General features: G+C 46.8%; 1 protein-coding gene across 1 annotated transcript; it reads right to left on the minus strand.

Annotated features, from left to right (window-relative positions):
* Nucleotides 1-21,042: 21,042 nt before the first annotated feature.
* LOC138526450 (cell cycle control protein 50C-like) lies at nt 21,043-239,972 on the minus strand. Its single transcript, XM_069637212.1, has 7 exons — nt 239,707-239,972; nt 200,545-200,655; nt 141,376-141,486; nt 138,201-138,300; nt 126,397-126,540; nt 27,232-27,441; nt 21,043-21,499 (listed from the first exon to the last, which is right to left on the minus strand). The coding sequence occupies exons 1-7, from the start codon at nt 239,917-239,919 to the stop codon at nt 21,300-21,302; spliced, it is 1,089 nt and encodes a 362-aa protein (XP_069493313.1). The 5' UTR covers nt 239,920-239,972; the 3' UTR covers nt 21,043-21,299.
* Nucleotides 239,973-288,358: the final 48,386 nt, after the last annotated feature.

Here is a 288,358-nt window from a genome sequence, read left to right on the forward strand (position 1 = left end):
AACACATAGTAAATACGTAATACTAATGCTTCTACGCTACAATGCAGATGGTACCAAAAAGAACTGCAAGCTGACTGGATTCACACATGGTCAAATATCACTTGGTAGGAAAACCTTCACAACAATAGGTATAATCTACCACGCAGGAGCCACAACCAACTCAGGGCACTACACTGCATATATAAAAAAGAAATGTGGATGGTTTGAATGTAATGATAGTACCATTACTCTAAAGCAGAGATTACCAGCAAATCTTACAAACGCTTATTTAATGTTCTTAAAACCAAAATTTGATAACTAAACTGTACTTAAACCTTAAGTACACTTGTAGTAAAAACATATAAACTGTCACAATATTCCAAAAGCTATCTAATTGCCCAAAGATGCTACAACAACTAATCAGATAAATTAATACCACTCAAATAGAGCAAAAAATAGACAGTTAGAATACGCCAATTGGTATCTAACTGTCCCAAAATTTAGAAATATCCAAATAAGAGCAAAAAATAGACAGTTAGAATACGCCAATTGGTATCTAACTCTCCCAAAATTTAGAAATATCCAAATAGATAAAGCAATACCACAGAATTATATCAAAAAATAAACAGTTATAATACGCCTACTGGTATCTAACTGCTCCAAAATTTTACAATATCCAAACAAATACCTAATATCTTACTGCTCTCAAAAACTGGAACAATCCAATGTATAAAGCATTAGCCAGAAACAACAAGTAAACATTGAAAACAAACAAACAAATAAACTGTAGCATAACAGAAAAAGTTTTTTTTTTAATCCAACATGGATTTTTTTTCTCCCACAGACCCAATGATTTTAGCAACAAACACAGAAACTGAGCAAATTGCACAGTACTCTGGTTTGTCATCTACTAAATATAAGTGTCAAAAAAAAGAAAAAATTGTGATTGTACAATGTAATAAGTCTTTATAAAATACTAATACTAACATGCTATTTTCTTTTATCACAGAAATGAACAAGAAAACATGGACTCCCGTTACTAAACCAAATAGTAAGTATAACATGATAAATACAACCATCGCAGCATATCACACCCATACTGGCTTATAACATTGTTCCTTATAAATTTGTTTTTGACCCAAAGTTATAAGCCACTATGAGAGTGATATGCTGCGGTGCTTGTGGCCAGGGCATAGACTCTTGTGTGCATGGCATATGAGTGTGATATGCTGTGGTGGTTGTGGCCAGGGCATAGAGTCTTGGGTGCATGGCCAAATGGCCATGCACCCAACATTCTATACCCTGGCCACAACCACTGCAGCAAATCATACCCATAGATTCAAGCATTTCAACCATTTTAATGTCCGCGGACACAAGGAAGTTCCTAGAACACATTCAACTTGCCAGAGGACGATACGGACAGCGTCATCAGGACACCCCCATTTTCTTTATGTACGAACATTTCAGGACACCGCGGGTTTTCTTAGAACACTTTCAGCTTGACAACGAACAATACAGACAACGTCTTCAGGACACCCCCTGTGAACATTTCAGGACCCCACGCGTCTTCTTAGAACACTTTCAACCTGACACCGAATCCATTCTGTTTATTTACAAACATTTCAGAGCAGCCGTGTTGTCCGCAGACAAATCGAACACAACAAAAGCGTCTAGCACATAAAAAATACAACATTGCACCTATCTCATACTCCCCCACCCTCCCCAAAAACTCTTACACACCAACACACTCCACTAAATACAATTTTTAAACCAAGTTTCACCTCGCTGTCCGCGGTCGTCCGCGAATGCAAGATGGCGGGCGCCACCAAAAATCTGACGCGCTCCACGCCCCACGCCGTCCAATCAGCGAACACATCGGATGTTCACGGACATCGCGCAAGCCGCTCGGCCAATCAGGGCACTGTCCGCGGAGCGAACAGGGAAGTCCGTCCGCGAAGCGAACGGAGATATCACTAATTTTTTTGCCTTACATTTTGGTCATTTTAAAAAAAACTACTGGACGGATTTACACCAAATTTGCAAAAGCACGCTTTCGGGACCAAGCCCCCGCTCCTGGCTTATAAATGTCATCAATGACATTTGTGATGTCATCTTTGATGTCCTTGGTGTTAGTCTTAGCAGTGCACGGTGGTGGCGCGAGTTATGGTTGCTTATCTTACCATAACTGGCGAATTTCAAGGGTTTTACTTGGAACCATAACGTCCCTTTGACAACGTTTTTTCACTGAATTTCATAGGTTTTTAGTAGCGCAATTTAACCATAACGTACCTTTAACTAAGTTTTTTCACTGAATTTCATAGGTTTTTAGTAGCACAACTTAACCATAACGTCCCTTTAACAAAGTTTTTTCATTGATTTTCATAGGTTTTTATTAGTGCAACTTAACCATAACGTCCCTGTAACATTTTTTTTAAACTAAATTTTAAAGGTTTTTATTAGTGCAACGTCACCATAACATCCTTTTCAATAGATGAAGACCACTAACATCTTATGTCCTCAAAGTGGGAACGCAGGGTGGTAAAAAAAACAAAAAGATTTTCCTTCCTACACCGGGACGCCTGCCTGCGGCGTCCCGGTGTAGGAAGGAAAATCTTTTACCAAGATGGCCACCATGGAAAGGGAAGGCAGGGTGTATAAAGAACACAACAGGGCATGAGCGGGGGGTGGGGGGGAACAGGGGAGACACATGGGCATGAGTGGTGGGTGAGAGGGAACAGGGTACAAACGGGGCATGAGCAGGGGGTGGGGGGAACATGAGAGAGACACGGGGCATGAGCAGCGGGTGGGGAGGAACATGAGGGAGACACAGGGTATGAGCGGGGGATGGGGAGGAACACGAGGGAGACACGGGGCATGAGCGGGGGGGTACAGGGCACATGCGGGGCATGAGCGGGGGGGTGGGGGGTAACACGAGGGAAACACGGGGCATGAGCGGGGGGTGGGGGGAACACGAGGGAGACACGGGGCATGAGAGGAGGGTGGGGGGCAACAGGAGACAGACACGGGGCATGAGCGGGGGGTGGGGCCAACAGGAGAGAGACACGGGGCATGAGCCCGGGGTGGGGGAGAACAGGAGACAGACACAGGGCATGAGTGGGGGGTGGGGAGAACAGGAGACAGACACGGGGCATGAGCGGGGGATGGGGGAACAGGAGACAGATACGGGGCATGAGCAGGGGTGGGGAGAACAGGAGACAGACACGGGGCATGAGCGGGGGGGTGGGGGGCAACAGGAGACAGACATGGGGCATGAGCGGGGGGGTGGGGGGCAACAGGAGAGAGACACGGGGCATGAGCGCTGAGTGGGGGGTACAGTAGACAGACACGGGGCATGGGTGGGGGCAACAGGAGACAGACATGGGGCATGAGCGGGGCTGGGGGGGACAGGAGACAGACACGGGGCATGAGCAGGGGGTGGGGGAACAGAAGACAGACATGGGGCATGAGCGGGGGGGTGGGGAGCAACAGGAGAGAGACACGTGGCATGAGCGGCGGGTGGCCGGGTACAGGAGAGAGACACGGGGCATGAGCAGGGGGTGGGGGGCAACAGGAGAGAGACACGGGACAGGGCATGAGCGGGTGGGGGGAACAGGAGACAGACACGGGGCATGAGCGGGGGCAACAGGAGAGAGACACGCGGCATGAGCAGGTGGGGGAACAGGAGACAGACACGGGGCATGAGCGGGGGGTGGGGGGTACAGGAGACAGACACAGGGCATGAGCAGGGAGTGGGGGGGCAACAGGAGAGAGACACGGGGCATGAGCAGGGTGTGGGGGGAACAGGAGACAGACACGGGGCATGAGCGGGGGGGTGGGGCCAACAGGAAAGAGACACAGGGTATGAGCGGGGGGTGGGGAGAACAGGAGACAGACACGGGGCATGAGCGGGGGGTGGGGAGAACAGGAGACAGATACGCGGCATGAGAGGGGGTGGGGAGAACAGGAGACAGACACGGGGCATGAGCGGGGGGGTGGGGGTCAACAGGAGACAGACACGGGGCATGAACGGGGGCGTGGGGGGGCAACAGGAGAGAGACACGGGGCATGAGCGCTGAGTGGGGGTACAGTAGACAGACAGGGGGCATGGGTGGGGGCAACAGGAGACAGACACGGGGCATGAGCGGGGGTGGGGGGAACAGGAGACAGACACGGGGCATGAGCGGGGGGTGGGGGGAACAGAAGACAGACAAGGGGCATGAGCGGGGGGGTGGGGTTCAACAGGAGAGAGACACAGGGCATGAGCGGGGGGATGGGGGGGTACAGGAGACAGACACGGGGCATGAGCGGGGGGTGGGGGGCAACAGGAGAGAGACACGGGGCATGAGCGGGTGGGGGGAACAGGAGACAGACACGGTGCATGAGCGGGGGGCAACAGGAGAGAGACACAGGGCATGAGCGGGTGGGGGGAACAGGAGACAGACACGGGGCATGAGCAGGGGGTGGGGGGGTACAGGAGACAGACACGGGGCATGAGCTGGGGGTGGGGGGCAACAGGAGAGAGACACTGGGCATGAGCGGGGGGTGGGGGGGACAGGAGACAGACACGGGGCATGAGCGGGGGGTGAGGGTACAACAGAGACAGACACAGGGCATGAGCAGGGGGTGGGGGGCAACAGGAGACAGCCACGGGGCATGAGCGAGGGTGGGGGGCAACAGGAGACAGACACAGGGCAGGAACGGGGGGTGGGGAGCAACGGGAGACAGACACGGGGCATGAGCGGGGGGTGGGGGGCAACAGGAGACAGACACGGGGCATGAGCGGGGGGTGGGGGGAACAGGCGACAGACACGGAGCATGAGCGGGGGGTGGGGAGAACAGGAGACAGACACGGGGCATGAGCGGGGGGTGGGGGGCAACAGCAGACAGACATGAGGCATGAGCAGGGGGTGGGGGGCAACAGGAGACAGACACGGTGCATGAGCGGGGGGGGGAACAACAGACACAGGGCATGAGCGGGGGGTGGGGAGAACAGACACAGGGCATGAGCGGGGGGTGGGGGGCAACAGGAGACAGACACGGGGCATGAGCGGGGGGTGGGGAGAACAGGAGACAGACACAGGGCATGAGCGTGGGGGGCAACAAGAGAGAGACACGGTGCATGAGCGGGTGGGGGGAACAGGAGACAGACACGGGGCATGAGCGGGGGTGGGGAGAACAGGAGACAGACACGGGCATGAGCGGGTGGCGTGGGGGGCAACAGGAGACAGACACGGCACATGAGGGGAACAGGAGACAGATACGGGCATGAGCGGGGGGTGGGGAGAACAGGAGACAGACACGGGGCATGAGCGGGGGGAACAGAAGACAGAACAGACACAGGGCATGAGCGGGGGGTGGGGGGAAGGGGAGAGAGACACACAGGGCATGAGAGGGGGTGGGGGGAGGGAGAGAGACACACGGGGCATGAGCGGTGGGAGGGCGGGAGGGAGAGAGACACACGGGGCATGAGCGGCAGTGGGCAGGAGGGGGAGCAACACATGGGGCATGAGTGGGGGTGGGGGGAAGGGGAGAGAGACACACGGGGCATGAGCGGGAGGTGGGGGGAAGGGGAGAAAGACACACGGGGCATGAGCGGGGGTGGGCGGGAGGAGGAGAGACACACGGGGCATGAGCGGGGGTGGGCGGGAGGGGGAGAGACACACGGGGCATGAGCGGGGGATGGGTGGGAGGGGGAGAGACACACAGGGCATGAGCAGGGGGTGGGCAGGAGGGGGAGAGACACGTGGGCATGAGCGGGTGGTGGGCGGGAGGGGGAGAGACACACGGGGCATGAGCAGGGGTGGGGTGGCGGGAGAGAGACACACGGGGCATGAGCGGGGGGTGGAAGAAGGGGAGAGAGACATGGGGCATGAGCGGGGGTGGAGGGGAGGGAGAGAGACACATGGGGCATGAGCAGGGGTGGGGGGGAGGGAGAGAGACACACGGGGCATGAGCGGGGTGGGGGGAGGGATAGAGACACACGGGGCATGAGCGGGGGGTGGTGGGAAGGGGAGAGAGACACGGGGCATGAGCGGGGGGTGGGCGGGAGGGGGAGAGACACACGGGCATGAGCGGGGGTGGGGGAGGGAGAGAGACACACGGGGAATGAGTGGGGGTGGGGGGAGGGAGAGAGACACACAGGGCATGAGCGGGGGGTGGGGGAAGGGGAGAGAGACACATGAGGCATGAGCGGGGGGTGGGGGGAGTGAGAGAGATACACGGGGCATGAGCGGGGGTAGAGGGGAGGGAACGAGACACACGGGGCATGAGTGGTGGGGATTGGAGGCAGAGAGACACACTGGGCATGATCGGGGGGGTGGGAGAAGGGGAGAGAGACACACGGGGCATGAGTGGGGGGTGGGTGGAAGGAGAGAGACACACGGGGCATGAGCGGGGGGTGGGGGGAAGGGAGAGAGACACACAGCGTTCATGTGCAGGTGGCAGATTCCGCTCCTCGGCCCTCCGCTGGCCACCGTGTGCCGATGGCGTGAGCGGGGGGCTGGAGGAACAGGGGAGACACGGAGCATGAGTGGGGGTGGGGGGGACAAAAAGGACACACGGGGCATGAGCGGGGGTGGGAGGAACAGGAGACAGACACAAGACTTACTGTGCAGGCGGCGAGGAACAAAGATGGCGGGCGTCTCTGAAGCCAGACGCACTGCACGCTTTCACCGCATCCAATGAGAGAGCACGTCAGATGTCCACGACATCACGCAAACTGCTTGCCCAATCACCGTCCTGTCCGCGGAGCAAACAGGGAAGTGTGTCTGCGAAGCGAACACAGATATCACTAATTTTTTTCACTTACATTTTTGTCATTTATTTTAAAACTACTGGACAGATTTACACCAAATAAAGCAAAGCACGCTTTTGGGACCAAGCCGCCACCCCTGCCGCAAATTTGGTGTAAATCCGTCCAGCGGTTCGGGCTGTAGGCATGAGCAAAGTTTTTTCCCATTATGTCTATGGGAAAAAAAAAGTTTTGGGACCCCCCCTATAACTTTGCCCCTCCTGGACGAATCCTCACCACACTTTGCAAAAATATTCAGAGTGACCCAAATACTTTTTATGCAAAGTTTGGTGAGGATTCGTCCATGGAGAGGGAAGTTATAAGCCGTCCAAAAAGTGCTCTTCCTATGGAAACACCAATTTAACCATAACTACATGGCCACTAACGTGGCCATGTAATATATATATACTCTTCAACAGTTTCTATCACTGAGTCACCCATTTTCCACACAAATGTACTGGTTTTCCTAGTTCTAGCTCTAACCACAATTGTTTTAGTTTTTGAGGGATTCAAAGACAACCCTTTGGCTTTCGAATAACACATCAGAACGTGCTGTAGTCCAATCGGCATCCCGTCCAGCAGAACAGTGTCATCTGCATAGTAGAGCCAGCACAATGTGCTGCCACCAATATGGGGAGGAAATGGGAATGGGGAGGTCAGATGCACCGGCACCGTTTATAACGCTGCCGGTGCATCCGTCATGCTGTGCTCGTGGGTGCCTTTCTGCCCGACCTGGCAGACAGAAAGGCACCTGCGAGCACAACTCGTAGTTTGCCGTTTCAGAAACTACGGGACCGGCATGCTTACCGGTACCGTAGTTTCCAGACCGGATATTCTTTGTGGTTGGCAGTAAAACACAAAGAAGACACTAATCCTTTCTGACCTCTGCCCCCTGTGCACAAAAAATAATCACTTCTGCACAGCACGAGAAATGGAATTTCAAGTGATATGCCTATTAAGACTCATTTACGCTCAGCACCTAAATGCGCATAAGACTGTCATCAGCTTCTCTTCCCATGCGGAGAGCCAATGCATATCTAAATGTTGGGTGTGCACACAGTACTTAGGAAGTCATGGAGTGACAGAATGACCAGCAATTGCCCTTCTACTGCCCACAAGACCTGTAGGGAAAATTAGCAGATTTGCAGCATAGTGCAGTGCAGGGTGTTAGTGATAACAATTTTAACATAACTGCTAACACTACTAATTGTAACACTACTAGCATTAGCAATTAGAGTGGATTTGCTTAGGCCATAGGCTGTGTTGCAGGCTGCAGGTGCACAAACAGTCATACTGCAATGTTAGTTTAGGGAATACATGCAGAATTGAAAAGCTGAACATCTGTGAGGTTTGCAGATGCTGTAGTGAGAGTGCAGTGAGACAGCAGAATGTGCTCTGGAAAGAACAATTTAATTGGGGGTCATTACGAGCTGGCCGGTCAGGAGTTAACAGCACCGGTAATGGTGCCAGCACCGTTAACCCCTTACCGCCCTATTACGAGTCCGCTTGTGGGACCCGCAAAGGGTGCCTGCTAAAACCAGGTGCCCTTAGCGGGTCCAGCTAGCAGACCAGGGAGCTAACAACGGGCCTGTTAGTAACAGGCCCGTTGTTAGCTCCCTCCCCATTCCTATTGAGCCCTATGGGGGCCCGAATGGGAATGGGGATGTACCGGGTACGGGTTCCTCGAATGAAGAATTACTAGGTCCTCCAAGGTTGGAATGGCCCGGTAAGTCCTCATTTGAGGAACCCGGATCCGGTACCCCGTACCCGGTAAGGAGGTAACCATGCCGCAAATTGCGGCATGGTTACCTCCAACCTCGTAATGTTGCCCATTGTTCAGACTGGTGCAAGTCAGGAAGTAAAAAAGCAAGTTTTGTTTCACGTTCATCCGGGTTCTGTTGCATGTTGGGCAAAATGGCTGTGCTTAGGTCATCATAGAAAAGACCAGAAAAGGTAGGAAAGTTACCCGGAGTGATGTTTAAAAGGGGCGGGGGGTGAATGACCAAAGGCATCATTACTACTAGCATTAGCAATTAGAGTGGATTTGCTTAGGCCATAGGCTGTGTTGCAGGCTGCAGGTGCACAAACAGTCATACTGCAATGTTAGTTTAGGGAATACATGCAGAATTGAAAAGCTGAACATCTGTGAGGTTTGCAGATGCTGTAGTGAGAGTGCAGTGAGACAGCAGAATGTGCTCTGGAAAGAACAATTTAATTGGGGGTCATTACGAGCTGGCCGGTCAGGAGTTAACAGCACCGGTAATGGTGCCAGCACCGTTAACCCCTTACCGCCCTATTACGAGTCCGCTTGTGGGACCCGCAAAGGGTGCCTGCTAAAACCAGGTGCCCTTAGCGGGTCCAGCTAGCAGACCAGGGAGCTAACAACGGGCCTGTTACTAACAGGCCCGTTGTTAGCTCCCTCCCCATTCCTATTGAGCCCTATGGGGGCCCGAATGGGAATGGGGATGTACCGGGTACGGGTTCCTCGAATGAAGAATTACTAGGTCCTCCAAGGTTGGAATGGCCCGGTAAGTCCTCATTTGAGGAACCCGGATCCGGTACCCCGTACCCGGTAAGGAGGTAACCATGCCGCAAATTGCGGCATGGTTACCTCCAACCTCGTAATGTTGCCCATTGTTCAGACTGGTGCAAGTCAGGAAGTAAAAAAGCAAGTTTTGTTTCACGTTCATCCAGGTTCTGTTGCATGTTGGGCAAAATGGCTGTGCTTAGGTCATCATAGAAAAGACCAGAAAAGGCAGGAAAGTTACCCGGAGTGATGTTTAAAAGGGGCGGGGGGTGAATGACCAAAGGCATCATTAATGACATCACAGTGGTATCTAAGAATAGGAGGAGAAACAGTAAAGAATCCATGTGGACATATTGTAGAGGGCAGACGGATGAAAGACACCTTACATTGTGAAGGGAGGATAAAGAAAGGGGTTCGACACACAAAAAAGCTAGAACAGAGAGAGAAGGCGAAGGAGAAAAACAAAAATTAATTAAGTTGAATGGGTGTTGCTGGCCGGCTGGCTGTGGTGTGACAGTGCAGGCTGTTGGGAGATGATGGGAGCCGGGCGCTGGGCTGAAGGCTCACTGTCACCCTGGAGGCAGCAGATCTTGGCAGCAAGAGACAGCCGCTGTGAAAAAACAGCATTCACCAGTACAGGCAGAGGATTCAGAGACTAATATCTTGATGAGTCTAGGTAATAAAAAAGAAAATAGGTTACAACCCATAATCTAATTAGTGAAGTGTCAAACTGAGCATAAAAGGGCAAGAGCTAATTTGTTCTTGAGTTACTGAAGGACATCTGAGTTTGCCTGTGCGTAAATTCTAACTTGCTGAGAAGGGGGGAGTTTTACTCTGTCAGGCACGAGTGCTAGGATTTGCCAGCTATATTTCCAAGGTTGTGTATAAGGAAAGCATGTCTACTGACACGTTTGCTAAGGAGTACGAGCTAGGTTCACTCAAGGGAAGGAGAGATCACTGTTCTGGGGATTTTAGGTTGTGCTGATCTACAAACAATATTTGTTTTTCTACCAGTGCAAAGTGTTGTTCCTGTTTCTTGGATATGTTCAAGGAAAAAGTAACACTGATCTTTCTCTGCTGCTTGTCTTTTTCTTTTCTGATGAATGAGTATAAAGGTGCCTGATGGCATACTTATGAAAGCCTGTGTGGTAGTCTGTTATTGTGTGGGCTGTTAATTTACAGTCTTGTGCATCCAGTGCAGTCGGTGTGAAAATCAGGTGTGCCTAGTGCAGTACAAAGCCTACTTGGATATAACCAAGGATCCCGGAATAAAAGTGTACCAAAAAACAGGTGCTGGTAAATAGTTCTTACAGTCACCTTTCTGAATAAGGTGACCTATGTGTAGATTCTGCAGCTTACTCAACGCATCCTGTTTTCAACAGGATTAGAATACTAGGCACACAACTTCAAAATAGAAACTCCCACAGGCACCATTTCACCAAAAATGGAATCCGAGAGGACGGGGAGTGAGTGCTCTCTCCATTCTCCCAAGATTTCCTGTATGCAAAGCTTCCATGATTCACAAAGGAAACTTGTGTACAGGAGGAGGAAAGGGCTGCAAGAAAAAGTGATGTGCCTGAGTACAGTGGCCCTCCAGCAAGTGCCAAAATCGGACTTTTATGGACCTGTCATAGCCTTTGCGATTTTTTCATTTCCACTCCTACTAACAGGTAGAAAATGACTGTTTGAATGAGGGGCTGCCCGCTTGCAAGAACCCACCTTAAATACATTGATCCCTGTCTGGGGGTCATGCAGCACTACAACGATTATCAATGAAGTACCACGAGCAGTGTGCTGCAGCCACCTCAGCAAGGGAGACTTCATGACCATGGTTGGCGGATTCGAGGTGAGCGCTGCAGACCCCTACACTTTTGTTAAGGAGCTGAATCTCCATAAAAAAATAGCGGCCACAATTTCATTTCTACTCTATGGACTTACATCTGCCCATGACCCTCCTTTGTGCTCTCCGGATTGGCAATCTGCATTCTTAACTGGGCCACTTCCAGTGAGCCATCAGGTGACACCGGCCCCTTCTCAAGGACCTCTCTTAAGGATATTGATCCCTATCTGGGCCTATCTGTGGCATGGAGGGGCTTTTTTGACTTCCCTGCAGCAGCTGTCTTCCTTCAGATTCCGAGCTAGTTCATGAAAGATATTGTGCCTCTGTCATCTTCCCATATGGCAGTTAAGGCAGCCTACTGCTGACTACCTCCTCACGCCTCTCTTGCTATCACTATCCCCTCCCCAAATCCTACCCTAGCCCTCCCTGCACTCAACCTAACTGCCAACATTGTGACTACAAAACATTACTTTTCTTGCTTAAACAAATGTACAGGCATCTCCACACGCTGTTGAGTTTGCCCCCCAGTCCGTTTGGTGCAGTTTCTCCCGACAGGTAACCCTTACTATTTCTCCCTGTACTTGCCTGCTGTGTTCTGCCAGTACACCGTGACCCAGTCCAACTAATTTACAAATGTCAGAAACTGTCCATTAGACCGGGCGGCAGGCCTTATGCAACTCATTGCTTGCGGCTATGTTTTGAACCTAATTTGACTTGCAGCCTTGTGCTGTATATGTACTTGAACCTGGCTTGACCATACCCGATTTGACCTGTAGCCGTGCTCCGGATATATAACATAACCTGTTCTGTAACATAATAGATTTGTCCTGCAGTACTGTGCTGTTTATGGTTTTTAAACCTGCGTATAACATACCTGACTTGTCCTGCAGCATCACACTGGATGCTTAACTTAACCTGACTGTAATATAATTGATTTGACCTGCAGTCCTGTGCTGTTTGGCAACCCTCCTATTCAGCATCCTGCTGCTTATATATTACATGACAGCTTTTTGCCATAATTGTAACATGTCTGTAACACATCTTACCTTTGTCTCTTAGCCTAATGCTAAACCTGTAACATATCATGCAATAACTTTACTTTGCCTCTCTGCTATGCCACACCTACTTTGTCATTCCTGTTATTTTACATACCTGTAGTAGCCCCCGTATCATGAGCAGATGCTTTGCCAGAATGTCTGCCCACACCTATTGTGTCACTCATGTCTGCTCATATAACTGAAGTAGCCCCGGTACCATGAGGCGAGGCTTTGCCAGAATGTGCACTCAAACATATTTTGTCACTCATGTTTGCTTGCATACCTAAAGTAGCCCCCGCACCATGAGGCGAATCTTTGCCAGAAAATGCAATCACACCTACTTTGTCATTCATGTTTGATTACATACCTGAGGTAGACCCCCATACCATAAATTGGGACTTCACCGGAGTGTGTTCTCTAGATACACGCATATGTTGTGACCCCCTGTGTGGTCTTGTACCTTGTGGATTGTGCTATTGCACTTACTATACGTATGTATTCACTGCCATCTACTGTTTTTGACTGCTAACTCTCACAATTCCTGTACAAGAGCCGCAATACCTCTGGGTCTGGGTACTATACAATTGTAAAAATAAATAAATAAACATTGAAGGCTGGGTTCTATTGTGGGCTGTCCAAACACTGCTTGAGGACACTTGCTTGGAAAAACCCACGTTAACCACTGTGAAATCTGCAAACATTATCTGCTTGATTCACTATCACATGTCTCCCTTTACGTGTCTGTTCTTCACAGTATGTCACCCTAAACATACTTTATCTGTTACAGAAGCATTGCAGTAAATACATCAAAGCACTTCCCTCACTGCTCAGTCACACCCCAACCCATCTCTTCACTACGTGACCCACTAAGAGGGTGTTTCACCCCCTTCTGCCACCCATCATCACTTACCTCCTTCTTCCTCTTTTGTTCTGCATCGTGGATGCTGCTACAGCCCCTCACATCCTTAACGCCATCTACCCACTCCCCCGCCCGCCCACTGCCTGCATGCCTCCTGTACACAGACCCTCTTTGCACCTTGTGAAACACAGTTCTTTGCTGCATCTCAAGTGTGGTGCAGCAAAGGCCGGCATAGCACTTGCGAAACAGCAAAGACAACTCGCCCCTGTAAGAATCTAATAGATAGATAGATAGATAGATAGATAGATAGATAGATAGATAGATCAATGCCACAGAAGTAAGGTAATTTCGCAACATTGTGATTGTAATGGCAAGTAATGCATGTACTTTTGACACAATGCAGAGCCCATAGCTGCAGTCAGTTGCTCTGAGATAGGCGAATGTGATAGCGACTGACCTTGCATGCATCTCTCTATGGTCATATTGGTTTATGCCTGGCTGGAACATCTCACAATTCAACCATCATGAAAAACTAAATGTGAATATACGTACCATCGCATCCAATCCCGGTTTAAGTTTTTACCTTTCTGTCGATGCTTAGTGTGTGTTTAAACTTGTCTACGAATGCTTAACTAAAACTTTAATTCCATGCATTGCTTATAAATGTCATGGCAATAGTTGATGATGGTTCCCATCAACACAGAAACCATGACCCCGCCTCTACTTCTAGGCCGCACCAGCGGAACGCACTAATAATAACCCATGAAAATAGGCCCACGTTATATGTTGGCACAAAGGAATAGGGCCATGTTGGAGTCAGGGACAGAGGCTGATGCTGGACACCTTAAGGTAGGGGTCTGCAACCTTTGGCTATGCAGATGTTTTGGAATACAATTCCCATGATGTCTGGCTATTGACTATGCTGGCTAGGGATGATGGGAGTTGCAGTGCAAAACATCTGGTGAGCCAAAGGTTGCAAACCCCTGCCTTAAGTTTAGTGCATGTGCTTGACTTTGACATAGATTCCAGACGATACAGGGACCTCACAACCCAGGTGTGACCTCAATAATCTCCACAGCAGAGCATGGGTGGCATTGTTTGGCATTTAGTGTGACTACCTGGCATACTAGAGACACAGCCAATGCACATTGTTGCACTACCTGTGTGATGGATGTCCATCTGCTACAGGAAACCTCCCAGTTTTAGGGAATTTCAGAACATTTAGGGATGGATTCTTCATGGAAAATAGGGAGAGAAGTGTATCCAGTTCAATGTATGCCATTCCTGAGACCCTGCCTTACCAATGACAATTACAATGGCTACGTATGCTCCTCGAATTGGCTACTAGCACGTATTTCCTTAGGAACATTATGCAAATGGGGTTGTCCGTCCTCGGTTCAAGCCCCTCTGCTACGGAACATACGTCTAAAAAAAAAAGGGAGAAATGCACACCGTTTAAGTGCTATGTGAATAAGAGTGACATTTTAACATGACATATGTTGGGAGTTCCCAAGCATATGCGGCAAACATCTGATGTGTGGCAGGAATAACAAGCGCGCTGATGACAATACTTTGTATGTGGCCAGAGTACCTGTTCATATGGAAGCAATTCATGGCATATGAAATGAGTATCTTCAAGACATGAGCAAACAATAGCAATAACCGGAAAATGATCATAGTACCATGTCATGCGAAGATAGTGCCTTATAAAATGAAATGTGCCATTTCTACAGTGCAACATAGACACAAACATTTGTGAAATACCTAAACCATACATAGATCCACTCAAACGACTGCAAAAACGCGAATCATACACCAAAATTCCGAAATGACACCACACAAAAACACATCCAAAGCCACAAAACTATCCATTTGCCAGAACGACACCCATCTGCAGATTATACAACACACCGTGTTTTTGTTTTTAAACTGGCTTACTGAGTATGCCAATTCTCTGATTAGGATACAATTTCCAACCAATGAATTCACATGTGCATGTGGAAGGAGTACAATACCCAGTCCTATTGCACGCATGGTGATATGGACTGATATCCTGTCTCTCGCGACAGGATGAGCCACATAAACAACCCTTGACCACGTAGGGCAAGAAGACCAGGAATGCAGCCATTATCTCGTATTCCTTTTATATACATGTTTATTAGCATTCCAAAACATGATCACCATTCATATGTTCAAATCAACACACCTTTTAATAATATCAGACAACATACAAGAATCTGTTTTATGACAATAGACTGATATGGCAAAAACATGTTCCCCTCCCCCAATCACCGAATAAGCCATAGTCCTAGGGGAAGAGTAATGACGTTGAAATTTCCATATTGACATATTCCCTTTTAATACACATAGGAGAGTGTACATGCAAGACTGTACACAGGCATGTGACTCTACACTCTCAGTGGGTGCAAAAGATATAATTTCACCTTCAGAGCACCTACAGCTTTGCAAAATAGGATGGTTCTATGTAGTTTCAGCTCCACCATTTTGACAGTGGACAGTTTGGCTGTGGCATTTTCACCATTGATATATAATGATTGTCTTCTTTTTTATAATCTATGGGTCACCCCATACCTACCTCCCCGAGCCCATCCTCTTACGCCTTGTCTCGGCTCAGCAGACCCATTACCACCCTTCCCCACTTGATATATATATATATATATATATATATATATATATATATATATATATATATATATATATATATATATATATATATCTTTGTTAAGAGGGAGGTAAGGTCATCAGATTTAACACAACAAAACACTTGAAATTCAGTACTCTCATTTGAAGCAAGTCCACCTTAACTTTGCGCCCCCTGTTGCACAGCAAATGACCACAATGATGGCATCACACAATATCAAGGATTTGTTATACTATAGTTTCTTTGGGCCATTGTACATGTTGTGCCAATATGTTTCTTTGGGAACCACTAGCCATGGCCTTCATCATTGATGTCATCAGTGATGTCATCAATGATGCCATCATTGTGGTCATACACTGTGCAACAGGGGCGCAAAGTTAAAGTGGGCTTGCTTCAAATGTGAGTGCTAAATTTCAAGGGTTTTGTTGCAGACAAGAACCAGACCACAGACAAGGACAAAAGCACCCAAGGGGCTACACTAAGAGAGAGTTCTGGGCAAGAAGTGGTCATTGGGCGGCGGCGGCGGATTTACTTATTTAAATAAAAGGGTCTTGAGCCTTTTTCGAAAGATTAGCAGGCTCTCCTCTATGTGCATCTCGGCTGGGAGATCATTCCAAGCAAGAGTGGCTGTGACCGGAAAAGAGCAACATTTGCCTTGGCTTCTCTTAATCCTAGGGCAGACAAGACGATTGGTGTTGCTTGATCTGGTAGTCCTACCCTGTGTTTGCCGGGTGAGGCAAGTCTTCAGGCAAATGGGGCCAAGCCCATAGAGGCATTTATGTGTCAGAGTCAAAATCCTGAAAGTAATCCTCCAGGCAACAGGGAGCCAATGAAGTTCCCTCCTGGACGAAGTTATATGCTCCTTTTTAGAGATGCTTTTACAATACAGACAGCATCGTTTTGAAGGACCTGAAGTTTCTGTATGCAGTTTTTACTGGCTCCCCCAAGCAGGGCATTACAATAATCAATGTGTGGCATTATTATGGCTCGGCAAATACACTATAAAGTTCCCTTAATGGGGGAACTCCCATCACCTGCACACTGTAACTGGCTGAAAGAGACAAGAATTATGTATAGAATTGAATGAGTTGTATCTATTAACAAGATATTTATTAAAAAAAGGGGGAAGTTTCAGAGTTTATGTATTACTGGGTCTTGATTGCATAACATATAATATGTAGATCAAATCAACATTTTATAAGCAACAAATCTTGAGACTTTGGGCCTCATTACGAGGTATGCCGGTAGCCATGCCGCTATTTGCGGCATGTCTGCAGGCAAAACCGCATCCGTGTCCGTGTCCTCGGAATGAGGACTTACCGGACCATTCCGAGTTCGGATGGCCCGGTAATTCCTCACTCGAGGACACGGACACGGTTCATCCCCATTCACATTTCAGCCCCCATAAGGCTGAATGGGAATGGGAGAGGGAGTCAACAACGGCCATTACGAGATGGCCCGTTGTTTGCACCCTCTTCCCCTCGCGGGACCCGGTATGCACGCCTGGTTTTCCCGGGCGTGCTTAACGTGTCCCGCGAGGGGACCTCATAATGTGGCGGAACGGGTTGAACGGCGCCGCAGCCTTTTACGGCGCCATTTAACCCGTTCCGCAAAGGGTCGTAATGAGGCCCTTTGTATTTCGGTGTTCTTCTTTTTTCTTTTTAATAAAATGTCCAACGCGTTTCGAGCTTTGCGCTCTTCATCATGGGGTTACACAAACTTCATAGTCTGTAACATGATTGAAAATATGTTTCAGGGAGCCATAATGTTCGCTAAATCTTTGTACTTACATAAACTTAGCATGTAAATTCGAACAAGCCAAATTAATCACCTCCATCTCCTCCTGTTGTCAAGAGCATAGTAGGTAACTTGTTTCTCTGTTGCCAGAAGCCTTCAAGTGATGCTGCAAGGTAAGTGGGTAATGTCACTGGCTTGCACTTTTTGTCGGGTTGGAATTTAAAAAATAGGGAAATGTCTATTCTCACCTCGTCACTTTGTTCATCTATTGTAGTTAATTTGCAATGGCTCTTCTCATGTCATTTTAGACCCCCAAAAAGATGGAGTACTGAACGTCTAAATTTAAAAAATAAAGATGTATTTATTCTGTCAGTATTGCCGGATTAGTGGAGAAGAGTTGACAATGGGCCTTATTACGAGGTGGGCGGTAATGGATTCCCGGCACTGGTAAGGGCATCGGTGCCGGTAATCCCTTACTGCCCTTCTATGAGTTCCCTTTGCGGGTCCTCCCTTAACGCCTGGTTTTACCAGGCATTAAGGACGGGACCCGCAAAGGGATACCGGGGTCAAGAATGGTACCGCAATTTGCGGTACCGTTATTGCCGCCTTGCCCCTTCCCATTGAGCCCTATGTGGGCTCAAATGGGAATGGGGAATGGCTCTGGTGAATGGGGAATTACCGGTCTCTCCGACCTTGAAATGGACCAGTAATTGCTTCATCCACCAGACCGGAGTCGGAACGATTTTGGAGGAAGCCATGGCGCTGATAGCGCCATGGCTACCTCCAACCTCGTAATGAGGCCCAATGTCATACACTTACTTTAACGTCTGACCTTGCTTCTTGTGCTTGTGCGTCTAACAAATCTGTACTAACGGGTTTAATGTATCCCTCGTTTTTTATTGCCTCCAGATCGAATATCTGCCAACAAAGGATCACCCGTATTAAGGCCTTATAGTAGTATAGAGATGTTTGAGGGAGCGAATAATACACTCTTGTGGACATACCCTGTCCACAAGAGTGGACATACCCTGTCCGTATTGTAGCACGATCACTGTCTGCACCGTGCTCCTTCTGAGGGCCGAAGTGGGTTCCGGTTTCACTAGTTAGTGTTGGTTGCTGTGCAACCACGTTGTTTATATAACGCAATGATGTCGCCATGTTGCGTGCCGGATAGATAGCGTCCCGTTGCCATGGTGAGCGTCCAATGCGCTCATCTAATGTAGCGCAAAAATGTAACCCACGTATAACTAACCCACTTCCTATGTTGGTATCAGAGATGAGGTAGATTATTTGCGCTTAAAGTTCATACTGACACAGACCTTGTGCCTGACTCTCTCTTGCATACATGCACTGTATTTACTATACAGAGTTGTGTTCATTAGAACAATATAATCACTATGTACAAAGTACCTGTTTCTACGAGTTGCAGATATTAGATTTTACAAACCTCAATCTATAACTACAAAATAAATTCTCTGCAGTTCAGTTCACTACTGTTGCAACAATACGTTCAAATTGATAATGGATACCAGTTTACCCACATGCAAACTAGAAGAATGTGTGCCTAAAAAGTCAAATGATGATCACAACATCACCCTTAAAACATCTAAGTTGATGCCTAGAATAGACTAGGCAATACGTTTTCAATTTATCCACTGTACCTATATCAGTATATAACAGCAAGTTCAGGGGCACTAGTTGCCCACGGACTCTATCCACAAAGGCCAATGTTAATATCCCATTCCTGGCTTGTTCCGGAATGCCCAACCTCAAATATATTGTGATACCATTTTCAGCAGGTTATGGAACCTAAAAGCCCCCGGGGGGGGTGTTATTCACATGTCTAAATATACAAAATCAAACTGCCCTATATCGATGAGCCATTGTGGGCTCCTGTACATATGGGTGAGGGATCGAATTGAGAAGTATGGTGACTCCCCCTCATGAATGTTCTCTGCCTGGTATATTTGTTATCTAGGTTGTGTTTATAAGTAAGGGCCCAGGAAGAACTCCTCATTCATTCCCAGTGGGTTAATGGAATTCAAGTTGTGAATCCAGAACAATTCCCTTTGTGACTGTTTTTTCATTAGATCGCCTCCCCTTGGTAACGGATGCACAACCTCCAGGATGACGCTTCTCATTTGAGCTACCGTGTGTCTTGCTTCCTTGAAATGGTGGAACACTGGAGACTTCCCGTTCTCCATCCTAATATTCGATTTGTGCTCCATCCAGCGATCCTTCTCATGTCTGGTTGCCTGGCCTACGTAGTATTTACCACAAGGGCATTTCAAAGTGTAAATGAATTTTTTTGTGTTGCAGGTGGCAAAGTCACACAGCTTGATTTTCTTCCCTGTATTGGAGTGTCTGATATTGTCTCTTTTGATGATATTGGAGCAGTGCTGGCAATTTAAGCATGGGAATGTGCCCGTCTTCTGTTTGTGTAGAACTTGTTGTCTAGGTTTCTGTAATCAATCTGCTTTCACTAATGTATCTCTAAAATTCCCCCCTCTTTTGTATGCCATCATCAGTGGTTATGTATAACAGGGAAGAAAATCAAGATGCGTGACTTTGCGAACACCTGCAACACAAAAAATGTCATTTATGCTTTGAAATGCCCTTGTGGTAAATACTACTGATAATCTGAAAATGTATGCAAATCTAAAACTCTCTCAGTCCTCGCAGGCACTCTCCAAGTTCCCCCCACCTTGTTCCATGGTCCCCCACTCACCTCAGCTGCTCATTGCCTCCCTGTCCCTCTCCCATTAACCGCTTTCACTCTTGTGTTTGTGTGATGCATTTTCTTTTGCGAGGATGTCTTGCATTATTACTGTGGGAATCTCGCAAGATTCCCCAAGCATTCCCCCGATAATACAAAAACGTCCAAACTGTAACTGGCTCCTCAGACCACCCCCAAAACTCCAATTTCACATGGAATCCTCTTTCCACCTGCCCACCTCTAGCCTGATGCAAATTCATCAATTGTCCTCCTCCAAATAGCTTTTAAGCACTTCTGTTTTTCACATTACCCCGGTACTACCCCGGTAATCGCTTAAATTGAGCACAAAAAGGTGGCAGTTTTAATTTCTGTAAAGCCTTTCTCCTGCAAAGCACCATCAGAGCTATAGCTATGTTTTTGGGAACAGAGGGCACTCCCTCCCCCATTAAATATTTTCAAAACATCTGGATGGAATGACCCAAACCTGTCCCAGAAATTAAGTCAATGCTTTGTGCCCAAGTTATTTCTGATTTGGTCCAATTCCCTCCAGTGGGTTTTGCACTTCGGCTTGATACATTTTGGACGTTTTCCTCTTTGGAAAAATGAATGGGAATAGATGAAAATAGTGTTTTTTTTGCTTTCTTAATAACTTTTTAATTTTTTAATGAATCTTTCTAACAATTTCCAGTCTGGGAGGTCCATGAAAACGTTTTGTTTTGTAAAATATCAGCAAAGTCACTCATGCAGTTAAAGTTATTAGCAATAGAATTTTCGGATTACCTATGACTCATGTCACGCACCTTACCGATACTGTGATGACTCCTGCACTATAATATATATATATATATATATATATATATATATATATATATATATATATATATATATATATATATATATATATATATATATAGCTGAATTTCTTATTAAACTGTTTAAAAAAAGTAGGAGGGGTAGGGTCACTGTAAGACATTATGAAGATGCAGAGTCAATGAAAAGGACTGCAATTGTGCTTGCTTGCCTGGAGTTCAAGGCACATGCAGTACCGAGGGAAATCTTTGTCCACAGAGTGGGAAAACATGGTGCAAACAGGATTACACCAATTTTTCTTACAAATAGGAGGTACTGTTGCACTCTGGGATCTCCGCTCTATTAACTCTGATGCGACTGTTGAAAATATGTCTGCTTCTTGCGAAGTTTCAAGTGAATGGCCAGCATGATGAACGCCGTAACAATGGTCACCGCTCCAGTTGCGGTGTAGGCGATCCCAAGGAACATATTCCTTCCTCCGCACCACGTCATGGTCGACAAAATAACGCGTTTTTTCCCTCTGAAGCGTGAAATGGCAAAATCTGTGCTTTAAGTTAAGAAACAGTAAACGGACTGCTGTTTAGCATATTCAGATTCATGTAATATAGTGTACAAGGAATTCCTCCTTTACTTGCATTAGACACCACCCACAAGCGACAGTTATGCACTCATTTTATATGGCTGGCCCAAATTATAATCTGTCTTCTACCATATTATATTGATAGGTGTTTTGGGCCCTGAAAGCAAGTGGGGTGTTCAGAGGGAGCAGAAGGGGTCTCATAGAACTCGGTTTGCTGTGTAAATCAGGCCAGGAGTGGTGTGTGCTCACATTTACGCTGGGGGTAGTTGTTTGGCAGACCAGAGCCTTTGACCTGCATGTGCGTTAGCATAGGCATTATTTTGAAACATAATGTTCAAGGACACAACCAACAATGATACAATATTTACTCTACGCACAGGGACGTCATTTTACCAAAATGCCAGGGGTAGCGGAACTGACATCACACGACCTTGAACTCTGATGACATCACAGGAAGTGATGTCATTTGACCCCACCCTGAAGTGACATCACAGGAAGAAATGAAACACAACCTTTTACCACTTGACAATACAGGAAGTGGCATCACATAGTATTGTCCCTAAGTACACAGCGAAAAATATGGTTACGGTATCATCAATGTGATATACATTTCATACAACAATGTACCACCATATCTATAGTTATTATCAGTGTGTATAGGCCCATATTACCAAACTACTGTGAGTGCAAGCAGACATCCAAGGCCAAATGATAATGATGTGTTATTATATAGCACTTACACTTAAGCCCTTTATATAGAACAAATATACATACAGTATCACCCTGCCTGCATTGGAACTCATTTATCGACCTCAGATGGATGAAAGGCTGAGTTGGCCTTGCTGGGATTCAAACCTGCAACCTGCAGTTCACACACACACATTGCAGCAGTGACCGCTCAACCCACTGAGCTATCTTACTGGCTATAGTAAAATGAGCAATTACATGTCTGAATGTTCTCAAAGTCAGAAACAAATGACACTCTGTAGTGGGTACCATTAAACTGGTAAATGAGATTTAACAGCAGACCAGTTCATCTGCAGGTCTGGTGCAAAGTTGGCCACATCAAGCCTGTGCAGAAATCTGGTCTCAGACTTGCCTGAGTTGTATTTGGGATTGCGTTACCAGATGTCGGGTCTTTGAGTTCTGGGATGATCTTAAATATTTCCTTTTTGCCATCTTGTGAGGATTCTAAGCATATGGATCAGTGAACTTTCTTGCCTCTGATGATTTCTGCACTGCTGAAACTAACTGCTGATGGTAGGAAAATCTGACTGATCTCAAGTTATTTTTCCTTCAAGATTTTCTCCAATTTCTATTTTTCTTTTTTCATGCCGTTTAGTTTGATAGTGAAACATTTAGAAAATGTCTTCTTCTGAGTTTAAAACATTTCTTTGGGGGGTGATCCTGTTCAGTGTCCTGTTCAGTGAAGGTTATGGAGTTGCTCATCCAATGCATTTGTTGGTGGATTCACATTAATGATTGGCTCTGCCCCGTGCTCCTCTGTCTCCTCCATGTTCTCTACCCAGAATCTTTGAGTAATCACAGCCTCAGTCACTGTCAACCTCCTTTCCACTGGGTGTACTCGCCAAAGATCCTAGATATGTACCTTCAAAATGCTCCCACTAAGAAAAGAAATGTGGGGTGTTGGTGCTTGTAACTCCGGAACTGTCAGGCAGCTCTGTCCCCTGCTCAGCCCCACAATGCCAGTAGCCGAGGTGGAGTACCTTGCGTTCCAGACCACTGGTTCATAAGCAGGGGTTCCTCCCACAGCTTGCTGCAGATTGAATGCACACTCTCTCAAAAGTGGCGAATTGCACGTAGGGGAAGAAAACTGTGCCCGCCAATATAGCAATTCTGCCAGAGCACGGATATCATGTGACAGTGACACAGGAGCACAGCAGCTTCAGATCAGCACCCTACACCAGCGCATCCAAACCCTGCCTGTTTGAGGTTGACTCCAAGGTCCAGGTTGTACGATGTAGCCGCAGCACTGCTCCGGGGATCTTCAGATCCTGTATGCAAGTGTGGTATGTGGTCTAGGAGAGATCCTTCTGAGTGTCTGAAACTAGGATTGAATCTGGGCTAATTGTCTCCAGGGAATTGTATTCCACCCGATCTGGTGAGTCAGAAGTTGCAGAGAGGTGCCCTTCATAAATTGTAAGGTATTTTTTGATGCTGTAAACCATCAACATGGTTTGCATATCACACAGTGAGATGTAGGGCAAATGTGTTTATCGGCAAATCAATTAAAAAGATGAGCAGAGAAAAAGAGGTTTCATCCCAAGAGCTTTTATCAGCTTTAATAACAACTAATTATCTGCTTTGTCCTTTTCGGTCACCATGTGACCCAATGTTAAAAAAAAGTCTACTAACAAACCATGGTGGGGAACTTGATCCATATAGCATTTATCTTCCTCCAGAACCAATAACCACAGGGCTCAAAACAAATGAAAATCTTCCTTTTCTGACCTAGAATACCTGTGGATCGCATGGAGACGTTCAATAGCACATACGATGGCTAGACCGCGAGTTCCCAGTCTGATTGACTGATTCATTAATTCACTCATAGAATGATGCAAAGGAAAGCTTTTGCTATTTGTAAAGACTATTCTGATTTGGTAAGCAGAAACTGACTGGAGACAGAATGAACTTCATGCAGAGCAATGCCAACCTGTACGAGAATAGACATCCAGATCACTGTACAAACAAAGGTAGCAAGTGCAAAGGCGAGCTTCCTAAAGAGAAAGGGCCTAGTACGAGAAAGCTGAAGGCCGACCAGTCCGAAGGTTGACATTACAGAAAAATATCAAGGACCAAAAGTCAACTAAGAAGGGAAAAGATATAGGGAACTGATTGGAAAAGAGCTCACAATAAACATTTCCAAACACAGAGGTTTGAAAGAGAGGGAAAAAAGGATATTCGGGACCCCCATCCGCTGTTCCTCAAAACAATTACCATAAAAACAAGTCGGCTTGCAAAAGGGAAAACATGCCCACCATTGGACATGGATCTGCCAGAAAGACTCATCAGTAAGCATCATTCATTAAGTAATGTATCTCTTTTCCATTCCCCTACTGCCATGATTTCTCATGGGCTACTTCTGAAATCCCAGAGGGGAACTATTTTATTTTTAAAAAGTACTGCAGTGGTGTGTGGGAGCATTCCCGCTTGTTCTTGAAGAGTGGTTCCATTCTGGCCGACTATACCTGGCAGAAGTTGTCTGTGAATTATAACTGTCACATTTAAAATGTTGCTAGTACCCAGAACACATAGAATAATTTGGATTTATACAAAATATTTAAAGACAGCATTTACTGTGCATGAATTTGCAATGTTTTTAAAGAAGGCCTTGACAGTTTGCAGCAGAGGAAGAGTTGTAAGGTACAGCCACAAAGAAATAAATATGTTTTGTCTTGCGCTGCCCTTTAAGTTTTGTCCTTTCCAAAGTCAGCAGATCACTAATCCCTAAATCCGCCTACTTATTTTTTTTCTCGTTCATTTGCATCTACATTTGAACTTTTCGGTGTATGGAAATGTGTCTTTGAATGGAACAGAACTGGAGTGTTGGCCTTTAGACACCATGGTCCTGATTAATGGTAATATCTGCATGGAAAATAGGGTACTTTCGCGTGCAACTGCGTGAAAATCCGCCTTTGTCGATTCATGGAACCAAATGCACAGTACTTTTCCTGGGCTTGCGTGGAGATAGCACTGGCTCGGCACGTATGTGCGAGGCGTCGAGGGCCTTGGGTGAGACTCCAAGCAGAGCGTGGGCATGGCTACATCAGAGTGCTGGGAAGGGGACGGAACAACAAAAATGGTGACGAATCTGTGAAAAACTCTGCGAATGCAGTCCCTTGCACAACCACTATTGCGCGGCATGATACGTATTCATGGATTCGATCGCGCAACATCTTGGCTGGGAAATGGCCATGCAAGTCCTTCATAAGATCTGCCACCCGAAGGTAGGCATAAGTCGATTTGCGCGTAGGGTTTGCAGTGCGCAGGTGGGGTTGCATGTCGGATTTCGGGGTGCTTGTACTTAATCAGGGTTCTGATGTATCTTAAGGGTGCTTATAAGCAGTGTAGCGGGGTGCAGGAACGTTTTACAGGGGTTTGTATGCAGATTTCCTGTTACAATTATTTATACGCATGTTGTCGAGTGCCGGATACAGTTACGGGCGACCCTGAGCACGGTCCCTGAGTCACTGACCTGATTACAGGGGACCCCATGCAATGTTTGAAGGGTGCATTTATTTGCTTCAGGAGGAGTGGGTAAAGATAGCTGTTCTGACTGTTTATGCTTTGCATTTGGGCATGTCGGGGGCGTTCCGGATGCGACTTGGGAATCCGGTTACTTTGCGCTGTCAATTCCATGAATACGCAGGGGCGCGCATTTTTCTTTTTACGTGCAGACTCGCAGAGTGTCCTTCTCGGCGCATGGCCCTTGCAGGATTTCTGTTCTCATTTCCATGAATCGGGCCCCATGTTGAAGCACATTGCATCCAATGCACTATTATGGATAGAGCATCATTCCATGGCCGCCACATCTCTCGTGAAGCAACCTTTATGCACTAAGACCAGTCACAGACCATTAACACTTTATTCTTCAATTGTACTCATCAGTTCAAAGGAAAAGTTTTAGTGGAGCTTGCCTTAGATATGTCGTATTCAGTCATTTTTTTCGATAGGAATTCTGACGAAGTACTTTACTTCGACCGAATTCTGCCGAAATAAACTAATCGAATTACAGGTGTTACGGGAGGGATAAGGGGTTAAAAGGGGTGGGGGAAAAAATAAAGAAATCAGTGTTCTTTTTGCGTCAGAATTCAGGTGACGTGAAGTACTGACAAATAAGTATGTTTAAGTAGGTATGCAAAGTTCATGTCAATTTGTGCTTTTGGACTGGCATCAGAGAATTTCCTGGAACTTGACTGGCAAAAATGTGAACATTGTCCCTTACTTCCCTGCACACCTATATTTGGCCCAATTGGCCTTTGAAATCCGACCACTGCATAGTCTTATTTCTCTGTCAAATGTAGGAGGGGGTGGGTTTTAAATAATAATAACATGATCACTTCCCTCTGCGTGGCCTCCCTAGCAGGGGAGGCGTTTATGTGTTTTCTTATTTTAACCCCTGCATGAGCCATGATGAAAACATAGAAAATACTACTCCCATTTTGGTGGGAGGGTTTTGAAAATAAGAACACTGGCTACCCCAACAATCCAGACCCCTGCCGGTCAGACAATCACATTTTCTTAAAACCCAATGCACATTTGAGTATTTTCTAAATTGTATTTATTTATTTATTTATTTATTGGACATTTACAAGGCGCCTATACACAAGTGTTTCCATAATGTTTAGTGCAATTCTCAGGTTCCCCCTGCTATCAACTGCTGTAAGGACAGGTGCTACACATAAGCTAATGTAATGGGATTCAATGTATTGACCTCGGAAGGGTGAAGTGCTGAGTGTACTCTAAAACAAGTGGACCTTGCGCCCTGCAGGCTTAGCGTAAATGTCTGGTGCAAACGCTTAACTCACTGAGCCATTTCCTTAGCTTAGATTTGGAGGGATAGATGGGTTTTAGTAAACACAAAACAGCACCTGCAAGGAGAAAGAGAGCCAGAGGCAATCATTACCACCCAGCAGTACCCCAATGGATGTTCTGTAAAAATGAAAAGGATACTATACGCAATGTTGTAGCTGTAATTTCCAGGTGGAAGCCCATCCACAAAAATACCAGCGCGACTCAGGCGTCTGTAGAGCTTTCGGAAAGTGGGGAAGGCTGCGACCCGCATCCAGATGATGAGGTCATCGTTTTTGTAACCATTATTCTCGGGGTCTGTTTCATCGAGCGAATAGACTGCTTTCTGCCAGTAGGGAGGCGGACGTGTGCCTTTGAGCAAAAGAGAAAAAACAAAGAACATAGGAGAATGAGCAGGAGATGCTTAACTTGTTTTGGCCCTTTCTGAAATGGTGCATTTATGATTTCTCCACTACATGATGTTCATGCACATTACTTTTCTGACAGGAATGAAAAGAATTAAACCGCGTGGCACTGGTAGTGGGTGGGATGTGGCGCTTTGGTGGACTATATTGGCAATTCTCCAAATATTGATTTCTTTCTCAAAGGGACTCTACCCTTCCACACCTTACCCCAGAGACTGAATGTTACCCGTGCTCTGGTTATCTCCAGGCTAGACTACGGCAATAGCATCCTTCTTAATCTTCATTCCCCCACCCTGCGACCCCTCCAGCTAACCCGGAATAGGGCAGCAAGACTTATCCTTGGCCTCAAGCCCAGGGGCTGTATCTCTCCTGCCCTACAAAGCCTCCACTGGCTCCTGGTCTCAGCACAGATTAAATTCAAATCCCTCTGTATCATAGACAAGGCTTTCTGGGGCCGGGGACCACTCTATCTTCAATGCTTCCTGACCAAATGCTCTCCTTCTAGACTCCTCCGTTCCTCTGGCGCCAACTCCCTGCGGGTTAAGCGCTTTGCTAAACAGAGAGCTTGTGGGCGATCACTTTTCTCGGCTGGCTCCCTCCTGTAGAACAGCCTCCTTCTCCTTCTGCGTTTTGAGCAAGACCTCCTTATGTTCTGAAAAAACCTCAAGATCTTTCTGTTTACCTCTTCCTTCACCCCCTCTTTTCCCAGCTAATTTCATAGCAGCGTGATGGATGTGCAGGGCCCTTATCTGTCCTCGGGGCCTTGATCCCCCACATCTTTCATCCCAGCTGCTGTCATTCTGCTGCACTTACCCACAGGTGGTTGCACTTACGTTCTTCTCCTCTTAGCACTTATCCTGAGCACTTCTCCATGAGCATCAAAGCACCTATTCCTCCCCTCTCCCCCCTCTGCACTTGCACGTTCTGAACAATCACAAAGCATAGTAGGTTCATCTCCCCTTCGCTTTACGCTCATTATTTGTTGGTACTATTAATTCAATTATTTATCCTCGCTGTAATTCATTGTCTACCGTCCCCTATCCCAAACCTGTTTTCGCTGTGGGTGTTTTGAAACAGTGTGGCTAATTGTATAAGTGCCTAACAAGTGACTAATTAAATGAATAAAAGATAAATGTATGTAAAAAAGTTAGGAGTATGACCCTGTCATGGGAGTCGAGAACACCAGGGGCCAGAGCAGGGTTATAGGTCATTATATTACTGGAAAACAGATTTTAACATAACAAATGAAACACTAATAATGTTGAGAAAAATAACGTTTAGACATTTACATTGTGTATTGTTTCTCTGTCATGTTGGACTTTTATGGCATGAAAAGACTAGTTAACCAGTATACAGAACTCATTTCCCACACCTATTATTCTTAAATGTGTCTAATGTATTATAACGGGGGGCACCCCCGAACCCTCCGAACCCATCTTCCTATCCATTCCTGTCCCCCACCCTACCCCTTCACACAACTGCGAGCTCCTCTTATCACTACTTCCCTTACCCAAACCCCCATCCAACTCCTTCACTTTAGAATGGTAACCAGTCATAATATTGTTGCTTATCACAATCTAAAGATTTTTTTTTCAAACTAAATTTAAAAAAAATATATTTTATTTTACACAAAATACTGTTTAGGAAAAACCAAGTGTCTCGCACCTGGGTGTAAAAATAGTTTTCTTATATTTTTGATACTTATAGGCCACTGCATGCTTCGGTGTTCAAGAGGTGGTGCCCCAACAACCTCTTGGTTACAGATAATAGAAATGGAGATAACACCAAAGATACTGAGCTGATCCCAACAATATTATTTGATTTTAAAGTTATCCAAACAATCAATGTTAGTGTGACATTGTTACACTAAAGAACACATACTGTGCCCTAATCAAGCCAACACGTTTCGACCATTTGCAGTCTTTTTTCAAGGCTTTACATTGGCAAATACATGCATACAAAAGTATCCAATGATTCATCAATTATCATATCCTTTGGCCAGTTTAGGTTTACCTTAGGGTGGCAAGATAGTGTGGGATATTGTTGCACAACTTGTACGTTTGGGTGTATAAGCAGTTAGATTTCACAGCTTGTCATAAATTCATACATCAAAGTGCTAATATTTGGTGGGTTGCTCTCCAGTACCATTATTTGATGGTTGATTCATATAGTATGGCTATAGTCTGTGGTTTCCATGGGCCGGTGAACATCACCGTCCCGTCTGTAGCACGCGCGACGCCGATTTCAGCAGAGGCACTCCTTATTGATGACACTTCACATTGCACAATGATACGCAATTGAAACCTCATGCAGGAACATATATATAATCAAAAATCAGAAAATATATCGGTTTTGATCATCCAAAACAGACTCAGTATATTCACCGGTCCATGGAAATCACGGACTATAGCCATACCGTATGAATCAACCATCAGTAATGGTACTGGTGAGTCATCCGCCAAACATTAGCACTATGGGCCTCATTACGACCCAGGCGTTAAGGATTAACGCCGTCGTTAACCCTTAACGCCTATTCTGATTTTAACGGCTGCTCTTAGCAGCCGTTAAAATCCAAGGCGCTAACCTGCCATGATGCTAATTACGCCACCGTAATTTACGGTGGCGTCATTAGCGCCTTCCCCACTCCCATTATGCCCTATGGGGCAAAAATGGGAATGGGGAAGGGAAAATGGGAAATGGGGATTTACCGCCCCACTCACCTTGGAATGGGGCGGTAAATCCGCCATCCACCATGGTGTAAACATAGTTTACACCATGGTGGTAAAGTTGGCGCAATTAGCGCCTGGGTCGTAATGACCCCCTATGAGTTATGAATTTATGGCATGCTGTGATGCACCCAAACGTAGAGGTGGTGGCTACAACAGCCCACACTATCTTGCCAGCCTCAGGCAAATGCAAACTGGCCAAGGATATGATAATTGATGAATTATTGAATACTTAGGTATCCATGTACTTGCCAATGTAAAGCCTTGAAAAAGACTGCAAAAGGGTGAAACACGTGGTGGCTTGGTTAGGGCACAGTTTTGTTTTGTTAGTACAGCAATGTCAAACTAACATTGATTGCTTGGATGACATTAAAATCAAATAATATTGTCGGGATCAGCGCATTGTCTTTGGTGTTATCATAATTTCTGATATTTTTTGCACTCTATTTTTAAATAGGCGTATTTACATCGATAATATGATTGGATAACCAGAGCTGGTATTGGGAGCTGAGGGAGACCCTGGTCGCCAGCTCCCTCGTCTGCATGAATGCATGAATATTGGTACCTCCTTCCCCAACCAACTGCCTGTCAGCCTCTGTCCTGTCCAGGTTTCTTTCTTTTCTCTTTTAGGTGGGTTGTAAGAGACTTTAATTAACAGCATGCCCCAGCCGCATCAGACCCCTGGGATGGGTAATGGGTGTAGGGAGGCAGCACCATCCAGATAACTACAAGTGCCACAATGCACCTTGGCCCAATGGACAAGACCCAGCCAGGAACAGGTAAAAGAGACGGGTTACCCAAATGGGAATGTGATAGACTTCCCCATTCAGAAGCCGAATGGGAGACCAAACTCCCACTACACACTGCCCAGGCATGCTACAGAGTAGTAGGGGAGTAGTCGTGGTGTGGTTATAAGTAGCAGAGAGCTACACAGTCCCTACAAGAGACCAGGTAGGAAGGGGAGGGCTAGACAAAGCCAGAAAAGTCAGTCTACAGTGAGAGGTGTTAGGGTGAGATTGGAGGAAGACCAAGCGACAAGAGAGGAGTGTGCAGTAGGTGGCAGAGGACATAGAGGAGACCTTTGGAGTATTTGTCGAAAAACAACAGTAAGGTGGTGATGGTGTTGGGGGTACCAATTTGGCAGTTCGTCTATGAGTGAGTGAAAGAGTGATTGAAGGTAGTTTTGGAGTGAGGGCAGGACCGTTAATCAGAGTAGGAGGGAGAGAACGAGAGCGATGAGAGAGAGAGAGAGAGAGAGAAGGAGAGAGAGAGAGAGAGAGAGAGGCAGGAGAGTGGAGGATACTCGAGAATAGAGTACTGTGGTGACGAGAGAGATCAGGAGGGAGTTGGACAGATGAAACAAGAGAAAGAGAGGGAGGTAAGACCAGGAAATGGATTCTAGAGAGGAGAGAAATCAGGTGGTGATAGGAGAGGGGATAGAGAGCATGAGCAGACTAGGAAACAAACAGGGTAATTCATAGAATTTCGCAGAAAAGTGTCGCAAGCGGCTGGCGCAGAGTGTCCGTGTGCGATTGTCTGCGCCAGGCACGTGCGCTAAAACCGATTTCCGCGCACAGCGTATTCATGGATTTTAGGCTCCCAAACCAGCCGTGGCGCAGAGTATCGCAGCGACCCTGCAGCAGCGCCAGTAACGCCCCCAAGAACGCCCTCGCGCAAGGAAAAGCCATCAAAATCGCTAAATCATCGCAAAGGGCTGCGCTAACCCTGGACCAGTTTACAGGGCTGCCAAACAAGGAACGCAAAGCGGGTAACGTTCATATCAGGGGTACGGGGGAAGTTTTACACGCGATTAGCCAGAGTACGTGTATTACAGGGGTACGCGGGCAGTTTTACACGCGATTGCCCAGGGTACGTGTATTACAGGGGTACGCGTGAAGTCTCACACACGATTAGCCAGGGCACGTGTATTACAGGGGTACGCGGGAATTATCAAACGCGATTTGGCTGGGTACGTGTATTACAGGGGTACACGGGAAGTTCTACACGCGATTTGTCTGGGTACGTGTATAACAGGGGTGCGCGGGAATCATCACACGCGATTTGGCCAGGGACGTGTATTACAGGGGTGCGCGGGAATTATCACACGCGATTTGGCTGGGTACGTGTATTACAGGGGTGAGTGGGAAGTTACACACGCGATTAGGCTGGGTGGGTCCTCACAGGTGTTCCCTGTACACCCTCCACGGCCCCTGCAAGCAGCCCACAAAACAGGGGACTACCCTGCACACCTGCTCATGTCCCCTTGCACCCCCACCCCCCAGCAACCAGGGGCAGCCTCCACCAGGCCCCCACCCATGTCTCCCACCACCCCCACCCCCCAGCAGTGCAGGGGCAGCCTCCACCAGGCCCCCACCCATGTCTCCCACCACCCCCACCCCCCAGCAGTGCAGGGGCAGCCTCCACCAGGCCCCCACCCATGTCTCCCACCACCCCCACCCCCCAGCAGTGCAGGGGCAGCCTCCACCAGGCCCCCACTCATGTCCCCTTGCACCCCACCCCCCAGCAACCAGGGGCAGCCTCCACCAGGCCCCCACCCATGTCTCCCACCACCCCCACCCCCCAGCAGTGCAGGGGCAGCCTCCACCAGGCCCCCACCCATGTCTCCCACCACCCCCACTCCCCAGCAGTGCAGGGGCAGCCTCCACCAGGCCCCCACCCATGTCTCCCACCACCCCCACCCCCCAGCAGTGCAGGGGCAGCCTCCACCAGGCCCCCACCCATGTCTCCCCCCACCCCCACCCCCCAGCAGTGCAGGGGCAGCCTCCACCAGGCCCCCACCCATGTCTCCCACCCCCCCACCCCCAGCAGTGCAGGGGCACCCTCCACCAGGCCCCCACCCATGTCTCCCACCACCCCCACCCCCCAGCAGTGCAGGGGCAGCCTCCACCAGGCCCCCACCCATGTCTCCCACCACCCCCACCCCCCAGCAGTGCAGGGGCAGCCTCCACCAGGGCCCCACCCATGTCTCCCACCACCCCCACCCCCCAGCAGTGCAGGGGCAGCCTCCACCAGGCCCCCACTCATGTCCCCTTGCACCCCCACCCCCCAGCAACCAGGGGCAGCCTCCACCAGGCCCCCACCCATGTCCAACCCATGTCTACCACCACCCCCAGCCACCAGGGGCACCCTCCACCAGGCCCCCACCCATGTCTCCCACCACCCCCACCCCCCAGCAGTGCAGGGGCAGCCTCCACCAGGCCCCCACCCATGTCTCCCACCACCCCCACCACCCAGCAGTGCAGGGGCAGCCTCCACCAGGCCCCCACCCATGTCCAACCCATGTCTCCCACCACCCCCACCCCCCAGCCACCAGGGGCAGCCTCCACCAGGCCCCCACCCAGGTCTCCCACCACCTCCACCCCCCAGCAGTGCAGGGGCAGCCTCCACCAGGCCCCCACCCATGTCTCCCACCACCCCCACCCCCCAGCAGTGCAGGGGCAGCCTCCACCAGGCCCCCACCCATGTCTCCCACCACCCCCACCCCCCAGCAGTGCAGGGGCAGCCTCCACCAGGCCCCCACTCATGTCCCCTTGCACACCCACCCCCCAGCAACCAGGGGCAGCCTCCACCAGGCCCCCACCCATGTCCAACCCATGTCTCCCACCACCCCCACCCCCCAGCCACCAGGGGCACCCTCCACCAGGCCCCCACCCATGTCTCCCACCACCCCCACCCCCCAGCAGTGCAGGGGCAGCCTCCACCAGGCCCCCACCCAGGTCTCCCACCACCTCCACCCCCCAGCAGTGCAGGGGCAGCCTCCACCAGGCCCCCACCCATGTCTCCCACCACCCCCACCCCCCAGCAGTGCAGGGGCAGCCTCCACCAGGCCCCCACCCATGTCTCCCACCACCCCCACCCCCCAGCAGTGCAGGGGCAGCCTCCACCAGGCCCCCACTCATGTCCCCTTGCACACCCACCCCCCAGCAACCAGGGGCAGCCTCCACCAGGCCCCCACCCATGTCCAACCCATGTCTCCCACCACCCCCACCCCCCAGCCACCAGGGGCACCCTCCACCAGGCCCCCACCCATGTCTCCCACCACCCCCACCCCCCAGCAGTGCAGGGGCAGCCTCCACCAGGCCCCCACCCATGTCTCCCACCACCCCCACCCCCCAGCAGTGCAGGGGCAGCCTCCACCAGGCCCCCACCCATGTCTCCCACCACCCCAACCCCCCAGCAGTGCAGGGGCAGCCTCCACCAGGCCCCCACTCATGTCCCCTTGCACCCCCACCCCCAGCCACCAGGGGCAGCCTCCACCAGGCCCCCACCCATGTCTCCCACCCCCCCCCACCCCCAGCAGTGCAGGGGCACCCTCCACCAGGCCCCCACCCATGTCTCCCACCACCCCCACCCCCCAGCAGTGCAGGGGAGGCCTCCACCAGGCCCCCACCCATGTCTCCCACCACCCCCACCCCCCAGCAGTGCAGGGGCAGCCTCCACCAGGCCCCCACCCATGTCTCCCACCACCCCCACCCCCCAGCAGTGCAGGGGCAGCCTCCACCAGGCCCCCACTCATGTCCCCTTGCACCCCCACCCCCCAGCAACCAGGGGCAGCCTCCACCAGGCCCCCACTCATGTCCAACCCATGTCTCCCACCACCCCCACCCCCCAGCCACCAGGGGCACCCTCCACCAGGCCCCCACCCATGTCTCCCACCACCCCCACCCCCCAGCAGTGCAGGGGCAGCCTCCACCAGGCCCCCACCCATGTCTCCCACCACCCCCACCCCCCAGCAGTGCAGGGGCAGCCTCCACCAGGCCCCCACCCATGTCCAACCCATGTCTCCCACCACCCCCACCCCCCAGCCACCAGGGGCAGCCTCCACCAGGCCCCCACCCATGTCTCCCACCACCCCCACCCCCCAGCAGTGCAGGGGCAGCCTCCACCAGGCCCCCACCCATGTCTCCCACCACCCCCACCCCCCAGCAGTGCAGGGGCAGCCTCCACCAGGCCCCCACCCATGTCTCCCACCACCCCCACCCCCCAGCAGTGCAGGGGCAGCCTCCACCAGGACCCACTCATGTCCCCTTGCACCCCCACCCCCCAGCAACCAGGGGCAGCCTCCACCAGGCCCCCACCCATGTCCAACCCATGTCTCCCACCACCCCCACCCCCCAGCCACCAGGGGCACCCTCCACCAGGCCCCCACCCATGTCTCCCACCACCCCCACCCCCCAGCAGTGCAGGGGCAGCCTCCACCAGGCCCCCACCCATGTCTCCCACCACCCCCACCCCCCAGCAGTGCAGGGGCAGCCTCCCCCAGGCCCCCACCCATGTCTCCCACCACCCCCACCCCCCAGCAGTGCAGGGGCAGCCTCCACCAGGCCCCCACTCATGTCCCCTTGCACCCCCACCCCCCAGCAGTGCAGGGGCAGCCTCCACCAAGCCCCCACCCATGTCTCCCACCACCCCCACCCCCCAGCAGTGCAGGGGCAGCCTCCACCAGGCCCCCACCCATGTCTCCCACCACCCCCACCCCCCAGCAGTGCAGGGGCAGCCTCCACCAGGCCCCCACTCATGTCCCCTTGCACCCCCACCCCCCAGCAACCAGGGGCAGCCTCCACCAGGCCCCCACCCATGTCTCCCACCACCCCCACCCCCCAGCCACCAGGGGCACCCTCCACCAGGCCCCCACCCATGTCTCCCACCACCCCCACCCCCCAGCAGTGCAGGGGCAGCCTCCACCAGGCCCCCACCCATGTCTCCCACCACCCCCACCCCCCAGCAGTGCAGGGGCAGCCTCCACCAGGCCCCCACCCATGTCTCCCACCACCCCCACCCCCCAGCAGTGCAGGGGCAGCCTCCACCAGGCCCCCACTCATGTCCCCTTGCACCCCCACCCCCCAGCAACCAGGGGCAGCATCCACCAGGCCCCCACCCATGTCCAACCCATGTCTCCCACCACCCCCACCCATGTCTCCCACCACCCCCACCCCCCAGCAGTGCAGGGGCAGCCTCCACCAGGCCCCCACCCATGTCTCCCACCACCCCCACCCCCCAGCAGTGCAGGGGCAGCCTCCACCAGGCCCCCACCCATGTCCAACCCATGTCTCCCACCACCGCCACCCCCCAGCCACCAGGGGCAGCCTCCACCAGGCCCCCACCCATGTCTCCCACCACCCCCACCCCCCAGCAGTGCAGGGGCAGCCTCCACCAGGCCCCCACCCATGTCTCCCACCACCCCCACCCCCCAGCAACCAGGGGCAGCCTCCACCAGGCCCCCACCCATGTCTCCCACCCCCCCACCCCCCAGCAGTGCAGGGGCAGCCTCCACCAGGTCCCCACTCATGTCCCCTTGCACCCCCACCCCCCAGCAACCAGGGGCAGCCTCCACCAGGCCCCCACCCATGTCTCCCACCACCCCCAACCCCCAGCAGTGCAGGGGCAGCCTCCACCAGGCCCCCACCCATGTCTCCCACCACCCCCACCCCCCAGCAGTGCAGGGGCAGCCTCCACCAGGCCCCCACCCATGTCTCCCACCACCCCCACCCCCCAGCAGTGCAGGGGCAGCCTCCACCAGGCCCCCACCCATGTCTCCCACCACCCCCACCCCCCAGCAGTGCAGGGGCAGCCTCCACCAGGCCCCCACTCATGTCCCCTTGCACCCCCACCCCCCAGCCACCAGGGGCAGCCTCCACCAGGCCCCCACCCATGTCTCCCACCCCCCCACCCCCAGCAGTGCAGGGGCACCCTCCACCAGGCCCCCACCCATGTCTCCCACCACCCCCACCCCCCAGCAGTGCAGGGGCAGCCTCCACCAGGCCCCCACCCATGTCTCCCACCACCCCCACCCCCCAGCAGTGCAGGGGCAGCCTCCACCAGGCCCCCACCCATGTCTCCCACCACCCCCACCCCCCAGCAGTGCAGGGGCAGCCTCCACCACGACACCAACTTCCCTGGCATTGAAGCTGGTGCCCCTCTGCCTCCTTGGCCGGGGGTTGGCACTGGTGCCACCTGTTGTAGTGGCCGACATGGCAACCCCAGAGGCAGGAGTGGGTGGGCAACTGGGTCCTGGGGCAGGGCTGTGGGGCGACGGAAAAGCAGTCGGGAGCCTTTGGTTCCAGCAGGGGTGGTCACAGCAACAGCACCCCTGGCTGATGTGCAGGCAGCAAATGGCAGGGCACGTGGCCAGCAGGCAGTCAGGCAGCAGCAGATGGCAGGTGGGAGCGTGCTCAGGGCTCTGGGGGGCAGTAATTTGGCCCCCTGGGCAGGAGCGTGGTCTTCCGTGTGTGAACGCGTGACCAGCTTGATACGAGTGATTTTGCACGCGAAAATCAAACACGTCTGCGTGTAAATCGACGTGCACGCGTAGGAAAATGTTGCGTGACACGTCCCAGTGTCAAAGCGTGTAATAGTTGAAAATGGACCTACACGCAGAAGTGACAAAGCGTGTGATTGGTGAAAAAGGACCTACACGCAGAAGTGACAAAGCGTGTGATTGGTGAAAAAGGACCTACACGCAGAAGTGACAAAGCGTGTGATTGGTGAAAAAGGACCTACACGCAGAAGTGACAAAGCGTGTGATTGGTGGCAATGGCCCTAGCACGTACACGCCGCGTAAGTGACGCTGTACGTGTGGGCCTGTATATAAGGTACGTGTAGAACACCATTTCCTTGTACGTGCTTTTCGTGGAGAGCGAGTGGGTGAATTCTGTACTTCTTGTCGTTTCACACGCGATTTACTTCACAGCGTTTCCAGTTCGTACTCCCTGTTACCTCTGACAGCTTTTTCTCCTTTTTCTCTTGTACTGGTTTACCTGGGCCTGTTCCCTCAAACAGTGTCCCCTTCTACTGTTGTCCTGTCTCCTCAGACAGCGTACAAATCTTCTTTTGGCGGGGGTGTTGCCAACCAAACGCGCTCATTTTTTTACGCTCTTTTACCTGGCAGACGGTGAGTCACGCACGTATCTAACTTCTGTGCTTGCCCCGTGTGTAGCCTACCCCTTCAGAGGTCATTCTAGGCTGCGTGTGACACGCATACGTTCATTCTTGTGTTACTGGGTGCCACAGCGTAGTGCAGGTTTTTCTTTCTGCACACGTGGTCTAGGAGGGGTTGCGTGCACGTCATCTCCCTTTTTTGGGCCTCCTGTGCATTGCGTGACCCGTCATCTTTCCCCAGGGGTTACATTCAGCCTTGCTAGAGCACTAGGGTACAATTACCATCTGGTACCCAACCCCTTTGACCCCCAATTGCCCAGGACAATAGTCTACATCCACTCCCATACGCACATTAATATCAGTGCCATGGCTGGGAGGCGAGGATTCCGTAAGGGTGGCAAAGGTGGAAGAGCCACAAGTGGTGGCCATGGTGGATCCGGTAGGGGATGTGGTCGTAACTTGCAGGGTGAGCCTGTCCCCCCATGTGTGGAGGACCAGTCAAGGGCACCCATAATCCCCCCCCCCTCCCCCTCCCTCCCTCCCCCCCCTCCCGTTGAGGCTGATGTGGCTGACACCATCCATGCTCAGCCCTTGTTGGACCAGCCCATTGTGGCACCAGACCTGGCTGAGTCCATGGCTGACTTCCAGGTCAGCAGGGCTACGACACGTGCGCTGGTGCATGTTGATGCCATCATGCCACGTGGATCTGGGGCAGCAAGGTCATCTGCTGCCCCAAGTAGGCAGGGCGGAGAGGCTGCAGGGGCAGCTGCGGCTCCATCCACCCCAGCTCTCACACACCCAGCCAGGACAGTGTCGGTCCTAGTCCATCCTGCTGACATTCCCCCTGACACCATTACACTAGAGCCAATGCCTGCACCAACTCCCATGCTGAGTGTGCAATCCCACACACCTGATACAGAGCCCACCAGGGCTCCTGCCCCTAGTGTCCAGAGCGGCGCAGGACACTCAGGATCACCACCACCTTCCAAGCGGAAGAGGAAGAGTGCTCGTCCGGCACAGGCTGATGCCCCAGACACGGCTACACAGTCCGGCCCGTCCAGGAAGCCCAGCTTCACGGATGACGAACTGAATGCACTTGTCAAGTATGTGTCCGGACATGATAACGAGATGGTCATTGTTGCAGGATCCAAGACCACACCTGCACAACGCCAGGCACACTGGCAGACCGTTGCGGACATCGTAAGTGCCCTTGGAATCGTGAGGCGCACAGCCAATGATTGCTATAAGCGCTAGCATGACCTAAAGCGCAGGGCAAAGAAGAAGCTGGCCTCAAGTCATGCCGCAACTCTAGTGACTGGAGGTGGGTCACCAGTATTAGACATGGAACTCACTCCACATGAGTCAGTCGCTGGGACCTACGTCACGGAGGAACAGATCCAAGGCGTGGGAGATCTGCCTGATTACGAGGCATTGTCCGGTGAGTGCACATGCATGTGTGTGTCATCCATGTGCATGGTGTGTGTGTGAGGGCATCTGTTTCTGTGCCAGGTGAGAGTGTGTACGCCTGAGTCGTATGGGTCAGCCATGTGCTTCATGCAATACATCCTGCGCAGCTGCATTTGGCCATTGCAGTATCCCTTCTGCCAACAGTAGACATCTAGCCCAACAGCACCCCAGTTGCCCTTGTAGTGTCACCTTGCCACAACATTGTTGCTTATTTTTCTATGTTCAATCAGACAGATTGTTTGCATTCCACCACTTATACTAGGCATTCCTCAGTCCTCTGGTCACATGTCTGGCATGGCTATGGTAAAGTGGAGTGACTTTGTTACCTGGATATCATATGTTCACACATGTCCCTGTGCAATTGGACCATATTGGACTGGCAGCTCCAGGTGAAAAATCAGACCTGTTTGAATTAGAAAAGCTATTGCATGCGGGAACTGGACTGAATGAATAAGTGCTGCCCTCATCTCCATCTACACTCAATAGCAATGGTACATGCCAGCTGTGTGATGGCATGTGTGTGTCACCTGGCAATCACAGGCCAATGTGTGATGCCACTGCCAGGCAGCATGCAGAAAATGTGTTCATCTTCCATCTTTGTGTCATGAGTGTGTGCCATTTGCCTGCCCTTCATACGCAGTGAGGGTGCATGCATGGGAGGGTCTTAGTCATGTGGGACATGTGTCAATCAAGTACTGGTTCTCTTGCTTCTCAGCCCTCATTGTGTGCCATGGTGCTAATGCGTGTTTCCATTTCTTTGTCATTATGTCATTGCAGGGGAAGACGCACCTGATACTGCTGGGGTTGTGGAGATGGTGCAGAGCCAGGAGGGGTCTGAGGGCCGACCAACCACCAGTGAGGGACGTGGTGTGCTGGTGGGTGAGAACCCACAAGTGCTGCATGTCGTGCTCTCAAGGGGTGTCTCTGGCTGCACCTCCCCCGAGCTGTACTCAGCTGTTGACTCGGATGATGAGACCTACGTGCCGTCGGAGGTGAGTGTTCCAGGGAGGGATTCTGTTCTGTCCCACCCACCTGCACCAGGGTCAGAACCCTCAATGGGGATGTCAGTGTTGGCAGCTAGGCCTTTGGTGGTTACGGATGCAGGGTCACACTCCACGACATCTGATCCTGTTCCTGGGCCAGCAGATCAGAGGGGGAATGCAGTCCTGCAGCCTCAGGCAGTGCCGGCACAGCAAGGCGCAGTCCGCCTTGCCCCAGACAGGTGTGGTGCCCGCCGACGTGGTGGCCGTACGCCACCTGGCAATACCGCATGGGAGCAATCCATTTACGGTATGGCTACCCAACAGGCAGCATCATCCGAGATGATGGCTCAGGCCATGGATAGGGTGGCCACTTCCATTGTCCCCCCTGAAAGGCTGATGGAGCGACTAGAGCAGGCAACCAACTCCATCTGCCAGTCACACAGGGAGGACATGTTGGCGTCCAACAGGGACAGGCGGGCGGCACTGGCGACTCTGCAGGAGGCCATCTCCATAGAGTCCCAGGGCCACAGGGAAGCCCTGAGGCAGGAGCTACATCAACTCAGGACGACTCTTGTTGAGCTTGAGGCTTCAACACACCAAAGGACAGAACAGCAGCTGGAGCGTCTCACCCGTACGCTCTCAGCTGAGATGCAAGCAACGAGGGCGGAGGTCCGGGCATCCCGTGAGTTGTTGCATGGGGACCTCCGCACCCTCATCCTCCAGAACGAGACCTACCACACCCGCATGCTTGCAGCCATGGAGGAACAGAGTAGGGCCTTGCGTGGGCTGCCTCCCATAGTGCAACCACCTCCGGATGCAGCTGCACAGGGTGATAATAGCGACAGCAGTGATACTCCCACAATAGGGTAGCCGTGTGAGCCATGAGCCCATGGAGGTGTTTTTTTTTCCCAGGATCCACACAGGTGGGTTTTGGTGTGCACCCTGACCTCGGACCTCCTGGGTGGCCTCCCCAACCCCCCCGCGCCCTTTAATGGCCATTTTTTATTTTTTTTTATTTTTATTTTTATTTTTATTTTTAATTTTAATTTTATATTTTTCCCAATTTTTTTGGGACAATTTGTCGGCTTCCGTGGTTCCTGTGGGCATACGCTGCATTGTGGCTGGGCACATGCAGGCTTGTCATGTATTAGGTTCAGATGCCTGGGTTTGAGTCACATACACACCCCTCCTGCTTCCCGTTTCCATGGGCTTGCAAAGGGTGTGCTAAAGTGACATTGAAGTACATGGTGACATTGGACTCCCACTACATGTGTGGGTAGTCTAGTCAATACTGTGTATACATTCCTAGTGCATATTGCTGTTGTGTTGTACACTGCATGTTGCATTGATGTGTAACTCATCATCTGTGTCTGCCTCCCAATTTGCAGGTCCCTACCTCATGTCTACACAAGGCCCTCTAGTCTGGAGATGGGGTCCTTGTTGGCAGCAGTGCACCTACAACTCTACATGGCGCCAACACTGTTCAGTTGGAAGTGGTGGGAGTGCAGGCATTTCCAGGTGGTGAGACTACTGATTTATCACATTAGTGAAGTCATGTCAATGGTAGTACCTGCTCAAGTTTGTTGTTGGTCCTGCATTACAGTGAGTATTTCAGGTGTAGCAAGTTTCAATTGGGGACACTGTACATCGCAACACTTGTCATGTTGTGGGGATTACTTTGTTTACCTGCACATAGCATGAAATGGCACGGTGTGTTGTGTGGCGGTGCTGGGGATGGGTTGGGTGACATGGCACTGTCCTCTTGTTGCATTTAGCAAGTGGGTATTCATTTTAGCTGCTTGAATGTGTTTCTTCACAACACTGCATTGGTGGTGTGTGTGGGTAGGGATGCACACATTGTAACACTTCCAGGTGAACAATCTCAGGCTGATATGCTTTTCACGGTTGAATCTCCAGACATTCAGGATCAGTGTCAGGTTGAGTCATCATTGACTGTCAGATGGAATGTGCCAGGCCAGTGTGCAGTCCACAGGGGTGTGATTACTATGTGAAGTAAATAGCCACTAGCTGTGTACAGGCTGCCTCCCCCTGTGCCCTTTCCCCTCCCATGCGCAGCGGCTGTGCATGTGGTTGGGGATGTGGGGCCACCACCATGTCCACGGCCAGGGCCCGGCGTGTTGCAACGTTGTGCAGGACACATGCTGCCACTATGATCCTGCACACTACTGGGGGAGCGTATAACAGCTGCCCGCCAGAACGGTCAAGGGAGCGAAAGCGTGACTTTAGCACTCCGAATGTGCGCTCCACTATGCCCCGGGTTGTAATGTGGGCTGTGTTATATCTTACCTCGGGTGGTATGGTGGGGTTCCGAATTGGCGTCATCATGTGGGGGCTGAGAGGGTAGGCACTGTCCCCTGTGGAGGTGGTGATTGGTATCATTGGTGGGGTTGTGACCTTGCTCAGTATCCAACATGCATGCATGTGCAGTGGCATACATACTCACCAAGCAGCCATGTATCGCCATGCCGCCCAGCATCTAGGTCCCGGCATAGGGTGGACATTCGGTAAATGAAGCTGTCGTGGGTGGAGCCGGGATAGTTGGCATATACTGAGGTGATGATTCCCTTGGCATTACATACTACCTGCACGTTGATGGAATGCCAGTGCTTGCGGTTCCTATAGATGTGCTCAGATGCTCTGGGGGGACGTAGAGCCACATGGGTGCAGTCGATGGCACCTAGCACTTTGGGGAATCGTGCCACACCGTAAAAATCCAGGGCGGCAGCATGCCTTTCTGCAGGTGTTCTGGGCAGGTATATGTGCCTGCGGACTGATGGGCGTGCAGTCATGATGTTCAAGACCTGGTGTAGGCAGCGTGACTGGGTGGCCTGTGACACCCCACCCACTATGGCACTTGTCCGCTGAAATGATCCAGTGGCTAAGAAGTGCAGTACATTGAGGACCTTCTCCAGGGGGCTGAGTGCTTGGGAGCACAGGGTGGGTGATGTGAGGTCATCCTCCCACTCACTCACCAGGTCCAGTATTATGTGTGGTGGAAACCTGTACCTTCCATACACCTGGTCATCAGGCATCCCGAAAAGGCTGGTTCTGGGTGTGAATATTCTGGCCCTGACTATCCTCCTCCTCCTCCTTTGGTAGCCCACTGCCACTGCTGCTAGGAACGGTATGTTCATCCTGGCGTCTGGCTTGTTATTGTTAAAGTGCGCAAATTCATGCTTTGCGCGTGTTCTAGGCGAGCATGTGACCCGCGCACCCCTGGAATCCAGTTCCCAGTCCAATAGCGTGTGGAAATTCACACGCACAACGGGATACAGGTGCGCTGACGTACTTGCGTGTGTAAGTGCCCGCGCACCCCTGAAATACACGTACATAGGCCAATCGCGTGTACGCGCACTTTTGTCCAATTACACGCGATGACACTCTGACGTGCAGTATTTGCACGTGTGCTCCGTCATCACGTGCTGGGTGGGGAACACCCGTGCGGGTCACGTCACATACGCGCTTACGCGCTGAGGGACTCTGGACCAATAGAATCGCGTATGCGTGCTTACGCGCTTAAGCGCTAAGGGCCTTTCCTCGGATTTCACGCTGACGTGCCGAATTTTCACGTGCCGAATCACTCCGTATCAAGCTGGCCACGCGAAAACACACAGAAGACCACGCTCCTGCCCAGAAGGCCGAGTTACTGCCCCCCGTCCCCCGAGCAGCCTCCCACGTGCCATCTGCTGCTGCCTGCCTGCCTGCTGCCACCGTGCCCTGCCATTTGGTGCCTGCACATCAGCCATCTGCAGGGGTCCAGTTGCTGTGTCCACCCCTGCTGGAACTTAAGACTCCCGACTGGGATTACATCGCTCCACAGCCCAGCCCCAGGACCCAGTGACCCACCCACACCTGCCTCTGGGGTTGCCATGTCGGGCACTTCCACATCTGGCACCAGTGGCAACCCCAGGCCAGAGGGGCAGAGGGGCACCAGCTTCACTGCCACCGAAGTTGGTGTCCTGGTGGAGCATGTCCTGGGGCAGTATGATGCCCTCTTTGGATCGTCCCGCGCCAGCAAGGATGGACGGGAGAGGATCTGGGCCGACTGTGTGGTTGCCATCAACGCGGAGGGGGTGGCAACCCGCAACGTCCAGAAGATCAAGAAGCGCTGGGAGGACTTGAGGTCCAGGACCCTTGTGAAGGCCCGGCGCCTCGTGGAGGGGGGCCGGGGCCGCATGAGTTCCATCCAGATGAGGGTCCTGGAACGCGTACGCCCAGCGCTCCACGCCCAGATCCTTGAGAGGGAGGCCCGTCTGGAGTTGAGCGGTAAGTGTCCAAGCATTACTGTGTGACACAGGGCATGTTGCTGTGTGCTGGGTCTATGATACTTGCCTGTATGTGTGCCATAGGCCATGTATGCATGTATGTGTGCATGGACATCATGGTAATGCATGTGCAACCAGTGATGTGTGACCCACATGGTTGTTGCATGTGTTCAAATGCCGCATGGGGACCCCTATGCAGATTTTGAACATGAGAGCATGCCAGTCTCTGTACCGGGACATGGGTGTGGGTGAGGGATGGGTGCTGATGCCAGGTACATATGTGGTAGCCATGTCTGTGTGGCTGACCTGCGTGTCTGTGACTTGTGCATGCCATGGATGCATGACACATGTGTGTGACAATGCACAGATTCAGTGAAGCAGCCAAATTGCCCTTGTATCCGCTGTGTTTGTTGTGTTTGGGGCCAGATGGATGTGACTGAGGTGAAGTGTGTGCATGTGAAAGGCATGAGCCATGATGCATGTGAGTTCCATATCATTGAATGTTTCAAGAGTCCATTGGACATGCATGGAAATGTCCATGGCATGCAGCATGCCTGTTACTGTGTGTGTTTTGCCTGGACTGACCCATGTGTTGTGGAGGGACATGATGGAAGTGTACTTTGACAGTGGTGGTCATCTGCTATTGCTTTCTGTCTAGGGGACCATTGTACAGTACCCTGATGCTTGTGTTCTTTGTCTCCCTCTACGCAGCGGCTAGTGAAGAAGAGGGCGGAGACGGCGCTGTGGAGCAAGGCGGCGGGGATGCCCCCACGGCTGCAGCGGAAGGGGTGGGTGAGCCCCCACAGGGGCCTGCTACGGTGGGAGACGGTGAGGAGCCATCCAGGTTGGTGGTTTGCACAGAGGAGGCCGCCACTGGGGCACACATGGGGCCTGGTGGGGGCATCCCTGCTGGTGCAAGTGGTGCAGTCCAGGGCCAGGGGCAGGAGGCAGCACAGGTCACCGTGGAGGGGCCTGTGCATGTCGCTGTCCCTGACCCTGTGAGTGCACCACCATGCACCAGCAGGGATGCCCCGTCCCAGGCCCGTCCGCAGGTAGAGGGGATTTCCATGTCACCTGACTCCCCTCCACCTGCGGACGTGGGAACCCCTGGCCATGTGGAGAAGGTCCTGATTGGGGTCGCGATGCGCACGGCTGTGATTCGTGATGCCGTGCGTGCTTCCCGGGAGGAGCACGCACGTCATCACGAAGTGCACCGTGCCGACGTGGCCCAATTGGGATCGGCCATGTTCGGGGGTTTCCTGCATGTGTTGGCCAATGTGGCGGCCCTCTCCTCCTCTGTGCAGGCTATCCACCAGTCGTTCTCCTTGCCGTCTTCCAGCCCAGATGCCACCAGGGCCCCCTGTGGACCTGCCCCGACCAATGCAGCCAGCTCGGTGGGGATCCCATCCCTGCCACAGTTGGGAGTCGGCGGTCCAGCAGGGGTGGACAACACAGCAACTGGACCCCAGCAGATGGAAGATGTGACAGCATCATCAGGCAGGGCACGTGCACGACGGCGTCGGTGGTTTCCATCAGCCTGGATGCCGTCGTGCTCGCAGAGGCAGTGGCGTCGGAGGCAGCAGCGGGCTCGACGTGGGAGGCATCATGGCTCGGGGCCATCAAGATCAGAGGGGCAGGCATCGGCCGGAGGGCAGGGCAACCCTGGGATGGTGGTGTCTTCCGTGTGGGAGCAGTTGGTCCAGCAGATAGGTGCGGAGCGGCAGCGGGCGGAAGAGGAGCGGCTCGCCATGGTCAGGGCGGAGTTCTCCATGCGTCGGGCGTTGAGGCGGGCTGAGTGCCTCGAGGAAGCTCGCAGGGAGTTTGAGCTGAACATGGGGTTATCCCTGCGAGACCTCGGGGCCAGGACAGAGTCCCGCCTCCAGGACATTGACATGGAGTTCGATGATGCCCTGGCCAGCAACATCAACAAGTGAGCCGCAGGACTTGCCCGCTGCCTTTGTATATAGTTATATAGTTAGTTAGTGTTAGGTTTCCTTTATTTGTTTTTATTATTTTGGACCGCTCGGACAATGGCCACTTTTTTGTATATATTTTTTTCATTAGGTAGTAGTAGGTTTCATTTATGGTGTTGGGCTCATGGACCCTGGTACATTCCTGTATTTAGTTTGTTTTTTGAAGGAACATTTTCTTTTTTTCATTATTGTGTTCACCATGTGGAAATGGTTTTTCATTCTTTTCCTTCTACTTGATATTGCTTTGGTCAACATTTGTTTTTGTATTCCTTTTTCTTTTTTTGATTTTTACTTTTGTTCTCCGACATGGACCATTTATTTTGTTATCCACATAGTTGTATGTTTGATTTGTTTACTTATTTTTAATCTTTAATACATTTTTTATTTTTACTTCCACTTGTGTTATTTTGTCTTTGGTTTCATACATGTCATGATATGGGTTTTGACATTCACTTGCAGCCATTGTGTATGTGTGTGTGACGGACATGTGTTCATTTACATACTTGCCATTGGGGTTGTGTCATGTAATTGCATTCACTATGTGGGTGGATGCAATCCTTGCCTGGGTGTTTGTGCTGGGTATGCTGCCCATTACTGCCATGATTGTGTATCGTCAGGACCTGGGGGCAGGGGGACATGGGTGGGGGCCTGTTGGTGGGTGCCCCTGCACTGCTGGGGGGTGGGGGTGGTGGGTGACATGGGTGGGGGCCTGGTGGAGGGTGCCCCTGGTGGCTGGGGGGTGGGGGTGGTGGGAGACATGAGTGGGGGCCTGGTGGAGGGTGCCCCTGGTGACTGGGGGGGTGGGGGTGGTGGGAGACATGAGTGGGGGCCTGGTGGAGGGTGCCCCTGGTGGCGGGGGGTGGGGGTGGTGGGTGACATGGGTGGGGGCCTGCTGGCAGGTGCCCCACAGTGCTGGGGGGTGGGGGTGGTGGGTGACATGAGTGGGGGCCTGCTGGCAGGTGCCCCACAGTGCTGGGGGGTGGGGTTGGTGGGTGACATGAGTGGGGGCCTGGTGGAGGCTGCCCCTGCACTGCTGGGGGGTGGGGGTGGTGGGAGACATGAGTGGGGGCCTGGTGGAGGCTGCCCCTGGTGACTGGGGGGGTGGGGGTGGTGGAAGACATGAATGGGGGCATGGTGGAGGGTGCCCCTGGATGGTGGGGGGTGGGGGTGGTGGGAGACATGAGTGGGGGCCTGGTGGAGGGTGCCCCTGGTGACTGGGGGGGTGGGGGTGGTGGGAGACATGAGTGGGGGCCTGGTGGAGGGTGCCCCTGGTGGCGGGGGGGTGGGGGTGGTGGGTGACATGGGTGGGGGCCTGCTGGCAGGTGCCCCACAGTGCTGGGGGGTGGGGGTGGTGGGTGACATGGGTGGGGGGCCTGGTGGAGGCTGCCCCTGGTTGCTGGCGGGTGGGGGTGCAAGGGGACATGAGTGGGGGCCTGGTGGAGGCTGCCCCTGGATGCTGGGGGGTGGGGGTGGTGGGTGACATGGGTGGGGGCCTGGTGGAGGGTGCCCCTGGTGACTGGGGGGGTGGGGGTGATAGGGGACATGAGTGGGGGCCTGGTGGGGGCTGCCCCTGCACTGCTGGGGGGTGGGGGTGGTGGGAGACATGGGTGGGGGCCTGGTGGAGGGTGCCCCTGCACTGCTGGGGGGTGGGGGTGGTGGGAGACATGAGTGGGGGCCTGGTGGAGGTTGCCCCTGGTGGCTGGGGGGTGGGGGTGGTGGGTGACATGGGTGGGGGCCTGGTGGAGGGTGCCCCTGGTGGCTGGGGGGTGGGGGTGGTGGGTGACATGAGTGGGGGCCTGGTGGAGGCTGCCCCTGGTGACTGGGGGGGTGGGGGTGGTGGGAGACATGAGTGGGGGCCTGGTGGAGGGTGCCCCTGGATGGTGGGGGTGGGGGTGGTGGGAGACATGAGCAGGTGTGCAGGGTAGTCCCCTGTTTTGTGGGCTGCCTGCAGGGGCCGTGGAGGGTGTACAGGGAACACCTGTGAGGACCCACCCAGCCTAATCGCGTGTGTAACTTCCCACGCACCCCTGTAATACACGTACCAAGCCAAATCGCGTGTGATAATTCCTGCGCACCCCTGAAATACACGCGCCCAGGTTATTCGCGTGTGGAAATTCCCGCGCACCCCTGAAATACACGTACCCTGCTGTAATCGCGTGTGGGACTTCCTGCGCACCCCTGAAATACACGCGCCCAGGCTATTCGCGTGTGGAAATTCCCGCGCACCCCTGAAATACACGTACCCTGCTGTAATCGCGTGCGCACCCCTGAAATACACGCGCCCAGGCTATTCGCGTGTGGAACTTCCCGCGCACCCCTGAAATACACGCGCCCAGGCTATTCGCGTGTGGAACTTCCCGCGCACCCCTGAAATACACGCGCCCAGGCTATTCGCGTCTGGAACTTCCCGCGCACCCCTGAAATACACGCGCCCAGGCTATTCGCGTGTGGAACTTCCCGCGCACCCCTGAAATACACGCGCCCAGGCTATTCGCGTGTGGAACTTCCCGCGCACCCCTGAAATACACGTACCCTGCTGTAATCGCGTGTGGGACTTCCCGCGCACCCCTGAAATACACATACCCTGATGGAATCGCGTGTGGAACTTCCTGCGCACCCCTGAAATACACCTACCCTGATGGAATCGGGTGTGGAACTTCCCGCACACCCCTGAAATCCACGTACCCGGCCAAATCGCGTGTGAGACTTCCCGCTCACCCCGGTATACACGCTCACGTATTTTCTGTCAGCGTGTCCGTGTTTGTGGGTACCCCTTTGCACGTCATTTGTCCAGGAGGGCCACAGTATAGGACATTCATCATGGCAGTATATGGGTGCTATTTGTTGGCGCACCTTTTGGCGCACATTTCTTACAGCCGCAGAGACGCTACCGCCTGCTTTCTTGTGGCGGTCCTGTTTGTGCCTGTGCGCTGGTTTGAGCGTGCGCTTTTTTGCCCTATTCTATTCCATGAATACGTGTTGTAGGCGAGCGTGTGGGCGTTCCGCGCACTTGTGCCCTGTACTTCCCCCGTGACGCCCACGTTTTTGCAAGTTGTTCCCCATTCCGAGTGTTACGCCCGTGTTCCACCTACTTTTGTTGCGTGCGCCGCGCTATGTGCGAATTTCGCTGTGGCCTGTGCGATTTTCGCTGTGACCTGGCGCACGCTGTTAGATGGCCTGTGCGCCAACGTGCGCGGCGCACCTTTTATCGCACATCCGCTGGTTTTCTCGCGCACGGACTTCCATGAATCGTCGTGCGCTGCTTTTCGTGCGATTTTCGCACTTGCACTGCGATTTTCGCTATTCCACTGCGATTCGCACGTTTTTGCCCACTTGCGCCGCGCTAATTTTTCCATGAATCGGCCTGAAAGTGTGTATTTAAAGAGAGAGAAAAGAAAGACTAGAGTGAAGAAAAGGTTCAGAGACGGTATTTCGGAGGAAGGGTGCCAGGGAAAACAGACATCCCCACTAGGTCATTTACAAATGTTCCTGAGGTGTTAGATTTGGCTACAGCCTTTCGGTCTGGCTATGCTAGGGTTAATATAGCCTGTAGGGGTCAACTATCTATAGCGGGAATATGTACTGCCAGCTGACCTGTTTTGAGGAGTGACACTGGGCTGGGGAGGTGGAAGCCCCCCAAGGGATGAGGAGCAGAGTACAGTCATCACCCCTAGCCTGCGCACCCCAAGAGCCAGTTTTTGTGCCACTGTTTTTATAATCAAAACTGGAAATGTATTTCGGTTGTCTTGGGACTCATTGAAAAAATTGTCACTGTAAAACGTTTGCTTAGAAAGCAGTTTTGTGACCGGAGCTGTGGAAAGGACTTATTTTGCATCAACCTAACCAGGGCAGGTAAATAATGGAGATGGGGCAGATGTTATATCAAGTGAGAAATCGTGACCCATGGTCCTTGTGTATTTATGAGAATTTCAGAAGAGAAACAAGACAGCATCCTCGTCACTTTAAGGATACATAGGATAGCAACTGAGGTTTAGTCAGAACAATGATTTGGTGAGTAGAAACAAAATGGTGACCCCTTACAACAAAACAATGGTTATGTTTAATAAGAGAGGAGGCAGTTTTCAAAAATTACATTTTCAGCTGCATCGTGCATTTCTCATTTACGTGTATGTGCTCCACTACCATCCATGCAGTTCTCTAAAGCCCCTTATCACAGCCTTGTGAAAAGGAATGTCTCGTAACACAAATGCCCGCCACCCACCGACCCCTTACCTTGACCCCTGCCATTTACACATTTTGAGTCCGACAACCTTGGAATTCATATTTCACAATGCAATGCTGCCTGAACAGTGCTGGAGGCCACACCACTGTGGATTGCACGGAGGTAGCCACCAACCAATGTTCTTCAACCTTCTGCTGCTTGCTCCCTTCTGCGATGGGTGATAGAGATGTGCCAATCCGTGAAAACCCGTAGCAGCGTCAGTCCTACGTAATCGAGGTGTCCGAAATCACTAGAATTGGGGTTTGCCAAACTTTCAGAGATTCAGGCATAACGTTCGTTATTGTGTAAAAGTCAAAAGCTGAAGGAGCTTCTCTGCAGTCAAGGGAGCACTTCCAGGGGACAGGGGCTGGGGGGAGGGGCTGGCTGCGTTATTCAGGGCAACACTAAACAAGATTGATTGGCACAAATGTGGCTCTCATGTACAGTTTTTAATGTACAGTAGAAAAATCAAGCAGCAAAATATGCCAAGCAGAGTGTGAAAAGCAGGAATTTCAGTGACTATTTTTCATGAACATTTCACATATCGAGGATTTCCTTACACCACACCCTATTTTTCTGCAGTGTGCATGCAATCGATCTCATGGCATCAGTGCAGCAAATACACCAATGAGGCATGCAATAAGCTAAGCCAATCAGTGCAGCTGAATTATTCCTACTGTACCTGCTCCTTAGTGCAGGACCTGTGGGGTTGCATGACGAAATTTACTTTTGCTCTTTAATGTTTCTTCATATTGAATGAAATTGACATACTAATATATATATCCTACGGCTCCTTGAGTGCCTGTCACCAAGGACATAGTGACAGTGAGCACTGGGGGCAACCAGACGTGGACTCCCTGCTCACTGTGCTTAGAGAGGCTCAGCTTCACCTCACTGATGATGCCCAACAAGGCTGAAACACGTGTATGGGGTTGCTGTTGGTACTCTTGTTCAGACAGGAATTGCCATAGCATTTCGGTGCTCGACTGCCCATGTGGGCGGGACAAAGACTGAAATGCAAATGGGTATTTCCCATCTGTGAAAGGTACAGTGAGCAAAAAGGAGATGGCTGCAAACTCTCAATGTGGTTAACAACCACTGAACAGGTTATCATGCCTTGTTCTTCCGAGAGAGGGGCACCTGCTACCTTTGTTGAATTTTTTGAAGGAACTTGGGGTTGGTCACCCTAGGTTACCTGGGGGCAACCAGACGTGGACTCCCTGCTCACTGTGCTTAGAGAGGCTCAGCTTCACCTCACTGATGATGCCCAACAAGGCTGAAACACGTGTATGGGGTTGCTGGTGGTACTCTTGTTCAGCGAGGAATTGCCATAGCATTTCGGTGCTGGACTGTGGGCGGGACAAAGACTGAAATGCAAATAGGTATTTCCCATCTGTGAAAGGTACAGTGAGCAAAAAGCAATGGCTGCGAACTCTCAATGCGGTTAACAACCACTGAACAGGTTATCATGCCTTGTTCTTCCGAGAGAGGGGCGCCTGCTACCTTTGTTGGAAACATACATATATATTAAACCAATTCTAAGTAGAGGAAAAGAAATGAATGAAAACAGTAAGAGGGAAAACATTCAGTGATAGGATATTAGAACAGTTAGTTTGCAAAAAATGCGAACTAAAAACATGTTGACAATCATCAAACAGACTTGTATGATTTTAAATAGTGGAGACATTCCTACTATTGAAAAGACATCAAGGTACTATTTCTTGTATTAACCTGATATTTTTAAAGAATGTGAACACTTATTCTAGACTAGGCGGCATGCACAATGTATGATCATACCTACTGATCTACCACACTGCCACTAGCGGCATGTGTAATGTATAATCATGCCCATTGGTCTGCCAAGCTGCCAACGTGTATGGCTATCAATCCAGTTGGGTTTCCACAGTGCTACAAAGATAGATACTATTCCGATGAAATCCAAAAGTTTGTGGATGCGCACTGGGAACACAAGGTTTCGGCTTTACCAAAATTGGAGGCATCAGTATTCAGCCTTCCTCCGGGGCAGAGGAACCTTTTGTTCCGAAATGGGGGGGGAGGCAGAAGAGAGATACTTGTGTGTATCAGTATTTTGTGTAGTATTCCAACACTTTGTATTCCTAAGAACAATCCTAGAACAGAGAGACTACTTGAAGATAAAAACAGAAGAGAGTACACATAGTACTCACCCTGTTGTTTAGGCAGGGATAGGAGAAGAGTGTGACCTCTTTTTCGTATGTACAGAGTTTCATGTGGTGGTCGGACTGGAGACCTTTCTTAAAAAAAACATCTGCATTGTGGGCATGTGGTCACTAGAGTGAATTCAAATTAAATTTCGCTATATCTAAGTGACACACATGGACACGAATGAAATGTTAGGGGTAGTGGTTAACGATTCTTGTATCAAAAGGTAAAACAGAGCTGTTACCATTTCCCGTGTCCACAGCTGCGTGTCTTGTGGAATTTTCACACTGGGCCAGGAACTTGTCAGGGTCCTACTCGTTTCAGACACAGGGTTTCTGGATTATTCAGCACATGTGGTGGGGTTACAAAGTCTGAAGTGGTAAATTGAAAATCCCTGGTTAAAGAGTGAGTCCGCATATGTCGCACGCCTATGGCTAACTAAAACAAAAGAGCTCAGGCTCAAGCAGTGCCACCGCGGAGTATTACCTAGAGTGGAGTAGTGGTGCAGACCACATATTTTAGTATCAGTGGTTGAGACATATTCCAACAGAGACTGCCCAACACCTTGTTTTCATGTGTTCCAATTTCAATAAAATGGCAATGCGTGACTATTAGCAGCAAGGGGTAAGTTGCAGTCTTAGATTTTGGCGTGCATGTTGCAGTCTTAAATTTGGGCGTGCAGAGCTTTTTAAAAACAAGTAAGGGGCGCCTACCTTCCTGTTCGCAGTAACCCTATTAGCCGGATGGCGACATATTTTCTCTTCCTCGTGTAGATGAAGGGAATATAGGAGTCTCGTATGCGCAGCTTTTAGGAAAGTCGCCTGCAAGAACTGTGAAGAATTGTGCCAAGACGTCTCTATTAGAAATGCGGCGTCGCGTAAAAATAACAAAGAAGTTAGAATCATCAATCAGGAGTCCTACTTACCCTGCGGATTCTGACCTTTTTAGTGCCAGAAACAACTGTAAAGGGCAAGTCCAGCTACTGAAAGAGAAGCGAGGGTCAGGAGTTACTCGCATCTGCGTGCGGGGTGTCCTGTAGCGTCCCGCTGTCCACACTGTATTCCTAGCTGGGGCCGTTGCTATGGCAGCCCTCTCGCTGCCTGCCTTGGTTGGCCTGTACCATTTACTGGTTGACTGGAGGGGGATGTGCGAGGCAAGATAGTTTGAGCATGAGAAATAAAGAAGTAGTTTACACGCACACTTGGTGCCCATACTGGTACGGGCCGTGGAGATAGAAACACCATGCTAGATGTGAAAACAGAGCCATGGGAATGTCGTTGGTCAAAAAATCAGTGGTATGAGTGAAAAAAAATAAAGGCATTTTGGTTTGCCTGGTGGGACGGGCTCTAAGGGTAGCCATTACAACAAAATAGCATCTAATCCAAGGTAAAGTAAAACACACTGCTCTGAAACTGTGTCGTGCAAAAGCCGAATCATGATGACAGAGGTGTTTTATTTGCAAAAAGAAACAAAGGAAGAACGAAACAACAGACGAGAAGTTCCCATCGACGTCTGTTGGGAAAAACAATCTTGCTCAAAAGGAACTAATGGTCAGATGAAACCGTTTTGTAAGAGTGCGGGCTGTTGTAGTCCTGTAGGGAGTCCACGCATGGAGTTACAATGAGGACACAAATGGAGCGGAGATGGTAATTACTGATCCGTGGAATCTAGTCCAGACAGAATCCAGGTATTCGAGACCTATTCCCCGGACTGGTCCCGGGCTACACCTGTTATACGCATCCAGTTTCAGCGTTTCCCTGGTGGTGTGTCTAGCAAAAGCACCACTGTGACTTTTAACACAGCTGGCTATCGAGGCAGGTGGATTGTTTGGGTATAAATACTAATCATACATAGACCATATGAACTCCTCATTGAGGCTGTTGTAAAATATATCTAAAAGGTGGACCCATCTCGCTTCTTTTTGTAGGATGTTAAACTGTGATGTAATTGCACAGCCCAAATGTTACGTTATGTATGTTGGCCATAAGCAAATTGCATCATGCAACGAACACTGCAAACCACGAAGCCTAAATGTGGCCAGTGGGAATCCATTTTGTAATTGTCTGGCATTTTCTTTTTTCTGTAATGCTTTTCATACTATATTCTGTGCTTTAGACTCACACATGGTGCGAGGCCATAGCTTGAACTCTGAATCTCGTTTAGAGTGGAATGTGAAACCCTGCAGAAATACATTGTTTTATTATTCGGTAAAGCCTTGAAGCTGTACAAGAGCCGCAGCTAATCAGAGGCACAGGTGCCAGCTTGTCTTGCAAACGATGTCATAGAAGACAGTTAACTGTGAATGATATGCAACTAGCGGTGCTCTTTCACGAAGGATGGTATTTCTTTGCTTTAGAACTGTCTGACCCTTAGCCCATGAGCGCAGCAGCCAGATAACATTGTTGGAATGTCTCCCTAATAGAACATGATATCCTTCCTTGTGCCAATGCCCCACGCTCCCCTAAACAGTAAACTGTCTCTGCAAACCTCAGCTAGAAATACCAAATTTTTAGACTGAATGAAGTTACGTGCCTAACTGTCAATTACTGAACCCTAACATGTATATGGGTGGTCCGAATAATGACGTACAATGATGATGTATTATGTATATATATTACTGCTTCATCAACGGCTCTCTCTCTCCTCTCATGGTGTTTGTGAGCACACGTCGTGAGGTGTTGAGACCGATCGGCCGATTGAGATACTTTGAATAAAACCAGACTTGTTTGGAAAACGAACCTCGCGACTGGCATGTCATTTATTATATGGTTATGGTGACTTTATTCCATATATGTTCTAACAAATATGGCGCCCGAATAGGGACCCTCCAGTGATGCTCCATCGTGTACATTGAAGGCAAAGACGAGTCGAGGATGAAGCTGTTTGACCGGGATTGGAAGGTGTTTGGGGCACCCCTGCAGAAGTGATTAGTGACTCCTCTGCAGATCTGTACACAGCTGATCCCTGATCGATGAGCAGCGGCCAGAGAGCATCAAGGTGAGGGTCCTGGAATGGAGGCAGGTTGAGCCAGACACGCTGGTCAAGACGATTCTTGGTTGCGCCTGTATACGGGCAAATTGCGTCCTGAGAGGCAAATTGATTGATCAGGTGAGTCGTACCCTGATCCGATCCTTAAACGTCCTGATATTGGTTGAGAGTTGCACTTGCAAGTACAAACACCCAGGTAAGCGAGGTAAGAGTTAACCATGCCTGGGACATTGTCTTCCTGTTTAGTGAGATTTTTCCACTGTGGTAGACAATCTTTGGAATCTGGCCAGGTCGCACCACCCGAAGGGTCGCCGGCGTATGAGATGTACATTAAGTATGGTAATGGGGCCATTGTATTTAATGCGGTTTGGCATAGGCAGACCAGACGTGTATCAGACCTTCAGCGGCCGAATAATGGGAGCATCGAGCTAGCATGAATAGAGCATTTAGAATCAGTACTGCTGTGAAAGAAGGCCAGACCTGCAGTGTTTGATGCTGTTACGGACTGGAGGAAGGAAGCGAATCAACGCTTGAAAAGTAGAGAGAAACATGCACTAAGGCACATGTGAAATGTAGAGAAAGCGCTAGTGCATGATCAACAGAAGCAGACAGAAGCCATTCGAAGCATGGATAGGGCCTTTCAATTAGTTATACAGAAAATATACCCTTCACAGGATTTGCATACATCAGACGAACTGATAAATAAGATATTGAATGAGCGAAGAAATTAACATCCGAGTACCAACCCAGTTGCGCCGCCTTCTTATGTATCCCCTCCTGTCGATATTCCCACGCTTGCATCTGCACCTACAGTAACCGTCCCATCTGCACCATTGACATCATTTCCTCTGCCTCCCTCAGAGCATGAGCTATATGCTTTAGCTAGCAGTTCTGCATCAGTAGGGCCTGAGAAAGGGAGTATTAGACAGACTCGTAGTATGATTAGTAAAGAGTGAAAAGAAGAACTGAAACGGTGGGCTGAGACATATATTGATGATGGCAATGAATTGGCAGTATAAAGCTCCATATCTGATCGTAGAGGTAATGGTGAACAGCAGGTACTGTTAGAATATATGGGTGAATATCTTGTTAAAGTATGGAGTGATTTAACTGATCGAGTTGTACCGCAAGAGCTGCGTGACTTGATTGTCCTTTGCCATTCATGAGATAGTGCAGTGAAAATACGTGAGCATGTCAAATGCATATTCGTGTTTAAACGAGAACTTGATCGATTGCAGAAAGATATAATGAAAGCGCGTGAACCGCATATGTTATATGTTCAGAAACGATTTCTTCCGCCGATGAAACCTGTTAGTGAGGAAATGCGTATTTGCACACGAGATGCGCATATATGGATTACAGATGTTACTATTTCTCTGATTGAAGTGCATGATACGTTTAGTCAATATTCACCGGAAATACAGAGAAAAGTATTACAAGTTATGATGGAATATTTACAGGATGAGTGCATGAAAAAGAAAGTTTGTTGTCCTGCTGATTTGATGACGATTTATTTGCCTGAGACAGGAACTGCTGCTTTGTCCCTTGATTTAGCTTTTTTGCTCAATAGACACTCAGATCCAGAGCCCCCTACTTTGCAGTTACCATGAGAGAGGGCCTCCAATGTTTGTTCCAAATTTGAGATTCCTGCCGCAGGACAGGTTCCAGCGAGTACGATAGAAGCCCATTATTTTGCACAGTTTGTACATGTCCCTTTTTCCAGACAAGCAGTCAATACTATAAAACAGACAGTCCCTGACATGAGGAAAAATCCTGCTGGTTTCTATAAGGAAATTGAATCTTTTCTGTATTCATCTGATTTACATTGAGTGATATTGATTTATTGTTCCCTGTGATTCTTCCTGCTGATATATGGAAACAAATTAGAAGCATAAATGATGCACCGATGTTAGGCGATACATCAGAGAACTTGATTAGAATTAATAGTGAAAGAAAGGCTGGAGAGAAGCCTCCACAAGTCATTTTAACTCTGCCTTCATGAATAATATCAAAATTGAAAACCTTACTGCCTGAAAAAAGAATTGTTTGGGATAAATTAACTGCTTTCTTAAAAGGTAAATCGGAAGGTGCGACAGAATTTTTTAACTGATTTGAGGAAGTATTTGTGTACTTTAGTGGTCAGGATTTAAGTACTGAACCCGAGAGATAAATTTGTGCGAGGATTGCTACCGGAGATCCAGACATTAATAATGACATCTGAAAGTGCAAGGCAAGCTAAGTCACAATCTGAAGTATTACACATGACTCAATATTATAAAAACCGAGTGAATTCAGAAAAGGATAAGGAAGTAAGGAAGAAGGTAGACTTAAACACTAGACTGTTAATACAACAGGTAGCCAGAGGAAATACAGGGGGTGGGAATGCTCCTTCAAGAGTCTAATTTGCATTAGCATCCAATTTACATGGGGGTCTGATAGGTATAAATCAATGTGCCTATTGCAGACAAGAAAGCCATTGATGAGCACAATGCCCACACTTCCGGCAATCAACTGGAACCATTTCAAGAAGACCATTTAGAGGACGCCCAGGAGTGGGAGGTCCTAACCGAAGTCAATTCAATGCACAATTTCAAGATAATCAGGTGAATCAGAACCAGCAACAGAATTCAGTAAATAGTGCAAATGTTTTTGATAATCCCTCCAATACATGGTATTCTGGAGACTTTACATCTGATGATGTACTGTTCCCCTAGGACAGCCCGAAGCAGGGTTTGGAACCAGTGCCTATTCCCGTTAATCAGAAAGGGCCCTACATAGAAATGAAAGTCGGGAATAGGGAGCATACTTTTCTAGTGGACACAGGTGCACAGAAACGCTCAATTGGTCACCAGCGGGTTCCAGAAATACCACTGTCAGGGCATAGCAATGTTTCAGTAGGGTTCTCAGGTAGACCAGTAATTAATCCTGTTTCACAGCCAGTGCCCATCACACTAAGTCCATTCACTGAATCTTGTCCATTCCTTTTAACGACAAATTGCGGTGAGAACTTGTTGGGATTGAATCTGTTAAAGAAACTGAATGCAGTAATTTATTGTTGCCCTGATGGAGTGTACTTGACGATTTCGCCACAACAAACTCCTGTATCGCAATTTATGTCTTTACCTTTGCCAACTGAATTTAGTAGAATACCGACTAACATATGGACAGTAAATGATAACGATGTAGGCATTCTGAAAATTGAGCTAGTAAAAGTAGTTTTAAAAGAAGGAATTACATTACCACGTATTCCGCAATACAAAATTTCGACTGAAGGTGAGCAAGCACTGAAGAGCATTCTATCTGATTTGATTAATAGAAATGTGATTGAAGAAATATCAGGAAGTGTTTGCAATAGCTCAATTCTTCCTGTTTACAAGAAAGGAGGTAATGAAATCCCGTACCGTTTTATAATTGATGTCTGTGCGATAAATAAAATTGTTGCACCAAAATTCCCGCTAGTTCCCGATGTCACCACAATTTTGACTATGATTCCAGCCTTTGCATCACATTTTAGTGTGATTGATTTGAAGAATGCGTTTTTTAGCATTCTCGTACATGTAGACAGTAGATTTTTGCGTTCACATTAGGAGGGCGCTCATTCACGTTCACACAGATTCCACAAGGTTACCCTGAAAGCCCAAACATTTACAGTAGAGCATGAAAAGAACAGCTAGATATGCTTGTGTTACCGTCAGGTTGCATTTTATTGCAATATATTGATGATCTGCTCATAGCAGCAGACTCTGAGGAGATTTGCAAGGAGGGAACAGTCTTGTTATTGACACATTTAGCAACACATGGACATAAAGCTTCATTGAAGAAATTCCAGTATTGTCGAGAGGAGGTGGCCTGTTTGGGATACCTCCTATCGAAGGAGGGAAGGAGATTGACACCAGAACGTATAGAAAGTATCTCTTGTATGCCTAGTCCAAATACACAGGAGGAAGTTCGAGCTTTAATTGGCATGGCTTCATATTGTAGACAGTGGATTCCGAATTTTGCAATGATCGTAAAGCCCATGGTGGCATTGACAAGGAAGGGTGTTGCCTTACCTTTGCCATGGAACATGGAATTTCCAGAAGCTTTTGACCTGCTCAGAGCGGCACTATATGTAGCTCCAGTTTTGGCCACGCCAAATTATGAGAAGTTTTTTATGTTGTTTGTACATGAAAGGAATTGATGTGCTTTGGTTGTATTGGCTCAGGAACAGGGGGGGGGGAGAATCGACCATGCGGTTATTTTTCTTCCACATTGGATCCTGTTGCATGGGATTTGCCACGCTGTCTGTGAGCTGTTGCTGCTGCTGCCGCGTCAGTAAAACAAACTGAGGGGATGGTTTTAGGTCACTCTTAAACCGTGAGAGTACACCATTCAGTAGATGTTCTAATAAATAGAACACAGACGCAACATCTCACTTATGCCCGATTAACAAGATATGAACTGATCCTATTTGCACCGCATATCCAAATTAAGTGATGTTGCTCTTTGAATTCGGCTGAATTATTGCCTCTCCCAAGTGAAGGGAAAAACGAGGAGAGATTGCTACATGATTGCTTAATTGTAACTGAGCAAGAAACAAAAGGAAGGATTGATTTAACAGACACACCTCTGAAAGAGCCAGATGGAGAATTGTTCTGTGATAGCTCCTCCTTTAAATTACCAAATGGCACATAACCTGCTGCCTACGCCATTACCACATTGAGAACCATTGTAGAAAATAAATGAATCCCACATAACTCAGCACAAGCTATGGAAATAATAGCCTTAACCAGAGCATGCAAAATTTCTGAAAAACTTAGTGTAAACATGTATACTGACAGTCAGTACGCCTTTGGGGTGGTCCACAACTTTGGCCAATCATGGGCTGAAAGAGGGTTTCTGACATCTCATGGAACCAAAATTCAACATGGCATTTTAGGTAAGACTGTTGTCAGCACTTGCGCTTCCTAAGCACCTAGCAATAATAAAATGTAACGCACATAAGAAAATAATATGTGACGTAGGAAAAGGAAACACATTTGCGGACAGAATTGTGAAACAAACTGCCACTGATCTACACACAAAAATGTATGTCGAGACAACAAAAAGAGTGTCCTGTATGAAAGAGGATGGAATTGGAACTGTAAAAGAAAAACAAGCAGAGGCTACTCCCGAGGAGATTAAACAATGGTCCGAGGGTCCAGCAGAATTAGATCCCGAAGGTTGTTGGGTGGACAAAGAAAAGTGTAGATGGATGTTGCCAAATCAGTATTTTATGGCAATGGTTACTACGGGCCACGGTCCAACACATATTTGTGCAAAGAAAATTTGTCAGTACTTTGACACTGTATGGTACAATGACAATATTATAAAAACTGCTGGGAGATTGGTTCAAAATTGCATGACTTGTTTACAACATAACATTGGGAAGGGAACCGCAACACTAATAGGAAGTTTTGGTCCTCCTTCAATGCCATTTGAAGTAATACACTTCGAATTCATTGAAATAGAACAATGCCAGAACTATAAGTATGTACTTGTAGTGGTCTGTGCATTCAGTAAATGGATAGAGGCCTACCCCCTCAAAGACTGTTCAGCCATGTCAACAGCAAAATCTATGTTAAAGGAATACTTTCCCAGGTTTGGTTTGCCACGTGTTATATGGTCTGATAATGGACCGCCGCACTTTATAGCTGCTGTAATACTACAAATATGTGCAGGTCTCCAAATTGATAAGTGAATCCATTCAGCAAGAGACCCTATGTGTGCCGGTCTTGTAGAATGCCAAAACGTAATTTTGAAAAATAAGCTGGCAAAGATCTGTGCCCAGAGTAACTTGAAATGGCCAGACGCTCTACCTATAGCCCTATTCTCGATGTGCACAGTTGTACAATCGAGAACAGGTCTCTCCCCATACGAGATCGTGATAGGGAGACCTGCCAATGTATGGAATGTGCCACATCCGAAAAGTTTTAGGAGTATTGAATACCTATCACTGTTTGATTATTGTAAACAGTTGACTCAAAACGTGTGTTTTATTCTTCAGCAGGTGCAAGAGGCTCTCCCTGCCAGATATATGGGTCCAGGTCACCGGCTGCAGCCTGGTAACTGGTGTCTAATAAAGAATTTTGAGACACAATCTTTGCTTGCACCATGTTGGAAGGGACCTTACCAGATTCTCCAGGCCACGCAGACTGCTGTCCGAGTGAGCGATCGTAAACATTGGATACATGCAACGCACACGAAAAGAATCCCGTATTCTCTGCCACATGAAAAAGAAACCAATGATTCCGATTTCCAGAGTGAGCCAGTTTTAATTGATCACAAAGACATCGTCGCAACTCAGCTGAAATCACTTTCTACCACTCTTAAAAAGGAGATGTGAAACAACATGGAGATTACTACCCTCCGAAGATAACAAATCCAAACTAACCAACATTTCCGCCCAATACAAAACTGAAATCTGTCTAGCCAAACAAAATTCCTTCAATTAATGCATTACTAATGCCAATTCTAATATGAAGGAGTTATTTACTATTCTAAAGGGATAGAATCTCCCATTACCACGCCTAACATCTGCACTAAAAATAAAACTTGGTGCTCTGATATCCAGGAGGCACTTTCCAATAAAATCACTACCCTACAGAATAAACTAGCTAACAAAAAAGCCTCACTCAACCAACCACCCCATCTAAACCACTGAAACCTCCCTGTTATTGAAAAACTACATAATAGTCCTGCAAGATTTCACTTTTCCAAAACCTCCATACTTGAGGTTGAAAAAGTGATCCTCTCACTAAAGCCCTCCAACTGCCAAGGTGACTTATGCCCAGCACAGATTATAAAAGATGCACAAGAGATCTTGCCCCTTTTATATCCAAACTAATTAATGCCTCGTTCTCATCTGGCACTATCCCCAATAACTTGAAGCAATCCTGGATACACCGATTGCTAAAGAAGCAAACATTAGATCCATTAATCCCCACAAACTACCCCCCATTACGACGGTTCCCTTCCTGTTCTTGATTCCTAACAAGGTGGCCTATAATTAGATCCAAAACTACCTGGAACTACACAAACTCCTTGGAGCTAGACAATCAGGATTCCGCCCCCAACATGGGACGGAAACCGCTCTTATTGATTTGAAAGCTCAGGTCGAGACAACGGCAAAACAGCTCTCCTCTTACTGTTAGACCTCTCTGCCGCATTTGATCTGGTGGATCATAAGGTCCTATCTAACCACGTGGACTCGGCAGCCCATTTCTCTGCTGAAGCTATCAGATGGATTAAATCTTTCCTGAGCAACAGAACTATGAGGGTCTTCTCCCCGTCAGCAGCGGCGGACCCCTTTCTTATTACATGCGGTATCCCTCAGGGCTCTTGTGACTCCCCCACACTATACAACATATTCACCAAGCCCCTGTTTGATGATCTGGACCTTCTGGGTATCACCTACACGAACTATGCAGTTGATACTCAGATTCTCCTCCCACTTTCCGGGGTCTATGACATGGATTTGGCGTTGGTGAATAGAGTGTATATCATCATCCAGGCATGCATGGCCAACGACGGTCTATGCCTGAATGATGAAAAGACTGAGCTCATCATCCTGGGCAACCACACTAATCTCAAGAAATTATGCCAAGACTACTCATCATTCAACATCGATGGGAACCTTATCAAGGTGGCCAAGGAGGTGAAGACACTGGCCTTTTACCTCGACCATGCCCTCTCTTTTGACAAGCAAGTGAAATCAATGGCCTCTGCCACGGCCTACACTTGCAAGGTCATCAGGGCCGGCAAAACATTCTTGTCCAATGACAATTGCATGATCCTGGCCAGAGCCTTAATACTCTCCAGGCTAGATTACTGCAATGCTCTCTACATCGGTGCTAACAAGGCCACTGTTCAAAAAATAATACCTTAAGAGCCGCATTAGGAGTACCCAGAAGATCACATATCTCAGCGACTAGGCACCACAATAATTGGCTCTCAACACAAAAGAAAATCCTTCGAAAAACTGCATCCCTTACCCACAAAGCTTTAAACAATGCTGCCCCTAGTTACATCTCAGACAGATTCCAGAGAAGATCATCTACTAAACCGACGAGACAATGCCAACTGTCTCACCATCCCTAGATACAGGCTTTCTAGGGCCGGTGGCAGCAGCTTTCCTGTGAAAGCAGCCAAACTATGGAACTCTCTGCCTCTCCCTCTTAGAGAAGATCAACCCTATCTGATCTTTAGACACAAGTTCATCAACCTGCTCATATTCACGGATTTGTAGGCTTGTTTGCTGTAATATTATCTGTCTAGATCTACACCTGTTGTATATATGCATGCTACATGCTTCAACTGTACATATATTTCTTTTTGCCTCTGTTGTATTGTGCTATATTGTATCCTTGCCTGTATTTTTGTATTTCTATTTTTGTAACCTAAGCTTTGCATCTGATTTTTACTTCTGCACCCTGTTACCCTCGTCAACCTTCGACATCAATCCTGTTGTTCTGTTGCTTCATCATCACCATTTTCTGCTTCGCCAGTTGGCACTGTTCCTGCATCTGCTATAAACAACGACAGTGCACTCTTCATCGATCACGCTGTACCTGGTGCTACAAGGTACAATCTCCGTCCACAAGTTCGAAAATGATTACAACAGCCTTTGTTTCTGACCCACGGTTTGGGGCCGGAAATGGAGGCCTAGGGAAAAGGAGCGTATGAGCTGTACAACGGTACTGGATGAAGCTCTGACACGCGGTTTCCCGGTGCTATCTTTGAAAAGTGAAGGGCTTTGCAACCTTGCGTGGACAAGCAGGGGCAAAGGTACCAACACTATAGAAATCTGATGTTGATACTTGCTCCTGCATTTGGAGCCTCTGAGGCAAATACCAGCTTGCTATTATCTTAGCAGGCATAATTGAACGTGTTTGCATCTGTTTGCATCCTGAACTTCTACTGACTAATACGTGTGTTGCCACTTCGATGAGATATTGAACGAAAAAAGCTTAATAGCAAGGCTTTTCTCTACAGACGCTGAGAAACATTTGCTTGAAATCACTTCCTCTGAGAAATGTCTGCCTCTGCTCCTATTGCCTCTAGTACTACCGATAAGGCGGATAGGACTATGACTGGAGATATTGACATTGAGCCGTCTCCGAGAAAGACTTGGTATGTGAAAATCCTGCTATTCATCGTACTCATTTGTATCTTACTTACTCTGATTCCCATGACCTGGTACTTAGAACGAATATATCCAATGAATACTCTTTTGCCAAGTGTTACTGTTCCCACTAAGACCCCTGCAAATGTGCTTTCTTACACTCTTACCGCGCAAGGTCTTAAGCATCGAAAAGGTTATAAAACAATACTCTTTTATTGATTATGATTATGACCCATGCAATACTGAATAAATCTAACTGCTGGGTATGCTCTCATTTACCCCAGCATGGAGAAAGAGGGATGGGTTAGTATGTACATCCCTTACCCCTGAGTACTGCTTGCTATGCTGCACTATGAGCCCTCTTCTTTGGAAGATGGAATGATAGTGCCACCGGAAACTTTGATGGAACCAATATAAATGAATCTGAAAGATTAGTACTGACACCATTAGGATGTTCCATGTTTACAGATAAGAGTAAAATGAACATTGTCTCGTCTAGCCCCAATGGTAGACTCTCTAGACCATACCAGTTGCTGATCACTTTTAAAATGGCTCCTGTAGGTAATAAGGACGCCATGCCTCCCTCTTACACTATTAATCATAGTCCACATTCTGTCCCGTTTTGTCTGAGGAAGAAAGGTTCTCATCCGATGGGTACATTTACCAAATGCATGAATACTGCTGTACTTGAACATGAAGATAGACCACTGTACATAGGAGGTCCTGTTTATTTTTTATGTGGGGATCAAGCCTATCCATGGTTACCTAGAGACTGGGAAGGTACCTGTTTTCTAGGGATACTTTTACCTGGTGAATTCCTTGCCACTACTTCAAAATATCTAAAATATCTAGATCTCGACCTCAACGATACAATGCTACCTTACAGATTTTAGGTGACATAGCCAAATCCTTTATACCTTTCTGCGGGCAAGTCATACATTCATGGAACATTAGAAGGTTGTCCAGAGTGTTGGAGAAAATGATTAATGAAACAACTGATATTTTGTATAACATGACACTAGAACAGAAAGCAATCCGACTAGTCGCGATTCAAAATAGAATGGTCCTTGACGTTATTTTGGCTGATCGTGGAGGTGTATGCAAATTGGTGGGATCAGCATGCTGTGTTTTTGTAAATGACTCCTCCCCCATGATATTTGAAGCAATTAAAAGGTTACATGTTCTTATCTCTGAAGTCCATGTTCCCACGGGTGGCTGGCAGTTAAATTTGAGTACATGGTTCTGGGAACTGTTGCAATCCTGGGGATGGACGGTGGTATCGCAATACTTAATATCCTCATACTTTGTTGTTGTTGTATACAATGTCTGCCAGCAATCTGTTCCATAATTACACGTGAATGCATACAGATATTAAGTGACAAAATAAGAAAACCTAAACAACCGTTAAAAAAATATTGAGCAAGAGAATGAGGTGATTAAAGAATTCATGGCAATTCATTTTTATGATACTGATTTTGAGAGTGACTTGGGTGGTTCAGAGAGTGATACTTGGTCCGATGAAGATGCGATGTACAGCTGATGCACTTGGCTTAAAGCCAAAAGGAGGGTTTGTTAAACTGTAATGTAATTGCACAGCCCGAATGTCACATTATGTATGTTGGCTGTAAGCAAATTGCATCATGCAACGAACACTGCAAACCACAAAGCCTAAATGTGGTAAGTGGGAACAAATTGTGTAATTGTCTGCTATGTTAATGTTTCTGTAATGCTTTGCAAACTATATTTTGTGCTTTAGACTCACACAGGGTGTGAGGCCATAGCTTGAACTCTGAATCCCGTTTAGAGTGGAATGTGAAACCCTGCAGAAATACATTGTTTTATTATTCGGTAAAGCCTTGAAGCTGTACAAGAGCCACAGCGTATCAGAGGCCCAGGTGCCAGCTTGTCTTGCTAACGTTGTCGTAGAAGACAGTTAACTGAGAATTATATGCAACTAGCGGTGCTCTGTCATGAAGGATGGTATTTCTTTGCTTTAGAACTGTTTGACCTTTATCCCATGAGCTCAGCAGCCAGATAACATTGTTGGAATGTCTGCCTGCTAGAACTTGATAACCATTTCTTGTGCCAATTCCCCACGCTCCCCAAAACAGTAAGCTGTCTCTGCAAAGCTTGGCTAGAAATACCAAATGTTTAGACTGAATGAAGTTACATGCCTAACTGTCAATTACTGAACCCTAGCTTGCACGTCATGTATGTGGGTGGTCTGAATAATGATGTACAATGGTGATGTATTATGTATATATATTACCGCTTCATCAACGGCTCGCTCTCTCTCTCCTCTCTGTTTGTGAGCAGACTTCGTGAGGTGTTGAGACCCGATCGGCCGATCGAGATACTTTGAATAAAACCCAACTTGTTTGGAAAGCAAACCTCGTGACTGGTGTGTCATTTAGTTTATGGTTATGGTGCCTTTATTCCATATATGGCCTAACAAGGAGGCTCCTCGTGATATTGGCTGAATGTCCAATAGTATCAACAATCTACCACAGCATGTTATGTGCTTTGGGTTGTGCCTCTATATAATGGTTGGCCAGGGGTGCACTCAAGTTCTTACACCTGATTCTTGATATATGCTCGCATATTCTTACATGGACGGGTCTTTGTGTCCGACCCACATAACCCAGGCCACACGGGCATTCGATCACATAGATTGTCTGCTTGGTTTTGCAATTAGTGAGGCTGCGTAGGGTCCATACTCGTTCATCGATTTTGAAATCTTTAATTTTTCTGGTGAACTTACAGGAGGTGCAATTCCCACACAGAAAATGGCCCACTATTGTTCATAGATTCCACAATCCTAATCTTGGAGCAGGTTTAACAAATCTGGAGTGAACCAGTTGGTCTCTTAGGTTTTTGGCCCTTTTATAGGCAAACCGGGGCAGAGGCTCATTCGGTAAACAGGGTCTGATCAGGGACCAGTGCTTGGATATGTGTTTGCGAATTTGGGGTGCATGCATGCCATGAGTAATCACACAGGTGGTCCTTGATTCATTAGTTATGGGGTTTTTTTCGGCTAGGAGGGCTTCTCTGTTGTGAAACCTAGCCCGTTTTTTAGATTGTGCAATGATGCGGTGGGGGTATCCGCATGCTGCTAGCCTAGCATCTAGGTCTGCAGTATGTTCCTAAAAGTCAATGAGGTCAGAGCAATTTCTTCTAATGCAAAGGTATTGACCATATGGTAGGTTTTCCCGCAGATGTTTGGGGTGGTCACTAAGAAAATCTAGTAATGTGTTCCTATCACTTTGGGCTTTCTAAAGAGATTGTATTTAAGACAGTTATTTGCATGTTCAATTTTTAAATCCAGAAAGCTAATTTCGGAGTTGCTTGATGCCATAGTGAAATGAATGTTTGAATTTATGGTATTCAGCCATGAATGAAACGCCATGAGCTCTATTTCTGTGCCTTCCCAGATACATAGAATATCATCGATATAATGCGTCCATTCTTTTATTTGCTTCCTGAAGGGATTGTTCTCAGATGGAATAAGGGTCTCTTCAAAAATCGGCCATGTAGAGGACTGCCATACTTGGGGCAAAAGTAGCCCCCTTTGCAGTGCCCTTAGTTTGAAAGTAAAATTGGCCATCATACTCAAAGTCATTTTTAAATAGAGCAAGAGTTAGTAATTTAATTAAGAAGATTTCAGGGACTCTATTCTGTAAATTAAAGCGTGACAAAAAATTACGCATGCAGTCATTGGCATCTGTCTGCGGAATACTCGTGTATAATGAACAGATATCCACAAGTAGATGTTTATTAGCATCAAACCTAAGTCTTTCAAAGACCTGAATGGTCTGTGTGGTGCCACGAAGATATGTGGAAGTTTTTGTACTCATAGGTTTTAAAAAGGAGTAAATTAATTGACAAATAGGTTCAAGTGCTGACCCGCATACGGAAATGATAGGTCTTCCTGGTGGACTTTCCATGCTTTTGTGAATATTTGGGAGTGTGTAGATGGTTGGAGTCCTCCCTTGCTTGGTGGTCAGGAATTCTAATTACTTTGCAGAGATCCACTCACGATCTCTCGCATATGTAGCTATTTCCGAGATTTCTGCAACAATGTCTTTTGTAGGATCGTGTTTGATTTTTTGTAAGTCTCACAATCCATGAGAAGTGAGTTAACCAAGGCCAAGTATTTAGTTGCTGTCATTAGGACAATACCACTACCTTTATCAGCCGGTTTTATTACTAACTACCTGTTTTTAAACAGGTCGGAGATTGCTTCTTTTTCTTCCCTTGAGATATTATGATAATATTGTAGTTTTTTAGTCTTGAGTTTCTTGAGGTCTGCCATAATACATTTTTCAAAGGCAATACTTTCAGGTGCTACCTGGTCATCCTGTGGACAGAAGATGGAGGGGACATGGAGTCCTGAATATTGTTCAGTTTCTAAAGGATTTTGGTCCTTGAAAAAAACATTCAGCCGTATTGTTCTGAACATTTTTTGGATTTCTATTTCTGTATTAAACCAGTCAGTCTGTTTAGTTGGAACAAAGGTCAGACCTTTAGATAGGAGAGATGTCTGAGCCGATGTCAGATCTATACTGGCAAGATTGAAAATGGGAATTGGGAGTTGTCTTACCGCGTCCGCCACATGCGTCCTTGTGACCGCATCATGGGGGTGAATTGATGGAACTACGGTGGACCTTAACCTGGACCCCCATCATCCCACCTCCTCCTAAAAAATGTTGTTGATGTAGTTGCTATGGTTGTTGATAGTTTCCATATCCCTGTGGTTGAGTTTGGCGACTCTGATCGTCTGAGCCGCTGCTGCTCGAATTGGAGAAGGAAACCCATTTTTTCCTTGACTGGTTTTGATTTTGTGATGCCTGACGTGTTTGACAGCCTGAATTGCTTTATCAGTAGTGTACGGGAAGACCAGATCTAATTTGAAGTCTTGGATGTCTTTGTTCAGTTTTTTAGTTTTTTTAGCAATATTTATATTCTTGAATTCTTCCAAGAGTTTATTAGTTGCTAGAAGGTGCTCACGAGTGTCAGTAATGGTGGTGTCATTGAGGAATTTCAGTTCCTCTTTTTCTAGTTCTTTTTGAACGTCTTTACTAATTCCTTGGGCGGTTGTAATAGAGAGTGATTTCTAGTGCAATGAACACCAGAGGGGACCTTTCAATCTAATGATTGATGTGTGAGAGTGACACAATTAATCTTCACTCTCTTTACGGCCACCATTCCTAGTGCACTTATAAGACTGCTGCCAAGGGATTAGGAAACGTCACTCCTTGTTCTAAATGTGGACACACTGATGCATATGTGCTATGACAGCACTGAGGAAGCAGGGGGGCAACCACAACCATAGTTGAAATGCTTGAACGGGGACACTTTGATGAAATCACTACTGCTCTAAAGGAGTACTGGGAGGCGTAGTGGGTAAACCGTCCTACTCAGCCTCACGCTACTACTAAACCAGCAGGGATCCCAATCATAAAGGTGAAACAGGCACAGCCCAGAAGGTATAACTCCTTTGCCTCTCTTAATAGCACAGGCCGAGGGACAGCTATATCTTTATGATTGGTGTGAACTTATTACAGTAACTAACCAAACAGCTTTAGTAATATGATTTTTAAAAAAAGAAGGTTCAATCATGGTTCTATAAAAATATAGTGACTATAATCAAACAATAAAATAGATACAACTAATTAGAAAACACTGGGAAAATTCAACCATGTAAAGAAACACATGAATGCAAGCTTTTGTAAAAGGACACTCAGGGGTGTTAAATAGGGGGTGTTCAGGCAATTAAATAATTAAGTTGGCCAACAATGTAAATGTTCAAGGATGTGTTCTTGTAGCAAAGGGTAGTGAAAGGGGCATCAGAAACACTATAATCCCAAGGAACTGGGCCTCTTCACAATATTTTAAGTCTTGTCTTTCATGCTTGACAGCATTTAGCCAGGCTACTAGGCACTTTTGCTGCGGGTAAGCCGATTTTGAGATGTTCGAGTTGAAGCGAGCCGATGGGTGGTCAGCATTGATTTAGTTTGAATGTGTGGGTTTCTGATGGGTTGAGTCGCCATTCGAGACAAAGAGATGGTGACTTCCAATAGTTTGTGGTGGAAGTCAAGACAATTGCTTTGCTAGGTTAAGTCAGTGTTCTAGATGGGCATGTTGATGGCTTCCAGCAGAAGAGTTGGAGATGGAGATTGGATCAGTTGCTCCCACAATATTAAGCCTGCAACCGGGTTGAGCCGGGTCAATCCACTTCATGGGTTGAGCCGGCATCTGGATGATTGAAAGTGCAGCAAGTGGTTTGAAGTTGCGTTGAGTGCCAAAAGCAGCACCACAGGTCCTGTGGCAGTTCAAAGCCATTGAACATGGCCGATCTAGCTTCAAGGTGTCTAGATGCGACAACAATAGGATTCTAGCTACCTCTGGGTTTCTAGGTTGCCCATAGGCACAATCCAGGGTCTCGAAAAAAGTTGAGTACTTCAATACTGCATTTCCACTCCCGGAAATTGGCTGGCACCTACAGAGGCTCCCCCACCTCTGTTTCTTCTCCTTTACCTTTCAAGGTGTGTACAGGATTCGGTCTGTATGGCTGGCTGAGAGGATACCTTTCTGTGTACTTTTCAATCATTGGTGTACTCGGAATTTGACCAAAATAGGACGGGTGGCTGCAAGCGTTTCTGATGCTTCGTCTTGACATGAATCTGGGGGTTAGGAGGGGTATCTTCGGGACCTCTCTTCACTGCCCCCCTTGTCGACTTCTCCACCACATCCTCATATTTCACTCCTTTCACCTTCGGTTACCAAATTTTCATTATTTCTCTGAGGTGTCCATAATAATTTACGTGATCATCAAAAGTCCACTTAATATGCCTGCATGCTCCTTCCAGGTTGCAACATACCAATTTTCCTTCATATGTTTTGGCGTCACATCGATTATCTAGCTTTATCGCCTGAAGTGGGAATAGCGGACTGCCTGCTATTCTCGCGCTCAACTATTCCTCCACTATTTTGTCCTTTGTTCCTCCTATGTACACATCCATCAGCACCTTCATTCCAATAGTTTTCTCTGCTGTCATGTCACACTGGGCAATACATATATTTACCATGCATAGACTCACTATCGCCAATATTAGTGCCCCTAATATTACTTTCAGCTCGTCTGACAGCCATGAAGGCATCCATGATCACAGGTATGCTATCCATCTCTGGTCCTTTCCAGTCCTCTTGGCGTCTTCCTCCATGTTGGCATGCATCTTGGATAGCTGGGTTACTGCTTCAGTCAGTGTGCCATTCTCTTCATCGTTAGCAGGTTTGAATGTGCAACAGGAGCTCACCATTTTTGCGCTAACTCCTCCCTCCATTACTGTGAGCAGATCTAGAACATATCTATTCTGGAGCGCCATCAAACTTACTGCTCAGAGCTCTTCCTTCATTTATTTATTTATTTATTTATTTATTTATTTATTTATTTAATGTGATTTAGTTTAAATAAATTAAACTTTACACATATCAAAACAAACATATACAATAAATCATCCAAAATGAAATAAAATAGAATACACAATATCACAATATATACTTCTTCACATAATTACTAAGTGATCTAAATATAAAATTAAGTACCTTCCTGTATCAACCACAGGAAATATTAAAAGAAAAGCAATGAATATAACCTATAAACAGTTATACTAGTACTCAATTCGAGATATCCTCAGTTACAATTCCTTTATCGCATTGAACCCATTCACTGTAGAGTTTATTGTCATCATCAGCTCCCACCGGGTAATCTGCAGCCATTCTGCATTCATGTATGTCTGTGTAGCTGTGACCACTGATGCGTAAAACAGTTGCAGTCTGTTGAATAACCTATGTTCTGGTGGTACTTTATCTAGAGCTGTTTCTGACTCTTCTGAGAAATAATTGCTTCTTTTCACTCTGCTCACTTCTGCCACCTCCCTTTCTTTTCCAGTTTGTTCTCCTTCCACTGACATTTTCTTTCTTTTGTTGGTATCCATCTTTGGGAAGTCATTCCAACTTTATATCCTTCTGTGGCACGACCAGTGATGGCATATTGATATGCACCAATGAGCAAACTCCTCCCAGTTGGGTGGTAACTTCTCGTATGCCTTGGATCCACATGCCCAGTAGTGGTGCATCAGTACTGCAGTGCCTATTTTCATTGCTGCATGCTTTTCTATGCTATGGCATCCTGTGTTTTCTCCCACTCTTTCTTCACCGTCATTCTGATAGCATAGTGCTGGCTTTTTCAGGTATTTCATAGGCATCGGTCCAGCTTCATTCTCCACCCAAGTGAGCAATTTTGCACTTGCATTCTACTTCTTCGGGCGCTTGTAATTTTCTTCTTGTATGTTATTCACTGGTGATTGTGCTAAGGTGTGTGCCTTGCTTCCCACTACTCCATCTTTCCATGCATCCTCTTTACACTTAACCATACACAATCAACTAGTCTTTCCCACCATCCATCTTCTCCTCCTATCTCTTTCACCCTTTTTTCCATGGGCAGGGCAATTGTTCTAACGTTATAGTCTTTGTGTCTCCTTTCTGTGGGCCGTCAGTTATATATTGTATTGCTTTATCTAACTGCCAATAATTGTTCACCATGGCAGGGCAATTGTTCTAACGTTATAGTCTTTGTGTTTCCTTTCTGTGGCCCGTCAGTTATATATTGTATTGCTTTGTCTAACTGCCAATAATTGTTCATCATGTCAAGCATTTTTATGTAACTATCTTCATATGGGCACGTTGCCTAAGACATCCATCTCAATGTTTCCGTTTTCCCTTGAAATCTTCTTCTTGTTGTTACCATAGACAGGTAAATCAGGCACTGTGCGCTTGCTTCTGGTATTTCAGTTGCTATTAACATTCTGGAGGCACTCATGCCATAGTGGATTAATGAGCAGACATAACAGCTCTCCCCAGTGGTACTTACATACTTTGGTCATGTGCTTGTACCACATGTTATTAGACACACGAGCAATGTCGTGAGATAGAGATGCACCCCCTTCATGTCTGTGTAAACACAGCACTTACTACCCCTTACCGTACTTGCAGTGCTCTCCTGTCCACCTGACACGGTCGTTTCACCTGCTGGGGTCGGGGTAATGTTAGTAGAGGATACAGCAGATTCGCTAGCGACAAGCGAAATTCTCCAGAATATGAATACAAATACTGCACTTGGAAATAAGAGACACGACAAAATGAGCACATTATTTATTATTTCACCCATCTTTACCTGTGCTGCTGGATCCTTGTGCAGCTTGAAGATATAAGTTGCTTGCATGAAATGCACAAAAGTAAGTGTTACTGTGTTAGTATCAAGTTAATCCTTAAGCCCGTAAACCCTACAATCATTTATTGCAAAGATAAATAGCTGTTCCCACAAATTTATAATTCCAGGGTCCTTCAGTATCGAGAGAACAGAAGGGTTTACCTGTTCAAGTTGTGAGTACACTTGGCTAGATATGCTACAAAAGCAACATAGTATACTCTAGGCGAACTGGCCCGAAATCTGCTGGGTTTCCTAACATTTTGGACAAACTGGTTTGAGAAAGTATCAGAGTGGAACTCAGCATGTAACATAAACAGTCATTACAGTCAGCTTTCTCGCAGAATGTGTGCAGAGAATAAACATAACAAATGAACAGAGTATTCTCACTTTGGATGTGTCGGCAGTCCTTACCCTAACTCTGCTGCCCTTGAGAGAGTAACCATTGGGTGTCCTCCACTCAGCAGTGTAAATTCAGAATTATCGTTTTGCTCCTCTAGCTGCTGATCGTTGACCCTGTCGATCTCATTGCCATAGGAGGCCATGGCTTGGTATGGCTTGATGTCTGCGATATGATTCAAAACTGTTTTTCCTGCCAACCTGACAGCCTTGTCTGCTACTGCCTTGACGATGTGGGGCTCTGTGAATCTGGGTGCGTCCTACCTCCTTACAAAGTTCCTCAACAGCACAGTGTCACCAATGTTGACAAGCCTTTCTGCCCCAGAGTCCTTAAGTTTGATGTCATTGTTGCTTTCTCCGCTGTCTTCTGGGCTTCCCCAGCATCATTGTTTCTGGTGAGGGATAAAAGAGGCGCTAGCAACCAAGGAAGTAATATAATCATACATTTCCTGCCCTTACACACCTGCACTACTCTCAGAATCTTCCAGTGCCCTAGTGGGATGAGCCAGGGAAAGTTGCATGTGCCGCACTGTCACCACCTTATGGGGCGTTAAATCATGGTCAGACCCGGGCTTATTGCGCAATGCAAAGAGTGCAAGGGATAGGCAGTGGAGCCAGTTCTTCTTTGTGCTCTGCTTAGTCTTTGCAATCATTTCCTTTAAAAGGCCATTTAGGCATTCACACACCCCATTTGGTTTTGGGTGGAAGGCACAAGAGACTTTATGCTGGATGCACCGCAACGCAGTAATGTGCTTGAACATCTCATTGGCGAAGTGAGGGGCATTGTCAGACCGCAGGACCTCACATAAGCCCTATCGCGTGAATATGTCCCGGGCCAAGAACATCGCTGCCCTGAGGGCATCAGGATGGAAACAGGGACCTGCCTCAATCCACCGAGAGAATGCCACACAACCACTATCATGTAGTGGTATCCATGGCAAACTTGGATCATGTCGACATAGTCGACGTGGAGATGCTGGAATGGGCCAGGCTCCTTTAACAACTCTCAATGTATGTCCTGCAGTGAACTATCATGCAGTTGCTTACAAATTCAGCCAGGTGTTCTGCCAAATTAGGACAGAACCATGTTTCTCCAATATGGGGGGCAAAGACCTCCTTCCATGTGTGCATTGGATAGTGTAACTGTGTCAGAGCAGTGTGTAATAATGTTAGTGGCATAATCACTTTCCCTGTGTTGTTCTGCTGCCATAGGGCATCTGTCGGAGATACTGTTTATCCCCTCCTAGTCCACAAGCCTGTCTCCTTCCTGGGTGCTGCTCCCTGCAACTCCAGTCTTTGTGTTTCTGGTAATGCATGGCACACTTCCTTTAGCATCATTGTCCTTCCATAGCTCCGGGCATGTGATGCTGTCTCCATTTCTAGTGGCTCTCCGAAATATTCTGCACATTTTGCTGCTGCTTTGTACCCCCTTGAGATATGATCTTCCCCTTGTGTGTTTGCCTTGTACTTCAGTATGGCTATCATGTGCAGGGTACTGTATAACTTCAATTAGTCTACCCTATATAAGTGCATGCTGTACTGGTGACCTGTCTGCCCTCCTGAAATCCCTACTCATCCATTGTGACAGACTTGAGTATACTGTTGACGTCACGTACGTGGATTCTGAGTACACTGTACATTATTTCCTCTGCTGTCCTCCAATGCTAGTATTCGGGCCACTAATTCTACTGCTTGCACCAAGTAATGTGATGGCAACTGCGTACTGGCCACTACCTCACATTTTCCATCTTTCTTCAACCTCACCACTGCAGTTCCTGTATGCCTGACCCCATCTGTCTGGTCAATTGTTGAGGAACCATCAATGTACAGCACATCTCCCCCCTCAAGTGCGTCCTCATGTACTTTACGGGTGTCACTGAATTCCGGTATGTTTTCTGTACAGTCATGTGCCTAGTCACCTTCCTGTAAGACGTCTGCGAGAAAGGTTGCTGGGTTAAATATTCTGCACCTCACTACATTGGGTGATGGGTTTGATAGTAACATCTCCTACCCTGATGCTCTCGATGTTGTCAGTGTGCTCTTTGGTTTCTCCAGTATCACAAAGAAGGCATGCTCCACGTAAAGAGTGGTGCTGCATCCCATGATAGTCCCTGCTGATTTGTCCACTGCAAATGCGGCATCAGCCAAAGCTTGTTCACACTGGTAGTGTCCTCTCATTACTGGGTCAAGCTTATCACTGTAGTAGGCTATGGGCTTGTGCCCCAAACTTGTCTTCTAGTCAGTGTTGCTTTCATCACTACCCCATGAGTGTGTGAGAACAGGGAGAATTACAGTTTATAGTCTTGGATCCCTAACAATGTAGTGTGCATATTGCTTCTTTCAGCTCATCAAATGCCTCAGTCATCTGTATTATCCAGTTTATTGTCTTGTGTCCCTTCTGTAATTCCTTCAAAGCACCCAGTGAAGGCCTGGTGTACATTCTGTAGTCAAAAATGCATGCCCTGCAGTAATTGCACAACCCCAAAAATTGCTGCATCTCTCTCACTGAAGCGGGTTTGGCTGTCTTGTGTATTGTCTCCACCCTTTCTGGCGTGATCTGTGGCCCATTTTGGGAATTTGTCTGTCCAATGTATAGCAGTTCCTTCTGGCAGTACTGTAGTTTTGCCTTTTCCATCTTGTATCCCGGAACAGTACCACAAAATCACCTCTAAAATGGCCTTTAATAATAATAATAATTAATAATTAGGCATTTATATAGCGCTACGAACCCTCAGGTATCTGAGCACGTCTTATTATTACCCACGGTGTGTGGTGCTCATTTATCGACCTCGGAAAGATTAAAGGCTGAGTTTGGCCCCACCGGGATTCGAACCTGCATTAACAGGCTCTGCACGGATGTCAAAGCGAGCACTCTACTCGCTGTGCCACTTGACCTTTGCGCGGTAATGAAATGCCGTCCCCCACGATACCGACTAATCGGAGTGGGAGTTGTGGGGGTGTCCCATGCTCCCTTTCGTTGGTGTAGTGGGGGTCGGGGATTGCAGGTTTGTCCCCCGCTTCCTTTAGATAGGAGCGGGGGACAATAAAAAAGGACCCTGCAACTGCAATTTTATGCCCATGTTAGTGGGCGAGAACTGACGCTGCAAGGTCGGGGGAAGAGACGGCGGCACACTCATGGTGTGAAGCCGGTAAGGTAAGTGGTAGGGGGCTGAGGGAGGAGGCGGTTGTGGATGAAGCAGGGTACAGTGATCTATATGATCACTGCGCCGCGGCATAATGGGTGTTGGCAATTTAATTGTCGACATTTTGGCCCGCGCTGTGATCACAAAGATTCTGTATCCCTTGTCGGGTAACACTGTCAGCATGTCTTTTCTACACTTGTCCTCTGACGTGCTGCAGATCAAAATGTTGTCTACGTACTGTAGGACCTTGCTCTCCGTCTGTACATTGCCTAAGTCCATCTGAAGGACCCTATTGAATACAGAGGTTGAAATGCAGTACCCTTGAGGAAGTCGCGTATGTTTCAACTTCTGGTTTCTATTCATAAAGGAAGTCAAGTCTTGTGAGTCTGGGTGTAGTGATACTGATAAAAATGCATTCTTCAAGTCTATGACCCTGAAGCAGGCAGTTTCCGCCGGAATACTGAACAAAATGGTTGCTGGATTTGTAACCAAAGGATACTCTGCCCACACTCGCGGACAATGATGGGAGCCTGCATCTCACATTCTCTTTGTCAATATGCTTCCATGGTATATACTGAGGGTGTCCCCCTCCATTTTCCAGTAGGGATATTTGTGTAAACCCTACCTCCCCATTCACACTGCTGGTTTATATATTTTTATTTTATTTTTTCAGGTCCAACAAACACACTACAACTGTTTCAAAACATAGAAAGCATCATATTTCAACACATTTTCAAACCCCCCAACTCCCCCCTCCCCCTTTAAACTAGAGCCAGTTCTCACATATCATTTACGGGAACATTACTGGGTGGCACACTACCTAGACTTCCATCAACCGGGTCCTCTGTTTCGTGGTCACCCTGGTGAGGGTTTGCCAACAAGGCCACCAATTGCCGCCAGGCCAGCAAGGGCCCTACTTCTTCTTGGCCCCCCCTGGTGACCGCTTCAAACCCTTTCGCCTATCTCAAGAGGTCTGTCCACCACAACTCCACCCTAGGTCTATGGGCCGCCTTCCAGCCCATGGCGATCCTACGTTTGGCCAAGACATAGGCCAGGTCCTTCATCTTGCTTATGTGTTTCAAATGCCGGGGTCTAGGGAATAGTCCAAGCAGGCATGACCAGGCCGATTCCACGTCCAGCACCACCCCCCCGCCAGCCAGTTTCGTCTTGACCTCGTTCCAAAATCTATGCACCTCCGGGCAAGCCCAAAACAGTCCCGCGTTCACCTCCCCACACCTGGGGCATTGCTGTATAGCGGATCCCCCAAACTTTTCAATCTTCCCGGGCGTTAAATAAGCCCTGTGGGTAACATACAATTGAAGCTGTTGGAATCTCGCGTTACGGGACACCTTTTTATGGTACCTCTGGGCCCGTTCCCACTGCCCATCCGTCATGGGTCCTCCCACCTCCTCCTCCCAATCTTGTTTCAATTGGAGCAACTCCTTCCCTGCCCTTGTCCGCAGGAGCTCATATATCCTCGATATTTCGTGCCCGCCCTCCGATACATCATACATGGTTTCCAGGGAGGCATCTGGATCCTCCGTGAGCACTGTCTCCGGCCATCTTTCTCTAGTCTTTTTCACCAGCCTAGTGTAGGTTATATATTGGCCACCATGTACTCCCGTCTCTTCCTGCAGCCGCTGAAAGTCCACCGCCTCCCCTTCCTGCCATATGTCCCCGAGGGTGGCTAGGCCTACCTGTTTCCAGTATCTGCGGACCGATTCAAGTAGTTGGGAGTCGCTCCCACACAGAGCCGCCAAAGGGGCCTGCTGGGAGTATGGTTCCGAGTCCCCCCCAATCTTCCATGTCCTGTGCCAGATCTCCCAGCCCAACCTCAGTAACCGCCCCTTGCCCACCAGTTTATCTCTGCTCAACCACACCACTTCCATCAGAAAGTATGGGGCTGTATCTTAGCTCAGGAGCCTGGCTTCCGCCGAATCTTCAGTTGAGAGCCACCTGGCCACGTACTGCAGCTGCCCCGCCAGGTAATAGAGTTCGAAGTTAGGCAGGCCTATCCCCCCCCCCTGTCGCACGGGTTCTGGAGCTTCCACAGAGCCACCCTATTCCTAGAGCTGTCCCACACAAAACCCCTACACACGCTGTGAAGTTTCGCGAATAGGCTTCTGGGTATCAGAAACGGGACGTTTGTAAAAAAGTGCAAGAGTCTAGGCAGGACCACCATCTTGAGCAAGGCCGCCCTCCCCATCATGGTCAGGGGCAGTCTGGACCAAAATACCATACTATTCTTAATCCCCTCTATCGCCTTTTCCGTGTTGTGCTTGTGTTCTGTCTCGATCTTGTGGTAAATGTTTACTCCCAGATACCTAAATGTTACGGGCTGTCATGGTATTGGCAGAATAGGCAGCCTCTGCACCGGGACATTCCTATATCTACCCAAAGGGAACAGGCTGGACTTTCCAGGGTTCACCGATATACCGGAGAGGATGGCGTACTGTTCTATCACCTCTAGGACGTACTGTAGGTTTTCTTCTGGGTAGCGTAAATAAAGGAGCATATCATCCGCATATAATGATATCAAATGCTCTCCACTGGCCGTGTTTATGCCCACCTCCCCATATTGTTGACGCAGGCATATTGCCAGCGGCTCCAATGCCAGTATATATAGCATAGGTGACCAGGGACATCCCTGTCTGGTCCCCCTGCCCAGTTGCCAAGAATCTGAGACCGTGGACCCTGTCTTGACCCTCGCCATCGGGGTGCTGTAAAACAACTGTACCCATCTGAGGTATCCGGGTCCCACTCCATACCCCTTCAGGACCGCTTTCAGCCAGGGCCATCGTACCGAGTCGAAGGCCTTGACCGCGTCTAACGACAGTATAGCCAGCTCGCCTGTGTCCTCCTCAGTTTGGTCTATGACATGTGTAGCCTCCGGTGGTTATCGGTGATGTTCCTGCCCGGACCATATCCCGTCTGATCTGGGTGTATCAGTTTCTTAATCACCCTCTTCAGTCTATTGGCCAGCACCGCCGTGAGTATTTTGCTGTCCTGGTTGAGCATGGACAACGGTCTGTAAGACCCGCGCTCCACGGCCGGCTTGCCTGGTTTCAAGAGTGGGATGATTACAGCCTCACGGAGGGACACGGGAGTTCTCCCTTCTCGTAGGCCTCGTTGAAAGTGGCAAGCAGTGGCTGGAGCAACTCTTGCTGGTACGTTTTGTAGAACTCGCTGGGCAGCCCATCCGAACCCGGCGCCTTGCAAGTGGGCAAATTCCGAATCACTACCTCCAGCTAATCCGAGGTGACGCGTGCGTCCAACTCAGAGCGTTCTAGATCATCTAAGGTGGGCAGCTCAATGTCCCCCAATGTGTCTAGTATGTCTTGGCCCATATCCTCCCCCGTGTCCTCATACAAGTGTCTGTACAACTTAAGGAATTCCTCATTTACCTCTTTCTGGGTGTTGCACATGCTACCTCCTTCGCCCTGAATCTCACTAATCACCGAGCGGGGGGTCTCACTCTTGTACAGCCAAGCCAGCAATCTGCCCGGCTTATCGCCCCCTGCGTGTATCCGCTCTGTATATTTCCTGTAGCTGAGTCTGCACAGTCTATCCGGGAGTGCACTGCAGGACAACTGTAGCTCCTCTACTTTGGTTCTGTTATCATGAGCGATGCTCACGCAACGCGTGAGCTCTTCTAGCTCCTTTTCCGCCTCCCGGAGCTCCCTTTCGACCCCCCCTGTAGCCCTTTAACTTGGGAAATAGCTACCCCACGCACCACCACCTTAAACGCTTCCCACAGTGTGCCCACAGAGCTTACGCTTCCCGTGTTCGTATCAAAATATTCTTCAATGTCGTCCCTCAGGCCCTCCTGAAACCCCTCATCCTGCAGAGCCTCGGTCCTAAGTCTCCATGTAGGGATCTGCGGGCGTGGGGGCTGGTGTCTCCAGTTTACCACCAAGGGCGAGTGGTCCGACAGCACTCGGGCCTTGTATTCTGCTCCTTCTATTTCTCTCACTATCCCGTCTGTTGCAAACATGTAGTCTAACCTTGTGTACAAATCATGTGGCGCTGTGTAGTGTGAGTACTGTCTATCCGTGGGATGCAGCCTCCTCCACGCATCCTCTAGGCCTAGGTCTTTCAGTAGGGTACTCAGCGCTTTAGCTGCCGGTGCCGTTTTTCCTGCCCTATCCTTGGACCTATCCATACTAGGGTCTACGGTCCAGTTAAAGTCGACCCCCACACTACCGTACCCCCCGCCAGGGGGCCAAGTTTACCATAGAGGGTTCTAAAGTAAGCCGCTGTATCGTTATTGGGGGCGTACAAATTTATGATGTGTATTTCTCTGTTTTCCAAGAGACCCGTCACCACCACCATTCTACCCTCCGGGTCCACCGTAGAATCAAGCACTCTGTTGGGTGTCCTGACCCACGTTTGAGCTATCATGCTGCAACATTTGGTGCTGTGGGCTTAGAAAATCCAAGATGGCCAAAAAGCCCACAAGTGCGCCAGAATCCAGGAGAACCACGCAGTTTGTGCGCACACCCAAAATGGTTACCTAACTTGCCACCCACCAGTGTAAAGAAAGATCTTTGTTAACAAAATCAACTGTTACTGATGTCAAAAAGTTGCTGAAATCATGACTCATTGGACCACTTTAAAGATTCAACCCTTTTGTGGGGTTCCACATAACCATCTTACTGTAAGGAGCCTCATCAAAACAATGTTAAGCAAGGATTTACTACCATGGAAGAACCATTCCTGTTTAGAATGCATTAATCCAAGAAAGATCCCAAAATTGCATGCAGTACCAACAAAATCCTCAAGGCGGCGCTAGCGGTGTAAACTCTGACAGGAGAACTGAGTGCATTTGCTGACAAAGGGATTTGACTCAGCTGACTTCAAAGGCTGCATTTTAATTAAAAATTAGCCACACGCTGTTCCCAGAGGCCTGAAGCCTGGGAAACCCTTTCACCTCCAGAGCTTCACACCAGGAGTTAGAATCTCACATGACCTCTTGATTGATAGAAGGCAGACTGGCTGGGAGCCTCCTGGAGACCACACAATAGGCTCTTGCAATTGAATAGGATATGTTGATTTTGACTGTTTCCTGTCAACAAAGGCCTGCCTGCCAGAAGACACATGTGACTGACCCACCCAAGTCTTGGAGGCGGACTCCAACACTCTGAGAACTGAATTGAAAGCAAAATAATATTTTACAGAAACACTGATAACTCTTTGTAATCAAATGACAGAAATGTATAACTTTGAGAGCCTTAATTTAAAAAATGTACCTTCAATTCAAGCCCAAACTCCAATTTGTGTGATGTTCTGGGGGCAAACTAGCAGTTAAGAGGGTATTACTTAAAATGTATGCATGTTAAAAATCTGACACTTCATCAAGTAATGTCCATACCCCTTGCGCACATGTGTATAAATTTGAGTAAGAATCTGATATTGGTAACCTGACCAAAAAGTGAAATATGTTGCCATTTCTGAATGCAAGCTCCCAGGAAGAGCAGATTTGGACAGGGTATACCTCCTGTGATATGTGATGGGTGCATGTAATTTTAAACAAATGTGTACCTGTGCAAATATGTCTTTTGGGTCAAAATATAGATTGTGTGTAATTTGACAGGGGTGGGTTCTCTGTACCATAAACAGACCTCATCATGATGACACTTCATTTCATTCCCCCAATCAAGGGGAAGAGGAGGAAGTGGCCAATGACAAGTGGAGAGGGGTAGGGCCTAGGAAGCTAGCCTCTCCACCCATTTTTAAAACACATAAAAGCAGACAGACAGGACCGATAGGGACCTTCAAATCCATTTGCTGCAGGACGCTCTGCCGGGAAAATCCATACTTTACCTCCATCAATCTCTAGAGAAAGCTGTGCAGAAAGATCCAGACTTCAAATCTATCAATATCCAGAACCAGAGACCCAGACCAGACCAGCAGAGCAGAGCTGACCCAGATCACTGTGAAGTGCCGAGACCAGACCAGAGTCCAGTCTAAAACCTGACCAGATCCGTGGCGAGGCCCATTCTATTTCTAAATATATTGTGAGTACCTAGCAGGACTGTGCAGAACCAATCTCTTAGTTAAAATAATATAATTCAATCTATTTTAATCTAACCAGAACTGTCTCCTAGAAGTTGTCACCTGTCATTTGCAAAGCTGTCACTTGTCTTTTTGAACTTTAAAATTTCAAATCTGAAAAACGACCTTTACCATATCGCTCATATCTCCGTGACCGTTTGTCCTAGAGACTTGCCTCTGAAAGCTTAGAATCTCAGCTTTTCAACGAACCTAGAACCGCATTCCGATTCCCTATAGTTTTGCGGCAATCGCGAAAAACGCACTGGCGAATTTGCCGAGATTTGCAAATTTCTCCACGTGTGAAAACAGAAGCTTCCTTAGTTTCCTTGCTAAAAATTCGTTTGCCTCTTAAGAACCATCCCTGAATCATTGCTAGAGTGAGCCTGGACTAATATTAACTTGACACCACTCACCCTGAACCTCTAGAGGGAATTAAAAGCATTTTAGCATATTTTTCACTTCATTGCCAGCACATATAAAAGCATTTTGGGCCTGTGTTTCAAACTTCTGTAGTCTAAGCTTGCTGGGGTGAACTGAATTACATTTGATTGCATTTCTGAGAACTGTGTGCTTTCCTTCCATTTCCTTGCATTGCATAAAGGGGGAGGGGATTGCCAGAGAAAAGTGATTACATTGTTTTGTTGAAATCATATTGAGTATTTTCTGTATTGCATTTTTCATTCAACATTACATCCATCTGAACTTATATAAAGTATTCTCTACCACCTTATTCTTCTGTTCCTATTTACAAGTGTGCTAGTGCCAGACTATCCATTATTGATTACTGATCAGATTAAGTGTGATATCCAATTATTAATTTATTATAAAGTGTGATATATATCTATATTGTTCAAATTCTCAAATAAACCTTTTAAATTGCAAAACAGAACTACTTCTTGGCTCAGTGGGGTCAGGGGGATTCCTAGAGAGGGGTGTTATATAGGGGTAGTCATCCAGAACGCATGAACTGGACATAAAGATATATCAATAAGGGTTTCCATTCAGTATCCCAGACTAGGCATTGACTTAGCTGTAGTGTTGAATTGAATCCTCTTACAACTCGAAACGGCAGGTGGGGCGCCACCCAAGTGACGACCCCTCTGGCATACGCTGAGTACGCCGCCCCTACAACGGTGCCCTTCCATTTCCTCCCGACCACCTCCAGCCTTTCCCTAGTGAGGTGGGTCTCTTGCAGCAGGGTTATGTCTACGCGCATCCTCTTTAAATACATCATCACTTTGTTGCGTTTAAGGTAGCTGTTGAGGCCCTGTACATTCCAAGTCACAATTCTGAGATTACCCGATGCCATCTAGTCGGTCTATCTCCGTCCCATCCCTCCCCATGATGTTCCCCATGTAGGGTTGTTTCCTGGCTCCTTCCCTTCTGTTAATGAACCGTGCCCCCCTCCCCCCTTCCCCAACCTCACACCACTGCACACAACTCCCCTCCCCCCTCCCCACCAACCCCCAACAATAGCCCAGCTCCATCCCTGGATCTCAGGCCTACCCACGTCTGGACCCGTCTTGTGACCAAGAACAAGGACCCCGCGGGGTGTCACCAATCTAACAGTGACCTAACTAAGTGTACTACTATCGGGTGCAGAGGTTGCTCCCCAGGAGCTCCCAGTCATCTATTTAGGAGAAGTGAATTCAACGGGACCCGCCGGCAGATGCCGTGACTTCCCCCACACAAGCACAATATCGAGCTATATTCTAGTCCCAATGTCATAGCTATGGCGTCACGGGTGCCTCTGCAGCCCGCTACTTATCTCCATCCGCTTCTGTCTGGGCATCCGATTCCTGCGGTCGACCTTGAATATCCAGCCATTCCATCGCGTCGCGTCGCTCGGCGTCTCAAAGAAGAGGGATCTGTTCTTATGGATCACCTTTAACCTAGCGGGGTAAAGCAACATGTAGCGGTGGCCTGCCTCTCTGAGCCTCCTCTTCACCGTTCTAAAGTTCATTCGACTCCGTTGTACAAGCAGTGTGTAATCCGGATACGCTGTTATATTCGCTGACCCCCTTTCTATCGTGCCCCCTTTCCGGAGAAATTCGAGAATCTTCTCGCGGTCACGATAGTTCAAGATCTTTGCAATCAACGGCTGCGGGGGGGGCTCCTGGGGCCGGTCTCCTGGTCAGAGCCCTGTGCGCCCTTTCGACCGCGAACCCCTGGGTCAGCTCTCTGCCTGTAATCTCCTGCAAAAGCATGGTTTCAACGAAGTCCGTGGGGTTCGACACTTCCATTCCCTCCGGTACCCCCACTATGCGAATGTTATTGCACCTGGCGCGCCCCTCTGCCTGCTCTGCTCTGTCCTCCAAATTGCCCACTCGCTGCACGAGGGCATGAAGTTCCTTGGCGTGTGTATTGCACGCCTCCACCACGGTCGGGGCCAACTCCTGCTCCAGTTCCCCAGTGCGCTCCGCGATCGTTCGCACATCCTGGCGCAACAAGTTCACTTCTTCTCGGACCGCTCTTATCTTGAGGTTTAGGCCCTCTTGCAACTCTTTCATGGCCAGGCCCAGCTTCGTCTCCCAGGCCACCTTCAGGTCAGCAATTGCTGCCAGCACCTCCTGGATGGTACCCGGTGGGCCCGTCGCCGCCGCAGGGGTTTCTTTGCTCTTGCCCCCTTCCGCGCCCGAGGGCAACCTAGCATAGGTCTCCATCGTAGGCTGCTTGATCCGGGGTCGCACCACCTTGGAAGACATCCTGTTGCGTCGATTGGGCCCACTGTATCCTCGCGGGGTTCGCTCGCCGGCCCCTTCTCAACGAGGTTTAGCTGAACCTGGGTTCACTCTGCTAGCCCGCCACAACCCATGGCCTCTGCAGTCTATCTGGTTGGGCTCGCCCACGTTCCGACCAACCTTGTCTTCCTCAGCTCGTCGGACCTTTTATGGCCCTTTGTCCAGAGGCGGCCATCTTGGGTGCTCCCCTTCCTTTGCATGACCGCCAACTTCTTCGGGGTCTAGTTCCGTGTCTAGTTCCGTGAATATGCAGTCTCGCCGTTGGGGAGGGCATGCACCGTATGCCCCCCACTTTCATACGCCTTTACATGCACCAGGGCTCGATAGTACGCCAAAAACCATCACTTTTTTCCCAGGATCAGGATCGGATCATCGGGAGCTCCTCCAAGGAACGTCCTCTCACGTAGCCATCAAGCCACGCCCCCCATTCACACTGCTGGTTAGTCTGATCTGCTGTCGGCATTTCTAATGTCGGTGTACACATCTATTGGTTCTGTTATGGGTATTCGAGCACAGTCGTCAGGTTCCCCCATGATCCTTTCTCTTGAACATGCTATAGCTGTCTACCCTTTTCTTCATCCTGAGAGGTCTCTAAATCTCTCGACGTATGGTACTTGGTAATCGATGTTGCATAACTCGTCTACCGATCATGGGGTTCGCTCATCCTTGCCACCTTCTGCTCCCCCTGTACTGGTCCCTCTCTCCCATTCCACCTGTTTGTCAGCACCTGTCCCCGTGGATTGAGGCCTACGTCGCTCACCTCCCTCGTCCCCACTGTTTGTTCCTTTATTGTCTGACCCTGAGCCCATGTTATTGCAAATGTCGTCCACGAAGCTCAGTCCCCTAGTGGTCGTATCTGTGTTGGGCTTCATGGTAATGTCGATGTCACGCAAGTCATATCTGTTTCCTCCCCGCAAGGCCATGGGCACGTTCTGTCCGGTACTGTGGTAACCCATCCCTGTGTGGGTGTGCTATCTGGCTCTGCTCGTCCGCCCCCTCCAACTCTGTCATTTCCCCGATCCACTATGCATCGTGTCTTTATGTCCCTGATTGCGTGCTCATTCGCCTCCTTGTGCGCGCACTCCCTCGCTAGTCTCTCCACCTGTTCTTTGTTCCCTCTCTATCAACTTGCGTTTATCCTTCTCTTCTGCCTCCCTCCGTCTCTCAATCTATTCTTGTTTTGTTCTCCTCCTATCCCGCTGTTCCCGCTCCTCTCTCTTCCCCTCTCTGCACTCCCTCTCTAACCTCTCCTCTGTCTCCCTCTGTCCCTGCTCTTTCTCTTCCTCTCTTCTCCATTCCCTGCTCTCTCTCTCTAGCCTACCTTCTCTTTCCTTCTCCTTCCTGTCCATTTCCTCCATTATACAAGCCCAATCCGTTGCTTCACTGCTCTCCTTAAGGCCTTCGATTGCTTTGGTTGCTCCCTCTGCCTCCCCATTCATCTTTCCTTCCAGCTCCAGGAGGATCTGTCCCCCTATCCACTTGTTCCTGGCTATGCCCTCTAGCCCCTCCTTGCCCTTCTGCATCTCGCTGCTCATTCCTCTCTCAGAGGTCAGCTGCCCTGTACCCTCTGTCCCTCTTCCCTAGTATATGGTGGTGGATTATGTGTTGGGTTTGAGTAACCCTCGGTTGCTCTTAGCTCTCGTCATGGCTACATCCCCTGCTCATCATCTGTGTCCTCAAAGTACTTGCTTGCAGGAGCGGGTGGGGGAGCGGAGGGTGGGGGCACAAGCCCCTACACCTCATGTTGGCTCAGCATTCACTGACACCTCACTGCATCCCCTCGCCCTCCTGAAACATTCTCCACAATTCAAATATTGCCATACTGCTTACTAGCTTCTTCCCCTTATAGGTACCTTGTATGAGAGTGAAAATGATTGCTGCACATCTTTGGCACATCTTTGGCGAAACTTCCGCAAGGTGGCCATGGTTTAGTTAATTTTCTGTGCTTTTTGTCCATTCCATACTGTATTCTATATTGTATTTGCAAGTCTTGTCTTTATAAGGTGGGAGGGTCTTACACAGATGCTTTAGAGGCGTGTCACCCTTGCACTTCCCTTGATACATTTATTAACTATCCTACACAATACCTTTACAATCCTGAACAATACTAAACAATACTCCAGAATACTCTTTACCCTCCCCCACACCAACATCTGCCATCTCACTTGGTCAATACTTACACTCCGTCGTCTGCTGGCGCTGCTCGGCCGCTGCATCCCCAAAAGCTGCCACTTCCTTTTCCTGGTCTTCTGGACACCTCACCGATCTGGGGCAGGATATTTCCCATGCTGGCTCGTTATGGCCTTTCCACGCAGCACGCGTTCCTTGTCTTCTCGAAAGATGCAAGGGGTCCTGCAGCCTCTCAGGTTCTGCGGCTGAGGAGTTGGCTTTGTGCCGGGCTGGCGTAGCCAACCATCCTCTGCTACCAACTTGTTGGGGGAGATCTCTCCTATAGTATACGAGAGGTCTGAGGGTCCGCCTGACTCTCAATGGCCCCAGCACCCTTCCTCAGAATACAAGGGGGACTCAGTCAACGGCAAGTTAGAACTGCGGTTTATTGCAAATAAAACACACAGGGATAAATACAAGACAATGAGAATTCTCCCATACATCTCAACTCTCCATGGCGTGCGGTACACTTTTGTATAAGTGTGGCGTCATCACCTCCACCCTTCCCCGAAAAACATATCATTACAGATGATTGGGTATTGAGACTACTAATAACTATAGGGGTACCGTGTAGAGGTTATTCTACTGGTCCTCGCATGTCAGGTGGCTGGCCAGCTCTGTCCCCAAGAAAATATTTATTACATTTTTGCAGAGTAATGGGCTTACCATTGGTTCATACCCTTGCCATCCACCCCTGGCTTTCTAAGCTGTGATTGGTTAGAGCTGATCTCCCCAGGCCTAGGACACGATTAGGTTCTCAGCCCTCTGTGGACCTCTTCAAGATCATGTGAGCGATTATGTGTCTGCTTTGGAACCTGTGTGTACCACCTTTGCCTATGAGAATGCGCTCCTTACGTTGCAACACTTGTTGCTATCTGCGTCTGACTTGTTTTGATTGACTCCGCTTTCCCACCATTGGTGACTGTTCATTGTCTCGTTTGGCTGTACCAAGTGCTTAGGGACCACACAATTGAGCTCTTCAGCTTGCATTTATGAGGATTTATTCAGTTTCTCTGCAGCGGGTCCCCTTGTCATCTGGAAATTGGAATGTATCTGTGTATCTCTGACCTTGGCTGTGAGCCTGCATCGTGTTCTGTGCTACCTGCATTAGCTCTCCTCTTCTCAGGCTCTGTGGCATTTGGGCCTTCTGTAATTTTCCTTAGATGTATAATATAAATTCTACATGTTCATGTTACTTTAAATATCTATACGTTAGTCACACATGGTTCTATCAGGTTGCATATATATCTCTGTAGTCACATAGGGTTGTTTGCGTTAAACATCTGCAAGCTTGCTCAGGATCTCTCGTGCCTTGACGTTCTGCATTACTGCATTTGGCTAGTGCAAAAAATAATAAAAGCATTGATAGTATGTATATGTATCCGTCCTCTAGCTATAGAACTGTGTAAGTATGTTCTTCGTGTATGCAAACGCGTGTTTGTGTGATGCGGTGCAGGACTGCAAATGTGCTTCATGTCTAACACTGCTACATAGGTTGTCACTAATTACATCAGCATTGTGGTTTCGTGGTGCTTAGTCGAGACTGTCCAAATAGGTGTTTCCATCCACGATCTCTGTTTCTTCTCTTATACCTGTGATGATGTGTACAGGATTCGGTCTGTATGGCTGGTTGAGAGGATACCTTTCTGTGTACTTGCCAATCATTGGTGCATTTGGAATTCGACCAAAATAGGATGAATGGTTGCAAGTGTTCACTTCTGCACTGCTGTTAGCTGTCAGTGCACACTATAGGATCGTCCACATACTGAATGATGGTACAAGGCACCTGGATGTTCCCCAGGTCAGCATGTAAGATTATGTTAAAGAAGTTGGGGGATTTGCAATATCCTTATGGCAATCTCGTGCGTTCAAGGCGCATTCCGCTATGCGTAAACGCTGTGAGATATTGTGAGTCTGGATGCAGGAGTATGGAGAAGAAAGCGCTCTTCAAACCCACCACTGTGCAATCTGTAGGAACTACAGGTAATTCTGCCTGCACTATGTCATTTAGAGGGTGGAGATCCTGAATCATTCTGCAACTCCCGCCTTTCATCTTTTTTATCGAGTATATGGCCGTGTTGCACAGGGAAGTGGAGGGCACAATAATCCGCTGATTGAACAGGGCCGTAATGGTGTATCTTATCCCTTATTCCACTTCTTTGGACAGGGGATATTGCTTTACTTGGGGGAGCACTGTGCCTGGCCTGAGTGTTATTCTCACAGGTGTCACCCCCTGCAAGAGCTCTACATCGTGGGCGCTGGTACTCCATTGTCGCTCAGGGACCTTCCCTAGGTCTTTGTCAGTGAAGGTGGCGGGGCAACAATGGCCGTCAAGGAACATTGCACCCTACAATACTGCACCATAATTTCACAAGGGTTACAAATGGTCAGCACTATATTCTTTTAGTTTGTTTAAAAAGGTACAAGCTTCATTCTCAGCGGGCAAGCCAAGCTTTTGGCCCGTAGGTGCACATTTACTGTGGTTTTCAAATCCCTATATGCAAAATTCACCCAGGCCTAAAGTGTGCCTCATCAGCAGTAAGGCCCAATAGAGATTGAGCATGCCCTAAAGACCAAACACTTTTTGCCAGCAGTCTACATCTTGCCATTTTCCAGAGTGACAAAAGGAAGGGTAGTCCAAGCTCCAACCTCAGTGCTTCTATTCGGGCAGCCCAGGGTAAGCTCAGCAGGGAGCAAAACAGTTTCTCTTCCACTTTGTCAAGCCAGCTTTTGTGACAGGCGGGCAGGGTCTCTAGGCCATATAAGATCCCGGGAATTACACATTTATTGTAGACCTCAAAGAATCCCTCGATGGAATGGCCCCCTCGCTTATACATATAGCTCTGAATGACCTGTCACTTCCTAATTGTCTTCGGTGGTAGATTCTCCATGTAAAATGTAAGGCGGGGTGTTCCTCATTGGTAACCTCAAATAGGTGTATGAATTAATAATATCAAGAAGTTCTCCACCCATGTTCCAGTGAGATGCCAGGAGACACTGTCATTGCGGAGCTTAGGTGGAAAACTATGGGTGGTCTACAGCGTGTCGCCCATGCCGGCAACAAATTAGTTAAATAAAAGAAGCGCCAACACGCATCCTTTTTTAAGGCCGATGTTCACTGTGGCATATTATTTAGATGCATGCCCCTCCTGTGACAGCCTGATGGTGACCGAGGAGTCTGTATAGAAAATCTTGATGAAATATAATAGGAGCAGATCTATCCTCCATCGCTTCAGCTTATCCCAGTCTCGGCCTGGACTCACTATCAAAAGGGCACCTTGTAAACCACAAAACAAATAAATAAATGACAATCTGATTGCCGAAAGGTGTCCGACATTAGAAGCTGCAGGGCCCATATGCCGTTTTGGCTTGTGTGTAGGCCTGGGAACTTTGCTGAGGGAAGGTTGGAGCTCGGTGATGTAATCTGCACTTTTCTCCTTTCATCGGACGTCATTCCCGCGTCTGCAGTTCCTATTCGCCCAACCCGTTTTCTTTCTTCTGGCGGGAAAGGGACACCACAGGAATCAATAGACCATGAATATAACTGGGAGGGGGCATTACTGTTGAAAGCAGGCTTTCTACATGCTGGGCACACTATTGCGGCACGTTCTGGTATAATCTTTTTCCCATTAACTGATATCTGCTGTCCCAGGTAAAGTACTTCTTGGAGACCGTACTGTAGCTGGCCTTGTCCACTTTGTACCCCTTGTATGCTAGTAGTTGCAAGAGGGTGATCGAATCACTTCTGCACTGCTGTTAGCTGTCAGTGCACACTATAAGATTGTCCACATACTGAATGATGGTACAAGGTACCTGGATGTTCCCCAGGTCAGCATGTAAGATTATGTTAAAGAAGTTGGGGGATTTGCAATATCCTTATGGCAATCTCGTGCGTTCAAGGCGCATTCCGCTATGCGTAAACGCTGTGAGATATTGTGAGTCTGGATGCAGGAGTATGGAGAAGAAAGCGTTCTTCAAACCCACCACTGTGCAATCTGTAGGAACTACAGGTAATTCTGCCTGCACTATGTCATTTAGAGGGTGGAGATCCTGAATCATTCTGCAACTCCCGCCTTTCATCTTTTTTATCGAGTATATGGCCGTGCTGCACACGGAAGTGGAGGGCACAATAATCCCCTGATTGAGCAGGGCTGTAATGGTGTATCTTATCCCTTATTCCACTTCTTTGGACAGGGGATATTGCTTTACTTGGGGGAGCACTGTGCCTGGCCTGAGTGTTATTCTCACAGGTGTCACCCCCTGCAAGAGCTCTACATCGTGGGCGCTGGTACTCCATTGTCGCTCAGGGACCTTCCCTAGGTCTTTGTCAGTGAAGGTGGCGGGGCAACAATGGCCGTCAAGGAACATTGCACCCTACAATACTGCACCATAATTTCACAAGGGTTACAAATGGTCAGCACTGTATTCTTTTAGTTTGTTTAAAAAGGTACAAGCCTAATTCTCAGTGGGCAAGGCCAAGCCTATGGCCCATAGGTGCACATTTACTGTGGTTTTCAAATCCCTATATGCAAAATTCACCCAGGCCTAAAGTGGGCCTCATCAGCAGTAAGGCCCAGTAGAGATTGAGCATGCCCTAAAGACCAAACACTTTTTGCCAGCAGTCTACATCTTGCCATTTTCCAGAGTGACAAAAGGAAGGGTAGTCCAAGCTCCAACCTCAGTGCTTCTATTCGGGCAGCCCAGGGTAAGCTCAGCAGGGAGCAAAACAGTTTCTCTTCCACTTTGTCAAGCCAGCTTTTGTGACAGGCGGGCAGGGTCTCTAGGCCATATAAGATCCCGGGAATTACACATTTATTGTAGACCTCAAAGAATCCCTCGATGGAATGGCCCCCTCGCTTATACATATAGCTCTGAATGACCTGTCACTTCCTAATTGTCTTCGGTGGTAGATTCTCCATGTAAAATGTAAGGCGGGGGGGTGTTCCTCATTGGTAACCCCAGATAGGTGTATGAATTAATAATATCAAGAAGTTCTCCACCCATGTTCCAGTGAGATGCCAGGAGACACTGTCATTGCGGAGCTTAGGTGGAAAACTATGGGTGGTCTACAGCGTGTCGCCCATGCCGGCCACAAATTAGTTAAATAAAAGAAGCGCCAACACGCATCCTTTTTTAAGGCCGATGTTCACTGTGGCATATTATTTAGATGCATGCCCCTCCTGTGACAGCCTGATGGTGACCGAGGAGTCTGTATAGAAAATCTTGATGAAATATAATAGGAGCAGATCTATCCTCCATCGCTTCAGCTTATCCCAGTCTCGGCCTGGACTCACTATCAAAAGGGCACCTTGTAAACCACAAAACAAATAAATAAATGACAATCTGATTGCCGAAAGGTGTCCGACATTAGAAGCTGCAGGGCCCATATGCCGTTTTGGCTTGTGTGTAGGCCTGGGACCTTTGCTGAGGGAAGGTGGGAGCTCGGTGATGTAATCTGCACTTTTCTCCTTTCATCGGACGTCATTCCCGCGTCTGCAGTTCCTATTCGCCCAACCCGTTTTCTTTCTTCTGGCGGGAAAGGGACACCACAGGAATCAATAGACCATGAATATAACTGGGAGGGGGCATTACTGTTGAAAGCAGGCTTTCTACATGCTGGGCACACTATTGCGGCACGTTCTGGTATAATCTTTTTCCCATTAACTGATATCTGCTGTCCCAGGTAAAGTACTTCTTGGAGACCGTACTGTAGCTGGCCTTGTCCACTTTGTACCCCTTGTATGCTAGTAGTTGCAAGAGGGTGATCGAATCACTTCTGCACTGCTGTTAGCTGTCAGTGCACACTATAAGATCGTCCACATACTGAATGATGGTACAAGGTACCTGGATGTTCCCCAGGTCAGCATGTAAGATTATGTTAAAGAAGTTGGGGGATTTGCAATATCCTTATGGCAATCTCGTGCGTTCAAGGCGCATTCCGCTATGCGTAAACGCTGTGAGATATTGTGAGTCTGGATGCAGGAGTATGGAGAAGAAAGCGTTCTTCAAACCCACCACTGTGCAATCTGTAGGAACTACAGGTAATTCTGCCTGCACTATGTCATTTAGAGGGTGGAGATCCTGAATCATTCTGCAACTCCCGTCTTTCATCTTTTTTATCGAGTATATGGCCGTGTTGCACAGGGAAGTGGAGGGCACAATAATCCCCTGATTGAACAGGGCCGTAATGGTGTATCTTATCCCTTATTCCACTTCTTTGGACAGGGGATATTGCTTTACTTGGGGGAGCACTGTGCCTGGCCTGAGTGTTATTCTCACAGGTGTCACCCCCTGCAAGAGCTCTACATCGTGGGCGCTGGTACTCCATTGTCGATCAGGGACCTTCCCTAGGTCTTTGTCAGTGAAGGTGGCGGGGCAACAATGGCCGTCAAGGAACAATGCACCCTACAATACTGCACCATAATTTCACAAGGGTTACAAATGGTCAGCACTTTATTCTTTTAGTTTGTTTAAAAAGGTACAAGCCTAATTCTCAGCGGGCAAGGCCAAGCCTATGGCCCATAGGTGCACATTTACTGTGGTTTTCAAATCCCTATATGCAAAATTCACCCAGGCCTAAAGTGTGCCTCATCAGCAGTAAGGCCCAGTAGAGATTGAGCATGCCCTAAAGACCAAACACTTTTTGCCAGCAGTCTACATCTTGCCATTTTCCAGAGTGACAAAAGGAAGGGTAGTCCAAGCTCCAACCTCAGTGCTTCTATTCGGGCAGCCCAGGGTAAGCTCAGCAGGGAGCAAAACAGTTTCTCTTCCACTTTGTCAAGCCAGCTTTTGTGACAGGCGGGCAGGGTCTCTAGGCCATATAAGAATCCGGGAATTACACATTTATTGTAGACCTCAAAGAATCCCTCGATGGAATGGCCCCTCGCTTATACATATAGCTCTGAATGACCTGTCACTTCCTAATTGTCTTCGGTGGTAGATTCTCCATGTAAAATGTAAGGCGGGGGGGTGTTCCTCATTGGTAACCCCAGATAGGTGTATGAATTAATAATATCAAGAAGTTCTCCACCCATGTTCCAGTGAGATGCCAGGAGACACTGTCATTGCGGAGCTTAGGTGGAAAACTATGGGTGGTCTACAGCGTGTCGCCCATGCCGGCAACAAATTAGTTAAATAAAAGAAGCGCCAACACGCATCCTTTTTTAAGGCCGATGTTCACTGTGGCATATTATTTAGATGCATGCCCCTCCTGTGACAGCCTGATGGTGACCGAGGAGTCTGTATAGAAAATCTTGATGAAATATAATAGGAGCAGATCTATCCTCCATCGCTTCAGCTTATCCCAGTCTCGGCCTGGACTCACTATCAAAAGGGCACCTTGAAAACCACAAAACAAATAAATAAATGACAATCTGATTGCCGAAAGGTGTCCGACATTAGAAGCTGCAGGGCCCATATGCCGTTTTGGCTTGTGTGTAGGCCTGGGAACTTTGCTGAGGGAAGGTGGGAGCTCGGTGATGTAATCTGCACTTTTCTCCTTTCATCGGACGTCATTCCCGCGTCTGCAGTTCCTATTCGCCCAACCCGTTTTCTTTCTTCTGGCGGGAAAGGGACACCACAGGAATCAATAGACCATGAATATAACTGGGAGGGGGCATTACTGTTGAAAGCAGGCTTTCTACATGCTGGGCACACTATTGTTTTCCAAATGTGCATGTTATACTTCCATAGAAAAACAAGAGTAATTTTCAAACTGAAAAATGCTGCTTGCATTCACTGGTTTTCTTTGTAATTGTGCCCCTTTGTGCTTTATCACAGGTTACATTTATAAAGACGTTATATGCTTACCAAACTAGTTAATCACAAATAAATGCTTCTGATATGCTGACATCAGTTATTAGGAAATTAAATTGTGTCTTAATGCATGCCTACTTTTGATTTTCACTGAAGGGGCAGAAATACTTCCACCTTCGCCATGAATATAAGCAAGCGACAGCCCAACCATCCCCTGGCGAACCACATTTTATAGCACTTGTTTTTTTTATAAGGAATCACAAAAATTCATACGATTAACAACCAGTTTTGAATATATAACATCTCAGCAACGGTCTCTCAACCTGCTGAGCTACACTGGTAGCCTTCTTCTTTACAGCGTGCCTATGGATCCCTTAATGTACTAAAAATCAGTGTGTTACCAACAGTATTTTGGGTGCACCGCTGCTATAGAAGTGATTCAAAGTGTAAATGATGTACAGTGTGGAGTTTAGAAAGAAGCTGCATAAATGAAATTGCACTATTTTTCAAATATTATTTTGAGCATTTGCTTTGAGTGGAGTCCAACTGCCAGCTCCGCCTCCTCGGAAGTCCGCCCCCTCGGAACTCTGTCCATACCTCCAAACTCCACCCTGGCCCTTCTGGGATCCCCCTTTACATTTTTTTCATTTGCACCACTGTGTCTGAGGACGCTGTCATGCTGTTCAACTAAAGAAACGCCAGCTGAGTAAGGCTGATACTGTCAAGCCAAGGGGGCAGGAGTGGCTAAGTCCTAAATATACTGTGAACAGTTCAATGTGACAGGGAGAACATGTGGAGAGGAGAGGGGAGCAGGAAACCCGCTTACTCCAGACGCAGCCAGCCTTGGCCCCTCAAAGCATCCACCATCTGAAGAGCATAATGAAGGTCTCTACAATTCACAGCAAATGGAGGGAAATTCTACATTTCATGACAGATAGTAAACACTATTTAAACGTCTGCAGACCTGCTGAACCAAACCTCACTTGTAGAAGTGTAGGGCAAAGAGACAAATGGCCACTTTAATGTGGTTGAATTGATAAGCCCTAGATCATGACAACCCTAGTTGTTGTTATGAGTGTGATTTTGATTGTATATGAAAGATACATGACGGACTCAAAAATTGTCAGAGCGGTAAAACATCAGTGTTTCTAAAGTAATGGATGTGTTTCCACTTCTGACAAACTCTTAATCAGGCCCTAAGTGTTGTGTTTAATGGCAATGGAAACCATATTAACAATAGCTGGAAAGAAAGTTGAATCATGTGTACCAATACATCAAACAAAGTCTCTAATAGAGCTGTGAGTAGTTAATAACCGTGCATCATATCGTTCAGTGGTATTATTGAGCAAGACTCATTTCAGCGTAACCATCGTCTACCATCATGTAACGAGAAAGAGCATAAAGGTGCATCCAACATGCACATCAATTGGATTTGGGATGATTTACCGAAGTCAAAAGAACCGCGGCGGAATTGACCGTAGTTGATTTCGACGCGATTCTGTTTGTACTTCAGCAAAACAACCCTCATTTTACAGCTAAATCAAACCCCCAACCCCCATACTCACCTTTTCACTGGCCACTGCAACCGCTTCTCCTATACCCCTGCAGCGTCAGTTCCGTCCCTCTCATGTGGGTCGGATCAGACGCGCAGGGTCCCCTTTTCTTTTTTGCTTGTTTCTTTTGTTGTTGGGTACCCCGCTGCCATTGTCAAGGAAGCAGGGACAACCCCCCCCCCTCAACCCCTGAAACCCATAATACCGAACATGGGGAACGGGGGACACCCCTGCAACCCCCTGCTCCTCATATTCAGTATTTTGGGTTTCAGTTCAATCGAATTACCCAAATTAGGTCTTATTCAACCAATTTGGGAAATACCCATCAATTAGCACTGCAGTCATAATGCCTTGAGGAAGTGTATAGAGCATATTATTGAGCATTTCATAAACGCATGCCCTTCTTTAAAACAAGATTCAACATATGAAATACAAAAATGAGTCTCTCATTTTAAGCTAAGAAGGGCACGAAATATTTCCAAAGAGTTTGAGAGTCGAAAGGAACTGTTCCTACCATGGAGAGCATCTAGCGAAATCTGCGGCAAGAGGTCAACCGCGGTGAGAGAGACAGATTTAGGGACAAGAGGCATTAATAAGTGGAAAGCCAGGCTTTTTTGGCTTGATTGGGTGCTGAACATTCATTCATGGATATGATGTTGTGAGGCAACAAGAATTTAATTATGCAGAGCTGTGGGGGGAAAAGAAGATGGAATGAAGGTCTAGTCCCTTGAAGTGTATGCAAGGCAATGCACATGCTGTAAACGCAATTCTACACCCTATTGGATACCAATGTAAAGCCGCTACGGTTGGGGTAATATGTGCCCCGCACCTAGTTTGGGGAGCAGACAAGGCACTGCATTTTGTACTGCTTGCACACTTGCCAGCAGGTACACAGGCGCGTGGTATAGACTATTGGCATAGTATTGTCTCGACATGATAACTGTGTATTTTTGTGAAAAGGCCAGGAAAGTATGAAAAAGAGGATTTGCTTCTGGCATGAGGGTGTTTTAAGGCTGTTCCCACTGAGAAAGCATTTCCCAGATTGCCCTATCCTAACCTCAGTACATCTCTTCCCAATTCAGCCCTCCAGCCTGGACTAGTTCTTCTTCTTCTTCTTCTTCTTCTTCTTCTTCTTCTTCTTCTTCTTCTTCTTCTTCTTCTTCTTCTTCTTCTTCTTCCTCCTCTTGTTCTTCTCCTTCTTCTTCTTCTTCTTCTTCTTCTTCTTCTTCTTCTTCTTCTTCTTCTTCTTCTTCCTCCTCTTCTTCTTCTTCTTATTCTTCTTCTTCTTCTTCTTCTTCTTCTTCTTCTTCTTCCTCCTCTTGTTCTTCCTCCTCTTGTTCTTCTTCTTCTTCTTCTTCTTCTTCTTCTTCTTCTTCTTCTTCTTCTTCTTCTTCTTCTTCTTCTTCTTCCTCCTCTTCCTCCTCTTCTTCTTCTTCTTCTTCTTCTTAATATTATTATAATTATGGTCTTTATTGAGCACGGACCTAGCATCGTGAATCATGAAGAACTTGGCGAGGGGAGCATAGAAACCAGTAGGTGGGGAGCTAACAACAGGGGAGGGGGCATGGCATTTTTTCTCATCGCCGACACTCGATGCACGGGCTTTGTCCCAGCACTGCTATTTATCAGCACCATCCCTCTGCGATTTTGGGCTAAGGGCAAATCCGGCTAATCTTCCACAGTGTAAATATCACCTCTCCTGCTGCCCTTTCAGAAATATGAATAACACTAATAATAATAATAATAATAATAATAATAATAATAATGATAATTATAATTATTATAATAATAATACCAAACCAAATAATTTACCCCAACTGCACATTCCAAGGATATTTTATTACTCTTACGCTTGTCTGACATGTTGAGTTTGTGGAATGCCAAGTTCAGTTATGAGTTCCTTCCAATATGCTTTATAAGGGTATATAAAAATACCAAAATTATAATGCGTGTTCTCAGTTACAGCAGCCAATAGGTGCCTTGAAGCGTGGTAACTTTTGCAGAGCTTAGGATAGATGTTTTTTGGTCTTTTGGACAGTACAGCTGTCACTAAGTGAATGCATCCACGGCCTGTGCCATGTGCTTCCGCTGGGTACTGACATCAGTACTAGGGGAGAGTGATGTACTCAGCCAATTCAGAAGATTCAGCTATGATCTAATCTGCACATTCTGACGTCACAATGACAGGATGATCACATGTTAACACGCAAGAAAATGGCACAGAGGTGCACCTCTTATACACACACAAGCATTGTGGATATCAACGATGAGGGGGTAGAACATCATGGATAGATGCTTGGACCCCCAATGTTGAACGCTCCTCTTTTGGCTTTAGACCATACTTCAGCTCAAATTACTGTCGCAATTCTAACCAGGGTAAGTTACTCTATTATCATGGAAAGGCTGTGATAACTCCCATTATTATAATGAAGGGGGCTTGCTAGGCATGTTGAATAGGTATGGTATTATTGCATTGCAGAATACCTGGTCTACTGTCCCTTTGCATTTTGGTGGTTGAAATATTATCGAAGTAGTGGCTAGAAAAGGCTGCATTGGTAGACCTAAAGGGGACTTATGACATATGTATAAAATCATGAAATGGTTGTGAAACTGGTAGTTGATTCTGCATACATTATTGCGCGTATTGCCGCTGGGGAGTGTATCACCTGTACCTATACTATAAAAAACTCTTGATTAATAATGTCTCTGACCCCCTGGCATATTGGTCACAAAGGAGGTCAGGGCAAGGGGTGATAAGCTTTTGGACTCCTATTCCATAATTAATACATTTGAGCTTAGGATCCTTGACGGGTAGCACATCATGCAGTAGATAGGATGCAGAGTAACTCTTTACACCAAATAATCAAACCAACTCAGGAAGATGGCAAAGTTTGTTTACTGTTTTATTATCAATTGTCTAAAAGACGGAGTTACAATGGACATCAAGGGACATCACACAGCATTATCTCACTTGAAGAATTTCATAAAATACAACACTTTTATAGTAAAAACTCATCATACTTGACATCATACTATGTGGCAAAAGGAAAACTTACGAGGTATTGTGGTTGGCTCAAGGTGAACATCTAAGTATACTTGCTATATGGGGTCGGGTTGTGAGTGGGTCTCTAAATTCAGGTGGACAACTCATAACTCATGCCCACCCCAGGTGCAAGCCATCGTCATAAGTTATTAGAAACACTGTACCCTATTTGCTCTCAAACTATAAGGCTCTTCGTTCTATGGCCCTCTACAATTGGTTGGCATGCTCGGGCCCAACTGGAACATTAGTTTCACTAACAGCACGTAAGCTCATACTCCAGGTGTCAGGAGGTGGACATGACTTTACCTCCCCACCCAATAAGCCCACCATCTCTCATCACCCATGCCTTCTGCCTTGAAGATTGTCTTTGAACTTGTCCTTGCAATGTATTTTCATCACTGGGAATATAAGGGAGTACGGGCACATGCTTGTCATAGTTCTGGACTGCATTCCCAAATTCTATTTCCATGTTTGCTCACGTGACAGAAGACTGCAATTTGGCCCATTTTGTAGCATATAATTGTCTTGAATTAATAAACTTGGTACTCATGGTGTTCTTTCTCTGTACCTTACCATGGAATGATTCAGCTTCCCACGTACACTGTTCTTCAAGGATAGACAACCAGTCTTGGTGGCCTTCAGTCTTGACAACAGGCCAGACTGCCCTTCTCGATCCCTCCATGCTGCCAGCTAATTCTCTGCTGTAACAAAGCTTTCAGCCCTTCCTTTCATGGTTTGAGCTTACTAAAATTGTGACACCGATGTCCAGCTTCTATATAATGGCAGCTCTGCCTGCAGTCTATTCACAAGGTATAACCAGCTTCTATGAACGCTTGATCTACTTGCGTTGCTGCATCTGTACAGTTATTAAATTATTTGCATTTTCTATATTGCTCTTCATACGTGCAATCTTTGTTTAGCACATGAAAGGTTACTAGATTCTTTACTTCGCCATCAGTTTCTATAAGGTCCATACATTCTCATCTCAGCCAGCCATCTCAGTGTGTCATGTTCGTTTCTTGTGATATCACCAACTTCTCTTTCTCTCTTTTTCATATTCCTTTTTTTCATATTCCTTCAGGGATCTCCTCCAAGAGATTGTCATCTCTTCGGGAATACATCTGATATGGTTTTCTTAGTGGATACCTTTTTTCAAAGATTCGACACAGAATAGTCACAACTGCTGGTGTCAAACATGGCATCATTTCAGGCTGCCAGCATGCAGGTAGTAGGGCGGCGGGACTTCATGCAGGGGCAGTTGGCTGCTCCTCCACACTACCCCCTCTAGTTGATTCATCAACCACACCTTCATTAATCGGTACATTTTGATTTCTTCTCTTGAAGAAGTGCTTTTTCGGGGTCCAAATCTTCCTCACTCCTTTTAGAGATCCTGCTGATTTTTCATGGTCATACACCATCCACGTGATGTAGCTGCACTGTTCATTCAGATTACAATAGACACATCATCTCACGTTCTTCTTGTAATTCTTTGGATACAGGAACTTGGTTCCCTTAGGTGCTACGATACTGGCCTCTACGTATTTTCTGATATCTTCATCTGCCAACTCCTTGGGTCCCAACTCTAATTCAACATCGATCATGATCTTCATTCCTACTGCTTTCCTCGCTATCTTCTTGCACTGTGTAATTATTATCCTGATCTGATCACACAGAATCCCGACATCACCATCACTAATACTGATCCAAGAAACTTGAAGATGTTCGCCATCCACTGTGTAACCCATGAGAAAATAGACACAAACCATCCTTCATCTGTGATGTCTTCTGTCTTGTCTCCCATCTTATTGTGCCGGTTTGTCAGCAATGTTATGGCCTCTGTCAAGGTCCCATTTTCGTCATCGTGAGAAGGTATGAACGTGCAACATGATGCCTGGATTTTGGCGCAAACTCCTCCATCCATCGCTGTGATCATGTCAAGGACATATCTGTTCTGCAGGGTCATTAATCTTATGGCCCTCAATTATTCCCTGATAGCATTGAATCCCTTTATGCTGGTGTTCATGGTCTGGAGAAATTCCCATCTGGTAATCTGTAACCATTTGGCATTGGCCATTGTCTGGATCACAGGCATAAAGATAATCATGAATATTGAGGCAGTTTTGCTGAACAAACTGTGCTCGTAGGGGATAGCATCAAAGGCTTCTATTGATTTTGCTGAGAAGTAATTCTCCCTCTTTGTTCGATTGAGAAATTCGAACAATTGTCTTCTTCTTAAATGGGTATCTGCTTTCGGAAATTCACCAATGTTCAGGCCACTCTGAGGAATCACTAGCGCTGGAACATGGATAAGCACTAAGGAACACATCCCTTCCCAGTCCTTGGGCAGCTTCATGTAGGCTCTGGACCCACAAGCTCCATAATGATCCATCAGGACGGCTGTGCCTTCCTTCATGCCTGGTACATCACAAATTGGGCCACACTGGTAATTCTCTCCAACCTTCCTTGTACCATTATTTCTGAAACATAAGTATGCATCTGTCATGCCTGCGCCGCTGGCACACGCATTGGCAACCATCATGGACTACTTGGTACTCATTTATCCTCCTAATACTCTTTGAACAACTCCTATTCATGCCTTGGTCTTTAATTTCTATTTGCTCGACTTTGGTTCTTTCTTATTTTATTCAACTAACTACATTTACCACAATGCACCTTGCTACAGTCCTCAATTCCTGGCTATTCTCATTCATTGTTATTCGGACCACAATCCCCAGAAGCCCTAGCGGCCAGTGCTGCTTCCACCTGCTCAGGACCAGAGAGGGAGGAGGCAGATTGTCTTCAGGTGTGCTGCTCCAGGTGCTGTCATTTAGCCTGCCTCAGAACAGGGCAGGGCTGTATATAAGCAGTTGCCTGCAGGATCACAGTGTCTTGCATCTTGAGTTCTCCCCGCTCCTATTTGCCTTGACCCTTTACTTTGTATGCTGTTCCTGTTGCTGCATTATCCTGTTTTGATCCAGTGCCCTTTCCGGGCTCCCTTCCTTGCAGCCGATCACGCTCTGCTGCCATCTACCTACAGCCCTTGTCCTCTGGGCTTCCTGCCTTGCAGCCTATTACAGTCCTCTGCAGCCCTCTACAGTCAGCGGCCCTGCTCCTCTGGGCTTACTCCTTGCTGCCCTGCTCCTCTGGGCTCCTTGCCTTGCAGCCTGCCTCACTCTGGCTGCCTACAGACCTTGTCCTCTGGGCTCCCTGCCCTGCAGCCTGCCTCACTCCGGCTACCTACAGTCCTTGTCCTCTGGGCTCCCTGCCCTGCAGCCTGCCTCACTCCGGCTGCCTACGATCCTTGTCCTCTGGGCTCCCTGCCCTGCAGCCTGCCTCACTCCGACTGCCTACAGTCCTTGTCCTCTGGGCTCTCTGCCCTGCAGCCTGCCTCACTCCGGCTGCCTACAGCCCTTGTCCTCTGGGCTCCCTACCTTGCAGCTTGCAACCCTCTGCTGTCTCCAAGCCCTTGTCCTCTGGGCTCCCTAGCTTGCAGCCTGCACCTTTTCGCTGCCTACAGCCCTTGTCCTCTGGGCTCCTTCCTTGTAGCCTGCTCCCTCCGCTGCCTACAGCCCGTGTCCTCTGGGCTTCTTCCTTGCAGCCTGTCTCCCTCCGCTGCCTACAGCCCTTGTCCTCTGGGCTCCCTGCCTTGCGGCTTGCTACACTCCTCTGCCTTACAGCCTGTTTTACACTTAGCTGCCTACAGCCCTGCTCCTCTGGGCTCCCTACCTCACGGCCCTATTCTTTTGGGCTCACTGTCTGTCGTCTACTACTAATCTCTCTCTGTCCTGTTCTTCTGGACTCCCTGCCTTGCAGCCTACTACAGTCCTCCACAGTCCACTACAGTTTGCCTGCACCTAGTCCCACTCTTGACTGCAGACCTGCTTCCTACTTTGCAGCCCTTCTGTTTTCCTGACTGCTGCTCCCTTGTTCTCTTCCTTGAGTCCTCTGTACTCTACCTTAGGTTATCTACTTCAGTCTAACTGCCTTTCCTTCATTTCCTTCTGCTAGATTGCTCATTGACTTTCTTTTCGCTGGATATATCTGTTCTTGTCTTCTCATGTGTTTTATGTAATCCCTTTGTACAGAGCTTGCCTGTTGGTTTCCGGCATGCAACCTCTGCCCCTTCCCTTGTCGCGTTTTCAGTGTTACAGACACCCACTGCTGTTGTTCCCAGCCATGAGCATACAGCGTGGGCCTCTGTTATAGCAATCTGTGCAGAAGGCTGGAGTTTCCTAAGGTTCGTGGAACACTCTTTCCCATTTCAGCATACACCCCAAGAGGGAATCCGGTTTGTTTGTACCTTTGTATCTTTTGCCCCTTTTGGCTCACAGCTACAGTTTCCTACTCTTCTTTCTTGTTGAACTTCCTGCTGTGTGTGCTTATCTGCTACCTTACTTCAGCACAGCCACCCAAAACCTACCTGGGTACCCTGTGCCACTCTTGACAGAGTGCCATTCCTGACAGCAACCTTCAGGGGTAGTATCTGTACTGATCCTCCTTTATCGTCCACCCATGTCAACATTCTTGCAATCTTTGGCTATTGATCTTTGCATTCTTTTTCCGCCTTTGCCACAACTGCTTCCCACTGTCTGGTTAATGCTGTTGCTTTCCACACAACCAGTCCATCAGCCGATCCTTTGTGATTGAGCACTGTTCCTTTGATTTGTAGTTGACCTCTTTCCCAACATTCTCGTATTTCCTTCCCATTCTTATCTTTGCATTGCAGAATCTTGTTTTCTTCAATCTTGATTCCTGCTCCATTTATTGCATGCTGTTCATATTTTATTATTTGATGCTTTGTTTCTGGCTTCTCTCTTGTCTTCAAATCTTGCACATAATTGTCTTCTCTTTGAGATGTCGCTTTATTCATCCACACCATAGATGCTATTCTGCCTTGGAACTGTCCTCCTGTCAGGCAAAGTGTGAGATGTGCCAGGCAATGTGCTTTTTTCACTGATACTTCTGTGGCTATGAATATCTTAGAGGTTCCCAAAGCATAAGGTATCAAGGAACACACGTAGCAACCCTCCTTAGATGTTCTCTCTCCCACCTTTTTCATGTGTTGATACCACATGTTATTACCCAAATGTGCTGTATTTTCTGGATATGTGTTTATTCCTTCATTATCATCCTCTGCATTTCTCTTGTGTCTCCCTAATGCAAGGTTTCTGTAATACTCATGAAGCAAGTCAAAAGCAGTTCTCCTAGTGGGGTGAATCTTAGGGGCCTCTGCCAAAGTCTAAATAAACAAATCAGAAGTAGTTCCCGTAGTAGGGATGACCAAAGGGATATCAGCCTTTTTAGGACCAATGTGATAAAAAGTGTGAAACAGGAGAAACAGAAAGACAAAAAGAGAAATTGTATATCCATACACTATGCATAGGATCATTGACATCCACCTCTTTTGCCATCCTGGTGCTGGTCGTGTTTGTTCTTTCCCTAAAGTTGTGTTTGCCTCATCATTCCTCATTTCTACCATGTTCATTTTAAGGAAAAATACTTGTTTACTCCTGCAATTGCAATATCTCCTCTATTATTGCTATGAATAGTCTCTTTATTACATGGTAATTCTTAGGATCCTGTAAATAAGTACGGCCATCATTGTCTCTTCTCAAAAGAGCAGGATAAGCTTGAGGGCAAATACAAAAACAGCAAATATAAGCTGATGTACATCCCTATCGGTGAAGACCATAGCGCTAACCAAATAGATACTCAGTGAGAAAGAAATCTGGGTATTGCTCTTGTTTCCAATTCTTAACTACGATCTGTCGTTTTAGGCATAACTTTGACATATCCAGGTAATTTCTACAGTTCATTTTCAAAGGTCCCTGTGACTCTCAGCTAAGGTTGCACTCCTGCTATGATATCTATAAGGGGTGCCCAAACGAGTCACTGTCCAAATGCAAAATCTGCATTATCAGCTGGTTGGTTTGACGTCCTTCTTCTTTGCCATCGATCGAGTCTGCACACGCTGAAATTATTCTTCTGGTCTTGCTTCTGGATCGGCAACAGTTAGAGTGGTGGTCTCGTTGTTGTACAATTTCACGTCATTCAAGTGAAGACAAGCTCACCTCCCTTGGACTTTTACTGCTGAATGGGTTATATTTTCAACATAAAACATGGCTCGTGCCACTTTTGAGTGAAATTTTCAATCAGAACGGTGTCACCAACAAACAGTTTGGGTGTCGATAAAAGTTAATGAGATTCGGTTGCTGGATTATTTTCATCTGTGTTCTGTGACCGACCCCCTAATGCTGGATTTGATCTGAAATGAGAGAGATGCTAGAGGTCATACATGTCAAATATTTGTGCAGCTCATCACGTAACAGTTTCACTGTAATCTGGGCATCACTTCTACTCCTCGATGGAGGTGTCAGAGGCGTTCTCATTTGCCTCCCTGTCACTAGTTCATGTGGGGTGAGGTGGTCGTCCAAACCAGGGTAGTTCCTTAGGGCATACAAAGCTAAGGGCACGTAGTGTCTACTAGAAAAGAAAAAGATTTGGTTCTTCTTGGGGGTCTGGTGTCACTTATAGTACTGAACACATCAAGTCGCCCTGTGAGCTGTCCTATTGTGGTAGATGCATACCCCTGTACCTGTGAAAGGTTCTCCTACCACAGTGTCACCTCTTATTCTAGGTGACAGTAATTGTCCCGTGTTTGCATACTGCTTTGTCTGCATGGGGACATCTTGTGACTGCCCTTCAGCTGGATTAATTTACACTTGCTCTGGTTGCTGTGTCTGTTGCATTCACTGCGCTTGTGTCTGATACATTGTCTGATCTTGGGCAAACACTTCCTTAGTTTGTGTGCTATATGGTGGAGAATAAGCTGTCCCTCCCGCTTGAGAATTGGCCATTCTGTACATCCTTTTGGCTCCCACATATGTGTGCAATGTGTCCTGTCATCCCACACGTTCAACAAACAGGGGGAGGCCACATGACTAGTCCCCCTTGGTTGAATCCGCCTTGCGCATTCTGATTCTCATTCTGGGCATTTTGAAACCCACCTTGATTATTTTGGAATGCAGTCTTCCTCTATAGCCCATACATGTGCCTCGTGCCATTAATCAATTCCCTCCTTGGTCCATCGGGTGCTGACTCTTCACCTGCGATGTACACACTACTTGCTGCATTCCCAATCCTTCTCCACTTGTCAATACCACCCCTTCCATGGCAAATATTGAAAAAATAATTTGAACCAATTTGGCTTCCTTAATTTTTCTAACCACATTTTTCTTCTTGTTTTTCTCCTGTAATAACCGACAGTAATGCACTATCGTCAACTGTATTTCATCCCACGGCTTCACTTCCATCCCCACTTGTTTCTTTATCTGCCTCTGTGCTTGCTCGGGCAACCCCTAACATAAAAAGTGGTAAAATACTGTCACTGTTTTTCCCCACGGCTCCCGCGTTTCAAGTTGCCAACGCTCTTGAATGTCCTGAATGTAAGCAATAGGGTCGTCATCTTCCTTCATCTTACGTGTCATGATTGCACCTATATCTGATGTGTCGGGATACTGCACCCTAAGAGCCCTCCAAACATCTGCTCTACAATTATTAAATGGTGGTCTGTCATGAGCTGTGTGTTTGTGCTCTCACACTTGAATGGCCTGCTCTCCTCCATATGTCATCAGCTCTCTCCCCAAGAATAGCTGCCAGGAGACCCTTAATGTCCCCTATGCCAATGTGTTTCCGCCTCTCATTTTTTCCAACTCATATATCCATTTCCCAGCACCCAACATCAAACTCAGGAGCTTGTACCTTAAATTATCCTTATCCATCTGTGGCCATGGAATATACTGTGGTCTCGCTCCCCCTTTTTCCGATAAGGGAAACTGCGTAACCCCTAACCCACAGTCGGCTTTCATAGTCTGCCTATTCATGGCAGGGACAATTGTCCCTGTCCGTCTCCTTACTGGTCGCGATCTTAACCTGCTCACATATGGCGGTGATTCCCTTTGTTCGCTACAAAATTCTCCTCATGGACACTCTGGATATGCTATGGGATGTGGCATCCTATCCGTAGGTTGCTCTAAAATGGACCATCTTCTTTGTCCATCTGCAGGCCTCCCTCGTGATCACACAAACTTCCTCCCTCTTCCCCAAGGACTGCTTATCTTCCCTCATCTGACATGTCTAGTCCCCAGCTAGTGTAACTCTCATCCCCTTCACCCTTATCTATGTTAAGTCTGCTTAAGGATAAAGCTGTGTGCTTGAGGTTAAAGGGATTTTTTTTTCTTTTTTTTTCTTTGCTTCGTGATTGGAATACGATAGACTGATCTCCCTTCCCTCTGCTTCCAGATTTGCTACCTTCCTTTAATTCTCGATAGGCCTTATCGATCCTGTCTCCGATACTTTCTAAAGCAATGTTTTCTTCTTCTTCGAATGCTACTCTAGATGCCCCTGACATTTCTCCCTTTATCGGAAGAAACTCTTCTATTCTGTCCCATCGTATTGCTGGGCTTGGCTCTATTGGTTCCTTTGAACACGGCTAATATCAAAGTCCCGCTGTCTCCTTCTTTGTTCTAACTCTTCATCTAATTCTCTTTTTCTTTTCTCGCTTCCCTTCTAATTCTCTCCTCTTCTTGTCTTTGCTCTTCTCTCCTAACTTCTGCTCTCCTTTCCTCCTCTTCTCTTCGTCTCTGTATCCTTTTATCCCTTAATTTCTGTGCTTCCTCCTCTCTCTTCCTTTCTTTTCTATCCCCATCTTCCATTGCTCTCTGCCTATTGTAATACTTTCTTTGCTCCTCTGCCTGCTCCTGTATTTTCTCTTGCTCCTCCTGATACATCTGTTCTCATTGCTCCTTGCTCTTTCTTTTATACCTGTCTTTTCTATCCTGTTCATCCTTATCTTCTCTTTGCTTTACTTCCTCAATTAATTCAAGACAGAGGGGAATTCAAGTCCCATCTCAAGCCTCTTACTTTTTCAATTATCTCTGTTTATCTCTGGATTGGTACCAACCACTTCCCTAGATCGTCTTTTTAGCTCATTAAGTTTGTTGCAATTCCTTCACAACATTTGTTACTTCTTCAACATCTTTACTCAACACATATACACAGAGAGACTAGTCGACTTTACATATTTACTAAAAATACTCTGTGAGCACGCTTTTTATTCTAGCCCCTATTCAAATATCCTGTCACTGGATTTAAATCGTCTCCTTATGTGAACATGTTCACATGTAGCCTAGGGATTACGACTGGAGTGTGAGACAATTTCTTCTAGACTCCCTTGGGTCAGGCTTCTCTGCGCTTCTCTCTCTATCTCCACACAATATTTCCTGTTACTTTTTAATTACCACAACCCTGTCCCCTCAGTCTACTCACCATTTGGTCATTTGACTCAAGGCCCTCTGTATCTCCTTCTCCAACCGACCACTTTAGCCTTCCATCCGCAGAGCGCCAGTGGAAACCAGGTAGGGATTTCTTCAAAGAGTGACTCTGCTCACCGTCTTGGTTTTCTTGCAAGATTTCTATTTGGCCGCTCTTCACAGGAAATCCTCTGATCTTCCGGCTAGATGGTGGAGGATGTCCGATCGTCTGAAAATCTAGAGGTTGTTGGGTCTGAACCATCCTACCACTGCTACCACGTGAGCTTAGGGCCCTCTATGGGTAGTGCATCATGCAGTAGATGGGATGCAGGGTAACTCTTTACAACAAATAATCAAACCAACTCAGGAAGATGGCAAAGTTTGTTTACTGTTTTATTATCAATTGTCTAAAACAGGGAGTTACAACGGACATCAACAGACGTCGCAAAGCATTATTTCACTTGAAGCATTTAATAAAAAACAACACTTTTACAGTAAAAACTCGCCATATGTGATGTCATACTATGTGGCAAATAAGAAAAACCTATGGGTGTTTTTGGTTGGCTCAACAAGGTAAAACCAAGTATACTTTCTATGAGGAGTTGGGTTGTAATTGGGTCTCTACACTCAGGTGTACAACTCATGTGCACCCTGTAAGACCATATATGGAATAAAGGTACAATGACCATGTACTAATGACACGCCAATCGTGAGGTTCGTTTCCCAAACAAGTCTGGTTTTATTCAGAGTATCTCGATAGGCCGATCGGGTCTCAACACCTCACGACGTGTGCTCACAAACACAGTGAGAGGAGAGAGAGAGAGAGCCGGCGATAAAGCAGTTATATATATACATACTACATCATCATTGAACAGCATTATTCGGTCCACCCATATACATGACGTGCAAGCTAGGGTTCAGTAATTGACAGTTAGGCACGTAACTTCACTTAGTCTAAACATTCGGTATTTCTTGCCAAGGTTTTGCAGAGACAGCTTACTGTCTTGGGGAACACAGGGCACTGGCACGGGGAAGGATATCATGTTCTAGCAGGGAGACATTCCAGCAATGTTATCTGGTTGCTGCGCTCATGGGCTAAGGGTCAGACAGTTATGAAGCAGAGAAATACCATCCTCCATGAAGGCGCACTGTTAATTGCATATAATTCTCATTTAATTGCCTTTTACAACAGCGTTTGCAATACAGGCTGGCACCTGGGCTTCTGATTAACCGTGGCTCTTGTACAGCTTCAAGGCTTTACCGAATAATAAAACAATGGGGGCCATTATAAGGTGGGCGGTAAGGGATACCGGGCAACGGTAAGGAGACCGGTGCCAGTAATCCCTTACCGCCCTACTACAAGGTGCCTTAGCGGGTCCCTCCAGTAACGCCTGGTCTGACCAGGCGTTATGGACGGGACCGTAAAGGGACCAGTGCGCAAATAACGGACTTGACATATGCGAGCCCGTTATTTGCACCCTCCCCATTCCCATTGAGCCCTATTGGGGCTCAATGGGAATGGGGAATGGCATTTTCAATAGGGACTTACCGGTCCTGCAAAGGTCGGACTACACCGGTAAGTCCCCATTGAACTAGACCGGTGCCGGACCCGTTATTGGTGGCAGTCATGGCGCAAATAGCACCATGACTACCACCAATCTCGGAATGAGGCCAAATGTATACCTGCAGGGTTTCACATTCCTGTCTATGTTAGTATTCAGAGTTCAGTATATGTTTTGCAAAGCGTTACAGAAAAAGAAAATGGTGGACAATTACAAAATGGATTACCACTGGCCACATTGAGGTTTCATGGTTCGCGGTGTTCGTTACATGATGAAATTTGCCTACGGCCAACATACATAACGTGTCATTCGGGCTGTGTGATTACATTACAGTTTAACAAACCCTCCTTTTGGCCTTAAACCAATAGCATCATCCGTACATCGCATCCTCGTTGAACCAAGTGTCACTTTCCGAAATACCCAGGTCACTATCATTATCAGTATCATAAACATTAATTGTTTGAATTCTTTGATTATTTCATTCTCTTGTTCATGATCAACATTTTTCATAGACTGTTTGGGCTTTGGCATTTTGGCACTTAATATTTGAATGCATTCATGGGTGATTATGTAGCAAATGGCTGGCAGACATTGTATGCAACAACAACAAAGTATGAGGATACTAAGTATTGCAATTAGAATGGAGACCACCTTCCATCCCCAGGATTGTAACAGTTCCCAGAACCATGTACTCAAATTTAAACGCCAGCCACCCGTGGGAACATAGATTTCAGAACTCACAACATGTAACTTTTTAATTGCTTCAAATATCGTAAGGGAGGAGTCGCTTACAAAAACACAGCATGCTGATCCCACCAATTTGCATACACCTCCACGATCAGCCAAAATAATTTCAAGGACCATTCTATTCTGAAGTGCAACTAGTCTGATTGCTTTCTGTTCCATTGCCATGTTATACAGTATATCAGTGGTTTCATTATTTGTTTTCTCTAACACTCTGGACAGTCTTCTGATGTTCCATGAGTTTATGGCCTGACCCCAAAAGGTATAAAGGATTTGACTATGTTGCCAAAAATTTGTAATGTAGCATCAACTCTTCGAGGTCGGGATCTAGATATTTTAGATATTTCAGAAGTATTAGCAAGGAATACACCAGGTAAAAGTATCCCTAGGAAACAGGTACCTTGCCAATCTCTAGGTAACCATGGATAGGCTTGATCCCCACATACAAAATAAACAGGACCTCCTATATATAGTGGTTTATCTTAATGTTCAAGTACAGCAGTATTCATACATTTGGCAAATGTACCCTTCAGATGATAACCTTTTTTCCGCAGACAAAATGGGACAGATTGTGGACTATGATTAATAGTGTAAGAAGGAGGCATGGCAGCATTGTTACCTACAGGAGCCATTTTAAAAGTGATCAGCAACTGGTACAGTCTAGAGAGTCTATCATTGGGGCTAGTCTAAGCAATGTTCATTTTACTCTTGTTTGTAAATACAGAACACCCTAATGGTGTTAGTACTAATCTCTCAAATTCATTTATATTGGTTCCATCAAAGTTTCCAGTGGCACTATCATTCCATCTTCCAAAAAAGAGGGCTCTTAGTGCAGCATAGCAAGCACTACTCAGGGGTAAAGGATGTATGTACCAACCCATTCCTCTTTCTCCATGCTGGGGTAAATGCGAGCATACCCAGCAGTTAGATATATTCAGCATTGCATGGGTCATATTCATAATCAATAGAAGAGTATTGTTATCATAACCTTTTCGATGCTTAACATCTCGTGCAGGAAGAGTGTAAGAAAGCACATTTGCAGGGGTAGTAGTGGGAACAGCAACAGTGGGCAATAGAGTATTCATTGGATACATTTGTTCTAAGTACTGGGTCATTGGAATCAAAGTAAATAAGATGCAGATGAGTACGATGAACCGTAGGATTTTCATAGACCAAGTCTTCCTCAGAGCCGGCTCAATGTCAGTACTTATAGTAATGTTTTCATACGCCTTATCAGTACAAGAGGCAATAGGAGCAAAGGCAGACATTCCTTAGGGAAAGTGATTTCAAAATGTTTCTCAGCGTCCGTAGAGAAAAGCCTTGTTGTTAAGCTATTTTGTTCAATATCTCAGCGAAGTGGCAACGCACGTATTAATCAGTAGAAGTTCAGGATGCAAACAACAGGTTCAATTATGCCTGCTTAAGATGGCAGCAAGCTGGTATTTTACTTCAGAGGCTCCAAAATGCAGGAGCAAGTATCAATATCAGATTACCATAGTGTCGGTACCTTTGCCCCCGCTTGCTCACACTAGGTTGCAAAGCCCTTTGCTTTTTCAAAGATAGCACTTGGAAATCGCGTGTCGGAGCTTCATCCAGCAGCCTTGTACAGCTCATACGCTCCTTTTCCCTAGGCCTCTGTTTCCCGCCCCAATCCATGGGCCAGAAACAAAGGCTGTTGCAATCACTTTCGAACTCGTGGACGTAGATTGTACCTCGTAGCACCAGGTAATCAAATGCAAATGCAAATGCAAATGCAGAAACAAAGCCAATTGGCCAGGCAGAAAATGGTGATGATGTAGCAGCAGGCGAACAGGGTTGTGGTAACGCTGATCTCTCATATTTTCTGGCAGTCTCCCCAGGCCCTTCCTTGGGCTCAGGAAGTGGTTTCAGCTGAGTTTCGATGATGTCTTTGCGATCAATTAAAGCTTACTCACTCTTGAAGTCAAAATCATCATTCTCTTTTTCATGTGGCAGAGGATGCAGCATTCTTTTCGTGTGCGTTGCATGAATCCAATGTTTACGATCACTCACTCGAACAGCAGTCTGCGTGGCCAGAAGAATCTGATATGTCCCCTTCCAACGTGGTGCAAGTAAAGATTTTCTCTCAGAATTATTGATTAAAATCCAGTCACCCGGCTGCAGCCAGTGACCTGGACCCGTGTATCTGGTGGGAAGAGCCTCTTGCACCTGCTGATGAATGAAACGCAAGTTTTGAGTCAACTGTTTACAATAATCAATCAGTAAAGGATATTCAATACTTCTAAGATTTTTTGGACGGGGCACATTCCATACATTGGCGGGTCTCCCCATCACAATTTCACATGGGGAGAGACCTGTCCTTGATTGCACCATCATGCGCGTTGACAACAGAGCTATAGGTAAAGTTTCGGGCCATTTCAAGTTACTCTGGGCACAAATCTTTGCCAATTCATTTTTCAAAATTCTGTTTTGGCGTTCCACAAGACCGGCACTCACAGGATGTCTGGCTGAATGGAATCGCTTATCAATTTGCAGACCTGCACAAATTTGTAGTATTACAGCAGCTATAAAATGTGGTCCAGTATCAGACCATATAACACATGGTAATCCGGACCTCTGGAAATATTCTTTTAACATTGCTTTTGCTGTTAACATAGCCAAACAGTCTTTGAGGGGATAGGCCTCTACCCATTTACTAAATGCACAGACCACTACAAGTACATACTTCTAGTTCTGGCATTGTTCCATTTCAATGAAATCGAAGTGAATTACTTTGAACGGCATTGAAGGAGGACCAACGTACCCTATTGGTGTCGCGTTCCTTTCCCAATGTTATGTTGTAAACAAGTCATGCAATTCTGAACCAATCTCTCAGCAGTTTTTGTAATATTGTCATTCTATCTTACAGAATCAAGGTGCTGACAAATTTTCTTTGCACAAATATGTGTTGAACAGTGGGCCATGGTAACCATTGCCATAACATATGCATTTGGCAACATCCATCTACGGTTTTCTTTGTCCACCCAACAACCCTTGGGATCTAATTCTGCTGGACCCTCGGACCATTGTTTTATTTCTTCAGGAGTAGCCTCTGATTGTATTTCTTTTACATTCCCAATTTCACCCTCTATCATACAGGACACTCTTTTTGTTGATTCAACATACATTTTGTGTGTAAATCAGTGGCAGTTTGTTTAGCAATTCTGTCCGCAAATGTGTTTCCTTTTCCTACGTTACATGTTATTTTCTTATGGGCGTTAGATTTTATTATCGCTAATTGCTTAGACAACAGTCTTACTATTAAAATGCCATGTTGAATTTTGGTTCCATGTGATGTCAGAAACCCTCTTTCAGCCCATAATTGGCCAAAGTTGTGGACCACCCCAAAGGCGTACTGACTGTCAGTATATATGTTTACACTAAGGTTTTCAGAAATTGCGCATGCTCTGGTTAAGGCTATTATTTCCACAGCCTGTGCTGAGTTATGCGGGATTCGTTTGCTTTCTACAATGGTTCTCAATGTGGTAATGGCATAAGCAGCAGTTGATGTGCCATTGGGTAATTTAAAACAGGAGCCATCACAAAATAATTCTCCATCTGGCTCTTTCAGGGGTGTGTCTGTTAAATCAATTCTTCCTTTTGTTTCTTGCTCTGTTATAATTAAGCAGTCATGTAACAATCTCTCCTCGCTTTTCCCTTCACTTGGGAGAGGCAATAATTCAGCCGTATTCAAAGAGCAACATCTCATAATTTCGATATGTGGTGCAAATACGATCAGTTTGTATCCTGTTAATCAGGCAAAACTGAGATGTTGCGTCTATGTTCTATTCATTAGAACGTCTACTGAATGGGGTAGCATCACGGTTAAAGAGTGACTTAAACCCATCCCCTCGGTTTGTTGCACTGACATGACAGCAGCAGCAAAAAGCTCACAAGCAGCGTGGCAAAGTACATGCAACAGGATCCAATGTGGAAGAAAAATTACCGCACAGTCGATTCTTCCCCCTGTGTTCCTGAGTCAAAACAGCCAAAGCACATCCATCCCTCTCATGTACGAACAACATAAAACACTTTTCATAATTTGGCGTGCCCAAAACTGGAGCTGAGCATAGTGCATTTCTAAGCAGGTCAAAAGCCTCTTGACATCCCATGTTACATGGCAAATAAGTATCTACTGTCTATATGTAACAGAATGCTAAAAAATGTATTCTTCAAGTCAATTACACTAAAATGTGATGCAGAGGCTGGAATCGTGGTCAAAATTGTGGTGACATCGGGGACTAGCGGGAATTGTGGAGTAACAATTTTGTTTATCATGCGTAAATCAATTATAAAATGGTACGCGATTTCATTACTGCCTTTCTTGTAGACTTGAAGAATCGGGCTACTGCAAACACTTCCTGATATTTCTTCAATTATATGTCTATTAATCAAATCTGATACAATGCTCTTCAGGGCCTGCTCACCTTCGGTTGAGATTTTGTATTGCGGAATGCGTGCTAATGTAATTCCTTCTTTCAAAACAACTTTTACTGGTTCTATTTTTAGAATACCTACATTGTTGTCATTTACTACCCATATGCTAGTTGGTACTTTACTAAATTCAGTTGGCAATGGGAAAGAAATGAATTGCAACATGGGAGTTTGTTGTGGCAAAATCGTCAAGTACACTCCACCAGAATAATATGCATTATAGGGATTATCAAAGACATTCGCACCATTTGCTGAATTCTGTTGTGGTTCTGATTAACTTGGTTATCTTGAAATTGTGAATGAGATTGGCTTCGGTTAGGACCCCCTATTCCTGGGCGACCTCTAAACAGTCTTCTCAAAATGGTCCCATTCGATTGCCGTAACTGTGGGCATTGTGCTCGCCAATGGCCTTCTTGTCTGCATTAGGCACATTGATTTATACCTATCGGACCCCCATGTATGTTGGATGCTAATGCAAATTGAACTCTTGAAAGAGCATTCCTACCCCCTCTATTTCCTCTGGTTACCTATTGTAGCACTACTCTAGTTTTCAAGTCTCCCTTTTTTCTTACTTCCTTATCTTTTTCTGAATTCACTCGATTTTCGTAATATTGGGCCATGTGTAATACTTCAGATTGTGATTTAGCTTGCCATGTACTTTCAGATGTCATTATTAATGTCTGAATTTTCGGTAGCAATCCTCGCACACATTTATCAGCAAACAATCTCTTCCTGGGTTCAGTACTTAAATCCTGGCCACTAAAGTCTGCAAATAGTTCCTCAAATCGGTTAAAGAATTCCGTTGCTCCTTCCAATTTACCTTGTAAACAAGCAGTTAATTTATCCCAAACAATTCTCTTTTCAGGGACTAAAGTTTTCAATTTTGATACTATCCACTAGGGCAGAGTTAAGATGACTTGCAGAGGTTTCTCTCCAGCCTTTCTCTCACTATCAATTCTAATCAAGTTCTCCCATGTATCGCCTAGCATTGGTGCATCATTCATACGTCTAATTTGTTTCCATATATCAGTAGGAAGAATCACAGGGAACAATAAATCAATATCACTCAATGTAAAAACAGATGAATTTAACACAGATTATAGAAACTAACAGGATTCTTTCTCATATCAGGGACTGTCTGTTTTATCGTATTCACTTCTTGTCTAGAAAAGGGGACATGTACAAACTGTGCAATATAATGGGCTTCTATTGTAAGCACTGTAGTCTGTCCTACAGCAAGAATTTCAAACTTCGGAACAAACGTAGGAGTCACCTCTCTCATGGGTAACTACAAAGTAGGGGGCTCTGAATCTGAGCGTCTTTTAAGCAACAAAGCTAAATCAAGGGACAAAGCAGCAGTTCCTTTGTCAGGCAAAAATGCTCTTTTATAAATCGTCATCAAATCAGCAGGACAGCAAACCTTCTTTTTCATGCACTCATCCTGTAAATATTCCACCATAACCTGCAATACTTTTCTCTGCATTTCCGGCGAATATTGACTAAACGTATCGTGCACCTCAATCGGGGGAAATGGTAGCATCCGTAATCCATCTAAGCGCATCTCGTGTGCAAATACGCATCTCCTCACTAACAGGTTTCAACGGCGGAAGGAATCTTTTCTGGACATATGACATATGTGGCTCACTCTTATTCATTATATCTTTATGCAATCGATCAAGTTCTCGTTTAAACACAAATATACGTTCTACATGCTCACGTATTTTCACTGTATCTCGTGAATGGGAAAGGACAATCAAATCACGCAGCTCTTGCGGTACAATTCGATCAGTTAAATCACTCCATACTTTAACAAGATAGTCACCCATATATTCTAACAATACCTGTTGTTCGCCACTACCTCTATGATCAGATATGGAGCTTTGTACGGCCACTTCATTTCCATCATCAATATATGTCTCAGCCCACTGTCTTAGTTCTTCTTTCCGTTGTTTACTAATCGTACTACAAGTCAGTCTAATACTTCCTCTTTCAGGCCCTACTGATGCAGAACTGCTAGCTAAGGCGTATAACTCAGGCTCTGTAGGAGGCGGAGGAAATGGTGTCATTGGTGCAGATGGGACGTTTACTGCAGGTGCAGACGCAAGCATGGGAATAGCGGCAGGAGGGGAGACATAGGGAGGCTGTGCAACTGGGTTAGTACTCGGATGTTAATTTCTTCGCTCATTCAATATCTTATTTATCAATTTGTCCGATGTATGCAAATCCTGTGAAGGGTATATTTTCTGTATATCTAATTGGAAAGCCATATCCATGCTTCGAATGGCTTCTGTCTGCTTCTGTTGATCATGCACTAGCGCTTTCTCTTAATCATGTGCCTACGTGCGTGTTTCTCTCTACTTTTCAAGCGCTGATTCGCTTCCTTCGTCCAGTCCCTAACAGCATTGAACGTTGCGGGTCTGGCCTTCTTTCGCAGCAATACTGATTCTAAATATTCTATTCGCACTCAAAGCTCCCATTATTCGGCCACTGAAGGTCTCATACACGTCTGGTTTGCCTATGCCAAACCGTATTAAATACAATGGCCCCAATACCATACTTAACATACATTTCATATACCAGCGACTCTTCAGGTGGCGCAACCTGGCCAGTTTCCAAAGATTATCTTCCACAGTGTAAAAATCTCACTAGGCAGAAAGACAATTTCCCAGGCATGGTCAACTCTTACCTCGCTTACCTGGGTGTTTGGACTTGCAAGTGCAACACTCTACTAATATCAGGACGTTTAAGAATCAGATCAGGGTACGACTCACCTGATCAATCAATTTGCTTCTCAAGACGCAATTCGCCCATATACAGGTGCAACCTAGAATCGCCTCGACCAGATTGTCTGGCTCAATTTGCTTCGATTCCGGGACTCTTGCCTTGATGCTCTCTGGGCGCCGCTCGTCGATCAGGGATAGGCTGTGTACAGATCTGCAGAGGAGTCTTTAATCCCTTCTGCAGTGGCGCCCCGAACACCTTCCGATCCCGGTCCGACGGCTTTGTCTTTGACTCGTCCTTGCCTTCAACGTACACGATGGAGCATCACATGGAGGGTCCCTATTCAAGCGCCATATTTGTAAGACTATATATGGAATAAAGGCACAATAACCATACACTAATGACACGCTAATCGTGAGGTTTGTTTCCCAAACAAGTCTGGTTTTATTCAGAGTAACTTGATCGGCCGATTAGGTCTCAACACCTCACGACGTGTGCTCACAAACACAGTGAGAAGAGAGAGAGTGAGCCGTTGATAAAGCAGTAACTTATATACATAATACATCATCATTGAACAGCCTTATTTGGTCCACCCATATACATGACGTGCAAGCTAGGCTTCAGTAATTGACAGTTAGGCACGTAACTTAATTTAGTCTAAACATTCTGTATTTCTAGCCGAGGTTTTGCAGAGACAGCTCACTGTTTTGGGGAACACAGGGCAATGGCACAAGGAAGGATATAATGTTCTAGCAGGGAGACACCAGCAATGTTATCTGGTTGCAGCGCTCATGGGCTAAGGGTCAGACAGTTTTGAAGCAGAGAAATACCACCCTCCATGAAGGAACACCGTTAGTTGCATATAATTCTCATTTAACTGCCTTTTACAACAGCGTTTGCAAGACAGGCTGGCACCTGGGCTTCAGATTAGCCATGGCTCTTGTACAGCTTCAAGGCTTTACCGTATAATAAAACAATGTATTCATGCAGGGTTTCACATTACTGTCTACATTGGCATTCAGAGTTCAAGCCATGGCCTCGCATCGTGTGTGAGTCTGAAGCACAGAATATGTTTTGCAAAGCGTTACAGAAAAAGAAAATGGCGGACAATTGCAAAATGGATTCCCACTGGCCACATTCAGGTTTCATGGTTCACGGTGTTCGTTACATGATGCAATTTTCTTACGCCCAACATATATAAGTCCAAGTCATCTTCATCAGTTATTAGAACCACAGTACCCTTTTGGTTCTCAAACTATAAGGCTCTTCATTACATGGCCCTCAACAATTGGTTGGCATGCTTGTGCCCTTCTGATACATTTGTTTCACTAACAGCATGTAAAATCATACTCCAGGTCTCAGGAGGTGCACATGACTTTACCACCCCACCCAATTATCCCACCATCTCTCATCACCCATGCCTTCTGCCATGTAGATTGTCTTTGAACTTGGTCTTGCAATGTATTCTCATCTCTGGGAAGTACAGGCACATGCTTATCATAGTACTGGACTGCATGCCCAACTTCTATTTCCATCCTTGGCTCACGTGACAGGAGACCGCAATACAGCCCATTTTGCAGAATTTAATAGTCTTGAATTAATAAACTTGACACTCATGGTGTTTTTTCTCTGTACCTTAACAAGGAGTGATCCAGTTTCTCGCGTTCACTGTTCTTCCAGTATAGATAACCAGTCATAGCTGCCTTCTGTCTTGACAACAGGCCAGACTGCCCTTCTCAATTCCTCCATGCTCCCAGCTAATTCTGTGCTGCGGCACAGCTTTTAGCTCTTCTTTTCAGGGTTTGAGCGTACTAAAATTGTGACACCAATGTCCAGCTTCTATATAATGGCGGCTCCGCATGCAGTCTATTCGCAACGTCTAGGCAGCTTCTATGATCACTTGATCTACTTGCGTTGCTGCAGCTGTAAAGTTATTAAAGGATTTACATTTTCTATAGTGCTCTTCAGACTTCCAATCTTCGTTTCGCACATGAAAGGTTACTAGATTCTTTACTTCATCATCAGTTTCTGTAAGGTCCATACATTCTTGTTGTCAGCCAGTCTTCTCAGAGCGTCACGCTCGTTTCTTGTGACATCATCAACTTCTTTTTCATATTCCTTCAGGGTTCTCCTCCAAATTGATTGTTATCTCTTTGGGAATACATATGATAGGGTTTTCTATGTGGATATCTTTTCTCAAAGATTTGATGTGGAATAGTCACAACTGCTGGTGTCAAACATGGCACAATTTCAGGCTGCCAGCATACAGGTAGTAGGGGGGCCGGACTTCCTCTAGGGGCAGTTGATTGCTCCTCTCCAAATTGGGTTTCATTATATTAGGCAGCATCAATACAAGCGTTCCAGCTGATGACACGTCTTATGATGATTATTTACTGGACGAGATTTCATACTAGGCACGTTCTTAAACAAGCAACATATAATCAAAAAGGTATTAAATGGTTGGATGTATTGAATCGCTATGGCCTAATAATATTAAATGAGCGATGTCTGCGGGGCATTCTTGGACAATATACCAGGGTTAGTAGCAGCACAGTGTCACTAGTAGACTACATATTTATTTCTGTATATTTATATCAGGAATATATGGAATTATATATCGAACATAGGGTAGATAGTGACCAGCATGCAACATTGAGCACTAAATCTAATTACCCCAATACAACTAACACAGTTATTTTGACTCTTATCGAATGTATTCAGAACTATGAACAAATAATTAGTTGAATCATGCACAGCCTTGAGGAAAGGAATGTACAAAATAGGAGCGATCCCTGTAGACCAAGCTACCTATGTAGATTTGACAGAGCAATTGCTGAAGCTAAACGTATATTGAGGTGAACATGACATCTATATGAAATAATACCATGCCTATAATGTCTCGGGCTGACATTAAAATTAGAAGAGCTTGCGATAGGAAATATTTAGAAGAGCTTGCGATAGGAAATATTTAGAAGAGCTTGCGATAGGAAATATTTAGAAGAGCTTGCGATAGGAAATATTTAGAAGAGCTTGCGATAGGAAATATTTGAAGAAGCCTCAGGCTCGGAGGAAAATCAGAACAACTCCTGGAATTTATTTTTATTAGTCAATAGGCATGAAGTGGATTCAAAAATGAAGGGAGCTGCCCCTAAAGAAGACTGGGAACATTATATTCAGGGGAGAATTGGTGCTGTTCTGGCAGAATCTGACTTTAATGGTCAGGCTAGGGAAATCTGGCTGTATAGACACTCTGCCTTGGTACAAGGAATGTCATCATTGAAATCAACCACTCAGGAGCCCCTGGGCCTGATGGCCTGTGCACCACCCTGTTACAATGTAGCCCTACTTTATAGGGAGAATTGTTCAATGAGATATTTATCAATATCAGCATCTCTGGTAAATCCTTTAGAGTTGGAGGAAGAGTAGAATAGTGCCTGTGTTAAAACGAGGGCCTAGAAATCTTCCATAGAGTTACAGAATACTGTCCATGTTGGATGATCCATACAAAACCTTTTGTAGGGGGTTATTTGAAGGAGACCACTGAGTGGATGACATATTCAGGGGTCCATCCGTTTAACCAAACTGGTTTTAAAAAGGGAACATCCACTCTAGATAAACTCCTAGCATTGATTCCCTGTTATATGTCCTGGAGGACGTATAACAACGCTGTTTATGTCGCTTTCATTGATCTCAGTGCAGCCTATAGCACAGTGCAAAGAAATCTGCTATGGGCCAATTGAGCATGCCGAAGGTCCTACTAAAGAAGATCTTTCTGCTGTCTGATCATACCTCACAGAGACGATTCACCTATACCGACACCAAGAACTAGCAAGGCATGCAGATGTAAATATTGAGTGTGAAGAAATATTGCAGATTCGCACCCAGTGTCTGGGGGAATACAACATGGATACATTCCTTAAAATGAAGAACCAAGATTTTCTGGAAAAATCTGTGTAGGTGCCCTCAGGAGACCACCGAAAAATGTTCAATAAGGGATTCAACTATCACCAGACAGCTAATCAGACAGCACATAACCTTCCCCAACTAAAGAAGGTTAAGAGTAAAATTGAACCAGTGCACACAACCAATACAAGACACTTTATGAACACTGATGAAGGAATGCAGCTCAGCAACTAGTCATTCCTTGTCCTGAGGGCGAGTGTAGGTTTTGGCATAAAAAATATGCCAATGGGCACGGCCTGAAACACGTGTCGACAAAAAGATTCATCAGTTGTCAATTTTTGGGTAATTTACGATACGTTTAGCGTGTAATGATATAGATCGATGGGAAATGAATGTGTATGTAAGAGTTGTATGCATGGATTGATTTAAGGTGGGAGACTTTTATGTAGATGGTATATATTTTTATACAGTGTTGTAAAAGTGCCAATAGTGCTTAACTGAATCGAACTTAATAAATAAAAAAAGCAATAGAAATTGAAGGTCGTGGTACTTAATACTGCATGGACTTTTTAACACTAAAATGATAGTGTCTTTTTGTCCTGTCTTGCATAAACTGGTCTTGACCATTTCTTTTTTTATAAATGTTATGAGAGCCTGCATGGACGTGACTAAATCAGACAAGCCTATCTATATTTCTTGAGCATACCTCAGTAAATGTCAGAATGAATCAAGAAGGGTGTCTGACAAATGATGCTCCAACATATAACTACCTAAGGAAAAAATATGCCTTTGCTCTGACACTCTTTAATTTATATCTAGCTGATTTGAACACCACCCTGAGTATTGAGGCAGAAAATCTACCAAGACTAGGGAACAAAAAGATTCAGTGGTTAGGGTATGCAGATGATCTGATTTTATGAGACACCTACCCTACGGGACTGCATAAACAGTTAACATCTCTCAAAACCTATGCAAGGAATAATAGCCTAAAGATCAATACTGACAAATCAAAAATGAGGATCTTTATGAATATTTCCCCCAAAAAGAAGAAGCCAACAAGATGGTGACTAAATAAACAAATTGTTGAAATGGTCACACATTACAAATATCTAGGGGTACTAATAGCTTAGTAGGTTGAATTGGAATGGGCAAATGCAACATGGTTGGTGGTCTGCCAAACTGCAAGTTAGAAGCACAACGAGATTTGCGGTAAGGCATTCTAGATATTCCATCATGGCATTGTGCAAGGTGTATTTGCAAAATATCAGGCTCGCAGATGCCTTTGGAGCAGAGGCATGGGGAAATTAAGCAAGTGTATGAATTAAAGAACGTTAATGCTTATTGCCTTAACCCATGGGGCTACCCACCTGCCTACCAGTAGCATATCTACGTGCTGAACTGGGGTTTACATCGATGGAAACACACAACATGATAGGCAGATTGAGAATGTACTGCAAGTTTCTAAATGCTACTACCAATACATTGCTATACCATTTGGCAAAGGGACCCCAAGAACTTCCAAACTGCTGTAGGGGGACTACACACGACTATATCATAAACACGGTGGTAAATGGCATACACTGCACAATTTAGATGACGTGTTGCTTAAGGAAACTGATATCTAGTCTAGCATAAAAATGTTCATGTGCGAAACTGACCCTGAACAAAACACCATCAACTTGGCTACTAAGTCCAAGAGTTATGAATATCTATAGAATAGCAATCACACCTAAATATTTGTTGAAATTTCCTAAATCTAGAATTAGAGAGCACTAAGGACTTGTAGATATTGTAATGTATTACAGTTATAATGTATTTGACATTTATTGTTGAAATGTCAGTGTTTTGATACTTTACGTACATGCGTATGCAATATACAACATGTCGTAATAAACTTTTAGGAGAATAGTATGATCTGGTGCACATATATGGAAAGAAAGAATTTGAATTTGCTGTATCACTTGACTCGGTTACGTGTGAAATTAAAAATCTGATCAATTGTTAATTTAGTTCGTACTTTTGATATGAAATAGATTTATTTTAATTGGTCTTCTTTTATGTTGTATATAAAGCTTTATTGACTACATTACACTTAAAAACTACTTGAAACAAATAAAAAACAATATAAACACATAGAGGCATACACTTGAAAAGATATCATTATATAAATGTACTATTGAGGTTAAAGAATTCCTTTTAGTAATTTAAAGGTTTTACCTTTAAAGGCCTCACGAAGATCGCCTTTTGGATCTGGATTTTCGAACTTCACATTTTTATCTGACCACCAACTATTTCCATTTCGCACCAAAGGAACCGTCATCGTATGTGCTGCATCAGGATAGTAATACAGGAGAATACTGTCTGCAAAAGAGCACATTGAGAATGCTATAAACAATGCAGGGGCTATAAGCCAATCTAATAGCATGGACAATGTTTTTCTTCATTGAGATTCCGCCATAGTTATCATAGGCAAATAAAATGTCTTGGCCGGAGAGTACACATAATCCAGCCTGCTTTATTGTCCGCCTTGGTCCAGGTTCTAGTCATTCGGTCATTTAACATTCTATAAATGAGTTTCAAATAATATATTTATATATATATATATATCTGAAAGGATTTCTCTGCATGGGGGGACTTCACATAGACATGCAAGCACGTTGCCCTGAATGCACAAATTCACACAGATACATACACACAGCTATGCCGCCTCACAGGACCCCACACAACCCTAGAAACTGGAACAGGGTCCCAGCGCACCAAAACAGCTCAAGAACATGGAGCAGCACCACAGTTATGGAATGGAGTTAAATGTCATCCCAGAAAACCAAGCACCGCCCCAGTGGACCCCCACTGCCCCAGCAGAGTGGACGAGGAAGCGTGGAGTCTCGAGACCTGTGGCAACAGTAGGGAACAGTGGGCATGGGACCACAGACAGTACATTAAATCAGCATGAAATCCCTTTTACATACCTGTTGCAGCAGCGCTGCTCAAGTTCCTCTATGGGACCAAGTCCCCTGCCTAACCCTTTCTGTGGAAGGTGGTCTAGCTATGGGAGTGGATGCTTCTACCGTGGGCAGCATCAGGTAGATACCTTGGATACTTTGAACATGCCACTCACAGGAGGCGGGTTTTTGAAACATGAGACCAGCTTGGGGTATTGTTCGTGTGAGGGACACTAACTTAATTTATTAGTGCTTAGTGCTCATATAGCCTCCAACTGCACCTCTCTGAGACCCTTATCGCTAGCCACACTTTCACAGTCCTTGGCGTCTGCCGTCAACTGCCTTGCTCCATTGAAACTCACTCAAGGCCGCAGACTACCGTCTCAGCCCTGGTTCACTGATCTACTAAAAAATGCTCGTCTTAAACTTAGACAAGCCGAACGTAAGTGGCAGATTAATTACAATCCAGCGCTTAGAGACCTATACAAGATCAGTCTCTCTACCTATCTAGCCAGCGTTAAACTTGCTAAATCTACGTTTTTTGCTCAGAAAATTGAAAATGCCTTACTTAAGCCGAAAACTCCATTTTCTATTGTTCACTCTCTTGTTTCCTCTGAATCACTGACCTCTATGGTTAAGCCATCACAAAAACTTTGCAACAACCTTGCATCTTTTTTCTCCACTAAAATTGATGTGATTAGATCAAACATTGCTAAATCCTTGATGACACTGCCTCCTGACACCACCAGCTTTGTGCCCCCCACTCTACTGATTCTTCTCCCAGCTGGTCGACCTTCCCTCTGTTTAGTGAGGTAGAAGTCCTGGCAGCTATATTAAAGATTATATCTTCCTCCTCTGAGGATGTCATTCCTGCTATCATCATGAAAACGATAGCCTCTGACATTTTGGCTGAAATCACTGCGGCTATTAATAACTCCTGCCAATCCGGACTGGTCCCCCCGGAATTGAAATCTGCCAGGGTTATCCCTCTCCTCAAGAAGCCCTCTCTTGATCCCACCGTCCCTGCCAATTTCCGCCCTATCTCTCTACTCCCATTCCTGGCTAAACTCTTGGAATCTCTGGTCACGCCTCTTCTGTCCTCCTTCTTGCTATCTTCTAACATTTTTAACCATACACAGGCAGGTTTTAGGCTATGAAGAGGGACGGAAAGCGTGCTTGTCTCAATACAAGACGATATGTCCAGACTAGTCGATGCGGGCGGAGTAGGGGCTCTGATCCTGCTAGATTTGTCTGCCGCTTTTGACACGGTGGACCATTCTATCCTTTTATCCCGCCTTGCACAGATTGGGATCTCCGGTTCTGTTCTTGCTTGGTTTACTTCTTTTCTTTCAGATCGCACCCAGACTCTCGTCATGCCCCCCTTTCTCTCTGGCCCCTGTGTCCTTACCTGTGGTGTCCCTCAGGGATCCTCTCTTTCCCCGATTTTGTTCAACATTTATATCTGGGCACTGGTCTGCCTTATTCGCTCCTATGGACTTAACTGTTATTCCTATGCTGATGACACCCAAATCCTGATCTGGCTTGATCAGGATCAATCCGTGGTCTCAGCTTGCCTTCATGATTGCCTTAAAGCAGTCGCTGTCTGGATGGACCAAAACTGGCTTAAGCTCAATGGCGATAAAACGGAAGTGATGCTGGTAGGCTGTCCTCCTAACCCTTCACTATGGGCAACCGCCTTTTGGCCCTCATTGTTGGGTCCATTACCCAGCCCTGTTAACAAGGTAAAGAATTTGGGGGTTATTCTCTCTGCCTCCCTCTCCATGTCAAACCAGGTTTCGACTGTCTGTCAGTCCGCCCATCATCAGATCAGGGTTTTAAAGAGGGTCCTACCTATGATCCCGGAAGCCATGCGCCCCCCGGTGGTGGCGGCGTTGGTTCTCTCATGGCTGGACTATTGTAATTCCTTGCACTTATCCCAACAACTGGCCTGCTCCAACGGCTCCAACGTATGCAAAATCTGGCAGCCAGATTGGCCACTGGCTCCCCCTATGGTGCCCATATTTCACCGGTGCTTCGCCGACTCCATTGGCTCCCTGTGGTACAGAGAGTCAAGTTTAAGTCATTATGTATTGTCCACCGGGCAATTCACGGCTTAGGAGCGGAGTTCCTTCAATCTAAATTTTCCCGATATGTTCCGGAACGTAACCTCCGCTCCTCTACAACCAACCTATTTACGGTCCCCAGGTTTAACCGGGAAAGACTTGGCGGCAGAGCCTTTTCTATTGCCGTGGCCAAGCTTTGGAACACTCTTCCATTACCACTTAAATCTTTTGCTAATTATCTGGCTTTTAGGAAAGCCTTGAAGACCACTTTGTTCTAGCTTTCTGCCCCTATTGTTTTTCCCTAGCTTGCAGCTTCCTTACTAGCGCCATGATGCCTTTGGGCGACCGTGCGCTTTATAAGTGTATGTAACATAACATAACATAACATTGTAGAAATGCTCACATATCTTTGTGGGCAGAAATGCCCCAAAAGACATGTACAATTATTAGGCCACCAACATACACTCAGAGGTCAGTTGAAATAGCTGCGCTGTTGAAAGAGAGAAAGATACACAGCCCTTTCATGGTAATTCTTAGCAGGCAATTACTGAGGCCATGGAGGGTTCCATGATGTTCATTAGGGAAAGCTGTAGACTGGCAAATCAGGAACATGCATGGCGGCAGTCGGCTCTGTGCGAGGCAGGTGGCTGAGTCCATATCTAAGATGGTAGCCTCTGCCCCTTAATGCATCAGACTGCAGTGCAGCGGCCCAGATCCCCCACTCAAATACTCACTCATAGACAAGTTGTAGTTCCAAGAATTGGCAGCCAATAGGCAAGTCCCATACCAAAAGACACATAGATACACATTTTCAGTGAACCAAAGTCCCAATTTCCAGGTTGGGGGAGGGCCAGGTCGAGTGGTGTGGGCGTTTGGAGAAGGAGCAGAAACCTATTTGAAGATGGCTAGAAGAAAGAAAGCAAGCAGGAGGCAGCGGGTTGGAGAGAGGTGGGGAATGAGAAGAGAGAGTTTCAAAAATGGGTGTATGGAGTGGAGTGGCAGAGAGGAGGACCATTAGAAGTAGGAAGGAGGAGGTTGAGAGGAGTACAAAATAAGGGAGGATGACCACCAGAAAGAGGAAGGAGCAGTGTGGAAGGAGTGGAGAGGAAGAAAACTGAACCATCATTAAGAGAAAGGGAAGGGTGAGGCAGAAGGGAAGAGGAAAGGATGACTACTAGTGAGAGGAAAGGTGAGTGGGATAGTAGTGAAGAGAAGAGGAAGAAGAGCACCAGTGATAGACGGGAGGAGAGCAAAATGAGTGGATAGGTGGAGCGAAGGAACAGCAAAGAAGGTAGGGAGGAGGAAAGACTGAGTAAGGAAGCTGGTGATCTGAGTCTAGGGATGAAGAAACATGCCCCAAGTTGAAACGGGAGTACCTGCAAGGGGTGGAGAAATGGGCACCGAAGCAGGTAGTCCCTGAAGCATCGAGGTGGTGCAGAAGGAGCAAGAGAACAGTGAGGGATTAGAGGAGGTTGCCTCAGGCACAAGCTCCTGTCATGAAATGGAGGAGTAGGGTGAAGCTGGTCTGGTGGTTGCTAGAACCAGGTCCCTAAGGCAGAGATGTGGAATTATAGGACAGGAACATCACATCACCAACACATCACCAACTGCCAACCTTGCTAGCTGTCACTGCCAGCTTTGGGCCATAACATTATTGCTCTGCCAAGGCTCTGTTTCTTCTCTGACTATAAATGAAGCGGCTTCGCCAGCAGCGCACCTTGCATAAACAACATACTTCACTGCCTCCCGAGTGATCAAGAAAGAAGTGTAGACGAACACTTCACCCAGAAACTATGGGTGGCTTTTCATTTATGACAAGTCCACAGAAGGAGTCTAGACCCAGATTCTTCAGGAGACATACAAGCGTCTTTTTCCGAAGACGCAAGTTTTGATTAATATACCCAGACTGGGAGCCTGAGACAAACACTAGCCCATTGAACGAAGAATTGGGGCACTATGTTTTAATATCATTCATACCCCTTTCCCTTCAGGATACCCCACAGTGTAACCATACCCTTATAAAAACTCAAGTTGTTTGCCAATCTTGTTGTCTGCCCTGTAAGGACAGGCTGAAAAATGCCACACGAGGTGGATTTGTATTCTCACTTTTTTAAGGAAGGGCTGGAGCAAACTCGTGCTGGTTCTAAGGGGTTTCTCTACAAACAATGGGGTCTCTCTAATGAAAACAGTGCAAAAACTAGGGTAATATAAAGGGCGGTCTCTCCTGGGGTCCGACATCATAGCATCCTAAATCGAACAGTCAAAGCCTAGTTGTGGACTCCTTGTCCCTCACGGGAATCGTAGTCTACAAACCATGTCCCAAACGATGTGGTCAACAGACATTTTCTGAAACCTAATCTTAACAAATATTCCATAATTTGGTCAACAAAAGAGTTCCCAATTCCTATTTTCAAATATTAATGCCCAAGCTAATCAAAAGCAAAGAAAAACAACTGTTCCTAGGAAGGCTCCTTCAGGAGCTTGAGTCAGGATTTTCTGTTCACCTGATATCTCTTCTAAACCCTGGGTTGCTGAGAGTTCACAATAGCTCTCTCGTTGGGTTTCTTAGGGCTCTCAGCAGGACCCTCTTGATATGATATTTAATTTGTATCGCGCCTCTTGGTCCTTGGGCGTCTCAAGATTTACAATAGCACTATCCTAGACCTAGTAATTCTCAGGATTCACAGCAGGTCCCTTCTGGTCTCTGGTTTTCTCAGGATTCACAGCAGATTAATGGGTATCTCCCCCACACACATTTCAGGGTCTTTTTCGAGCAGCCCATACAATGTCACCCTACTGGCGTGGTCTGGTTTCCTCTTCTGCTCCTCTCCCAGGGACTGCTGATCGGAAGCCTTAGTTCTCAGCCAGGGCTTTGGGAGGTTCTTATAATACACCTCTGTCAAGTCTGGTTCCTCAGGGCTTCCAGTTCCTCGAAGCTTCCAGTCTCTCCTTCCAAACCCTCCAGGCATTGGACTTACTTCTTCGAGGCACTGGACTCCTTAATGTCTCTTCATAATGCTGCCTTCTTCCAGGCAGTCATCTTCATCGGGGAGTGGAAGCCAATACATATGCTTTTTCATGGATCCTCTCACTTTCTGATCTTTCCCAGCCAGTGTTATACACCCAGGGCTGGGGACGGCTTTCTAAGATTTCCTATGACAGATTATTCCCAATGTGCATTTCAAATCACCCTCGTCATAGATTAGTCCCGGGGCACTCTTAATTTCATTAATTCACATAGGAAAGAACGGGGGTAGATAATATATCTCCACTACCGAAGCAGGATTATGCCCGCCCCTGGGTATACCGAGCTCAATAACGTAGCTGGAGGCCAACCTCATCCCCCGGCTCAGATACTAGACAGTCAGGAAAGGGAAGAGAAGTTAAACCACCCAATGGACGACCAACAGTAAATAGATAGAAAGAAGCTGGTTAATGATAATAAAACACTGTTATCAATCTGGGGACAATGCTCACTGAACCAGGGGTACTACGCCAATTAATCTGCTGATCCAGCCACAGTATCACCATAAAAACTAGACAATCAAGTAAACCTAGAGAGAGAATATACCAACCCAATAGGACTATCTGATACATAAACTAAACTACAGGGATATGAGACATACAACCCACTAACAAAAACCTCTAATTTCTGCTTACTTAATGCACCCAAAACCCACACAACCACCTCTCTCATAGCAACCCGCACAGACTTCACCACACCGCAAAAACAAACAACCAACACATAGATCGCAACAACAGCACGGGAGGACCCGCTTCGATCCTACTTGCACACCCAAGCTCAGCGCATGGTGAAAACCGAACTGAAGCTGCCAAAAGTACACCACCTCTCACTTTCCTACGCCCTCTTCACCCACTAACCCATCCGATCACCTTTGGTTTACAGATCTGCCTGAGCGCCTGGAGACCAACTCCGTTGGTGACAGTGCGCTATACAAATACCTTTAACATTAACATTAATATTATGTGATTAATAGTCCAAGTCAGTATTATCCTGTGGTTTGTGAGCACTGGAGGTTCATGCTGACTATTCCTCTCCCAGTTGCAAGGCTCGTGTTCCATTTCAGGAGCCATTATGACCCTTGTTCAGGCATTCTGGTACTGAGTCTTCAGGATTAGAGCACACATGGCTTCCTCGGGGGATGGTTGACAGATCTCTGTGGAAACAGCAAGCATTCAGGCTGCCTCCTCATCCACTCTCTTGGAGGCACATCGGGTTGCGGCCGGACCAGGACAGGTCATTGTGGCTCACTTCTCCCACATGTCAGAATGGGGGTCAAACCCTGCTGTGAGTCTTGTATTGGGGTTTGAGGCCTGCAGTCCAATTGGTCCAATTGCAAGGCCAGCGGCTCAAGAAGGGAGTTTGACTGACCTATCAGAAGCCCGGAGCTATTCTAAAATGGGTTTGGAAGCCTTTAAAAGGTCCAGCTTGCTTCTTGCTTCCTTTGACAGTTTTGTTTCTCTGTCAAAAGAGCAGTGGAACAAACAGGTGCACAAATTGGTGGTTTTGAAGGAGATTTGGAGTGCCCTTGGCAAAGGTAGGGACGTTTTGGAGTGTTTTGGAGGCGTTTGTTAGTAATTTGTGGTGTTTTGGGTGTTTGTTGATGCCTGTTTTCTGCTTGCGTGTGTTCTTTTGTGTGTTCTTTTGGCCCCATCTCTAATCTTCTTTTTTTTAACCCTATTCCCTTTTAAAATGAAAACAAAATGCTCTTGTACTTTTCCTGTTTCCTTTGTGCCACCCAAAAATAAAAAAAATAAATATTTGTCCTTCTCCTATGTCTAGTAAATGCACGTGGGGTCGTCAGTGCTATGGCGTTCTCCTTCTGGTAAATGCATATGTGGTCAACAAATAAAAACTGTTGCTCTAGTGCACACCTTCAATTTCAAGGATTCCAGAAAAACGAGATTAATAAAAGATTTCGGTTATTTTATAAATAGATTTGGGTGCTCGGGGCGCTGGGGAGTGTAATCCGGGTCACAAAGGACGTGCATATCAATGTGAAAATATTAGTATCCTAGAAATAAAGATGCTACTAACCCCTGCGCCTTTCTCCTGAAAAATGGAGCACTATCTCCAGAAAACTTTTGAGCTTAATAACTTATTTATTTTGTTCAATATCTTGTTCCAATGTATAAATCCCACTTGAAATATTAAGATAAAAACAAGACACACTTATTAAAAGCTGAAGTGCCTAATAAATATGTTTTTTGAATTAACATAGTTGTTATTAATACGCGGATAACGTGTAACGTATAACTCCCTGAATCATCACCCAGGAATAGTGAGGGTCTGCCTGACTTGTTGATTGCCATACCTTATGTTGACAATCTCTACCAGAATGCATATAATGTCCTCCTGGAAACTGTAGCAGACATACAGGCATAGGAAGATTCCTGGGCAAAGAAGTCTGCATAGTGAGGAGATTGCTAGCCGAACACGTGCCACTCTCAAACTCGTGGCAAGAGGAGTTGTAACTTGTAGGAGAAGTGTGATTGCCCGCTGTTTAGTGCCAAGAAATTAGGTGATTTCAAATTCCACATAAAAGCACTTTGTATCGAGCTTCAACCAGAGGCAATGCAACTCTAAAAATGTGCAAGTCTGTCCAGAGACGATGTGTTTTTTTGACTTCCAGTAGTGCCTTTTCCCACGCAAAGCTTTTTTGTAATGATTGAACTCTTCACTGAGTAATGCCACAAGCATCAGCCCTCATTTGCCATGGCCAAAAGGCAGCATCTAGTGGACCAAGCTCCAGAAATGACTCCTCGAGATCCCTGACTTGGATGGCTGGTGGCTGGGTATCCTGCCTTGGACTGCGGACGTGCCTTACTTCACCTTGTGCATTTACAGGGTGGTGTTATCCCAGTGCACACACCCAATGACTTTGAAATGAATCCTCAATACTTGTTTTTCAAGCATCATTTAATTGTAGATGACCTAATTTGAGAGCGTGCACTTTAAACAAATCTTGCTCTTATACAACATTTCAAAATCCATTATCTCTTTTTCAAGTACTTTTGAATCAAAATAAACATTTGTTGGCAACGGATAAAAGAAAACACAGACAAAACATGAACTAAAATAAATCAAAATTAAGTTGATTCATTAAAGTTCATTATCACCCAAAAAATCCTCAATTAATGTTCTCATTCACCCCAAAGAGGTTTAGACTCTGAAGCTTGAACATCCACATATCTTGTTGGTGTTTGAGTCTTTTAGGTCACGTGGAATGTGACCTAGAACTCTGCATCTAAATTTTTAACTATTTTTTGAAATTCTCTAGAGCTGAGCAACACTTCTTATTATGATTCCTGATATGCTGTAATCTATTACTCTACCTTTACATCTCTTGGTGGTTTCATTGACATGCACTTTCCACGTGGAAACCTCAGAATATATAAACAAAATTCATAAGAGAAGTAGCAACATGACAACAATCAATATTTTCTGCCATATGTGAATTAGTCAGACATTCATATTCTACTATGTTACTGTAACAAGTTCACTTCAAGCAATACACTGAAATGTGCCTTTCTTTGAGATAGCCAAAAGACTTTAAGTGTTCTACAGATTTGAAATATCAGCTGTCATTATCATTTGCTATGTTAGTCTTTCTTTTGTAGGCACATATTCTGTCTCTATAATTCTCTCAGAATGCCTGTGCATTGAGTACCGGGCATGCTCACACAGAGACCCAGCCCTCCTCTTTGAAAATTATCTGGAAATCAGAATCACATTCTGATCACATCTCAGCTACCAGGCGTGAAGTCCTCTGGCTCCGCATTAAAGTCTGCAATTAATTTAAAACACTGGCCATCGCCCACCATTATGATTACAAACAGGCTCCCTATACCATCCATTAGTGTGCCCTCTAAGATCTTCCGCCAGCCTCAGCCTGTTCACTCCCAGATACAAAAGCAAAAGAGCTGGTGGCTCGAGTTTCGGCGTGACAGTGCCCTCCCTCTGGAACTCTCTCCCAGCCAATACCATAAATGAGCGCAACTATCAAGCATTCAGAAAATTGGGGAACACTTGGCTGTTTAACACATATGACTAATGCCATTCTTACCTGCTATGTATGTTTCTCCTGATTGCTTACCCTGACTTCTGTACAAACGTTGTGATTCTCACAGGTTTTGACGTTACACAAATGGAATAAATAAATAAGTCAAAATAATTATTCAAAATGCCAAGGGGGTACCAATGGAGTAATGGATGTCACAGCCACTTAAACCTAAAATACAAAACATGGGGGTGCCAAAATCTCTCCTATATAAAGCAGAACATCTGTTAGTTTGGTCCTTATAAAAATCCACACCGTACCACCAAGCTGCACCAAATTCTGCATAGTTGCCTCTAGGACTTTACGGACATTACTGGCTACCTGAAATGTGGACACCTCACCCCTTTCCCTGGATTTCAGCCCCTTCACACATGAGATAGTTGCCTGAAATCTGTGAAACATCAATGTGGTCGTGGGAGGACCTGTCAAAGCTTGATTTGAGGGACAAAACTCAAAGGTGCCTATGATACATAGGGACCTTGAAAACCATGTTTCAAGGCCCTAGTACTCACCGTTTCCAAGATATTTGCAACGCAATGCACTGCACCGTGCCACGGTGAGGCGACAGGTGGGCAGAGCGCACAGAAGGTCCCAGTTTGCTGCTGAACGCCAACTCTCAGCTCCCCTCCATGTCTACTCAAAGGTATGACAGCTAGCCACACACGCCCTATCTCAGTGCAGTTTACTTCAGAGTGCAAAGCACATTAAGCGATGAGCGGCTCGGAACAGCGACCTACAGGATCATTGATTTTCAACAAATGATGACAGCGTTATCATGTCTGTCTATAGAACCTGTGCAGAGTACGGGTACTTTTCGCAAATGAGTATATATAGTTCAGAGTTACAAAAGTTTTAATGTTAGGGTGAGTGTTGTGAAAAATTAAATGAGCACCAAACCTAGTGTGTATTATATACTTGTGAAACTATGTGTGCCAACATGTAATGGCTAAAATGGTATCATAAGAATATACATTACATTTTATTGGGATACTGTGACAATTAAAGGGCCGATAAAACAATACAATTGTGTTCTGGGAAACCCATACATGAGTAGTCATTATTTTGCCAAGCAGTTGGCTTCTCTGGGGTGGCTAGCTATTGAGCTAGGGCGCTTAAGGTCAGAGAACAGGGAGAGGGATTTTTTTTTGTTTCTTGTAAAACAATATGACTGAATTTTGTATTGGCGTAGATTAGGGTAAATAAAATGAGAACCCTCTGTTTAATTCTTTCTTGCATTCAAACTATGTCTTAATCAAAGTCACCTACTGTCAGTTAAGTTAATATAAGGTATGGTAAGCAAAGCTTGTCTAATGTATGCTACCTTTTTAATATTTTTTTACAACCATATATTGTGTAAACCTTTAATAAGGGGTTAAAAGTACAGTCTATGCTGATTTTACAAAGAAAATAAGTTGTGGGACACACCTTATTACCACTGACATGCTCGAATGTAACAATTGCTCTGAGAAAAACTGGGAGAAGGAAAATATGTCTCCATGTCTTTACACATGTGCATTAAAATCTGTATGTATCAGTGCATTTGAATCTGTGCACTTTAAGGAAAAAGGGCAGCACACCCTGTACCCCTTCGGGTAGTGGCTATTGCAAAGGACACACTTATTTGAACTGTGTAAATATATAAGAAGGTCTAAAATGTACAGATACATTTTACATTATATGAATTTTAAAATGTGGTCTTGGTGATCAACATCCAAAATTAAACTCTTAAACTCAGTATTTCATTGAATGAGAATTAAGAAGATCCACAATGTTGGATTCACAGATGAGCATAATCTGATATAAATGCAAACACACAAATGTACCAATTCAAATGCATACAAATGTAAATGCAGTAATGCAAAGACATTTCACTAAAAATACCAAACTGAAAAGAATTACTGAGTAAAATTGAAGATATTAGATGAGATGCATACCGTTAAACATGCTGTTGGCTATAGAGCCACATGGTGCCATTGGAGTTCCATCTGGGTATCTTGCAAAAGGTGCACATTTAGTGTCAAGAGTGCTGTTGTACTGTGAAAAAATATGAAAATATGTTATTAAGTCTTATTTTGTGATAAATAAGAGATTCAAATTTTGGTGTGACTATTTTGTACAGACTAAAAATAACTAATATTTGTCGTTGAGGTCTATTCTGAAAGTCGGGATTATGTACCAATCACACCCGTGAGGACTTGCTCTCAAACCTTGACTCCAACTCTCCTTCTGTTCTCATCCTCCTCAATCTGTCCTTTGCCTTCGATACAGTCACTCCACCCTCATAAATCGGCTCTGAGATACCCTGTGCAACACGGACCGGGCACTGGACTGGTTGGCCTCTTTCATCTCAAACCGGCCCTCCCAAGTTCAACTGGGCTCTTTTCTCTCTTCCATCACACTCTCTACTTGCAGCGTCACTCAGGGCTCTATCCTCTCGCTGTGGCTTTTCAACATTTACCTTGCTCCTCTTGCTCACTTGATCGCTACCTTCTCTCCTAATTTCCAGTGTTGTGCTGATGACACACAGCTTTCCTTCAAGCTTCACTCCTCTTCCTCCTCTCCTTCCTCTCTCATTCGAGACTGTCTGACTGCTATTCAGGCATGGTGTGCTGATAATGAACTTAATGCCAGTAAGACTGAGATCCTACTCATTGGTACTCCTGTCCCCTCCTTGCCTCCTACTCTCTGGCCACCCTCCTTACATCCCCTCCCCTCACCATCGTGTGAGGCTACAAACTTGGGTGTCATCTTTGACTCCTCTCTCATCTTGTCACCTCATTTCGCTTACCTTGCCAAAGAAGGCCCACCTTCAGCTTCTTCGCTTCAGAGACATTCCCCCTTATCTCACCTTCCCCCAGAACCTCAATGTCTCCAGAGCTCTGGTTCTCTCCAGGCTGGACTACTGCAACAGCCTCTTCCTAACCTTCCTCTTTCTTCCCTCTGCCCTCTTCAACTAATCCAGAATAGCAGTACAAGACCTATCCGTGGCCTCAAGCCCGGGGACTGCATCTTTCTAGCCTTAAAATCTCTCCACTGGCTCCCGGCGGTTGCAAGGATCAAATTCAATACACTCTGCATCATCCACAAGGCTTTCTAGGGCCTGGGACCTTGCCACATCAAACTCTCTCTCCCTAAATACCTCCCTGCTAGAGTCCTTCGGTCCTCTAGCTCCAACTCTTTGCAAATCAGATGTTTCCCCAAGCAGAGAGTGGAGGGTAGATCTCTTTCTTTTGAGGAGCCTCCCTCTGGAACAGCCTCCCTGCTCCTCTAAACCTTGAGCCAAACCTCCTTAAGTTCAGGAAGCTTCTCCAGACCTTCCTTTCTCCTCCTCCTTCCCTCTGCCCCTCCCTTGCTAGCATCCTCCTGCCGATGTGACTGGTTACCTGTGTCCCCCATGAGCCTTACTGGGGCTAGGCCTTCCTTGGTCCGTCTCCCCCTGCACACCTCTTACCAGCACTTGCCCTCTGGCTCCTTCTCCTGACTAGCCTACCAAGTCTGGTCCATTCAATTCCTCACATTACTGCCCCAACCCCTGGTCTCCCCTGGCACTTGTCCTCTTGTGCTCCCCCTTGCACTTGCCCACCCCTTGGCGCCCGTCCCTCCTTGCACTTCTCCCTCTTTCACTCTCCCTATCCCATCCGTACCACAACCTGCCCCCTCCCCCTGCACTTCTTGTTCTGCACTTGCATGATCTGAAAGTCACAAGGCCTAGTAGGACAGTTACTGTTTCTTTTTCTGTCCTGTCACCCCCCCCTTTTGTCTTGTGGCGCCTGGAAACACTTTTTGCTCTATAGGCACCATACAAATGTTCAATAAATAAACCAAATTAAGGGAAAGGTGTACATTTTGGTTGAGTGGCCAGTAGGACTAGCATCATGAAGATATGTATTTGAGTAAATGAAGATGTTTGAGAGGGTGGCCAAAGATCAAAATATACTGTTGCAAATGAACTTCAGCACCAAACCAATTACTATTGTCTCAATTTTGAGCTTTTTCTGGGAATGGAATTTCGGGGTAACTCAACCTTTGAAACCAAACGTTGGTCTCTCATTGAGCTAGTGAGATGCCACTTAAGTTTGAAATGTTTGTAAAGATCATGCATGCTCTTAATACAGCCTTTTAAAAAAGAATTAAACAAAATAGTACAATATGCGTGCTAGACATAAAATGGGCTTAATAGACAAATGAGAGAAAAACTGGGCGGAACACTCTTTTTTGTAAAGGGGGCCTGACTCTTGAGGGTGGGTATAATGGAAGGAAAGGAAATGGAGTCAAAGGCTACCCTAACCCAAAACGTGACAGGGGGTCATAACATTTGCAGCGAAGCTAGGTAGTAGCTAGCTTGAAAAGACACACACCTTAAAAAGGAAGAGTGTATCAAGAAAAAAGGTTTATTAACACTAACACAATAGACATATTTTCAAAAAACGAGACATATTTTCAAAAGAGTGCCATTGCACTAAAGGTGTGCATCATTGAGCACATAAATATCATCATTGAGCACATGAATATCTGCTTTTTCGTGGGTTAGTAGGCAGAGTGGAGAATTGATACATGTATTGCTTGGGATCACAATACAATCGTTCTGTCCTCCCAAGCAATACATGTATCAATTCTACACTCTGCCTACTAACCCAAGAAAAAGCAGATATTCATGTGCTCAATGATGATATTTATGTGCTCAATGATGCACACCTTTAGTGCAATGGCACTCTTTTGAAAATATGTCTCGTTTTTTGAAAATATGTCTATTGTGTTAGTGTTAATAAACCTTTTTTCTTGATACACTCTTCCTTTTTAAGGTGTGTGTCTTTTCAAGCTAGCTACTACCTAGCTTCGCTGCAAATGTTATGACCCCCTGTCACGTTTTGGGTTAGGGTAGCCTTTGACTCCATTTCCTTTCCTTCCTTAATAAACAAATGACTGACTTTCCTTTACACGGATAGTCCTGAGAAGAGGTTACGTTCTTCAATTCGTACGCTTTTTCCACAATTCAATTTTTTTTTAAAGTTGCACAAGAACTTGCAAAAAAAGGAATTTGCCTGAAAGAGGTCAGTCTTCTTTCACCAGAAGAAAAACTAGGACAGTCGAGATATAAAACACACCCACCTCCTCAGTGTATACATTTTGACCCAACAGTTGTTCTTCATATCGTGAAATCGCATAGCGTCGATGGTTCTGGTAAAAGTTGTCAAGGCCATAGTACATAAATACATCTCCCTGAAAAAGAAAGTTTAAATGTATTGTTAACTATTCAACTGATTACGAACTGAACATAAAAAATACGAAATACACAAAGGAATTGATTCAAGGTGTCTTCGTTGCTTTTAGCTTTACTCAGAAACACCACATTTCTATAAAGCACATATGGCACATAAAAAAAGATAAATACATCATTATACAAGCATCCAATTCACATAATACATAAAACAAACACAGATTTAAAATATAAAAACAATCAAGCCTAAAGAGGAGTCTTTATATGGAGCAAAATCATCAACCTGTGAATTTAAGGTACTTCGCTCTAATGTACCACAGAGAATCGAGTTAATTAGAAACTGCTACAGTTATGCTAGGTGTGACCCCTAGTTCAAAAAACAGAAATGGGACAAGCTTTGATGTGTGCTCAGATCCATGAATTGGCCAGGTGCCATGGTAGATCTTCTGGAGAGATTGCATTTTTCAACAGTGCCTGTGTGAGGAGCGGTGTAGGGTACACTGCCCTTTTTCAGGTGGAGCGTGGGTTGCACCAGGGCTGTGTGCTGGTTCCAGCTCTTTTGTTTGTATATAAATGTTTTTTATGACCATCTACTTGAATCTACTCCGAATACCCCGAGGCTGAGTAATAGGTGTCTGCCATTATTGGCTCATGCAGATGATACAGTCTTGCTGGCCCGTACCCCAGGAGCCCTGCAGCGTCTTCTTGATGATTATGCTCTATTCATGGACTCATTGGACGTAAAAGTTAATGCCCAAAAATCATCTGTCATGGTCTGTATTAGGGGGAAGCATCTACCCAAATTCGGGACCATGTGTAACAAGGGTGTGCTAATCCCTAGAGTGGATAGTTTTCACTACCTGGTGGTCAGACTTCATCCAACTTTAGGGCTGAAGCCCATGTTAAGAAGCAGACTGCAAGATTCAAACAGGCTCCTGGGGAGGCCTACAACTATGGGCAGGTTTAAAGCAAAACCGGTGGAGCTGGTGCTTAAAGTTTATAATGGCAATGCTACCTCTGTTACCAGATATGGTATGGAGCTATGGGGTATGGCAAGATTGAGCCCATCCAGGTGGTAGAGAACACCTTTTTTGAAAGTGTAATGGAGCTTCCTCGATCGGCTCCAAACTTTGCTGTGCATCAGGAATTGGGCTGAAGGTTTCTTAGTGATCTTATTGCAGCCGAGCATGTAAGCCACTGGCTCAGAGTTTGGGGGGACAACAGAGCTGTTCTAACTCATGAGCTACTGAGTTATCTGGGGCCCAGGGATCCTTAATTGAGGATTCTGTAGTTTAGGCATGTTAAAGCTATATCGGGGGAATTGTATGCAGGTCAATAATTGTATATGACCGAAGTTATGCCTTCCAAGTTCTTAAAGTCTGTGAAGTTAGGGTACTTCAGCATATCCTGGAAAAAAGGGAGTCATCAGAGATCATGAGGCCTTTTAGATGGAAGCACATGATTATTGCGGGCCCAGGTCTCCAGAAGTATTTGCGGTGTGCCCAGAATCCTTTAACTGTATTCACTTGAGAGCTGTGGTGGCGACCTGGTCTAATGGGAATGAGAACCAATCGTGTATCTTTTGTGATGCGCCTAAAGAAGACTTGGCACACTTTGTACAGTTTTGTCCAGCCTTTACGCCCATTAGAGAGCGCACATTGAAACCTGTCTTGCAGGGCCAGGGATTTCGTTGTTATGAGCCTGCTCTGTGCTACCTGCTGTGGAAGATTTCAGTTTGTGTGGGCTGGGCTTTATTGTCATTTTTAAATAATGCATTATCTGTGAGGACATTTTTATTGAAATCTGCTTGAAATGTTTCCTTTTTTTGTATTTTTGTAATGTTTTTATTGTCTTCATTTTGTATGAATTTTATTTTTTTATTGTAATTATGCTGTTTATGACAGCTGTTTTTATGGGTATGTTTTGTATTCCCAAAATAAACTTTACTCTCAATCAACAGAAAAGCATCAGTGGTGATTAAAAACACATTTTGCATTAGGTAATATAAAAGGAATGTTTTCCTCATTCCTTATTCATTCAAGATGTCTTAGAATGAAAATCATAGTGCAGGTCTAAAAAACCAACACACAAAGATAATAGGGCTGTCAGTCAACTGGTAAATAAACTAGTGCACACTTGCAGTGGATGGGACTATTTTTCACATGTATTTATTCATGTTTTGTTGAATTATATAGCACTTATACAGAGGTGAAGAGCTTCAAAGCGCTTCAAGGCGGGAAGGGAACAAGGGAGTACAGTAATCATTCTTAGGCCTTGAAGATTCCGAATGATCTACACAGAAAAACTCACATACTGAGCCTGACGACATGTATCCTAGTGCAAGTGCATGAAGGGGTACAGTTGAGAGCAAGATCGGAGGGGGCGGAAAAACAGTGGTGCGTGACAGGACAAACAAACTAACTGGCCCTAGTACATTTAGGTCATGCACACGTACATACGGAGGTGCAGAGACGGGGGGCGGCAGAGTGGGACAAAGAGTCCGGTCCAGCAGGGCCCTGGGTTAAGTGCAGAGAGGTTGCCCCACTCAAGGAGAGTAAGCTGAAAGTACAGTATTGTTGAACAAAGTGCAGCAGTCCGGAGGCAAGTGCAAAAGATTGACGGGGGAGACGGGACCTGTAAGGCTATGGAGAAGAGCCAGGCAACCAGTCGTCAAAAAGTGAACAGAGTTAGGGGGGAGAAGGTGGGTCGATAGAAAAGAAAGGATGTTAACAGTGCAGAGGGAGAGAGAAGGAGGATTTTATGGACTATGATTTCGCCGCCCTTCACCACTATACTCCAAACTTTCCATCTACTCTGTTCTGACAACCAAAACTCCTGATGCTAGTTTTGGGGTGGATTGGTTATTGTGGCAAAGCTTATAGGTAACGATCCCAAAAAGCAATGGCATGACTCCAGTGTGAAACCTATACCCAAAACTTTACCATAGAGGCAAAGTAGGTACTCCCCCTGCAAAGCACACACTTATTTGAAATGTGTAAATTATTTACTGGTGATTGAAAAATGCTTTAGAAAAAAAAACAATGAAAAGATATCTTTGCATTGTCTGGGTATTTCAAATGTTGATTTGGTGATCCAGATTAAAAATGTAATTCCCAAACTCATTATCGCGTTGAATGGTTTGAGAAGATCCACCCATTGGATTCATAGATCTGAGGCATAATATTTAAGTCTTTAAATCTATGCGCAAAAAACAGGGAGAGAAGTTTGAAGTGGGCACAACATTACCATTTTCTAAAGCCATGGTGAGCTATCGATTGACACAGATGTGCAAGTATTTGTGTTTTGGGTTGAAACTTCTGTAGTGTCATTGCAGAATTTATGAATATGAGTACATTTATCAATCGAAAGGGAGAGGTTTTTGAAATCAGCGGACTCAGTGATATTTTCTAAATTTAAAACATCATGGCCTTTGGATCAGCAGATCAACACAGGTTTCCCAACTCCAATTGGGCGAATGTGTGCCGATATGTGGGCACTCTAGAGACAGACCGTGCCCGTGCTTCACAAAGGATCTAGTATCTAAAGTGTAACCAGACGATGTGTTTTTGTAGTTGTCAGGTACTATGACATGCACTGCTCAGGTTATTCACAAAGGTGGCTTGCCATTTTCATGGAGACTGCTCCAGCATGAATGACAAGCTGGCCCACCAGGCTGCATACATTAGCATTAAGCATGCAAACCAGAAAGGCATACATAGATGAGAGTTGTTTGCCATGGTTGCTATATTTGAGTTATATAGTCATGTTTTGTGGATGCTGGAGTTGAACTTTTAATTAAACCTGAACCCACCATAAGGTTCATTTTCTTAGTTGCGTTGTGTTCTTCTGAGATGATCACTTCATGTATAGTTTACCAATCGCCCATGAAATTATGATTTCAATACAATTTCTTTTGCAACCTCTATGTGAAGATTGCATTTGGCTTTCAATTTTTCTTTAATGCTGTGGTAATCCAAGGTGTTATTCATTATTAAGAGTGTGTTTAATTTGAATTGTGATGTTGTGCATCAGCTTCTTGCAACCGTGGGCTCTTTTGCATTCATTGTGAATATTATACTCTTTTGGGACATTACCTCTTCCATTGTCAACTTCACTTCAATGTTTGATGACATGTTTTTCAATGAATTTATAGTTATTTTTGCAAATGTCATGCTCATTCTCCATGGAGGGCTACGAAGAGGTTGCAATAGTGTTAACTCTACTTGGGAACTGCCGGCAGAAAGACTAAAGCTACAGATCATGTTCCCCGTTCATAGCACTGCGGGCTGTGTAGGTAGGGACACTGCACACTGATAGCTAGTGCTTGTGGCCACTGCGAGTAGTGGTAGCACACCGAGGCTATGCTGTCAGCCTTGCCTTGCAAGCACTGTGGCATGCAGAATGGTGAACTACAATCAGCAAATGTTCTATGCATTGGTGATTTTAAAGGGTCATTTCGTGCTGATAGTGGTTTCACCTCACAGAGAAGTGACATTAAAGGAAGGAGCTATGTTGAAAGGATTGCAATGTCCTCAACTGCGCACCAGAGAGACATCCGGTAGTAGTGTACGGATGTGGAGTAGTAGAGGAGGGTTGGAAGCACCTGTTGTGGAATCCCAGGTGAAAGACAAGATTCTACTCAGCAGGTGTGTTAACCCTTGCAAAAGAAAATAGAATTATTTTTTTTTATTGTAATATTATAGTTGTTTATTATCAACTTTTTTTTATTACACAACACAACCAAGCCAATCAGATGCAGCGCTACAAAAATGTCCTCTTTAATAGACCTCAGGAGTGCACCCCAGGTTTCTCTGGAACCATTCTTTTTACCATGACCTTTTCACAACGATTCATTGCTCGGTAAAGTTTTTTCTAGAAAATGTATCACTGCACAAGTTAACTGAACATTATTACTGGTTAACATTCTAAACCACCATTCTTCCGCGTTTCCATTGAGAGGCGCATATTTTCCTAACATTATTGAGCGTGCACCTACTAGTGCTTCACATTCCGTGATTAAGTGTTTCAACGTTTCATCAGATGTTTTGCAAAATCTACAGATGTTATCTATTGTGTTTACGTCATGTCTTGTCCAAAGCACTTCCCTGGTATGATAGACATTTAGACGTAGTCTTAGGAACTTATTCCGGTGGTATCTGGATGGAAATTGCTTTAGATATTTAGGTAACTTATCCAAGCTATTTTCCGCGGTTCCTAGAGCTAGTGAGGTCTTCATCATCCCACGGTCAGCTACGTTCTGTATCCAACTCCATTGACATAGTTTTTTTTTAGCTAGTTGTGGTGTCGCCATCACCAAATCCCACTTGATGTTTGCAGAGTCAACAATGGTTTTAATTTTCGCGACCCAACACTTTAGTAAACCTCCATACTGTCGTTGCGTGGTTGCTGACAGGATTCTGTAAGCCGGTGCTGGATCCTTCAGATGCATTTTCCTTGCCGATGTAATTGACTTCCATAAAACCGTTGTATACAAGGAATCAAGGCCAAGTTCATGTCTGATGGCTTTAATTGAGACATATGTGGGAAGCTTTAGTACACGTCTCCAAAATTTTCCCTCAAGAATGTCCCAACAATGCGCATTCAGGTTCCACCCAGCTTCTGACCCAAAAGTAATTGCTGGTACAACTTTCTGTTTAAAAAACGTCAACACTGGAGTTAATGAGAATTTTCCATATTCAGCATGTATCCGAGCTCCCTGAGCTCCAAAGCCATCCATACGATTTCTTAGGTCACACCACCAATCGCCTTCTCTTATAGAGTTATTAAAGAGAATTCCTAAATAACGTATCGATGACACTATTTCGATATTCTCCTGGGCAATTGTCCACTTAAATAATCGATCTTTATTGGTTTGTACCTTGCCGACAATCAGAATCTTTGTTTTTTTTTCATTTATTGTTAACTCGTTGACATCGCAGTATTCTTCAAATTTAACCAGGAGCCTTTGTAGGCCAATTTGTGTGCGGTCCACTAACACAATGTCGTCAGCATAAATCGCCCAACTTAGAGGTTGCCCGTTCACCTTTGGCGGAAAACATGCCACTTCTTTGAGTCCGGTTGCGAGATCTGAGATATATAGTTTAAACAATAGAGCCGCCAAAGGGCAGCCCTGTTTCACGCCTCTATTTGTGGGTATTTTGTTTGATAGCTCCCCTAGAGCATTCATGCGTACGCGCATTGTAGTGTTCGAATGCAGGGCTATCACTGGATTTAATAGTGCGAGAGGACAATTCCACTTAGCTAGCTTAACCCATAATTTGACTCGATTTATTGAGTCGAAGGCCTGCCGCATATCAATAAAAGCCAGGTAGAGCTTTGATTTGTTCTTCAACGTTTCCAGTTTTAGCAGATTTAATAATAACAAATTCACCTCAGTACCCACCCCTTTGGTGAAACCTGTTTGTCTACAGTCTAAAAGCTTTGCGTCAGTGGCCCATCTGGATAATTTACGCTGGATACACATAGCGAAAATTTTTCCTATGGTGTCCAAAAGGGCAATCGGGCGATAATTTGAAGGGTCGTCCCGACTGCCCTTCTTGAACACCGGGACCACAACAGCTGTTCTCCATGAATCTGGCACTTCTTTCACAGTTGCAATCAGATCGAACAAATACACAATAAAGCACGACCAATTTTCTTTTTTTTCCTTCAGCATGATGTTTGTTATGCCGTCGGGTCCAGCGGCTCTTGAATTTTTTAGATGGCCAATTAAAGCAATGATGTCTTCAGCCTTCTCAGTGACATCCCATGCACCACTGCAGTCGGCAGCTTGGCTCAATGTGTCAGCTGATGCAACACCAAAAACATTGGCCAAATGTTTTTCCCACTTGGACCTCGAGATTCCATTTGACTGCGCATATTCTTGCGATAAAGTGCCATTGTTTAGGATCTGCCAGGTTTCTCTTGAGTTATGGGTCAGGACTAACTTTAGCATTTGTTCTCCTCTTTCTTGATCTTTCAAAGAAGCAAAGGACTTTAGCCAATTTCTGTATTTTGATTTCCTCTTTTTAATATCCAAGGAGGCATTCGTTCCGTTTTGTCTTCTAAGCTGTCTAAGATCTCTTCGTAGAGATTTTTTTTCATTGTACACTGTACGGCTAAAGTCATGCTTCCGCTCCTTTAATTTTGGTCCAGGTTTGTTTTTGAAACGAAATTCTGCTAATAATGGAGCAAAATTTATTTTGCTTCTTGGCGATAAGTTTCCCATCTTAATGCCACAGTGGAATTTGGTTAGTTGTTCAGCATTCATTCTTAATCTAATTCCTCCATGGTTGACTGTGACCGCAGACTCATATGTTACTTCAGGCGTGTACTTATCACACTTCCAAGTGAGATGTAATGGGTCGTGGTCACTGTTAGAACACCTTTTAACTTCGAAGTCCACAATGTCAGACCACACATTATTTGATATCCATATATAATCTAAAATTTTATGCCTGTGGCCGCAATGCCACGTGGACTTAGGCGGATTGTCACTTTTCGTCGACCCATTTAGCATTTCGCAGTCACGGGTTTCCATGGCCGTCGTCAATTCACATCTTCTCTCAGCGTTAGAATTATCTAGGTCATTTGTGCCATTTTTTAGCAGGTGATTCTCCTCCAACAATGAGCAATTTAGGTCGCCACATATGATGATCTGTAATTTGTAACTTATTAGCAGACTGTCGTCGATGACTGCAGTTATTGCTTCTAAATACGCACTAGTTGAAATCATCTTCGGATTCCAATAAGTGTTGATTAACAGTAATTTCTTTGGGTTATCAAAGATGACAGGTTTGAATTCCAACAACATACCTTGAACAAACAGGTTGGGCATGTATGTTTTCTTTATTTCCCATCCAAAGGAGTTGTTCAGCATTATTAAAAGCCCAGAGAAAGGACGGCTGAACTGATTTTTGCCTGCAGGATTGAGTAATAGAGTATACCCATCTCTTGCAGGAGAGGCACGGAGCCACGTTTCTTGTAAGCATATTGCAAAGGTGTTGTCCATACAAAACGGTGACTCCAACAGCAAATGACTGAATCTGCGTGTGTTCCATGAGATCAGCTCACAAGTTATCTTTTCATTTTGCTGACCTAGTTACTTGTGACGACGTGCTACCAAATTTGCACCTTGTTTTACTTGTACATTGTGTTGCAGCTCATTAGGCTGGATTTTGAATACCTCTTTTAAAATGTCTCTTCGCTTTTCGTTGGTTGTGCGGAGATCTTCGACTGATGCTGTACTCTCTGTCCTTTGTGTTTTAGCATCTTCTTTCTGGTATGATACCTCGAAACCATAGGCTAAGAGATCATCTTTCGCCGAGAGTAACGTTTTTTCAACAGCTTGTGATCGGATGTGTAGCAGTACCTGATCAGAACAGGTCTCTGAGAGGTATTCGACTATTCTGATGTCTTCTGACGAGATAGTACGAAGTGATGGAATTACATGAAGTAACCGCATTACATTACTTCTGTTTAGGTTTACTTCATTCCCATCAGGGAAGATATTTTCAATCCGTACTTTCCCACACTGATTTTTCATCACACTCTTTTTATCGAAGCACACTTTTGACTCTTGCACTGGAAGTTTTGACCTTTGCGCTTTAGTTAATTTTGGATTTAAGGTACTATTTAACGGAGAATTTTTGTGTTGAAGACCATTGGGCTGTGCATTTGGAATCCACGTGTCTATTTTTGGCACAGTAGACTTTGAGACTCGTTCGTCAGTGAATTCCGTAACCTTGTTTAATTTTTTGGCTCTACAATTACAAGGCGAATGATTTTCTAGGTCGGGAACAACAGTTGTTGATCGCGGGGAACCAACAAAGCCCACCTCATTAATTACACTTGAGGTCTCTTCATCGTCATCAATTGAGTATGTTGACCATTCACATACCTCATTTGACTCTTTTGTAGGCTCCGTTTTCTTCAAGTCTGAGTCGAGTCTTTGCCGTTTTTTTGGATTTGCTATTTGTCCGACTGTTGGAAGCTCATCTTTCTTTGACTCCCCTTGTTGGATACTTTTTACTCCCGTGGGAGGATGAGACTTTACGACGGGTGCTCGCTGGAAGATGCCTATTTTTTGAGGTGTCGATAGATTTCGTATAAACTGCTTGGTTTTTGCAGGATTTTGATTTTGTCGACATTTGTTTTTCACTTCCTTTGACTTGCTGGTAGTCTCAGTGTTTTTCTTGTGAGTTACTAATGTCTTAGCGGGACCCACAAAGATCCCAAATGAGTTACACGGGATTTCTTTTGTTATTGGTGCTGCATGCTCTTCGGGCAGCACTAAAGTGATACAGGAGTCTGCGATCATACCCTCTCCAATTTGCTCCTGGATTTTAGCGGCGGACATCACTGGAGCATCAGAAATCACACTTGATCCAGCTAGATTGTCTAAAACAGCTAGCTCAGGTGATGGAGCATCAATGACCACGACCTTCGTCAAATCTTGTTGGATTCCTTTGTTAGGCAATTTTGCTCCCTCAGTGACATGCTGACACTCATGTCGGAAGGAACAAGGAGTTGGCGCCAGCAAACGAGATGCATCAAGATGGCGAAACCATTTCATACATTCCAAAATGGCGTCCATCAAGTTCGCAGACTTATTATGGTCAATCATTGCCAAATCGCCGAATCTATGTTGCCATTGCATAGAGACGTAAGCATCTATTTCACTCTTTTGCTGTAATAAATCAAGATTGTGATTCAAAGCAGATAGTTTATGATCCAAGTTAGCAATCACTGCCCCTTGATCTTTTATGGCTTCACTTAGTGACTCATACAATTTTACAAAGGGGAGAAGCGCCACGGACGTAGCCGCTAACACATTATTATGTATTTGTATTGAGGCCGCGACTGATATATTGGCCTTCATTGCGCTTTCGGTGGACTTATCTTTAGGTGAGTGGGCTTTTTGTGAGAGATTTTCGATGTCATCATTGGAGACTATTGAGTCGTCCCCATTACTATTTAATTTCTCTTCAGTTGAATTCAAGCCGTGTTGGGACACCAACAGGTTTGCTGACACTCTGCCCCCTTTAGCACAAGCCATTAGTCTCTTATTGTGTAACTGTGGGGAACTGGTTCTGTCTCTGTTCGATGCCGAACGGCTTGCCCCTGCCTTGCGCACACTATTAAGAGGTGGCATTTGGTCTTCATTTATAGCAGTATGTCTTATGTCCTGGTGGCAAAAACTTTGAACCAATCTGTCTTTGATTTGTTGATAATCTTCAGATAGGCGTTTTGACAAACGGGCTTCCCGCTCAACAGCCTCAGAACTGCTTTTTAAAGATTCTGACATGTTTATTTGCAATCTGTCTATACCTGCGGCGTTCTCCTTCCACCGCATGGCATCTCCATCGTGTGTGGCGTCTCTGTTATATGTAGTAGCCTTGGAATTAATAGAGTCCTGATAACCACATTTCACGGACTCCTCATTATCTCGCTTATCCCCATTTGGGTCTATGACCTCGTTGTGGTTAGCTTCAAAACACACCAATTGACATATCTCGTCACGGCTCTTTGGAAAAGGAAACGCTGTGTCTGAACGTTGCAAGCATTTCGCCGGCAAATGATTACATACACAAGTTCTAGATGGTAGTGGGGTTGCTAGGTGGAAACTCGAGGCAGCACTAATCGATGTCACGGTGCATGCTGCTTTCACTTCCGTCACTGGAATGCCTTGCAGTTTCAGATTTGGCCGCTGAACTTCGTCCACCACAATGCATTGTGTTTGGTCGTCTTGTAACGACGGACCAAACGCCACTTCTCTTTGCTCGAGGAAACGCCTTGGCACATGTATTTCCATCAGCTCCGCATCTGTGACATCAAAAGGCGATTCAACCTGCGTGGGATCGATGGTTATATTAAGATCATGCCCACGTCGTGAGCCGCTCGTATTAATATGGGAAGTTGGCATGCCGACTTTTGGACCCGCTCTCTCTCCCGCTGAATATGCGGTTTGTAAAGCAGGTAATACACTTTGTGTTTCCTGATACGAGTGTACAGTTAATAGATCCTTGTCCTTGTCCTCATTTCGTGTTCCACTTGTAACACTTATACCTTTGGTAAAGTTCTTTATGTACGCAGATGCAAGATCATGTAGCGTAGGTATGGCAGGTTGCAACCCAGTATTTAGCAGCATTTCAACGCTTACCTCATCGTTAGCCTTGGATGAAGGCAAAGGAATCATAGTCCGCGGTAATCTGGACTGCCGCCGCTCAAACAGCGTCCTTTGCCGTGTATGAGGACCCGGCTCAGACATAAGTCCACTGCTGACAATTTTCTTCGATTTCGCTCGTCCCAGGCCTTTCGCCGTCTTGAGGCGGACTGGGCAGACTGGGACTCCACGGGACTCGCGCGGCGCTTCGCGCCTGCAACACCTTTCTAAAGGTGGAGTCAAACAGATAAAGGGCCAGTACAGCACTTTGTAGCAGTAGCAGCAGCTCCTCTCAGTATCAGAGTCCTGGGCAGACTGGGACTCCACGGGACTCGCGCGGCGCTTCGCGCCTGCAACACCTTTTTAAAGGTGGAGTCAAACAGATAAAGGGCCAGTACAGCACTTTGTAGCAGTAGCAGCAGCTCCTCTCAGTATCAGAGTCCTGGGCAGACTGGGACTCCGCGGGACTCGCGCGGCGCTTCGCACCTGCAACACCTTTTTAAAGGTGGAGTCAAACAGATAAAGGGCCAGTACAGCACTTTGTAGCAGTAGCAGCAGCTCCTCTCAGTATCAGAGTCCTGGGCAGACTGGGACTCCACGGGACTCGCGCGGCGCTTCGCGCCTGCAACACCTTTTTAAAGGTGGAGTCAAACAGATAAAGGGCCAGTACAGCACTTTGTAGCAGTAGCAGCAGCTCCTCTCAGTATCAGAGTCCTGGGCAGACTGGGACTATAGAAATAGAGGCAGAGTATAGTAGAGTTAAGTTTACATTGGTAATAGAAGTACTAACATGGATGTTTGAGCCTCAAATTCATGAACATAAACGGGCTAGTGGAAATTCAAGTGGTTATGAAACGTCAGCAGAAATATGAAGGGAAAACTAAAGGACTCATGAAGGAAAGTTGTGTGTTGTGTTGAAGAGGAGAACAAGAAATACTTCTGTACAGAATAAGCCTTGAACAGAACGTCCTGATCCGTACAAAAGGAGAGCTCAAATGTTTGAGTGAATAGAACGTCCAGGGTGAATTGGGGAAAAGTATCTATGGATTTCGCTCCTAGAAACACCTGTGTGCAGGCGCGTTCTAAACGCCTCATCATATCATATCATAAGGATAACGCGGGTAGACATATAGGGTATTTCTTTTTTTTCAACTTTGTTGTTGCAAAGTGTACATTTTGTTCGAAACTCAGCTTGGAGTGAGGAAGAGACAGAAATGTACTGCCGAAGCATGAGAAATGGAAAGATCTAATGGAGAACAGAATGATTTTGAGTAAGGTAAAGAATAATGTACATGGGGATGTAGCAGGGAGAAAAGGTTTCAATACAGTGTCAGAAATTAAACAGGGGCTTTTGGTTGGGTTGCTGCCTTTTGGGAGGCTTTCTTTTGGGACTCTCAGAGGGCCAACAGATTGGAGGCCAAGTTGGAGGACTGGATCATTTGGGATCGCCTTTTAGCGAACAATAACAAATTGATTGGATGCCTAACTTGGGCAAGACGATTTTCCAAATCCCATCCTACTAACTAGAACTTTGGAGACTCAAATACATTACAGGGAAGGAACATACTCTGAATGAATACCCGAGCTGTGTAGATGGGAAGGAGCTAGTGATGAATAGCATAGAGGTCGTGGGAAACTGACATCAGCGAAACAGAGGAAGAGAGCCGGGAAAGCTTCCAGTGACTAGGCGAATGGTAAATTGTAAACAGGGATATGATTAGCCTCACTTAGCTGATTGGCAAATTGTCAATTTTGATACAAAACAGCGTTTAATGGACCTTCTAGTACCGGGCATTAGTGATTAGACTGTATTACATTCAATTGGAATGAAATAATTTTATAATGTAAAGTCTTTGAAAAATATTACCATTTCTTATCAAGGTGACCTTTGGGTGGGATTGATAGCGAAGCCAACAGTACCTGAATATAAGCATGTGTTTTCTCACATTGTGAACGATTAGCTATGTCCCATCCTGAGTGATATAACATTTCCGCTTTTGTTCACATTGTGATTTCAATGTTGTATGAAACGCTGTTTTATATTGTTGTGAAGTAAAGAAAAGTGCTTTTAAAAACATCCAATCTGACATGTTTGTAAAAAAAACCAGACTCCTCGCCATTCTTTCAATTGCTATTGATATACTGTGTGTCAGAGATATTATCATGTATTTGCTTAGTTGGGGCGAGAATGTAAATCATTATTCCATAAAAGTCTTTTCAATTACACAACATACAAACCTTTTTTCATTTGTATCCTGCATTGATTACTCAAAATATCATCCATAACTCTGAATGACATTGTAGGGTCTGGTAATGCATAGTTGAGGACCCAGAAGAGAAAATAAGACAACACAGAGTGAGAGAGACAAGAATACCCTACTACACACCTTTCCTCAATCATGCTAGGTAGCGATTGCATGCTCCTTCCAGCATACACAATTTTATGACCACCTGTATTGTATCAGGTTGAGTACAGAGTTTTGTTGGCAGGCAGTTCTGTCACTTGCTGAGGGGCAGCTTGGTGGAAGAAGGTGTTCTTACGTTTTTTCTGGAAACTCTTCCATCATAACTCGTCTGAAAAGAGAGGACCCGCAAGCAATCCTCCTCTTGTCATGCACTCACCCTCGGGAACTCGATCCCGGTGTTGGCTTGAAATGCCCCCACAATTCTCCAATTTCGCAAATCTCTCAAAACATAGCTCTTTCAACAACACCTGACCAAGGGCTAATTCCAATGGACGCACAAATCGACGTGCAGGCCTTACAGTACTGCGCTACTGTTAAAATATGGCAGTCCAAATGCTGGCTACCCGCACTCTGTACAGCACTCCACTGCTCTCGAGCTAGGCCTGCACTTTAAACAATAAAATAAAACTTGAATTAAATTGAGACAATTCGAATTCACCAAAGGGGTGCACCCTTCTGAACCCTGCACCTTATTTATGCGGGCAAGATTCCCTTTGATTTTCCCACTCTGTTTTATATTAAAGCAAGTAAATGTCAGGGTTCCTAATCCCTTGGTAAAAAAAAAACCTGAGTTAGCTCCGTTCCTTACAGTCTGTTATTAAACGCCCATGGTCAGTGCTGTTGCAAGAGCAGATTTTAACCAACGGCCTTAGGGTTGAGGAGATTGTTCCCTTAGCACCAGACAATACAGCACTTTGACCTTACATCACAGTTCTTAGTCACCATGGCAAGCTCCTACCTCTATACAAGTTTGCCTTAAAGAGAGACATTGTTGACACTCAAAAAGATTCTGCTACACAGGATAACCTATCTTGAAACACTGACTTCCTTTAGAATGCAATTGCTGAAATAGCCTTACCCAAAAACCTCTTCGTACACAATGAACCACACTATGCAAAAATATCTGACACTGCCATAGGTGCAACATTTGTGGCGAGCCTGGCCAATTTGTACAAAGATGATTTAGAAAAGACAAACAGCTGCTTGGATTAGAATCTTTAGGTAAGCAACATCTAGATCTGGGACGTTATTGTGCTTATTAGGGAGAGGACCGAAGAACATTTATGTAGGCCTCTGCAATAGGTCAATACCCACAATCACTATTTGCAATTCACCCATACATACAATAGAACACAAATACATGGATATCAATGTGGATGGGAATATTCTCATTGCAAGAGTCTGTAAAAAACCATGGGCTACAATTCCTTTGCAACATTTGGCAGTTGCCATCCTATGGGCCAGATTTACACAAATGTTTTCAATAGAACTTTTCCACGTTAAAACATTTTTGTAAATCCGGCCCTATGTCTCTCAGAGAAAATATTAAATTCAGACAGTTTTGTTCATTTCCACCGCAACTGAATATGGCAGAAATTCTAAAAAACAACTGTGCATGTTCCTTCGAGAAATGAGCTATGCATTAAAAAGCAAGGAATATACCAAGGCCAACCAAAAACAAACTGGCTTCAGACATAAAGTAGCCCAAAGAAGGTACAACCACAAGCGTTCCTATCCAAACCCTTGTGGCCAATTGTATTAAGAAAAAAGATATTAAAGAAATGGTATATCCGGAATGTAGGCCCAAAATGCTAGGAAAACCATGCTTCACGGCTTTACGGAAAACAACAGCATCTGAGCAACATAGCCCTCACGGCCGATTAGCAGTATGCAAACACACTACACGATCGAAAATATTACAACTGGTTGACATACTCCTACATTATTTTACTAGTTTTAATGCATGAAATGATATTGACATGATTAATTGATAATGTCTCAAATTCATTGGGATGGCCAGTAGAATTAATTAAAAAACAAATAAGTTGTACACCCAAAATAAAGCTTGTGGTTCCCCTTGTGCACCATTATATAATAAAGAAACATAGTACTGACACTCTGACTTGGACGATATTTGAGCATGGCAAAAGACCACCCCGAGGTGGTGATATGACTTGCCTCTTTCTGTATAGAGAACAGATATGGCTTTTCCGCCAATCCCCAAACGCACAGGTTTAAATGAAAGTATTGAGTAGCATAAGCTAGTAATAAAATAAGGACAGACACAAGGAAGAATCTATTTCCATCCTGTATCACATATCAAAAACAGGTCTGAATGAATGGTTAAAACATCTGTACAAAAAAGCACAGAATAGAAGCAGGGTGAGAGAAACACTTGAATCAGGCAAAATGACATTTGAAAAAAAAAATTCTAACGATCACAACCACCGCACAAGATTAAGGTGGTTGAATACACGGGCCAAGATTAGGGCAGGAATGAAAATGAATCAGGAGCGACAACATGTGCAGGTCCTATTTCATCACCCACCACCTGATCACATGCTATAAGGGATGTTCATACAGATTTGTGTATTCTTAAGTTACACACATTTGACACATCACTTTGACAGGCAACATTTATTCACTATGAAATTCAATATTTGAAATGTATGGAGAAAAAAGGTCAGGCTACAGTGAGTGCAACACGGGCACTTCAAAACCAAAACTAAAATTCCAATATATGTAGTACAAGTAATATTTAGATATTGGTATGATACATAAAGAGTGTCATTTTCCTTATTTAGTAGCATTCAATACATGAGTAAAAAGCCTGCACAAAACCTTTACACACCTGTTTCATGCTACCTCATTTGTTATTTGATTTGCATGGTAGAGCTTGGGCACATTAGTGCTTATGCCACCCCATCCTCTCCATCATACAGATCTCATTTATTTTATTTATGTGCATATAATTAATACAAACCTTTTTTGCACAATTAAATGATTAATATAAAAGAGCATTCTAACCTATATAGAATACAATTATACACAATAATTCAGACTGAAAACTCATACTCAGATGAAATACTACGCTCCATAAAACCAATCACTAAACCAGTTATAGAGAATTATTAAAAACAGTGTTTCAAAAGACACGTGACAAGTGCATGGACATCGATTCGTAACCATTAAACATCTCTATTCAAAGGGATGACAAAAAGGAAATTACATGGAAAGCTTCTTTCCATACATGCAAGCAGCTGCAGTATAAACAATCCGCCCCATAGATCATGCTCCAGAATTGATCACCTTCAATGGAGCTAATATCAGCGACGAGCCCACTCTAACAAGACTTATGAAGGGACATAAAGTGAGAAAATGAGGAGCCGATTCAAGCTCCGAACCACATAAGCGACAAGTCCTATCTTTCCGTGCCAAGATGGGAGAATATTAAAAAGCAGATTTGTGATAAATCTGCGAATATAAAGGGAGCACGTTGTTGTTAAATCTGTGGGGAGGTGATTTCAACAAAATCCTTGAGTATTATAGGTTTCATAAATTACCTTATTACTTAAATAAGAAATGTTAGATATAAAATCAAAATCACAACCTTTCTTCTTTAAAATACTAAGTAAATTAGGCATTAAAACAATTCCTCTAGGACTAGATCAATGTTAGTAAAATGATTAACAGCAGTGGCTCTTAACTGTATTAAGAAGTGATTGGTACAGGTCTGTAGGAATGATCTAGCTAAAAAGCTGAATATATCATTCACAGTTGGAGGGAGACATACAGATATCTAGAAAATGTTTGTAGCACTGGTCGAGCCGCAAAGAGCGAATAGAAGGAGCACCAAGCTCACAATGGAGCGCCTCTACCGGGACAGAGGAGTGAACTCCACGGATAGAGCACAAATCATTTGCACTCAAATTTGTCTACCCACCTCAACATTGGCTCCGGGAGGATCGCTAGGCCATATACAATCCCCGGTAGAATACTTGTGTGTTATACAGACACTAGCCTCTCAATATTAAACCCACCTCTCCTATGAATTAAACGTTTCAGAACTAGCCACTTTTTCCATATTTGTGCTTGCACAAAGGCACTATAAAATCTCTGTGTTGGTGTATTGCAGATTGCAGCCCCCAAATAGACATAATTATCAACATTTTAGAGGGGGGAGCCATTAATGAACCAGCTACATTTCATCTTTCTAAATCTATGGCAAACATCATCATTTTAGTTTTTGAGATGTTGCTGTTAAATTTAACAGAATTAGCCTCTGCATGGGCTGCTTAGGCATTCATTGACTGCTGCAAGCCTTTCGGGTTCTATCAAGTAATATTGTGTCATCCGCATACCCAATCCAGGGTACAGGGACTTTATCAATACAGGGTGGGAAATTGTGGGTAGATTCAATAATTAAGCCCATGTCAGAGACACACACATTGTAAAGCAATGGGGCTAGAGCACATCCTTGTTTAAGTTCTATGTTAGTAGCTATTTCATCTGTAAGTTCACCTAGTTGGTTAACACGCACCACAACTGAGGTGGTTGAATACAGAGAGGTAAAAAAGTATAGAAGTGATGGATCGATTCCCCATTTTTCCAATTTGGACCATAGTCAGGGGCAAGATATATAGTATCTAAAGCTTTTGTAAAATCCACAAAACAAATATACAGGTTGCCTGCTGAGGTGCTCCGATATGATGAGATGATAAAATGAAGTGTACTTAGATTGTGTAGCGTGACATGTCCTTTACGAAACCCCATTTGAAACGTGGAATGTAAATTGCATGACAAAGCCTGGAATGAGGTCAGTTGCCATTATTAGGTTTGGGGGCCATTACCACACCCACATCCAATGCCGGCACCTGCATGGACCAAATTAGAGTCGACATCCCTTCTCCCTTGTCCATAGTTGTGTACGGCCAGCCGACTAGTATCATATGGTATGGAGTCTAGTTGCAGCGCCTACTCTAACCTATGTTGTTAGCAGTAAGAAGGTGAAGTCCCAGAGACTTCAAAGGGCTGATACAAGTACACAGCAATTGCACAACAGCTGTAGTGACAAATTCAATTAATACTCAATTGTCTGCTGAGTCCCATTTGGGAACTTCAATTTGACGTAGATCACCACTACATGCAGAAGAAAGCCATGGAACAGTCGTCCACATAGATAGCACCTTCCATGACAGTTGACTCCATAATAAATGTCAACATGAGTTTTACATTGAATGGCAATAGGGAATATTTGACCTGTGCCTCAATGGCCAACCCACCACGTTGGAGACCCCTAGCTCCTCTAATTGCATAGGAATACAAAACATCATAACCATCCATTTCTAAAGCCTGCATAGCGTCTCTTGCAACATAAAAAACATTACTCAAACTAATTTACTGAAGCACCCAATGGGTGTGACAAACGATCTAAATCCTAGAGTTTTCCAACACCTCCAATTAAGGGATTCCAAATTGCGAGGAGATCAGTTCCCGTTATTAGTTTGGGGGCCATTACCACACCCACATCCAATGCCGGAACCTGCATGGACCAAATTAGAGTTGACATTCCTTCTTCCTTGTCGATAGTTGTGTACGGCCAGTCGACTAGTTCCACATGGTGTGGAGTCTAGTCGCAGCAGCCTACTCTAAACTTGTTGTTAGGGGTAAGAAGGTGAAGGCCTAGAGACTTCAAAGGGCTGATACAAGTACACAGCAATTCCACAACAGCTGTAGAGACAAATTCAATTAATACCCAATTGTCTGCTGAGTCCCATTTGGGAAGTTCAATTCGAAGTAGATCACCATTACATATAGAAAAAAAGCTGCGGAACGGTCTTCCACATAGATAGAAGATTAGAGCGAATGAGAAAGGGACTGTCGTTCCTAGGAGACATTTCTTCCAATTTTATGAGTTATGCACTTTCTGCACAGCGCAAGAGACATTAGATTTATCAGAAGGGAGAGAGGGTCAAGTAACAGTCAAATCTGAAATGGTATTCGATGTACCCGTGGAACTAGCCTGTGTTATTTGTGTAATACAGATGTTGTTTGTTGGCACAGAGGACCTCAAATTAGAGCAAGTGCAAATGGGCGCAGACCATACGGTAGATATCGTGTCTAGTAAAGGACAATCCCATTTATTCATCGGGCCCTTTAGCAGAGCTTGCCTTGAGGTACCGTCCCCCTTATTTATTTGCACACCTGTATAACTCAAGGAGGGCGAAGACACCTTTTGCACAGCATACTTTTGGGGAAGAAGCAGAGGCTAAACTATTAGAGAAAGCCACACGTTTTAGTCTCACACCAGCCCCACGCGTGATTATACGCGTGCGTTTTCCTTTACTCTGCACAATAGAAGGACTATCAATTATGCATAGTTTGTTGCATAATGCTTCAATTGCATTGTCTTCCATAGCCGTAGCAATATTCAGAGAATCTTCCGGACAGTTGCTAGTCATCTGAAATAAGAATAGGTTTAAAAGTCTCAGATGGATGCTTAAGTTCAATAGATGGGATGATAGTTTTCCCCATTGCAACTTTCTGCTCCTTGTGAAATATCCTACTATCTAAGACAGCATCTACAATTCTTGCTAACGTCTCTTTTGTAGACGGTCGTTTCCGATCCCTCAATGTGTCTCTGCAGGTAAGAGTGTTTGCCTGTGAATATGACAGCATGATTCATAGGAACGTTAGTAGTAGAAAGGTATTTACTATGCCGGTATACAGATGAATCAGACATAGATGCCGTATGCGCGTGGCCCAGGATGTACTTTATGTACAAACCGTTGGTGATAGTGTACCATGTATACATTATTTCTGAGCATTAGGCTCATGCTAGTTGAGAATACTGCGCCTTCATATAAACACAGAATGCTTATGCCTAAGTTTCGCACAGGAGGCTATCCTTTGCGAACTTTGATCATAGAATACTGTGACCCATACAGGTGAGCGGACCACGTTGCTCCGAGCCTTAGGCTATCTATACTTTAAATCTCGGTTTATTGGCATTATGGTCTCCCCTTGGACAACGTTCTTACCCCCTTGTTTCTCTCCAAATTGTTATTATTGAGCACAACTACCCAGCGGCCGGACTACATACCCCTGACCCGCCGGTACTGCTTACACATCAGCCAGGTGAGTAGCTTGTTGGTCCTCTCTGCTCATCAGATGTCACAACTGTAATAGTTTAGGTTATATATGTATAGTGACACATGTTTCTTTGACATCCAGGACTATACAGCAACCTTTGCCCCTAATCCATAGGGATCTAAGGTTAGTACTTCAGGTGATTGGTTTACATGCCCTTTAGGTGCACTATCTAGAGTTGATTGGACTAAGTAAATGTACTTATTGCCCTAGAATAGCTACATTTGGAATTATACGGAATTATGAGCTCCCAAGCCCTGAAGATGGATTTTTTATAATCCGAAAGGAGTTGGCAATTCTATTTGTAAGAGGAGCCCATTGGATAATCTTAGCTATGTTATGGTTATAGGTTGCAAAACCAAATTGTGTGAACAATGTAACACAAATCTCACTCAATGAGTGTCTTTGATCGGTAATATTTTGCTTTGTATATGTTTTATACACATGAACACGAATATGGTTTACTTGCATAAATATTAATTTCTATATGCATCATTATTGCCTTAATTTGATTTTGATTATAATGTCGGAATACATTGAAGAGTGATGGTATTCTTTATAGGATAACTTCTTTTTTCAAACAGTTGTTACTTGAACTTTATTAGTAATTTTTATCTTAAGAATCTGGTTCCTATCTGAAAGTTATTTGCATCTCATAAATCGAAAAACTAGGGTTAAGTTCCTGGCTTAGTAATTACTTACAGAACTGGTCTACTATGAGAAACCCAAGGTAGGGTGTCTATCATTCTTGAACTCAAAGATACTTGGGACATCATGTTCTCCTAGGAGTGCAGAATAGGGTTACTGATTGGTAACAATCGGTTATGTTTTGCGAAAAAGTCTCTTTTTGCTCACATTGCTCTGCTGCAATGTTGGAGCACAATGTAAGCAATGCCTCAATTCTTGCAAGGATAACGTCCATAGACGATGCAACACTCAGGGTGGCATTAATATCAAGTGGTTCAGCTGAACCCAGGGCAGCCTCTTCACCACAGTCCTCAAATCAACACGCTGAAGTAGCGAATCCTTCAAGGTTAGGGGTTGCAGATAGATTAGCAGCTAATGTATTGCTGCTTGTATTACAGCCCATATCTAAACCCAGAGAATTTCTTTTTAAATTTGTGCATGGATTGAGTAATGACACATTGTTGTCCATCGAGGTAAAACTGTGCAAACAGCGGTTTTTGGATTTGCTCAATAAGGCCCCTGAATTAATTTGCACCGGGCCAACTGCGGGGTAAGTAGTAATGGGGGCCTGCATTGAGTTTTTGTTTGCTCTTGGAGCCAGCTTCCAAAAGCCTGTGATTTTTTGTTGCATAGTTACGAGTAATGTCAACTTTTTCCGATTTGCCTTTCTTAGAGTGGGGCATATGATTAGCCTTGTCTAAGAATTTAGTGGGGCTCCATATGCGTTTCCCAGTTATATTCCTTTCACAGTAGAGACTGCATTTATTCTGTGATGCCATAATCAAAAGAAGGTTTCCAGATGGCTCTTGCTATGACAATCAGTAAGTTGTTGGCACTCCCCAGATAGATAAGGTCTTGTAGTCTATAGGGGCTGAACAGAGGACACGGGGCAGCAGTGGATATGAATAACTAAGTATTTATTAAAGTATAACTATACAGGGAAAGAGGAGGGAGGCTGCTCACCCTGCCAGAGCTGAAATAGAGTCTATATTGAAAAAAAGGTTCTCAATTCCAAACTTCAAGCAAAGAGCTTGTGCTAACTCCACAACAAAGGAGTAGAACACATGGAACCATAATATAGTCAGGCAAGTCTCTACTCAGCCAGGCATTTTTCCTTCATGTAGCTGAGATGCTACACATCTCCCTTCCTTTACAACGTACAGGAATTGACAGCAAAGAACAAAATTGAAAAAAAATTGAAAGATGAAAAAATAGTATATATATAAAGTCACACATAGTCTTCCATCCGTTTTGGTAAACGATACGATCTTCCCCATCTGGACTTGCAACCCATATCTCTGGGAGGAACTGACAAGGAAACATTTCTCGGTATGGTTTTACCCCACGACACACTCTTCACTCCCCTTGTTCCATCATCATTACAAATGCCATTGTTTCCATCTTTCACACCCAAACTGACATTCTCGCTACAACTACTGTTTTACTTACTATCTTCACATACCCAGATCCTCTCAACATTCCAAATCCTTCCGTCTTCCGTTCTGACAGCATGCCGAAATGCTTCTATGACTCTGATTGGACTAGACCACTTGAATGGTCCCACCCTGAGAGCAGGGGGAAGATAAATCCTAACCAACTTTCCCACCACAGAAACTTTATTATACTTGTCATTGCATCCCCTCTTATCAAAATTGGCCTTGTTCCTCCTTTGCACTCCTCTGATCTTCTCACATACCGTGGCAAAACCCTTCTCTACCCCACTGCCTTTGTTATGTAACCACAAAGGGGCCAATTTCGTGTTGGCCTTCCTACCACTACTAAGTTCAAAAGGAGAAAGACCTGTGCTGGAATGTGGTGTGAAGCGATGAGCAATCACCCTTTGCTTGACCTCTTCCTCCCAATTCTTATCATTGGACCAAGCCATTCTGATGGTATCTTTCAATAACTTGTTGAAGCGTTCAACGACCCCATTAGTCTGGGGGTGGTATATGGAACTTCTTTTATGCTCAATGGAATATTTTATACAGAAATCTTCCACTTCCTTGGATCTAAACTGTGTAATATTATCAGAACGAATGCTCCCTGGGTATCCTTCCCTATCACAGATAGCAGACAAGAAATCGGTCACAGTTTTCCCAGTAATGCTAGGTGCAATCAAAACTTCCACCCACCTGGTGAGTAGATCAATAACCACCAAACAAAATTTCTGCACACCATTGCTACTCACAGGACCCAAAATATCCATGCCTACATCCGTCCATATTTTGCTCAGAATCTCAGTAATCCCCATCGATTGTTTCACACCCACACAATTTTTTTCAACATTACAGAAAAGGATACAGTCTCTAATGTAGTGTTCAATCTGCAAATCACATCCGGGCCACCAAAAGTCATTTCTTATGCTTTGTTTGGTCTTTACGATACCCTGGTGGCCTTCATGTACAAGTTCGATGACCTTCTGGCGTAAACTTAAAGGAGGAATTATCTTATCCCCTCTCATTATGAATCTGTCATGCACATGCAACTCGTCTGCAACAGCCCAAAATGCCATCAACTTCGCATCTTCAAATTTTGACTTGTTCGAAGAACCTTGACATTTAAGTAGTTCCTTCAAACTTTTGAAAGTATCATCATCTCGTTCAGCATTGTCCCATTCAGTCTTGGAAATTGACGCTGCTTCAATGCTCAAAACGACCTCCATGTCCTCTTCTCCATCATTGACTTCCGAAACATTTGTTAGGCAGGACAAACGGTCAGCCGTAACATTTTTTTCCCAGGCACATAAAGCACCTTGTAATTGAACTACTGAAGAAGCATCACCCACCTCCTGATTCTATTGGAGACCTTGTCCAGACCTTTCAACATAAAAACATGAGTCAATGGTTTATGGTCTGTACGGAATTCCACTTCGTTTCCCAATATGAAACTCCTGAATTTATCAGCTGCCCATTTGATCGCCAAAGCTTCTTTTTCAATTGCAGCATACGACAACTCGGCTCCTTTCAGTAACCTTGAAGGAAATGCAATTAATACTTCATGTGCTCTATCTTCTTGAGTGACAACAGCCCCCAGTCCAACATTACTAGCATCAGTTGTAATGATCGTTTTCCTGCTACTGCAGAAATTCTTCAATGCCAGAGCTGACCCTATAGCATCTTTAATGAAACTGAACTCTTCTTCACAGTCGTTGTTCCAATCAAAACTCCTCTCTTTGAGTACTTCCCGTAGTGGAACAGTGTGAATTGCAAAATCCTTAACAAACTTAGAATAATACTCAGCCATTCCAATAAATGTGCGAACTTCCTCCTTGTTGCGAGGCCTTGGCATTTTTATTGATGTTATTTACTAATTGTGGTTTGGGAGAGATTCCCTCAGCAGACATCTTGTATCCCAAATACTCTATTTCAGGACAGTTGACTTTACATTTATCTTTACTTAAAGTCATACCTGCTTTGTACAGCTTCTGGCATACATACTGCAGTCATCATATTGCAATTTTTTGTTGTCAGCATGAATTAGAAGGTCATTTTGGAAGCAAATCACACCAACTGCAGCTTTGAACAGATTGTGCATCATCTTCTGGAAAACAGACGCCGCAGACACCAATCCAAACGGCATCCTCTTGAACTGATACAGACCATCCGGCGTAATAAATGCAGTGAGATGCCTGGAACGTTTATGTTATTTAATTTGGTGATATGCGGATGTCAAATCCAAAGTGGAAAAGAACTTTGATGGCCCAATTGTTGATATTATTTCTTGTATGTTTGGGAGAGGATGTCGATCAGGAACAACACACTTGTTCAATTCACGCATATCTACACAAATTCTGAGTTTTCCAGATTTTTTTCTAATAACTACAAGTGGCGAAACCCATTCACTTGCATCAATGCTTTCAATGATTCCTGTTTCTTCCATCTTTCTTATCTCTTTTCTGACTTTTTCACGCATAGACAAAGGAATATTTCTCAACTTCTGGACAAAAGGATTATGGTTTAGTTTCAGCTGTATTTCATGCACATAACCCTGAAGACATCCTACACCATCACAAAAAACAGCTTCCATGATCCCCATGGTGTCCTCTTTAGCTGCAACACAATAATTTCCCGGCTTACTACCATCATTGCTGATAGGAAAAACCGATTCCTCAATAGTAGAATCTTTAATTGTAATTTGCTCTGATGAGTCCAACATAAAAGCGGCGTTTTGCCCACATTAGTAATATAGATTTTGCCTTTGGCTCTCCTATCTTTGAACTTCAATTTCCCCCAAAACCAACCTATGGTGTACATTTTCACCCCACCACTCTGGGATTGATATCGGTCTCATGCAAATATTCGTGTTTATCCTTGTTCCACAGGTGGTGTGGCAGCAACATGTATTTCGCGCCGGTATCAATCATCATATTCAAATCAACACCATCAATTGAAACCATTTGTTATGACAAATACGCATTCTTCATCTTCTTCTCCACAACTATGACCACTGTCCGAATTACCTCCTATCCAATTAGTGGAATTATTCCGGAATCTGCAACACCTTGAATAATGGCCTTTGCCTTTGCACTTGCTGCATATCATTTTCAAAGCTGGGCATTCTGGGTCATCGGCCCAGTGGTTGACACTATCACACCTGTAACACCGCCCTTGGCGTCTCCTTCTGGAGCTTGTGTATTGCTTGTCAGGACTAACTTTCCTGGTTTGGTCATTAACCGGTCCTTTTTTATTTGATTTATACTTCCATTTATCAGGTTGTGATGATTTATACTGTCTAAGTGGCATCTTGCATCTGAAGGAGCAATTGTTGATCATAGATATGGACTCAGTTTCTTCAGCGTTATTGGTTGAAACCCTAGCAGACTTAATATCACTAGTCTCAATCTGCATATGTTTCACCTTATTTTCTAATTCTTTCACACACTCTTGCGTATGTTCTACCTCCTTCACCACACGAAGTACAGTATCCAGTGGAGGATCATTTTCTGACCAGAGCTTTTCTCTCACTTTAGTACTCCGGCATTCCAGCATAAACTGGTCCTTTAGTCTCTCATCAAGCTGTTCATTGAAATTGCATGACTTGGCTAACTTCCTCAAAGCTGTAATGAATTTCTCAACACTTTCTCCCTCCTCTTGTGTTCTCTTCCTGAATTTGTATCTTTCCAAAATGATACTTATCTTCTTCTCAAAATTTTTGTTAATTTTCTTAACAGCACCCTCGTATTCATTGATGTCAGTACCTTCTTCCACCGGCAAATCTGGCAGTGTTTCGTATTTCTCCTGACCAACTGAGCCCAAACAGTGCAGCAGAAGTGATTTCCTCTTTTCTGCGCTGCAATTGGCACCACATACTACTCCAGCACAGTGCTCCAACGACTTAATCCATCTCTTCCATGGAATGCTCGGTTCACTAGTGTCAGGCATAAAAAATGCAGACGAGGGAACACTGCTAAAAGCCATGATGCTGATGCAAGAGCGCACACACTTATTTACTCATATGCTGTGGTGAGTATTTTCTTATTTATTAGCTTCCTCCAGGTCCACCTGAAACAGCCCAGTGAGAAAATTCAGCAATGTTGTCATCAGGAAAAAAAAATATTATTGCATGTAATCCCTCTCCTTATAATCATCTGGTTGCCAGCATGGCAGTGACAAAACAACTCATTGACGGCGGTGGTTGGGTGGTTAGTTAACTGACAAAAAAATAATACAACGTGCTTGGCTGCTAGTGAATGGATTTCGTTGAATTTATCTGGCCTGTTTCATGGACGCTGAGAACAAATGAATGAATTGGAACACGGATGCACCGCTATCATAGAGATTGTAGTTCACAAACTCCTGTGCTTGACTATTAGTGCGAGGATCGTGTTGAATGCGGTTAGCTTTCTTCGTGGACGCTGGGAAGCAATGAATGAATTGAAAAACCAATGTACCGCTATTATAGACATTATAGTCCTTCAACGCGGATGTGCCAGTGAATGTATTGCAAGGCGCATGCGCGCACACTGATGTCCGTATAATGACCGTGTGTAACGGCAGTCCATATAATATTAAAGGCAGTGTCACTGCTGGGTTTTCACCATCAGGGGCTGCAGCAAAGTTCGGATGCAAGCGGAATGATTTCACAGCACGTACCTTATACGGGCAAACAATAAATGGGGCCGCAACGATGCTTGGGCATAAGCGGAGCGGCCTCAACACCGAAAACAGCAAACGCGGCTCCGACTGCAGGTAAGGGAATCCTCGTCACCAATTTGTAGTGTATAGGGGCTGAACACAGGACACGGGGCAGCAGTGGATATGAATAACAAAGTATGTATTAAAGTATATCTATACAGGGAAAGAGGAGGGAGGCTGCTCACCCTGCCAGAGCTGAAATAGAGTCTATATTCAAACAAGGTTCTCAATTCCAAACTGCAAGCAAAGAGCTTGTGCTAATTCCACAACAAAGGAGTAGAACACATGGAACCATTATGCAGTCAGGCAAGTCTCTACATAGCCAGGCAGTTTTCCTTCATGTAGCTGAGATGCTATAGGTCTTAACACACCAACTAGTCAATTGCATATGGGACATGGGATGGGACACCTCCACGGGTTCACAGGTCCCAAAAGGCAAACTATGTGTTAAATCGTGAACGCCACCAGCCAACCCCAACCAAATTCTGCCAAACAATTTGATGCTTGCACAGTAACAATTTAAGTTGATGCTAGCTAGAACACAGCAGGCAGTTTGTAGGCAAAATCATACTGTGCTTCAAGGGTCCTGAGAATGATCCAGCAGATTGAGGAAAGTTGGAGCACGGCACCACCGTCACTCGCCGGAGACCGCCTTTACCTCGGCCCAGTTCTGTACTTAAATTGCCACTGCATTTGTGTAGCGTTCACGTAGCGCACACCTTTCCCAAAACTCCCTGACACCCAGGACACATATTCTAATTGTACAACCCACATGTACAACACAGCACAGCAATAAATCTATGTGCAAGGCTCTGGCCACCTACACTTTTAATCACAGAACACTACATGCAGTTAGTGCAAGTGACTGAGGATAAGAAGCCACCTGCAGCTGGGGTACAGTATTCGAGCGTACTCACCCACCGCCCGTTAGTATCAAGTGCAATTAGTACTTCATCACGGGTCTCTAGACCAAGGGGGCTTGCAGCTCTCTGCTCGTGGTCCAGGCTCAGCACCAAAACCCGGAGCCACGGCACAATTACTCCTGAGTCAACACCCAGCTTGCAAACACGCCTCTCGCTACTCCACAGGCTGTGCAGATTCCAAAGGCCGAGCTAAACTGTGCGGGAGATGGTGAGGAAAGAACCTCACAGCATGTCCACAAACGTAACGTGTTAGCTGCACCTTGTTCACAGTCAGAGCTCATTAAGACTGCTTCCAACACGTTCCGACAAATCCTCATTCCTTGCTTCTAATTTTAATGCTGTAAGCAATACCTTTTATCCCATTGGAATCTACCTGGTTTTACTTCATCGGAATTCATTGTAAATACTGCCTGTCATGAGTACATTTGCACAGTTTGCAATATGAAGTGCAAAAGAAGGCTTTTCAAGCACTTTATAGTGCAAATGAAGAAATGTGCCCAGATGTGACCTCTTTGCGAGTAGTTGCAAAAAGAACAGGTATTCTTTTGTGCAATTAATTCAATTTTGGAAAATGCCCCCCATGTGTTTGTACTCGATTTCGGTCCCTATGGATATGGGAACAGTTCCAAAAGGGTTGCCTCAGCTTTTTTATTAAGTTTTGGTTTCAATATGTTTTACATTTGTGGTGCTTTTGTTAGTATTTCAACTTTGTATTGTTAACTAAATTTTATTTATCACACGTTACATGTTTGCACTTTGTATGCAGAGTGTGATGAGTACAAATGTTTTGAATCTATTGTTAATTTTAGAGGCAAATGTTACTCAGCTTTTTCTGTATGTGATATTTTAATACTTTTTAAGTTGTTTGGTGAATGCTTTCTTTTTAAAAATCTATGTTTATTGTTTAGTAAAGTATATGTATTCACAATGATGACATGTGCCTTGTGAATCGATAGTGTTGTATAAGTAAAGTATGACACTTATGTATATTTTGTTATTGTACTTTTTTAAAATAGTCTAGGTATTTATATGAATTGACATTCATGGGAGGAATTATGCTTTTTGTATTATGAAATTATGCTTATATTTTAAATTTGCTATTAAGTAGTAATGTTGTATCACAAAAATATGTTATGCTTTCTTTAAGTATATATTATCGATGTACATTTAATGTCATTTTGAATGATTTTACATTTTTATGGAATTACTTGTTTTCATGTGTGAAATTGTTGTAATTTCATAGCAGTATTGTATGCCTTTAAGCATATTGGTGAGTTAAGGTTACCATGATTTTTAGTTTAAATGGAATATTGTTTTAAATAATGAATTAATAACGTCTATTATGATGTTACCTTAACTTTATTATTTCTGATTTTTGGAGACTTTAAGTTTTGGTTGGTTTTACCTTAACTCTTTTGTAAAACATTTATTTTTTCAAATAATTTCAAATGTTTTATTTATATGTGATCATGTATTTTGAGTGTTTGTTGTAATACTAGCATGTGCTGTAAGAGCAGGTAGTATAAGTGTGTGTGTCCAAAGCGCATCCTTAAGAAGTCGCCAGCAAGTCAGCCCGACCACACAAAGTTGGGTTGCATCAGACTGCCCGAGCGGCCATGTTAGAGTCAGGCCCCACGGCCGGGTGATGAATCGCCCAGACAAAAGCTCTGATAAAATCAACTCCACTGCAACACCAAGCCGGACATCAGGCACGGGGGACCTTCATCTGCAGAATGCTGCATTCCAGCAATAGAACGGTGGCAGGAATCACGTATAATTGTTGCAGTGCTGCGGAGCTTGGCAGATTCACGTCTCCATCGAGCTCGAGCCAGGTCACACCCCGATAAATAGATACATTTTCAATCGTTAATATTTCGAAATTGGCCTACTCAAATTTCATTTTTCTTTCATTGCACCAATTCCAGCTATAATCTAGACGCCTGCAAAAAATTGGGAAAATCGAATGTGCCAATTTGGAGATTTTTGAGCTGGAATTTTTTTTCTTTTTGTTATGGTTAAACCCCATGTTAAAACCGTTCAAAACACGATCAATGTAAAAAAAATGTTTTAAATGTGAAGCCGTTAATGTAGAAATCTTGCATGCACAGGCGGGGGCCTCGAAATATTACTCTGGAATATTTTAAGATTTTTCAGGTAAGCGTTCGAAAAGTATTAAGAAAAGTAATTTTCTGGAACACTATAGGGCCTGTTTCACAGAGCATTGCGCCATTATAAAATGCTTCTGTGAATCAGAATTATGGCTTGTGCTAACGTGATGGCATAATACTTGCATGCATATTTTATTTCAATATACATTTTAAGTGCGGTAGTAAACCTTACAATTCCATTATTTATTCATCACAGGGATGTAGACTACACTTATTATGATTTTTAGTGTTATCTTAAAGATTTATATAAAATGACAGCTAAAAGCTGTTAGCTTCAAAGCAATTTATTTTAGTTTTAAGCAATAATGCAGACGGGTCTTTATTTGCGCAGCTGCCCCAACATGACACTGCCAAAAAAACATTCCTTAAAGAAAATAAAATGGATCTTTAATCATGCAATCAACCATCTTCTTGTTGGATAATTTACTTTGAGGATTGATTTAGATGTGGTAAACCTTCTAACGTTGTTCCATTTATTTTCAGATATTCCCAAAGTGGCATCACCAGCTCTGTGACTATTGGGCATTGTATGTTTCTAGGTGCAAGTCCAACAATATTTTGAAAGAGAAGTGGATGTTAGAAGAGCTGTCATTGATCCCCATGCATCCTTGTTCACCAGGCCAGGCCAGGCCACCTATTCATTGCTCACTTATAATGCAAGTTATAACCTCTTCATCTGTTTTCACTGCTAATTGCGCCAGATCCCATGCCCACCTCTTCCAGATTGTTGCAGGACCAGGTGAGACAGTGGCGTGCCTCCTCAGTTGAGGCTATTTTTGGGGTAGTCTTAGATGTGATAGCACTCTTTAGCAGTGGCAGAGGCAGCTTTGGGTGCCAGGGGGTTGGCTAGCTCCTGAAGGGCACCACGATTTAGAAATGATTTATGAGTAATCAAGCCCTTGCGGTGTGGTGAATGTTTTCAGTGGACAGTTCTAAGCTGTTCCTCAAATGAGCACAACGACCGAGCGTAGCGAGCGAGCCCCCAAAAATTAAGAGCGATCAAGACATTTATTTTAAATAATGCGCTGAAATTATGCATTTTGCTGACTAATATTTGGATTTTTTTTTGTAAAAAGTGATATAATTGACAGTTCATTATCTAGGGTAAAACATGGAAAAATTAAGTAAATGCCATGTCAGCAACAGTACACTACATAGGAGCACTTTATACCATTTCCATAAGGCTGCAGCCACAACATATCTATGCCAGTAATGGTCAGTGTAAATTGCATGCATGAGGCTGCTGCCGCAATCTATCTATGCCAGTAACGGTCCCTTTAAATGACATGCATGAAGTGCTTCAGCCATCCAGCATATGATTTAAAGTGACCATTACGGGCATTGATAGGTTGTGGCAGCAGCTTCATGCATGTGCTTTAAAGAGACCATTGCTGGCATAGATAGGATAACCTGTCTATGCCAGCAATGGTCACTTTACATCCAGTGGCAGCTGGTGAATTCTTTAATTGGAGGGGTCATAAATAGTTCCCCTAAATATGCCACAGCGAACAAGCATAGAGAGGGAGCCCGAATCAACGTAGGGGTTTGGGGTGGTCTCTCCACCCCCAGGAGAATTTTTTTCTTAATATTGGGTTAAAATGGTGCATTAAACAGAGCTCTTTCTTTGTAAAACTGGGCAAAAAGCCAGACAGTTTGCAAGTCACAAAATGTACACATGAGCATTTTCCAATACATTTTCATGATGCCTTTGCCCATAATATGCAAGAATAAAAACATTTTCAACATGTTCACGCTGGCTTTGCCCATACATTTCTGATCTGGCTGAACCAATATATACCAGAATTCGCATATAAGAACATACCCCTGTTGGCTTTGCCTTCAAAAATGGCATTTCACAATATGAACACATGTTCAGACTGGCTGCGCAATGTAGTAAAGTCTAGATACGTAAAATAACTTATCATTCTTAGTTTATCATAGATGCCCCGAAAGAAATGCCATGCCACAGCAAGAAAGGGATAGACTGGCTGCCCCAAAATGCCCGTCTAGTCACAGAGTAACACATAATTTATTTTATCAACCACCGGTTGATAAAAGAAAGGATGATGATTTTTGTTAAGCTCTATTATAGATGAGCAGTAAACAAATACACACACACACAAAACAATGAAAATCATCCTGGGACGATCCTCATGCAGCTCTGCCGTGGCCTCCAGAAAGCCCTCTGGCTCCCACGCAACATGAACAGGAAACAAGAAGCAAAGCACTTCCTGGTTCCTACACATGCACGTAAGAGCTACTGATGTGGTGGCCTGACCATTTTGCATGTGCAGTGTGACGCATTATTGCTCCGTTTTACATACAAATGTGCACTACCCCCGCCTGCATCCCCAAAGGGTCCTTGCAAGGCTGGGGAATCAAAGGAACTCTCAAAGGCAAACCGTGTTTCCCCATGACAGTTCAAGTCAGCCGAGGTGCGCTCCCTCAGCTGCAACAGACAGCTAAGGGAGGGCTCCTGGGCTGGAGCGGTTCCTCAATGGTGGGCAAGGGCACAGGAGGGTTGATGCCCCCTTGCCCATTATGAATGAGCGGCCCCTGTATAAATCACATGCACATGATTTAAAGTGAACATTACTGGCATAGATAGGCAAAGCCTATCTATGCCAGTAATGTTCACTTTAAATCACATGCATTTAGCTGTTGCCACATCTCATCTATGCCAGTAATGTTCACTTTAAATCACATGCATTTAGCTGTTGCCACATCTCATCTATGCCAGTAATGGTCACTTTGAATCACATGCATGAAGGCAGAAGCGTTTCATACATATGATTTGAAGTGCCCATTACTGGCATAGATATGAAAGCTATTCATGGCAGTAATGGTCATATAATATCACATGCATTGGGATGCTGAAACACAACCCATCAATAGAAGCAGTGTCTGCAAGGGATGTACAGTGACCAACCATTGTATCCCTTACAGAGATGCTACAAGCACATACACACACATGCCCAGGCACACAGTAATACTAATGTAAACATGCACACGTACGTGAACGCACAGCTACTCACGCAACTAGTCCTGCACACACACACACACACACACACACACACACACACACACACACACACACACTGCATTACATGCAAACACATACATACATATTGTCAAACAAACACAAACATACATTCAAATACATATATTCAAATACATACATTTATAAAAATACATTCATATATACATAAATACATGCATGCATATGTACAGACATAAACACATACACTTACCTCAGGTCTTCTTCTGGCCGCAGCAGGCAGGGACACAACAAGGCATCAGGCACCATGCTGAATGTAAAGGCCTTGAATCCCTGAGGAGGGCCGCCCCGCGAGCCCCAACACCAATGTGGTTGCCGTGGCAATCCTGTGAGTGGCACGCTGTGCCAAACAGGAAGGTGGACCACTCCCAGAATGTTTAATATCAGCGCTGCCCTGTGACCACTTGTCAGCCAGTGCTGAGAGCAAATATTTCTTTTTAAAACCTTTCAGTGGCGTGCCAACTGATCCCATGCGGCACAGCGCGACACTCACAGAGTGTTTTATTTTAAAATCAGGGATGGCACTCATTTAGAGTGCCAGCCCTGAAGGAGGCTGGAGGGCGCACCTGGAATCAGGGGGAACAAAAAGGGGGGCCACCCCCTGACAATCCTGGCTCCACCTCTACTCTTTATGATGTGCTTAGGTTTTACAGCAACATGGTACGTTTCAGTTTAAGTCGTACTGCAAGTGAACCGCGTGACTAAGAGCATGTACCTTCCGCTGCACATGCTTACTAATATCAGACCCAGCATCAGCCATAGCCATAGAGTGGATGCAGCCTCCACCTTAGTTTGGCCATGCCAAGACTGGTGTGATCACTTGCACATAGGTCTTGCCAAGAAACATCTGCAAGAGCTTCAACTGTTCCAGATTTGTGGAGCTAGGCTGGCTCCTGCTCTAAAATGATGAGATCACATGGCTACTCCTTCTCAGTCCCTATATTGGATCCAGATTGTGCAAAAGATCAGCTTAAAAAGCTTTGTGGAGGCCTCAAAAGCATTCTAGGCTCAGGGTCACACCTGCTTGCACAATACTTGCTAGCCCCTCAATGAACTCCACCTGCAAGCCTAAGGACCATCCTGGAAGGCAAATCCACCCCAGCGTCATCCAACCAAAAACACTTGGTAAGCAAAGCCCCGGACATAGCAGGCATGAAACGTGGAACAAGCTGTGCCCGGTTCTGAAGCTACAACAGTATTGCCTGAAATTCTGAATATAACATTCACACAGTAAAACACATGAATTACTAAAAATATGTTGTGCACTTTTGTGCATTCTCCTATACAAATTGCAATTAGACACACCATAATCAGTGACACATATTGAAAGCCTTACAGACAGAAGACACTGAAATAACTAAGTTACAATAATTGCAACACCGGGGGGATCTCCAATCCATGATTCAAGAGATATTATGCAAAGTGAGTTTGTTAACACATTTACATTGACCTGTGAATTTACCACATTACAGAAGGGGTAAAACGATGACCTTTTTGTCTTTTGAACTTAAAAGACTGTATTCATTTAAGTCTCTTTTTAAAGAAAATCTCACTCTGAAAACTGCAGCGGAGCCTGAGGATCTAGGATGGGAATGTTACCACAGGGAACACATGCACTAACATCCCCCAAATAAAATGAAGCAATTAGCACGGTAGTCAAACCAACTTAGCACCAATGTTGGGTTCTAAACTAGTATCCATGTCTTCATTTAGAGATTGTAGATCCTGAATGAGGTCATTATAGTGGGATAATTTCTCATTCCGAGTTATGGTTTTCAGCCAAATACGCAGGCCATGAGTCATAAAGAGCAATTATTTGAAGTGATAGTGACCTTTCCCTAGGCCTATACCACTAGTAGCATATTGTTTTCACCTCATGACGTGATTGCAAGGAGCAAGGTGTAAATAGAAGGGGCACTGTCACTGCACACTGCATCCCCTGTCCACTCTCCATCTCCTTCATTGCAAGTATTGTTGAAAGGGAATATGAGACAACGGAATTCCATATGCAGTGAGACAGTGCCCTATAGGGGTGAAAGAGAAAACAGGTCGGGGAAATGGTAGACAGGCCTGTGTCGGTGCAGACTCCCAACACTGTAGCCTTTCCCTGCCAAGTGGACAGGGAGCACTGAATGGCAATGTAATGGAAACTGGTCTTATATAGTGCATCCACTGCCTTTGTGTAGCTTTTACGCATACGGTTCTGGAAGATAGATGTGGAAGGTTAGTGGTGAGAGAGTGAGAGGCAGGTGTGAATCACGAGGCGCTCGTGAGTGTCGGCCGAAGGGGCCGATTCCTGTGTACCGGTATGTTTCTAGGTGGTTCCTGCTAATGACACTATGGGTTCAGGTATGTCTAAGGGGGAGAACTCAGGTGTTGATAACCGGCTCCAGCACCACTATCCTGGAGGAGCCACTGGTCTGCATGATGTGAAGTGTGTGTATAATTGGCAGTGTGAATACATATAGTGAATGGTGGGGAGAGGAAAAAGGAGAGTATGTAGGTAGGGTTGAAGGCGTGCAGGCTCTTGGAATGTATCAGACCATGGAGTCCTAACTATCCCCAGCTTTATATGACGACATTTGGGTGGGCAGTGTGTGTGTTCCAGTCTTGCTCCTTGCCCTCAGGAGGGGAGAACTATGCGTGGTGTTTCCGGTTGGAGCGTGGGAATGGTGCTAGAGCTAATCTGCAAGATTGAAGCCTTCTGATAGGTGGAGATGCTGTAAACCTCTTTGTGATGGTGTTTGGGAGCCTCCAGCGAGAGATACACAGGGTTCTGTGCTCAACCGCGAGCCAGTCTAATGCCCAGATTGACAGGTGATGTGTTCTCATCTTTCCCAATTTTGGAGGAGTCTTTCTGCTGGGATTTGTTACTCTTTGTAGAGTTGAGGGACGTCCAAGTTCAGTCCTCAAGAGCCAAATCCACTCCATGTTTCGGGATGTCATAGGAATTCTAACTGAAAATAGTGATATTTCTTTTTTGACAGCGAGTGGTTCGCCTGAAAACCCTGGCTCGGCTCCCTCTATCGTTCAATGTTTTCGATTGTTTAGGCTGCTTTTATCTCGACTGGTTATTGCCCTCGCACTTCTTTTAAGCCATAACTATTTGCTATTACTTTCTATGTCACTATTCTCCTATCCTTCTCAGCAGCCATTATCTCACATGTAAATCATGTTCACTGCTGTTTTTCCATTTTGAATTGTGTCTCTTCGACTGTTTCTGCGCATATGCTTCCCCGTTTGGTTTTGTGCTGCTTATTCTACTATACTTGCATTTCAGAGGTTTTGATTCACAATGTAAGCAACTGTTACACAAGGACCTACCTCCTAACTGTCACTCTAGCCTTTGTACTTTGAAAAGCTTATGAACTATGACTCGAAGCTGTAAGAGACGCAGATTAGATTACCTGGCCTCTCACTGAACGCAATGGCCTCAAGTTAACACTAAGCTAATCTATGGGGATAGTGTGGAGGCGTTTCCATTATGGAGAGCAGAGAACCAGGGCAATTGATAGTATGAACAGATAAATAATAACTGTGGGTGTTTTCACATCTTGCAACTAACCACCCATGGCCCACAGTGTGGGATTTATGCAATGTTCTCTGTCACTCAAGAAGTATAGACCACTGCATTCATGCAAACAATCTCCTGAAGAATTCTAGAAACATGAATAGTGTGTACAAACTCATAGTAGCAAACGAAAATAGTTGTGTGTATATTTTAATGGGTGAAGAGGAAGGGTCATGTTATTGGCATGGGTATTCCGTTTAAGAGGCATTCGTGTGTGTGAGTGAAGTGTGTGCCTGTGATAAGGAGAGGACTACATGTGTGTGGTAATGGGATTGTGGGAGCATTGAGGGAAATGTGTGTGAAGTTTAAGCTGACTGGCCTTTTAAAATGGTGGATTGGCCAGTTGAAATGCTTGGGAGGACACGGGGGGGAATAGTGAGAGGAAATGGCATAGTGGAGATGAATGGAGGGTTTAGCATGACCGGTGTGCATTTGAGTTGGGCTCTGTGACAGGTCAGGGTCATGACTCTGTCAGTGGGAAAAGTGGCACTCCTAACCAGGAGATGGCAGCCTAGCAGGGTGCATGTCAGAGCCAAACCTACTCTAGGGGTGTGGTGTGGGAGTTGGGAGGATTCCTCCCAGAGTGTGCATTGTATATGTCTGCTGGGATCACTGTCCCTTACATTATGCCTGTCAGCCTCTCACGTCTTTTTGCAGGACAGCAACCCCTAGAATACACCTGCGGAAAATCCAGAAAACCCAAACTAGAATCATGGGAATGGAACTGAGAACAGAAATGGAATGGACTGGGATTTTTGCCTTCCAAACAGAGGTGAGACACCCAACACCCAATCTACCACCAGACAGGCCCCAGGCAACAGAGCAACAGAAAATGAACTGCAAGTGAGAAGGGGTTGCAGTAGAGAATGATGGACAAGGAAACTAACCCTAAACCAAATTGGCACTCACCAGCACATGGAGAAAGCTACAAGAAAAATGATCAGCATGAGCACACTACTGCTACCTTGCAAATTGAGATTGAAAGGGGCAATGGGTTAAAAGCCATTTTTGAAGCCTTCCATGGATAGTTAAGTCAGGGATTGGCCAAGAGGAGCATGTGACCAAGGGGACCAACGGGAGCAGGGAGGAGTGCTGGAAGGGCCAAGGCTGGGCTATAAAAGCCAAGCCAGCACAGAGGAGATTGTAAGGTGTGCGGGTGAGATCAGTTTGAGTGGTGGTGGATCAAGAGACAAGGCGGAGGGCGGACAGAGGAGTGGAATGCTGAAGAGAATGTGGCAGTTTTCTAAGCAAGTGCAGGTAAGGTATTGTGTGTAGGAGAGGGTGGTACCAGTTTAGTGTAGCATGGTAAAGGTGGTAAATTGTGAGTGACAGAGAAGAGGAAAAGTGTAGGGGAATTTAAAGAGGGTGTTGCAGAGTGGGCCTCATTACGAGATTCGCGGAATGGGTTAACGGGCTCCGCTAATGGAGGCGGACCCGTTAAATCCGTTCCGCGAAATTACAAGGTCCCGCGAGGGGAAGAGGGAGCTAACAACGGGCCGGTCGTAATCGGCCCGTTGATAGCTCCATCTTCCATTCCCATTGAGCCCTATAGGGGCTCAGATGGGAATGGGGATGGTCCGGGCCTGGGTTCCCAGAGGGAGGAATTACCAGGCCCGCTGAACTCGGATGACCCGGTAATTCCCCATTCTGGGAACCCGGTAAAGGAGCCCGGTTGGCGGCAGCCATGGAGCTAATAGCTCCATGGATACCACCAAACTCGTAATGAGTCCCAGTGTGTGGCAGGAAAGTGATGAGAAAGTGAAAGGGGGTAGTGGAAATAGTATAGGGAAGGCCAGAGAGTAGAGACAGGTGAAGAGAGCATGTAAGATCAATGGATAGTGGAGTAGACAGGGGCTATTGAGGGAGAAAGCTGGGAGGAGAGGGAAGCAGGTAGAGTAATGGGGGAATTCAGATAGTGTGAGCGTGGTGGAAGAAAAGAGAGAGTAGGAGAGGGTAGCCAAATGAAAGAAAGGGGAAAGGGAGAGGAGTGAGAGGAAAAGGAAAGGTGTTCAAGTGGAGAGGGAGACAGAGAGGTTCATGGAGGGAGGAGAGTGGAAATAGGAAGCGGGGAACCAATAGAGACTGAGTGAGAGATAGTGCAAAGGTAATAGACAAGAAGAGAAACTCTGTTGACATCAGTTATGTCAACAGACCTAAAGTATATCTTGGAAAGACAATTGGAGGTAGATAGTAAGGGCCACAGCTTTCAGACTACCTCATCTCATCAAGATTAGAAAGACTACGAGTTACCTTGCGTTAGAGTACATCAGGGAGATTCTGGGAGTTAGGGACACCTGGGCTAGTGTTCAAGGAGACCACAGGGAGGTTGGGAGAGCCATAGGGTCCACCTTAGTTGTAAATGTCTCAGTCTTCCCAGACCAAGGGCCTCATTACGACTTCGGCGGTAACCCTTAAATCTGGCGGTAGCGCTATTACTGCCGGATTTAAGCGTCCGCCGAATCAGGGCTTCAGCGGATTTCGCCCCAGCTCTGAGCTTGGGGGAAATCCACTGAAAATTTGTGCTATTACCGCCGGCGGGAAATCCGCCGGCGGTATTAGCGCGAAGATTCCCCATTGAGCCAAATGGGGAATGGGGCATTCCCGAATGGGCTCAGTGGGGAATGGGGACTTACATTACCGCCGAACTCGTGATCCGGCGCTATTAGCACCGGGGTGTTCGGCGGTAGGGCTAATATCGCCCGCGCTAATAGCGTTACCGTTACCGCCCAAGTCGTGATGAGGCCCCAATTCTTTAAAACTTTAATTAAACTCCTTACATGTACTATTTTTGTCAGTGGATATCTGAGGCTATTTGCGATAGCTTGGAGACTAGGTTTGAAATTGGATGTTAGGATGGAAGTATAGGCTAGAGTGAGACTAGGTTTGAAATTGGATGTTAGGATGGAAGTATAGGTTACAGTGAGACTAGGTTTGAAATTGGATGTTAGGATGGAAGTATAGGCTAGAGTGGCAAAAGGTGGGTTGAAATACTCATATGGAAACAATGGATGGACAGCTTTTTCTTGGGTGTCTTTTCAGGAATCAGCTGAAAACAGTTCAAAAGGAAAGTGCTAGTTCTTTACCTGCTGTTAATGGTGCCTTGTGGGTGTGTTCATATACAAACTGACAATCAAAATTAACCTCTTCAACGTGTATGCTGCCAGTGAGTGACACTGTAAAGTTCTGTGCAGCAATACACCAAGGGAAAGAGGCACCTCTGATGACATTGTCCTAGGAGGAATGGCGAAGCAGCAATCCCCAGAGTGTTTAGGATCTTCAGAAAGGGAACAGAAGTGTTGGTTTATTGGGTGGGGTAGTTCAGTTTTACCTCATTTTCTGTCACTAGGTTACACAGCACAATTTACAGTAATGACTGGCTATTTCCATTTTTAGCTTATCTGCTGGTAACTGTGTGTGAACATTAAATTCCTATGTTGCGCCAGAAATGTTGCATTGGTGCAAGTGCAAAGATGCATGGTATTAGCACTAGGGCAAAGTTTGTTTTATTTCTAAAAACACTTGGAGATATTAGGACACCATTGCACCATGACAAGTGTAGGTCAAAATTGCCTTTGTGCAAAAAAGATACATTTTCAATGCATTTTGCATCGGGGCAATGTTGGACCTTTGCGGCAGTGCTTATAGCACTAGGACATGATCACTTTATTGTCTCATGGTGACCCCTATATCATTCTCCCTTCATCAATAACAAGTTATTATAATAAAATAGTCAATAGGGGCCTTGGATGGCCGTATATAAGTGACTGCTGCTAAATATCTGGTCATCTTCTTCAATTGGTTATGAACAAGACATTATTGGACGATTGTTCTTTCAAAATCCTACATTATTGATTTGGGTTCACATAAGAAAGATCAAAGCCTTAAGCAAATTTATATTAAGCAACTCTCCATTTATAAACAGATGCTTAAAAGGGCAAGACAAGAGTATTATATGGCACAGATATTTTCCAGCTTCAATACTTCGAAGAAGCTCTTCAATGTGCTGGCTGAGCTGTGCTCAAGTGAAGTAGTTGGGAAGCACATCCCTCCGTCTCAATAAAGATGTGAGGAGCTACACCATGCTTTTAAGGATAAAATACGGAAGATCAGGGATAAATTTATTCCCACAGTTAGAGCGGACCCTACTGAGAGAGACGTTTCGGAAGTACAGAAAACTCCCTTCTCATACATCATTTTTGATTCTTTTCACTTATTAACAGAAGACTCCATGTTAAAACCTCTGTCCAAGAAGCATGTCACGGGGTCACCTCTTGACCCTTATCCCATTTGGTTTATGACAGATTTTCAGGCCTCAACCTCTGACATATGTTTGCCAAATTACAAATAGTTCATTTTTCACTGGAATAGTTCCAGACTGCCTCAAGTTTGCTGTAGTGGCCCCACTTCTGAAGGAAGCCACACAGGATACCAGCGACCGCAAAATTAACTGTCCAATCTGTCAGCTTCTGTACATCAGCAAGCTGATGGAAGCAGAGGCAACCTCTCAGTGACAACATTTTGCATCAGGCTGGCTGGATGACGTGCAGGCTGGTTTCCAACCTGGCCACAATTGGAATCCGTGCTGGTGGCAACACTGTAGGATATTAGATGTTGGGTGAACACTGGAAAATCAGGTGACTTGGAGCTATAGTAATTGTCCGCAGCCTTAGAGACTATAAACCATAACATCTTATTGGAAAGGCTATACTATTTGGGTATCAAAGGCATTGCCTGAAGAGGGCTGGAATCGTATCATACAAACCGAGCAAAAAAGGGTGCCCTTGCCGCATTTACTTCTCCTCTTAGAGAGCTATATCCTGTGGAGGTCCTCAAGGTTCCTCACTCAGCCAACTTCTTTTGAATTTATATATGAGATCCTTAGCTGGCCCAATCCACAAGGTAGGATTAGTTTTCTTTATGTTTGTTGATGATACCAAACTGATCCAACGCTTGGGTAACAAAGAGAACTCGGAAAAGAAGATCACAACAGGGCGGAAAGGTAAACGTTATATTATGTGTGCATGTGTTTTGAATGTTATGCAATGTGTGTGCTATTTTCAATGAGTATGTGCATATGAGTGAGGTATTCCAACCTGCTGTCCTGTCCTCTGGTCATACTCTGGTCATACTGCAATGCTAACAGCTACATCACCATTTTCTAAGCCAGGCAGGAATTGGAGGCAAAAACTGGAAAGTACAACAGGCTGCTTCCCCCTTCGCAGCCAAACATACCTGCATAGGCACATCAGAGCCAGGAAGACCCCAAATCCTGCTGTCAGCAACATAAACCTTGTTCTCAGTCGCATATCCTGATTATTCGATAATCGCTTTGACCCCCCCTTAAGGGTAATATTTGTTCTTAAGGTCGTGATCCAGACACCTAATGTGGGTCTCAAATGGTTTTAACCACACATCACACACTGAAAACGTCTTAGCATATACAAGATGGGATGCACTTGAAACATGAAAACCGCACGCTGTACCACTTGAATTTGAATGCATCATCTATGAATGCAATATTCTTGATCGCTAGCCATTCAACAATGCTCTCCCTCACCTTTTGTTTTCCTCCGCCTCTACCAGAAATGTCGTCAGGCCTAGTACGGTAGTCGCCTGTCTGTTTCCATTTCCTTCCCACTCTCCCCCTCCCTTCCTTATCTATGTATTAGCACTTGCACCATCTGAAATGTCATCAGGCCGAGTACGATAGTTAATTTCACATCCTTACTGCTCATGGCCTGTAAGAATGTCGTTGTATTTTCCCTTGTTCCCTCCCTTGCCTTGAAGCACTTTGAAACACATTGGGCCTCATTACACGGTGGCGGTAACGGTTTACCAGTATCGGTAAGGGCACCGGTACCGATAAACCCTTACCGCCTTACTACGAGTTCCCTTTGCGGGACCCGACCTTAACGGCTGGTTTTACCAGCCGTTAAAGTAGGGTGCCGCAAAGGGACCTTGGTGCTAATTACGGTACCGCAACTTCCGGTACCGTAATTAGCGCCTTCCCCATTCCCATTATGCCCTATGGGGGCAAAAATGGGAATGGGGAAGTGCCTTGGTGAATGGGGAATTACCGCTCCCGCTCACCTTGGAGTAGGGCGGTAATTCCGCCATCCACCAAGGCGGACACAGTAAAATACCGGCGGCAACCATGGCGCTAATATCGCCATGGTTACCGCCTACCGTGTAATGAGGCCCATTGTGTTTAGGCGCTATATAAATAAACTATCATATCATATCATATCATTTTGGCTTACTCCAGAAATCGATGTAAGCTAGATGAATGTAGTTCAGTTAACAACTGAACATAATATGACCAACCTGGTGGTACTAGTATGGCCTTAGTGTTTCCTCCACTTACAATGCATAAACCTCTGTGGGCGGCTAACAATTCCTCTTGCAGTTTTAACACCAGTGAGGATGCTGAAGGCATGAAGAAATATGCATATTAAAGTAACAGAAACTCTGCTTTCTAAAATAAGCACTATTATACTCCGTCAGAAGTGGGCATAGTGGGCTCTCATAACAATAATAATAATAATAATAATAATAATAATAATAATAATAATAATAATAATAAAAATTGACACAGCGTGGTGGCCTGTATAGTTCCCCATGCAAGATTCAGTCAGAGTTAAAGCTCTGTAACACTCAGTGTCACTATTATTGCCTGCTCGTGGTACTCAATTTATGAACCAAGTGTGGTGCTAAAGGGCTGAGACAGCCCAAACCAGTTATTGAACAAATGTCTCATGACATTGTCTTGTGAAGTATCGGGGGTCACTGATCACACACAACGCTGGAGCCGAAGGTAAGTTAATAGATACGTTTATTCTCCAGTAGTTGCATAGTAGAGAAATCACTGGAACATCCATCCACCCAGCCCAGTTCAGCAGGTCCAACTGACAACCATGGAACAATGCACACCAAACAATCATCAACACTCCCCATTCTCCACCAGTGACATCACACCATCAGCGACCTCACTGATAAACACTGCTCCCATCCTGTAATTACACACAACTAATTACAACATCTTGTTCCAAAGCTGATTGTGTTGTGCTTGAGCTATTCACCATATCCTATTGCTGCTGACACACACTGTGGGCCTCATTACAAGTTTGACAGAGTGGTTAAAAAGTGGTGGTAATTCCGCTATCACCACTGTTTTTGGCAGTAAGGGAATAACTGCAGTTTTCTCCACTCCGCCAAATTCTGCGTTTGGCTTTAAAGTGTAGGATTTACCGCCAGCATCATGCAGGAGGTAAATCCTCCATTTTAAAGCAAAAAATCAGCAGAATTAGCGCAGCAGAATTACTACTTGTGGTAATTCCACCAAAAACCCCATGGAGTCCTAGGGACTCCTAAAATGGGGACTAACACTGCCCTATAACCAAAAAAGTTATGGTTGGAAGGTTTTGAATAACTCTGGCACTGCTCTGGGCCACTTTCCACAGTACCATTCATTTAACCTGTTTGCTCCATTGCAAAAAGGGTCCAGCCATATGCAAATCAGTCAGGTACTGCCACCAATGGGAGAAGCTAGGCCTTACTGCTAGGCCAGGGCCCCTCTGCATGGAAACACAACCGATCCCAGAAGACATGGAATGCCCTGTTGGGCCTCATCCGTGAGGTGCAGCTTGGTTCCCTATGGCGCATAGAGCAAGTGACCTGCGTCTGGCTATAGGCCCTCTCACACACAGGGAAGCAAACTATAACCTAAAAAGTGATGGGAAGAAGGTTTTGAATAAATCTGAACCACTGGTACTGCTCTGGGCAACCTTCTACACCACCGTTTTTTAGCCCGTCTGTCGCATTTCAAATGGGGTCCAGCCATGTAAAAATCAGTCAGGTACTGCCACCAATGGGAGCAGCCCAGCCTGAACTGATAAGCCAGGGCCCCTCTTCATGGAAACACAAGTAATCCTAGACATGTTTCGGCATTGTTGGGCCTCATCAGTGATGTACAGCTTGGTTCCCTATGGCACAGCGAGCAAGGGACCCTTGTCTGGGCATACCCTCTCTCAAAATGACCTACCACCACTTCTAATCCTGTGTTAAACCCACAGGACCAAATGGTGGTAACACTAACTGATTTTGGTGGTAGTTTAGTGGACTTACCAGTGAATTACTGCCAAATTTGGAATGAAGTACAGTGTCTTTTATGTATTATTTCATAACCAGATATTTATTTTTGGACTGAACAATTCTAAATTAAAGCACAATGATAACAAAAAAGCATGCCACCTGGAGCTATGCTATCATATAAGGAGGTAAACTATTTTCGAAAAAGAGAACATCATGCAATGTTTGTGTTGCATACAAGACGCACACAACCATTGGCTCTTTTTTTTTGTTTTTTGATAAATGAAAGATACTATCTATCTTGATCAAAAGAATATCCGATTAATATGTTCAAGGCAGTGTTAGTGCTGGCTGGTGCCTCGAGCCACCTCACATACACACATCCACACTCACACGGACAGATACGCACAGACGCGTCTGGTGCTTATGAGGTCCCGGCGGCAACTGCCATTCGGGACGTGTTTATTGATAGTGCGCATGCATGAGCCCAAACGAGGCTTGTGCATGCATGAACATAACTCGCACTGCAGCATCCCTCCTTTTCTTTAAACAGAAACAATTAACCACGTATAACTTTAACAGGACTCAACTTGAGTCATTCACCTCAGTGTGTTACCAGCTCAGTCTCCCGAGTCCATGATGTAGTCCTTGAATCGCACTGGGGGTTGTCGCCCCTGTCTTGTCGGGTACCGGCTGTTGCTCCCCTGGGTCGGCAGTGGTGCGACTTCGTTTGGCAGGAGTTTTGCCGGCATGTCAGCCTCGGGACGTCTTCACTTAGCTTCTGCTCTACAAGTCTCTTCCGGCACCCTCTCTCTGGGACTCAAGTCCACTTTCTTGAAGAAAGATTTGTTTCGAGTCACTGTTCCTCTTTCACTGGCCGTTGTTACCATCGCCCCTTTGACGTGGGTCACTGTCCAGGGTTGTGGGTCATACGTGAGCGACAGCTTCCCTTCAGGATGGCGGTTCTTGACCAGTACCGTGTCACCCACATTCACTTCTTTTTGCAGTAGGCCTCTCCTCACGCTCTCCTTCTCATTCCTGGTGGTGTCCAGCCAAAGGATCGAAAAAAAAGGATTGAATGCCCTTTTTTTCGATTCCAAAAGGACCGAAAAAAAGGGTTGAATGCTTTTTTATTTATTTATTTATATATTTTTTAAGTTTAGTATGCATAAAAAGTGTTTTTTTTTAAAAAATAATAATTCAACCCTTTTTTTTGGTCCTTTTGGTGTCGAAAAAAAGGCATTCGAGCCTTTTGTTTTCAATCCTTTTTGACCTATAACCATTCCAGGTCACTCTCTCTTGCCGGACCCTGGTGTCATCGATCACGCCTGGCGTTCGTCCCTCCATTTCAGGAAGTAACCCCCTTGGGCAGCATCCAAACAGGGCTTCAGCTGGGGCAACTCCCGTCGACTGGTGGGGAGTGGTTCTATATTTGCTTAAGAATTCGAACAGGTTTCTTCTCAGTTCGCCCCCTCCATTCGCTGAAATGCGGAATATTTTGTTCAATGTCCTCATAAATCTCTCTGCTTCCCCGTTCGCCCTGGGCCATAGTGACGTTACCTTCCTGTGTTGTATCCCCCTTTCCTCCAGGTACTGTGCAAACTGATTCCCCATGAACGGAGGCCCATTGTCGGAGCAAAGTATGGTCGGGAACCCGTGGGTCGCGAACATTTACTCGAGGGCCCAAATGGTATGGTCACATGCGGTGGAGTCCACCAGCTCTACTTCGGGATACCTCGACCACTGGTCCACTACGACCAGGAAATACATCCCTCTGCCTGTTGAGCCAAAGTCTGCGTGGACTGTCCCCCAGGGGAGTTCGCTCCTGTCCATGGAATTTATGGGAGGTGCTCTTTCTGCCGGGCTTGCGGCCTGACACGGTAGACATCTTCGCACACGTCCTTCCACCCGATCTTCTAAGTCGGGGAACCACACCTTTGGCCTCAGCCTCGCCTTCGTTTTCGCGGCTCCCTGATGACCAGTATGCGCCAGTTCGGTTACTCTGGGTACCAGTGCCCGGGGTACAACTATCTGTCTACCTCGTAGGAGTAGGCCTTTCTCTGAGATTGAGAGTTCGTCGCTCACCTTCCACAGTGCCTGCAGATCTCTCTGCGCGCTCTCCTCCCACCTTGCGTTATTATTGAGGACCTCCTTCCATTCTCCGCTCCATATGTCCGACTGTATCACCTTGAAGACTTTGTCATCGTTGGATTCCCTGGCGACGACCTCCCTTGACCACGCCAACGGCATGGCCGCTGCCACGATGTTATGTATGATCTCCTGACATGCCGCAGTCTCCCCTCAACCTTGCTCCATGTTGCTATTTGTGTGGCGGGACAGGTAGTCTGCGGGGTTGTTGGTCCAAGGCCTGTACAAACGTTTCACCCCATATTCTATGAGGGACAGCATCCAGCTTTCAATGCGTGGTGGGGGCTTCGACGACGCACCGGCCATGATTGGTATTAGCGGTTTGTGGTCGGTGACCACGATCACCGGCTTCCCCAGGATGTAGAGGCGAAAGTGCCTGCAGCCCCACAAGATCGCAAGTGCCTCCCTCTCGATTTGGGAATATCTTCTTTCCGTCTCTGACAGTGCCTTGCTTGCATACGCGATCGGGCGCATGCTTCCCTGGTCGTCTGCCTGCATCAGTACGGCTCCCAACCCCACAGGGCTGGCATCCACCACGATTTCCGATTCCACCGTGGGATCAAAGTATGCCATAGTGTCCTGATCCAACAACGCTTTCTTATGTCTTGGAACGCCTCTTGTTCCTTTTTGTCCTATGTCCATGACACATCAGTCTTTGTTATAGCCCGGAGTGGTTCCGAGAGCGACGCAAGTCCTTTTATGAAGCGTCCTCAGTAGTTTACCATTCCGAGGAAGCTGCGCACCTCTGCAGGCGATTCGGGTGCAGCGGCCTCGTGAATGTCGCAAAACTTTTCCGGGTCGGGCGAGATCCCCCTTGCATGAAAGATGAATCCGAAAAATTCTATGCGATCCCGAAAGAACCTGCACGATGCAGTGTCAGGCCTAGCTCGCTCAGTCTCTGCAGTGTCAGCTCCAGCCGCTTCATATGTTCAATTTCTGATGACGCGAACACCAAAATGTCGTCGCTCATGTTGAGCACTCCCCGTAGGCCTGCCAGCGCAAACTCTTATCGTGTTCTGAAACACTGGCAGAGGACATGCCAAAGCTGAGTCGCTTGAATTGATAGAGCCCTTCGTGGGTGGTGAAAGTCGTTATGTATTGCGATTCCGGGTGGAGCTCAGGTTGATGGTACCCGGACTGCAGGTCTAACTTCTAAAAGACCTTCGCCCCCTGCAACTCACTCACAATATCATCCAACGTTGGGGTAAAGTGGTGCTCCCTCTCTATTGTGGCATTGGGAAGCCGCATGTCCACACAGATGCGGACGGCACCTGGTTGTTTTGGCTTGGGCGCTACTACAATTGGGGACACCCAGGGCGTGGGCCTCTCGACCTTCTCGATGATATCCACCTCAAATAATGCCTGTAGTTCTTTTTCCACTTGCGGTCTAAGGTAAAAGGGTATCCTCCGGTGTTCGAGTGCAGTAGGTCTTATCGTTTCGTCGATGTGTAGGCGAACCGGTGCCACTTTGAGTTTGCCCACCCCTTGAAAAATGTTCTTAAAACCTTCTCAGGAGTTGTTGAATGTCCACCTGATACACTGTCAGCATAAAGTGGATGATGTTGAGGGCTTCTGACGCTACACAGCTCAGAAGAGAGTGGGGACTGACATTGGTTACATAGAAGTGAGCCTTGATTGCATTTGGGCCATGTGTCACTGGTGCGACGAATACCCCTTGTATTGGCAGGTGTGTGTCACCTCTAATAATGTAAATTCTCACCTTTGACTGGTCCAGTTGCAGTGGGCCCGGGATGGCCATGTAGTGCTCCGTGGCAAGCACACACACAGATGCTCCTGTGTCAATGAGGACTGGTGTAGGGGTGCCCTTGATGTCCACCACACAGGTGGGTTGCCTCCTTTTCTTGGCTCCCGTGGCGATGTTCGAAATGAAGAAAATGTCTTTGTCGTCTTCTTCCTCCTCAGCGATATTCCGATATTCAACCTCTGCGTGTCTTGCTCAAGCATGGCTATGCTCCGCAGCCTCCTGAACGTACTCCCACTCGCCCTTGCAGGACCTCTGTGTGACATCATTGGTGCTGCAGCTCGGCACATTCTTGCACAGTGGCCTGGTGTGTTGCACCTCCCACATACCCTTGACTTCGCAGGGCAGTCCTCAGCATGTGGCAGGTCGTACCCGCAATATTGGCATACCGCTGGGGAACCCTGTGTAGGAGACACCTCCTGGCGCTTCTGGCTCCAGCAGGATTTTGACGGGGTGGATTTTCCTATGGCAAATGCCTCCTCCCCTTTGCTCGGGTGTACCGCAGCATCCATTTTCACTCCCCTACTTTCAGCAAGCTCGTATATCCTGCCATTGTCTAAGATCTGTGCTAGTGTCATTCCCGGTTCTCACAGGATTTGCCTCCGCAGCTTACTGGAGCTGCATCCTTGTATCAGCTGCTTCCTGACCATCACCTCCTCATTGTCCTACCTGCACGTGTTCGACAGTTGACGCAATCTGGCGCAGAACTGGTCCAGGGACTCATCGTTGTGTTGTTTTCCCCCACACATCACAAACCTATCAAAGTCTATATTTGACAGAGGAATGAAGTGGTTTCGAAGTGCAGTCTTGACAGCAGCATAGGTTACCACTTGAATGTTCAAAGACTCATAGATGTGTAGCACCTCAGTACCTGCGGAATATAGGAGCGTAGCGACCTTTGCATCGTCATCATCTTCTTCTGTCGCTCTGAAGAACATGTCCAGCTTTTTAATCCATATGAGCCACTTGGGGCCCAACTTGGAGGGTGGGCCAGAGGTGTCTAACTCGGCATGGGCGCCAGAGAGCCATGCTGCCGATGTGCCACTCTAGCAGGTGCCGCAGTCTCCCCATCGGTGTCACTCATGCTCGCAGGTCGCACAGGCACCTCACTTACTTGACTGAGGCCACAAACCTGTTCTTCAGGAGTGACCCTTCGTGGTGTACCATTGGCCTTGGCATTCCGGCAGTGCTGACTGCAGGTTTCACCTTCAGAGACCCACCAGAGCCGGGCCCCTGGGTCTGGATTGCTGGCTCCTCATCTGTGACAGTGATGAAAAAAACCTTGCAGGCCAAAATCGCGGCTCTCCAACCTGGAGAACCACGAAAGTTCCAAAAATGGTGTCCTTTTTTTTCCTCCAGCTCGTGGGCAGCGCACGAGCACCCTCGCGGGTCGCAACTGCACCATGAGCTGAATCCAAAATGGCCGACCGTCACAGCGTCGGGTTGAGGCTGTCGGAGGAAGGATTAGTGTTAGTTATGCTCCCGCGCGCAACTATATTCTTCCTGCTCGCAGCCGTCCTCATCGCCAATGTTAGTGCTGGCTGGTGCCTCGGGCCGCCTCACATACACGCATCCACACTCACACGGACAGATACGTGGAGACGCATCTGGTGCTTATGAGGTCCCGGCGGCAACTGGAGTTCGGGACGTGTTTATTGATAGTGCGCATGCGTGAGTCCAAATGAGGCTCACGCATGCGTGAACATAACTCGCACTGCAACAGGCAGGAACTAGAGATAACAAACTAGTTGTCTGCTACACTCAATGAACCTTCTAGTTTTAAAATAAAATAAAACATTCATATATATTCACACTATTATGTTTTCATCACAGTTACATAGACAACACGGTGAATATGTAATACGAGTAGTTCAGTGCTTAATTTGTAATACAATAAGTGCCAGGGCTCAAATATCTTTCATTTGACTGTTGTCACGACCCACAGCTGCTCCCCACAGTATCCACATGTATGGGATTAAAGATGCAATTCCCAATGGCTCATTGGGGTTGATGGATGTACTGACGATTGCCGATGTGTGATTTAAAAATTCAAATCAACATACAATAAAATAACACATTTGTTGTGCCTTGATATGAGACAAATGCTTAAGTGTGTCATTAAACACAATCATTGTTAACATTTTTTAAATTATTTTATAGATGCTTCTTAAGTGACTGACACTTAAATGAATAAAGTTGCCAAAACCATAAATATTAATTGAACTTAGTCTGGACAATAAATTCTGGCCCTCAGAAATAAGTACCAGGGCTGAGCCCTGGCAAACACCCCCACAAAGGGTGTAGACCCACAGGAAGACTGATTGTAATTTAAGACATACAGTGAAAACATGTAGGTTTGAGGTCACCAGATCCTCCCCTAATAAGAAATGTTTGAAAATTGCATTTGAAATCCTACATTATATTATTACACAAATAAAAAATATCTGTTGTCATCAAAACAAATCATATGAAATGTCTATGTTTTGTGCAGTTTTGGTTTTTCTGTAATGAACATATGAGATAAATAAGTGTGAAAAAGATATAATTGTAGAGACAAACTAAAAATAAGTATGTTCATTAAATTCACTGATTTTATTGAATGTATAAGTGAAAACTAAAATCGAATTATTATGGAATAAACAAATACCAGACACTGGGTCGAGCTGAGCCATTTCTCAGTCTTCATCAATGATTGCAATGTAAGGAATCTGTAACCCTCTTGATACTTAAAAACATTAATTCATCTTTTGGGTTTCAGAGGGTATACAGGCATCTACTGCAGTCAGAAATAGAATTGCTTTGCAGACTTTACAGACAAGTCAGAAAGCATGTCCTCCCCGAGAAAGTACGATCTGGGAGGAGTCCTATTTGTCACCACTCAGTGAAGGCCAAGTGCAATGCCAGAGGTTCAGATTAATTCAAAACCTTCCAGCCATCTCCTCTTTTGTTTTGCTGTAGTCACCCTGAGTGGATCGGGTATAACCAGAGGGCGGTCCCGTGCCTGCTGGGCCTAGAGACCCAAGCTACTCTTCACTTATAAGGCCCAACAAGACTGAAACATGTTTGGGGATGCTTGTGGTCTTGTGCAGAAGGAATGTGACCAACCAGTTCTGGCTCGACTGTCCCTTTTGGGATGGGACCATGCCTGATTTGCATATGGTCTTTCCAAGTTTTTAATGGCTTGGCAGGTGAAAAACGATCATCTGGCGGGTTGCCCAGAGCAATGCCAGAGGTTCAGATTACTTCAAAACCTTCCAGCCATCACCTCTTTTGTTTTGCAATAGGATAGGGGTGAGACTTGGTAGCAAGGAACCCAATCGTTGGGGGAGAGAACCAACAAAATAATGATTACAACCAAAGAGCTGAAGGAGGCAATCAAGTTGCTAGGTGCAGGGAAGGCACCTGAGCCTGATAAGATACTGATTGATCTTTTTAAAGATGAGATATATATCTGGGCACAGGTATTAAGTTTTGTCTTCAATACAGCTGTATTAAGCAATGATGTACCAACCTCCTGGCGTAATGCAGAAATAATACCTATGTTTAAAAAAGGTGATAGGTATAGCCCGGGGAATTACAGGCCAATATATCTGTTGGATTCCGCTTGGAAGATTCACGCGAAAGCGATGCTTTACTGATTACAGGCCTGGGTAGATGAAGTTGAACCCATTCATCATCTAAAAGCTGGGTTTAGGCGGGGCATCAGTACTGTCAAATCGGTTTTCGATTAAAAATGATTTCGGCCAAACATGCTCTTCTCTGCCGTGTTCAGGTTTATGCAACTTCTGTCGACCTACGCACAGCTTTTGATAGTGTCCCACATGGACTTTTGTGGGTGACCTTGTACAATAAGGGTGTTCTGGGAAACCTATTATGGTGGATATGATCTTTGTATATGGAAAATAAGGTCACAGTCAGGTGGGGCATGGGAGGGGAGGTAACCACACTCCTGGCTGTTGAGAGCGGGATAATGCAAGGTTGTGTTTTGGCCCCCCTTCTTTGTTGCCTATATGTTGATGATCTAATAGAGGAACTTGTTGAAAATAGTTTGGACCCTCAAAATTGGGTACAAATAGGCTCCCCCCATTATTCTTTGCGGAGGATGCTGTAATTCTGGCTACATCCCCTATGGCCTAAAACACAACTTAGATATATTTTTTAAGAAATTTACAAGTCTACACCTGGTAATAAATACCAAAAAAAACAAGCTGATGATATTCAGGATCTTCAGGCATTGCCTATCTAGGGGACATACCTTAATATTCAAAGTAGAAGGTAATATTCTGGAGCAAGGGAAAATCGATGATTACCTTGTGTTTAGATTTACAAAGAACCTCTCATGGTCTAGCCAGCAGATAAAAGCAAACAGTCACAATTGGTAAATATTGTGGGGGGATACGCAATTTCTATAATACTCGCAACAGAGGAGCAATTTCACCAGCATTACAATAGTATAGGTCACAAGCCTTGCCAGCTGCCCTTTATGGGGTGGAATTGTGAGGTCATTCTAAGGTTCCTGCCCTGAGTTTATCCAAGAATCCTTTCTTGAGATATCTACTTATGCAACCAAGAGGAGCACCCATGGCTAGCATACTTTGGGAGTGTAACCTACAGATTGTAGCCGAGAACTTGCTCACCAGACCGTTATTATTGGATGTGAATATGGACTAAACCAGGATTAAATTATTATCAAACAGCTCTCATCAGTCTTCTTTGTTTCAATGGATTAAAATCAATCCCATGGTTCAAGTTTGTCCATAAAGAATTGCAAAGATTTAATCTGGCTTCACTGTGGGACAACCCAGGAAATATGAATTCTAATCACATACAGCAAATAAAGGAGGCATGCCAAGGACTAACCCTGTATCAAATGCAATAGTATTGTTTGGTTTAAGTACTGGATGTCTGTATATTTCTTCTAAACAACTGTTGGTTTTGAAAAGTACCTTGATGTAATACATTCTGGATATACACACGCACTTTATATTCAACTACACACAAACAATTTAAAAGTGGCAACTTTTACGGCAAAGTAGAAGATAACTAACATGTCGAGTTGCCCATTTCTTACTGCTTTGTGAGGGATATAAAGCTTTGAGATCTTGTTATTTATTGCCCATATTTACCCATAAAGGTGCCAGGTGCGTCAATTCCAATTTGGAGCTTTGCAAGGGCACAAATGACTTGAATGTTGTATTTTCTGTATCTGCATTCTTATTACAGGCATGGTTATGAAGGTCCAGATGTGCCAATATAGTTTTAATTTGATCATATTGATGAAATAATGTTGTCCTATTGATGAAATAAAGATCCTAATGATGAAATAATGTTGTGAGTAATTTTACTGCTTACACATATTATCTCAAATGTCTTTTTTTAAATATGGTATTGCTTTTGTGGTAAAAATGCTGAATAAAGCTATGTTTCATCATTATCATCATCCCTCTATGCTTGAGACTTATTTTGATCTTTCTTGGGCAAATGGTGTTGTGGAGGATAAAGGTCCAACCACGGTAAGAACAAACACTGCAGGCAACAGGATTATGTGGCACCCCGGTTCTATTGCCAGGGTGAATGACATCTTATCCGATTGCCTTCTCTCTACCTCTTGGGAATGGAGGAGTAACACCTTTACATTGGATTATTTGGAGCCCTTATTTCAGAAGTTATTTCCTCTGCCTTCAGTAATAGAAAGACAGGTAGGAAGAAATGTATGAGAGCCTCTATTAGAGAAATTAAGGCTAGGATGGATTTAACTTTGACTGAAAGATTGCGCTTGATTCAAAGCGCCCGACAAACTTATAGAAATTGGCTTTGCACTAACCAAGCCAAGGTGGTGCAAAATTACACAGAAGCCATCTTGCAGTCATTCCAAAATAAAAACACACACTTTTTTGAAAGAGAATTAATAAACTTGACATGGCCCACGTAACTCAGCGGGTTAATGCAATTTTTGGAGAACGACTGGGTTTCTCGTTTGGCTTCCAAATAGTCTGCTCCTGATGTGAAAGGTTCAAATATAACATTGGATTTTGCTCTGAGCGAGGAGGAAACTATTATAAACATCAGTTATGGTACTGTTTATGAAGCCACAACTAAGATTAGTTCCTCCCCTGCTGCGGGCCCAAATAAACTTTCAAACTTGTTATTTAAGGGCAATCCAGCAGCCTGGGCGTCAACCCTGTCAACTCTCTTCCAAAGTGCAGTTAACACTGTATCCTTTCTGAAGTCCTGGTCATTGGTGTATATTGGGCCCATATATAAAAAGGGAATGAGATCTAACCCAACCAACTACCAACCTATTGCCATAACTGACACTGGCAGTAAAGTTTTTGTTAGTATACTACTCAAGCATCTTGAGCTGTGAGCAATGGAGAGCGGACATATCAAGAAATGGCAGATAGGTTTTAGGAGACATATGGCCATCCAATTGAATGGCTTCATGTTAAAATGTGTTCAAGATCTTGCATGGGTGGGGAAAGTGGATTTGATCTATTTTGCCTCAATCGACCTTTCAGCAGCCTTTGATGCTGTGGGCCGCAATATTCTATGGACCAAGCTTAAGGACTGGGGTATCCCGAATGTTCTATTGAGGCTCATTATAAGGCTGCACGAGAATTCTTACATTTTAGTGCGCCTTGACCAGACCGGGTCCTTGTCTCGCCGAATTCCGACTTTTTGTGGAGTCAGACAAGGATGCGTATTGGCGCCCTGCCTGTTTAATCTCTAAATGGTGGACATTGGTGCACATCGGTGACTATCTTGAGCCTGTTGCCTTAGCAACCCCAAAATTACACAACATGAGGCCATTGTGCCTAGCATACGCTGATTACTTTTTGATTAGTGATCAGACACCTATAGGACTGTAATGTTTAATAGATGGCTAATCTCCGTTCGTGCAAGGTCACTCACTCCCTTAATATCATATGGAAAAGAGCAAAGCATATTCAGGGCTCTGTTCCTCTTCAAGGCATAAGATTTGAATTGGGCCTGGTCTCTTTGGAAGCGAGAGCTCACTGGAGAGAACTCTCAATGTATAGGAAGATCATGTGCCCTGCATCTGGTTCCCTTTAAGTGGACCTTAAAGTTATTCTGCTTGAGATGGGAACATAGCTTTGTAGTGGTCTACTTAACAAAATGGATCGCTCATTATGTGATCTGATACAGATCCCTGGCAGGGTTAGACGTTTATTATATAGTCTAGATTGGATCTTGACGACCGAGGGTATGCATAAGTATGTTTCCCTAAATAACTTTTCTGGTGACCCTAAAAAACTGGTCACGCTGGCTCCTTATTTGGCAATTTATCCAGACAAGTGTACTCTCAGACTGTTTCTTCGTATCCGGTGGAATTTGGTACAAACTACGGAAATAATAGTCAGATATTTTCCACTTACACTGGAACCGTTCCACTGTACATTTTGTGAAAACAAAGATAAAGTCGAGACTTTAAAACATTTGCCAGTGCACTGTCCGGCGGCTAGGGTATGAGATGGAACTTTTAAAAAAAGTGTCTAGTATTATTTTCGTTTGGCATTGAAGAAGGGGTTTGGAACTATTCTTTGGCGGGAAGAACTACCTCCACTGTGGTGGCAGTTACGGGCTTTCCATATTCTAGTGCCTGCGACTGCAAAACTTTTCATACCAGCAGAATTCAATTTCGATCTCAGCTTACTAATTTACCCAAGGGTAATAAGAATTGGTTCCTAGATCTTCTAGTGTTATGCCCAAGAAAATATTGCTGTCCCATAGTAAACATGCCGGGTGCTTTTGGAAAGTGTTTCCTCTTGAACAAAGCACAGAGATCCAACTCTCTCCAGAGCTTTGCTCTGAATAGATCACTATTCCAAGTGGTCACTAGGTTCTGGAATATGCGGTAAAAGGAAAATCATAACACTCTCACATCCCTGCTCTAACTCTTGTTCACACCTTCCCCATACCAATTGCATTATTCCCCTACTCTCAACACTGTCCATTTATCCTGCTAATACATTTCCTCTTTCCCCTCCTCACCATGCTACTCCAATCACCTTGGCTCCTCACCTCGCAGTGCTATTTACTCTCACCCTTAATCAAAATACCCATATACCCTGTTTCACCCATTTTCTAATGTGTGCCCAAACCTTACTCACGATGCCCTCCCCTTCTGCACTCCACCTACCAACCTCAACCCTCCACTTCAACCAATACGATATAATGCAATGTGGGAATAGTTTGTAGCGCAGCAAGTTGCAAACAAGTGTGCCCAAATTAAACAACATGCAGTAATCTGATATACTTTCCAATTCACTTTTTCACTTTGTATCTGTGGAATGCAACATTTTGTTTGTATTGTCAATAGACAGGTAGAGAGATACGTTTCACAGCCTACTCTGTTATCTTGAGTATTTCTCCCTCTTTGCCGCCTGTGTTTATATCCTGAATTCTTTATTTCTCTTGTAGAAATGTGGGAAAGTGATAATCGTAAATGTCTATATTCATGGATGAGTGTATTATAAAGCGCTTCCGCATTTCCACCCCTCCCAAGTCACTATACTGGCAGATCCAGGCTTCTCTGGGCTGCTAGTCTTATCTGAGGTGAAGAGTTTCTATTTCCAGCTTGTGGAACTTGAAAACCCAACTGTCAGCCTTCCCTTCATTGCTCCGCCCTCACTCCATCACCACTTCCTCTATTCTTATCCCGTTACTCTGACTGCCTCCACCCCTTCGTACAATGCCAATGTATTTTGGACTAGAACAGTCCATCCTCATGGCTATTTCTACTAATGAATATACTTCACATCACCACAAACTGTGTCCTGGTAGCTGTGGTACTTGATAATGTGATATGCCACATCCGTGGTGGATCAATTCCCCCAGATGGTGCTGTGTAGTAGCTAAAAAGCAGACATAGCCCTGAGGATGGAGTGTTCTAGTCCAAAATGCATCAGCTTTTGGGTTCTGAACCTGTGAATGTTTTAAAAGAAGGCAGATGAAATGCCAATAAAAGATTATTAACAACACAATTCAATTTGACAATACTTATTATGTTCCAAAGGAGATATAATGTATCAATAAGCATATGCTTTAATTTAATCAAGAATGCAGTAGTGATTGCTACTTTGGGAGTCACCATTTCTTGCCAATCACAAGACTGAGTTAGCACTTCGGAGGCAAAGGAGGCTTGTTCTTCATTTAGCTCCATAAAGGAAGCAGCTGCCCAATGGGCAATGCAATGGCAATGAAGAAGTAGCAATGCCCTCTCATTTTTGGCTTCTTTCTCCTATTGCTGCGCCCATTTGCCGCGTCTCTTCGTGTTCGCTTGCTTCTCAGTTAACCACAGTTTTCAGAGTTTCTGCAAAGATACTTTGATTTAGGGAAACTTTTAAACTTCCATTGCTCAGAAAAACGGAACATATATAACAACTTTACTTTCCAGCTATGCCTTGCAAGTGATATAATCTATGAGACTGCTCATTGGCTGAGGTGCCACAAAGCCCTGATGACCCAACTAGCCTGGTATGCTTACGGCTTATTTGGCTTTCTTCCTCCCAAGACCTACCACTATATAACTCTCGTTCCACATGCTGTGAAGCAACCACAGAGTAGTCTGAGTGTGAATTTGCACAACTTAAATTCTGTGACTTGAACCTTCATATCTCCCCCAAACCCACTTTGACAAACTGTGTCTTAGCCCACCCGAGCGTTCCGCCACTCACTAATACAAAGCCATCTGGAAGATGAATTCCAGGAACCACCAATAGAAACAGTGCCAACGGGTCTTCAAAATGGCAGAAGCTTCACAATGCAAGACCCCTTTACATAGCTCTATGTCAAAAAGCCATATTGCAGAATTTTTATTTCCATGAACGAGGTATGTCCTCTCTGAGGCAATACCCCTCTGCATTGGCATCAAAGGCGATCAGACCTCTAGGAAGTCATGTTTCTCTGCATTGGTCACAAAGTTTCCGAAATGTTCTTACCTGTATTGCCTCCTGCAGTGTGAAATTGACAATGCAGGTGCACTCTTTCGCATAATTAGATGAGTTCTCACGTAACTGTGAACACTGTGGGCAAGCATCTGAATAGTTTATCTGCCAGTGAAATAAAAAAAACAGAATAAATGGTTATTCAGACATGATTTAGTGGTATAGCCGCGGTATAGCAGTACAGCCACAAACATACTTTTTTCCTTTCCAACTCTTCACTGTTTTTTCTCCTGGAAATCCTTCTTTCTTTGCAGTTTTAGAAAAGAACACAGTCACCTTGTCCTCTCCTTATTTCTGCTATTTCTCATGAGCATTTACTAGCTCATCTTTTCACACACTTCATCCGAGAGCACAAGTGCCAAAAACCTTGTCTGATCCTTTCTAACTATACACTCCATGACATTGGGCCTTATTACGAGATTGGAGGTAGCCATGCCGTTTTTGGCAGCATGGCTACCTCCAAACTCGGGTCCGGGTCCCGCAAAAGGGGACTTACTGGGCCATTCTGACCTTGGACGGACTGGTAATTCCCTTTCGCGGGACCCGGACCCTGGCCATCCCCATTTGAGCCCCCATAGGGCTCAATGGGCATGGGGAGGATGCTAACAACGGGCCCGTTATTAACGGGCCCGTTGTTAGCATCCTGTACTGCTAGCGGGTCCCGCTCTGCATGTCTGGTCTGGCCAGGCGTCCAGAGCGGGACCCGCTGCAGAACTCGTAATGTGGCTGCCCGGTATGAACGGTGTGGTCCCTTACCGGCACCGTTCATACCATGGCCGCCACACTCCTAATGAGGCCCATTGAAATTCATTAAATCGCTGATGCCTAGCCATCAGTTTAGCATATAATAATTTATGGATCACCACTCCATTGAACTTCCTATCTCTGTGATAAGGAGATAGGGGGGAGACAGACCACTTACAAAAGCAATACTTGAAATGTGATAGCTTTGACTCCGTTTTGAACATAGGGTGTGGTCGGTAGGGGAAGGGTAGCACAACTAACAGAGAATGACCTACTTGGCAGGGTGGAGGTACTAAACCATAGGAAAAGGGCTGACATAAACCTCTACTATCAGCAGTATGCTTGCACTGTGGTTACAGGTCTAACCCTCAGTAAAGTAGGGGTGTTCCCTCCCTCAGAAGGGTCCGGTCTTCTTTGTCTGATTTCCCCCAAATAAAAATCAGGTTCCTTATAAACTGAGACCGAGGGTCAGAGCCAGGGGAGAAAAACTCCTATGAACATTAAGGGGAATAGCTTATCAACCATAAATATAGATTCTTGGGTCAAACTGTCAGCAGGGAGCAACAAATCCATCAAAAAAAAGGCCTAGTGTAAGAGGATGATTAAAGTCTGCCCTTCACCACCCTCAATTGCCTACGCTTCAGAAAGGAGACAATCCACTTGAGTGCATCATCGACTCCCTAACTAAATCCACCACTTTAGAGAGTACCGGTGTAGTCAGTGGTGTTGAACGCAGCTGACAGATCCAGTAAAATCAGCAGGCCAATGTCACCATCATCAAGAGTCTGTAGCATTTATCTTTCACATGCAATATAGCATTAACCCCAGCAGCCCAAGTTATCGACCTGAACGAATACCCCCGTTCTAGCCCTTGGAACGGGGGTTAACGCTGTTAGCAAAGCATTAACCCGGGGTGCTAAAAAACGTATTTTCATTCATTCAACGAGAAGCGACGCACGTCCTGTTGAATTATTGAAAATGCTTAACCAAAATGGCCTCCATGGTTATAGAAGGCTCCTCTCCTATGACCATGGCGGCCGGAAAAGGGAAACTGCTTTTTAATTTAAAAAAAAAGCAAAAGGGAGGACTGGGGAAAATATGGCACGGGCGGTGACAGAGGCAGCCTGCGGGTTCCGTGGAACGCGAGCTGTGATTACAGGTCTCAGCCCACGATCCGTGGAACCTGATTGGCTGCGTTCCCTCCCCCGGTTGCTAATAGAGCAGATTCCATTCCTCTACTCAGCTTAAAGCCGAATGCCAGTCTCCTATAAGGTTCTAGGTTTGAACATATTCTTGCAGTTGCGTAGTTGCCGCTTTAACCAACATATCTAACAAATGGGGAATATTAGTGAAAGGTCTATAACTTACACAACATAAATGCCTTCTTCCGCAGGTGTGTAAACCAGGCTGCCTCCATGATTGCAGGGCATTGCCCTTGTCAAATGACTGGTCGATAATATGTGTGATCATGGATTGCGAAAATGTCAGTGCACCATTTGATCAGTCAACGGCATTGATCAAATGGCATGAGGAGAGAAGAAGAAAAGTTGTGTTTTTCCTCTACCGCATGCAACATTATCCCAAAAAACGATTTTTCTCTAATGTATGGTTACTATTTCCACCTGGTTGGATCTGAGTGGGAATTAAACCCAGAAAACAATAACTGCTGAAATCCCGATTCGCAAATAGTTAACAGTCACTTCCAGTTCCAAGCGATGAGAGAGACCGGCATGACATGCATAGCAGGTAGCCAGGAAGACTAGACAATCCACTTCTTACACTTTCTATTTTTCCATCATCGCTAGGCAGTGCAGAATTATTGTTACCGGAAGATCCTTTGTTCTATGCTGAAAAGACAGGTAAGTTGTTTTTTGTGATGTTTATTTCCCGGAAGATGGCTTTGGGGGTACAACCATGTTTTAAAAATGTTTATATTTATAAATTTAATTGGTGTTTTTTAACATGCTACATGCCTACAATGATACTTTGGAGCACCTGAACACAAGGGTGCAGGAGGAAGATGGAAGGGGGGCAGGTTAGAGAAATTGACTATCACAATGGAAAATGCATTAAGTTCTCTGTGAAAAGCATTGTGTTGGAGCTGCAGTCCCAAGGTAATAGCCAAGTCAATCTTCAAGTCAAAACAGCATCAAGACACTGGGGTGTCATGTGGGAATAGTTAAACATGTCAGCCATTGCTAGAATTCAGAGGCAGCCTTGATAAGGTCCAGGAGGTCTGTTGAAAGACATGAGTTTTGGTTCCCTTTTTAAACTTCCAGGGGTTTGGCTCCAGTGCTAGCTCCTTGGGTAATCTGTTCCAGAATTCTGGAACTTTGATTGGGATTTGCTTTCCTTCAATATTGTGTGGGTTGGTTCAGTTTATTTGTTGCAGAGGAATGTAGCAAACATAATGTATCAGAGCTTTTGAACCAGTATTAAGTGAAAAAACCTTTTTCACGTAACCAGAAATAAAAAAAGTCACGTTAGAAAGAATGCTCTGAGACTGCTCAGAGCGGTCTTTCTAAAGCAACCTGTCATGCCCTTCGCTGCATACGAGTGCTTGCTGGGGCTGAAAGGTGGGCTGGGCAGGAATGGAAGATGGACATGCTGGTATCTAAAGCTAAGTCTGTGTCTGGTCTGAGTGTGTGTGTGTGTATGTGTGTGTTGTGGTGAAATGTTTAGGTGAAGGGGAGGGGCCGGGGGAGAAGGGTGTCTATTTTTGAGACTGCGTGGGGGTGACATGGAGGGAGCGAGTGTGTTTGTGCTCATATATGTATATGTTTAGGGTGGAGGTGAAGAGGACTGCATGCAGTGGGAAATGGAGGGCTGTAGACACTAGAGGAGGGCTGTAGACCAGACACTAGGGGCTAACAGTAGATTTGACCCTAATACAATGGTATATGGCCACCAGGAAAGACCAAGATATGTGGATAGATTCATTGAAAATGGAAACCAGCATAGGGGACAATTCCCACCAAATGAAAGACAAAATATGAATTACATCCCTCACCAATATAAACAATCACCACCACAAGTCGACCAAGGTCAAAAGATGGTCATTCCGCGTTCTCCATCTCCTGTATCACATGAATCCCGAGGTAACACAAATAGAAATCAATCTCCTGGGAGGTACCAGAACAGGCCTAATCAGGGTGAGTTTAATTACTACCGGCCAAAGTCACAAAGAGAGGAATCCAGAGACATGGACAGGTTTCAATGCTTAGAGGCCCAAGCCAAAATGTTGTCTGAACAGATAGGAAAGTTATGTGCAGTTCAAAAGCAACAGCCAAGTGAAGGTGCAGAATGTCATAGGAGTGATCTTGTGCATTCTGACAATAAGTGAGTAGTTCATAATCTCTGCACCGATGGAAACATGAATGCTTATGACTCACCTTTGAATAATGGTTCTGAATTGTTTAATGATTTAAAAATAAGAGAACAAATGAATGAAAGTGAGACAGAGAATTTCAACAAACACAAAAAAGGATTGTGGTTCAATTTAGAGTTGAACCAGAATATTCAGGTGTGTGAAAATGAAGATCAAAAGGGGGAACATGAACAAGAAAAACCCGAAGAACAGAGGAACAGATTTAAAAAGAGCATCCAATATGAAAATAAAACACAAGGTGAAGAGTTAGAATCAACTGTTAGATTATCCTCACTTGATAGTCAGAATACTAGTGATACCCATACAGAGGAAACATTAGCCCAAATGAAGGGTGCCCGGTCGGTCACCTGAGGAGTATTTTGAACCACAGATATTCCAAAGGACAGAAATGACAGGCACCGTGCAAAACACAGATGAGTGTCATGCGCCTGAAGTTGACAGGCTGTCACCCAGTCAAAAAGGTTGCAGTGTAGAAATAACTGGCGAGGACCCAGACAATGAGAAAAGTACAATAAGAAATTGGGGTCTGAACACTTGTAGTCCCAAGTAAGAGGGGCAGTCAGTGACTACACTCCAAAATGAGAATAGACAAATAAATTCAAAAATGAAGTAGGCAAAAAGGAGGGTAAGATGTAATTTCATATGCCGATTTGCCTAGCAAAGAGTAAAATAGAGCTAAGGAAAGTAAGACCCAAAATCAGCAAAAATGCACACTTTTTATGTGTACTAGAAGAGGTTGAAGATAGTTACTATGCTCCTATCACTATTGAAGAAAAATGTAATGCATTTGCAATGATTGATACAGGTTCCCGAGCAGCAATAATGTCAAAAGGACTAGTGAAAAGTATCAATGAAGTGAGGTCCCCACAAAATCATCTAAAGGTGAGACAAAATGAAGGCCCTGTGCACAATTTCAATGGGGAAGAAATACCTATCAAAGGTCTCACTGAGGTTGACATAAAGATAGGGAAGCAGCAGATGAGACAGGAAGTGTTTATTACATCCATTAATGAAATACCCTTTCTCATAGGGACGAATTGCCTGAAGAGGTTGTTGCCCCTCATTGATAGGGTAAATTGAGTTTTGTGGTCCTTAGCTAAAAAGCCATTGACACCCAAGAAAATAATGACACAAAGCAACAGTGTAAAAGAATTCCACAGCGTTGCTAAATTAGAAAGTGCAGTGGAAGTATGGCTTCAGAATGGCTGTGTTTCCAGCGTCACTGTCATTCTCACGGGTCAAGATGAAATGTAAGGAGAAAAAGAGAAGCAGTCTTTGGAGATTTATTTGGACCCCAAGAAAAAAAATGGCAGACATAAATAAATGAAAACACATTGCGTTTTTATATAAATGAAGAAAAATGCAAACCAAATGTCAGCCCAGAGGTAAATAAAGAAACGCACATTTCAAGTAACTCAGAAATACACATGGGAGATGGGCATCCTTAAATGATTGAAGCCACTTTGGCGAATGAACTTGAAAGGAGTTTCATTAATGAAAAGGTACTCCAGCAAATAATTGACAGGGAGGAGATCCCAAACTTCAGAACAAAACATCAACACATTTTTGGCCTATATGATCCTGAGTTGGGACAAAGAATTGTAGGAAGATGCATGTTAAAGAATACAATTGACCTTAAGAGTATTCATCACAATGTGTGGATCGTGAGCGGGCCACAAAACAAATTATTTGGGAAATGACATCATGCACAGAATGCGTAGGGTATTAGACCTTCTAAATCAAAAGGTTTGGTCCAGGTTGGGTGGAGCTGCACCTGAATTTGAAGAGAAAAGCAGCTTACCATTGTGCCCAGATGACACCATATGCAGTTGAACTGCAGGTAAAAAAGGATGTTACTATTCCAGCATTCACCAGACAATTTACAGTAGCATTAAAACACAGAAAGGGACAACAGATAAAAGGTTCTGATGCATTTGTATGCCTAAATGAATCCATGAGGCAGCAAGGGTTAGAATGTGAATATACACCACTGATAGAGATTGGGGATGGACCCATTCAAATACTGGTGGACAATAAAGGGTGTCAAGACATGCATTTGGAAGAGAATTCAGCAATAGGAATGGCAATACAGAAGTCTTACTACTATGCCGATTTCAGTAACCCAGTGATTGGGAACATTCCTGAAAGCTATGTGACTGTACAGAGTGAGTTACCAGAATCCTTGCATTTTCAGCCTAAAGGAATCTTTTTAGTTCATTCTGCGTACCCTTATGAGCAAAGTGAAATAGTGTACAGTCAGCAATATAATTGTATCCTATTCAAATTAAGTGATTCTAAAAGAGAAAAATAGCATTTTGAAATGGAGGTCAATATTCCAAAATATTTGAGTATAGCGACCTACCAAAGAGACACTGCCACACGATTAGAGAAAAGTATAGAGGTTCTTCCTTTGGAGGACTTCCCAGAGTTCTCTAAAATGGTAGAGGAGCAAATTGAAGCTGCAGATGCTTGCACAAGTGAAGAAGAAAAAGACCAATTGAGAAAAATATGTTTGGAATTCAAACAGGTTTTTGCCAAAAATGCATATGAATTTGGGCTGACTGATTTGCATGTTGCCACACTACCAGAAGGACATGTTAGGGAGCCAGTATTTGTGTGACAATATAGGATACCCTTGGCATGTTTGGAATCACTAGCTAAAATAATATAAAATCTAGAATTGTCAGGGTTCCCTGTGTCTTATTCTGAGATGGTGGTTGATTTAGGGTGTGATTAGTTAAGTATTGCTATGCATTCTTTCATTGTGTGCTGGTTGGACCTTAACTCTATCATTTAGAGTGTTGATAGAATCCCAAGTCAAGATGGAGGGTCACAGCAGTGATCTGATCGGCTGAGAATTCCTTTTGTTCAGCTGGAAGGAGTGCTCAACTGCCTTCAGCTGAGCAAGTCAAGTACTTTAGAAGATCCTGTGTTGGGCCCCGTTTGCCTGGGCCTGGCCTAGCTTGAGAGAGCTAAGAAGAAAGTTTTGGTGTTTTACTGGAGAAAACATGAATGAACTGTGAGCTGTGGACGCTTCAAGTTAAAGAGATAAGTGCCTGGCTGACTTTTACCTCATCAGTTGATGAACCATTGTTCTGAACCATAAAACTGACTGATACAAGTAAATAAGTGGTTATAATCAGATATTATAACCTGTGAGACTCTATGCAGTAAAGCAGGTTTTATGTTTTGTCACGTGTGCGCATGACTTTCTTTTATCTGAGCTAGTGCTATGAAGAAAGTTAATTCTTTCCTAAAAAGAATCATGATTTAATGTAAATATTATTTGAGAAATATTTGCTGTGTTTTAGGCTAGCGTAATGTTAAATACTTCAGCATTTCCATAAATTACAACCCCGGCGGCCGCTGAGGGAATTACTTTTTAAAAGTTGATAAACCTCCACCAGGCTCCCACTCATGTTCCCCTGCACCCCCACACCCCAGCACTGTGGGGCACCTGCCAGCAGGCTCCCACTCATGTCCAACTCATGTTCCCCTGCACCCCCGCCCCCAGCACTGTGGGGCACCTGCCAGCAGGCTCCCACTCATGTCCAACTCATGTTCCCCTGCACCCCCACCCCCCAACACTGTGGTACACCTGCCAGCAGGCCCCCACTCATGTCCAACTCATGTTCCCCTGCACCCCCACCCCCCAGCACTGTGGGGCACCTGCCAGCAGGCCCCCACTCATGTCCAACTCATGTTCCCCTGCACCCCCACCCCCCCAGCACTGTGATGCACCCTCCACCAGGCTCCCACTCATGTCTCCCATCACCCCCACCCCCCAGCACTGTGGTGCACCCTCCACCAGGCCCCAACTCATGTTCCCCTGCACCCCCACCCCGCAGCACTGTGGTGCACCCTCCACCTGGCTCCTACTCATGTCTCCCATCACCCCCACCCCCCAGCACTGTGGTGCACCCTCCACCAGGCTCCCACTCATGTTCCCCTGCACCCCCACCCCCCAGCACTGTGGGGCACCTGCCAGCAGGCCCCCACTCATGTCCAACTCATGTTCCCCTGCACCCCCACCCCCCAGCACTGTGGGGCACCTGCCAGCAGGCCCCCACTCATGTCCAACTCATGTTCCCCTGCACCCCCACCCCCCAGCACTGAGGGGCACCTGCCAGCAGGCCCCCACTCATGTCCAACTCATGTTCCCCTGCACCCCCACCCCCCAGCACTGTGGGGCACCTGCCAGAAGGCCCCCACTCATGTCCAACTCATGTTCCCCGGCACCCCCACCCCCCAGCACTGTGGTGCACCCTCCACCAGGCCCCAACTCATCTTCCGCTGCACCCCCAGCCCCCAGAACTGTGGTGCACCCTCCACCAGGCCCCAACTCATGTTCCCCTGCACCCCCAACCCCCAGCACTGTGGTGCACCCTCCACCAGGCTCCCACTCATGTTCCCCTGCACCCCTACCCCCCAGCACTGTAGGGCACCTGCCAGCAGGCCCCCACTCATGTCTAACTCATGTTCCCCTGCACCACCAGCCCCCAGCACTGCGGTTCACCCTCCACCAGGCCCCAACTCATGTTCCCCTGCACCCCCACCCCCCAGCACTATGGTGCACCCTCCACCAGGCTCCCACTCATGTCTCCCATCACCCCCACCCCCCAGCACTGTGGTGCACCCTCCACCAGGCCCCAACTCATGTTCCCCTGCACCCCCACCCCCCAGCACTGTGGTGCACCCTCCACCAGGCTCCCACTCATGTTCCCCTGCACCCCCACCCCCCAGCACTGTGGGACACCTGCCAACAGGCCCCCACTCATGTCCAACTCATGTTCCCCTGCACCCCCACCCCCCAGCACTGCGGTGCACCCTCCACCAGGCCCCAACTCATGTTCCCCTGCACCCCCAATCCCCAGCACTGTGGTGCACCCTCCACCAGGCTCCCACTCATGTTCCCCTGCACCCCCACCCCCCAGCACTGTGGGGCACCTGCCAGCAGGCCCCCACTCATGTCTAACTCATGTTCCCCTGCACCACCACCCCCCAGCACTGCGGTGCACCCTCCACCAGGCCCCAACTCATGTTCCCCTGCACCCCCACCCCCCAGCACTGTGGTGCACCCTCCACCAGGCCCCTACTCATGTTCCCCTGCACCCCCACCCCCCAGCATTGTGGGGCACCTGCCAGCAGGCCCCCACTCATGTCCAACTCATGTTCCCCTGCAACCCCACCCCCCAGCACTGTGGGGAACCTGCCAGCATGCCCCCACTCATGTCCAACTCATGTTCCCCTGCACCCCCACCCCCCAGCACTGTGGGGCACCTGCCAGCAGGCCCCCACTCATGTCCAACTCATGTTCCCCTGCACCCCCACCCCCCAGCACTGTGGTGCACCCTCCACCAGGTTCCCACTCATGTCTCCCAGCACCCCCACCCCCCAGCACTGTGGTGCACCCTCCACCAGGCTCCCACTCATGTCTCCCATCACCCCCACCCCCAGCACTGTGGTGCACCCTCCACCAGGCTCCCACTCATGTTCCCCTGCACCCCCACCCCCCAGCACTGTGGTGCACCCTCCACCAGGCTCCCACTCATGTCTCCCATCACCCCCACCCCCCAGCACTGTGATGCACCCTCCACCAGGCTCCCACTCATGTTCCCCTGCACCCCCACCCCCCAGCACTGTGGGGCACCTGCCAGCAGGCCCCCACTCATGTCCAACTCATGTTCCCCTGCACCCCCACCCCCCAGCACTGTGGGGCACCTGCCAGCAGGCCCCCACTCATGTCCAACTCATGTTCCCCTGCACCACCACCCCCCAGCACTGTGGGGCACCTGCCAGCAGGCCCCCACTCATGTTCCCCTGCACCCCCACCCCCCAGCACTGTGGTGCACCCTCCACCAGGCTCCCACTCATGTCTCCCATCACCCCACCCCCCAGCACCGAAGTGCACCCTCCACCAGGCTCCCACTCATGTTCCCCTGCACCCCCACCCCCCCCAGCACTGTGGGGCACCTGCCAGCAGGCCCCCACTCATGTCCAACTCATGTTCCCCTGCACCCCCACCCTCCAGCACTGTGGTGCACCCTCCACCAGGCTCCCACTCATGTCCAACTCATGTTCCCCTGCACCCCCACCCCCCCAGCACTGTGGGGCACCTGTCAGCAGGCTCCCACTCATGTCCAACTCATGTTCCCCTGCACCCCCACCCCCCAGCACTGTGGGGCACCTGACAGCAGGCCCCCACTCATGTCCAACTCATGTTCCCCTGCACCCCCACACCCCAGCACTGTGGGGCACCTGCCAGCAGGCCCCCACTCATGTCCAACTCATGTTCCCCTGCACCCCCACCCCCCAGCACTGTGAGCACCCTCCACCAGGCTCCCACTCATGTCTCCCATCACCCCCACCCTCCAGCACTGTGGTGCACCCTCCACCAGGCCCCAACTCATGTTCCCCTGCACCCCCACCCCCCAGCACTGCGGTTCACCCTCCACCAGGCCCCAACTCATGTTCCCCTGCACCCCCACCCCCCAGCACTATGGTGCACCCTCCACCAGGCTCCCACTCATGTCTCCCATCACCCCCACCCCCCAGCACTGTGGTGCACCCTCCACCAGGCCCCAACTCATGTTCCCCTGCACCCTCACCCCCCAGCACTGTGGTGCACCCTCCACCAGGCTCCCACTCATGTTCCCCTGCACCCCACCCCCCAGCACTGTGGGACACCTGCCAATAGGCCCCCACTCATGTCCAACTCATGTTCCCCTGCACCCCCACCCCCCAGCACTGCGGTGCACCCTCCACCAGGCCCCAACTCATGTTCCCCTGCACCCCCAATCCCCAGCACTGTGGTGCACCCTCCACCAGGCTCCCACTCATGTTCCCCTGCACCCCCACCCCCCAGCACTGTGGGGCACCTGCCATCAGGCCCCCACTCATGTCTAACTCATGTTCCCCTGCACCACCACCCCCCAGCACTGCGGTGCACCCTCCACCAGGCCCCAACTCATGTTCCCCTGCACCCCCACCCCCCAGCACTGTGGTGCACCCTCCACCAGGCCCCTACTCATGTTCCCCTGCACCCCCACCCCCCAGCATTGTGGGGCACCTGCCAGCAGGCCCCCACTCATGTCCAACTCATGTTCCCCTACAACCCCACCCCCCAGCACTGTGGGGAACCTGCCAGCATGCCCCCACTCATGTCCAACTCATGTTCCCCTGCACCCCCACCCCCCAGCACTGTGGGGCACCTGCCAGCAGGCCCCCACTCATGTCCAACTCATGTTCCCCTGCACCCCCACCCCCCAGCACTGTGGTGCACCCTCCACCAGGTTCCCACTCATGTCTCCCAGCACCCCCACCCCCCAGCACTGTGGTGCACCCTCCACCAGGCTCCCACTCATGTCTCCCATCACCCCCACCCCCAGCACTGTGGTGCACCCTCCACCAGGCTCCCACTCATGTTCCCCTGCACCCCCACCCCCCAGCACTGTGGTGCACCCTCCACCAGGCTCCCACTCATGTCTCCCATCACCCCCACCCCCCAGCACTGTGGTGCACCCTCCACCAGGCTCCCACTCATGTTCCCCTGCACCCCCACCCCCCAGCACTGTGGGGCACCTGCCAGCAGGCCCCCACTCATGTCCAACTCATGTTCCCCTGCACCCCCACCCCCCAGCACTGTGGGGCACCTGCCAGCAGGCCCCCACTCATGTCCAACTCATGTTCCCCTGCACCACCACCCCCCAGCACTGTGGGGCACCTGCCAGCAGGCCCCCACTCATGTTCCCCTGCACCCCCACCCCCCAGCACTGTGGTGTACCCTCCACCAGGCTCCCACTCATGTCTCCCATCACCCCACCCCCCAGCACCCTGGTGCACCCTCCACCAGGCTCCCACTCATGTTCCCCTGCACCCCCACCCCCCCCAGCACTGTGGGGCACCTGCCAGCAGCCCCCCACTCATGTCCAACTCATGTTCCCCTGCACCCCCACCCTCCAGCACTGTGGTGCACCCTCCACCAGGCTCCCACTCATGTCCAACTCATGTTCCCCTGCACCCCCACCCCCCAGCACTGTGGGGCACCTGTCAGCAGGCTCCCACTCATGTCCAACTCATGTTCCCCTGCACCCCCACCCCCCAGCACTGTGGGGCACCTGACAGCAGGCCCCCACTCATGTCCAACTCATGTTCCCCTGCACCCCCACACCCCAGCACTGTGGGGCACCTGCCAGCAGGCCCCCACTCATGTCCAACTCATGTTCCCCTGCACCCCCACCCCCCAGCACTGTGAGCACCCTCCACCAGGCTCCCACTCATGTCTCCCATCACCCCCACCCTCCAGCACTGTGGTGCACCCTCCACCAGGCCCCAACTCATGTTCCCCTGCACCCCCACCCCCCAGCACTGTGGTGCACCCTCCACCAGGCCCCAACTCATATTCCCCTGCTCCCCCACCCCCCCAGCACTGTGGTGCACCCTCCACCAGGCTCCCACTCATGTCTCCCATCACCCCCACCCCCCAGCACTGTGTGGCACCTGCCAGCAGGCCCCCACTCATGTCCAACTCATGTTCCCCTGCACCCCCACCCCCCAGCACTGTGGTGCACCCTCCACCAGGCCCCAACTCATGTTCCCCAACCAACATGTCATCACAATCTAGATCCCTGGTCCCTATGGTCAGCCTCCAAATGCAAAACACCCACCCGAGTATTGCATCCACCCACTTAGAAATGGCAATAACATGATAGAACACCAATTGCAAGTTTGGAAACAAACACATGTCCCTCACATACACCCAATGAGTGTCAGTGAATCTCAAAACCCATATCATGAAATGCATGAAACCAATGAGATTATACTACACATTGAAGTTTGATAAAAAAATATGTATTAAAGGAAACATAAATTGAATCAAAAATAAACAAACAGAAATGGGAATGTAAAAAAATAAAAAGAAGCATGTCCGTGAAAAAATGCAAAACCAAAAATCATAATCCAAAAGAATGGTGTCCAAAGTCACAGTCCACAAAAGAAAATCCAAAGGAAAATTATAATTGAAAGCCATTGCTCCATGGGTAAATTGTAAAATAAAAAGAAAATCCAACAGTGAACTATGTACAGATGAACAAGCCAGGGTCCATGATCCCAACAAAAGAAATGAAACCTATCTAACAACACTACCTAATAAAAAAAACTATATACAAAAATGTGGCCCATTGTCCAAAAGGTCCAAAAAAATGCAAAAACAAAGGAAACCTAACACTAACTACAGAACTATGTACAAGGGCAGCGGGCTAGTCTGACGGCTCACTTTTGGATGTCCCGGGCCAGGGCATCATCGAACTCCTGCTCAATGTCCCGGAGGCGGTCCTCCTCCATGGCCCCGAGGGTCCACAGGGCCGTCGACGTGTCCACCTCCAACCCCCTGCGGATTGCCTCGAGGCACTCGGCCCGCCTCAGGGCCCTCCGCATGGAGTTCTCCGCCCTGACCATCGTGAGCCGTGCCTCTTCCGCCCGCTGCCGCTCCGCATCTATGGCGTGGCCCAACCGCTGCCACATGGAAGACACTTTCTGTCCTGGGTACTCCTGCCCTCTGGCCGATGCCTGCCCCTCCGATGTCGAAGGCCCAGAGCCTTCATGGCTCCCACCACGTTGCTGCTGCTGCTGTGCCTCTGGCCGTGCACTGCCTCCTGCTGCCTGCACATCCTCCGCTGGCTGGGGTGCAGTCGTTGATGTGGCCACCCCTGCTGGACGTCCGACTCCCGACTGTGGTAGGGATGCCTCCTCCACCAGCCTGGCCGCACCGTCAGAGGCAGCTCCACAGGGCGCCCAGGTGACTGATGGGTGGGAAGATGGCACGGAGGACGACTGGCGCATAGGGGTTCAGTTGAGGAGGGGGTCGCAGCAAGCCCCATCAAACGGAGGAATCCGGCCTGGGTGATCTGTCCCAGTAGGCCGACGCGGTCAACGAGCCATTCGAGATGACGTGCAGTCTCCTCATGAAAAGACTGCAGGTCACCTCGCATGGACCGTTGACACAACACCACACCAGTCAGGACAGGCTCAACCCGGACCCGGATAGCCACGTCCGCAGGCAGAGGAAGGCCAGTTGTCGTGAGCTCATCCCCTGCCTGAAAACGGGTCTGGATGTAGGCATCCCTGCTGGTGCAAGATGATGCAGGGACAGGATCAGGGACAGGATTGCACACAGGCACCTCCGCGGCGCCTGTGCTGCCTCCTGTCCCTGGTCCTGCACTGCACCACTAGCACCAGTGGAATCCCCACCTCCAGACCCCGTCTCTGTTGCTTGCACGGCCTCCTCCTCCACCAAACCCCCCACCAACCTGGATGACTCTGTGCCATCTTCCCCCATTGGGCCATTTGGGGTCCCAGCTGCCCCTTCTGCTGCCGAGGAGTCCAACTCCAACCTCCGCCTCTTGGACCTCCCCCCGGCAGCTGCGGCCTGGGACGCGGCACCGGACTCCTCACTCCCCGACGAGATCACAACCTGGGAGGGGAGCCGGGCCTTGCGTCTCTGGCTGGCAGTGGGATCCCCGCCACTGTGCTCCACAGCACCGTCTCTGCCCTCTTCATCAGTTGACGCTGCAGACAGGGAGAAATAAAACACAGGCATCAGGGCACTGTACAATGGACACATACACACATGACGGTTGTACATGAGTGGCATTGGCAAACCTCAGACATGCCATCACAATCCCCAACACACATGTCATTTCAACTCGCACACATGAGCCATACCACAGCCATATCGCAACTGCCAGCACCATCCATACACATACAACAGCATGAGCAGGCAAAGCTGAGCCAGACATCACATGTAACACAGGAAGTGCATTACATATGTACACACACCACCACACTTGCATGCATGTGTACACCTCTGCCAAGTGTTGCAGTGTTCAGATGGGCATCCATGTCACATCTGCCAATCAGGCTTCCACATCCCGCTGTCACATGCATCCATGTTGCATCACTTTTGGGGTTTGTTGAGGACGTGTGTGTTTCACTTGTGGGATGTGTTGTGCATGATTGCCACTACATGTGACGTGTCCATGGTTCTGATGTGTAAGTAATGCAATGTTTCCGTCATGCATGTCTCCTCTGCCTGCATGCGGGGACTCCATGTAGGCATGCTCCCTTGCCCCTCCTCCGCCACTCTGCACCCCAGTTCCACCTTTGCACTGGTGTTCTTCAATCTTGCCAATGTGTACTTTCTTGTTCATGCGTCCTGTGTAGATGCTAACTTCCAGCGTAGAATCTGCCAGACATATGCCGTGTGGTACAGCCTTAGTACTTGATGCAGGGTATCTCACTTGTACTGTGCATAGGTCAGATGTCCCGCAGGGACATGAGTGCCCATTCATGCTCCATGTGCATTGCACGCATGTCCCTATGTGTCCTTGACTGGATGATCACTGTAATACAAGTCCTTGGTTACATACATTGCCTGCCATCTCATCAGCCTTCCCATGTCAACTGTGGCTCAGTCCTGCGTTGCACACATGTTTATGGTCTGACAATCTGTGTGGCTCACAGGCCTCAGCCTGTTCAATGGCCAATGACTCTGTCCAACTGTTGTTGTGTCTTCTTCACACATGGGCGGCATCCAGAGTTTTCATCATGTGTCCTGCTTACTGTCCCAGCATCATTTGCAGTGTTGTCACTCGAATCACATTAAGCTGTTGATGCCAGTCAACACTGCCTGTCAATACACAGGTGTATGGTTAGCCTTTTGATACCATGCTAGGCATCCCTGCTTTGGTACTGGGGTGGAGGGGTGCTTGGCTTCTAGATATGGTACACATTGAATGCACAATGCACGTGATGTCTGAATTTGACATTGCACTGCCTTCACATTTCCTGGCACACACCATGGAGTCCTTGTACATGTAGGTAGTGAGTGGCGTACACATTTTCTGCACTGCATAGACCCACTTCCATGGAAACTGCCACCTTTCAACAGGTCTGATCACAGAAGCAATTCAAAGTTGACCCAGCATGCATGCCAGGTTATATGTTGTGTGTCACATGTCTGCCTGATGCGTTTGCTGTCGGTGTGTGTGTGTGTGTTGTGTGCTTCTGACATGTGTAGTGACCTTTTTTCTCTCTATTTTTCAGGTGATGACGCAATGGAGGCGGACGATGGTGTTGTCATGCCAGACACAGGGTTGTTACCACTACATCAACCCGGCACTAGTGGGGGTCTTGGGGTGGTAGGCCACGAAAACCCCCAAGTGCAACACTCCATCTTGTCTCTGGCTGCCTATGAGTCCAGCCTTGATGACGACTCTGACGTCCATGTTGAGTTGGATGAGCATCAAGTCCATGTGTCAGGGGTGAGTGATTCTGATGTGGACACTCCTCTGTCTGCGATACCTGCACTGAGGGATCAGACAGTCTTGATTCCTCTGCCCGTGGTGGATCGGGATGCAGGGTCACCCTCCACACCAGTCACTGATGTGCCTGGGACATCACGTCGATGGGGGCATGTAGTCGTGCAGCCGCGTGGGTGCCAACACAGCGAGGACCCCCGGTCCTTGGGTCCCGCAGGGGTCAAGCCCGGCAATGCGGTCGCCGCGCGCAACCGCAGTATACTGAGTGGGAGCAAGACATGACTGCCAATTCAGAATGGCAGGGGGCAGCAATGGAGAACATCGCTGAGAGCATGGAGCGTGTGGCCCGATCTGTGCTCCCCCCTGCTAGGCAGGTGCTTCTCCAGCAGCAGGCGGCAGGGTCCACGGCCTGCTCGCTCAGGCTGGGCATGGCGGCCTCAGACAGGGCACGCCCGGCTGAAATGTCGTCTCTGCATCAAGCAATTGCTGCTCACGCAGAGGCGCACATGGATGGCCTGAGGGAGGAGTATGCTAACCTCAAATCCGCTCTGGGTGTCCTTATGATGTCCCAGAGGCAGCGGGCAGAGGAGAGGTTTGCACAGCTTGAGCGTACCATCTCGGCTGAGCTACAGGCTTGCCAGGAGGTGCAGCGGTTGTCCAGCCAGGCCTTGCAGGAGGAACTCTGTGTTACACGTGCTACCTTCCAAGAGGAAGCACGTGTATCACGTGAAGTTCTGCATGCAGACCTACGTCACATCGCCACACAGAACCAGGCTCACCCGTCCGGCAGACTTGCTGCCGACGAGGGGCAAGCTGCGGCTAGGCGTGGCCAGGCTACTGTGCCACATCCTCCTTTACAGGATGAGCCAGACTCGAACAACCATTTATCTCCCACATAGGTCGGGCTGTGCAGGCGTTGAGCCCATGGAGGTTTTTTTTTGGCTCAGCATCATCGCATGTGGATGTTGAGCAGCACCCTGTACCTCCCCCCTCCTGGGTGCCTCCCACCCCCCCCGGGTCATATGTGGCCATTTTTGATTTTTCTTTTTGTTTAGTTAGTTAAGTTTCTGTTTGATAGTTAGTTTAATTAGGTAATGTAGGTTTTCCATAGTTAGTGTAATTAGTTAATATAGTTTAAAATTGCTTGTCTATTGTGCTTTCATGTGACGGTGCGGTGCTTTGTGGCTTTTGAAGGCATCCACTGTCAGTTCCAGCTGGGCCCTTCAGGCTTGTCTTGTGTATGTGTTTGCTGCTTGGGGTCCTTGACTCACATATGCCACTCCTGCCTCCCTTATCCATGGGCTTGCAAGGATGGTTCGGTGTCACAACCTTTTACACAAGGGCTTTGGACTGTCATATCTGTGGCATGTCTGGTGCTGTGTGACTTGTGTTTACACCCCTAGTGGGGATGATTTTGGTGTTATTGTCCACTGTTCAGCTTTTGCTAGATGGGGTGTTTCATGATTAATGTGTACATTCATTGCTATGCATTGTGTAGTATGTTTCTTATCTTTACTGTACACGTGCTTGTTGCAATTCATGCTGTCGATAGTGTTCCACACTTTGGATGTGAAAGACGGACTGATGGTGTGATTTATGATGTGACTCTCTGACATGGTCAAGTAATGAGATGCCTGAAGAGACACACACAGATGACTTTGAAGCATTAATCATGTGCTTCATGCCCTTTCTGCAGGGGGATGAGCCTCCAGAGCACCTTTGCCAGCAGACATGGCCCATTGTACGACGGAATTCTGGACACGTTTGTTGGTGCCCACATGCACATGTGTGCACAAGCAGAGGCACAGGGATTGCAGACCTACATCCTAGAACTGCTGACGTGTTCCAAGGAACTCCAGGCAAGGTGAGCAGCACAGGGGGGCCGCAACACAGCAAAGCTTGCACCAGGCGAGTTGCACATGCAGGCTCAGTCACAGCACTGAGGGTGAGCTTGGACGAATATTGGTGTTGAAGCACACAATGCAGCTCAGATGTGTTGGTGGACTGATGGCTGTTGATTGTAAGGTTGTTTGGGACACCTGCAGGGGCAGTGGCACATACCCTCCCGTACACCAAGGTCCATCGAGGCACTTGTATCAACCATGTAGCCTTCCGAGACATGGAAAGGGGCAGCTCACAGGAACATAAAGCAAGGGACATACTCGGGTGCAGTGCATTTCATTTCCATGTACATTATGATAAATGCACTGCCAACTTTGTTTCGGTCATGGTGGTACACAACTTGCTCTGAAGTCATGGCTTGCTATATGGGTATGTCTGCTTACCCAGGGAACTTTGCATGTTGTGTGAATTGTGACACATTGGTGTTCCATTTGCCACGCAACCACCAGCGGCTGACTTACTGCATTGACTGTGTATGACCCATCACAGGGGTAATGTTATATATGGGTACGAAGCATCTACACCAGATTGTCTGTTTGTAGAGTAGTTTGTTGCTATGGGGCATCTTTGGTGGTGTGTTTTTGTGTAATTGGCACGTACAGGTTGTTGACTGTGGCTCTCTTTGCAGCATTGCAGTGCTCCTGTAACCGGACCCGAGAGTGCACAGGCAGGAGGCCAGCACTCAAAACCAGAGCTAAGTGTCTTGTTGTTTTTCTTTCAAACTGCTCTGCATAGGCTTGCTGGGAGGTGCACTAATGCATGGATGAATGTGTAATTCAATTTGGTATGTTTTTTTCCCCCTAATCACCCGGAATCCTATGCAATTTTGAACCCTGTACCCTCTACCCGGTGTTCCTGCTTCCCGTACCTATCCAAGCAATGTTCCCTAACCCTCTTTCCCCGCTGGGGTTGCGGATGCTTGTGTAAGCCCCAAACTTGCAGGCGCCAAAACCCTAGAGGGGGTGGTTGGTTCGTGCCACTCCTAACCCTATACTACAGAAGGCCATGACAATGATGTCCAAGTTTGTTTGGATTGTGTATGTGTTCATGCAGGTAGTACATTTTCATGCATTCCCTACTTTCATGTGTCATTCCTCCTCTCCTCTCCTGCCACTCATTCCAGTTATCCAATGTGCCAACACATGTCCCGACTGCATATCCCTGACCCTCCTTCCCCACCAGGGTCTCAGGGGCCTGTGTGAGTTTGACCTTGCAGGCACCCGGGATACGGTGGGGGTGGTTGTTTCGTGACACTCCCGCGCCTGTACACGGGACCTGTGACAGTACACATCCGTTCATGGTGCATCATTCTATGTTATGTACCACACATGGTTCACATCCTGTTGTGACATTGTTTTACTGTGCTACCTTGGTTGTTGCATCATTGTGGCAGTACTTGGCCTTTGTGAGGTACTGCTATGTCGAGTCATCTACTGGAGGGTGTTCTGGTTCGTTTTTATGCCTTGGATTTTGTGATTTTGGAAATGAGTGTGGATTCTGAGGGTGCAGGCACCTTTTTACACACAAGGTGGGAGATGGTGACGAAGGGGAAAGGGTATCCTGTGGCCAGGTGGAATTGAGGGTTGAAGGCTCCATGACCCAGGTGCAGTTGTTCAGTGGGTCATGGTCATTTGTGAGGGAGGGGGGGTTTGTTGATAGTTGCCTTGCCCTGCAGTGTGATGGGAACCCTGACATTGTAATGGTGGTATCCTATGTACATGTTGTGTTCTGCTGATCAATGCCTGTTCATGTGTTGTGTTTACCTTTCAGGTGCGAGGGGATAGTTGTGGTTTGACATGCTGGGGTGTACACATGGTGAATGTTCACATGTGATGTGTAGAGAACACTGATGGTCACTTGATTGCACATGCATATGTTGAGTACATGTCCTTGCTGACCCACACACTTGCACGCTGATGCACTACATGTATTACCACCCTTGCATATCCACGTGTACACTGTTTGCCTTCTGGTGCCCACTGTGTCCCTGCAGCACATGTTATGTGACCAATTATGGATCCTGTACATGCCTAATTTGCTTTTTGATGTGGTCTGTCGCTTAGATGTGATGCTCAGGGTGTGCATCACACACAATGGCTGTTCACTGTGCTGTGCGCTGAGCAGTGTGTTGCAGGAGTAGGACACAGCACACAGAAGCTGCAGTGTTAATTTTGAAATGCACAATGTGCATGTAGACAGGCATTCATTGTTATGTTACGTCTACAACTGTTGTAATGCATTTGGAAATGACTTATTTTGGGTGGGAGGTTGTTGGTCAGTCATTTCATCTGATTCTAGGTCAGGCATCATTGTCTGATGCCACTGTACATTTTGGACATGGCAATGTGTACCTTATTGTTACTGTGTTGGTGTATGGGTATTGCTTGCCATGTCATATTGTGGTTTGGGAGGGTTTGAGTGACATAACAGTGATGGCCATGGCCTGTTTTGCAGGTGTGTGTGATTCACACCTTGCATGTCAGGGTCATCTGCTTCTCAAAGCAACTAGCTGGGGGTAGATCTCTCTCCACGGCAGGGCCCTCCCTCTGGAACAGCCTTCCTGCCTCACTGGAACTTGAGGAGAACCATCTCCGGTTCGGGAAGCACCTCAAGACCTTCCTCTTTGCTTCTGCTTTCTCTCTGCCTCTCTCTTGCTAAATTCTTCACTGGAACTGCACTGGATCTGCAACTGGGCCACTTTACCCGACCTCGGTCCCTGGCCCAGCCACTCTCCACTTGCACTGCCTCCCCGGCAACCCCTGCACTGCGGTACTGTCTCTCTATCCCTACAGCCCCCCCCTTCCCAGCACTTGTCTGCACTTACCTTTGCAGTTGCCACCAGCTGGCCTATGTATTTGTTTTGTGGTCTACTTACCCTGTACTGCACTCCCCCGTCCCCTTCCCCTTACACTTTTCCCTTCCCCCTACCCCTGCACTTGCACAATCTAAATGACACCTGGCCTAGTAGTACCGTTGTCTGTCTTCCCTTGTTCCCCCCTCCCTGCCTCATCGCACCTTGAAATACTTGTGTATAGGCCATATCATGTCATGTCATATGTGTGCCTTTTGGTCACACAGGATAGCTTGTGTTTAAGTAGCTAGGGATGCAGACAATGTGGCACTTCCATGGCAACTATCTCAGGGTGGTAGGGTTGTGACAGTTGACTGTCTCTTTGTCATCATCGATTGTCACCTGGTATGTGCCAGGCCTGTGTGCACTCCGCAGGGGTGGGAGTTTAGGTGAAAAATGTGGCCACAAGCTGGGTCCGGGCTTCCTCGCAACGTGCCCTGTCCCCTCCCATGGGCAGCGCCTGTGCCTGTGGTTGGGGATGTTGGGGCACCACCATGTCCACCGGGACGCCCTGCCGTGTTGCAACATTGTGCAGGACACATGCTGCCACAATGATCCTGCACACTACTGGTGGTGCATAGAGTAGCTGCCCGCCAGAGCAGTCAAGGGAGCGGAAACGTGACTTGAGCACTCCGAATGTGCGCTCCACTATGGCCCTGGTTGCAATATGGGCGGCGTTGTATCTTACCTGGGGTGGTGTGGTGGGGTTCCGGATTCGCGTCATCATGTGGTTGCTCAGAGGGTAGGCACTGTCCCCTGGGGAGGTGTAAATGCTTGTGATTATTGTGGTTTGTTTATTTGTGTGTGTGTGTGTGACATGCATGCATGTGCAAGGGCATTTGTACTCACCTAGGATCCATGTGTCGCCATGCTGCCCAGCTTCCAGGGCCCGGCTCAGGGCGGACATTCTGTATATGAAACTGTCATGGGTGGAGCCAGGGTAGTTTGCATAGACAGAGGTGATGATTCCCTTTGCATCGCATACCACCTGTACATTGATGGAATGCCAGGGCTTGCGGTTTCGGTAGATGTGCTCAGTGGCCCTAGGTGGACGTAGGGCCACATGGGTGCAATCTATGGCACCGAGCACTTTGGGGAAGTGTGCCACCCTGAAAAAATCCAGGACAACGGCCTGCCTTTCTGCGGGTGTTCTGGGCATGTATATGTGCCTGCGGACTGAGGGGCGCGCTGTCATGATTGCCAGTACCTGGTGTAGGCAGCGTGACTGCGTGGCCTGTGAGACCCCCCCACTATGGCAGTAGTCTGCTGAAATGACCCAGTGGGCAAAAAATGCAGGACATTGAGCAGCCTCTCCAAGGGGCTCAATGCTTGGGAGCAAAGGGTGGGGGATGTAAGGTCATCTTCCCACTCCCTGACCAGGTCTAGGATGATGTGGGGTGGAAACCTATACCTGCCATAGACCTGGTCATCAGGCATCCCAAAAAGGCTTGTCCGTGGTGCGAAAATGCGTGCCCTGGCTATTCTCCTCCTCCTGCGGTGTCCCACGATCAGTGCTGCGACAAATGGGGCATTCATCGTAGCTGTATATACGTGTTTGTTGTTTGCGCGCACTTTTATACTGTGCGCGGGGACGCTTCCGCCTGCCTTCGTGTGGCGGACGCGTTGACGCCTGTGTGCGTCTTTTGCCGTGCGCGGGTTTCCCGTATTCGAATCCATGAATACGGGTTGTTCGCTTGCGTGTGGGCGTTCCGTATAGTTCCCTGCAGTACTTCCCCAGTTACTCCTTCTTTTTCACGCGTTATTCCCCATTCCGCGTGTTACGCCCACTGTTCCGCCCACTTTGGTTGTGTGCGCCGCGCTATGTGCGCTTTTGCTGTGCGCGTAGCGCATGCCGTGTATGCCTGTGTGCGCCATTACTGGATTGGGCGCACGGACAGCGGGAAACACGCGCAGCGTCTTCCTTGAATCGCACACGTGCGCGTGCGCTGCGTTTCTCGCGCTTGCGTTACCTTGCGCATGCTTGCGCTGGGATTTTCGGTGCACGTTTGCTCCATGAATCGACCCCTCAGTATTCTGTTTGCAACCAGGTCCATAAAAACAATTTGTTTGAAGAAGAAGTTTAAAGAAAAGAGGTTGAAAAGACAGAGCTTAAAGAGCAACCATTTTTCTGTGCATATCTTTCTTTTTTGGAGTAAATACAGACTGATGTTTTGTGAACAGAGTTTTTCATCCACTCTAGGGAAAGCTGTATTACCTTTATCTTTGGTGAAGCTTTAATGTTTCCATCCTCTGGGCAGGTTGCAGAGGATTAATAGGTACAAGAGTTATTCAGCAGTTCATAATACCTTGAAGCCAAAGTTCAAGTTGATTTTGTATGTTGACTGCATAATCTTTGCTTCCTTCCTTGCTGCAGATATCCTGAGGGTCCAGAGGTCTGGAAGGAGTCTGTTTTTTGTTGTTTTTTCCACATCCCTTTTCCCCCCGAGGTGTGGAACCTTTAGCTGTGGAAATTATTGGTTGAGTGTTTCACACCTTAGAGGGTCTGTCGGGGTTCAGCAGCTTCTGCAAATCATCAGACATGACTCAGCCTGACAAGAATATAGAGGAATCATAAGGCTTATTCATAGTACATCAAATACTACTATATTAGGTAAGCTAAAAACAAATGACCAATGGCGCTTGTGTGCAGATCTACAAAAATTAAACAAAAAGGTACCTGTTTCAAGGTGGCCCCTTCCATTTATTGATCAGGTTCTTGGACAGGATCACGGGTCAAAAGTGTTTACCACATTACACCTTACAGCTGGATACTGGTGTGTGCCACTAGCTGAAGATATTAAAAAAATGTCAATAGGGGGAGTGAGTTTGGGATATTCCTGAGCAAGGCACTAGCAGCTAAAAGGAGGACAATAGTTTATGTGGATGATGTGCTAATGAAAAATGAAGATCTGAAAAGCCACTTCAATGAGATTAGACATGTGCTCAGTCAGCTTCAAAATGCTGGGGCAGAAGTATATTTACAGAAAGCACAGCGGTGTAGAAAAAGGGTAAACTTCCTAGGTCATGAGGTGACAGAACATGGATTGAACCCACAAACGAAAAAGGTAGAGGCGATTCATAAACTAAACGATCCCACTAATTTGAAAAGTTTAAAGAGTTTGTTGGGAATGACAAGTTACAATAGGAAATGTATTAAGAATTATGCACAGATTACACAATCTTTAACGAGATTACTGAAGCAGGGCATACCCTGGAAATGAGAAAAGGAACAAAATGAGGCAGCAGCCAGGCTACAAGTGTCTAATGAAAGCATCATATTTGGCATATCCAATGAAAAACCTAGATTTCTTTATAGAAATAGGATTTACAAATCAATGCATGTCGGCAGTGTTATATCAAAAACATAACACAAATAACAAAACCATTGCATATGCTAGCAAAGCATTGTCACAGGTAGAGACCAAATTTAGTGAATGCGAAACAGTGCTTCTGACCACTGTCTGGGCGTTACAACATTTCCGCTCCATAATTCAAGGGGAGCGGGTGATTGTTGAAACAAATCACCAGCCTCTGCAATTTTTGAAAAGTAAGAGAATCAGATCAGGGAATTTGGCCCAGTCATGAATTACTTCTCGGACATTAGCACTTCAGGGATTTCCTGTAGAAGTGAAGTATGGACAAAATACAAACAACCCAGTTGCTCAAGGACTAGCAGAGGTGCATGATTGTGCAGCTGTCTGTATGCCTGATGACATAGAGCTAGAGGCAAGTTTGAATGACTTGGAGCAGTCTCCATACAAGGTATTCAACAAAGAAACATGTAAGGATTTACCAACTGTATGTAGATGGATGTGCATACCATGTAGAGAATGATACAGAAAAAGAGCTCATAGCAAGAATAGGAAACATATGGTTTAAATGTGACAACATTCTAAGAGTAAGCATGAGGATGGGTCCCAAAGGTAGTCAAGTGGCGGAATTGGCTGCTACTTATAAGGCAATATCTACAGTAGTAGAAAATAAACTGAAATAAATAGTTCTAGTAACTGATTCTGATTATGCGCAAAATAGTTTTGTGGAGTATTTACCTGACTGGAAAGTGAAAGGCATGCTCACCTATAACAAGAAACCACTTAAACATGGCAAGATGATTTAGGCCATAGACAAGTTTGTGTCAGAAAATGATCTGATAATCCATTGGAGGAAAATGCGAGGTCATTTGAAAATGCCAGGCGAAGATAAGGAGGGAAATGATAAGGCAGATCAGTTAGCCAAAGTCGGAGCTGTAATGGGGGAGGTATTTCCTACTGAACATCTGGTTGGTGAAATACAGGTAGTGCGATAACACGCTCAAGACTCCAAAAGTAGTTAAACCGCCTGTGGCACAATGGAGTTTTGATACTCCAGATCTGGACCTGATCAAAGCGCAAACGGAAGACCTCATTCTAGGCCTATTATATAACCATTTGCTAGATGCAGAACAAAATCCTTTGACTGAAGAGCACTGCAAAGGGAAAGTGGAATTGAGTGTGATATTAAAAAACAAAAAGAGAATTAGATTACAAGACAGACTGATGATTAGAGAATCTGTGACAGGCCAACCCCATTGGTAGTTTTTTTGTCATTTCAGGGATTGATGTTACATCATTGCCACAATGCCATAACTGCAGGACACAGAGGTTCACAAAAAACTTTGTAGATTATAAAGTTAATGCATATTGGCCACACATGTCCCAAGATGTTGAGCTTTACACAAGAGGGTGTTTAGTGTGTGCACAGTTTCAAGTGTCACTAGCTCATAGAGCACCTTTGAAGAAAAGGGGGTTGACACTCTAATGGTCTGCTTTACAAGTCGACTATATCAGACCCGTAAGAAGAAAAGCAAGGGGAAACAGGCACATGCTGACAGTAACTTGTCTAATGTACAAATGGGTGGAGTGCATTCCAGTTCCAGAATGCATTGCACAAACGGCAGCCACTTTACTTGTAAATCATATTTTTTTAAGATTTGGTTTACCTCAAAGAATAGAGTCAGACTGTGGAAGTCATTCTGTTTTTGGTTTTTAAAACCATCAATGTCACACAGAAAATTCCCTTGTCCTGGAAACAGTCAATTGTAGTTCCCATTTATAAAAAAGGGGAGCGGACTAATCCAGGGAGCTATCGCCCCATCTCGCTTCTTGATGTGCCCGGAAAGATATATTCTCGAATAATTTTGAAAAAGTTGAGGAGTTGGACTTTACGAGATTCTAAATGTGATCCCTTGCAATCGGGCTTTGTTAGTGGTCTAGGCACGCTTCCAAATATTATAACACTTAACATGCTTAAATCTAAATATGCAATTAGGAAACAAGTTCTATATTTTGCTTTCATTGATTTTCGATCTGCGTTTGATTCCATAAATCGCAATTTACTATTTCACAAGTTAAAGACTCTAGGTTGTCCCGCTTCCCTGTTAGCAATAATTATTCAGCTTCATACTGATACTTCCATGCGTGTAAGACTCTCAATGGAGGGTCTGCTTTCTGCAGCATTTGCCACTTCGCGTGGACTAAAACAGGGTTGCATTTTGGCATCGTTTTTATTTAACCTGTTCATCTTTGACATGGGTGATTCTTTTCTTCATACGCTGTCGGATGCTCCCGAAATAGATGGTCAGCGTATTCCGTGGCTACTTTATGCCGATGACCTAGTGTTAATCTCCCAAACTCCTTCGGGCTTGCAAAACTTGTTATCTGCATTGTCTAAATATGCTCTGGAAAACCATCTCTCGATAAATACGGAGAAGTCAAAAACTATGATTTGTAGGCCCTTGGGGAGATATAAATTACAAAACCCTGTATGGTACTTGCAGCAAAAACCAATGGACACAGTTTTAGAATATAAGTATTTGGGTATTTTCATTCAGAATAGTGTGAATGATCAATTTTACTTAAAAAAACTACAAACCAAACTTATATCTCTCATATCTCAGGCAAAAATCTTAGTTTATAAGTATGGTAAATTTTCCTTAAACCATCTACTGTTATTTTATGAGCAAAAAGTCAGTCCTACACTTATATATGGTGCCGAATCTAAACTACATACCAATGATCAGATGTGGAATAAGCTCGAGGCGACATTCTGGAGAAAGGTGCTTCACCTGCCAAATTCTGTCCCGATGCCGCTCCTACGACTAGAACTGGGTATTAAATCGATAAACAGTAGAGTCAAATGGAGCAGGTGTGTTTTCTTTCGCAAGTGCTTGTTGGGAGTGACTAATAACAACATACTAAGCACAGTTGCTGGCTATCTAATCTCTTCTAATCAGTACTTTCCTGATAAATGGCGTAGTTCAGTTTTGAATACTCTAATGGAAGCTGACATTTCTCTTTCAAATCTAATAGAGAATCCAACCAGAGCCAAAATAAAACTTTATCAATGGGCGTGGATTCACAATTACGAAAATTGTACAAAGTACAGAGATTTTAATACAAAAACTTTTCGCTCTAATTGTCTGGGGCAAATGACTAGCTATCTCCAAAAATGCCCCTCGGCGAAAATTAGAAATCAGTTCTTGCGGGTAAGATTAAATCTATGGCCAACAAGAGAAGTTCTGGCGAGACGAAAAATGATAGCCCCGGAACAAAATTATTGTCGTTATTGTGAATCTGTTACTGTTGCAGAAACACTTCAGCATTTGATAGTGTCATGTCCTTACTTAAAATCATTGCGATCCAAGCAATTTAATGAATTAATAAATTTGCATTCGGAGCGAAATGATGAGGAGATTTGGAGCATTCTAGTAAACAGTCCCAGAATCTCAATCATGAAATCAATGATACACTTCTTAGAGACTATTTTACCAACAGAAATATATCTCTAAATTTGGTATGACAAGCATAAGTGTTTTTTTACATGACATAAGTCAAATTTTAGTTGTCACATTATGAGTGAATGAAATTCTTGTGGGTTTTTATTTAGGAGAATTTATATGCATACGTGATTGTGATGCACATATGCTATTTTAAGTTGTTTGCATGTTCTTTTTATTGTTCTTGTACTAATGCGAACGATGTACTCATTTTTGATAATTGAGTCTAATCTATTTTCTTATTTCTGTATAAATATACAAATTTGAAAAGTTGATTGAATTCAGCTAAATCAAATCAAATAAAAAAAAAAAAAAAAAAGTCATTTCACTAGTGCATTGATGACAAAAATATGGCAAATCTTGAGTCGGAAGAGAAAGCTATACATTTCTTACCGGTCCTCCTCTTCGGGGGGGGTAGAACGGTATAACGGATCGATAGTTGATATGTTGAAAAGGTTTGTAGCCGAAGCAGGGTCTAGTTGGGATTTGCAGCTTCCATTGGTACTAATAGCAATTAGGTCTACACCATCAAAATCAACAAGTCTCAGCCCCCCATGAAATATTGACTGGAAGGAAAATGGTTCTGCCACAACACTTAATTTACAGAACAAATGAATAGGTACTTTTAAATGGGTCCACAATTCATGAATATGTGGAGGAATTGAGAAAGCACTTGCAATATGAAATAGGAGACCAGGTATAATAGTTTAATTTCGGGAAGGGGAAACATAAAAACTCTAAATTCCTTGTAGCATAGCAAGGACCATACAGGATTGTAGATAAGGTTTCACCTGTGGTCTACAGAATTGCTAAAAAGGAGGGAGGATTAACAGTAGAACCGTTTGTCCATGTTAATCAAATTAAACCCTTTCACCCGAAATATGAACTGAAAAGACTAGAGTGAATTGAAACTAGCAGGGAGTAAAAAGAAATTGCAATAGCAAGTGGTTAGGTGTGTATAGTGCGAAGATATCAAAAGGAGAAGGAAAGTGGTCAAAAGAAAATATATATATATGAAGTTAGTGAACAAAAATACAAATAGACAAATAAGATAAAGGGGTGTTGTGGTTGAGGCTGTCATCTGAAAAAAACATGTGATATTATTCTGATTACTTCATGTTGTTTTCAGTAGTGATTTGGTAAATGTCTTGGCTGCATGTTATGTTATTTCTATCATTTGCATTTTTGTGCATAATTTGATTTCAGATGCTGCATTGAGAAAGGAAAAGTACAAGGTTTGATGTGCTTGATACTTAAGTTGTCTTTTCTTTTTACTCTGGGAAAATTATGTTTTTCCCCATCAGCGCCTGATCCCTGGAGCACCAGATCCCTGGAGGATACCACTGAATTGCAGTCCCCGGGAAAGCCCCCTCAACCGAATAAGGGGGTGAATATGATGATCCCAAAAGATGTGGAGATGATGACCCCGAAAGAAGTCCCATGAAGTCCTGGAATGGAGGAGTTCCACCAAGAACGGTTTCCTGTGTGAATTATTTACAAAGACTATTTTTTATCACAAACTATTTTATGACAGAGTATGATTTACAAAAACTATTTTTATCACAGACTATTTTTATCACAAATTGATTTTTTATCACAAACTGATTTTTTTCTTCTGGTTTTTAAATTTGACTGGAGCCAATAGCACAGTTTTTTATGGATTTATGTTTTCTGAAAATTATGATTTCCTTTAATGTTTGATAACAAAAGAAGCTACAAAAATAAAAAAAGAATAATAAAAAGAATGGATCACCAATTAAAAAAATTAAGATAAACGATAAATGTGATCAAGAGATTAAAAGATGAACATTTAAAAAAAAGAAAAAAGAACAGATCACCAATAATCTTTTTAATAAAAGATAAAGGTGATCAAGAGATTAAAAAAGACTTAACTTTTTTTTATTCTTTCTTAAAGATTTTGTTTCTTTATTTTGCTCAAGACTTAATTATTTTGCTGAAGACTAGAAATGTATTCATAATGTTTCTCATGTATTAATTTCCCATTTGCATATTTTTTATTTTCAATGATTTTTTAGACTGTTTTAGAGCGTATTTGTGTGTTATCCTGCAGTAATTTTGGGTTATATCCGAGCAGGAAAAAAGGAGGGAGTGTAGGAGTAGGGGCTCTGAATTTTAACAGTTATATTTATCATTTCAGCATGCACATGTTAACGTGGGATTGAACTGCAACTGGTGCCCAGGCTGTGAAACTCATTACTGGACTCAAGAGTGTGAGTCTCAGGCAGAATTAAATAGATGCCAGAGCACATGCTGGAAATTGCATTTTGATTCAGGATGATATTTCAATAAACTGAGCTGCACTAGATATAATACTAATATAATTAACATGTAACTGAATCCATTAATAACATTTAGTGCAAATTAGTCCATGATGAAATCAACTGGGTTTCCGATTGAGAAAAATGCATGATGCTTTGAAAATGGCAATTTAAATGTGCAGGCTGAATCTGCACTGGGTGATAAAAATGTAAAGATCCGTTCTACTGAAAACATGGCATTGTTTTAGTGCAGGAAGTGCAAGAGAGAGGTATCTTTTTGCTCTCCAGCAATGAAATCATGTGCCAGATCAGTGGAATGATCTTTTCAAGGAGAGGTGTTTTCCTTGACTGACATGGGGTTTGATTAAAAAGGGTTTTGCGAGAGGGTAGCGGGGGGCAGTTTCTTTTCTGGCAGTTCCTCTTTGGGCACTTGGAGATGAAGGAGCAGAGTGCTGGCTTGGCAGACAGTGTTCAGTGCTGGCAAGCTGTCTCCTGGGCTAACGATCCTTAGAAAAGCTGCACTCTTGAGAATCCTTATCTGGGTGTCCCAGTGCAAGGCAGGCAAAAAAGCTGGGGAAGATTTCCCTGCCAAATCGTGTCGGAAATACTGCTAACAAATCTAGGTAAATATGAAGTTAAGTGAGAGTCTGATTATATGAATGATAACAGATTGCTTAGGTTAAATAGTTCAGTTCATTTTAGGTGCTGTGTTAGGGATCCTATTTGTAATGTGCATGTTATACTGCGTTAATATTTTTCAAAGTCTTGCTGTGTTTTTTCAAGCGTATTTCTCTTGCCAAGTTCCACAATGCCAAGGACAGTTGGCAGGGCTTTGCACAGATTAAGCGCTGTAAGCTATTACAAGATGAAATATATTTGCACTAGGAAGTACAATGTGGACGTAAGTGCCTCTCTGTATAATTTGCATATTTCTATTTTACGATTTAAAAAAATAGATTCAAAAGTAACTTAGTCTGGTCATACATGGTCAAGTGGACGAAAACATTGGGGGAGGAAATCCACAAACGCCAGTGGGAAGACCTATGGAACTCCATACCGAACATGACCCGATCAGTCCAAAAAAGAGAAATGTGGATAAAAATAGTAACCCAATGGCACTACACTCCAGAGAGACTACACGCCATGTACCCACAAACAACAAACACGTGTTGGAGAGGCTGCCCGGAGGTGGGCACATGGAGACACATCTGGTGGGACTGCCGGGAAATCAAAACCTTCTGGTCTGAACTGAAGGTGGAAATTGTAAAAATATTTCCAGAGGCCGAATTCCTAGGTGAAAAAGTATGGCTTTGCGGATTCAAAGATCAGGCAGCTAGGAAATTCAGGAAATCACAATGGCGGGGCTTCATGGGTCTACTAATACCCGCCTGGGCGTCAATAGCCCAAAACTGGAAGAAACGAGAGCCCCCACTTATGTTCACATGGCTCCAGAAAGTATGGACACAACTGACCATGGAGAAGCTAACACATACATTACAAGGAACGAAAGAGACCTTTACAAAGGAATGGGGAGAAATACTAGAATATCTGCAATCAGATTACATGGAGCAATGGTGCCCTCATAATATAAGAATATCGGACTTAATGAGAACATAAGCCTGCACAGAAATGAAGAACAAACGAGAACCTTCCGGGGTGGGAGGGGGGTGGGAGTTGGGGGGGAGTTGGGGAACGGTCTGGGGTTCACATTGTTGTAAGAGAAAATGTTAAATAAATCTTTTTTTAAAAAAAGTAACTTAGTCTCATGGTATTTATTCCACATTCAGTGCCTTTTATTTAACATGCATAAGGAGACAGAGGTGCGGTGAGAAATATCCCAAAGTATAGCAGCTGCTGTGTGCTGTTTATCTAGAGAGATTGAATGAATTTGCCGTATTTCAATTGCATGCTTTACAATTGTTGAAACTCAGCCAAAGGGGTGTAGTGTGGTATTCTACATAAAGTAGCACAGGATGCCATGCGCCATCCATCCAGAGTGTATCAAGTCCAGTATTTTGTTTATTGTTAGTGACCCTGGTAAAAATAAGTATTAGGCAGTATTCTGAAATCAGTCTCACCACCATAACAATAACCCAAAGGTTACCACAATATATTGCCAAGGATTATGAAATACCGCCAAATACCATCATGATAAAAAAGACCACAAAGTAATAGATATAACCTCAAAATATATCCAACAGGGCCAAGGGAGTGAGGGCAGTTTCAGGGTATGAAAACCCCTGATTTGTGGACATTTCCACCAGCACAGAAGAGGGCGGAGGATCATCCGTAAGTGATATTTTGGAATATTGAAGGCTGCACTAAATCAGCTGAAAAGTATACATCTTTTGTGTGCAGCCTCCATTATTTGAAAATATTACATAGAACCTTTGAACCTGCTTACAAGGTAGCTAGATCTAGACTACTAGGCAGGTCTTTGAGCGATGCACAGAATTTTGAGATTGATGGATTGAGTGATGTGGAGTAATTGAACGTTTTTTAGAGTTTTGGTGAAACAGAAGTGTTTTGTAGGTTTACAATGAGACTTTGGGTTGCACTATCTTGCATATTATAGGCTGGTGTAAGGGACTCTGGTCAGTGTTATTTGTTCAGTGTGCGACGGGCAAGCCCTTTGTTTTCACAAAACATTATGTATTACCTCCCTATCATTAAGAGTCTAAATTCAAGCCATTAAAATTGAATAAAAAACATTATTGAAGGTATAACTATTGAAAATGGTTATAGATTTTACATTTTTTAGAAACTTTAAAACTTGAGTAAAAAAATGCCAATGGTTTCAAACATTTACACACTTTGTAAGCCCAGTCTTACCAAAATTACAAAAAGAACATTATGAGGTATGAGAAACTCAACATACAGTAGTTTTATTTGTCAGAAATGTTCAAGCTATTTGTTAAAAGTTTAAAGATTTTTACTTTTCTAAAAATCGTTTGTGTTATATTTTCAATGAGGGTCTACATTAATTCCATGTCAAGTATTCACTTTATAGTTGGCTGTACTTACTGCATATAGAGAAATACTAAAAGGAATGGCATGCGAGAATGTCCGACGGTAGTGCCTATTGATTGTAATGGTAAGAAAAGTCAAAGGTGACGTTCAGATGAATCCATGAGCTGAGATTCATCACTTCAATCTTTGGCAGAGGTAGTCCCATATAGAGTCAGATTTTATGTTTACAATTCTGTGGAATTCCAGCTGTGTATACAGTATTTGCTTTTTTAAGTCGTTTCCAAAATGGTAACTTTTTAGAACAAGTCAAAAGTGGCTTGCGAATGCGTGCTGCCTGTGGCCTGCTACCAGGGCAATGTTTTTCACAAGGCCTGCCCTTAACCAGTGTCTTAGAAAAGGAGTGGAGAGGACATATGTATGTAAAAGTGTGTCCTACAGGAAAGAAACAGAAAGCATTCCTCTTTTTCTTGAAAATCGAGCCACCCACACCAATTTATATTTTAATTTTCCAAAATATTGTCAATGACATTTGTTTGTAAAATTTCACAGAATTGTTACAATTTCAATTGTCTTTATTCACCCACCTCTTTCTCTATTTTGGCCAAAACACACCTCTGTCGATCCCCGTGACACAACTGTACCATCCCCCTCTCGTGTATGTTTTGTAAAAACTGTTGTGTACACCTTGTGTGAACTACGCCTGGGACCATTTTTCAGTCTCAGGCACACCTTCCCTTAATAGTAGGTCCTTCCTACCTCATCTGCCGTGGGAATGTGCCTCCATGTGGAGTTTTGACCTCAATACCTCTGAGTACCTGTGTTACCACTATTCACAATCACTCTTGTCCGTTTGTTTTTCAAACTTTCCTGCTTATCGAAAGTACTGTAAATTAATTGTCAAATCACCAAAAATGTTCTGTGTCATTTTAAAATAAATATACATATGCAGAACTACACTATCGCTTGTAGGATCTTTCATCCTGATTTTTTTTTTCGTAATTATGCACCCTGGAGATAGACAGCCAACAAACCATTCATTCACGCTCCATCTCACACTTCAACTGATTCACATGGAACACTCATTCAAAACACACACTCCAACATTCCGCTCTCTCTCTCATGGACACCCCATCATAGGGATTCCAGCCAGCAGCGCTCAGGTAATACAGAGAAACACACTACAAGAAACTTCATCTGAATCAACATCTCTTGTGGTCATCCATTTCCCCTCTGCCAAATCAATCACAGATTGCAGGATTAACTCAAAGTTTGCAATAAAGACAGGTATCCTGCATATGAAGAAGTGGGAATGGAGTGTGAGGTGATGGACTGTTTGGTGTTGACCTCAATAATTATATTACAATACAAAACCTCACACGAATTACTGCAGATAGCGACACGAAGAGACACAACCAAATGTTTCTCTATCAATGTATCAATACACTTTAGTCAAAATATCTATCAGCAAGTGTTAGCATCCATCATAATTAAAATAAACAAATGTTGCACATGAGGAAAACACACTTGTAAAGTGACAAATACTTCATGAAGAATTATTTTTAAATGTAATTCATGTGTTAGGACGATTTGACATTTGTTTTGCGATGTACACATTTCTCAATTTTACAAAACACCCCACTTGAACTAACGTCATGCACAACAGTAGTATATTGTTGGCTTATCACCATCAACAGAATGGAGTAGATCTAGGAATTTGTTTATTAGACTTGGGTGAAAAAGCACTTAACATGTAGCCACTCTTTGTAGTCTTGAAGAATACCCATCATGTGTCATTCCTCTATCTCTCTTTGCATTATATTATAGGAACTTCTTAAGGGGATGTAAACATATGTTAACCCTGTGCTCTTAATAGTTCTAAGCCTATGGTGTCCTAAATTCACAATGCCTTATACCGAACTAGGGACGGAGCATCTCTTAATTTTCATCTAATCATTCAAATGCTCCTATTGGTGTCACTATTATTTTGTTGATTAACAAGGGGGGTCCTGCGAGTCCCTCTGCCAGACATTAGTCCTGGTTACGAGAGATTTACCCAGAGTCTTTAGCTCACTATCTTTCACAGAGAAGAAATATCCCAAACATATCAGTCTTTGTCCTGCCCTGGGGCAGTCCAGCACCGAAATGCTAGGCAATTCTCCTCTGAACAAGAGTACCAACAGAAACCCCAGACACGTGTTTCGGTCTGGTTGGACCTCATTAGTAGGGTGGATCTGTGCCTCTCTAAGAATAGTGAGCAAGGGGTTTGCCATATCTATTTGCTCAGATTTTCTCCTTTGTCTCGCCAACTGATGTGGCCCCCCATGCAATATAATATCACAATAACAACTACATTAATGTTGTACATTGGAGAAGGCAGTTTTGTAAGTTTGCAAGTCATAGTTAATTATGCTTACTCAGTGCAACACGTGCCATCTTGAATCAATTTGTGTTTGTGGCGTTGTTCTCTCGGGCAATCTCTGAAACAGAATAACACCCAGCACATTGGCTAAGTGTGTCTGGTCCATAAAGCAGAGCCAAACAGCAGAGAGTGTGGTTCAATGAGCGTAAAGATATGGGAAAAGCTTACATATACTGTTCGTATAAACGATACAGAATGTAGTGATATTGTGCAGTCTGCTTCATTATCAGAAAACCAATTACCTATAACGAGATGAAAACTTTTTATCCATTCTCGTTTGCCATGTCGAACGCAACATAGCAACAGAGAGCCTCTATATGTCAGTATAGTGCCGAGAAAAAAGAGTTTACGTGCACGATTTGTATGGATGACGCAGAGCTGAGCAAACTGAGAAGGTCCAAATAGTTTTCTGAGAGGTGTTATTTATAACTAGACCAAAACTAAAATTCAGTTCTCATATGGCACATTCATTCGCTACCGAGCAATACTACTACTTGGTTCCGGGGAGAAACAATAAATCAACCATACCTTAGTTTTAGTTCCTTCAGCAAATCAACATGTCAGATTGCGGGAGCACGCTTAGTAATGAACTGCACCTTTTCCATATAAAACTCATAACCGTGATGTTGTCACGTGAACCAAGCTACGTAACCCACAAACATTGTGTCTTTCATTTACAGACACGTTGCAATGTTCAGCACCATCGTACAGTGAACATCTGATAAATATGGCACATTGTTGTACCCGAGATTTGAGTACAATAACAGCTGATTCCATAGTGCTACAAAGAATACATTTAGACTGTGGGCCTCATTATAGTGTGGCGGTCTGGCAACAAGGGTGCAGATAAGCTTACCGGCACCCTTGTTTCCGGACCGTCACACTCTGAGTCTGCCTGCCGGGCCATCTCGCCCTACAGGTCTGACTCTGCTGGGCACAGCAGCCATGGTAGGCAGACTCATCACAGAAGCACTGGCACCATTAGTAACGGTGCCGGTGCTTCCGTTAACCCATTCCCGTGGAGTCCTTTTTTAACATTTTCTGGCACCTAACTTCCCTGTCCGCTGGGACTTGTAATGTGCCAGTAGCACTGGGAAGCTAGGTGCCGGTAAAATATTAGGCGTCCGGCGACAACCCGCCGGAAGCACCGCTGCCGGACTCGTAATGAGGCCCATATTTGTGACAAAACTCTGTTCAACCATTCAAATGATCAGGTATCAAACTCTATTCCATTCAATGAACTCATTTAGCACTGAAATGTTACTTTTTGTTGGAAAAATTAAATGCTGTTCTTGTTCGACCAATTGTTTTATCACCTTCACTGTCGGCACTCGGTTTCATTTTTAGAGGCACTGTCCATTTTTAATCTTCACAACAGTGCCCCATATTAATTAAGTGTTCTGCCAAGGAGGCAGTTATCACCAGCTTTCTGATGCAGCTCTTATGCTAACTGATACTTATTTTAATCGTTCCCTCTGTTTCACCGATGTATTGTTTCTTGCAGGGATACCATATAACATAAACCTACCATCATTGAGTCACAGTTAATCAGTGTGTGTTGCTGCCAAGGGTTCTTAAGTCCAATATTTGCTTGTGTACTCCTATTAGTTTGTCTGTAACATTTACACTGGCCACATGGCCTATGGCCAACTGTCTTACTCATGTCTCATATTTCAGTAATCAACGGCTGGTCTGAGGATGGAAGACAAAATCATTCTTTGAAAGGAGCTCTTTCAGGTTCCTACCTCTTCTGTAGGAAAATGGTGGACTCTTCAGTGGAGCCTTTCTACCTTCTAAGATCCTGCAGTTTAAAAAAAAAATAATGTTCCTAATTCGATTAGACAAATTAGTAAATGTACTGACAAAAATGATACCATCATTTGTTTTATCCTTCTTATTGAGTTCCATGAAGGCCTTTTCTGTTATTGTTCTTAGCTACATGACCGTTTTACTATTCTTTTGGGATATCCATGATTGACCCATTTTGTGCATAATACTTTAGACTCTTCAAGAAATGCCTCTTTAAAAGAGCTAGTTCTCCCTCGCCTGTTTTGGGGGAAAACTAGAGAATAGCAATAAGGAATTTGTGTCAGTTGTTTGATGGTAGGGTTTCACGTTCAAGCTTTGATCAATGGGATCAACCCAGATCATGATGCAGAGAATATTGATTTCTGTGTGTTCTTCTGTTTCAGAGATTGTCAGAGAGAACAATGCTGCAAACGTGAGTTAATTCAAGATGGCATGTGTTGCATTGAGTAAACATAATTAAGGATACCTGGCAAATTTACAAAATTGCCTACTCCGATGTACAACGTTAATGTAGTTGTTGTTGTGATATTATATTGCAGGTAGCCACACTAATTGGTGACACAAAGAAGAGAATCTGAATTAATAGATATGTCAACAAAATGACATTTGAATGATTAGATGCGGTAACAAAATTAAGAGATGCTCTATCCATAAATCGGTTTAAAATATTGTGAATTTAAAAGACCCCACATGCTTAGGACTATTACGAGTACGGAGCTAACGTATTTTCACGTTCCCTGAAGAAGTTCCTAAAATATGATTTGAAGAGAAATTAAGTAACAAAACATGTTGATATTGCAGATGCTGGAGAGCAGAGGCATGAATGGGCCATTATAAAGCCTACACTCTACAGAACAGAAAGTGTATCCAGAGTCCTGCCAGGCACCCCTACCCCTTCCTTTGGGTCAAAGGAAAGCAGGTGGAGGCAGAGAACATTGTGTAATCCCCCGCAATGTTGTCACAGCAGCTGTACATATATTCCCTTGTCCTCTGCTGTGGCATCGCAGCACCAGGATATTATGGCAGTTGTAAAAAAGAATGACTTCCAATGGATGTCAGACACAGCAGAATCTAATATGACGTAAACACAGGAGATTCCTCAAATGCATAACTTGGTCCTGGTTACCAGTCACTTCAAAAGGATGGTCTCTTACCGACTGTGTTAGAGGTTATTGTCAGTTGTGACATCTATATACATACCACCGTTCAAAATGATTTCTTTTCCTAGGACTTACATCGAATGAGTCAGTGGCCTCTGATTTGATAGCCGTGTGGCTATTTTACAATGCATTCAGCTATAAGATGACACAATATGGAGAAAGCTATGTGCTGTGTGGAAATGCCCACTTGTAGAGTGCTCTCTATTCAACAGGCTCTGTGTGTTTTCTGCTTCTATTTCTGTTATGGTCATATCAATAAAACATCTATTTCCCAGAATAACTAATATGCAATATGTTGTAATGATGAACTCACATACTAGCAATATCATTTTCATCCTGTGTTAATCTATCCAATAATGTAATATTTCAAAGTTAGCTCACGAGCACCACAGGTTCGATCCCCGGGTGCGCGCTTCGAAACCTCTGGGTATTAAGTGCGTTATAAATAACATATCATAACATATCATACTCTTACCAGCAGCACATAGAACAAACAGAATCACCTTGATTTCCTTGACGTTGATCACCGACACGATCCACGCGACCCCCACAGCCACGCAGAAAATTCCTATCACGAAGAAGATGAACAGCACGGGTTCAGCTGTGAGAGCGGGGGTCCAGGCAGGGATCCGCTGCTGGTAGAACGCCGAGTTATCCGGGCATTTGGAGCGCCGAGGATGCTCACCTGGGCCGCCTGCCTTGGCTTTTTTTTTCATGATGTTCCGAGCACGAGCCCACCGGACGTGTGTGTGTGGGTGATGTGTGAGTATATAATTTCACTGCGAAACAATAGTCTAAGTGACACAAAGGAGAGAAAGTCAGCTTCCACAGCAGCATGAAGTAAATATTCCTTTGTGTGCTCGGGTTATTCATTAACGCAACGTGCAAGGTTGTGTCATCCCATTTATTGGTTTCGTGATCGTGTAATCATGGTCTGCCATGACTTGTCAGAGTGGACTTTGCCCGCCATTACAGTACAACTCACATCTCCCGCTCATCTTTTCCACGCAGCTGCCATTTCCTCCTTTGCGTTGCTAAATGAAAGATATGTTTGTTTTAGTGGTTGTTGGTTCCACCACAAAGGCATTTTTTGAAGAGAACCATCAATAACACACGGCTCTTTTGAATGTTGCACTTTTTTTTACTGTTCGAAATGAACTACGTTTTACCAATAATGCTTACGTAGACAGACTTAGGGCCGGATTGAGAGAAGTGTCGCAAAGTTGGCGCAAATTACTTTGCGCGTAAAGAAGCTTGCGCTTATTAAAAAATGTGCAGCGTCAGCTGATTCATAGAATTAAAAGTGCAAAGTAATCGAACGCACAAAGAATAATGGGTTGCGCAGAGAACGCCCACATGCATCCCCCAGCAAGTAAAAAGTAGCGCAATCAACCTTTGCGCCGGACAAATGCCAAAAAAGAAATCCTTGCCCACAACTCAAAGTTCAACCCAGCGAAACTGTGGCCCGTACCCTCTAACTCAAAGCAGCCCCCAGTGAAGTTGCACCCCGTCCCCCATAACTCAAACCTGCACCCTGGTGAAATTGTGGCCCATCCCCCGTAACTCAAACCAGCACCCAGGTGAAACTGCAGCCCCTACCCGCTAACCAAAGCCACACCCACAAACTGCAAAACTACAAATTAACTCCTGTTCACTAAAGCAACACCCTCAAGTTTGCCCTCCTACCACTACCCCAAACCCCCTAGGGAGCCCCTGCCAGTCCATACTCCTCCCACTACCCCAACCTCCCAACCCCAGGCAACCCAGCCAGTCTGCACTCCTCCCACCACCCCCACTACCCCAACCACCCAAACCAGGCAGCCATTGCCAGTCTGCACTCCTTTCACCACCCCCACTACCACAACTAGCCAACATCAAGCATCCCCTGCCAATCCGTACTCCTCCCAGTACCCCTACTACCCCAACCACCCCAACCCCAGGCAGTCGCCCGCCAGTCCACACTCCTTGCACTATCCCCACTACCCCAACCCCAAACAGACCCTGCAAGTCTGCACCCGACCCACTACCCCAACCCGCCAAACCCAGGCAGCCCCCCATAAGTCTGCAGTGTTCCCACTATCCCCACTACCCCAAACCCCTGACCCCAGGCAGCCCCCACCAGTCTGCATTGTTCCCACTATCCCCACTACCCCAAACCCCTGACCGCAGGCAGCCCACACCAGTTCACACTCCTTGCACTATCCACACTAGCCCAAACTCCCAACCCCAGGCAGATCCCATCAGTCCACACGCCTCCCACTAACCAAACCCCCCCAACATCAGTGGTCGAAGTGTACGAAAAGAAGTAGCAGAACTATGTTCCCTGCTGGCCTGCACCCACTCCCCACATACCCCATCACCACGCCCCGTCCACACACAGTACAAACTCCCAAACACTTGCACCTGCTGTTTTAGGGAGCGTTCAGTGTAGTGCACTGCAAGTGCAAGTTTCAACTTCTTTCTACACTTTTATTTTTAAATTAACCCATTCCGGAACGGTTTCTTTTTAAAATAAAAGTATAGGAACAGTAAAACCTAATTTAAAAAAGTAGAAAAGCACCGCTCCCGACCGCTCCTGCTCACTTTGACCTCTACCCAACATCAATCATAGGACTCAGCTGCGATGAGTGTAGCCTACTCATCCACAGTGAGGCCACATCCGACCTCAACACCCACAATGCTTAATAGCTATAACGGTGAATGAAGTGTGGAAACGTGTACATTGACAAGCAAGTGCCAAACATCAGTGGGCCAGAAAGGTATTCAATGTACAGTAAAATCAGCCCCTGTAGCAAATGAGTAGAGGTTAAAGAGATGAGAGATGACGCCAGCTACAACAACCAACCAAACCATGTAGAACATGTGGCAATGCACATGAACAAGTGGGTGCCCATCCCTAATGAGAGACAACAAACAATATTATGATACATCTGACATATCACCACAACCATCCCTTTATGCAAACCATTAAACGCACAACACAAAATCACTCCATCTACACTAACACAACAACAACAAACACATAGTGCTCCTGCACAAGGAATGGAATCAGATAAACAGCCATTGCCACCTACAGCCATCTGACGGCCCCACTCCTACATTGGAAATACATGTCCATATGTCCAAGTCAATCAAAAGAATGCCACCATGTCAAGCACTGACAACACACAATATCACCAAACACACATGAACACATTCACCAAATGAGTACAAACTCAACCACAGCGTACAACTCTTACACACATATCCACACCATGTACACAATTCAACAACATGCCTGTATTGCAAAGCACACATGTAGGCAACCAACAGATGTGCATGACAAAGTTGTCAAAAATATGTACCCCAAAGCAGGTCTCCTCCCACATACATGCAAGAGACCACACATGGTCATAAAGCATGGATGCAACACTGATCACGCACATGGAGCATGCACAAACGTCCCCCAGCAAACAACACATTAAGAGCATGACACTCACAGTGAGGTCCCAACCCAATACTAGGAAACTATTTACAATGGCAGCAGGCTACTATTCAAACTGTCTGAACATGCTTTGTCCAAGGCCAACTTACTTTCCACATTGCCTGCCTGTAGGCGGGCCTCTGTTATTGCCTGGAGGGCTTGCAGGCTGTCCATCATCTGCCTCTCCACCTCCTCCGCTGCTCTTCAAGCGTCCTTCAGGATGGCAACCCGTCTCCTCGCCCACCTCTTTGCGACCTTGGCCCTGGCCCTCGCAATGGCTGCCTCCATAGACCGCTGCCTCTCCAACTCCAGCTGCCTCTTGTAATGAGCTTGGACACACACCATGTCCCATAGGCATCTCTGTTCCTCTTACCTCACATGGCCCAAGTATGTGCCTGTTTGCCTCAATCACCTGGGTGTTAATGCCTTGCAGAAACTGCCTCCTCAAAGTACCCATCTGCTACTGCCTGGCAGTGCACAAACTGCGTAGGTACGCCTTCCGACTGGATGACCCTTATCGGGGGATACAAGCACCTGCACTGCCATGAAGTGCCTGCTGTCCCTCAATTGCCTGTCCCTGTATGGGCACCTGGGTTGGCTCATTGGCTCACAGGCCCATGTGCCATCGTAGGGACTTCCAGCTTGGGCAGGGACATAGGCACAAACAGACTGGGCAGTGGCGGTGGACTGGTGCAAAGGGGGCTGCAGTGGGGTGTGGCACAGAAGCCTGACTGGGGGGCAAATGGGGCGCAGATGAGCGAGTGGAGGAGGGAGGCATTGCAGTGTGCAGCTCAGAGAGACCACCCAGAGCAGTGCAGTTGCCAAGTGGCCCAGGAACTGGTACATCTGGTCATTGTGCCATACAAGCACCTCACAAGATGCCAATATGGCATCACAAATACATGCCATCCACCTCTTGTGAGCCGCCAGTACAGGATGCACCCTTCCTTCGATGGGCACATTGACCACAAGTGGGGCATCAATCTGGGTAGAGGCATACAGGTAGGTTGTCACTGCTGCAGCAGGTGGCCCAGGGACAGGAGGTTGTGCCGAACCCTCCACGCTGGACTGCACATCCTCATGTCTCTTGGCCAGGGGTGTAGCCTGAACACCCTCAACAGTTTCACCACCAAACCATGTGAGCTGGCCTGCAATGGCCTCCTCCTTCACCTCCATCACTCACGATGAATCCAGAGAGGCCTCTGTCCTTGTTGCCCATGTGTGGCATCACCCCCTCCCACTGCTGTCCCTCACAACAATCACCTCCTTGGACTTAACCTCAGCAGCCTTGCCTGATGGTATGGGTGCTCCCCGAGCCACATCACTCTTGGAAGAGGAGGTGTTAATTGGGAGTGGCTGGGGCTGCGCCTGGCTTTGGAGTCCTTGTCCCTACTTTTCTGGTCTACAGCACTGATTTCACCTTCTTTGCCAGCTGCCGCAATTGTGGAAAAGGGGACAAAGAACAGAGACATCAATCAACAGTGACAATGCATGTATGGCATACACATTAACAGTACCATGAATTCAGTACGAGTCAACCACTGTTGAACTGTTACAGAAGCATCCTGACAAAGTTATATCACTGAGGCAAGTGTTTTGTGAATTGCTGCAGAATCATCTATCATTGTTGAACCAAGTGTTTTGTGAGCTATTGCAGAATTATTCTGACAAAGTCATCTTGGTTGAAGAAGTGGCAGAAGTACTACAGTAATTTGTTGAACTGTTACAGAAGCATCATGACAATGTTATATCACTGAAGCAAGCGTGTGAACTACATGCAAATCATCTAACAATGTTAATCCAAATGTTTTACAAGCTATTGCAGAATTATCCTGACAAAAAACACATTTTGGTTGATCCATATGAACTATGAAAGTATTCTTAGTTTATGAGAAGAAGTTATTTTGAGTTTTTTGTCACAAGTGGAAGGAAGAAAACCTTGTTGGATAATTTTGAACTGCTGTTGTCAAGTTGGAACTTTTGTTGTCAAGTTGAAACCAAAAGGACTGAAGTGGAACTTTGTTACAAGACAGGATTTCCTTATCTTTTTGGAACTATTAAATAGAATACTGCTTGAATCTGGGGAAGGAGAATTCACTCAGATAACAAGGAGAGACTGTGAACAGGTTATGAACATAACCAATATAATTGTTTTGTTTGAACTGCCTTATATTACCATGTTGAGCGATTGTATGCACAAGTGTGAGTGACAGAATCCTTCTGTTAGAGTGTTTTACTTTAGTTTAATTTAGGTAGGGAAATCCTCGTCAGGGTAGGGAGAGCGAGGAGTTATCTAAGCTTTAGAATGAATAAAAAGGCATATTTTGAAAACTCTTCACAAAGTTGTCTGCCTCAAATTTCTGACCCCCTAAATATGGTGTCAGAGTGGGATGTGAATCAGTTAATACAAACTGGGGATCCAATATGTATACAGCTGATTCTGATCAGACAGAGGTTGAGTCAGAACAAGACTGGTATTGTCATACTCCCCCTCTTCTTAGATCACGTGCATCCTCTATCGTGCCCATTTCTACTACCTCCATCACCAGGGAGGAAAGGAATTCTAATCCTCTTTCCAACAGAGGAAGCAGGAGAATAAGGGTGAACCATAATAATCAGTGACCTCTCCAGATGAATGTGGGACTGCATTTTTTTAAACTTTCGGGCCACGATATTACTCCAGTAAGATGACCAGTAGAAGAGAATATATACCATCTATACTTTTCCCAGAAATACATAATTCCCGGGAAGGATAATCTGTTGATTTCCCTGTTACTAGAAGTAGAATTTCCTGTTTATATGTCTGCCTACATTATGCCTGAGCACAGACCTAGATTTAAAATGTATCCTTTAATCTCTAGTGGTAAAGAACTGAAACTCCTGCTCCTAAATCTATCAATGAATCCCAGTGAGATACATAGAGGCGATAGAGTAGGAAGGCTAATAAATGATGTTGCTTGGAAATCTTGGAACTGGGATCAAATTAACAACCTGAATCCTCATCATGGGTCATGACAAAATGCTCCTGTTTGTTAAGTTAATTAATCTAATTGTAAGTTTGTGAAAATGGAGGAAGAAGAAGGGGAAAATATGTTGTATTGTTTTGAAAAGAACATAACAGAGTTTGAGGAAAATTCTTGTCCCAACCTTGAGCCCGTAAACAAAGAACAATCAGATGACTCATGAGTCAGAGGCTGACAATGATCTTAAACCATGAAATTGGGTAATGTCTGATGAGAAAGAAAATGTCATCGGACCTTGGGTCGCCAATTGTAGTGAAAACTACTGATGGGTATTCTATCAATTTATGTCTAGAGGATGAATCTATTGTCAGCTTAGTTTTACCTGATGATCAGTTATTCCAGTTTTTGGTGAAAAAAGCATATCACCATCAAATATTTTTGTGATAGAAGATTATTTTAATTCATCAATTTGAAAGAAGCAGAAATGGTATGCCAATGCATTTCGGACCTACAACTAGTCCTTCATCAGGGCGAATTTCAATAGTATAGAGAAAAAAGATAAACAATAACCAAAAAATCATGAACATCAGAATAACATCATATGGAGTTCTTATGAAAGTAAATCACCACAAATCTCGTAAATTGTTCTACTCAAAAACAAAAACAAAAACAAGAAATACCTGCATATATATGTCCTAATTAGATATTCATCACAATGACGTATCAATTTCCATCACATCAAAGATAATCCCTTTTATCTCCTGGGAAAAAATGTATCAACAGTTGACCACTGGTTTCCACATCTGATTTCTTTTGAAATACTTGTACTCAGTTAAGTATCTATAAAACATCAAGGTTGTAACCATATAGGTAAAACTATCCAGTTCAAATATATGTGAATAGCGATGAAAAATCACACGTTCTATTAAATGCAAAAATGCACGTACCTCGGTGTGTAAGTAGATGTAAAAAGGAAATTCATGTGTAAAGTACACATGGTCTAGGCATACGTGTTGTCTTTTTCTAAAAGATATCCCTCCATGTGGGGCCGCTCTAATGGTTCTCTCTGAAAAACAGATTAAATATTTGCGGTCCTTAAATGATTTGAAAGCCCTAATGTTATTAAGCGATGTAAACACAGTTGTGAAACCGCTTACCTTGAGTGTGACAGTTATCTTTCTTGTTGTATTGAGAGATGCAGAAAGCTATTAGAAAAAGGCGCGCTGATTCAAATGCCTTAATTACGTGTGTATCAACTTGATGTGGGAATAGTACACGATCGTAGATAGAGCCGCCTGTTAGGTAAAGAAATTTAGCTGTCACAAATAAATATACTTCCTAGCTGACTAATTATAGCTCAGTGAGCGTGATCTTGTTTGCAGTGTAAGCTTACCTAATGGCGCATGGAGATAGCGAAGACGCTGCTGTCTTGCTCCGGCCGCGGACACCTCTGGACCAGCGCAAGCGTAGTCATGGAAACATTATTGAAGAGGACGCTACGTGATTACGTTGCTGCTCATTTGTGGTGATGGCTACCATGGCAGCTGGGCTCAGATGCCTGTTGCTATTACAGCGTTACTAAATGTGGCTGCAATGTACTTCTTATACTTAATTACGGCTCGTAAGTGCTGGGAAACAAAAAGCCATCAAAATCGCTAAATCATCGCAAAGGGCTGCGCTAACCCTGGACCAGTTCACCGGGCTGGCAAACAGCAAACGCCAAGCGGGGAACGTGTATTTCAGGGGTGCGCGGGAAGTTCCACACGCGATTGGCCCAGTGCGAGCAGGGTACGTGTATTTCAGGGGTGCGCGGGAAGTTCCACACGTGATTTCATCAGGGTACGTGTATTTCAGGGGTGCGCGGGAAGTTCCACACGCGATTGGCCCAGTGCCAGCAGGGTACGTGTATTTCAGGGGTGGGTGGGAAGTTCCACACGCAATTTCAGCAGGGTACGTGTATTCCAGGGGTGCGCGGGAAGTTCCACACGCGATTGGCCCAGTGCGAGCAGGGTACGTGTATTTCAGGGGTGCGCGGGAAGTTCCACACGTGATTTCAGCAGGGTACGTGTATCTCAGGGGTGCGCGGGAAGTTCCACACGCGATTGGCCCAGTGCGAGCAGGGTACGTGTATTCCATGGGTGCGCGGGAAGTTCCACATGCGATTCCAGCAGGGTATGTGAATTCCAGGGGTTCCGGGGAGTACTACACGTGAATTGGCCGTGTGGGTCCTCCCAGGTGTGCGCTCGACAACCTCCACGGCCCCTGCAGGCAGCCCACACCACGGGGGACTACCCTGCACCCCTGCTCATGTCCCGCAGGCAGCCCATCCACCATGGGCATGCCCCGCAGCCAACCCACATGTCACCTTGCACTACTGATCAACAATGCATGTCTCCCATCACCCCCACCCCCCAGCAGTGCAGGGGCATCCCCCACCAGGCCCCCACTCATGTCTCCCACCACCCCCCAGCAGTGCAGGGGCACCCTCCACCAGGCCCCCACTCATGTCTCCCACCACCCCCACCACCCAGCAGTGCAGGGGCAGCCTCCACCGGGCCCCCACTCATGTCTCCCACCACCCCCACCCCCCAGCCACCAGGGGCAGCCTCCACCAGGCCCCCACTCATGTCTCCCACCACCCCCACCCCCCAGCAGTGCAGGGGCAGCCTCCACCAGGCCCCCACTCATGTCTCCCACCACCCCCACCCCCCAGCAGTGCAGGGGGAGCCTCCACCAGGCCCCCACTCATGTCTCCCACCACCCCCATCCCCCAGCCACCAGGGGCAGCCTCCACCAGGCCCCCACTCATGTCTCCCACCACCCCCACCCCCAGCCACCAGGGGCAACCTCGACCAGGCCCCCACTCATGTCTCCCACCACCCCCACCCCCTAGCAGTGCAGGGGCAGCCTCCACCAGGCCCCCACTCATGTCTCCCACCACCCCCACCCCCCACCATCCAGAGGCACCCTCCACCAGGCCCCCACTCATGTCTCCCACCACCCCCACCCCCCAGCCACCAGGGGCACCCTCCACCAGGCCCCCACTCATGTCTCCCACCACCCCCACCCCCCAGCCACCAGGGGCACCCTCCACCAGGCCCCCACTCATGTCTCCCACCACCCCCACCCCCCACCATCCAGGGGCACCCTCCACCAGGCCCCCACTCATGTCTCCCACCACCCCCACCCCCCAGCAGTGCAGGGGCAGCCTCCACCAGGCCCCCACTCATGTCTCCCACCACCCCCACCCCCCAGCCACCAGGGGCACCCTCCACCAGGCCCCCATTCATGTCTCCCACCACCCCCACCCCCCAGCCACCAGGGGCACCCTCCACCAGGCCCCCACTCATGTCTCCCACTACCCCCACCCCCAGCAGTGCAGGGGCAGCCTCCACCAGGCCCCCACTCATGTCTCCTACCACCCCCACCCCCCAGCAGTCCAGGGGCACCCTCCACCAGGCCCCCACTCATGTCTCCCACCACCCCCACCCCCCAGCAGTGCAGGGGCAGCCTCCACCAGGCCCCCACTCATGTCTCCCACCACCCCCACCCCCCAGCCACCAGGGGCAGCCTCCACCAGGCCCCCACTCATGTCTCCCACCACCCCCACCCCCCAGCCACCAGGGGCACCCTCCACCAGGCCCCCACACATGTCTCCCACCACCCCCACCCCCCAGCAGTGCAGGGGCAGCCTCCACCAAACCCCCACTCATGTCTCCCACCACCCCCACCCCCCACCATCCAGGGGCACCCTCCACCAGGCCCCCACTCATGTCTCCCACCACCCCCAGCCACCAGGGGCACCCTCCACCAGGCCCCCACTCATGTCTCCCACCACCCCGCCCCCCAGCAGGGCAGGGGCACCCTCCACCAGGCCCCCACTCATGACTCCCACCACCCCCACCCCCCACCATCCAGGGGCACCCTCCACCAGGCCCCCACTCATGTCTCCCACCACCCCCACCCCCCAGCAGTGCAGGGGCAGCCTCCACCAGGCCCCCACTCATGTCTCCCACCACCTCCACCCCCCAGCAGTGCAGGGGCAGCCTCCACCAGGCCCCCACTCATGTCTCCCACCACCCCCAACCCCCAGCAGTGCAGGGGCAGCCTCCACCAGGCCCCCACTCATGTCTACCACCACCCCCACCCCCCACCATCCAGGGACACCCTCCACCAGGCCCCCGCACATGTCTCCCACCACCCCCACCCCCCAGCCACCATGGGCAGCCCCCACCAAGCCCCCACTCATGTCTCCCACCACCCCCACACCCCAGCCACCAGGGGTACCCTCCACCAGGCCCCCACTCATGTCTCCCACCACCCCCACCCCCCACCATCCAGGGGCACCCTCCACCAGGCCCCCACTCATGTCTCCCACCACCCCAACCCCCAGCAGTGCAGGGGCAGCCTCCACCAGGCCCCCACTCATGTCTCCCACCACCCCCACCCCCCAGCAGTGCAGGGGCAGCCCCCACCAGGCCCCCACTCATGTCTCCCACCACCCCCACCACCCAGCCACCAGGGGCACCCTCCACCAGGCCCCCACTCATGTCTCCCACCACCCCCACCCCCCAGCAGTGCAGGGGCAGCCCCCACCAGGCCCACACTCATGTCTCCCACCACCCCCACCCCCCAGCAGTGCAGGGGCAGCCTCCACCAGGCCCCCACTCATGTCTCCCACCACCCCCACCCCCCAGCAGTGCAGGGGCAGCCCCCACCAGGCCCCCACTCATGTCTCCCACCACCCCCACCACCCAGCCACCAGGGGCACCCTCCACCAGGCCCCCACTCATGTCTCCCACCACCACCACCCCCAGCAGTGCAGGGGCAGCCTCCACCAGGCCCCCACTCATGTCTCCCACCACCCCCACCCCCCAGCAGTGCAGGGGCAGCCTCCACCAGGCCCCCACTCATGTCTCCCACCACCCCACCCCCCACCATCCAGGGGCACCCTCCACCAGGCCCCCACTCATGTCTCCCACCACCCCCACCCCCAGCAGTGCAGGGGCACCCTCCACCAGGCCCCCACTCATGTCTCCCACCACCCCCACCCCCCAGCAGTGCAGGGGCAGCCTCCACCAGGCCCCCACTCATGTCTCCCACCACCCCCACCCCCCAGCCACCAGGGGGAGCCTCCACCAGGCCCCCACTCATGTCTCCCACCACCCCCACCCCCCAGCCACCAGGGGCACCCTCCACCAGGCCCCCACTCATGTCTCCCACCACCCCCACCCCCCAGCAGTGCAGGGGCACCCTCCACCAGGCCCCCACTCATGTCTCCCACCACCCCCACCCCCCACCATCCAGGGGCACCCTCCACCAGGCCCCCACTCATGTCTCCCACCATCCCCAACCCCCAGCAGTGCAGGGGCAGCCTCCACCAGGCCCCCACTCATGTCTACCACCACCCCCACCCCCCACCATCCAGGGGCACCCTCCACCAGGCCCCCGCTCATGTCTCCCACCACCCCCACCCCCCAGCCACCATGGGCAGCCCCCACCAGGCCCCCACTCATGTCTCCCACCACCCCCACACCCCAGCCACCAGGGGCACCCTCCACCAGGCCCCCACTCATGTCTCCCACCACCCCCACCCCCCACCATCCAGGGGCACCCTCCACCAGGCCCCCACTCATGTCTCCCACCACCCCCAACCCCCAGCAGTGCAGGGGCAGCCTCCACCAGGCCCCCACTCATGTCTCCCACCACCCCCACCCCCAGCAGTGCAGGGGCAGCCCCCACCAGGCCCCCACTCATGTCTCCCACCACCCCCACCACCCAGCCACCAGGGGCACCCTCCACCAGGCCCCCACTCATGTCTCCCACCACCCCCACCCCCCAGCAGTGCAGGGGCAGCCCCCACCAGGCCCACACTCATGTCTCCCACCACCCCCACCCCCCAGCAGGGCAGGGGCAGCCTCCACCAGGCCCCCACTCATGTCTCCCACCACCCCCACCCCCCAGCAGTACAGGGGCAGTCCCCACCAGGCCCCCACTCATGTCTCCCACCACCCCCACCTCCCAGCCACCAGGGGCACCCTCCACCAGGCCCCCACTCATGTCTCCCACCACCCCCACCCCCCAGCAGTGCAGGGGCAGCCTCCACCAGGCCCCCACTCATGTCTCCCACCACCCCCACCCCCCACCATCCAGGGGCACCCTCCACCAGGCCCCCACTCATGACTCCCACCACCCCCACCCCCAGCAGTGCAGGGGCACCCTCCACCAGGCCCCCACTCATGTCTCCCACCACCCCCACCCCCAGCAGTGCAGGGGCAGCCTCCACCAGGCCCCCACTCATGTCTCCCACCACCCCCACCCCCCAGCCACCAGGGGCAGCCTCCACCAGGCCCCCACTCATGTCTCCCACCACCCCCACCCCCCAGCCACCAGGGGCACCCTCCACCAGGCCCCCACTCATGTCTCCCACCACCCCCACCCCCCAGCAGTGCAGGGGCACCCTCCACCAGGCCCCCACTCATGTCTCCCACCACCCCCACCCCCCATCATCCAGGGGCACCCTCCACCAGGCCCCCACTCATGTCTCCCACCACCCCCACCCCCCAGCAGTGCAGGGGCACCCTCCACCAGGCCCCCACTCATGTCTCCCACCACCCCCACCCCCCAGCCACCAGGGGCACCCTCCACCAGGTCCTCACAATCCCCAATCATGTGCGTTATGGTCAGCCTCCACAGCCAAAAAGCCCTACCAAGTAACCCATTCACCCACATGGAAATGGAAATTACATGTCACACCCCCAATGTCCATGAAGCTAATGAACCCATGTCCGTCACACACAATGGTTGCAATTGAATGGGAAAACACCCAACATGACATGCATGAAACCAATGAGATGATACCACACAGTGAAGTATGAAAACAAAATTGTATTGAAAAAAAGAAAGAATGCTAAAGAAATGAAACAAACTACAATGGGAATGAAAAGAAATAAGCTGCATGTGCGTATAATAAAAAAACAGCAAATCATAATCCAATAAAATGTCGTCCAAAGTCAAATGTAAAAAAATAACTATCCAATAAAGAACTATTTAAAAAACTCGAAAGGGTCCATGAGCCCAACTGAACAAAGGAAACCTAAAAAAAGTGGAGCAGTGTCCGTCGACTCCAAATCATAAGAACAAACAAAGGAAACCTAAAACTAAAGAACTATATACAAAGGCGGCGGGCAAGTCCAGCGGCTCACTCCGTGGTGTTTCGGGCCAGGGCATCATCGAACTCCTGTTCGATGTCCCAGAGGCGGTCCAGTTCCATGGCCCCGAGGGTCCGCAGGGACGACGCCGTGTCCTCCTCCAACCCCCTGCCGATTGCCTCGAGGCACTCCGCCCGCCTCAGGGCCCTCCGCATGGAGTTCTCCGCCCTGACCATTGTGAGCCGCGCCTCTTCCGCCCGCCGCCGCTCCGCACCTATGGCGTGGCCCAACCGCTGCCACACGGAAGACACTCTCTGTCCTGGGTCCTCCTGCCCTCCGGCCGATGCCTGCCCCTCCGATGTCGAAGGCCCCGAGCCTTCATGGCTCCCACCATGTTGCTGCTGCTGCTCTGCCTCTGCCCGTGCACTGCCTCCTGCTGCCTGCACATCCTCCGCCGGCTGGGGTGCAGTTGTTGATGTGGCCACCCCTGCTGGACGTCCGACTCCCGACTGTGGCAGGGATGCCTCCTCCACCAGCCTGGCCGCCCTGTCAGAGGCAGCTCCACAGGGCACCCAGGTGACTGATGGGTGGGAAGATGGCACAGAGGACGACTGGCGCGTAGGGGTTCCAGTTGAGGAGGGGGTCGGAGCAAGCCCCATCAGACGGAGGAATCCGGCCTGGGTGACCTGTCCCAGCCGGCTGACGTGGTCAACGAGCCATTCGAGATGACGTGCAGTCTCTCCATGAAAAGACTGCAGGTCACCTCGCATGGCCCATTGACGTAACGCCACACCAGCCAGGACAGGCTCAACCCGGACCTGGATAGCCACGTCCGCAGGCAGAGGAAGGCCAGTTGACGTCAGCTCATCCCCTGCCTGAAAACGGGTCTGGATCTAGGCATCCCTGCTGGTGCAAGATGATGCAGGGACAGGATCGGGGACAGGATTGCACACAGGCACCTCCGCGGCATCCTGTGCTGCCTCCTGTCCCTGGTCCCTTTACTGCACCACTAGCACCAGTGGGATCCCCACCTCCAGACCCCGTCTCTGGTGCTTGCACGGCCTCCTCCTCCACCAAACCCCCCACCAACCTGGATGACTCCGTGCCATCTTCCCCTGTTGGGCCCTGTGGGGTCCCAGCTGCCCCTTCTGCTGCTGAGGAGTCCAACTCCAACCTCCGCCTCTTGGACCTCCCCCCAGCAGCTGCGGCCTGGGATGCGGCACCGGACTCCTCACTCCCTGACGAGATGACAACACGGGAGGGGAGCCGGGCCTTGCGTCTCCGGCTGGCGGTGGGATCCCCGCCGCTGTGCTCCACAGCACCTTCTCCGCCCTCTTCATCAGTTGACGCTGCAGACAGGGAGAAACAAAACACAGGCATCAGGGCACTGTACAATGGACACATACACACATGACAGTTGCACATGAGTGGCATTGGCAAACCTCAGACATGTCATCACAATCCCCAACACACATGTCATTGCAACTCGCACACATGAGCCATACCACAGCCATATCGCAACTGCCACCACCATCCATACACATACAACAGCATGAGCAGCCAAAGGTGAGCCAGACATCACATGCAACACAGGAAGTGCACCACACATGTACACACACCACCACACTTGCATGCATGTGTATACCTCTGCCAAGTGTCGCACTGTTCAGACGGGCATCCATGTCACATCTGCCAATCAGGCTTCCACATACCGCTGTCACATGCATCCATGTTGCATCACTGTTGCACCCTTGTCAAATACACACACATGCACATGTACACAGTGCTCATACATGCAGCCGAAAACAACATACATGCGTGACATCACGGACATGTCTACTTACATACACATTCATCCAAACATGTGTGCACACACAACTGCATTTGGCATGCAAGCCTACACACACAAGCACCATCCATGTCTCACACATTACAGCCCTCGCATGTGTCAGCCCCACGGCCCTGGACACCCCCACCCATACTCGACCCCATACAAACAGATGTGCAACCTGCACACTACCGAATAATCACCACACACACTGCTCACAATCAGGATGCATGTACACTCACCGCTCGACTCCAGACGGGTCTGCTTCTCCAGGACCTGGACGTGGAGCGCTGGGGATATGCGTTCCAGGACCCTCATCTGTTCTTCCGACAAGTTGCCCCGGCGCCCCTTGGCATCCGCTGCCTTCAAGAGGCGCCGGGCCTTGTTCAGGGTCCTGGACCTGTAGTCCCCCCAGCGCTTCCTGACATGTTGTAAGTCGCGGACTGCAACCCCCTCCGCGTTGATGGCAGTCACGATGTCAGTCCAGATCCGAGTCCGTCCTTCCTTGTCGGCGCGGGAACTTCCGAAGAGGGCATCATACTGCCCCAGGACTTGCTCCACCAGGGCACCAACTTCGGTGGCACTCAAGCTGGTGCCCCTCTGCCTCTCTGGCCGGGGGTTGTCAGTGGTCACAGATGGTGTTTGCCCCGACATGACAACCCCAGAGGCAGGAGTGGGTGGGCAACTGGGTCCTGGGGCTGGGCTGTGGAGCGGTGGAATACCAGTCGGGAGTCTCCGGTTCCAGCAGGGGTGGTCACAGCGACAGCACCCCTGGCTGATGTGCAGGCAGCAAATGGCAGTGCACGTGGGCAGCAGGCAGTCAGGCAGCAGCAGATGGCAGGTGGGAGCGTGCTCGGGGCTCTGGGGGGCAGTAGTTCGGCCTTCTGGGCAGGAGCGTGGTCTTCCGTATGCATACGCGTGGCCAGCTTGATACGGAGTGATTTGGCACGTGAAAAGTCTGCACGTCAGCGTGAAATTCGAGGAAAGGCCCTTAGCGCGTAAGCGCGTCAGCACGCATACGCGATTCTATTGGACCAAAGGCCCTCAGCGCGTAAGCGCGTCTGTGACGTGACCCGCACGGGTGTTTCCCACACAGCACGTGATGACAGAGCACACGTGGAAAGACTGCACGTCAGAGTGTCATCGCGTGTAATTGGACAGCACGTCAGAGTGTCATCGCGTGTAATTGGTGAGAATGGGCCTAGCGCGTACACGCGGCAGTGAAAAAGCGTGTAATTGGTGGAAATGGCCCTACACGCAGAAGTGACAAAGCGTGTAATTGGTGGAAATGGCCCTAGCGCGTACACGCCGCGTAAGTGATGCTGGACGTGTGGGCCTGTATAAAAGGTACGTGTAGAACACCATTTCCTTGTACGTGCTTTTCGTGGAGAGCGAGTGGGTGAATTCTGTACTTCTTGTCGTTTCACACGCGATTTACTTCACGGCGTTTCAAGTTCGTATTCCCTGTTACCTCTGACAGCTTTTTCTCTTTTTTCTCTTTTACTGGTTTACCTGGGCCTGTTCCCTCAAACAGTGTTCCCTTCTACTTTTGTCCTGTCTCCTCAGACAGCGTACAAATCTTCTTTTGGCGGGGGTGTTGCCAACCAAACGTGCTCCTTTTTCACGCTCTTTTACCTGGCAGACGGTGAGTCACGCACGTATCTAACATCTGTGCTTGCCCCGTGTGTAGCCTACCCCTTCAGAGGTCATTCTAGGCTGCGTGTGACACGCATACATTCATTCTTGTGTTACTGGGTGCCACAGCGTAGTGCAGGTTTTTCTTTCTGCACACGTGGTCTAGGAGGGGTTGCGTGCACGTCATCTCCCTTTTTTGGGGCTCCTGTGCGTAGCGTGACCCGTCATCTTTCCCCAGGGGTTACATTCAGCCTTGCAAGAGCACTAGGGTACAATTACCATCTGAATCGTGAGGCGCACAGCCAATGATTGCTATAAGCGCTGGAATGACCTAAAGCGCAGGGCAAAGAGTAAGCTGGCCTCAAGTCATGCTGCAACTCTAGTGACTGGAGGTGGGTCTCCAGTAGTAGACATGGAACTCACTCCACATGAGTCAGTCGCTGGGACCTTTGTCACGGAGGAACAGATCCAAGGCGTGGGAGATCTGCCTGATTACGAGGCATTGTCCGGTGAGTGCACATGCATGTGTGTGTCATCCATGTGCATGGTGTGTGTGAGGGCTTCTGTTTGTGTGCCAGGTGAGAGTGTGTGCGCCTGAGTCATATGGGTCAGCCATGTGCTTCATGCAATACATCCTGCGCAGCTTCATTTGGCCATAGCAGTATCCCTTCTGCCAACAGTAGACATCTAGCCCAACTGCACGCCAGTTGCCCTTGAAGTGTCACCTTGCCACAACATTGTTGCTTATTTTTCACTGTTCATTCAGTCAGATTGTTTGCATTCCACCACTTTTACTAGGCATTTCGCAGTCCTCTAGTCACATGTCTGACATGGCTATGGTAAAGTGGAGTGACTTTGTTACCTGGATATCATTTGTTCACACATGTCCCTGTGCAATTGGACCATTTCGGACTGGCAGCTCCAGGTGAAAATTCTGACCTGTTTGAATTAGAAAAGCTATTACATGCGGGAACTGGACTGAATGAATAGGTGCTGCCCTCCTCTCCATCTTCACTCAATAGCAATGGTACATGCCATCTGTGTGATGGCATGTGTGTTTCACCTGGCAATCACAGGCCAATGTGTGATACCACTGCCAGGCAGCATGCAGAAAATGTGTTCATCTTCCATCTTGGTGTCATCAGTGTGTGCCATTTGCCTGCCCTTCATATGCAGTGAGGGTGCATGCATGGGAGGGTTTTAGTCATGTGGGACATGTGTCAATCAAGTACTGGTTCTCTTGCTTCTCAGCCCTCATTGTGTGCCATGGTGCTAATGCCTGTTTCCATTTCTTTGTTTTTATGTCTTTGCAGGGGAAGACGCACCTGATACTGCTGGGGTTGTGGAGATGGTGCAGACCCAGGAGGGGTCCGAGGGCCGACCAACCACCAGTGAGGGACGTGGTGTGGTGGTGGGTGAGAACCCACAACTGCTGCAGGTCGTGCTCTCAAGGGGTTCTCTGGCTGCACCTCCCCCGAGCTGTACTCAGGTGTTGATTCGGATGAGACCCACGTGCCGTCGCAGGTGAGTGTTCCAAGGAGGGATTCTGTTCTGTCCCACCCACCTGCACCAGGGTCAGAACCCTCAGTGGGGATGTCAGTGTTGGCAGCTACGCCTTTGGTGGTTACGGATGCAGGGTCACACTCCGCGACATCTGATCCTGTTCCTGGGCCAGCAGATCAGAGGGGGAATGCAGTCCTGCAGCCTCAGGCAGTGCCGGCACAGCAAGGCGCAGTTCGCCTTGCCCCAGACAGGTGTGGTGCCCGCCGACGTGGTGGCCATACGCCACCTGGCAATACCGCATGGGAGCAATCCATTTACGGTATGGCAACCCAACAGGCAGCATCATCCGAGATGATGGCTCAGGCCATGGATAGGGTGGCCACTTCCATTGTCCCCCCTGAAAGGCTGATGGAGCGACTACAGCAGGCAACCGACTCCATCTGCCAGTCACACAGGGAGGACATGTTGGGGTCCAACAGGGACAGGCGGGCGGCACTGGCGACTCTGCAGGAGGCCATCTCCATAGAGTCCCAGGGCCACAGGGAAGCCCTGAGGCAGGAGCTCCTTCACCTCAGGACGAATCTTGTTGAGCTTGAGGCTTCAACACACCAAAGGACAGAACAGCAGCTGGAGCGTCTCACCCGTACGCTCTCAGCTGAGATGCAGGCAACGAGGGCGGAGGTCCGGGCATCCCGTGAGTTGTTGCATGGGGACCTCCGCACACTCATCCTCCAGAACCAGACCTACCACACCCGCTTGCTTGCAGCCATGGAGGAGCAGACTAGGGCCTTGCGTGGGCTGCCTCCCATAGTGCAACCACCTCCGGATGCAGCTGCACAGGGTGATAATAGCGACAGCAGTGATACTCCCACAATAGGGTAGCCGTGTGGGCCATGAGCCCATGGAGGTGTTTTTTTTCCCAGGATCCACGCAGGTGGGTTCTGGTGTGCATCCTGTCCTCGGACCTCCTGGGTGGCCTCCCCAACCCCCCCGGGCCCATCAATGGCCATTTTTTATTTTTTTTATTTTTATTTTTATTTTTATTTTTAATTATTTTTTTCCCAATGTTTTTGGGACAATTTGTTGGCTTCCGTGGTTCCTGTGGGCATACGCTGCATTGTGGCTGGGCACATGCAGGCTTGTCATGTATTTGGTTCAGATGCTTGGGTTAGAGTCACACACACCCCTCCTGCTTCCCGTTTCCATGGGCTTGCAAAGGGTGTGCCCAAGTGACATTGACGTACATGGTGACATTGGACTCCCACTACATGTGTGGGCAGTCTAGTCAATACTGTGTATACATTCCTAGTGCATATTGCTGTTGTGTTGTACACTGCATGTTGCATTGATGTGTAACTCATCATCTGTGTCTACCTCCCAATTTGCAGGTCCCTTCCTCATGTCTACACAAGGCCCTCTAGTTTGGAGATGGGGTCCATGTTGGCAGCAGTGCACCTACAACTCTACATGGCGCCAACACTGCACAGTTGGTAGTGGTGGGAGTGCAGGCATTTCCAGGAGGTGAGACTACTAATATATAACATTTGTGATGTCATGTTAATGGTAGTACCTGCTCAAGTTTGTTGTTGGTCCTGCATTACTGTGAGCATTTCAGGTGTTGCAAGTTTCAATTAGGGACACTCTACATTGTGACACTAGTGTCATGTTGTGGGGATTACTTTGTTTACCTGCAAATAGCATGACATGGCACGGTGTGTCGTGTGGCGGTGCTGGGGATGGGTTGGCTGACATGGCACTGTCCTCTTGTTGCATTTTGCAAGTGGGTATTCATTTTAGCTGCTTGAATGTGTTACTTCACAAAACTGCATTGGTGGTGTCTGTGTGGGTAGGGATTCACACATTGTGACACTTCCAGGTGAACAATCACAGGCTGATATGGTTTTCACGGTTCATTCTCCAGACATTCAGGATCAGTGTCAGGTTGAGTCATCATTGATTGTCAGATGGAATGTGCCATGGCAGTGTGCACTCCACAGGGGTGTGATTTCTATGTGAAGTAATTAGCCACTAGATGTGTACGGGCTGCCTCCCCCGTGCCCTTTCCCCTCCCACGCGCAGCGGCTGTGCATGTGGTTGGGGATGTGGGGCCACCACCATGTCCACGGCCAGGCCCCGGCGTGTTGCAACGTTGTGCAGGACACATGCTGCCACTATGATCCTGCACACTACTGGGGGAGCGTACAACAGCTGCCCGCCAGAAGGGTCAAGGGAGCGAAAGCGTGATTTTAGCACTCCAAATGTGCGCTCCACTATGCCCCGGGTTGTAATGTGGGCTGTGTTATATCTTACCTGGGGTGGCGTGGTGGGGTTCCGAATTGGCGTCATCATGTGGGGGCTGAGAGGGTAGGCACTGTCCCCTGTGGAGGTGGTGATTGGTATCATTGGTGGGGTTGTGACCTTGCTCAGTATCTGACATGCATGCATGTGCAGTGGCATTCATACTCACCAAGCAGCCATGTATCGCCATGCCGCCCAGCTTCTAGGTCCCGGCTTAGGGTGGACATTCGGTAAATGAAGCTGTCGTGGGTTGACCCGGGATAGTTGGCAAATACTGAGGTGATGATTCCCTTGGCATTACATACTACCTGCACGTTGATGGAATGCCAGTGCTTGCGGTTCCTATAGATGTGCTCTGATGCCCTGGGGGGACGTAGAGCCACATGGGTGCAGTCAATGGCACCTCGCACTTTGGGGAATAGTGCCACACCGTAAAAATCCAGGGCGGCAGCATGCCTTTCTGCAGGTGTTCTGGGCAGGTATATGTGCCTGCGGACTGATGGGCGTGCAGTGATGATGTTCAAGACCTGGTGTAGGCAGCGTGACTGGGTGGCCTGTGATACACCACCCACAATGGCACTTGTCCGCTGAAAATGATCCCGTGGCCAAGAAGTGCAGTACATTGAGGACCTTCTCCAGGGCGCTGAGTGCTTGCGAGCGTCATCCTCCCACTCACTCACCAGGTCCAGTATAATGTGTGGTGGAAACCTGTACCTCCCATGCACCAGGCATCCCGAAAAGGCTGGTTCTGGGTGTGAATATTCTGGCCCTGACTATCCTCCTCCTCCTCCTTTGGTAGCCCACGCCCACTGCTGCTAGGAACGGTATGTTCATCCTGGGTCTGAGCTTGTTATTTTGTTAGCGCGCAAATTAATGCGCTGCGCGTGTTGTAGGCGAGCGTGTGACCCGCGCGCCCCTGAAATCCAGTACCCAGTCCAATAGCGTGTGGAAATTCCCGCGCACCCCGGGATACAGGTGCGCTGACGTACTTGCGTGTGTAAGTGCCCGCGCACCCCTGATATACACGTACATAGGCCAATCGCATGTACGCGCACTTTTGTCCAATTACACGCGATGACACTCTGACGTGCTGTCCAATTACACGCGATGACACTCTGACGTGCAGTCTTTCCACGTGTGCTCTGTCATCACGTGCTGTGTGGGAAACACCTGTGCGGGTCACGTCACAGACGCGCTTACGCGCTGAGGGCCTTTGGTCCAATAGAATCGCGTATGCGTGCTGACGCGCTTACGCGCTAAGGGCCTTTCCTCGAATTTCATGCTGACGTGCAGACTTTTCACGTGCCAAATCACTCCGTATCAAGCTGGCCATGTGTATGCACACGGAAGACCACGCTCCTTCCCAGAAGGCCGAACTACTGCCCCCCAGAGCCCCGAGCACGCTCCCACCTGCCATCTGCTGCTGCCTGACTGCCTGCTGCCCACGTGCACTGCCATTTGCTGCCTGCACATCAGCCAGGGGTGCTGTTGCTGTGACCACCCCTGCTGGAACCGAAGACTCCCGACTGGTATTCCACCGCTCCACAACCCAGCCCCAGGACCCAGTTGCCCACCCACTCCTGCCTCTGGGGTTGTCATGTCGGGGCAAACACCATCTGTGACCACTGACAACCCCCGGCCAGAGAGGCAGAGGGGCACCAGCTTCAGTGCCACTGAAGTTGGTGTCCTGGTGGAGCAAGTCCTGGGGCAGTATGATGCCCTTTTCGGAAGTTCCCGCGCCGACAAGGAAGGACGGACTCGGATCTGGACTGACATCGTGACTGCCATCAACGCGGAGGGGGTGGCAGTCCGCGACTTACAACATGTCAGGAAGCGCTGGGAGGACTACAGGTCCAGGACCCTGAACAAGGCCCGGCGCCTCTTGAAGGCAGCGGATGCCAAGGGGCGCCGGGGCAACTTGTCGGAAGAACAGATGAGGGTCCTGGAACGCATATCCCCAGCGCTCCACGTCCAGGTCCTGGAGAAGCAGACCCGTCTGGAGTTGAGCGGTGAGTGTACATGCATCCTGATTGTGAGCAGTGCGTGTGGTGATTATTCGGTAGTGTGCAGGTTGCACATCTGTTTGTATGGGGTCGAGTATGGGTGGGGGTGTCCAGGGCCGAGGGGCTGACACATGCGAGGGCTGTAATGTGTGAGACATGGATGGTGCTTGTGTGTGTAGGCTTGCATGCCAAATGCAGTTGTGTATGCACACATGTTTGGATGAATGTGTATGTAAGTAGACATGTCCGTGATGTCACGCATGTATGTTGTTTTCGGCTGCATGTATGAGCACTGTGTACATGTGCATGTGTGTGTATTTGACAAGGGTGCAACAGTGATGCAACATGGATGCATGTGACAGCGGTATGTGGAAGCCTGATTGGCAGATGTGACATGGATGCCCGTCTGAACAGTGCGACACTTGGCAGAGGTATACACATGCATGCAAGTGTGGTGGTGTTTGTACATGTGTGGTGCACTTCCTGTGTTGCTTGTGATGTCTGGCTCACCTTTGGCTGCTCATGCTGTTGTATGTGTATGGATGGTGGTGGCAGTTGCGATATGGCTGTGGTATGGCTCATGTGTGCGAGTTGCAATGACATGTGTGTTGGGGATTCTGATGACATGTCTGAGGTTTGCTAATGCCACTCATGTGCAACTGTCATGTGTGTATGTGTCCATTGTACAGTGCCCTGATGCCTGTGTTTTGTTTCTCCCTGTCTGCAGCGTCAACTGATGAAGAGGGCGGAGAAGGTGCTGTGGAGCACAGCGGCGGGGATCCCACCGCCAGCCGGAGACGCAAGGCCCGGCTCCCCTCCCGTGTTGTCATCTCGTCGGGGAGTGAGGAGTCCGGTGCCGCGTCCCAGGCCGCAGCTGCCGGGGGGAGGTCCAAGAGGCGGAGGTTGGAGTTGGACTCCTCGGCAGCAGAAGGGGCAGCTGGGACCCCACAGGGCCCAACAGGGGAAGATGGCACCGAGTCATCCAGGTTGGTGGGGGGTTTGGTGGAGGAGGAGGCCGTGCAAGCACCAGAGACGGGATCTGGAGGTGGGGATACCACTGGTGCTAGTGGTGCAGTCCAGGACCAGGGACAGGAGGCAGCACAGGCCGCCGCGGAGGTGCCTGTGTGAAATCCTGTCCCCGATCCTGTCCCTGCATCATCTTGCACTAGCAGGGATGCCTACGTCCAGACCCGTTTTCAGGCAGGGGATGAGCTGACGTCAACTGGCCTTCCTCTGCCTGCGGACGTGGCTATCCAGGTCCGGGTTGAGCCTGTCCTGGCTGGTGTGGCGTTGCGTCAACGGGCCATGCGAGGTGACCTGCAGTCTTTTCATGGAGAGACTGCACGTCATCTCGAATGGCTCGTTGACCATGTCAGCCTGCTGGGACAGGTCACCCAGACCGGATTCCTCCGTCTGATGGGGCTTGCTCCGACCCCCTCCTCAACTGGACCCCCTACGCGCCAGTCGTCCTCTGTGCCATCTTCCCACCCATCAGTCACCTGGGTGCCCTGTGGAGCTGCCTCTGACAGTGCGGCCAGGCTGGTGGAGGAGGCATCCCTGCCACAGTCGGGAGTCGGACGTCCAGCAGCGGTGGCCACATCAACAACTGCACCCCAGCCGGCGGAGGATGTGCAGGCAGCAGGAGGCAGTGCACGGGCAGAGGCAGAGCAGCAGCAGCAACATGGTGGGAGCCATGAAGGCTCGGGGCCTTCGACATCGGAGGGGCAGGCATCGGCCGGAGGGCAGGAGGACCCAGGACAGAGAGTGTCTTCCGTGTGGCAGCGGTTGGGCCACGCCATAGGTGCGGAGCGGCGGCAGGCGGAAGAAGCGCGGCTCAAAATGGTCAGGGCGGAGAACTCCATGCGGAGGGCCCTGAGGCGGGCCGAGTGCCTCGAGGCAATCCGCAGGGGGTTGGAGGAGGACACGGCGTCGTCCCTGTGGACCCTCGGGGCCATGGAACTGGACCGCATCCGGGACATCGAACAGGAGTTCGATGATGCCCTGGCCCGGAACACCACGGAGTGAGCCGCTGGACTTGCCCGCCGCCTTTGTATATAGTTCTTTAGTTTTAGGTTTCCTTTGTTTGTTCTTATGATTTGGAGTCGACGGACACTGCTCCACTTTTTGTATATAGTTGCTTTTTAGTTAGGTTTTTTTTTAGGGTCCTTTGTTCAGTTGGGCTCATGGACCCTTTCGAGTTTTTTACATAGTTCTTTATTGGATAGTTATTTTTTTACATTTGACTTTGGACGACATTTTTTTGGATTATGATTTGCTGTTTTTTTATTATACGGACATGCAGCTTATTTTTTTTCATTCCCATTGTAGTTTGTTTCATTTCTTTAGCATTCTTTCTTTTTTTCAATACAATTTTGTTTTCATACTTCACTGTGTGGTATCATCTCATTGGTTTCATGCATGTCATGTTGGGTGTTTTCCCATTCAATTGCAACCATTGTGTGTGACGGACATGGGTTCATTAGCTTCATGGACATTGGGGGTGTGACATGTAATTTCCATTTCCATGTGGGTGAATGGGTTACTTGGTAGGGCTTTTTGGCTGTGGAGGCTGACCATAACGCACATGATTGGGGATTGTGAGGACCTGGTGGAGGGTGCCCCTGGTGGCTGGGGGGTGGGGGTGGTGGGAGACATGAGTGGGGGCCTGGTGGAGGGTGCCCCTGCACTGCTGGGGGGTGGGGATGGTGGGAGACATGAGTGGGGGCCTGGTGGAGGGTGCCCCTGGATGGTGGGGGGTGGGGGTGATGGGAGACATGAGTGGGGGCCTGGTGGAGGGTGCCCCTGCACTGCTGGGGGGTGGGGGTGGTGGGAGACAAGAGTGGGGGCCTGGTGGAGGGTGCCCCTGGTGGCTGGGGGGTGGGGGTGGTGGGAGACATGAGTGGGGGCCTGGTGGAGGCTGCCCCTGCACTGCTGGGGGGTGGGGGTGGTGGGAGACATAAGTGGGGGCCTGGTGGAGGGTGCCCCTGGATGCTGGGGGGTGGTGGTGCCGGGGGACATGAGTGGGGGCCTGGTGGTGCTGCCCCTGCACTGCTGCGGGGTGGGGGGGTGGGAGACATGAGTGGGGGCCTGGTGGAGGGTGCCCCTGGATGGTGGGGGGTGGGGGTGGTGGGAGACATGAGTGGGGGCCTGGTGGAGGCTGCCCCTGCACTGCTGGGGGGTGGGGGTGGTGGGAGACATGGGTGGGGGCCTGGTGGAGGGTGCCCCTGGTGGCTGGGGGGTGGGGGTGGTGGGAGACATGAGTGGGGGCCTGGTGGGGGCTGCCCATGGTGGCTGGGGGGTGGGGGTGGTGGGAGACATGAGTGGGGGCCTGGTGGAGGGTGCCCCTGGATGGTGGGGGGTGGGGGTGGTGGTAGACATGAGTGGGGGCCTGGTGGAGGCTGCCCCTGCACTGCTGGGGGTTGGGGGTGGTGGGAGACATGATTGGGGCCTGGTGGAGGGTGCCCCTGGATGGTGGGGGGTGGAGGTGGTGGGAGACATGAGTGGGGGCCTGGTGGAGGGTGCCCCTGCACTGCTGGGGGGTGGGGGTGGTGGGAGACATGAGTGGGGGCCTGGTGGAGGCTGCCCCTGCACTGCTGGGGGGTGGGGGTGGTGGGAGACATGAGTGGGGGCCTGGTGGAGGCTGCCCCTGCACTGCTGGAGGGTGGGGGTGGTGGGAGACATGAGTGGGGGCCTGGTGGAGGGTGCCCCAGGATGGTGGGGGGTGGGGGTGGTGGGCGACATGAGTGGGGGCCTGCTGGAGGCTGCCCCTGCACTGCTGGGGGGTGGGGGTGGTGGTAGACATGAGTGGGGGCCTGGTGGAGGCTGCCCCTGCACTGCTGGGGGGTGGGGGTGGTGGGAGACATGAGTGGGGGCCTGGTGGAGGCTGCCCCGGCACTGCCGGGGGGTGGGGGTGGTGGGAGACATGAGTGGGGGCCTGGTGGAGGGTGCCCCTGGATGGTGGGGGTGGGGGTGGTGGGAGACATGAGTGGGGGCCTGGTGGAGAGTGCCCCTGCACTGCTGGGGGGTGGGGGTGGTGGGAGACATGAGTGGGGGCCAGGTGGAGGCTGCCCCTGCACTGCTGGGGGGTGGGGGTGGTGGGAGACATGGGTGGGGGCCTGGTGGAGGGTGCCCCTGGTGGCTGGGGGGTGGGGGTGGTGGGAGACATGAGTGGGGGCCTGGTGGGGGCTGCCCATGGTGGATGGGGGGTGGTGGTGGTGGGAGACATGAGTGGGGGCCTGGTGGAGGGTGCCCCTGGATGGTGGGGGGAGGGGGTGGTGGTAGACATGAGTGGGGGCCTGGTGGAGGCTGCCCCTGCACTGCTGGGGGTTGGGGGTGGTGGGAGACATGAGTGGGGGCCTGGTGGAGGGTGCCCCTGGATGGTGGGGGGTGGGGGTGGTGGGAGACATGAGTGGGGGCCTGGTGGAGGGTGCCCCTGCACTGCTGGGGGGTGGGGGTGGTGGGAGACATGAGTGGGGGCCTGGTGGAGGCTGCCCCTGCACTGCTGGGGGGTGGGGGTGGTGGGAGACATGAGTGGGGGCCTGGTGGAGGCTGCCCCTGCACTGCTGGGGGGTGGGGGTGGTGGGAGACATGAGTGGGGGCCTGGTGGAGGGTGCCCCTGGATGGTGGGGGTGGGGGTGGTGGGAGACATGAGTGGGGGCCTGGTGGAGGGTGCCCCTGCACTGCCGGGGGTTGGGGGTGGTGGGAGACATGAGTGGGGGCCTGGTGGAGGCTGCCCCTGCACTGCTGGGGGGTAGGGGTGGTGGGAGACATGAGTGGGGGCCTGGTGGAGGCTGCCCCTGCACTGCTGGGGGTGGGAGTGGTGGGAGACATGAGTGGGGGCCTGGTGGAGGCTGCCCCTGCACTGCTGGGGGTGGGGGTGGTGGGAGACTTGAGTGGGGGCCTGGTGGAGGGTGCCCCTGGATGATGGGGGGTGGGGGTGGTGGGAGACATGAGTGGGGGCCTGGTGGAGGGTGCCCCTGCACTGCTAGGGGGTGGGGGTGGTGGGAGACATGAGTGGGGGCCTGGTGGAGGGTGCCCCTGGTGGCTGGGGGGTGGGGGTGGTGGTAGACATGGGTGGGGGCCTGGTGGAGGGTGCCCCTGGTGGCTGGGGGGTGGGGGTGGTGGGAGACATGAGTGGGGGCCTGGTGGGGGCTTCCCATGGTGGCTGGGGGGTTGGGTGGTGGTAGACATGAGTGGGGGCCTGGTGGAGGGTGCCCCTGGATGGTGGGGGGTGGGGGTGGTGGTAGACATGAGTGGGGGCCTGGTGGAGGGTGCCCCTGGTGGCTGGGTGGTGGGGGTGGTGGGAGACATGAGTGGGGGCCTGGTGGGGGCTGCCCCTGCACTGCTGGGGGGTGGGGGTGGTGGGAGACATGAGTGGGGGCCTGGTGGAGGCTGCCCCTGCACTGCTGGGGGGTGGGGGTGGTGGGAGACATGAGTGGGGGCCTGGTGGAGGGTGCCCCTGGATGCTGGGGGGTGGGGGTGCAGGGGGACATGAGTGGGGGCCTGGTGGTGCTGCCCCTGCACTGCTGGGGGGTGGGGGTGGTGGGAGACATGAGTGGGGGCCTGGTGGAGGCTGCCCCTGGTGGCTAGGGGGTGGGGGTGGTGGGAGACATGAGTGGGGGCCTGGTGGAGGCTGCCCCTGGTGGCTGGGTGGTGGGGGTGGTGGGAGACATGAGTAGGGGCCTGGGGGAGGCTGCCCCTGGTGGCTGGGGGGTGGGGGTGGTGGGAGACATGAGTGGGGGCCTGGTGGAGGCTGCCCCTGGTGGCTGGGGGGTTGGGGTGGTGGGAGACATGAGTGGGGGCCTGGTGGAGGCTGCCCCTGCACTGTTGGGGGGTGGGGGTGATAGGGGACATGAGTGGGGGCCTGGTGGGGGCTGGCCATGGTGGGTGGGGGGTGGGGGTGGTGGGAGACATGGATTGTTGATCAGTAGTGTAAGGTGACATGTGGGTTGGCTGGGGGGCATGCCCATGGTGGATGGGCTGCCTGCCGGACATGAGCAGGGGTGCAGGGTAGTCCCCCGTGGTGTGGGCTGCCTGCAGGGGCCGTGGAGGTTGTGGAGCATACACCTGGGAGGACCCACACGGCCAATTCACGTGTAGTACTCCCCAGAACCCCTGAAATACACATACCCTGCTGAAATCGCGTGTGGAACTTCCCGCGCACCCCTGAAATACACGTACCCTGCTGAAATCGCATGTGGAACTTCCCGTGCACCCCTGAAATACACGTACCCTGCTCAAATCGCATGTGGTACTTCCGGCGCACCCCTGAAATACACGTACACTGCTGAAATCGCGTGTGGAACTTCCCGCGCACCCCTGAAATACACGTACCCTGCTCGCACTGGGCCAATCGCGTGTGGAACTTCCCGCGCACCCCTGAAATCCACGTACCCTGCTGAAATCACGTGTGGAACTTCCCGCGCACCCCTGGAATACACATACCCTGCTGAAATCGCGTGTGGAACTTCCCGCACACCCTGAAATACACGTACCCTGCTGAAATCGCGTGTGGAACTTCCCGCGCACCCATGGAATACACGTACCCTGCTCGCACTGTGCCAATCGCGTGTGGAACTTCCCGCGCACCCCTGAAATACACGTACCCTGCCGAAATCGCGTGTGAGACTTCCCGCGCACCCCGGTATACACGCACACGTAATTTTTTGTCAGCCGGTGTCCGTGTTTGTGGGTACCCCTTTGCACGTCATTTGTCCTAGAGGGCCACAGTATAGGACATTCTTCATGGCTGTATATAGGTGCTATTTGTTGGCTCACCTTTTGGCGTACATTTCTTCCAGGCGCAGAGACGCTACCGCCTGCTTTCTTGTGGCGGTCGTGTTTGTGCCTGTGCGCTGGTTTGAGCGTGCGCTTTTTTGCCCTATTCTATTCCATGAATACGTGTTGTAGGCGAGCGTGTGGGCGTTCCGCGCACTTGTACCCTGTACTTCCCCCGTGACGCCCACGTTTTGGCAAGTTGTTCCCCATTCCGAGTGTTACGCCCCGTGTTCCGCCTACTTTTGTTGCGTGCGCCGCGCTATGTGCGATTTTCGCTGTGGCCTGTGCGATTTTCGATGTGACCTGGCGCACGCTGTTAGATGGCCTGTGCGCCAACGTGCGCCGCGCACTTTTTTATCGCACATCCGATGGTTTTCTCGCGCACGGCCTACCATGAATCGATGTGCGCTGCTTTTCGTGCGATTTTCGCACTTGCACTGCGATTTTCGCTATTCCACTGCGATTCACACGTTTTTGCCCACTTGCGCCGCGCTAATTATTCCATGAATCGGCCTGTGAGTGTTTACATTGAATTCTTTTAAAGACACACTACGAAATCATGAAATCTCGTTTGTACAACTGGCACATAGCTTGTTGCTGTAAATAGCTAAACCATTACCATAAAAACAGTAGTGCGTGTTAGTACCAAAGAACAATGTTAAAATGCATGAGATATGCAATTAATTTGACTTTCACATTTAGCTTAAATACAGATAGTCAAATATGATACTAATTATCTTGATACTGTATCACTGGGTGCAGTTAGAACATTCGGTTAAAGGTTTAAAAGAAAAAAAGAGAAAAGAAAAAATTACTAACATGAAAAGAAATGGAATATACACCTTACCAGTCTTGTCTTAATAAGTATTATCGTCTTGATAACTCTTCTCCTGAGTGACAAAATTCTCATGCCTATACTACATACATGGCATGCCAACAAACATTCCATCTGGCTTAAAAAACAACCAGTTCAGTTACCTTGTGAATTTTGAAATCGAAAGAAAGAAGAAAAGAAAAAGAAATATATACTAAAATTGAATTTAAGAAATGTTAGCTTTGATAGTGTCTTTTTCATATGAAGCAATGCAGATTCAACTCTTCATTGAGCCAACGGGGCGATACAGTGTCCAATCTCTCAAACCAATGTGCCTCACGTTGCTCACGTCTTTTGGTAGCACTTATTCTAATGTTCGTCATTTGTACTACTTCAAGGATTTGAAATCTCATTTGTGATATCTGATGTTTTGCTTGATTAAAATGTCTGGCAACTGAAGAATGGAGATTATTGGTTCTGACATTTGATTTATGTTCATTCCATCTTAGCCGTGCTTTTCTGCCAGTCTGACCAATATATAGTAATCCGCAAGGGCACTTAATGCAATATATGACACCTTGTGATATGCAAGTAGAATAATACTTGATTTTTATCTTCTCTCCTGTTCTGGGATGTATAACTGTGTCACCTTTTATGATGTTATTGCAGTTACTGCATGACATGCATGGAAATGTCCCTTGTTTTTTTGTCAGAGTTTTTTTTAGTTATTTCAGGTTTGGTGTTGACCAGCAGGTCCCTCAAGTTGCTGCTTCGTTGATTCGCAAAAAACGGTCTTTCTTGAAACAGATTCTGAAATTTGTCGTTGCAAGTTAACACCGGCCAATGCTTGAGAATTATTTTCTTGATTTTGAATGACTGTACACTGTGTTTGCTGACAAAGACCAATGGATTCTCTTTGTTTTTTGGTCCTTTTGTTTGCAATAAATGGGTTCTTTCTTGTGTCTGAGCTTTTTCTCCAGCACGGTTGAGATTTTCTTCTCTGAAGCCTCTTGCTTTACATTTTTGAAACAATTCCTCCTTTTCTTGTGAATATTGAGATTCTATGCTAGTGATTCTTTTTATGCGTAGTAGTTGGCTGTATGGTAGGCTGCGTATTGTAGCTGCCGGATGGAAACTCATCCTGTGGAGAAGGCTATTTCTATCGGTCGGTTTATGGTACACTTCTGTGTTGAATGATGGTACATTTGGAGTTACTAGAACATCTAGAAAATGTGCACTAGTATGGCCTATTTCGTATGTAAATTGAATTCTTTATCAATCATGTTGATGTATCCCAAGAATGAGTCTAAATTTGCTTGATGACCAGACCAAACTAGGTAAATATCATCTATGTACCTTCCCCTGTGTTTGATGTATTGGTGCCAGACTGGATGTTTGATGATATGGTCTTCTTCAAATTTCAGCATAAATGAGTTGGCATACGCTGGCACCATGGTGGCACCCATGCCTGTTCCATTGATTTGCGAAAAGTATTGTTTGTCATATTGAAAATAAGCATTTTGCCAATGAAATCAAGTAGAATCAGGATCCATTCTTTAGATGCCCCTATTTCTTCCTCTTGTAGGAGCAACCAGTCGACTGCTAATTTACCCAAGCAGTGCGGAATAGAAGTGTATAGGCTATTTACATCGATGGTTACCAAAAGGTCATGCTCTTCGAATTGGATGTTAGATAGTCTGTTCAAGAAATGTGTGGTATCTTTAAAGTATGTTGGATGTTTCTGTATGATAGGCTGCAGGATTTTATCAATGTAGATGCCTAGGGGTTGGAGAATGCTATGGGTAGCAGCCACAATTGGACGTCCAGGAGGTTTCAAAAGAGATTTAGGAATTTTCGGAAGTAGATACAGATGTAGAGTTTGAGGGAATTTCTGTGTGAGGAAGTCTTTAGTTGTTTCACTTATCCATTCATTTTCCTCTGCCATTTCAAGCAAAATTTCAAGATTGGTAGATATTTCTCTGATTGGATTGAACAGTAAGGCCTTATAAATGTTAGTGTCAGTTAGTTGTCTCTGACATTCATCTCAATAATCTGCAGAGTCCATTACCACTAGGGCACCGCCTTTATCTGCTGGTCGAATGGTGATTGTTTCATCCTCATACAAATTCCTAATGACTGACAAATCTCTACGGTTCAAGTTACGAAATGTAGGTGTCTTGAAGGAGATCTTTCTCAGGTCTCGTAGGATTGCTTCATGGAAAATATCAATAGTTCTATGTGGTAACGGTGGTATGAAAGAGCTCTTGGATTTAAGTTCAAGATAGGGGCTGGTTATGTGTTCCTCAGGTATTTCGACATCAGCAAAGAATGCCCTCAGTTTCAATTTCCGAATGAATTTGAAGAGTTCTACTTTGGTGTTAAAAAGACTAGTGCTGTGGGTTGGTACAAAACTGAGTCCTTTTTGTAGAATCTGTTTCTCTATATTGCTCAAATTGCGTTTGGATATGTTGATAATCAAACTCTCCTGTTCGGATATCTCGCTTCTGGTTTCTGTGGGATTTCTTTTCTTGTGGCCCCTCCTGGTTCTTTTCTTCCTCTCCCTTTGTCTAAAAAAGGTTGCCTCAGTGGTCTCTCTTCTCTGGCTGTGCGGTCTACATTTCTTGCTCCTCCAGAAGTTCGATCTTCATTTCTTGTGATATCTTCTGTGGCAGTGGTGTCCTCTTCATTAGCAGGAGTTTGAGTTATTGAGGCACCTGGGCGGGATTGTGCATCTGAGTCTGAGCTAGAGTGATCAGAAGAGTTCCTAGAATGTTGAGGTTGGCCTGGCTGTCTATACTTGTCCATGCAGGTGTAAACCTTGTTGTTATGGTAGTCATATGTATCTCTTTTGAATTTGCACATCTTTTTACTTTCTAGCTCTGATTTGTATTGCTCTAGTGTCTTGTCCATGTCTTCTAACATATTCTTCATCTCTTCATTATTAAAGCAGTCGCTTAGTTCTGATTTGATAGTCTCAATGTCGGTTGTAATGGATTTCAGTTCATTAGCTAATTCCTGTATAGTTAAAAGGATCAGATCGAGTGAACATTTGTTAAGTATGTTTTACCATTTGCGTACAAATTCTTTATGATCTTAAACCAAGCATGCATACAAAATTCTTTATGATCTTAAACCAAGCAATCGAACTAAACAGTCCATTATACTAAAAAGAAAAAGAGCAACGATTCTCTAACATGTAATCATTTTTTTTTATCCTACAGATTATTACAAATTATTATCCCCAGGTTTAAATACATCTCAGAACTCTGTAATAGAATCTCTCAACAGTAATGTGAAGAAGGTCCTTCTGCATCCCATCAAGCTTTCTGACATCTGTGGACTCTGAAACTAGAGACTGGAACAAAGGAATGGACACCCGGGTGAAGGTTCACAGTCATCTTTAATACAAGTTCACAAGACACACAGGAAGCACACAGAGCAGCATTCTGCTTTCCTCCTTTTATAGGCCTTTTTCAATGATGGAATACTTTCATGCAATTTCAGGATACGTATCTGATTGGTTCTTGTAGCCAGAATAAAGCCCTCCTTATCTTTGATTGAGTGGCTTATCTGTCACTCACAAAGCCCACATTAGTTCATTCTTGGCAAGCACTAGCTGGCTGGCACATAGACTGATACGGTTATTTTAGACCCAACCCGACACAATTACACATCCTTCAACTCCTGCCAAAAGCAATTCGTATCTGCTTCTCAAGGTCCTGGCAATTTTAGTTGGTAACTTATACCGTGGAAAACCCAATGATCTAATTTGTTTGCTGCCAAGTAATTCAGCTGATCTGTACTAACGGGTAACTTTCTTGCCTTGATCTTATTTACCATCAATCATGTCTGCTTTTCCCGGCCAAGTTTCAAGTTTAATCTCCAGACACAATTATTTCGCAGCTAAATGCTGCCAAAAACCTTCTACTGTGTAAGCATGATTCAGGCCTTTTCGACACCTGTATTTACGATGCCATTTTGTGTTTGGCATCCATTTTAAAACATTTCTCAGTCTGTTTGGCCATACTACTAAACGGTGAGTCAATATTTACTTTTGAGCATATCTCATTTTCTATCCAGTTCCCAGAATATATTTTTACATATTCATGATATGTGAATAATAATGGAGACACTCTTCACTTCCTGAGTAATTCTGCCCTAAAAAATGTGTTGCCTGAATAGGGAATTTTTTGTTAGCTTTAAAAACACTATAATTCTAATTTCTGCAATACTGGATCCATTGATGAGCTTATCATGTTATCTGTACTGAGTTTGAGGGGGAGGGGTCTTTTACACCTATACAGTATCAACTTCTTGGGATTTAGAGATCCAGGGTTTTCTGAGAATAATGTTTCCAATGAATTGGGTTGTTTGAGATGTGGGAGTTTTGAACATCCATTATCGTGATGTGCCTCACAACTTCTGTACATCTTGAGGGATGAATGGGAAGAAAAAAGACGCACACATTCTGAGGAAAGTACAGCATCTACACATTCTCCCAAAACGAGATCTTAATGAAAACCTGATGTAATATGTTTTACTGGAGAAAATAATAATTATCCTCGTCAAGGTAGGGACAGTGAGGCGTTTATCCAACATTTTGAGTTAATAAAATAGCAACTTTTTTTTTCTTGAAAAATCTTACAAAAGTTGTCTGCCTCACATTTCTGACCCCTTACACCATGTAACCAGCATGAATACTGACACACAAGTGTAGGGACAATGACATTTATGAGGCATGCATATGTCAACCCATCACATTGATTTGTGGCCACATACATATTGCAAGAAATCATTACACATCACAATACCAACGCCTAAGTGACCCAAGTGTAACTGCATGCAGGGCAATGAGAAGTGCACCTGGGAACATTTCTAAATACCACCATTGCATGGCTCGCAAAATCACCTTGTCCGCTCACATAGAAATGCAACGTGGGATAGGATACAAACAGGACTGCTATGAGGACAGGATACCTGACAGCGATGGCCTACACAGCGACACATAACTGCAGGTTCACAATGCACACATCTGGGGATATGCCATTGACACACTAGAGTATTACCCTCCTGAGAGGCCTGGGCAATCTGACTGCTTTATGGAGCCCCAGTAGCACTCCCCTGGGACTCCCGCCACAGGCCGTGTCCTATCTAGCCCTTCAACTGCTGGCCTTGCTCAGCCACTCCCCCTGCACCCAGGTGGGTAGCCGCACAGCTGCTCTGGTGCCCCAGTACCCACACAGAGGATCCCCTCTATCTCCCATGCCACATGTCTGTCCCACAGGGAGACACTTACCACAGACTACAATGCATGCATAAAGTGGGGTCCATGGAGCTTGACTGCAGACAAATGTGGGACACAGCCAGGTCAGCTGGGACTCTGTCCATCTGGTGGGCCTGGCTATATGGGCAGTTGAGCCTGGCTGAAAGAACAGATGTTTGTGCTGCCATGATGCTGTGCTAGCCTTAAGGCCACCATACAGGGTCCTGACCTGAAGCCACCAACACTGTGTTGGCATCTGTTAGCGGCATACCACTGCCTGTGATTTGAGCATCATCATAATGACTTGTGCCCCCTGAGCGTTGCTGGTAAGTTGCCCACTTTTTGCCACATTCCCCACGTCTGCTGTCGGATGCCAAATTAGCACTATGCACTGTCCATTTCACTTGGCGTGATTGAGGGACTCCTGGATATGAAATAATGATCCAATCAATGCCTTAATGTAGCAGTTTGCCATATCTGATCGGAGTATGTAGCAAGGAGATCAGGTGGCTGGACATGGGATGCAATTTGCACCCTCTGGCCTGTCCATGTGACCTGAGTGTCAGTGTATGGCACAAAGCTGCAGGTTGGGGGGCCCTGCTGGTCATGCATGCACCAACAGCCCAGATGGATCGGTGGAAGGACAGCTTGTGGCCAGGCACCAATCTTGCGAGAAGGGGGTGGCTGCTGCATACACTTACACCACCGTTGTGGGGAAGAGTGGGCTGGCACCCTGCTGAGCTGTCATCAACCTGGACTGCTGTTGTTAAACAATCTTTGTTGACAAGTGCAAGGGCATGGCTCATGTGGGCCCAGACCCACTGCGTGTTGGCAAGGTCTGTGGTCAGCCTACTACACATTTACCCTGACATGATCACTGGGGGACTGCTTGCCTGCTTGGCCTTTGCACTGCATGGAGAGGAGACACACCCATGTAAGGGGGCACTCCCTGAGGAGGCATCATCTCATGTCAACACCATCCCAATGCAGGTGATATGGCATTGCCTGTCACAACAGCCATGACTGGCCAAGCAGTCAAACCGAAGATGAACCAAGTGCGCAACAGATTCTGTGGATTACAGGGAGTCAGATGGACAGGCTGTCCTGCCATTGTGGTACAAGTAATCTGAGGTTCATTTGTCAGCCAGGCACCCTGCTGGGCCGCAACAGAACATTGGCCACTCAAAAGAGTGCCCCCAGCTGGCAAAGCTCTGTTGGCAAATTGTGCGGGGCACGACCCTCGTACATCTTGCGGATGTGCAGGGCCTGGCTGTGTCAGCGAGAACCAAGTGGAGCACAGAGAGGACCTTTGCACACTGTCAACAGAAAGCCAGAGGAAGGCAACTATGCTCACTTGTAATCTATGTACCCTGGGTGACAGAGGAGCAGGACTGGCCAACAGTGTCATTCCTCCTCATAGAAACCACAGAGGTACATCCCAGATTGCAGCCCATCCGGACTTCTGTAGCAGGCCAGTCCTCTGGACCTATCATGCATTCCTACGGTGGACCATATGACTGGCCATGGAGAGCCGGAAACTGGCAGTTCCAAGGATCAATTTGGGCATATAGGGCCCATGCCCCAGGTCTCATGGCAAAGACCCAGCTGCAGTGTGGCCCCAAGAGGTAGGACACAGGGGTAGGTGGTTACATCGAACAGTAGTTCATCATTATCTTTTACATCCAATGTTTTTTTCACACACACTTATTCCGTGGTACACTCAACTCCTGCACCCTAACGGGATGTAATCACAGAGCTCCTTTCTACTGAATGTGTTCAGTATGCAGTACAATCAACAGCTGAACGATTGAAGTGTTTTGTTAACTATGTGGTTGAAGCTCCTTCACCTGCATGCCATGGCCACATCACACATGGATGCATCATTCCAAGCACATAGACATTTAATGTAGCCAATTAGCCATCATTTCCTTTGGGGCCTGTGTGTCACTAATACCAAAGGAAGAGGTCCCAAGTGCCACAATTACTGCTTGTTCATATGTAAACACAGTTTACACCAATACCTAATGTGTTAATGCTACTGATGCCTAAATGGAGACAGGCCAACAAGTTCACAACAGACATACAATACCATGCACACGGCCTAACCTCAAAGGTAGACCAATGTTGGCACTTGAGGGGCCTGCCGCGAAAAGAAAGAGAACTTAGAAAGTGATAGTCCCTCCAAAGTCCAAGAAAAATTCCAGTTCCTCCAAATGCTCTACACTGCCAATGATAAACAACGGTGCTATGTGGTGCATTTCATCATTCCTAGCTCTTACCTTATTATAAAATAGTACATGTTCTCGTGGCATTAGAAGAGTTTGATGTGGGGGAACATTATTATATTTTTTATGTTCTTCTCGTTTGTGCGGTTATTCTGTGTTCACTGCTGACATTGGAAGGGTTTGATTAGAGGGTAAAGTATGTGTGTTGTGGTCTTTTAATTTGTCAGGGTGCCTGATATTTATCGGTATGTTTCATTGTCTTAAGTGCCAGCGCCATGACTGCCCGTACTGGATATCATCTTGAAGGAGACACTGCAACTGGGGGACACCATGTGGTGGAAAAGGGACACGGTCCAGAACAGCCTATCTACCATTGAGTCACGGTGCGGCTGACCCACTGAAATGTGCTTCAAATGAAGAAGAAGGTTTTTGAGGTGTCTGCAAAACAGCATAGCCTCTACAAGGCTGCCCCAGACCCTATTCTCCACCATGCAGAGAATGTGTGCAGAGCTGTATAGCCAAGAGTGTCATGTGTGCCTTCTAAGGAACAATGTGCGCCTGATCAGGAAGGCCATTCAAAAGGACCATGGGGAGCTAGATGCACAGGACAAGGTACAGCAAAATTGACACAGGTGCTGCGCAGGACTTTGTATCATATCAGAATAAGACTAGGAGGAGTAGCCTGTGACCTCAGCCTTCCGTGACTTCCACTACAGCACCCTCAAATGTCACTGCCAGTACTCCTCAGACACCTCCCCCCTTCAAAGCATTGCGGATGCCATCTTCCTCCAGAACCCCGCAAGGTTCACAGGGCTCACACCTGGACAAGGTCAATGCATTTGTGAGGATGCTGCGAGGACATGCCTGGCCACTTATGCTAAACCCCTTTCCCATATCAGTGCTCCTCCCCTCCTGTCCCCTTTGCTAGGAAAATCTCTGTCCAATCCAACTCTTGCCAACACCCACAATGTCCGAACCGAATAGCACCCATATGAATACAGACCCATTTATTTAGGTACGTGTGTATTTATTTTATCACATTGAAATTCACGTTCAATCAATATATGCACATAAAACACCAGGCAAACAATACAACTCTGTAAGTGTTTGCTCTCCCTGTCTGTCTGTGAGCATGAGTGCTGGGGGTCAGACCTGAACAAAATCACATCTTTAAGGTCACATGCTTGACAATAATAAACATGAGGAGTGCAACTGTGAACAAAGATCACATGGGGCCTGTGTAACTGTGCATCCCATCGCTATCATAGGAAATTAGATAAAACAAATGACTCCCACAAGTCCCTTCAGCTGCAGCTGGTGTAGTCAATGTTGAAGGGCAATGGGAGTTTTGGTTAAAATATTTAGAGCGTTTGATGAATCAGAGCTGATTCCCTGAGAAAGCCTGGCCTGGGAGCCTTCTCATGCGGCCAGGGAAAGGCAGACGCTTCCTGATCCTGACCCCGGGGGTAGGGAGCTGTGGGTGGATCACATGGGGGGGGGAGCAGGTCAGGAGGAATGGGAAAATCCATTTAATAACTTCCCCAAAGACCATACCATCTTAATGGCTTATAGTAAAATTTAGGCGGTGAAAGAAAAGGGTATTTTGCACATTACGGACTTCAAGTCCCATAACAACAAAAGTACTGGGATGAAGAAGAGGGATGCAGTGGCACTGGACTGCAAGTTGTAGTCTAATAGTGATAATAACCCACACCCAAGGGAGCTTAAAAAGTATGGAAGTATGGGAAGTATAAAAAAAAACTCAGGTGCAGGCCATAGAGAGCAGTAGTGGGAGGTGGAATGATTGCAGTAACTTTAGGTTGCACATGCAGTAGAAGTTGAAGGAAAACAGAGACATCGGAGCTGCTGTCGTTTGCAGATCGGATTCCGGTTCTGAGAGTGTCACTACCTTCAAAGACCCTGTATGCAGAGGTTGCGCAGCGGGGAAAGAAGCAGTTTGCCAGGCAGAGCGCAGCAAAGAAAGCAGAAGACCCAGAGGCAGCTGCGCAAGCGGACCCCTATGCGATACCCGGTGAGTTCACTAGTATCACTCCATGATCGCCCGCTGGCCAAATCTAATGCTTTTCAATATCAAACTGATATAAAGAACTTGAAGTAGCAGAATAATAATGCTTTTGAATAGTGAACAGATGCAAAGAAGCTAAAGGGGCAGAATAATAACTTTGGGAACAAACAAGAAAGGTATCATTATACTTGTAACAGTCAGAGTTATTGTCTATGCCAAAAGGGGGCAACATCAAAGCAAGTTTATAGGAATCAACATTGACAAAGCGGCCAAATAAGAAACAAGTTGCTTGTATACCCTATTGCCAGAGTGAGAAAGAAGTAATTGTTGTAGATGACCTAAACAAGCATTGTCTAAGCCAAAGAAGAGCAAGTTGGAGCAAAAACCATTCTAAGTATTTGGTTAATATAAGATCGGGAAAACAAGAGTGGCAGGAGATCTGCCTTCCTGATGGAAAATATTCAGGTACAGAGGAGCATAACCTGCATTGCATGTGGCAATCACACGTGTGGAACAAACAGCATCAATGTCTTTAATGTCTTCCCAGAAGAAGCAATCAAACGTGATGTTGAAAATCTAAAGACTTAGCTAAATTGTTTGAAGTAAACTTTACCACAGACGTACTTGCAGTAGTGTTAGAAATATTTGTTAGTCCTGGCAAGTGTATACCAGGGCAGGAACTTTGTAGTGATAGACCTGGCAGGGAAATGGACCAGCTAGAAGTCATTGAAGTACTGTGTTGTGGTTAAAGATTGTGAAGAAGAAGAGGCAAGGCCACTAAGGTATATTGTGAACTGGTGTGGAATCATCCTGACAAATCATTATTGCTGATGCAAGTATTGTGTGAACTGTTGTGGAACCACCCTGACAGAAGCATTTATGCTGATTCAGACGAATTGTGGATGTATTATTATTTTCAAAGAAGAAGTTGTGTTGAAATCTCTGCTTCAAGTGGAGGGATAAAGACTTTTCGAATATTTTGAACTGTTGGTCAAGCCAGAGTAAGAGACTTTCTGGAACAAGAAGACCTTTATCATTAAAACTTTGTTACGAGACAGAACTTTCTTATTTTGAACGGGTGATGAAAATCCTGTTTGAATCTGGGGAAGGTGATCTTACCCAAATTACTAGCAGAGACAGTTATCAGGTTTATATGGAAAATTACTGTTCTTTCTGTTATACTTGAATTGCCATACATTACCTTGTTAAGTTCTTTGTATGAATAAGTGTGCGGGACAGATTACTAGTGTTAAAGTGTTTCTTTTAGTTTATTTTGATAGGCAGGGAAATCCTCGTCAGGGTAGGGATAGTAAGGTGTTTTTCAAACCCCTTTTTGTGTTAATAAAATGGCATCTTATGAAAAATCTCTACATAGTTGTCCACCTCACATTTCTGAACCCTCACAACAGCCGCTGGTAAAGAAGCACCTCGGCTCACAGCTACCTGAACCATACGTCCCCAAACCATTAAACAAAAAGGTCCCACACAAGCAGTCTGCATTATGCAGTGTCTGGGTGTCACTTATCAGAATGAGGGAAGCTCATGCGGCAATGGCTATTTGCACATTCCAAGTGCAAAGTTTTAGCCCATTGGCAGTTGCACAAGTAACATATAGTGGGTAAACGCCATTTGCAGGCATGATAATTCTGCAGCATAGGTAGAGGGGAAAGGGTATCAAAATCTGCATTCATGTTCTGTGCATTTAAATAAGCATAATATAGACTAAAATGAGGCAAAGGGTGAGAACATGTTATCTTTAACTAATACAGCATCAGTGAAGAACTGTGACAAGCAGAATGATTTGCACCATACCTCATTGAGCACCAGTTTGTACATCATCAGGAATAGGGCTATGTAACCTCATCCCAGCATGCATCTGAACATAGATGTGGGGACAACATTTTCCATGGTAGAAGATCATTCTTAAGTGATGCATGTCACAACACTATGTAGATCTGTAATCAACAAGATCAGTGAACCCTTTTAAACAATAAAACAAACCTGGTTTTGCACATACTAATGCCACTGAAACATGGCCTTGGGTCCGGAGACCACAGCAAGGACACAGTTACTCTGCAGGATATAGTAGAGCTTCTAGATTTGAACATACAGGGCCTGATTCGTGGAATTCTTTGCGCAGTAAATAGAGACTTTGCATGCCAAATTGCATGCAAAATCCCATTTGTTGATTCATGGAATCGACTGCGCAGTACTTTTTTGTACTTTGCAGGGACTTCCCGCAGGCTCAGCACATCACTGCGCGAGGCTGCGTGCCTTGCGCGAGACACCATGAATTCACATAGAATTCACCGTACAGAAGTGAGATCAGGTGTCAGATTTAGGGGTGCGTGTACGCAGCTGGGGTTCTGATCCGATTTAGGGGTGTGCATATGCAGTGTAGCAGGGTGCAGGAACAGTTTATGGGGGTTCGCACACAGATTTTCGGAGGTTTACCTGAGTTACGGTAAATTGTACGCATGTTGTTGGTGTGTTGGTAACAGTTCCGGTGGATCCCGTGCAGGGTCCCAGAGATTCAGGCCTGCTTGCAGGGGTCCCAAAGCACTGTTTGAAGGCATGTGTTCGCTCCTCTGCAAGCACGCAAAGGTAACTGTTCTGGGTGTTTTTGATTTGCGTGGGGGCGTGTCGGGGGCGTTCCGACCATGACTTGTGTATACAGTTACTTTGTGCAAAAAATTCAATGAATAAGCGTACCGCACAGAAAGACGTCTGTGCGCAGACTTGCGCAGAGTCGTTCTTTGTGCACAGGGTTTGTGGGATCTGTGTGCACTTTTCCATGAATCACTTGTCTCTCGTACACAAATGTTGCAATTCACAAATAACGAAGTACAGGAGTCCACTTGGTGCCTCAATAATTGGAGTCAATTGGCCTTTGCATCCTGGATACACAGAAATCCTACTTTGAGAATGTGCAAGTTCACACCTTAGCAAAAGGCTGCATGCCATACAGCATTACTACTGGGTGTTTTGTATGGGGTTAATGCACAACTCCATAACTCCAGGCAGGGAGGTGTCATGGGGGTTGAGCACAGCTGCCATGATTAAGTGTATGCCATTATATACTGTGGGCAGTCACATCTGCACCTTCCTTTTAACGACTCCCTGTAAGTGACCCTGTATTATATATAGCTGTTTTCCTTTTTACCACACCAATCTGCACTTCAGCTGCTTTGGGCTCTCTGCAACACATGAAATTCAGCCCAATATAAATCATATCGTAGAGATAAAATTGACATCCCAATAGTCAGTGTACCAACAAAAAAAAAGAAAATTACAAAGGTGTCCTAGAAAGTCAAATACACTTGGATGGCACTAACAAAGCTATGATCAAGTTCTTATAATTCTTACATTTTTTTTTACTTTAGAACATCTGACACAGTCCCATGTTTAGGATTAAAAGATGGAAGTGGAGCGACCACGCAGGCTGGGAACCATCACCCGCTGTGTAAAGTAGGCACTGTGGCAGTAAATGGAGCATTCCTCAGGTTCTCTACTCCTTTTCCAACCTGTTGTGCTAGCAGAGCTACCTTATTCCAGGTCCATGTTGCCCCATTCTTTGGATCCTCTTTATGAGAACGAGAACTGGAGGGACATTGTCTAGAGCCTGGGTGAAAGGGAAAAAGGCTGTCTAGCCCACTGTGGACATTCACAGTACACATGACTGATCAACACAATCTCAACAACAGGACTTTGTACTAGAAAGAGCCAGTGTAACCTGTGACAGGTAAACATCAGTAAACTTAAAATAAAAGGGATATTCAATAGAAGTAACTGTTCAGCAGCCTCCTGGCACTCTGCAAGGCCAGACTTCTTGAAAAACATGGAGAGTAGAAATTCTCTGGGATGGAGCAGAATGGATTTGATTTTGATTGGAAATTTGTATCGCCCATCTTCACAAGGAACCAAGCAGAGACTGCATCTGGGCGCAGATGTTAAAATCAACATGAACAAACTGAATACTGTAAACATAGGTCCTTATTGCCATAGAAAGGTTAACAATTGCTTCCTGAACTGCGAAAAGGAATCAATTTCACAAAGATCAGCAGGCAGCATGTCCCATACACGAGTACCTGCAATAGAAAAACATGTATCTCCACGGTAAACAAATTTGGACAGGGGAACCACCAGAATATTTATAATCATAGAGTGGGGGAGACGCTCTGGCTGAAACACCACCATTTCTGATGAAAGATAGCAGGGAGCAAGATCATGGAGACACTTGAAAACCAAACAGAGGATTTTAAAAATAACCCTCTGCTACACTGGCAGCCAATTAAGACTCTTTCGAGCTTGGGAAATGGATGAATCGGTAGGCAAAGAAAAGAGAAGCGTAATGGCTGCATTCTGCGCGACCGGAAGATGCTGAAATTGGTAGGATAAATACCCATGAGAAGAGCGTTACAGAAGTTTAACTTGCCATTGACCAATGCCCCAACCACAGCTGGTTGTTCACTTTCTGAAATAAGTGGCAAAAGAGGATTCAAAACTTTAAGATAATAATAACAGCTTTGACAGTTTCACTGACCTACAGATGACAACTCAGGGTTGTTTGCCATATGCAGCCCATCTCTTTTACTCTAGAAGAGAATGTATTTGGGGTGCCTAAAAGTGCTGAACAGGTGACATGTGGCTGAATAATAGCTATTCGTTTTTCTTAGGTCCAAGCACCATGACCTCAGTTTGGAGCGGTTTAACTGAAACATATTCACCAACATCCAATTTTGTATCTTGCTTGCAGAGGCTAGCACTCTGTCAGATGCTTCCAGTGGTTGTGTTAGTCAGACATATATTTGGGTATCATCAGTATAGGAGTGGCATTGCAGGTCAAAATGGGAAAAAATACTCAGCAGTGGATGAATATAGATATTAAATAGCAGCAGGAATAAAGAGGATCCCAGGGGCACATCACATTTAACAGATACATGGTTAGACTAATGTGGGCCCAATTATAATGCTTAGTACAATCCTGTAGGAACGTAATAAACCGTCTCAAGGATTCACTTGAAACCTTCACCACTGCCAGTAGTCTTGGTATAAGAATCTCAAAATGGAGAGTGTCGAAGGCTCCCGACATATCTAACATGATTAACATGCTGATGTCACCATCGTCGGCAGCCCTCAAGATGTCATCCAAAACAGTAACCAATGCAGTCTCGGTACCATGTCCCGGTCTGAAGCTGGACCGGTATGTATCTAGGATCCAATGATCTTCCAAGCAAGTCTGGAGATGCATAGTAACATTGTTCTCCAAGATCCTAAAGGGCCAGGAAATTCCTTCAATGGGTCAATAGTTGGACAAGACTTTGTGGACCAATGTAGTCTCCTTAAGCAGCGGAGTAAGATGTGATTTTTTTAGGATCCATTGGGACACATCCCAGGACCAAGGATGCATTTACAAAAGTGGCCATAACCTCAGTCAGTCCATGTTGTTTAGCGAAATATGCTGGGATAGGGGCATAATTAAAAAGTGTAGGTTTCAGTTTAGAAATAAGATTGGAGACTACCTCTTAACTGGCAGGTGAAACTGAAAGCAGGAAGATGTTGAATCAAATGCAATATTTGTCTCCTTGTGCAATGTGGACTCATACTGGTTAATCAACCCAGAGTCAATGTTTAAGTGAACAGTATTGATTTTATCCAATTGAGTTGCATAGCTGTAGAGAGCTTTTGATTTATTGTTCTTATTGTCAATCTGTTTCTTGCAGACGAGAGGATTTGGCTAAAATAATGCTTTTAAAAATAATTGTTTAAAGCAGTCTTAACAGCCTGATGATCACACAGATCTTTGGTAAACATCTCTTCTCTTGTTTCCAGTAATCTTTCTCAAGTACTTTCAATGAGTCGTCATACCATTGATTGCTTTTTGTCCTGGCTTTGTTACTGATTTTAACCAGAGCCAGGAGCTCGCAAATGTTTTTTAGTACTGTCATGTTGGTCTGATAGAATTTTAAACCATTTAAGTCAGATAAGAAGGATTCAATCCCATAGACAGTTGATCACTCGCTATGGAGTCAAGATCTCTTTTAGTACGTGACAGGCGGACATTGGTAGTCACTAGATTCTGGGAATCTTTATGTGGCATTGGGATAGTGGATAGCGAAAGTGACAACAAAATGGTGGGACCATACATTAGGAATTTATTTCTGGTTAGACAACATTTTGCCTCTAAATATTACAAGATAAACGCAGTGACCCCCCACATGAGATGCAGAATCAGTAAGATCATATTTCCGTAACACATTAAACTTAATAGAATCAGAATCATTAGGCATGAACTTATGGTTCTTTAGTTTCGTGCATGCAATGGATTGGGTTCGCAGAATAACTCTGAGTCCAAATAATTGAACCAACACAGGAAGATGGCAAAGGTTGCTGTTTTATTAACAATTATCTAAAGCAGGGAGGTTACAACGGACATCAATGGACGTTCATTCAGTTGTCGACAAATTTCACATAAAAACATCCTCATATGCAAAAAAAATTTCAGCAGTGACATCATACTATGTGGCAAATAAGAAAAACCTATGAGGGATTGTGATATGCTCAAGGAGAACATCTAAGTATACTTTCTATAAGGGCTAGGATTGTGATTGGCTATCTACTGTCAGATGGACAACTTATGCCTACCTCTAAAACATGTCATCTTCAAAACTGTTAAGTGCAAGGTATATCATTGGCTCTCTCAAACTATAAGGCCCTTCATTATATGGCCTTCTACAATTGGTTGGCATGCTTGTGCCATGTCTGGAATATTCAGTTCACTTAGCAGCACATAAGCTCATACCCAGGTGCCAGAAGGTGGACTTGACTTTACCTCCCCACCCAATTAGCCCAAGATCTCTCATTACCCACGACTTCTGCCATGCAGATTGTCTTTGAACTTGGCCTTGCAAAGTATCCTTGTCTGTGAGAATATATGGGAGTAAAGGCTTTCATTATCGTTGTTCTAGTACTCCAAGCTCAACTATATTTCCATTATCAGCTCACATGACAAGAGTCTATTAACATGGTCTATTCTGCAGTACTTAAATGTCTTGAATGAATACAACTTGTCACTCTTGGTGTTCTTTCTTTGCCCTTCAATAAGGGATGATTCATCCTTCCAATATTTAATGCTTTCGAGAATAGATAACCGACCTTGGCTACTTCTACCAGGCTCTTCCCAGATTGCAGCTTATTCATGCTGCAACACCATTCTCGCCCTTTCTTCTCCATGGGTTTCAGCTTACTAAACCACATGACACTGATGTCAAGCTTCTATACAATGGCGGCTTCGCCTGCAGTCTATTCACTACATACAGCCAGCTTCTATGATCACTTAGTCTACTTGCCTTTCAACATCTGTACAATCATTGAACTATCACATTTTTATAACACTTCATATGCGTTTAATCTTCTTTTCTGTATATTAAAGTTTACTCGATTCTGTAGTATCCTAGCATAGATCAGCTATGCATGTGTGTGTCTATATGACTGAGCAGTAGAGCTTGGAATGTTGGTGTGAGGATTGGAATGGGGTGTGTGTAGAGGTTCCAAGAGGTGACGGTTGGGAAGGGCAGGGAGAGAGCCAAGGGAAGCAGAAGTACATCACCTCATCTCCTGTCTTACTTTCCCACTGTAACCTGTAACATTAAAGAAGACTTACCTTTTCTACAATACTGGCTCTGGTGTGGTTCCTGAGTATTCCTGCCTGTGTCACTCCACACCAAGATACATCAGATTCTTAACTTCGTCCTCAGTTTCTGCAAGATCCATACATTCTCTTCAGTTAGTATTCTCATTGCATCACGCTTGTCTCTTGTGACGCCACTAGCTTCTCTTTCACACTCCCTCAGATTGTCATCTCTTCGGGTATACATTCGATAGGGTTTTCACAGAGGATACCTTTTCTCAAACACTCGCTGCAGAATTGGCACAACTGCTGGTGTCAAACATGGTTCAGTCTTCATCTTCCATCATGTAGGAATTAAGGGGCGGGATTTCCAGCAGAGGCATGCAGCTGCTCCTCTACATTCCCCCGTCTGGTCGAGTCATCGACCACCTCTTTAATTATTTCCAGATCTTGATATTTTCTTTTCAAGAAGTGCTTCTTTGGAGTCCAGATCTTCATCACCCACCTCAGGGTGTCGGCTGATTTAACATGTTCATCCACACTACAGGTCATGTAGTTGCACTGTTCATTTGGATTACAATAGACACATCATCCCACATACTTCTTGTGATTCTTGGGATACAGGAACTTTATTCACTCAAGTGCTACAATGCTAGCCTCTATGTATTTTCTGACATCCTTATCTGTCAATTCCTTGGGTCCAAACCCTGATTCGACATCGATCATGATCTTCATTCCTACTGCCTTCATTGCTTTCTTCTTACATTGTGCAATTATTATCCTGATCACACAGAATCCAAACATCACAATGACCAATATCGCGCCAAGGATCTTGAATATGTTTGCTAACCACTGTGGAATCCATTAGAAAATGGAGGCATGGCAACTGTCATCTGTAATGTCCTCAGTCTCGACTTACATCTTGTTATGCAGGTTTGTTAACAATGTTATGGCCTCTGTCAAGGTCCCATTCTCGTCATCATGAGAAGGTATGAATGTGCAACATGAAGGCCTGATTTTGGCGCAAACTCCTCCTTCCATCGCTGTGATCAAGTCAAGGACATATCTGTCCAGCAGGGTCATTAGTTGTATGGCCCTCAGCTCTTCATTGATAGCATTGAATCCCTTTATGGTGGTATTGATCATCTGCAGGACCTCCCATCTTGTGATCTGCAGCAACTTGACGTTGACCATCGTTTGAATCCCAGGTATGAAGATAGTTGTGAAGATTGAAGCAGTCTTGTTGAACAACCTGTGTTCATGAGGAATGACATCAAATGCTTCTATTGATTTGTCTAAGAAGTAATTCTCTCTCTTGGTCCGATTGAGAAACTTAAGCAATCTTCTCTTTCTCAAAAAGGCATCTGCTTTTGGAAATTCTCCAATGTTCAGGTTGCTCTGAGGAATCACTAATGCTGGAATGTGAATAAGCACCAAGGAGCAAGTTCCTACCCAATCCTTGGGCAACTTCATGTAGGCCCTAGACCCACATGCCAAATATCGATCCATCAGGACGGCTGTCCCTGCTCCCATCCTAGAAATGTCAACTGTAGTTTTGCAGTCCTTGTTGTCTCCC

Source organism: Ambystoma mexicanum, chromosome 7p, assembly GCF_040938575.1.
Source record: "Ambystoma mexicanum isolate Mex_15411 chromosome 7p, UKY_AmexF1_1, whole genome shotgun sequence".
Lineage (NCBI taxonomy): Eukaryota > Metazoa > Chordata > Amphibia > Caudata > Ambystomatidae > Ambystoma > Ambystoma mexicanum.

Coding starts and splice junctions, on each gene's coding strand:
- LOC138526450 (XM_069637212.1), bottom strand. CDS start 239,919: ATGAAAAAAAAAGCCAAGGCAGGCGGCCCAGGTGAGCATCCTCGGCGC. Junction 126,541..138,200: donor AGCCAACAGCATGTTTAACG/GTATGCATCTCA, acceptor GCTCTTTTGCAG/ACAGTATTCTCCTGTATTAC. Junction 21,500..27,231: donor CAGCTACAACATTGCGTATA/GTATCCTTTTCA, acceptor CTTAAAGCACAG/ATTTTGCCATTTCACGCTTC.